Source organism: Plecotus auritus, assembly GCF_963455305.1.
Source record: "Plecotus auritus genome assembly, chromosome: 4".
In the NCBI taxonomy this organism is placed as follows: Eukaryota; Metazoa; Chordata; class Mammalia; order Chiroptera; family Vespertilionidae; genus Plecotus; species Plecotus auritus.
Window position 1 is genome coordinate 137,205,532 of NC_137775.1, and position 286,423 is coordinate 137,491,954.

Below are 286,423 nucleotides of genomic sequence, written 5' to 3' on the forward strand. Positions count from 1 at the left end.
TGCCAGCAACTTGGTCGCCTGAGTGCAGGGTCTGAGCAGTCACCCTGAGGCACAGTAACCAGGCCTGATACTGATAGCAGACTAAGAAAAAAATGCCGAAGTCCAGTACCTCTCAAACCACATCACTTTTTGCTCTTTACCTGACACTTAAGATACGCAATGAATGGTTGAAGAAACACAGGATGGCCCCGGACTTGGGGACTGAGCAAAGGTGCAGGGAGAGAAAGATCCGCTCATTAATGAATCTTGTGATAAGGCCCGGAGATACTATTGCTGAACCCACGATCCGTTTACAAACTGCTGAGCACTAAGGAGGGACTGTTTGCATTAGATTTAAGCCAAGACATCCCCAAGATCCCTGACAATGAAGGACATAACAGCCTAGAGCCAGCCAGTACACCAGAGGAAAATAGCGTGTGTGTTTATCCCCAATTCTCCTGCTACGGCCGGATCTTCTGCGCCATCTAGTGGTGCGTTATTCAGGCTGGCTGCGCACCAAAGCTAGGAACCAGGGTTTCCTGCCCTGGTTTTCCTCTTAAGGTTCAAGATAAGAGACCGCGTGGAAATAATGAATATATCGAGAGCTTTAGAATTAACGTCAGAGAATTTTAAGTCACAGAACTTAATCTGAGCAATTACAGGCACAATTAGTAGCAGGATTTAGTATTTGTGCTTATCGTTTTGCAGTTTGGGATACTGAACAATTTTGGACAATGAGGCCAACCAAGATAAAAAGTAAAGCTTGCAAAGGAAATGTAGAACTGAGAAGTGGAAAAGAGAATCTGATCCAGCTCCTACGCCCAGGCAGAGGGAAAGTCTTTTCCATTTCTCAATTCTAGCAAGTTAGGTTCCATTAAATGCCCAAGGTCAAATGTGCAACGAGTGAGGCAGAACCTGACTGGGTGCAGTGTTATTTTCTTTTGCTATGCTGCTTCAAAGTGCCCCTTTCTTTTGATATTTGCCTTGTTTTTGCTACAATTGCATTGATATTCTCCGACCAGTGGGTCAGTCATCTTTATTCTATTCTACACCCACAAAACTGTCCTTCTAAAGGCTTGGGTCACCCCCCTTCCTCATTCACTGGATGACAGCTTGTTACACTTGTTATACATTAAATATATTTAATGTCAACTCATATTCCCTTCATCTGTTACGGACTTTTTAGGTTCATGTCTGTATGTAACATTTTAAATATAATTAATACAATTCACAATGGATTTTTAAACACTGCACTTTTATTTTTAAGAGCATATGGCTTGGCCCTGGCCGGTTTGGCTCAAAGGATAGGGCATTGGCCTGTGGACTGTACGGCCCTGGGTTCGATTCTAGTCAAGGGCACATACCTCGGTTTCAGGCTCAATCCCGGCCCCTAGTGGGGGCACATGTGGGAAGCAACCAATCCATGTGTCTCTCTCACATTGATGTTTCTCTCTCTTGGTCCCTCCGCCTCCCTTCCACTCTCTCTAAAAATCAATGGAAAAATATCCTTGGGTGAGTATTAACAATAAATAAATAAATAAATAAATAAATAAATAAATAGGAAAAAAGAGCATGTGGTTTGGAGTTAAATGGAGTACTTATATGTATTTGGCATTAATTACTAAGTAGGTGATTTTACAGCCAATAACCTATTTAATTTTCATGATGAGCCCTGTAGCTAAGTTAGAGAATTATCTTTATATTGATGAAGAAACAGAGATTCAGACAATTAAATAACCACTCCTAACGATTTAATAACTAAAAAGAAGACCTGGAAATTAAACCTGGGTGTCCTGTTTCGAAGTTCAGTAGTATTTCTACCACAACTCTCAATTCCACAAGACTTGAAGTCAAGAAGTCTGAGTTTTATTCCCAACTTAAAAAAATACATGAAACACTGTATCCTATATCACTCTTTTTGAAATTTATATGTTCATTTATATATTAAAGATTCTATTGAATTCTAATGTAAAGACATATGTTTAGCCTAGTCATTCCCATGCTCATGGAATTATTGGGTTTTTGTTTGGTTTGTATGTATAACTATTGCTGGTAACTTTGCTCTGAAATAGTACTCTATAAACACACCATGAGAAATGCTGGTGGAGATAATATACTGGAGAGTCTGACTAGAGAGGTAGTTGTGAACTAAAAACGGACTCAATATTTTAAAATCATCATTGGGTATACTTGCCAAAAAGAGCTTAGAGCATAATTTTGAAATTCTTGTTTGTAAACTTCCCTGTTCAAGAAAGAATTAAGGTAGGAGAGCAGGATTTCAGTGGCACAGTGATTATCTCTGGGGTTCTCCATGAAAATTACAAATGCATCTATGGTAGTGTATCCTCTCACTTTCTGTCTCTGCCATCTCTCACCTTTTCTTGGATTGCTAGTCACTCTAGTGGCCCATCTTAACCTGCCCATCACTGTGTGCCTTAGGTTTCACCATCACCTCTGACACCTGTTCTGAACGAGGGTCACCTGGAACCTTGCAGCCACTGAGGGCAAGAGACTTTTACTGTCCACTACCTCAAAGACATCATGTTGGCTGGGCCACTTCATTAGTGCCATCACAGTGAAGGAGGGCACTGTGCACTGCACCCTCCACCAGAAGAGACACATGTTGGAGGCAGCAGATATGACATGTGTGTGTGCTGCAGAGTCCCATTTCACAGGGGGATGAAAAGCCATCAGGTTTGAGTGGACTCAGAGCATAAGAGGGCTCCTCTGCTGATCTGGTACCATTGACTTTGTCCTTCAGCCCTGAAGACCTAGCAGATCTAATCATATTCCTAGGGTCTGGGGGACAGATCAGAGTGTTGGATGAGCGTACAGCAAGACCCATGAAGGATTCCCAATTTAGTTTTATTTTGCATGCCTGTCATGCTTTGCCAAAGCCACCATCTGGGGACTTAGCAGGGGCCTTATGCTGTAAATGGTCGTGGTATCTTATACAACATTGCTCCTAACCAAAGAGCCCAAGTTAGATGATGGGCTACAGCCCGTTGAGAGTCACTGGTCTCATTATGTAGCCAACACCCAGAAGCAGCTGGCCTTACAGAAGAGTAGAATGTCTTACTAAACTTCAGGTATGCCTCCAGCTGGTTAAATAAACACTCTCAATATGGAGTGCTGCCTGGTAGGTTGAGAATATTCTTTGAACCAGCATGATACATGATAACGATTCCTCCTTTAGCCAGAATACATGAGTCAGGAAATAAAGTAGCAGAAGCAGGGATGGTGCGGCTCACAGATAACCAGTGACAGTGACTTCCTTCTAAAATGTTTGCTTCATGTCCCCATTGTATAGAAAATGTAATACCCGATAAAGAAATGCTGGCACCAAGCGAATGATATTCTTACTGAATCTGAAGCTTAGACTATCAGCCAGCTGGGTATTGCCTCCATTGAGGTCACTGGGTAAAGGTAAAACTCAGGGTTATGCTTTTAGTCAATGTCTCTGACACGTCTTATGCATCAGTTAATGTCTACTGAGCCAGCTGTCTCTTGTTCAGGCATCACGGTGGCAGCCAGCTTTGTATGTGCTCTAACTTTGGAGAGGCACAACCAGACTGCACCCATGTTAAGGCTCTTGCCTTCTATCCCTGGGTACCTTGTTCCTATTAACAGTCTTATAGTTTGCCTCTCTGATGAATGAAATGAAAAAAGAACTAGATAAATGGAGAGATATTCCATGTTCTGGATAGGAAGACTCAATATTGTCAAGAAGTCATTTCTCCTCAATTTGATGTATCTGCAATCCCCACAGAAATCCCAGAAAGTTCATTTATGGATATTGATTCCGAAGTGTATATGGAGAGGCAAGAGACCCAGAATAGCCAAGACATTATTGAAAGAGAAGAACCAAGTTGGAGGACTGATGCTACCTGGTTTCTTAAGACTCACTGTGAAGTTACAGTAATGAAGACAGTGTGGTATTGGCAAAGGAATAGACAATAGATCAATGGAACAAAATAGAGAGCCCAGAAATCGACCCCACCCACAAAAATAGTCAACTGATCTTTGATAAAGGAGCAAAGGCATTACAATGGATAAAGGAGAGTCTTTTCAACAAATGGTGCTGGGACAACTGGACAGCCACAGGCAAGAAAGAAAAAAAAAAAGAATCTAGACACAACCTTACACTTTTCACAGAAATGAATTAAAAATATATCACAGACCTAAGTGTAAAATGGAAAACCATAAAACTCCTTCAAGATAGCATAGGAGAAAACCTACATCACCTTGGGTATAGTGATGCTTTTTAGATACACCCACACACGATTCATGAAAGAAAAATTGATAAGCTGGTCTTCATTAAAATGAAAAACTTCTGCTTTGTTAAAGACAGTATCAAGATAATTAGAAGACAAGCCACAGACTGGGAGGAAATATTTGCAAAAGACACATCTAGAAAGGGACTGCTATCCAAAATTTACAAAGTACTTTTAAAATTCAATAATAAGAAAGCAAACAACCTGATTAGAAAATAGGACAAAAACTTTAAGAGACACCTAAAAATATATATATATATATATATATATATATATATATATATATATATATATATATAGTTGGCAAATAAGCATATGAAAATCTACTTTACATCATATGCCAGCAGGAAATGCAAATTAAAATAATGAGGTACCACCTATTAGAATAGCCAAAATCTAGAACAGTGACAACACCCAATACTGGTGAGGATATGGAACAACAGGGACCCTCATTCATTGCTGGTGGAAATGCAAAATGGTACAGCCACTTTGGGAGACAATTTGGTGGTTTCTTAAGAAACTAAACATACTCTTACCATAAGATCCAGCCATCATGCTTCTTGGTATTTTACCCAAAGGAGTTGAACACTTATGCCCACACAAAAACTTGCACATGGATGTTTATAGCAGCTTAATTTGTAATGACCAAAACTTAGAGACAACCGAAATGTCCTTCAGTAGGTGAATGGATAAAGTGTGGTACACCCAGACAATGGAATGTTACTCAGTGTTCACACAAAAATGAGCTATGAAGCCATGAAAAGACATGGAAGGAACTTAAATGCATATTACAAAGGGAAATAAGCCAATCTGTAAAGGCTACATGCTGTATGATTCCAATTATATGACATTCTGGCAAAGATAACACTATGGAGGCCATAAAAATATCAGTGGTTGCTGTGGTGGGGTGAGGAGAGATAAATAGGTAGAACATAGAGGATTTTTAGGGCAGTGTAATTCACTTTGTATGATATTATAAAGATGGGTATACATCATTATACTTTTGTCTAAACTCATAGAATGTACAAGATAAAGAGTGAACCCTAAGGTAAACTATGGATTTGGGGTGATTATAATGTATTAATGTAGGCTTATCCTTGGGTGGGGGAAAAGGGGAGAGAGATACAGAGAAAGAGAGAGAGAGAGAGAGAGACTCTGGTGAGTGATGTTGATAATAGGAGGCTATGCAAGTGTAGGGGCAGTGGATATATGGGAAATCTCTGTATCTTCTTCTCATTTTGTTATAAACCTAAAACTGCTTGAAAAATAAGGTCTTGAAAAAGCTACTTAAGTTTGCTATAGACAGAATTTCCACCTTCTCGTTTCAGAATATTTAGAAATTGGGTTACTCTGGCAGACTGGGTTTGCCAAACAATACTGGAGACGGCTTGATGCAATCCACATGGATCCAATCTCTGTCCCTTTTCACTCCTATATTAAACAGGCAGTTGGAAAGTGCCAGCCAGGGCCCAGATGTCATCAGGGGGAGTAGGTGGCAACGGATGACAAGGGGACACATTAACAAAAGAAGTTACATTCAGGAAAAGGCAGAGCCCGTATAGATCATGCATGAGAATGGGCATTACAAAGGGTTCTTGTAAGAGCCCATGTCACACTCTGGAAGACATTCCCTCTCCTAGGACCCACTGGTTTCTTGAAAGGTCTCATTTACATGTTTCCAATCTGATAGAAGTAGATGCAGTAGGTATTAAAGGTTACAATAAGGAAGAGATTTGAAGCATAAATACCATAAGAACACCATTTCATACTTTTTCTTAAAGGAAAATGAAGTAGGCTGAAGAAGGATCTGTGTGCATAAAATAAGTAAATAAACCAACATGAATGTTAAAAGAACTTGTGGATAATTTTCTGTGATAAAAGTTCTGACTGGGGAGGATCCACTTCCACAAGCAGGATCCATTTACTACATATAAAGCTATTCAATGTGATATGGGGGTTATATCACTGTTTCTGAACCTTTAACTCTGTTTTATTGTTAATAAACCTGTAGAATATGAGTATGGCACAGGTCCAGGGAAATAGTTGGAGAACAATTTTAGGAACAAGAAAAGTTTAAGCATGCCATTGATGTCAGTTACTGTAGCTCCTTTCTGACATCTATTTTTACCTGTTTTGTTCCTTTAAAACCACCTCACTTTTTTAAAAAAAACACCGTCCTCACTGTGTCTCCTATCCATTAATAGCTTGTGGCTTGTAGTTTATCAAGTCGGTGCTCTTAACTTCCAGGATCAGAAATCCCTGACTTTGACTGCTTTAACAATAAGGAATTTCATTATTTCACATAATAGGATGTCTAGAGTTTGAGCAAGCTCTAGGCATAGAAGAACCATTTGGGCCAATGATGTCATCAGGGACCTAGGTTCTTTTCATCCTTACCCTCCCATCCTCTGTGGGCTGTGCCCCAGGCTGACTCCCATCATGGCTGAACTATGGTTGTGGCAGTTTCAGGTATTATGCACACCTGTGATCCTAGCTAAGGGAAAATGTGGGACCATCTCTCTTTTAACAGCTTTTTGAGCCATAATTCACATACCATACAATTTTCTCATTTAAAGTTCCTAATTCAGTGCTTTTAGTATATCCATGGAGTGGTGCAACCATCGCCACAACCAATTTTAGAACTTTCACCACTCCAAATGCCAACTACATTCCTTGGTTTATGGTTCCTTCATCTTCAAAGCCAGCAGATACCATCATTTTTCTTTCTCTCTTTTTCTCCTTCTCTCTCTTTTTCTCCTTCTCTCTCTTTTTCTCCTTCTCTCTCTTTTTCTTTCTCCTTCTCTCTCTCTCATCTATCTCATCTGTGGTCTCCTTCTAATAAGGACCTCTGTGATTACATTGGGCCCACCTGGATAATCCACGCTAAACTTCTCAAGATCCTAAACTTAATCACACCTGTAAGGCATTCACAGGTTTCAGGGATTCAGACAGACGTGTGTGTGTGTGTGTGTGTGTGTGTGTGTGTGTGTGTGTGTCGGGGGGGTGTCATTCTGTGTAACATACAGTGTTCAGTGTTCAGAATCAACACCTGTTAAAAAGGGCGAGCGGGAAGCAGGACTGGGCAGAGGGAGAAGCTGAGCTGTGATGCAGCCTGTAAATGGGGAAACCAGGTTGCAAGCCCTATAAGGGCAGGAACCTGAAAGGTGCTGTTCTTGAGTGCATGCCTGGTGCCTCGCAGGAACACACTTAGCAAATGTTGTGTTGACAGAATGATGAACTGAAGGAGGAAGGAAAGAAGCCTGGACTGAATAGGTTGGTCTCCACACCACCTGGGGCTGGGGGTGGGGAGAGGAACTGAGAATCAGAACTGCTGGTTTATCTGAGCTTTCTTGTTTTCTAGAATCATTCACTATATTGTGGCCAGAGAGACGTGTAAAATGTAAACCAGATCACATTGTTCCTTGGTCTGAATCCTCTCAATGCCTTTCCATCCCATTTGGTATAATGTCCGAACCCCTTACCACCATGGCTTGTCTTGCCCATCTCTCCAGCCTCTTCGCTATCCTATACTCCTAGTTCCCTTGGCTTCACCCGCATTGACCCCTGACCTGCCCAACTGCCTCAGGCTTTAGAGTTTTGCACTGGCTGTTCCCTCTTCTGGGCTCTCTGTTCCCCTGGATCTTTGTTTGACCTGCTTCTTCGCACCTTTCAGGCCTCAGATTAATTACCCCTCACTCAGAGAGGCCTAACTTTGCCTAATTTAAAATAGTTCACCCGCACCCCGCTCCCTTTATATCACCTGGTTCCGTTTCTTTGTGGCCCTTAGCACTAACATTGCCCTGTTCATTGAGTTATTTCCTTGATGTCATGCCAGGTCCTAAAATAGTGTTTGCCTTAGAAGGCTTTCCATAAAATATCGTTGAGCGATGGCTGGATGGATGGCAGGCTGGATGGATGAATAAATAAGTGAATGAAAAATGAAGGAAGCCCCCAGGTGGTGGCCTTTGCACTCCGCACTCCTTACGTGTCAGGAGCCCGGGGCGGAACCCGAGGGCGTCGGCAGCGGTTTCCCTCAAATGAGCGGAGGGATCTGGAGGGAGCACACCGGAAGGCAGGCGCGGAGCGGACCGGCGGCGGTGAGTACAGCGAAGCCGGCGCGGGAGGAGCGCGGGCCCTGGGACGGGCGTGAGCGGATCCCGGGCGGCGGGTCGGAGTCGCGCTCGGCCGAGGGGACCCGGCTTCGGGGCCGCGGGTGCGGCGGCGCCCCGAAGGCCCAGCGCCAGTGTCGGGGGGAGGGCTCCGCGCAGATGGCGGGGTCCCCGATGGTCACTGAGGGAGACCGCCGGCCGGGATTCTGGTCCCAGGGCTGTCGCTAGCTGGTGTGACCCTTACTCACTGTCTTCCTTTGGGCTTCAGCGTAGCCGTTTGCAAAATAGGGTGAATGATTTCTGATCGATTGGTTGGTTCATTCATTCCAGGTGCTTTGCTAGGTTCTGTTCGCTAGAGGTGCATGGACCGAACCAGCCTGTGAGGGGTTCACATCTAGTGAGAGAACCCCCGCCTTACAGGTGAGGAGGTCGAGTACAGTTAGATTTTAGCAATTCTTTGGGGAGGAAAAGCCCAACTCTGCTTTTCAGGCAAGGGATGTTTATCAGAACATATAAAATTTAGACTTTTACTGAGACGAGAAGAAGTGTGTTGGGTACTTGGAAGGAGTGTACATTGCTAGCTATTATATTGCATATTGGGATGACAATATAAATGCTTACAGAAAAATATGCAGAGTGCATTCAGAGCCCCATCAGATGTGATCCTTACAGCCTAATTAGTTAATCAGAACAGGTGGTGTATCCTCATTTATTAATGAGGGAAGTACATTGGCAGCCCTATCAGATGCGATCCTTAAGCCTGATGAGCTCATTAGAACAGGTGGTATGTCCTCATTTTACTAATGAGGACGTAGGGGCAGAGGCTACATGACCCACCCAGGCTCTCACTGCCAGTAAGTGACAAAGCCTGGACTGGAGTCTAGGCCTCGGGGCCCTTGAACCAGTGCTCTTTACAATACCCTGGGCAGCCTCTATGTTTCCACTCTTTTTATAATATTCGAATTATTCATTGGGTTATAGATGACCTTTAAACAGACATAGGGACTCTTAGATGCTTCTCGCTCCCTAACCTCGGATGACTTTATCTGCACTCAAACTTGACCTCCCTCATAGCCAAGAGTCCCAAATTCCTACCTTCTACCCTGACAATTTCTCCTAGCTTCGAACTGCTAAGTCCAGACCTTCACTGATGTTTCTACTTGGATGCCCTACAGGCATCTCAAACTTGGTATGTCCTAAAGTGCACATACTACCAAATGTAAGGATTGAAATCATTATTATCCAGTTAGTCACCCAGGTATGATCCTGGCTTGATTCCTCCTCTCTCACCTCTTAAAATTAATTGATCACCAAGTGCTGCCAAATTCTATTTTATAAAGATTTCCCAAATCCATCCTCCACCTCTGTTGCTCCTTCCTTCCTTTTGGTGACTGGAGGTTATGGTAATAACTTCCTACTGGCTCTCTCTAGTTTAAACTCAACTTTATCCAGTCTGGTTTCCATTCTGCTCCAAAATGATCTTTCTACAGTTCAAATATAATCATATAACTCACTTAAGTCCCTTCAAGGTTTCATCATCTTCAACATAAAATCCAAAGTCCCTAGCATGGATTCAAGGCCCTTCCTGATCTTTTCTGAACCTCCTTTATCTCCCAACCAGTGTTTCTCCAAGTGCGGTGTAGTGCTGACTTCCGTTAGAGACTCCTATGTTCTTGTTAAAAATGACAATGACAGCCCAACTAGAACAAATCGGGATCTCGGGAGTAATGCTCAAGCATCTGCATTTTACCCAAGTGCTCAGCATTTTAGCAACTTTTACACTGGCATTAGAGAGGCCTTGTTCAAGATACTCTCCCATATTTACCCTCTTCTTTATCTATACTGACTACCTATTTGTATTTTCCAGAACACACTTTGGTCTTTTTTGTGTCTTTGTGCTCATTAGACCCTTTAACTCCTTTCGTGGTAACTCCTCCTCATTCTTCGAGACTTAGTGTAATGTCACGCCTTCTGGGAAGACTTCCCTACCATGCACCACTGTGTCACCTCCAGTCTACTATCAGATGTGCCTTTGGGTTCCATTATGAGCTAGCCTGGACTGTGTCCCCGATTCATAGGAAGCTGTGTTTTCTGGCCTAGTCTCATTATTGCTGGTGATAAGGATGTTTCTTGCCTTCAGAGGAATTTTAACGAATGGTGGTGTTGAAGAAAAAAATTATTTAGTAACACTTGTTAAAGAATGGTAAGGCAGACTTTACTCAAGGGGCCGGGGGAGAGGCATCTCCATGGATGTAGAGAACACTGTAATGGGCATCTAGGCGTAGGGGAGGGAGATCGGACTCAGCTCCCACCACCGAGGATTGTTGGGGGTTGGTAGCCAAGAACCAGGTGGAGGTCAGTGAGTGAAAAATGACTTAGAATATCAGAGATAAGGGATTCTTATTACAATGACTCAACAGAATTCTTGCCAGGGTGGTCAGATACCAACGGTGGGTTTTTTGGTGTTTTTGTTTGTTTGTTTGTTTGTTTGTTTTTTTGGTGCTAAACTGACTTAACAAAATTCTTATTCAAACTGGATTTTATTAGGACAGAGGGAAGCCAAAGGCTGGGCCTCCTCCAGCAGAGAGGTCAGAGGAGCCTGATTCGAGTTAGACCAAGAAGAGAGTCTCTGTCTGTGGTTAAAGGGAGTAATAAGAGAACTAGAATTTTCAGTGAAAGCAGGTTTTTTTTTTTCTTAGTTTATTTACCGCATACACACACAGTCATAAAATTTTTTCTGTTTAAATATTTATCTGTTTAGAAAATGATTTATGTTCATTTTAGAAAACTTAGAAAATACATTGCAATTTAATAAATAAAATGAATGTTGCCCATTATCCCACAACCAAGAGCTAACTACTTCAATTTTTTTGTGTTTATTTCTACTGGTATTTTTTCCATTTATATTTGTGCTTGGACATAATTGGGATAATACCAATTATATATAGCTTTTTAGCCTGCTGATTTTACTTAACATTGTGTTTTGAATTTTTTCCACATCAGTAAAAATTCTTAGTGAAGAAAAATTTACTGTAGGGGAGGAAAAAGTTCTACTTGACCCTCATAGGGTCCCAAGCTGGGTCTGTAAATTTACCTGATAGATTAACAGGAGAAAAGCATGCACATTTATTTAATGAGTTTTATGTGACACAGGAGCCTTCAAAAGAAATTGAAGACCCAAACAGACAGACCTGAGTATTTTGTGGTAGGTTTGAGGAAGAGTGGGGGATATGAACGCATAAGGAGTCTGAGGTAACTGTCCTAAATCAGAAACTTAGCAGAGGCTGCTTGCTAGGATTCTTCTTGGCATCCCTTTGTCTTGGGAGAGAAGGATGCTCTTTTCCTTTAGGTAAAGAGAGGGCACCTCTCACAGGGTTTTTTGACCAGTTTCAGGCTAGTTGGTGAGGTAGGGGAGGAGGTCAGAGTGACCTTTCCACTTCTACCATTTTCTCAGACTCCTTCAGACTCCTGCGGGACCAGGCTGAAACTGGCAGTCTGACATCCCCTGAGGGGTCCTGGATTGCGCGAAGTTGCAGGCCAGGCCGAGGGATCCCACCGGTGCACAAATTCGTGCACCAGGCCTCTAGTATACATATAATAGATTGACAAATAATCTTCCAGTGACTGTAAGAAGAAAGGAAAAACAAGAAGCCTAGAATTTCCTTCTTTTTCTGCCCCTCCTGCCTCCTAAGGTAAAAGTGATTAGAGAAGGAAACAGTGTAGTTTTAGGTGAGAAGAAGTGAAGAAAGAAATTTTAAAAGGTAGGTGGGCAGGTGAGGCGATGAAGACTGTGAGACTAGATGGGAAGAGGCCAGAGAGGCCGCAAGAAGGAAAAGAGCAAGGGAAGGGGGACAGGGAGAGGATGAACGAATGGAAGACAGATTCGTAGGGACTGTGCATGCTGACCTTGGATAATCATGTGTATATTTTTTCTTTTTCTGCCTCTGTAACCTAGCAAATCTCTAGAAGATGACTATGTTCTTTACAAAACTTCGAAACCATTGGAAGAAAACTACAGCTGGAATCTGCCTGCTGTCATGGGGAGGCCATTGGCTGTATGAAAAACACTGGTAAATATCTGAGAGCCCCCCTCCCACCCCACCTTCACCTCCCACAGCAAAACTGTCCAAAGGGCCGAAGGTTAAAATTTCATTCAGCTGGGCTTGTCTCTATAAAACATTGTGGTGTAGAAAGAAAAGTAGGCATTGTAACCACAAAGACAAAGGCTTCTTGTAACCAGTTCTATAAAATGGAACTATGTGGAGCTACTAGCACTGATGCTGCAGCGGATATAGATTATAGTTGTGAGATGGGAAGGGGAAAAACTTAAGGCCCAGCCTAGAGAGAGAAAAGTCTGCCAGGTTAATAGTAGACAGGGACTGGGACTCAGGCTCCTTGCGGTTTTACTCCTTCAGTTTCTTACTATATAGCCTCTGGGTCTCATCACTCTGGTTGCTGGACAGTTACTGAATCTGCTTCCTCCAACCCCTGTGACTTTCCTCATCTGTCCCTTTAGCCTGGGCTAATTTGAATGAGACAAAGACTTTCAAACCTTTTGTTTAAATAAGGAATTCTGCAGAGCCCCGGTTTTATTAGTCTTCAGGCCTAGAGGGAGGAGAAAGTGCCTGAGCTCCTCTTGTGATTTAATATGGTAATAAGATTTAGATAAACAGAGTTTTTGCATACAAATTATGCAGGTTATTAAAAGAACCAATCAATTTACAGGCTTTTGGGGGATTAAGGGCTACATCTTAAGTATATAGCAAGTCTCTCTGCCATCCAGGTGTGTTCAGTGACTGCTGATCAAACAGAAGACAGTGCAGCAAGGCTTTGTGATGGTCTCCACATTAGAAAGGAGATCCGCACTGTTGCTTTTGTGAACGTTCTCGGTTCTCCACGGCTCTCCACGGCAGGGATAATTTTATGATGCAGCACAATGTCTAGTACTTTGCAGTTGTAGAGAAGATGGAACATTCCCCCCTTTCTTTCTAAGTATCCTCAATGCTAAGCACTTGAATTCTATTAGCTAGTGTATAAAGAACAGGCCCGAGGAGCTTAAAGTTGGTAATAGATAAAAAGGAAAAGGGTGGAGGAAAGCTCTAACAAACGGAATATGATGCATATGGTGTTTGCCTTTTCCTCCCTTTTCTAACTACGCTTGAGTCCTCAAGGAAAGGCTCTGTTAAAAAACAAAATTCAACTGAATAAATTTGAAGATCTAATGAATTCAGAGATTCCGAGTCAGGCAGCAAGCACCCCATCTAGCAGCTAGAAGGCTGCTCTGAAGGGATGTATAAAGTGGAAGGTTTTGGTAGGAAGAAGAGGGGGGCTGGGGAGCTATTACAAAATAATTCATTTTGCTCCAGGATGTCTTTTTGGGAGGGGTAGTGGTGAAAGAGATTGAGAAGGGTTCAATCATGCCTCTTCTATGTATGGGGGATGGAGAAGGCCATGTGAGAGTTAACTGGTTCTTGACCAGAAAATTCCTGAGTGATTAAGATTATGTTTCTGGACAAAGTTGAAACTGCAGTTGGAGCAGGTCTTAAATCTGGATTTGGTATCATGGGCATGAGTGACACCATTTGGGGCCTGGGGTTTTCTCCTTAACAGCTCCTTATACCTTCTGCCACGGTAGGAATTAGGGTTTCCTTTGCAGGAGCACCCAGTGTAGTCCTTGGCAAGCTCCATCAGGGAGAACCTCCCCCCACTGAGGATTACTGCTGTTTCCTTTACCAGGTGAATGAAGATTTGAGGAAATAACCATGTCCTCTGTTCAGGATGTCTTTTAGAGGTGCGACAGTAATTTCTTGTCAGTGTAGTCCCATTAAGTCTCAGCACATTGGAGGCCTCATTTTTTTTTTTAGTACACAGTTTGGTGGTATTAAGTACATTCACACTGTTATGCAGTAAATCTCCAGAATTTGTTCATCTTGCAAAACTGAAGCTCTCTATCCACTGAACAAAACTCCCCCATTTCCTCCTCCCCCAGCCCTGGCAACCACCCCTCTACTTTCTGTGTCTGTTAGTTTAACTACTTTATATTCCTCGTATAAATGGGATCACATGATATTTGTCTTTTGTAACTTGCTTATTTTTTTTAGTATAATTTCCTTAATTTTCATCCATGTTGTGGCATATGGCAGACTTTTCCTCCTTTTTTAAGGCTGAATAATATTTAGTATATGTATATATTACATTTTCTTTATCCATTCATCTGTTGATGGATATTTGGATTGCTTTAACCTCTTGGCTAGTGTGACTAATGCTAATACAGTGAACTAGGGTATGCAGCTGTGTCTTTGAGATCTTGTTTTCAGTTCTTTTAGGCCTCTATCCTATCTAATAAAAGAGTAATATGCGAATTGACTGTAACTCCAACACACAAGATGGCTGCCCCCATGTGGACACAAGATGACTGCCACCAGATGGCCAGCTGGGGAGGGCAGTTGTGGGCGATCAGGCAAGCAGGGGAGGGCAGTTGGGAGGGACCAGGCCTGCAGGGGAGGGCAGTTGGGGGGGACCAAGCCTGCAGGGGAGGGCAGTTGGGGGGGACCAGGCCTGCAGGGGAGGGCAGTTGGGAGGGACAAGGCCTGCAGGGGAGGGCAGTTGCGGGCAACCAGGCCAGCAGGGGAGGGCAGTTAAGGGCAACCAGAGTGGCAGGGGAGGGCAGTTAGGGGGGACCAGGCCTGCAGGGGAGGCAGTTGGGGGGGACCAGGCCTGCAGGGGAGGGAAGTTGCGGGGAACCAAGCCTGCAGGGGAGGGCAGTTAGGGGCAACCAGGCTGGCAGGGGAGGGCAGTTAGGGGCAACCAGGCTGGCAGGGAGGGCAGTTAGGGGGGACCAGGCCTGCAGGGGAGGGCAGTTGGGGGTGAGCAGGCCTGCAGGGGAGGGGAGTTGGGAGGGACCAAGCCTACAGGGGAGGGCAGTTGGGGGGGACCAAGCCTGCAGGGGAGGGCAGTTAGGAGCAACCAGGCCAGCAGGGGAGGGCAGTTGGGGGGGATTAGGCCTGCAGGGGAGGGAAGTTGTGGGGGAACCAAGCCTGCAGGGGAGAGCAGTTGGGGGCAACCAGGGTGGCAGGGGAGGGCAGTTAGGGGTGACTAGGCTGGCAGGGGAGGGCATTTGGGGGTGAGCAGGCCTGCAGGGGAGGGCAGTTAGGGGCCACCAGGCCTGCAGGGGAGGGCAGTTGGGAGGGATGAGGCCTACAGGGGAGGGCAGTTAGGAGCAACCAGGCTGGAAGGGGAGGGCAGTTAGGGGCAACGAGGCCAGCAGGGGATGGCAGTTGGGGGGGACCAGGCCTGCAGGTGAGGGCAGTTGGGGGCGACCAGGCCTGCCGGGGAGGGAAGTTTGGGGGGACCAAGCCTGCAGGGGAGGGCAGTTGGGGGCAACCAGGGTGGCAGGGGAGGGCAGTTAGGGCAATCGGGCCAGCAGGGAAGCAGTTAGGTGTTGATCAGGCTGGCAGGGGAGTTGTTAGGAGGTGATCAGGCCGGCAGGCAAAAGTGGTTAGGGGCAATCAGGCAGGCAGGCAGGCAGGCGAGCAGTTGGGAGCCAGCAGTCCTGGATTGTGAGAGGGCATTCGGACATTCTCAAGGGGTCCCAGATTGGAGAGGGTGCAGGCTGCGCTGGGGGACTTCCCCCCCCCCCCCCGCCCCGTGCATGAATTTCATGCACTGGGCTTCTAGTTTATATATATAAAAGGCTTATATGCTAAGTGTTCGACCATCTGACTGGTTGCTATCATGAGCACTGGCACCCCGGACCTGGCGCCCACAAGGCAACACTCAGCTTCCCCCAAGTGGGACATAGGCCCCGCCACCACCCAGAGTGACAGCCCACCAAATTGCAGACGACACTGCCGAGACCCCATGGTGCAAAATGTGGCCCACATCCCAACCCAGAAATGGTCACTGTGGGCCCCAGGTAATGACCTCACGTAGCAATGCCCAGCTTCCTCTCCCTAGTAACGACTAGCCTCCTTGCAGTTTCTTCAGCCCAGGAACGTGACTTGCTTTATAGCCAGGTGCGAACATTTCACACTTTAACCAAATGTCTGTGAAGCGTTTTCACGTGCCTCCTCTCATGTGATCCTCACAGAAGTCCTGGAGTAGGTAGATGGGAGATTCAGTGGGATCCTGTTTTCTTTTCATTAGCCGGAAAATGGAGATTTAGAAATTTTAGAAACTTGACCCTACTGAAAAGAAGTAAGAAATGGTGGGCCTTGAAAATGACTTCAGGTTTTCTCACTACGCAAAATATAGTCAAACACTGCTGCAGTTAAATATTTTACCCTTTGTTCTCCCTGCATGATCTACAATAATAATCTGTTTTGTGTTGACATTTATTGCTGTGTTGCTGACAATTACCTGAAAGAGAAGTTGGGATGCTTCACTGGGCTGGAAAAAGTTTAGCTACATCAGAAAGCAAGTTTATTCTATATCTATAAAAGGCTAAGTTGACTCGCGCATGCACAATCCATATAAAGCTCTCACTGGCGCCAATTGCATGTGTGTGTTTCGATCTGTCATTGTCAATCGTGAATTTGGTTGACACTTCTGTTATAGAGAAAAGGCGAATAGCGATATTAAAATTTCTTCTAATTTCCTTTCAATGTGCACGAATCTGTGCACTGGGCCACTAGTATACTCAGAAGTGGGATTGCTGGATCATGTGGTAATTATATTTTTAATTTTTTGAGGAACCTCTATACTATTTTCCATATCGGTTGTACCATTTTACATTCCCACCAACTGCACAAGGGCTCCAATTACTCCACATCCTCACCAACACTAATTCTTTTCTTTTTTTTTTTCTTATAGGGGCCATCCTAATGGGTGAGATATGGCATCTAGTGGTTTTGATTTTCATTTCTCTAATGATTACTGATGTTGAACATCTTTTTATATGCTTCTTGGTCATTTATTTATCTTCTCTGGAGAAATGTGTAAGTCCTGACCATTAAAAAAAAGGCAGGTTATTTGGTTTTATGTTGCTGAATTCAGGCATTGTTTAATCCCTTATGAGATATATGACTTGCAAATTTTTTCTCCCATTTCATAGATTTCCTTTTCACTCTGTTAATTGTATTATTTAATGCACAGAAGTTTTTAAGTTTGCTGTCATTCCATTTATCTATTTTTGCTTTTGTTGCTTCTGCTTTCGGATCATATCCAAGAAATCATTACCAAATCTAGTGTCATGAAGCTTTCCCCATATGTTTTCGCTAGAAGTTTTACAGTTTTAGGTCTTACATTTAGGTCTTTAATTCATTTTGAGTCTTTCCCCCATTATGTTGTTTTGGCATCCTTATTGAAGATCATTTAAATATATATACCTGGATTTATTTCTGGGCTCTCTATTCTGTTCCATTGTTCTACACATCTGTTTTTATGCCAATATTATTAGTTTTTTGATTACTATACCTTTGTAATATGATTTAAAATCAGGAAGTATGAGTCTTAAACTTCGTTATTTGGGGTCCTTTGAGATTTCATATAAATTTTAGAAATTTTTTTCCTATTTCTGCCAAAAATGCCACTGGGATTTAAATAGGAATTGCATTTAATCTATAGATCACTTTGGGTAGTATGGATAGTAAGTTTTCCAGTTTATGAACATGGGATATCTTTCCATTAATGTGTGTCATCTTTAATGTCTCTCAGCAGTGTTTTGTAGTTTTTAGTGTACAAGTTTTTTGCCTCCTTGGTTAAGTTATTCTTAAATATTTTATTATTTTCAATGCTATCATAAATAGCATTATTTTCATTTATTTAAATTTATTTATTTATTTATTTTCTCACCCAAGGTTATGTTTTTACTGATTTTAAACAGAGAGGAAGGGGATGGGGGAGAGAGTGAGAATCAGCGATGTGAGAGAGAAATATTGATCAGTTGCCTTCCGCCCATGCCCCAACCAGGGACCAAGGATCAAACTGCCACCTAGGTATGTGCCTTGATCAGTAATCAAACCCACAAACTTTTGGTGTCTGGGACAATGCTCCAACCAACTGAACCACTCAGCCAGGGCTTATTTTCTTATTCAGATTGTTCATTGTTAGTGTATAAACATGCAACTGATTTTGCATGTTGATTTTGTATCTGTCAACTTTGCTGAATTTATTTTAACTTTTGTCGTTGTTGTTGTTGTTTTGCATGGAATCTTTAGGATTTTCTACATATAAGATCATGTTGTTTGCAAACAGAGATAATTTCAGTTCTTGCTTTCCAATTTGGCTGCCTTTTATTTATTTTTCTTGCCTAATTGCTGTGTAGGACTTCCAGTACTGTGTTGAATGGAAGTGGCGAGAGTGGGCATTCTTGTCTTGTTCCTGATCTTAAAGGACAACCTTTAAATCTTTCACTGTTGAGTATGATGTAAGCTGTTGGCTTTGCACATATGGTCTTTATTATGTTGAGGTAATTTCCCTCTATTGTCTTTTTTTAAAAAATCTATATATCCCTAACTTTGTCATATAACAGTCCTCACATTCTTTCTTTATACTAATCTAGTTTCTTTTTCCCTGAGAAACTTTTACCCTACAGCTCTTTTGAGTAGAAGCTGCCCTGCCCCTTCAATGGGTTGTCATTCAGCTGTGGGCAAACTACGGCCCGCGGGCTGGATCCAGCTGTTCTATCCGGTTCTCTTGCTCTCCCCTCCGCTCCTTTACTTTGAATTTACATTAGTTCACACAAACACTCCATCCATGCTTTTGTTCCGGCCCTCCAGTCCAGTTTAAGAACCCATTGTGGCCCTCGAGTCAAAAAGTTTGCCCACCCCTGTGTCCTCAGAACCTATTTCAAATCATTCGTCTTTCATCTTATAAAAATCTCTTCTCCTTTGAGACTATATCATAAAACTGTAAGCCTTCCAGCTTTCTGGAATCTCACCTACATTAGGCTTAGGTGCCTGGATTATCAATGTCTTTTCTCTCTAAGTGTTGTTAGCTTCTTGGATGCTTTGAGTGTTCATGTGCATGACCTATCTGACACTCTAACTTCATCTATTCTTGGGGCTCTCACTATTATTCTGCCCTATTTCAACTCTAAGCACTCTCATTGGTTGAACGCTAAACCTTATCATCACTTGCCCTTGTTCCACTTCTGAAATATGAAGCTTCAGTATTATAATTTCTCAGATGACCTTCTGTTAGTCTAGTTTTCTTCCCTTCTACTTTTCAGTGTCATCAAGACCTCTTGTCCCTTGGATTCTCCATTTTTGTCCAAATATATACCCTTTCATTTTCCCTATCTTAGATTTCTTGATTCAACCAACACCTCACTCCCTAACTCCATTTTTCACATGTTCTCCCCTGGCTTTTTCAGTCTCTCATTTCTTCCTCTTTTTCAGTTAAAGTTTTTGAATAGGTTTTCTCTGCTTCCCTATGCTTCTCATCATCTTGATTAGAATTATTTTCACCAGTTTTGTTTTTCATTCTTTTTGATCACGCAGCTTTACCCTCCTTGAAACACTTTTTTCCTTGGCTCCTAACTCCCAAATTTCTGTTTTTCTTCCTATATGTTTGGCTGTTCTTTCTCATCTTTTACTCCTCCATCTAGCAAGTAGTAGGGAAGCGGTTATCTGGACTCTGCCCTCGGCCCTCTTCTCCTTACATGATCTCTTCCACTCACAATGGCTTCAGTTTGGCTGTATGTAGACAAACACCTGGTTTATGTTTCCATAAAGATCCTTTTGAGGTCCATACCTATGTCTGTATTCAACTGCTTACCTTACCTGTCTACTTGGATGCTTCACAGGTGCTTCAACCTCAACAGACTAAGAAATATAATCAGCCCTGACCGGTTTGGCTCAGTGGATAGAGCATCGGCCTGCGGACTGAAAGGTCCCAGGTTCGATTCTGGTCAAGGGCATGTACCTTGGTTGCGGGCACATCCCCAGTAGGAGGTGTGCAAGAGGCAGCTGATCGATGTTTCTCTCTCATCGATGTTTCTAACTCTCTATCCCTCTCCCTTCCTCTCTGTAAAAAAATCAATAAAATATATTTTTAAAAAAAGAAATATAATCAAAAGCTTTCCCATTCATCCTCTTCCTTCTCAGTGATTAGTACCACTCATCACCAACTCATTTCCTAAACTAAAAATTTGAACATCATCTTTCATTTGTCCTTCATACTTATTCCCCACATTCAGGTTATACATTCTAATAAATTCTACTTTTTTTACATCTCTTAATTTGTTTGATTTCTTTTGTCTGTCCTCACTGTCACCACCTTTGTCCATATTACTACCATCATCTCTGGCCTGGATTCTTATTAAATGGCTCCTAACTGTACTCCTTGCATCTACTCTTGTCTGTTTCTAATCATTTTTGCACACCATTGCTGGAACATACTTATCAAAAGTGCAGATTGCTGTTGCTTTTAGACTCAAGTTCAAAATTCTTATCAGCTTCACATGATTTGGCCCCATGTGTATACATTGCTAGCCTTGCCACACTCTACGTTGTAGCATAGAGAACTTTCAAGTCTTGCAAAATGACATGTTCTTTCTGTTTCAGGGTTCCTTGAAGGGACTTTGCATATGCTGTTCTCTCATGGAATTCTTTCTCGTACTCTTCCCATTTCACATAACAACAGTCCTCTACCATTTCTCCAGGTCTCAAATATTTATTCCCTGTCTGGGGAGACAGTCTAGGTTAGTCAGTCTTCCTACATTTTCTTCATAGCACTATGAACTTCTATGTAATGCTCATTACTATTATAATTATTTGTTCCATTTTTAATATCATAAGACTCTAAAGAGCAGAGGTCCTGTTTATCTTTCTCAGTGTTGTTCCCAAGGCCCAGCACAAAGAAGGTACTTGTCATATATTTTATTTATGGAGGAAGGAACTAGTATGAGAATGTAGGTCTGAGTCAGAGGGCAAAATCCTTGGCCATTTCTGAATTCACAACCCCAGGCTGTTGGATGTTCCTGTAGAGAACTATACACTAAATCTATAGCCAAGTTACTCATCCCTTTTCCACAAATTTATTTTGATATTTTCCCAGATGTCTTCAGTTTCCTGCTCTGCCTTTTCCATACTAATTCTTAGACAACATTAACTCCTATTTCAAGGAGAAAATAAAGAACACTAGACAGTTGCCCGTGTACACACGTTTGTTCTTTGTTGAATTGGATGAGGTTGGTATCCTCCTGCCCACGGCCAGCCCTGCCAGCCCTGATCTGCATCCCATTTTCCCCCTTTCATGGTTATCCTTTTCCTCACTGTATCTTTAATCTCATCTTTCCTACTTATTCCCCCCCTTTTGTCAAACTTTATAGTTTAAGTCATTTCCCAACTGTGTATCCCCATTTATTTACTACCTCTCTCTTCTGTGTATGCCATTTTTGAAAGTGTACTTCACACTTGCAGTCTCTGTCTCCACTTTAGAATAAGCTTAGTATAGATTAGTTTCTATGCCATCATTTGGTTGAACCTGCTCTTGACAAGGTTAGTACCATTTGAATAGCTTCTTAGTTATTCAAGTCAATGGATACGTTTTTTTTAAATTCTCACCCAAGGATATGTTTTTGTTGATTTTAGAGAGAGGAAGGGAATGAGAGAGAGAGAGAGAAACATGATGTGAGAGAGAAACATTGATCACTTGCCTCCTGTATACACCCCCACTGGGGATCGAACCCACAAGCTAAGTATGTGCCTTGACCAGAAATCGCGTCCGCGACCTTTTGGTGCATGAGATGACACCCAACCAACTGAGCCACCTGGCTAGGGCTCAGTGGTTACTTTTCAATCCATATCTGCCACATTTGATTCTCTTTGACCATATCCTCTTCAGTTCTCTTTGGGGTGTCTTTTTGCTCTGCTGGTCCCTTAAATAAAAGTTGGTGTCTATCAGGTTCCATTCTCATTCTACTTACTTGTTAGGTGATCATAGACGCACTAGTGTTTTCAGGTGTGATATTTAGATTTTGGAGTCAGAATATTTCTCTAGTCCATGTCTTGTTTCTGGTGACATTCTATGTTAACAGTGTCCCTGGAGTTGTACAGCCATCAGAATATTCTTTCTAAAAGAGAACTCTGACCCTGTCACTCTTCCACTGACAACCCATAAATGGCTCTCCAATACCTAGAAGACAAAGACCCACTTCCTTAACATGGCATGAAAGGCCCTTCCTGATTCTGTCCTTGTCTTCCTCTCTGGTCTTTTCTGATCCCTTCTTATCCTCCCTCCATAACCTTAAACTCGACCTCTATGCTCCAGAAATCTTTAAAATAAGGCCTCTTTGCTATTGTTCCCATCTCTGCCTTTGTGCATGTTCTTCCCTCCACCTGGAACACTGCTTCACCTGACCAATAACTCAGAAAATGTGTCACAAAACTATGTTAAGCAAAAATGGCATTATTAGAATAGGAGGAAAGAAAAACAATGTCTAATGAAGAATTACTTTGTATCTGGTGCTGGGCTAGTCATTTCCATGTATATGGTCTCATTTAATCCTCAAAATCACCCTGTGAGAGAGGTATTAATATTTCTTTATCACAGATAAGGAAATTTAGGTTCCAGAGGAATTAGTAACTGTCTGAAGTCATATGGCTACTTATTCATGACATGGGAATTTGGACCCAGGTAAATCATGCTCCAAATCTCACATAATTTCTTTGCTTGTGACAACTTTGGAGAGCAATGTTCCCTTCAATATATACACTGTGCTATTTATTGATGACATTACCTTTTATTTTATTTATTTATTTATTTATTTATTTATTTTTTAAAATATATTTTTATTGATTTTTACAGAGAGAAAGGGAGAGGGATAGTGAGTTAGAAACATCGATGAGAGAGAAACATCTATCAGCCGCCTCCTACACCCCCCCTACTGGGGATGTGCCCACAACCAAGGTACATTCCCTTGACCAGAATCGAACCTGGGACCCTTCAGTCTGCAAGCCGATACTCTATCCACTGAGCCAAACCGGTTAGAGCAATGACATTATCTTTTAAATGCCTTTCATATAACTTTATCAGAGCTGTACTGTTGTATTATGTTCCTGCTGCATTTTTGTTGTGGTTGTTCTTAATCCTCACCAGAGGATATTTTTTCATTGATTTTTAGAGGGAGGGAGGGAGGGAGGGAAAGAGAGAAAGAGACAGACATCAATTGGTTGCCTCCCTCATGTGCCCCAACCAGGCTGGGGATCGAACTTGCAACCCAGGTACATGCCCTTGACCTGAATCGAATCCAAGACCCTTCTGTGCACAGGCTGATGCTCTAACCACTTAGCACACTGGCCAGAGCCTGTTGCATTTTTAACTGCTCAGATGGAATGAAGCTCCTTTATAAAATAGAAGACATTTATTAGCATTTAATATAAATTACTGGTGGCACTACCAGCTGTGGGCAAACTACGGCCCGGCCTGTTCGGCTGTTCTATCCGGCCCGCGGAGCCGAAAGAGCGGAAGGTTCTCTTGCTCTCCCCTCCGCTCCTTTACTTTGAATTTATATTAGTTCACACAAACACTTCATCCATGCTTTTGTTCCGGCCCTCCGGTCCAGTTTAAGAACCCATTGTGGCCCTCGAGTCAAAAAGTTTGCCCACCCCTGCACTAGACACATTGTCCAGGGGCCAAGACACTCATTGCAAAGTGTTTAGGTTCTTACTCCATGCCCTCAGTTTTCTGTATACGTTTTAATTTATATTTTTGTCTGACTCTTTAATTTGTTCTCCTTTTTACTTACTTTCACTCTGTCTTTTACTTTTTTGTTCTTTTTTTATCTGCCTTCCCTTTTGTAATATATAGACAAGTATATTTTTCCAATATTCTAAGAAAATGTTCAAACATCAGCTAAGTTGGAAGAATTTTACAATAAACACTGACCTATCTACTACTTGTATTCCAGATTTTGCTCTATTTGCTTTATCACATATCTATCCATCTCTGCATCTCTTTCTCAATCTTACTTTTGATGCATTTCAAAGTAATTTGTAGACATCAGTGTACTTCCACCTAAATATTTAAATATGCATAGCAGTAATTAGAGTTCAATATTTGTTTATAGTTTGTTTCCCTTATAATATTTATGATGAAATATACAAATCTTAAGTGTACATTTGCTGAGTTTTGTCAGATGCATACACTTGTGTAACTGAGATTCGCAGCAAGATGCAGAACGCTGCCGTCACTCCGTATGTTTTCTCTTCATAGCCTTGGCAAGGCTTTTCTCTCAGCAAAATGGCTTTGAGGTTCATCGTGTTGTTGTATTTATCTGTAGTTCATTAGTTTGTTTCTTTCTATTGTTGAGTAATATTCTAGAAGATAATCATAGAATAGTTCTTATTTTATACATACAGAATTTTAAGTTCCTTGATTTCAAAGATGAGTGAACATAGTATTTTATATTTCTTGTTTTAAATAGCAAGCAAATTGTTTTATCAGATACATTTGACTTTTTTCTGTCCTTTAAAAGGAAAATATCTCCTGACATAGAAATCAAATGACAAGAATAATTGCCTATATTTCAATGTTGATTTTAATATTTTAATAATGAACATGGAGTAAACTTTGGTTTGCTTTTAAGGAAAAAAGTTTTTTTCAACAGATTTGGAACAAGTGCATGTATTAATCTATTTTTATATGGCCCTTTTTTAGTTGCTGCTTTTAATTTGTCTTTAGGTACAGGTATTGTTTATTTATAGGCAATAGTCCAGTAGTTACTGTATTTGTAAGTTTTTTTCTCCATTCCTCTCAGGGTCAAGAAAAAAAACCTGGGCTCTTTTTCTCTCTGCATTCCCCCACAGCAGCTTGCAGGGTCAAGAAAAAAAACCTGGGCTCTTTTTCTCTCTGCATTCCCCCACAGCAGCTTGCAGAGAATTTAGGGATTGCTCATTCCTCTTCAACTGCTCTTCCCCAGCTTTCTGGTATCCCTGGGGAGATTGTGTTCCAGGTTGTTCAGTTCATCATGTCAGCAGTTACCTGCAGAAGTCTCTCACTCATTCCTAGCCCTTTAGTGGTAAAGGTCTTTTAATCAAAAGCGGAGGCAGTGTAGTGTAAAAGTTGTCTCTGGAGTTGAACAGCACTGACACTTGTAGCAGTGTGACCTTGGGCTCCTCAGCCCAGGTTCATTCATGAAGTGGGGATAGTAACAGTGCCTCACTGGATCACTAAAGGATCAAGTGAGATGACTGTAAAGTTCTTAGTGTAGTGCCTGATAGATCCAAGAGTTCAATAAATGCGCGTGATTATGAGTAGACGTGATATAATACACACTAAGTACTTTGGGAGTTAGACTGCATTAATGTTTGTTAACGGGGCAATGAGTGATGGAAGAGACAGCCAGTGGGGAAGGAAGACAGGACCTGCCAGATGGGCTAATAAGACCTGAGCCTTGTATTTATTTCACCCTCTGCAGCAAGACAGTTTGGGAAAGAATAGTTTTAAAATGCAGAACATAGCCTCAAAGGAGGCAGGGCGTAGCAGTTGAAACCAGCAAGTCCTGACCACTGTGCATTTGACTTGAGCTCTTTGTTCCTTGCAAGGATGGAGACCTGTCCTCGCTATCCTGGCTCTGGTCTCTCCCCCATGATTTTGGCTGTTGAGCCTTGATGCACACAACTCCTCCACTAACCCTTGTGGCTCAGCAGCTAGCAGTCACTGTGCTCCTGCTTAGTTCTGGCTCCTGGTTCTCAGCTTACTCCTTCGTTTCCGTGCTGCTGGCACCAGTTCGGCCACTCACCTTGGCCTTGACCCAGGACTCCCTCCAGCTTAGCAGGAATGTGTGGTACCTTGTTGGAGATATTTAAATCCTAGCAATACCATAAATCCCTCGACATTACTAGTAAACTTGCAAAGCAAATATGATTCTGTAGTGATGGACCTGGGTCCCATGTCCCTAGGTCTTTTCTAATATTGGAGGTTTTTCTATCCTCTGGACATAGGAACTTGAATCTAGATTACTATGCATTGGCTTTCATAAACATTGGGAGCTCACCTTTCAAATTCTTAGGAGACATACAAATAAATGGTTATGAATCTGCCGGAGGGTGGGTTCAGAGTCATTCAGTTTTATTGAGAACTTAGGAATAATGACAATAATAGCTAACACTTAATCAGTGCTTGCCACGTGTCACCCACGACTCAAAGCACTTTACATTATTAACTCATTTGATCTTCATAACATCTTTATAAGATGATTATTAATCTCCTAGTAGTTTGAGATTAATAGCCCTTTACAGATGAAGAAACTGAAGGACAGCAAGATTAAGTCATCTGCCCAAGGTCACCCAGCGAGTAAGTGTTAGAGCCATGATTCAAAATCAGGCAATCCTCAGAATGGCTCCGATGTTAGGTAACGTGAGAGAAAGGAAGAACTGTAAGCTGAGGTTACTTATGCCATAAGCCCCGTGTGGCATCAGATGTTATAATGTCCTGCTTCAAACCTGGGCTTCCCAGTCCGGCCTGGGCTCCAGCCTTCTCTTTGTCACCTGCTGGATGTGTGCTTTGGGCAGGTTATCCCAGCTTGCTAAACTTCACTTTTCTTCACACACAGGAACTCACTACATTCTTGTGACACTTAAGTGAGATAATCACAGCTCAGGGCACATGTTAAAAAAAGCAGCTGCTTTTGTGATAGACCTAGAAGGCCCTCTGTGCTGTGTGTTGTTAAGAGTGGTTCAGTCCATGGGAGGGCTGCCTAAGGATAAAAGGATTAGTTACCTTTTTTGTTATGAAAATTTTAAATATAAAAATTAGAATAGTATAATGAATCCACATGTTGCATCTTTAGCATATAGTAGCATTTTACTAATCTTGTTATCTTTCTACTTTTATCCTGGAATATCTCACATATTCTATCTCGTATCATTTTATCCATAAATACTTTAGTACCTTATCTCTAATAAGTAAGGACTTAAAAAATTCACAATGCCATTATCATGAACCTTATAGAATTTAAAATCTCCCATATCACCCAATAGTCAATCTGTTTATATTTCTCCTATTGTCACCCAGTTGTCTGTTTTACAGTTTTGTTCCCATCAATATCAAAACAAGTTTTATAGATTGCATTTGGTGTCTGTCTCATAAGCTATACCCCCCAGCCCTCCTTGTTATAGGACTGATTTGCTTTAGAAACCAGGCAGGTCTCCATTGCCCTGTAGAATTTTTCATACTCTGCATTTGGCAGCTAACACAATGTTCAGTGCTGTGAAGCCATATTGGAGTTTGAGACAAAAAGAAAAATCAGTGATACTGGTTGTCTTTATTTAAAACTGTGATATTGGATGCATCATGGGACTTTTGGCATTCATTTAAGTTTTTGTGTTAAAGTATTTATCTCCATTACTGTGTGTGTGTTTTTTTGGCACTCTTGAATTTTGCACCTGAGGCGAGCGCCTCACTCCCCTCCTGCTAGTCCTTGCCATGAGTTAGTTGTTTATTTCTCTGTTTTGTAAACTGGGGATTAGGGCCAGATTCTAGGCTTTGCTACTCCAAGCATGGGTGCTTGTCCAGCAGCATAGGTTGTTCCTGCGGCTTCTTAGAAGTATAGAATCTCAGGCCCCACCCCAGACCTGCTGAGTCAGAATCTGCTTCAGCCAAAGCCCCAAGGGATTTGAGTGCACATTGCAATTTGAGGAACACTGCTTGGGAGGCATAATCAGATTCAGGTTTAATTGTTTTGGCCAGAATGCTTCAGAGCATGTGTGGATTTCTTGCTGTGTCATGTCAGGAAGTACACGGGTCTGGTTGTCCTGCTTTGGGCGATGTTGAGATTGAGCTGTGCATTCAGATGGGGTCAGCCTCATCCCCATACTAGAAAGTTAAGAGGGGAGCTCACTAGAGTAACACAATAAAGAGGAGAAGCAACTGCGTGTATGGATTTGAATGTGGACTTTACACTTACCAGCTTACCAGCTGCGCACCCCTGTGTGTCAGTTCTTTGTCCGTAAACAGCAGTACCCACCTCACTGGGTGGTCATGCAGGTTTCCTCATGGGCCTGGCACACAGAAAGTGCTCTGTCAGAAGTAGCACTTCTCTTTCTCTTCTTTTGGCTTTTCCCTCCTTATCAGAGAAAGTGTCCTAACAAAGGTGTCATTTGCATCAGGCCTTAAGGAGCGAGTAGGACAGTGTTCTCGGTGATGTTAATGACCTGAACATAGGCAGGAAATGGAAAGGCATAGTATATCTCAGAGATTGGCAAAGAATTTGACTTCACTATAGAGTTGCATTTAAAAAAAAATGTTTTTATTGATTTCAGAAAGAGGAAGGGAAAGAGATATAGGAAAGACTGATGAGATATAGGTCAGCTGCCTCCTGCAGGCCCCCTACTGGGTATCAAACCCACAACCTGGGCATGTATGTGCCCTGATTGCAAATGGAACCAATGACCTCCTCATTCATGGGACGTTGCTCATCCAACTGAGCCACTGGCCTGGCATAGAGTTGCTTTTTTTTTTAAAATATAAAGTCTAAAAGTTGAGAGGGTATCTGTAATTTATATATGAGGTAAGAAAGGCCAGAACCAGAGTGGTGGCATTAGAAGTAGGAAAAATAAAAGGGCAAGTATGAGGTTGTCATGGTGTGAATGATACCTGAATGTGGGCACTATATATAGGCAGATACACTTCTGTTGGGCTTGGGTTTTGCTACTTATTGGCTATGTGACCTTAACAAATTACTTAACTTAACCTTGGTAGTGGGGATGATGGGATCTGTTTAGCAGGTTGGTTATAAAGATTGAGTGAGGTGATGCATGTTAGGTGCCTGATACTGGGCCTGGCTCATAGCTACATCTCAGTAAATGCTAGCCCTTAGTATTACTACATGACTGGATGTTTCGGTCAAGGAGAGGAAGGTAGGAAAATCACTTTTTGGCTTCAGGACCAGGATAATTGGCTAACGAGGAAAATTGCCAGGAGAACTGGTTTAAGGAGATGGTAGTATATTCCCTTTCAGAAATGTTGAGTTTGAGATCCTGACAGGATACCCAAGGGGAAATGTTAGATTCCAGGGGGAAATTATGCATGCACTTACAATAACCATTAAAGTGGGGGTGGGGGCGGGGTGTGGGGAGAGATTGACTAGACCTGTTTTTTGTGTTGTTTTGTTTTGTTTTTGGTACAGATCATGATTTCAATAATGTCTTGTGCTTCATTTGTCTGTATCTCTGGGATTTGGGGCAAAGCAGATGTTTTACTTGATGTCGGAGAAGCCCCTGGCTTGGCAGTCAGGGGTCCGGGCCTGGCTGGTTCAGCTGCAGCAGAGGGTAGCCAGAGCTTCTCCCCCTCGTGGCGTCTCTTCATTTCAGATTTTGTTGCAATTTTAAGAAAACAGTTTGTTTTACTTTTTAGCTGTTTCAAGGTTTGTGTGTGTGTCTCTCTCTGTGCGCAAGTAGATGCTGAAATTTGGGGTATTAATAGGTGCTATTTAAAGAAGCTCATTTATGGGCAATTAAATAATATGCCTATCAACCCAGATTTGATTGGGAATCAGGGAACCTTTTTTTTTTTTTTTTTAAGTGCAATGTAATTTCATTATATTCCCTTTTCTTTCAGCTCTTTTGGCAGTTTATTTAGAAACAGATTTTTCTTTTTAAAAAATAAATCTGTATTATTTATTTTGTTTCTTCCTCATGTTTATTGGTGTTTGGGGGCAGGGGACTGAGATGGAAGGGCAGGAGATATATTTAAGCTATAGTTTGTTTTGTTGATGTTACAATTTTAGTGATATTTAAATCAGTGGTTTAGCTGCTCCCAGCACTGCAGATAGAATAATCATAGCTGATGCTAAAACTGACCCCTCTCCAGGTAATAATTGACATCTCAAATATGTCATGCCGTGGAACAGCACAAATACTGACAATATAATTTGAGTTTATAGATCAGAAGTTGTCCAGATCTACCCTGTATCCTGGAGCCCAAAGTAAATACCACCTTATGCACACTGTTTATACAGAATAACTTGTTGGGTGGGAGACAGCTTGTCTTCTTGAATAGCTGTCATAATCTATAGATTCGAGTATCTTGTGTATAATTGACACTCAACATGTATATGTTTGTAGTTGTGTATGCAAATGTATAATGGTCAATAAAACAGAAAGAACTAGTGTTTTGATTGCCTCGTAAAGTTAATGTTATACAGTAAGTAGAAGAAAAGTATCTGGCATAGAATGTTTAAATTGAGGTGTTAAGTGAGAATGAACAAATGGGAAAAAGATCAGGAAGTAGAAGAAGTAAATGAACCATAAAAGAATGTCACTAGAATACTTAGGAGAATTATGTCTGGGTAGAAATCATTGGAAAAATGGCTGGTGGTAGCAGCTCAAAGAACGATGCTCTTTAGTGGCAGCAAAAGTCTTACCCGAAGGAGTTGCAGACTGGACTCGAGCATTAATGTAGCAGCCAGTTTGAGACAGTCCATGGAACTCCGCCAACTCACTTGGCTCCTGTGAATATTAGGATGTTGGAGTAGGATAGAAACTGATATTTTGTGGCAAGCTAAGGCTAGAATAAGAGGGCAAAGATAGAATAATTACATGTTCTAAGAGGAGGAAAAGAGCAAGATGTGGCCCTGGCTATTGTGGCTCAGTTGGTTGAACACTGTCCTGTGCACTGAAAAGTTGCTGATTTGATTCCTGGTCAGGGCTGATGCCCCGGTTGTGGGCTGGATTCCCGGTAGGGGCCATACAGGAGGCAACTGATTGATGTTTCAGTCTCACATTGATGCTTCTCTCTCTCCCTTTCCCTTCCTCTCTCTCTAAATATCAATAAAAAATATATTTTTTAAAGAGTGAGATATGAAGATATAGGCCTTTCCACTTCCATTTTTCTCAGTAGAATGGGGGGATAACCTACAGAATCCATTTCCATCTTTTTGGTTGAGGAAAAGTTCTGTGGAATAGACCAAAATGATTAGCCGAGTTATGTGAGAGAACCCCTCAGGAGATGCCATTTTTCATTAAGTAATTTCCTATCCTGAATTGGAGAGGGAGCAAATTGTTGTGGAGAAAACCCAAGAAGTTAGGAGGTACTTGAAATCCCTACAAGCAGTGCATATAGGTACATTGAAGTGCATATAGGTACAGGGTGGAGCAAAAGTAAATTTACAGTTCCTTCCCCTCCCTCCCTCCATCTTTCCCTCCCTCCCTTCCTTCCTTTCTTCCTTTGTAATCCAGCAAATTCAGTCTTGGGAAAATGCTCTTGCTTGCTTTATATTATTATTGTTAAAAATACTGATTTTTGCATTGCCAAATATACCACCAAACTAAAGAAATCCATTCGGAGGTACTTTTAACCTCAAAATTCCTGAACACAAGTGTAGTTACTTAATACTGGTCCAGATGAAAGCAGTGCCACACACTCATCCTTTGCATTTGATGGTAGACATTGTTAACTTTCTTTTTATTTTGCTAAACTTTTGTCATCAGCAACAGAGATGATGGAGTTTTAAGGCCAGTGATGGCCTGTGGGTTTCCTATGTTCTCCCTTCTTTTATGCACTCTAAAGGTATTGAAATGAAGACAGTCACCACTTACTGTATGGTAATCAATAGGATTTCTTCCTGACCCTTTATACTTTCATGACATTAGGGAAGTTCTTTATCTCATTGTGCTCAGGACAGATAAGAAGATATAAATTCTTAAGTAGCAGGTGACATGATGGGGAGTCCTGGAGAACAAGAAGAAACACTATCATCCTTTGGTTGGTGGAAAGATCAGACCGGGAGGCCCTAAAATCCTTGTAAAATTCATTAACATTTTTACTGCTGTCTTAGAGTTTCTGACCTCTCACACTGCGTATTTTCTCCTATCTGAGGGAACAATCTTTAGGTGCAGAAGGTCAGGCGTTCTTCCTTAGCATTGTCATTTCCCCCTTTGTACACGTCTTTCTCTTGGGCAGATGTGGTCAGCATTTTCCCATGGATGCAGAGCCTTACTGCCAAATCATCATCTGTGCGGGTGGGGAGTGGGTGTATGGGAAGTAGGGGGTGATGTGTAGTTTGAAAAAGCTCTCCCCCTCTGCACACAAGAGCACCCCTTCTCCAAGGTTCATTTTCATCCTTGCTTCCATTTCTATCCCATTCCCGATGTTACATGGCAACCAGTGGGCATCGCCCCTGGCAATGTAATGATTAATTATCCTGGGAAGCTTGGATAAGTGGAAGTAGTTGCTATAAACATCGAAACTTGAAATATGTTTTGTGTGAAGCAAAAACTATTTGCATACACCAAGGGAAAAGCGGATGGTAGAAATTGTACGACTTGCCTCTGGACTGTAGCGGGAAATACTGGTTTTAAGGAAAGAGGATGGATCAATGTGATTTTTCTCTCTGTGTAAAGTTGCTATTGAAATAACAACTTATCTTGCAGTTCTAAAGTAATAAATAAAACATTTATGGCTTAGAATAAATCGAGAGCGTCTCATTTCCTGTGGAAGCAGGCATGGTCGTGTGCTTTAAAGCCTCAGGCTGAGTGACATCAGCATGCTTTTTTCATTTTATAATCCAGAAGCTTCTAATTCCTCAAAAAGCAAACCCGCATTTGAGGACGGAGCAGGGCTTTGGGGACCCTTTCTGATATGACTACATCTTGTAGCACCTCTTTAAATTCTGTTTAACCGCAGTTCACCCTGGAGACAGCATGGTGCAGTGCAAAGAGGAAAGAACATGGGCTTGGAATTTATATACAATACTCTTTTTTTTGGTAACAGGGTCTTTAGCTCACATTCAGATTCTTGACCCATTAGCAATCTGGGATTTCTCCGATGACCAGACTCAGCCACTGGAACATTTCTTGTGGTTCCTCGCTTAGCCTTTTTAGAGGATTCTAGTTCCATTACCCTCTCCCCAAACACTCACACACACAGTCACATAACACCCTTGGGTCATCTTGCTTTAGTAACACGCCGGGGACTGTTGTTTTTAATCTCCTGTGCTCAGCACAGTGATTCTTCCTCTTGCCTTTGGTGGTAATCACACTGAAGGACCACCCCAGTTGATCCCTTGGTTCAAGCTTGCCAAATACTAGTACTCACACAAAGAATAACCTCAGTTTTCCCCAAAGGACAAAGCCAGCCTTTCTGAGCACAGTGCATCAGTCTCTCCTGTTCAAACATTTACCACGTATTGATTAAACGGGTATTTATTGAGTCCCTTCTATCTGTGAGCCTGTGCTATAGAAGAGGAAGTGGTGAATTAGCCAGTCCACGACTTCAAGACACTTACACGCGGAAGAGAGCTAAGACAATCAATTTTATGTGTGGTGGGGTAAGGGTGTGGGTGGTATGTGTTTGGCCTTCTATTTCTTAAAGATGGAGGAATAAAATGGTCAGTCCTTAGAGGGGTAAATCATTGTGTCTTTTAGGAACAGCAAAACATGCAGTTTGTCGAGAGTAGAGGCAGCATCAAGGGGAAGATGGGAGATTAGGAAAATGTGCTTAACCTTTTCCTCTGTTCCACTGCATTTTTCCTTTGGCTTTCAGATGAGGTGCCATGTCAGTTTACTTGGGCTTCAGTTGGTGTTTTCTGACAGCTGTCCCAATGTCCAGCGAATCTCTTTTTGCTGCTTCTACTGCTCACCCTTCTCGTACAACCTTATCCACTCTCATCCCTCCTCTTACCATGTATATCTTTAGTCAAGATGGCAGACTGCGCTTCCAGATGTGTGTTTCCAGCTGTCTCCTGGACACCTCCACCTGAAGTCTGCTCGCTATCTCAGGTCAGCAGATCCAGAGCTAAACTCAGCTGCTTCCTCCTGGACCTGTGCCTACCTCCTTCTGCATTTCATCTCTGTGAAGAGCACCACCTTCGGTCAGATGGGTCAAGGCAGAAACTCGGGCACTGTCTTTGATCCCTTCCTTTCCTGTAATTTCCACAAGCCAGCCCTTACGTTTACCTCCTAAATATCTGCTGAATCTGTCCTCTTCACGCTGTGCCTGCTGCCAGGCTCCAGGTTCCAGTCATCATCGCTGTTATTACCGACCTGCAATTCTGGAAGAGCCCTCCCTAGATAGCCTTCCTTTGACCAGCGTCATGTTCACACTGCAACCAGAATGATCCCTCGGGAATGTAAAGCTAGTTACATCAGTTCTCTTCTTAAAACCTTCCAATGGCTTCTTATGGCCCTTAGGATTAAATCCAAATTCTTTAAGTAGTTTAAAAGGCCCCTGACTCCTCAAACCTCTTCTCTCACTGCCCCTCCCAGGGCATGCTGCCTCCAGCTGCCCCACACTGCCTTCAGGGTCCCATATTAGTCCTGTTCTAGCACTTGCGGGCTTTTCACTTGTTGCTTCCTTTGCCCAGATTTAAATTCCTTCCTATTTTTGCCTGGTTACTTTTGATTTCTCCCCTGGATCTCAACTTCAGTGTCACTTCCTCAAGACTAGGTTAGCTACCCTATATAATGTGTCCCTTTTATGGAGCAGATAGAAGTCAAATCACATGATGATTGCCCATTGAGTTGTCCTTCTTCATTCTAAACAGTAAACTGTATGGAGATGGGGAATGTTGGGCTTATTTACCAGTATATCCCAGATGCCTAGCGTAGTGTCTGGCATATTATTTATCAAGAACATGCCTTTTTCAATACCGCTGATTTTTATCAAAAGCTGTTCTTTGTCACTAGGTCCAGAGTTTCTTCAGGATAGGACCAAACTGTGTTTATTGTACTATACCTGGCACTTTGTGTTAAACGAGTTTGCTTCACCAATTATTTGGGTCAGCTTTATGCACCAGAGCTTATACAAATATTAAATAATGTATATCTAAAAGTTAGATAAGACTAGAAGTAATGTGATTAAATTAGTAAGTGTCCTATAAAATATACATCCAAATGATCATTGCCCATCTAGTATTGTCTGACATTATGAAGAAAATGCACTGAAGCATTTGTATCAGAGTCAGGTTGGCATGGGCTTGGATTTCAGCTCTGCCACTTAGTAACACTGTGCTCTTGGGCAAGTCACTTTCCTTCTCCGGGCCTCAACTTCCTCATCTGTTAAAATGAGAATATGATGCCTGCAGTGCGAGGTTGTTACGGAGATTCAAGGTTTATGAAACCGTCTGCTGTGGGACCCAGTACATGGTAGTTGCTCTGTGAATTTTAACTTTCTTTCTCTTTTATTCCAACAATGCTGCTGTTACGGAAACAGTTTTGGAATTTCTTTTTTGAAATAGTTTTCAGAGCTTGCTACAGACCACCAGGATTATCTCAGTGGGAGAAATCTTTTTTTCTTTGAGAATATGTTTGATTTTTAGAAACAGCTTGGTTCACAGAGGAAGGTCAAGGTGGTTAACACTATTTTTGATATTTAATAAAAGTATGATTTAATGAGGTTTTCTTCTGTAGTATCTAAATTGATACATATTCTGGGTTTCTCACAGATAGGACTGAGCATATTCCATTTGACACATTAAAATTCAGGAAATTAACTATCAGAAAAGTCTTTTGATTTTGACAGCACTCTGATAAAATAAGCAGTGTTGGTAAGCTCAAGAGAGACATCGTTAGTAATATTCTTAATTACAAGTTAACCATCAAAATTTTACTTCTAGTGAAAAAGAATTGAGGAAAATATGATCCAAGGTGCTAGCCCATATTCTTGTCCATATTTGGGACTATTCTCTAGCCAGCTAGGTCCACAGGAGTCAGTGTGGCAGAAATACCGTGAGGAAGATTGTCTCTGCTGTGATCCAGTGGAGCCAGAACCTTCAGAGTCCTGTCCCTAGGAAAAGGGAGGAGCCGGCTGGGGAAAGGACAGGAACATAGAGACAGGCATTCTCTGCTTTTATAGAAGCAGAGAGGACTTGTACAGCGTAATCCTCAGAATATGTTTGTAGGATCAGAGATTGGAGGCACATGTTAATCCCTGTACTAGAAAAGGCATTAAAGCAGATAGGAGGAGGAGCAGTCGGCCAGGTTGGAAACGGTATTCTCAGGGTAGAGGGGAAGCTGGATTGGGGATTCCAGTCCAGGGGGATCTGGTCACAATGCTCAGGTTAGCACACGGAACCTAGTTGTATTCTGTGATGCATGGTTGCTGAGGGCTCAGTATTTTACCTTGTCCTATTTAAAAAAAGGGTAATATGCAAATTAACCATCACTCCATCACAACGATGGTTGCGCCCAGTCCTCTCAGCCCTACCTGAGTCCCCCAGTCTTGGAGAGCGGGCAGTGTGAGCTACCTGGCAGAATGCTTGCTTCATCAACGCGGCAATGAGGCAAGTGTTCCACCCCGGCTGCGGATGGGCCTCTGGGCCACGGAGAGCCTCTGGGCAGTGGGCGCAGAGTGGCCAGGCCCCGCAGAGAGCTACTGGCACACTGATTCATGCGCAGGGCTACAAGTCATTGTATAAAAGATTATGAATGTGAGGGATCAAGTTAATTATAAAGGGTTGTGGACATGTTAATTACTTTAAAATGTGTTACTAGTTTGTACCCTGAATTTTCCTCATCGTGTGTATGTGTACACATATGTATATATATATGTACCTGTATTTATTGATGTTAGAATAATTCACTAAGGGCTGTGATAGAGAGGGATGAGGGTTTGGGAGAGGACTGCATGTATATCAGTGGATCTTGGGTGAGGGCAGAGAGGAAGCTTGTACAGCTAACTCCCTTTGCCACCGGGTGGTTGTGGAGCAGTGTCACTCAGGCAAGTGGGGACTGAGCCTGGCAATAACAGTGCCTATGAGCGAGACTTCACAAGGGACTGGTGCTCATAGGTCTTGGTTAGACAGCGTGCACTTTGAGGTGTCATTGTGGTTTTAAGGACACACGGATCTGAAGTTAGATGGGCAGCACTGATGCCTCCCCTTGGCTAGTGTTTCCTGATTGGAGCTGAATGCTCTCTGAAACCTGACACTGGCTCTGCAGCCGGGCTATGGGAGAAACGTCATTGGGCAGCCTTTGACTGCACCTGTGGCAAAAAGCAAGTGGTGGTTTATTTTAATTTATTTTAGTTCAAACTTAAATACCAAAATTATATTTGAATTACTGTAAAAATGCAAAATTTGAGAACTCTGATGTTACAAAAAAGGTCTAAAAAGAGAATTTAAGTGAAATACCCATTTCTCTTAATTCTTTTTATAAATTATTTATTGGTCATCCTTTCTGGGTACTTGTTTTCTTAACTTCAACCTAATTAAGAACAGATATTTAGCAGGGCCAGCAACATGTTTTAGAGATGTCTCTTACAAGAAAGCTCTGGAGCCCTGTGGGCAAGCAGTCATTTTATTTATTTATTTATTTATTTTTAAAATACTCACCTGAGGATATGTTTTATTTTTGTTTGTTTTTTAAATTAATTTTAGAGGAAGAGGAGGAAAGGAAGAGAGAGAGAAGAGAGAAAGGAGAGAGAGAGAGAGAGAGGAAGAGGAAGAGAAAGACTGATGTGAGGGAGAAACATCAATTGGTTGCCTCCTATACCCATCTTGACCAGAATAGAACCTCAACCTTTTTTTTTTCTTAATTTATCTTTATCATTGAAAGTATTACAGATGTTGTCCTCTTTTCCCCTCCATTGATCCCCTCCACCCCACTCCTACCCCCTCCCCACATTATAGTTTGTCCATGGACTATGCATATATGTATATAAGTTCTTTGCTTAATCTCTTCCCACCCCCCACTCTGAAATACGTCAGTCTTTTGCATGCTTCAATGTCTATAAGTGAGATCCTGTGATATCAATGTCTATAAGTGAGATCATGTGATATTTGTCTTTCTCTGACAATATTCTCCAGGTCCCTCCATGCTGTTTTAAAGGGTGAGAGATCCTTCTTTTTTTACTGCTGCATAGTATTCCATGTGTAAATGCACCACAACTTTTTTTCCACTTATCTACTGATGGGCTCTTGGGCTGGTTCCAGATCTTTGCTATTGTAAATTGCGATGCTGTGAACATAGGTACATATATTCTTTCTGTTTGTGTTTCTGGCTTCTTAGGATATATCCCTAGAAGTGGAATCACTGGGTCAAATGGCAGTTCCATTTTTAATTTCTTGAGGAAATTCCACATTGTTTTTCATAGTGGTTGTACCAGTCTGCATTCCCACCAGCAGTGTACTAGGTTTCTCTTTTCTCCACATCCTCACCAGCACTTATTGTTTGTTGATTTATTGATGGTAGCCATTCCGACAAGTGCGAGGTGATACCTCATTGTCATTTTAATTTTCATCTCTCTGATAGTGATGTTGAGCCTTTTCTTTTATATGTCTCTTGGCCATCGCAACCTTTTTGTAAAAAATATATATTTTTATTGATTTCAGAGAGTAAGAGGGGGAGAGAGAGAGAAACATCAATGATGAGAGAGAATCATTGATTGGCCGCCTCCTGCAAGCCCCCCACTGGGGATGGAGCCCACAACTTAGTCATGTGCCCTTCACTGGAATCGAACCTGGGACCTTTCAGTTCACAGGCCAACACTCTATCCACTAAGCCAAACGGGCTAGGGCAGTGGTTGGCAAACTCATTAGTCAACAGAGCGGCAAACTGCGGCTTGCGAACCTCATGTGGCTCGAGAGCCACAGTTTGCTGACCACTGGGCTAGGGCATCTGCGATCTTTTTGATGTAGGGATGATGCTCCAACCAACTGAGCCACCAGTGCAGCAGTCAGCCATTTAAAGTGCTCTTATGATATAAATAACCACATTTTAGAGGCCTTGATGTTAAATAGATGAACATATTTTGATAAATTTTTATTTTTGCAAGCCAAAATTTTGCCTCATGCCGGCAATTTTCCATTTATGATAAGTGAATGTTTGACAGTGTTATAAAAAGAAAAAAAAAAAAGCGAGTTAGATAAAACAGTAGCAGAAGCAACTAAACATCAGATTTATTTCTGGTGAATAACCTAGGATTTCCACTGGGTAAGAAAATGCAGGGTAGGTGCAGTAGTTTTCTATGGCTGCCCTAACAAATTATCACAAAGTTAGTAATTTAACACAACACAATTTATTATCTTAACAGTTCTGTGGGTTAGAATCCAACACAGGTCTCACTGGGCTCAAATCAAGGTGTCCGCAAGAGCTGTTCTCCTTCTGGAGGCTCTAGGGAGGAACCCATTTCCTTGCCCTTCCAGCTTCTAGGAGGTATCCACATCCCTGACTTCCGTCTTCAAAACCAGCAAGGTTTGCCTCTCTGAACATTGTTCCATAATTGGATTTGCTACCCATCACAGCCAGCAAAGTTTCTCTGATTAGTTTAGGTACACATTCACAATCCATAATAACCTGCCCAGCTCCACCCCTAAACTTAATCAGGTCTGTAAGGTAACATATTCTCTGGTTCTGAGGATTACGATGGATGTTTTAGGGAACATTAATCTGCCTGCCTTATACTGAAATAAATAATTAACACAGTGTTTCATTCGGGGAAAGTATTTTTCAGACATGGTCATAATTTGTTATAAGGTCTTTAAGAAACTTTCACTTGGGTATTTTGTAGGGAAGGTTGTACATATTTAAAAAAAAAAACAAGTTTTGTTTGGATTTTGACCTACTTATTAAAGCTAACCTTCACTGTCTTTTGTTTACTTTGATAGTGATAACCTGCTGAGGAGAGCAGCCTGTCAAGAAGCTCAGGTAATGCCATTTGCTGTGGAACAGTTAGACCCACCTTGTCTCCATTGTGCAGAAAACTCGTGCTATTCAGGGCACTTGTGCAATGCCTTGCTTCTGGGAGGTCTGGCTGTTTTTTCCCACTGTCGGGATGAATCAGGCTAAGAGCCAACTCTGAATAGAACCCATCTGGTGAAGAGCAGTTCTAACGCCCACCTCTTTAGACTTGTTTACTTCTGGATTAGTCCTAAGAGCACATGGGAATTAGTTCCCATCTGTAGTTGTCCTTAAGGATGGGACATCCTGAATCATCCCTGATCCGAATAACCTCCAAAAGATATCAGTTCAGAACATGTGTTACTTCAAGTCAAACTTCTTGCAACTGTTGGTTCATATTTTTAAAGCCTTTCTCTTTTAGCCCAACTGATTCATACCATGTGCATTGTTATCCAGCCCATAGAGGGTGCACTTAAATATTCATGCATCTCGCTGTATTAGTTACAGTTGACTTGTGAATCCTTTTAAGTTAAAGGCCATATTTTTGGTCTTCCCTTTCCTCCAAATTTGTACATTCTACCTTGCAGGTGAATTTCCATGACTGAGTTGCCCTTTTGTTATATGTCATTTAAGTTTATGATGTCAGAAATACCAAAAAAGAAACAGGAATTCAAAAAGGTATTATGCTTATAGTAGGAGACATGGGTGGTGAGTGTACTGATTGTTCCTGAAATGTTTTCATGGATGACAGTGACAGTGACAATAGGTACTATTAGTAAACTCCTCTCTTGAGTGGTTATCTAATTGTTCTAAATCTGTATTTCCAGAATTTGATTACTTCTTTGCTTGTTTTATCTCATATGACTCTGGTTGTTTTGGAAATCAAACTTTATATTCAAGTCAAGGTGGTCCCCACCCCAAACTAATTTGCCATTAGCAACTGGAAAGTTCCTTGGGATGTGGAACCTTTTTTCCTCTCTAAGAAAATAGTGGTCATAGGGTCCTCCCTTTGTTAAGGTAGATGCCTCCACCTCTGTTCTGAATTTCATCTCCTCTTACTTTTTCAGAGACTCTGTTCCTTGAGTTGTTTCCTCCCTTCATATATTTTACCTCTTCCCACTGTTCTAATTCTCCACTTCCCAGCACACGTTTAGCTCCTCTATCTGAAGTAAGTGAATTTATTCTTATAGCCTCCTGTAGTTACTTTTCCTGTTTATGTCCTTCCCTTCACAGTCTAAATTCTTGAAAAAATATGATTCTTTTTTATCTCATGAAAACTTAGCCCACTGTAGTCTTACATAAACTCATTTACCAGCTCTAAACCTGAGACTTGAGTTGCAAGTGAGAATTATAGAGACTAGAAACCAGGACAAAGAGGAATAATCTGGAACTATAGATCTGGAGTCGTGTTGGCATGGGAACCTGGTTCGTTATATTCTTTCTGGCCACATTACAGAAATAATATGGATAGAATAAGAACAAATTATAATATTTGGAGATTTGGCAGCAAAATGTTAAGGTCTAATTCAGTAAGAGTGAAAACAGAGTAGAAATTATAATGTACCAGAATTTTTTTTTTAACAAAAAAACAGTATATCTTCCTGCAGTATTCAGAAAAAGTTTATTTTTTTAAAGCAGGAAATGGACAATGGTGAGAAAGGATCGCCAGTGGATTCTCAGGGTGGAGGTGGATTTAGAGACAGCTATTTAATAAAAATCTTATTAACTTTCATTTTTTCCTATATTTACTTTGTACTTCTATAGTTGAATTCTGCTTTCTTGGCCCAGACCTGCTCCCTACCATCTAAGACTTGGAATTTTGCCCTTTGTGGTACTTTCTTCCTCCCATTCTTTTTGTTGATCCTGTCTAACCAGAAGCAATAGCAGTAGCTTCCTTTAGTCCCCAGGCCTACACCTCTGCTTCTTCATTCTGCCTCGTCCTCGATCTGCTCTTTAGAGTTGATAAAGCAGGAAAAGTTTGTGTTTTGGAGTTAAATAGATGTAAATTCTAGGCTACAATTCATTAACAATGTGACTTTGAGTTAATCTTTCTGAAACTTGTTTTTCTAATCTATAAAAATGAGACTATTTAAGACCTCTGAGGTTTCTGAGAACTAAGAATGTGTGAAAGTGGCAAATACGAGGTGCTTAGTAAACATTAATTACATTTCTTTCCCTGTGACAGATGATGCTATTTAGTTATCATACAAAGTAGCAAAGAAGAGGATGCAGATAGCATATTAGGGTTATTTGATATATATAAAGATATGAAGATTAATTAATTAATAACACAAAGATTCTTCATGAATAAGCTTTAGTAATAAGTTGAAGTAGGAAAAGATTATACTCTGAAATCTAAAGACAAGTGGATTAAAATTTCCTTCTGACAGACTGATGTCTTACTCATCTTGGGTTTATAATAAACCTAGTCATATCATATGGAGAAAAGAAAAGTTACTTCTAGTAGATAAAGTAGGGTTTGTTTACTACAATATAAAAGTCAGCTTATTAAATAATGGCACATGTTTGTGCTGTTGTTTATGGTGTTTTTGTGAATATGAAATCATGAGAACATTTTTTTTTCTGCTGGAGTAGATATTATATATTCTGGGAGTAAATTCTTTTGCAACGAAAGAATATATGTGATCACTAACTGAATAAAAGGACATTGACTTACAACTTGTCTTTTTTCCTTTTTAGGTGTTTGGCAATCAGCTCATTCCTCCCAATGCACAAGTGAAGAAGGCAACCGTCTTTCTCAACCCTGCAGCCTGCAAGGGGTGGGTGGCTTGTTACATATTCAGGCTTCATAAAGTGAAAAATCACAGACTATCAGGCAGCTAGTTAGATTGGGGTTGGAAGGACTAAGTTCAATACTCTTCTAGCAATAAGAGATTTATTTGTAATGGAGAAATAATGGTTAATGGGATACAACTGTAAAACTAACTGATGTTTAGAAAACTTGTCTAATCGAAGTTCACTAATCATTCCAGAATTAACCCTTGCAAATAAGTCTTCTCTGCTTAACAGTAGCCCCTTGCGAAAACTCCTGCTGCTGTGATGTAAATTATTAGACCTTCTCTGTTATGAGATGTTCAGAGATGGCCCAAGACTCTGTGGGCTTGCAAGGTCAAACACACTCTTTCCTAAAGGAGTGATCCCTGAGCCAGGTCTTGGAGGTCAGTAGAGGGAGAACACTCAGTATTCTTGACTGAGGACATCTCCATGAGACAGGAGCCCAGAGACAGGAGTAACGAAACATGTCTCTTGCTATGTCACAGCATAGTCAGTGAACTGGTCTGGCGGGCCTGGAAGGGTCATGCGAGGGAGTTGTGGTAATTAAGGTATGAAGAATAATTAGATAATACTTGGATAATAATCGTGTCCATGTTCATTTATTCTAAAAAATGTCCCACACTGGTGTGAGTCGTTGAAAGTGGGGTAGGCTGTGTGTGTAAGGGGGCAAGGGGTTTGAGGGAACTCTTTGTACTTTTTAAAAAAAATTTTGGTTAACATTGGCCAATAACATGTTTTAGGCATACAGTTCTATATCATTTATATATTGCATTATGTGCTCACCACCCAAAGTCTAGTCTCCTCCTATCACCATGTATTTGACCTCCTTTTCCCTTTTCATCCTCCCCCACCTCCTTCCTCTCTGTTATCTGTCAATGAGTTTATTTTTGTTTGTTTGTTTGTTGCTTTCTGTTTTATATCCCACACTAGAGGCCCAGTGCATGAATTCGTGCACCAGTGGGGTCCCTCAGCCTGGCCTGCAGGATTGGGCCGAAACCAGCTCTCCAACATCCCCCGAGGGATCCCGGATAGCAAGAGGGCGCAGGCCAGGCCGAGGGACCCCACTGGTGCACGATTGGGGTGGGGAGGGAAGCAGGAGGTTGGCCAGCTGGAGAGGGACTGCAGGAGGGCTCCAGGGCGTGTCCGGCCTGTCTCACTCAGTCCCAGCTGGACCCCAGCAGCAAGCTGGTCGGAGCATCTGCCCCCTGGTGGTCAGTGCATGTCATAGCGACTAGTCGACCGGTCGACTATCTGCCCCCTGGTGTTCAGTGCATGTAGCGGTGAGTGGCCTTAGCATGTCATTAGCATATTACACTTTGACTGGTTGAATGGCTAACTGGTCGACCCGACACTTAGCATATTAGGCTTTTATTATATAGGATATGAGTGAACTCATATGGTTCTTGTCCTTTAGCATCTGACTTATTTCACTTAGCATGATACTCTTAGGATCTATCTATGTTGTCGAAAATGGCAATATTTCATCTTTTTTTTATGTCTGAGTAGTATTCCATTGTTTGTATGTACCACATCTTCTTTATTTAGTCATCTGTCGTGAGGTTGTTTCCATGTTGTGCTATTAAGAATAATGCTGCAATGAACATATGGGTACATATATCTGTATGAATAAATGTTTTCACATTTTTCAGGAAGGTACCCAAAGAGGGATTGCTGGGTCGTAGGTAGCTCTGTTTTTAATTTTGAGGGACCTCTATACTGTTTTCCATGGTGGCTATATACATTTATATTCTCACCAGCAATGCCTGAGGATTCTTTCTTGCCCACATCCTCTCCAACACTTATTTCTTTGTCTTATTGATGATAACCCTTCTAACAGGTGTGAACTGGTATCTCATTGTGTTTTGATTTACATTTCACTTATAGCTAATGAAGTTGAGCATTTTTTTGTATCTGTTGGCCATCTGTATGTCTTAGGAAAAGTATCTATTCAAGTCCTCTGCCCTTTTTAAAATAGGATTGTTTGTTTTTTTGTTGTTAAGTTATATGAGTTCTTTTTATATTTTGATATTAATATTAGCCCCTTATCAGAGGTATCATTTGGATATTAATAATTAGCCCCTTTCAGTTGGTTGCCTTTTTGTTTTGTCGATGGTTTCTTTTGCTGTGCAGAAGCTTTTTAGTTTGATGTAGTCTCATTCATTTATTTTTGGTTTTACTTCTCATGCCTTTGGTGTCAAGTTCACAGAAACCCCTCTGAGACCACAGTCCATAAGTTTAGTTCCTATGCTTTCTTCTATGTATTTTATTGTTTCAGGTGTTATGTTTAAGTCTTTAACCCATTTGGAGTTAATTTTTATGTATGGTACCTGATAGCAGTGTCTGGTTTTATTGTTTTGCATGTGGCTTTTCAATTCTTCCAACACCATTTATTGAAGAGGCTTTCCTTTCTCCATTGTATGTTTTTGGCTCCTTTGTTGAAAATTAATTGTCCATATATGTGTGGGCTTGTTTCTGGGTTCTCATTTCTGTTCCATTGGTCTGTATGTCTGTTTTTTTGCTAACACCGTACTGTTTTCATTATTGTAGCTTTCTAGTATAGTTTTATACCAGCGAGCATGATACCTCCCATTTTGTTCTTTTTTAAGATTTCTTTGGCTATTTGGGGTCTTTTGTGGTTCCATATGAATTTTAGGATTAGTTGTTCTAATTCTGAGAAAAATGCCATTGGTATTTTAATAGGGATTGAATTGAATCTGTATATTACTTTAGGTAGTAAGGATAGTTTAACAATATTAATCCTTTCAATTTATGAGCAAGGTATATCCTTCCATTTATTTGTATCTTGTTTAATTTCTTTGTCCAATTTCTTATAGTTTTTGGTGTACTGGTCTTTCACCTCTTTGGTTAAATTTAGTTCTAGGTATTTTATACTTCTTAGTGCAATTGTGAATGGGATTGTTTTCTTATTCGTTATTGGTGTGCAGAAATGCAGTAGATTTCAATATATTGATTTTGTGTCCTACAACTTTACTAAAGCTATTAGTTCTAACAGTTTTTTGGGTGGAGTCTTTCAGCTTTTCTATATGTAGTATAATGTCATTTGCAAATAATGAGAGTTTTACTTCTTTCCCTTTTGTATGCCTTTCATTTCTTTGTCTTGTCTGATTGCTGTGGCGTGGACTTCAATGCTATGCTGAATAGAAGTGGTAGAAGTGGTGAGAGTGGGCATCCTTGTCTTGTTCCTGATCTTAGAGGAAAGGCTTTCAGCTTCTGAAATAAGCTTCTCTAGTAATTTCTTGGGACGGAGTGCGGCTTCACAGGTATGAGGACAAGTCATGCCTTCTTTTAATTCAGCAGTTTAAGATATTTACCTACAGATTGTTTAAATTGGCTCCATTGCTCTACCTAATCGAACCCTATTTGCCTGGCATCGTTAAAGCCACTTCCTTCCCCCATAAACACATCAGTCATAATGCCTATGATCATTCTTGTTTAACCACATTACTAAATAATACCAACAGTTGAACAGGTCCTAACACAACACAACGATAACTAAGTGGTCAGTGGTGGTCTGTATCAGAATGCCACAGAACTCTGTGGGCTTCATAGTTGGAAGGGTCAGATCTATAGACTCTTTTCTGCTGTGTGATACTGTGGGAGCTACTTAATTTAAATGCTCAGTTTAGTCATTTGTAAAATGGGAGAATAGCCCATCCTATATAAAATTACCATATATAATAGGTGCCTTTGGATTAAATGAGATGATCCCTTTGAAATGTTTGACTTATTTCCATTTCATAGTAAGCATGAATAAAAGGAATATAAGCTGCTGTTATTGTTGTTATTTACCAGTAGGCTGGGTTCACAACATTCTCTACTTTGCTCTCCCACCCTTCCTGAAAGTCCTTGCACCCTTCCTGCTGCCTACTTGAACTATTCTAGGTCCTATTCCTTTAGAAACCTAGTAAGTTAGCAATTGCTAATTCTGATGAAGGAAAATATATGGCAATATATTTTTGAGCTATAATCAGTTATTTTGAGTTTTTACTTCTAAGAGATATGTACATTTTTTAAAAATGAAAACTATTTTTAGGTCCATTTACATTTTACATATAAATATATTTGCATTTTTAAAGGTAGATTATTGTTTAAAAGTATAACATCTTTCTCTAAGGGTGAGGCTAAGGCAGTGGTAGGCAAACTGCGGCTCGCGAGCCACATGCGGCTCACGAGCTGCGGTTTGCCGCTCTGTTGACTAGTGTGTTTGCCGACCACTGGGCAAGGAAAGGCTTTCTCTCCTAAAGTCACTGTCCCTTTAGCAGGCGAATCCCTGCAAAGCCCTAGGAAGCAGCCACTCTGGAACTCTCCAGCATCTCTTTCAAGCTTTCACCAAAATTGCACTCTTTGTTATCTTGACTCTGCCCTGACACATAATTAATAATTTATTGTGTAGCTATTTCATCATGTAGTACTGGTTTAAAAGTACATAAGAGCTTTAAGAAATTAGTTGACTGTGTGTTTAGCATTAATAAATAATACATTAAGGAGTAATTATTTTTTTGTGCATGTGTGAACTTGGAAATTGCTACAAGTATATAAAGTTTTTATTTCCGGTGCTATCTCACCCTTAATTATATAATAAATAATGCATTTCATACTGGTAGCACCTGTTTTTCTACCTTTTATATGGAACATTAGAAGGAAAAAAATGTCTTCACTTTTATTTCAGAAATTTTCTGTACCTATCTATAGCATCATATAAAAGTGTGAATAAAGTCCAAATTTTCCAGTCTTACTTCTTAAGCCAACATAAAGAGTTTACAGATTTTCTGTATGTGAATATAGCAGATTGAGACTTCTCCAGAGTCTTGCTTCTCAGAGGTAGATCCAATTCACTTCAAGCAGATCTTTTCTCATCAATCTAGTAATAAAAGCATCCCAGGAAGGAGAAATATTTGCATTATCACTGCCTCAGCCTGTTATTGTCGGGTTAAGGCCCAGAAATGGTGAGCTGGGAAGGAGAAACTTCCATTTAGCTTTTCATGTTCATTCTATTAAGCATTCAGAGCAGCAGAAAAGATAGGGGACATTTGTTTAATTTGCTTATTACCTGCTCAGTTAGGCCCTGGGTTTGAGATGTTCTCTTGAATGGTTCTTGTGAACATGTATCCAAGCTTCTCAATTTCCATTTAATTCATAATAGGAAATGTTTTGTGTTCTGTCTGCATTGGTGGTGGTTCTCTTTAGTGTAGTGGATGTTGAGTTTTGGTCTATACATGTTCCTCACTGGCTACCTCTGCATCTCTTTCTAGTATAAAACATTTTCAAGAAAGTCAAAGCATGCATCTCTGGTTAAAAAAAAAATTATTATTATTTTTTTTAAGAGAGCTGAGTAATGTGGATGTAAAAGTTAAATGTTTGGCTAGTTGACTGTTTTGAAAGTACTAATCAGTTAACCTGTCTTTTACCCAAACATTTCTCCAGGGATTTTATTCAACTTTGAGACTGTGCCATTGGGGACTTTCTGCAACTTCTACATCATTTGATTCCTAGGCGTTTTCGAATCCTGACGTGACTTGGACAAGAGTCACCATTGGAATGATGTGTTACTTTTAAAATACACAGACTCTTCTAAGGGCTTTGTAACTGTTTCTCTTGTTAAAGACATCACAATCATGTCATTTCCTTTTCCTCAGAATTTACAGGCCTGCATTTTTGGGATGGGTTTATTCATTCATTTGTTTATTAACTCATTAGATACTTATTAAATAAGTTCTACCTGTGCCAGACATACTCTTGAAGACTAGGGAATTCAGGGACGCATAAGATTTGATGTCTGTTTGTGCAAGGCTTCAAGTCTAGTCCTGAAGATTGTCTTGCAATTCACTAGTCATCATTTGCTGTGAAAGTTCCCAAGACAGGTGTGTACATAGTGCTGGTTAACATACAGAAGGGCATGATGGTGCCTGGAAGTTTGTGGCAAGCTGCTGATTATCCTGTAGTTAGATAATTTCTAACTTTTCCCTATCCCAGCAGAAATTTGGCCCTCATGGAAAAAAATTTTGCTCTTTCTTCAGGGATTTTACTGCAGGTTTAAGACTTAAGAAATGGATGTAGTATTTGGAATTGTTACAAATGATGTGCTTCTTCAAACCCAAAGGTTGTATCCACTGGGTTAGAATTAAGCAATATTCTGTTTGGTTCGCTCTGTTCCCTTGGGGCATATGAAAAATGTTACAGTAAATACATTCTCTTCCTTCCACCAGTGGAATATAAATAAGCTCCTTGAGGATTTAATACATTATACTTAGGTTACAAGTATTTTTATCTGCTTTGTCATGTGGTATCTCCAGCTCCTACACCTGTCTAGCGCATAGTAGGTACTCAATAAATACTTGTTGAATGAATCAAACATTGCTTCCTGAGTGGAGCCATATCCCATGTACATTCTTCTCTAGAGCAGGGTTGTGGGACCTTTTTTTCTACCAAGGGCCATTTGGATATTTATAACATCATTTATGGGCCATACAAAATTATCAACTTAAAAATTAGCCTATTATATTTGGTCAAACATTTAATTAACTAACCTCTAATGCCTTGGCAGAGCCAGACCAAATGGCTCATGGGCCAGACATTTCCCACCCCTGCTCTAGAGGAACGACCATAAACAAGCATCCCAAATGGATAAGAGCTTATTGTATTAGACAACAGTAAACTCCTGAGGCCCCTGAGTGAGAGGGTCTATGTTTCTATCCGTAGAAACTTATTTGAACAATGAGTCTTCACTAGTCTGTTTCTTGTACATTAGAGAAGGTGGTTTGGCTTTCTGTTCATCCTCTTGAGAGCTCATGATAAAATTTTTGTATTTTTTCCTTTGTCTACAGCAAAGCAAGGACTCTGTTTGAAAAAAATGCTGCCCCAATTTTGCACTTATCTGGCATGGATGTGACAGTCGTTAAGGTGAGACTGCCCCAGAGTGTCGACTTGATCCCAGCTCCTACTCCTTGTAACATAGCCTCTTCTCCTGACTTATTTGCAGAAATCACTTACCACTTAAGAGCAGAGCAATCAATGTTGTGTACTTGTTCTGATAATTAAGGCAATCTTGTCTTTGTAAAGCATTATCAGCTTTTCATCTTCAGAAAAGGATTAGATGGAGGCATAAGCTTGATTTTCTTTCATGTGAAGATAGGACGTGGAATTATTGTCTCTTAGAAGATGAAAATAGTGTGTTTTTTCCAAAAAAAAAAACAAAAAAAAAAACCCTTGCAAATCTGAGTAATTAATTTAATTTTTTGCTAGTTCCACAGACAGGTAAACATTTTTTCTCTGATGAGGAATTATCTCTGGTGAGGAATTTAAATGGTGAAGCTTCAGAATTTGCAAGATTTAGATAAGAAAAACAGGTGACAAAAATAAGTTTGAGGGAATTGTGTTGTCTCAGAAGATGCTTAAAGACTCCACTTTTGTTGACTTTTTAAAGTGATATGTGTGTGGTGTGTACAAGGAGTGCATATTTGAAAATCACTGTTACCATGTTGGTAAGTCTATGAATAACCTATTTTTAACATTACACACTTTCATTAAATAAAGTAAAAGGTCATTTAGTCCAATTTACCATTTCATAGTGAACTCTCTTCTCTAGTTTGTCTGAAACTAGTGCTAAGTTGTCTGCCTCCAGGATGGAGGAACGGGGGAAAAAAACTAACTTTTATTTAAGTACCTGTAGTGCATACTCTGTGTATTAGAGATCATAAAATGTTTAGTTAACACTACTATTCCTTGTTCCTGGAATGTTTAGTTGAACTCACAAGTAAAACTATCTGGGCCTGGAGCTTTCTTTGGGGATTTATTTCTTTATCTATATTAAGTTTATTTAATGGCTCTAAGAACTCAAGTTCTATTTCTTCTTGAATTAACTTTGGAAAGGTAAGTTTTTCAAGAAATTTGTTCATTTCATCAGTGTTTTCAAATTGAGTTGTTCATAATGTCCTCTTTTTAACTTTCAGATTAACTATCTCATTTTCATGCTTAATATAGTTTATTTGTCCCCTCTTTTTTTTCTTTCTCTCAATAGTCTTGTGAGAGGTGTGTCAATTAATCCTTGCCAAGAACCATCTCTTGGCTTGTTGATCCTCTCATTTGTTTCATTCATATCTAATTTGTCTTTACTGTTTCTTCATTCTACTTTCTTTGGATTTTTTTTTTTTTTTTGCTGCTCTTTTATGACATTTTAATGTGGATGTTTATTTTATTTTATCCTTCTGTCCTGCTATATGCATTGAAAACTATAAATATACTCTAATTCAGCTGTATCCTAAAAATTTTTGTCCTGTTAAAATATATTTTTATTGCTTTCAGAGAGAAAGGGAGAGGGAGAGAGAAATAGAAACATCAATGATGAGAGAGAATCATTGATTCGCTGCCTCCTGCATACCTCCCACTGGGGACTGAACCTGCAACCCAGGCATGCGCCCTGACTGGGAATCGAACTGTGACCTCCTGAGCTACGCTGACTGGGCTGCATCCTAGAAGTTTTGATGTGTAATATTTTTATTTCTAAATATTTTCTGATTTTCATCATGATTTTTGTTTGACCTATGAATTAGGTAGGCATGTTTTTAAATTTCCAAATTTAAAGTTTTTCCAAATCTTTTTTGCTAATGATTTCTGATTTTATTTGTGTTTTGGTCAAAGAGTGTAGTCTATAAATTCCAGTATTTTAAAATTTATTGAGACTTGTTTTGTGGCCTAGCATGTGGTTTGTTTTCACAAATGTCTCATGTATGCCTATAAAGAATTTGTATCAGTTATTGGAGAGCATGTTCTGTATATGTGTCCGTTAAGTCAAATCTATTGTGTGCCTCAAATCTATGCCCTTGCTGATTTTTTCTTCTGTTTAGCTATAGGTTATTCAGAGAGAGAGAGAGGTATTAGAAATCTCCCATTATAATTGTGGATTTGTCTATTTCATGACATGGTTTTGTCCATTTTTGCTTTTTATATTTTGAGACTATTAGTAGATGCACTCAAGTTTCAGATTATTTTATTTTCCTTGCATTTTGATCCTATCATTTATTGACTCTGTTTGGCACTAATCCTGCTTTTTTGCCAGTCTGTCTTATCTATTATTAGAAGTAATTATACTAGCTTACTTTGGTTAGCTTTTGCCTGGCATAATTTTTACATCTTTTTACTTTCAGCCTTTTGTATCCTTATGTTTTAGATGCATCATTTATATGTTTTAGATGCATCATTTGTAAAGGTGCAAAACAGGATATTTCAAGAATCAATTTTTTTTCTTTTGACTAGGCCACTTAATCCATTAACATTATTATAATTGTTGATTTATTTAGATTTATTTCTATAGTAGTTATCTATTGCTATATAACAAACTGCCTGGACAACTATTTTTCTGCTTATGAGTCTTGGTCAACAGTCTGTGTTCAGAGCTATTCTTTTTCTGGTCTAGCCTGGGCTCCTTACTGGCCTGTCTTTTCATGGCTTGATAGCTCATTTCTTTTTATCACTGAATAATATTCCGTTGTATGGATGTACAACAGTTTATCCATTCACTTACTGAATGGTTGCTTCCAATTTTGGCAGTTATGAATAAAGCCACTATAAACATTCATGTGCAAGTTTTTCTGTAGACATGTTTTCTACTCACTTGGGTAAATACCTAACAGGGCATTTGTGGGATTGTATGGTAAGAATGTGCTTAGCTTTGTAAGAAGTTGCCAGAAAGCATTTAGGGTCTTGCTTCCCAGCATGTCATCAGTTTGACTAAAAAAAAAAAAAATTCATAAAAATCCCCTCCCCCTGAAAAGAAAAAGAAATTGCCAAACTGCCTTTCAAAGTGGCTGTACCATTTTACATTCCCACCAGCAATGAATGGAATTTCCTATAGCTCCGCGTCTTTGTAAACATTTGGTGTTGTCAGTGTTTTGGGTTTTAGCCATTCTAATGGGTATGTATGTTCAAGGGTGGGCAAAAGTGGGTTATTTGCATACAATATTGACCATATTTTCATTTGTGTATTTTCCATCTGTATATCTTTGGTGTGATGTTTGTTCAGATCTTTGCTCTTGTTTTTTTGTTTTCTTACTGTTGATTTCTAGAGTTCTTTTATATTGTGAATACAACTCATCAGATATGTGTTTTGCAAATATTTTCTCTTATACAGTCTTGTAAAACTGTCTTGTAATTGTCTTAACAGTGGTTTTTTTTCCCCAGAGCAGTTGTTGTTAATTTTAAGAAAGTCCAACTTGTCTATTTTTCTCCCATAGATCTTGTTTTTTGTTGACTTATCTAAAAACTTATTGCCAAACCCAGGATCATCTAGATCCTCTCCTATGTAATTTTCTAGAAGTTATATAGTTTATTTTACATTTAAGTTTATGACCCATTTTGAGTTAATTTTTGGGAAAAGTATAAGGTTAGTGTGTTGATTCATCTTTTTGCATCATTATGCCACTTTTTATCTTTCCTCTTTGGTACATTTGGAATTTTCCTCTTAAGTTCAGAGCCTCAAATGTGTTATACCTGTTAATGTAACCTTTTAAATTATGCTCTGTTAAATCTGTCAAGATCTTTTTGCACTTTGGCTCTTTCCTGCCTGTACTTTTTTTTTTTAATATATTTTATTGATTTTTTACAGAGAGGAAGAGAGGAAGGGAGAGGGATAGAGAGTTAGAAACATCGATGAGAGAGAAACATCGATCAGCTGCCTCTTGCACGCCCCCTACTGGGGATGTGCCCGCAACCAAGGTACATGCCCTTGACCGGAATCGAACCTGGGACCCTTGAGTCCGCAGGCCGACGCTCTATCCACTGAGCCAAACTGGTTTTGGCTGTACTTTTTTTTTTTTACAAATATTTATTGAGTGCCTACTATTCGGTAAGCCCTACCTGTCCTCAGAGAGCTTCCATTCAAAGTGTGAAAGGAAGGTGATAAATGCCAAGGAGAAAAATCAAGCAGGTTAAAGAGACCAAGAGTAATAGGGATGTTAGTTTAGTTCAGAATACCAAGGAAGGCCCGTCTGATAAGATGACCTTTGAACAGAGACCTAAAGGGAATGAGTGAGTCATGCAGCTGCTCAAAAGGAAAGAATCCAGGCAGAGCAGACTGCATAGTCAAGGCGGGAGTGTGCTTGGGTGATTGAGGGGGAGTAAGGAGGCCATTGTCGTTGGAGCGGAATGCGCCTGGAGAGACAGGGAGAGAGGGTGAGGTTGGACAAAGAAGGAGGGGCAAGATTATCAACTTTGTATTGCTTTCGAATTCAGTAAATTAAAATTTGCATCCATTGTTGATATGGTGTTGTATAGGAAGAGGCTGAAGGGAGAGCCCTAAAGAGATGTCACTAAGACTCTACCGACACTTTGATGTTGCTTCACTGAGCATCTCACTTTGAGCCTTGACAGTCAATTGGTAACTAATTTAATTGTATTCTAACATATTATTGCCATATTTTCCACTCTGTCTCCAAGGATATTATTAAATAGCTTGCCAGGTGCCTTGCTGAAAACCAATTATAATGTCTGTCTTGTTTCCCAGATCTATGAATCTAGTGACCTGTCAGAGATGAGCATAAGTCTGAAATGCGTCGGTCTTAGCCTACCCATGCTCATTCCCAATGATCACCCATTTCAGGGTGCTCACAAACCATCCTTTTAATTAGAATTGGCATATTTTTTAATGAAATATTTGAAAATATATAATTATAAAACCAGTCATTCCAATTTTTAGAATAAAAGTAAGACCATTCATCATAAAATTAATCGTGTTAGTTTAGGGACTTCCTTTTCCCTTTGTGTTAACTGTGACTTATTGGTTCAGGTGCGTTAGCCTATCTGAAATTCAAATCTTCAATTTTTACCTATTAGTCTAGTCTAGTGTCAGATGGAGGGAGTATTTCCTTATTTTAGCATTAGTTGCACTATGTCTATTAAAATTCAATGTTTGGTTTTAGAGGTGGTGGCTTAGATGGTCCATTAAGTCTACGTATGTATCTGAGATAAAATATTATCAATAAAAATGATGATGCCTAGGTGCGTCTTGACTAATTGGAATCATACCTGTATTTTATGTACAATATTCCTATGTACAGTAATAACCTCCTTTGATTTAGTACAGGACCAGTTATGAGCAGTTACTTTGCTAGTTGCTTTACAATGGTATTATGAGAAAGCTACGATTATCCCCTCCTAACACACATACTTTCATTGATTAGGAAATTAAAATCTGAGAGTTTAAGGCTACTCAGCTAAAAAGTAGCAGAGCTGAGACTTAATCTAGGTCTCTTGGGCTCCCAGATCTGTGCTCTTTTCATCCCATTTGCTTCTCCTTATTTGCACTTGCACTTCCTACTTTCAGATAAAAGGCACTGGTAAATGATGTCATAGACTGCATTGGACTGGAAATGGGTTCTCTGATGAGCTTACTGTTAACAGATAAATCACGTAAGGAGCTGACTGGTTTCTGAGGTCCCTTCCAGTTCTAAAGGTATAAACTATAAAAACTGTACAGAATTGTTTTGTTAGCTATTTAGTGTTTCATGTCTATCAATTATGTAGAATTTAAGAAAATGCTCAATGTAAAACTTTAGAGCAAATAACCTGTATTTTTTAACCTTTCACCAGTGGCCTTAGGATGATAAATTGACCCAAGGCTTCCTTTGTATTTCAGACAGATTATGAGGGCCAAGCCAAGAAGCTCCTGGAACTGATGGAAAACACAGACGTGATCATCGTTGCCGGAGGAGATGGGACATTGCAGGAGGTATGGCCCTTTTCCTGTGTGATACCATTTGGGTGAGGGAGACAGAAAGTTGATCTTAGAGCAGTGGCATACAGTGGTTATAATTTAAGGAAATTATTTCCTTGTAATCCATTTTTTGGGATTGTTTCTGAAACAAGTATAGCATTACTTTTTTTCTCATGCACTTTTTTTTTAAAGTCTGATAAAATTGAATAAAATAGGAAATAAAATGGTGGTGGGTATGGTAAGCTTTTTATATTCTGAAGACTGTTATGACAATCATAGTTTCAATGATGAGGAAAATTTCTTATAAAAGTAACAAATACAGATTCTCGTCTGTCCATTTTCACTTCATTTCTATCACATGTTTCATCTCCTGAGAGCAGCACATTAGGAGGCAGAGGTCTCCATGTTCAGATGTATGCATCTGCCTTTGTTCGGAAGTTCCATATCCTTAGAGCTTACTTTGGTCCAATAAGGACAGGAATTGTATTGTCCTGAACTGCTCTTCTTTTCTGAGCAATAGCCTAGAACCTCCATTATATATTGGAAACCCCTGAAGAGCCAGGCACAGGCAGCCCTTGCACTCACCTTCCCATCCTGTGTACAATTCACATCTACACCTCTTCTCTGATTGCCTTTGCCTTCATTTGGTGGTTTCATCGGTGTTGAGGAATCAGGAGCTTACCGCAGACAGGGCACTGTCCTATGTGTTTGTTTTTTTAACTATGTTTTTATTGATTTTAGAGAAGAAGGGAGACGGGGGTAGAGAGAGAAACATCGATAAGAGAAACATAGATCGCCTGCCTCCTGCATGCTTGCTACTGGGGATCAAGCCCACAACCCAGGCATGTGCCCTAATGGAATCAAACCCAAGACCTTTTGGTGCATGGGACAATACTCACCCACTGAGCCACACCGGCCAGAATTGTCCTATGTTTGACTCAACAATTATGTGAGCCTTAGTAAGCTTCTTTTTAAAAGGTTGTGCTAATGATCTTGTAATTGTTTTTATGGCTTTTTAATGAAGTGTGAAGAATACTGATAGCATGCCAACAAAGAATGAAGGAGATCTCCTGACAGCCCCATTTAATCCTAGAATGCAGTAAGGCAGGAGAAGATGGGCATTAGCCTTTACTTTACAGAATCTTTTTAAGAAAGATACAAATTGTGCATTTGGTATGATCCAGTCATAAAAATATGCCCTGATAAAAAAGGAATTTGAGGACAATGTACCAAAATAATAAATGACTGACTAATCATAGTTATTCTGCATAGTGGGTTTATGAGGAAGTATTTTTTCTTCAGCTATTTTTCCATTTTTACAAGACATATGTACCATATTTTTAAAATGAAAAATTATGTAAAAATTGAAATAAAAAGTATATTTTCATAGGGGGACTGCTATCCCCCGTGCCTTTACCTTCATCAGTGAGAAACATTTGTGGAGAGCAGGCATCTCGGAGTGCAGCCACAGGGTATGTTTTTCCTATATGTGCACTTCATTGTGGCAGATTAGGCTCTTGTATACAATTGATGTGAGCACACATTTAGACACATATTCTAGAACTAAAACATAATTTTGCTAATATAATGTGGATATTTTATCTGAGTCTGGCCAGCATGGCTCAGTGGTTGAGCATCAACCTATGAACTAGGAGGTCAGAATTTGATTCCTGGTCAGGGAACATGCCTGGGTTGCAGGCTAGATCCCCAGTGTGGGCCGTGCAGGAGGCAGCCAATCAATGATTCTCTCTCATCATTGATGTTTCTCTCTCTCTCTTCCTCTCCCTTCCTCTTCGAAATCAATAAAGATATATTTTAAAAATTAATTATTGTATCTTAGTCTTGATTGTACTATGGGCCTTCAGTCAAGAATAAAATTTAAGTTAGCTGTGATCCTATTGGAGAATACTGTGTGTTTCAATAGCCAATGCATAGTTGACATAGTTTCTAGGAAGAAGTTTGTGGCCCATGAAAATTGAATCCAGTTCTTTTATGATAAAGGAAATACATATTGTTCATAATTTTTCTGTAACATTTATAGGTTGTTACTGGAGTTCTTCGAAGAGCAGATGAGGTGAGCTTTTAAGAAGAGTCATTGCATTTTAGTTTTATGTTTCTGTTCTTTTTATATCTCTTTACTTCCTTCTTTTACCCTTTTCCCCATTTTGTATTTTAAGGCAGCACAAGTGTGGGTCCTTGGATTTTAGAAAGACACGTGGGGCTGCCTGTGTCCTCGGACACCTTTATTAGCCCCTGGCGGACTTAACTGCTTTGGGAATCCAGATATCCAACAGCTTCCACCAGGAGTTGTTTAAAACATACTTTTTATACAATCTTTTTCAGAGGATTTCTTTATAAATAAATTGTGGTATAAATATTTACATGGTGAAATCTAAAAAAATATTAAGTAAAAAAGGCAGGTTGCCAAAGTACATTATACATTTCTGCAAAGATTATACATTTCTGCAAAGTTTTAAAATGTAGAAAACAGATATATGTTAGTGGATGCCTGATGTAGTAAAAGAGTAACAACACGGGTGGAAAGGCATCACACCCTTGGGATAACGGCTTCCTCTGGTGGGGCGGGGCGGGGGGGGGGGCGGAGAGAGAGGGAGAGAGAGAGAGAGAAATAGGATGAGAAGCGACTTCAGTTATTTCTGTATCATTTTATTTTTTAAAACATCTGAAGCAAATACGGCAAAAAGTAACATTTGTTAAATTTGGGTGGTGGTGTATGAGTGTGACATTATTTTAAACTGCTATAGGACAGCAGTTTAAAATATTTTGCAAATAATAAGAAAGAAGACCCTTCCTGGTCCCTTTGAAGATAATAGATCATCCTCAACATAGTCTTTAGGGCCTCACAGTGTCTCTTTGTTTGTGGCATTTAATTCAGTGGCTGTGCCATTACTTTCTGATACACAAACTTCCTGATCCCCTTTGCCCTAGTTATACTCGAGATAGTTTATAAAGCACTTTCCCTGTCATTGGCTACTGTACATATGTTAGATATTTTTAGTTGAATTTTATCTGCAACTTTTTCAAATAATGTGACAACATAATACACTGTCACAATTGTGTATCCATCTAATATCTTTAAAACCCTCCTTTTTTTGGACCAGTTTTTTTTAAAACAGTTGCTATTAATGAGTACCAAAATATTTCTTTCAAATTCAAAGTCTTGTCATTTTCCTGGACGGCCTCCTTTTAGAAATTGCTGTAGGCATGGCCCGATTGCTGGTCCAGGGCCTGGGAAGGGAGACGGGGAGGTGGGCCCAAGTCACTTCTCATAGTAGACACATCTGTGCCTCTCTTTTCAGCCTGCTTTTCTGACCATGACAATAAAACTTTCCTCTTCTTTCTCCCAGGCTGCCTTCAGCAAGATTCCCATCGGATTTATCCCACTGGGGCAGACCAGTAGTTTGAGTCAGACTCTTTTTGCCGAAAGTGGAAACAAAGTCCAGTAGGTTGTCAATGTGGGATGTGGCATTTGTGGCTGAGCGAGCCTGGGAATGGGCATTTCCCCTGTCGGATATGATATTTGTGTTCAGTTTTGATAGCTTGGATCCTCAAATCATTGAGAGGACCTAGATCAGAGACTAGCTGTCAGTTCATTGGGAAGTTTCCCTGTTGGGTTGTGGGACCCTGGTGATCTGACATGAAGTTTCCAGGTCAGGTATGGAGGTGAATACTGAAATCCTTCTCAGTCATAAGGATGGCCTCCCTGATTCAAACTGTTTTCATACTTTTGCACTGTAAGATTCCCTAGTGAAAACAGATTTGTGCTAATCATTTGTTTGCTTTAAATATACCCGATGACAAATAGCAAGTCCCTTGTGAAAATGGGTCCAGTAGCCTTGGCTTCATTATCTTGATTGTATAAGTAGCTAAAACAAGGAAATATAGTCACATCCTTTGGGGAACGCCTGACATGGAAGGTGTATGGATAAAGCAGGCAGGGGGAGCAGTGTAGCCCTGACGTCTAAATTAAATTGCTGTGAGTCTAACGGTGTCTTTAGGAGTCGGGCAAATTGTTATTGTTCATTTCCATCCAAAGCATTGTGTAGAAAAACCCTTGCCTTCCAAGGAGATAGGATTCATGAGTTCAAGGCTTGAATTAGGGATTAATATGAACTGGAGCAGATGGTTCCTAGGCTCTCATGGTCAGTTGCCTGACCTTTACTGTAAGCTTGGTGACACCTGAGGGGCGGTCAGCTGAAGAATGTTTGTGGAATGAATTAAAATCTTATGATGTTTTTGGTTATAACCCTTTAGAATCAATAGCAATAATGATACGCAGGTGATTTTCTTCTTCCATTTTTTTTTTCCCTTGGTATTTGGATTAGGCTTGTTTTGTGGATTTATTTTTGCTATTGTAATTTTAGGAGTCATCTTATATCTTTTAAATCTATATGTTCTCTATTTTTTATAAAAACCTGGGTTTGCATATCAAACACTAGACATAAACATAGACATATATCAGAGCCTTCATTGAAACATTGCTTGTGTGTCAAACCTTAACTAATAGGGAGTGTTTAGCTCCTCACAGTCATGCTGAGGCCCGTTTCAGTTCACTGTCCTTTCATTCCCAGCTTAGAATTTCTGGGGCAGTAGACATGACTATGAATGACTCGAACAGTTTTGTTTACCCAAGATAAACCCCATCTGGTTTAGGTCTTGGTTACTGTAGAGAGCTAGTCTTTCCCTTTGTATCAATAGTGACTATTTGAACTGCAGAGCCAACATTCTCAAATATGTCACTGATCAGGAGGGAGCCCATGTCCTTGGAGAACCCCTTGCCAGTTTGTGCCCAGCGTGGCCACCCTGAAGGTCTTCACAGCCTTTGGCTTTGGGGAGCTGATTTTTCCCTGTAGTTATTATGTTGCTGCTTCTAGCTCTAATTTAAAGATTTAGGAAACATAATTTAGAGCACCCCCAGGGCTCTTAGATAATTAAGTCAGTCTGCCCTGGGTTCAGAATTGGGTGGGCCTCTGAACATGGCAGATGCCTGAGGCTATTGGGAAGAACAAGCTTTGCTTTTTGTACTGCTGTCAAGATTTGTTGTCCCACAATTAGTGTGGAAGGAATCTTGGATTGGAAGATTGCAGGTAAATTATCATTAAAAAAATAGCTGTAATGTGCTACGGTGCTGATCTGTTTAGAACTTGGCAGTTGTTGCTGGAGAATAAATTTAGGTTGCATTTTAGCTGTCTTCTGCCAAGCAGTTTTGAGAAAAAATATTAATAAAAGAAGGCTTTTTTTTTTAATAGTTGCAACATTTGTTGTTAAGGTCAGTCTCTCAGAAGCACTTCCTAAACCCTCTCAGTGTGCTAACTACTACACAGAATACGTAGAGTGACTCCGACCCTTCCTACTGACTTCCTTCACAATTAACATATCACATCTGGGTCATCTAAACTTGTGATACTGCATCTTGCTTTTTCCTAAATTGAATCTCATTTTCTAAACTGCGATCCACTTCATAGATAGTATCTGTATTGGAAGGAAAAAATGGGGTAAAGGCATTTTGATAAAGAAATATGAGAAAGTAAAATAGGTTGTTTCTTATGTCCCAGCTTGCTTACTAAGGAACCCAGAATATAATCTAAGCATTTGCATTAATGTGCATGTTCTTGGGTTTTAAGGTCTCTGAAGTTGTATCTAACTTTGTTAGCAATACCCATTCAAGTGGATATGATTCAGCCTGACCACACCGAGGGGGAGGTCTATAGGGCTATGTCAGAGCCTTCCACTATATTTGTGTCAGTCGTTCTTTTATACTTCTTTGTTCTGTGTTCTCAGTCTTTTGAAGAACTATGTGCTTTTTTCCTGAGCCAATTATTACAACTGTGGGTGGGAGTGTGTGTGTGTGTTGGGGGGAGCTGTTGCTTATTTTTCACAACATGACCATTTCCTTCTTGTTATTTTTCAGACATATTACTGATGCTACACTTGCCATTGTAAAAGGAGAGACAGTCCCACTTGATGTCTTGCAGATCAAGGTAAGTCCTTTCTTGTGTTTGAAAATTTTAACCAAGTAATACACATAAAGAAAACAAAATGTAACATTTCAAATGAGATCATGAAAACTGCAGTCCCTCTTCTTACCCTTTCCTACCCCAAGTATAACTTCCCAGAGAAAAAAAATTTTGCCTGTTTATTCTAGTCGCCACAAATAAATATGCTTATGATGCTATTTTTAAAAATTGTGTTAAAAATATACATAAAATTTACCATCGTAACCACTTTTAAGTGTCCAGTTCAGCACTGTTAAGTATACAATACTAGTTTTTGATTTATAAATTTTAGACCTTATCTCTTGGCCTCTTTGTTATACATAGGAATTGCTCTGCATCTCCTCCCAATATAGTTGTCATTATTTTTAGTTCCTTTATTGATTAACTTTGTACCTCAAGTATTTCTCTGCCTCATATGGCTGTTTTGAGTATCAAAAGAGCTAATAGCGCTGACTGGTGTGGCTCAGTTGGTTAGAGCATCGTCCTATACACTGAAAGGTGGCGGGTTCCAGTCCTGGTCAGGGCACATACCCAGGTTTCAGGTTGGATCCCCAGTCGAGATGTGCGTGGGAGGCAACTGATCAATATTTCACTCTCACATCGATGTTTCTCTTTCTCCCTCTCCCTCTCCCTTCCTCTCTCTCTAAAATTAATTCTATTTTAAAGCATGTCCTCGGGTAAGGATTTTTTAAAAATTGAATAAAAAGAGCTACTAAATATAAAGCACTTAGGGCCTGATTTCATCTTACCTATTTGCATGGTGGCCTCCTCTTTCTCCCATGTTCTGCTGATGGTAAAATCCTTCTTTTGTTCCGTCTGTCCTTTGCTGGGGCTTGTCATTCTTTGGAATTCAGGTTACTTGGTTGTCTTGCAATCTCAGTCCACAGGTGGGCATAAGAAGTATTATGATTTTGTTAGATTATCTGGCTTTTCCTCATTTTGAGGATGGGAATAATGTTTTGTAACTTCCTACATCCTAGATGGGAGCAGAATTTCCCATTTTTTCTGTTGGGCTGTCTCATGCTTTCTGAGTGATTTGTAGATGAACTCATGAATTGTGTTAGAAATATATTTGCTAGCTATGCATATATACTTAGTGGCCAGATTATGATGATCTCTGAATGCATAATAATCTGGCCACTCAGTGTGTGTGTGTGTGTGTGTGTGTGTGTGTGTGTGTGTGTGTGTGTGTGTGTGTTAGAGGCCCGGTGCATGAATTCGTACATGGGTGGGGGGTCCAGCCAGCCTGGCCAGGGGGAGGGGACATGGGTGGTTGGCCGGCCTGCCTGCTGGTCGAACTCCTGGTCGAGGGGACAATTTGCATATTAGCCTTTTATTATATAGGATATACACTGAGTGGCCTGATTATTAAGCGTTCAGAGATCATAATAATCTGGCCACTCAGTGTATATTGCTTAAAACCAGTAACACCCAAAGCAGTGAGCATCCTGGCACCCAAATTTTGGTCTGTAAAGCCATTCTGTAAGATGAGTTACCAGGACTCCGTGAAGGGCTGGCTTTCAGAGGCAGGGCAAGGAAGTACTTAGAAACTAAGAGAGGCAACACAGAAAGACATAAAGGACAGCCTGATGGTACCCAACTGGCCAATTTTGGAACAGTTGGAACATTAAAAAGAAGTATAATGCAATGGATTATAATACATTAAGTAAAAATGAAGACTCCACAGTGATATTACAGAAGAGTTGCCAGTTTGTAAATACAGAAGGAATGATAGAGTGAGAGAATTACCATTTTGTAATCACCAATGAAGTCATTGATTCAGGCAGAGATCCTCAATAGCTGCTAAAACTATTAGATAAATGGTTGTTGGGAAACAAATACTCTTACAGTATCACAGATTACTTAGTAATTGCAAAGGGAACATATGCCTTAATATAACTGCCATCCTAAAATGTTACTATTAGTTATATAGTGTAGGCTGTAGGCATATTTACAATTGGCGAGCCCATGAGTTTGCAGCCTCTTTTCTTTTGTTCTTGATATTTGGACTCTCCACCTCATTGGTCACAATAAACATAATTTAAGTTGCAATTGAGTCTTTGGCATATAATAAAGCTAAATTGTTCTCACAAAATGGGAGGGCTATGCTAAAATTCTAACTTAGCAAAGTTACTACAGATCAGCATCTATGAAGATATTTAAAAATACTATTACTCAAGAAGGTGAATATGGATATATCTTAATAATTGAGTAATTTAAAAGTTTGCTGCTTCAGGTTGGATCCCCAATTGAGATGTGTTTGAGAGGCAACTGATCAATAATAGATATTTCACTCTCACATCGATGTTTCTTTCTCTCTCCCTCTCCTTTCCTCTCTCTCTAAACTAATGTCACCCTGCACCTGCTTATCTGGTACCAAGTGTGAGAAGTAATGCATTCCAGAGTAACTAGGAATTAACTGGAAATTATTTTATTATATATCTTGGTATATATATTCATACTTTAAGGAAGGTCCATCTTGGAGCATAAACTCTCAGAGGTGGCTCCATTGTGTATGTTTTCTGTGCATTGCTTATCTCACTGACTTACTAGACACTTGCTGATTATAATATATATATGCAATATTTCACCATAAAGCATTGGACCAAATTCAAATCACTTTGTGTTCTGACTTATTACAACAAGCAGCTGGCTGTATTTTCACATATTCAGGTGAACTATTCTAGAGTGCAAGGATTCTGATCTTACTTGAGACCCCCTGGCCTTTTAAAGGGGATGCAGGCTCAAATCCTCTTGGGCTCAGGCAGGTGTATGAGCAGAAGTTCTGGCAGATCCGACACCTAAAGGGTCCAGGAACCAGAATAGTTAGGTACTCCTTAATTTCTAGGCTGAAGTATGATAACATGTTCCCTTGCCAGCCGGTTTATATAAAAATTAGTTTCACTTAGAGTATGGTTTATTCAGGTACTTTTCCTGAACACGCACAGAGTTGATTTCTTAAATTGTGAACATCCTTTTAGAATTTGTTTGATGAAAAGTAGGCTGTGATCATTCGCAGGTACTTACCTGTAGACAATTCCAAGTTATTGTCAGCATTACTTTAAATTAAATGTGTTTTACTTCCAGGGTGAAAAGGAACAGCCCGTGTTTGCAATGACTGGCCTTCGGTGGGGATCCTTCAGAGACGCCGGTGTCAACATTAGCAAGTAAAGGATTACTGTATGGATTGTGATGATTTTTATGAAATCTTTTTATTCTGTTCCTGTCTCTGAGGTGTCATTATACATTGATTTTCCAGGAATAGATGTGGTGGGTCTGGAGGTTGACTTATCTATGATTAATAGAGTCAGAGGTTTGCATCTTGTGCCGAAAGGTTGGGGGAAGTTCTGGTTTCCTCCACACTGGCTTGGTGGTGGCCAAGGAGGAGAGGGGGACCTGTTTCTAGAAGTACTGCTTCAGGCTCACGCTAGACTGAAGGGGAACTAATGGCCTGTCACCCTGCACCTGCTTATCTGGTACCAAGTGACAGGCATGGCTGGGGCCACAGCCTCGGCAGCTTCCCCAGGCCTGGCGGAGGACTCCCTGAGAGCTCTCTTGGAAGGCTGGCAGGTTGGGAGACCACAGGCTGCCTCTTGGAAGGAAAGGTGGCTGCTTGGTCATGTTGGTAGATAGAAGAAACAGGCCTGTTGAGGCAGTGACTAGAGGGCCGTCGCTGGCTTTTAATGGGAATGGCTTTACTTTTGGAAAATTCATGTGTAACATGGAACTGTTGGCTGGGAGAATGGCTGCATCCTGTCTGTTTGAGGGGGAAGGAAAGGGCAGGGAGAGGCCTCCTGAGACGGGACCCAGGGAGCCGCTGTGTGAGGCTCATGTCACACCTGGTGGGTGTTGATTTTGACCTTTCCAAAAAAAAACAGGCTTAAAATTTCAGTATAGTTTGAATGGATTAGGATGGGTCTCACACACAGCTTTATCTTTCACTTCATGGGCATTCCTGCCACAATTTCTCTGCAGATTTCTCTTGCTGTTCACTCATTATTCCTGCTAGTGATGTTCCCGACACTGGAATGTCAACAGAGATGTTACTGTGTTGTTTTACACTCTGCGTTATTTAATAGTTCCCATCTTTTTATTTGCAAGTCTGCCAGGAGTACCTTGTGCTTGATCTGTAATGTCAAAGAATACCAGCAATTCACTGAGAGGAATAGCTTAGTTTTCCAAGAAAAAGTCTGGTGAGGGCAAATTACTTTCAAGTATGTTGATCAATAGTTACACACAAGCAAAGGTCAGCCCCTTTTAGGACTATCTCACACACTTGCCCATATTTTGATTGATTTCTGAACAATGGATTTTAAAATTCCACTTGTTATGTAATACCTCAACTAGGACCATCCTCGCAGTTGCTCTGTGTATGAGGAAACTGTAAAGGGGCAAGAAATGACTTCTAACTGGCCATGCAAGGTGACCAGCATAGTGACAAAATTTGCTCTTGGTAGATATGAAGGGAACTGCAGACATTTGGAAATAAAGTGCCTTCATCGGGATGTATTTCTATCTGGCTATCCAGGAGACAAAGCAAATCATAACATTAGCTGAAAAATGCTTAGCATGGCTCCCCATGGCTCCCTGGATTGTCTCCTCATTCTTGCATTCAAGGCCCACCTTAGTCCATCACCACCCCTGATTGCACAGTTATGTATATTTCCTTTTAAGCTTTTGCTCTGCTCTTATCCTCAACGTTTCCTGCACCCTGGCCACTCCTTTTGCCCAGAATGAGTTCTTTCCCTCCATCATGTACAATATCTAAGTCCAGTGCCTCTTTAAAGTACACACCATACTGTGTGCTCGTGCCATTTGTTGTACAAGCATGGCTGTTCCAGTGATTTTAAGCCCTTAATGATTTCTGTCTCTTCTTGACTCTCCTTTCCAATAAATAGTAATCAGTTTATAGGATATCATATATATTTATATAGTTGTCTACTGTTTTCTGTTACTTTTTTGGACCATATTTTCTCGTATTATAAGCCCTCAAAGGCAGGAATTTTATACTCTATATTTCTTTAGTTTTTTCCACAAGCGCTAAATAAATGTGTATTGATGAGAATCAAATAGGGAGCAGTTAAGATGGGCTGGTTGTGACATAAATTTTAAGAGGAATCTAGTTTTTACCACTTTTCCAATTCCAAGGAGGCACCTTTCTCTCTTCAGCAGCTTTTATGTATTTCACAATATGAAGTAGACCCTCTTCACTCCCAGGTTTTATATTTGCCGTTTTAAAGTTGCATAACACGAGCAATGTGAAATTATGCTGCTTCATAAATTTTAATGGTATGTTTGTCTGTGTGAAGGCACATTTAGCTTGTGGGTATCACATCAGGTCACCAGCATTGCATCTCACTGTGGCTTTGTCATTCTTTACTCAGTGCTCCTTGGATGTACTGTACTCAACTATATTCTGTGGTTAAGGATGCATTACAGCGATACTTATGAATTTAGAGATTCAAGGAGACTCTGATTATATATCCCTCCTAAATTGCAAGGATCTATCTCCTGTGTAACTAATTGCATACTGTTTGACATGGCATTGAAATTCAGATTTAAAATGTTCTATAATACTCTTTTATGCTAAGCCATAATCCCCAGGCCTCAGAGCAGACACTCTTAGTAGGGGGTATAATTTCTATCATGTTGATCATTCCTTTAATATTCTAATTAGATTTTTATCTTGATTTTTCTCAGGTACTGGTATCTTGGGCCCCTAAAAACCAAAGCAGCGCATTTTTTCAGCACTCTTCAGGTAAATGCAGTTTATAATGTAGAAATGATCCCTGAATTATTTTGTTATTATACCAGGATGTGCATATTTGGATATTTAAAAAATTCTTTGTATCTGACAGATGTATCTGACATGCTCCAGTACTAAAATGGGGGATATTTATTTACATACAAGTTCAGAAAGCATTCCTCATGTACCAATTCATTCCTTTCATTACCAAGCCTATAGTTAATTTCTTTCTATTAAATTTTTTTAAAAAATAAGTTTTTATTGACTTCAGAGAGAGGGAGAAGGAGAGAGAGAGAAAAGAAAACATCAATGAGAGAGAAGCATCGATCGGCTGCCTCCTGCACACCCCCTACTGGGGATCAAGCTGAAACTCGGGCATGTGCCCTGACCGGGAATTGAACTGGCAACTTTCTGGTGTCTGGGACAATACTCAACCAACTGAGCGACACTGTCCAGGCGTTAATTTCTTTTTTATATTTTACTTTCCTTTGTCTATTCGTTTACTCACTCTGGCTGGACAAACCTTGAACCGAATGACTCATATCTCATCAAATCATTTGCATTAGCATCTAGAAATGAAGATTTGTGTCTGAATATATCTTATACAGGTTTGATATATTTCCCTGATTAAGACTCAATTAAGTCCTCACCTATGGGTTTGGTGAAGTTACCATTGAGAGAATAAATGGTCAGTAATAGCTCTGAGGAACCAGGGAAGATGCCTGAGAAGTGCTAAGAGGAAGTAGATGAGAGGTTTATATAATAGGTTTCAAACCATGCTAACCAAATACGGGTGGTGGTTACGGTATTGGTCAGTCCAGATATAGGACATTTCCATCCCCAGAGGAGGTTCCATTAGTGGTGCTGCTATAGGCTCTATACTGAAAAATGTTCACATGGAGAAAAAATGAACAATGTGTGTTAATGAAAATGCTAATATGTATCATCCTTACCTGTGGACTACACAGTGTTCAGCTTTTATACAAATCAAAGTATATTCACAATTTGACTGGCTGATCTGAGGACAGGCAGATGAACCGAAAAGTTTGGTTATGTTAATATTCAGATTATCATGTGGTTTTCTAATTATGGAAGTAGTATATGTCCATTGCAAAACATTGCTCCCTTTACCTCCAAATAAATTTCGTTTAGTAAAATGCATAATTACTATTGCTCAAAGGAATCATTTCATTGGTGGAGTAATGAGTGCATTTAGGAAGAAATCTAATAACTATATAGTTAAGTTGTAGAACATGGGAGAATCAAACTATTCCAACTATTTCTTCATCAAACAATTATTGAATATCTGTTGTGTGGCAAGCCCTTCTATGTGCTTGGAATGCAGAGTCCAATAAGACAGGTTTCTGCCTTCAAGAAGTGTGCATGTGCTGAGAGTGAAGTACAAGTAGACCAATTTGGCAGGTGTGATGAGAGAAACACAGAAAGACTAAGATGAAGGAGAGAGGAGGGTGCCCGCCTCTGACTGAGGGCAGGAGTCTTCGCAGGGCAGGTGCCACTTCTAAATATTGAAGTATCTGTAGGACTAGATAAAGGGCGTTCTTGGTGGAGGGGCCAGGATGTGCGAAGTCACAGCGGTGAAACCTGGTCTTTCATATGGCAGTAGCATGGCCGGAAATGGACTTTGAAGGTTAGGTAGGGGCAGCTTATGGCAGGTGGGATCTGACATTTATTGATAAAGCACTGGTGAGGACTTATTGAGTCTTAGGGAAATAACATGAGCAGATCTGCATTTTAGAGAAATCTTTTGGCAGCAATGAGGACAAGAGATTGTGTGGGTAGCTAAACGCAAGGGCATCAGAAGATTGTTAAAGTAATCTGGGTGAGAGTGGTCATGAGGTGTAGACTGAGGTGTTAACAGTGAGCACTGACAACAGAGATGGATTAAAGAGATACTGAGGTGGAATCCTCAAAGTTGGAAGGAGAGTCTAGGATTCCGAGATTTCTGGTTTGAGGCACCACAGTTTGGTAACTAAGAGCTTTCCATTAATGTTATAATACTGGCTTAAGATCAAGTTTGTGAAGAAAGATGAAATTTTCAGTTTGGCACATAGAGAGTTTAACATACTCCTGGTACAGACAAGTGGAGGTACAGTTGTGACTTAGGTCTAGAATTTGGCAAAGAGATGTGGGCTGAAGAAATAATTTAAATGTCTGAAGCATATGAGTAGCATTGAAACTATGGGTTTGGTGAAGTTAACCACTGAGAGAATAGATGGTCAGAAATAGCCCTGAGGAACCAGGGAAGATGCCTGAGAAGTGCTAAGAGGAAGTGGATGAGAGAGTACTGATATAGGAGCCAATGGAAGAGAGACTTTCAGGAAGAAAGTGAGATTTTAAGAAGCAATAGCAAAGAGTAAGTAAAGATAGGAGAGTATCCATTGAATTTGGTAACCTCTGAAGGTTTGGTAAGTAGAGGGACTGAGCCATACTGAAGAAGGTTAAGGAATAAACAGGAAGGTAAAGTGGAGGCACCAAGGGTAAGCAACTCCTTTAAGAAGCTTGACTTTGAAGGGAAGTGAGAAAGGCAAAAGCTAGTGAGAAAAATGGGATCAAAGGAGTGTTCATTTTTTTAAATGGAAAGATATCCACTTCTTTATACCATGAAGCAACAGGAAAAAAAAAAGGGGGGGGGAAGAGGTGAACGAAAGGAGAGAAAAAGCATGACTGAGTTGGCAGAATCCGTGAGCAGGTATAAGGGCATGGGATCTAAAGTACTGGGTTAGCCTTGGACAGAGGAAGAGACACTTCTTCCTTGAGACAGGAGAGAAATGAAGGAGTGGTCCAGATGAAAACAGGGAGTGTTAAGGCAGTTTTCACTGAGATCCTGGTATTCTCTCTGAAGTGTGGGAAGCAATGTGACCTATTGAAAATGAGGTGGTGATGGTGATGATATTATGGGGAATTTAAAGATGAAGAAAATAGGGAGGTTTAGAAGGATTATCGAGTGACATTGAGGAACTGAGACCAAAAATTGGTTGTGACACAGATATGCTTGCTTGGGTGATTATTTTTCCTGTATCAATGCTCAGCAGGAATATTTTCCCTCTCCAATAATGCTGAGCCCTGATCAAGTAGTTCAGAAACCTAGTGACAAGATTGATCCAGAATTGGGGCTTCTCAGGGCACGTATTGTAGAAGACTAAAGACATGAGAGGGCCAAGAGTGATGGAAAAAGAGCGTTAAAGTAATTAACTGATAATTAGGCACTGAGGGAAAATGGTGTGGTCAGGGACTGGACTTCTCCATGTGATAGAAAACTTGGGTGTGGGCAGGATCTTGAGGGGCCAAAAAATAACTTCCCTTTCTTCCTTTTCTGAGTTTGAACCAAGTTATAAAAACAAATGCAGGAACAGGCAGATGGAGATGAAAATATTAGCGTTAGAAATGTCAGCAGGAGTGATGGACACAGCTGAGATGTGTGGTCACTGTCTGATTTCTCAATACCCCAAACTGAATTTATCCATTCAACACATCTCCTTTAGGGCAGACTGCCATAGTAAGCTCATTGCGTGACAAAGCAGCACACGTGTGAGTCAGAGAGGAGGGGCTGGGTCCATGCATTGAGGAGAAGTAAGAGGTGGAGTGAGAAAAGTCAGAGTTGTTTCTCTTTTGTAATCCACCCGTGAAAACTTGAGAACAGGGATTAGTTTGCCCAAAAAGACATATTGGGCACAAAAGAATCAACCAGATAAGTAGATTATGGGGTATAATTACTGGGGTATAGATGCCCAAGATGGAATAATTTTGGGTGGCAGGAAGGAACAGATGTGGCTGTGGAAATGAGCAGCTGTGGTGAATGAGAGGTGATGTTGAGGGCTAGGCTGTTGTTTTAGTTGTTCCTGTGCACACTGTTGAAACCCAGGACGACACTGGACTTGGGGTGCAGGAAGTAGAAGACAAACACCTGGAGTATGAGCATGATGATCTTTGAAGCAGGAAGAGCCTGGAGTTGGGTTGCAAGGTTGGGCTACATCATTCTGGCTGCCGTGGGGAAGATGATTCCAAAAGTGAAGAAAGTATTGATGCAATTGAATTCTTCAGTTTCTTTTGTGTGTCATCATCAGTATACCAAAGATAAATTTATCCTGGGGTAGATTCTATGCTCATTTATATTGGGATTTGTGGACAAGTATAAGCAATTGTTGATAATCCACTTTGATCTCCTCTCTGCTCCACGTGACAGATCAGTGGAGGCAGCAGTCACCAAGTTCATGGTTTTCAAGATAGGCCTTCAATAGGAAAAGAAGACCTGAGGATTCCATACTCCAAATTAGAGACAGTTCCATCCAGTGAGAAATTAGTGCCCTGACTGGTTTGGCTCAGTGGATAGAGCGTCGGCCTGAGGACTGAAAAGTCCCAGGTTCGATTTCGGTCAAGGGCATGTACTTTGGTTGCAGGCACATCCCCAGTGGGGGGTGTGCAGGAGGGAGCTCATTGATGTTTCTCTCTCATCCATGTTTTAACTCTCTATCCCTCTCCCTTCCTCTCTGTAAAAAATCAATAAAATATATTTTAAAAAAGAAATTAGTTGGCTTTCTAGCAGGTGTAGGTAGAATTACTAACCTTTGCATAGAGAAACTCCCATGTGTTCATGACAAATGTTTTTCTCTCTTCACTTTAAAAGGAGTGGCCTCAGACTCATCAAGCCTCTATCTCGTACATGGGACCTAAAGAAAGACCTCCCAGTGAAGCTGAAGAGACCCCTCCACGGCCCTCTCTGTACCGGAGAATATTGCGAAGACTTGCATCGTACTGGGCACAACCGCAGGACGGTGAGCGGGTGGTCGAAGATTGAGAGCCCTGGTCGGTTCAGGACTGCCTAAAGCAGACTCCAAAATCAGTGTCAGGCTGACCTGGAGCAGATGCCTCTCAAGGCCATTGCAGTCAGCCTTCTGTGCGCCACACAGCAGGGCCCAAGCCAGCACAATGTCCCATGAATGGGACACCCTGGGACATTTGAGACAAACAGTGGCTCCCTCTTTCAGTCACTGACCTTTATGTATTTCTGGCTGTGTTGGTAGGATGTTTCAGGCAGAGACTCCATTCTGAGCCTGGCTCTTTATCCCATGTGTAAGAAGTATGCAATGAAGAAAAAGGTGGAGTCAGCAGACCAACGGAGGCCAACTAGCAGCTGGCAGCTGGCCGTGGGTGGTGGAGGGTGAAATGTTAATGGGAGAAATTGATCTGTGTCTAATACATTAACACAGGCCATTCCAAGGAGGTGAACCCTGAAGTCTGGAGAGATGTGCAGCTGTCCACCATTGAACTGTCCATCACAACACGGAACGGCCAGCTTGACCTAACGGTAAGTGTGCTTTTTATTGGTATCTGGGAGAAGTGACAAAGGTGACATGCTCTTCCACCAATTCAGTATTTTTACTTTTACCCTGTGGCGGTAGAGAGGAAGGAAAAATATCAATGAGAAGAAACAGCTGAGCAAAGTAGTGGCTGAAAGCTTAAGGAGCTTGATCACATATTTTGGGCACTACTTAGTAGAAAGACTGAGGGCCAAAGACCCTTAGAATGAAGAGTTAGCCTGCTCTCATTTGTCACAGGAATAAAAAGTCATGGAACTTGCACTTGAGTGACTATATTAAATATGTAGGTTTAGGTCCCCAGGAGAAAAAACTACACACACACACACACACACACACACACACACACACACACACACACATTTATGTATATGTATATATGTATACACAAACACCTAACTGTTTACATATTATTTGAGTCCAATTATTGATATGCACTGTCCTATATGGTAGCCACTAGCATGTGGCAATTTAAACAAATTAATCCCAAGTAAATGAAATTGAAAACTCAATAGCCCTATGTGGCTGGTAGCTACCATACCGGAAAGCAAGACCTAAACTGTTTCCATTACTGCAGAAGGTTCTACTGGATAATGCTGCTACCGACATTACACTAAAAAATTCTGAAATAAAGTGGAGGTTGGCAAACTGGTCTGCTGTTTTTGTATAGCCCAGTGGTTGGCAAACTGTGGCTCGCCAGCCACATGCAGCTCTTTGGCCCCTTGAGTGTGGCTCTTCCACAAAATACCATGTGCGGGCGCGCATGTACAGTGCGATTGAAACTTCGTGGCCCATGCGCGGAAGTTGGTTTTTGGCTCTCAAAAGAAATTTCAGTCGTCGTACTGTTGATATTTGGCTCTGTTGACTAATGAGTTTGCCGACCACTGGTATAGCCCACAAGCTAAGAATTGATTTTACATTTTTATTTATTTATTTAAATATATTTTATTGCTTTTTTTACAGAGAGGAAGGGAGAGGGAGAGAGAGTTAGAAACATTGATGAGAGAGAAACATCAATCAGCTGCCTCCTGCACAGCCCCTACTGGGGATGTGCCTGAAACCAAGGTACATGCCGTTTACCGGAATCGAACCTGGGACCCTTCAGTCGGCAGGCCGACGCTCTATCCACTGAGCCAAACCAGTTAGGGCTGATTTTACATTTTTAAATGGTTGGAAGGAAATCAAAAGAATTAATAATTTGTGATACATGGAAAGTATATGAAATTTGAGTTCAGTGTCCATAAATAAAGTTTTATTGGAACACAGTCATATTCATCCACATACATGCTGTCTGTGGCCAGTTTTGTGCTGAGTAGTTGTGACAAAGACTGTGACCCAAAAGCCTCCAACATTTGCTATCTGGCCATTCACAGAAGTTTACTGGCCCCTGATATAGAGAAAACCTTAGTAGTTTATATTAATGAGAATGCCAATAGAAAAATTATCCTGAACTCTAGACTAATTATTAAAATCAGGTTTTATGCAAATCAGAATAGTGTGCTTACAGTTAACCTGGTCAGTCGGGAAACGGGCACATGGAATTGAAGGCAGTGATGAATGTGTGAGTGGAGTGTGAGGAATGCACTGAAAATTTTTAATCCAATGTTAATAATCAGAGTATTGAGTTGTTTTCTAATTATAAAAGTAATGCATGCTTATTGTATAACATAGCTCCCTTTACCTTCTAAATGAATTCCAGTTGGATTAAGAATCAAATGTAAAGAAATAAAACCATTAAAGCCCTAGAGCAAAATCTAAGTGATCATCAATATAAACTTGGGGAGGACCAGGCCTTTCTGAGCATGGAACCCAAGGTAAAAACCATCCTATATAATAAAAGAGTAATATGCAAATTAACCATCACTTTGCTACACCCACCAGCCAATCAGGAGCGAATATGCATATAAACCCAACCAAGATGGCTACGGCCACAGAGAGCAGGAGGGAGGCATGGGTTTCCCCGGCAATGGAGGAAGCCAAGCTTTCCGCCTGCCCTTGCCGGCCTAGGCCTCCACTCAAGGCTACAAAGTTTCAATGATAGAAGATACATAAATCCAAACAGAAATGGCGGCAGCCACGGCGCTGGAAAGAGCAGGAGGCTAGGGTTGCCCCCGGTGATGGAGGAAGCCAAGCTTTCCACACATCCTGGCCGGCCCAGGCCTCCACTTAAGGCTACAAAGTTTCGATTATAGAAGATACACAAATCTAAAAAAAAATGGCTGCTGCCACGGAGCAAGAAGAAGGCTTGGCTCCACTCCAGGATACAAAGTTCCAATTGTAGAAGATAAATAAACCCCAGATACCAGGGCCTCTGCTTGGGTCACCAGGGGGCGTGGCCAGCCTACAAACCACCACAGGCCCCTCACTCAGGCTGCCTCACGCCCCAAGGGAATCCCCACCCTGATCCGGGACACCCTTCAGGGCAAACCAGCTGGCCCCCACCCGTGCACCAGGCCTCTATCCTATCTAATAAAAGAGTAATATGCAGATTGACCATCACTCCAACACACAAGATGGCTGCCCTCATGTGGTCAAAGATGACTGTCCCCATGTGGACACGAGATGGCCACCACAAGATTGCCAGCAGGGGAGGGCAGTTGGGAGGGGCCAGGCCTGCAAGGGAGGGCAGTTGTGGGCGATCAGGCCAGCAGGGGAGGGCAGTTGGGAGGGACCAGGCCTGCAAGGGAGGGCAGTTGGGGGCGATCAAGACTGCAGGGGAGGGCAGTTAGGCGTGACCAAGCCGGCAGAGGAGGGAAGTTGGGGGCGACCAGGCCTGCAGGGAAAGGCAGTTGGGAGGGACCCAGGCCAGCAGGGGAGAGCAGTTGGGGGGGACCAGGCCTGCAGGGGAGGGCAGTTGGGGGGGGACCCAGGCCTGCAGGGGTGGGCAGTTAGGGGTGACCAGGCCTGCAGGGGAGGGCAGTTAGGGGAAAACAGGCTGGCAGGGGAGTGGTTAGGGGGTGATCAGGCTGGCAGGCAGAAGTAGTTAGGGGCAATCAGGAAGGCAGGCAGGCGAGCAGTTGGGAGCCAGCAGTCCTGGATTGTGATTCCGGTAGGATCGGGCCTAAACGGGCAGTCGGACATCCCTCAGGGGGTCCCAGATTGGAGAGGGTGCAGGCTGGGCTGAGGGACACCCCCTTCCCCCGTGCACGAATTTTGTGCACCGGACCTCTAGTATTGATATATTTGTCATGTATTATTAAAAAGAAACAATAGACAACATGTTTAATGACAAAGTGTGGGAAGTAATAGAATGTGATAGACCAGGAGTTAATAGCTTTCCTTTATAACAGACTCCTTAGGATAAATCAGTAAGAAATGGGCAAAGGACTAAAACAGACAATAGGCAAAGGGCAAAAATAGAAATTCACAAAAGAAATAAAGATGAAAATAAAAGCTTATATTTACTGAATATATACTACACGCTATGTCCTGTCCTTAGAATTTTACATATCAACCTTCATGTCTACATTAGTAAGTAGATATAACTTTTAGCTGTATTTCATAAGTAAGGAAATAGAACAGGTGCTCAACATCCAAGAAATGCAAACTGAATAGTAACTACTGAACTGTCATAGATTAAAAATCATGCTAGTGTTCAGTGTTGGTGTGGGTAGGGAAATGGGCAATCTTGCATATTTCTGATGGGAATATAAATCAGAACACCCTTCCTCAGTGGCATCTTGGCTGTATATATGAAGCATCTAAAATATAATCATACCCTACACAAGTCTTCAGACTAATACTTAATGTAGACAGCCCCTTATTTCTTACAGCATGGACTTCTGGAAACATTGGTGAACGTGAATGTATTATGGTTTAAAAAGATAGGTTCTAAGGAGAAACCAAGATGGCGGCATAGGTAAACATCTAAACTCCTGCCTCGCACAACAATTTCAAAACTACAACTAAAAGGCAAAACGGACATCATCCAGAACCACAGGAAGGCTGGCTGAGTGGAAATTCTTCAACTAGAAGGAAAGAGAAAAGCACACTGAGACTCATAGGAGCTGCAGGAGGCAGAGTTACTGAGACGCATGCGTGGAGAGGACTGGTAACTGAGCACGCGACTGGCTTTCTCAAATGGGAGGGAGACAAAAGCTCCCGACTGCACTGAACTCCAGTTCCGGGCAAGACTCTGTGGACCCAGACTCATTAGGAGAGAAATTGGACTGTCTGGCAGCGGACGGAACTCAAGGGTGGCTTTCTCTCAGAGGTGCTTGCAGCGATTACCACAGGACACTGAGACCCAGGGGCCTATTAGGGCAGGGCTGACGGGAAACCCATGCTGTCTGCTCCGCCCTGAGACTCTGCCCCATCCAAGCTGAGCACTGAGGCTTTTGCAAGTCTTGTCTCATAAGGGTGTCTCCAGCACAGATGTTCTCCCAGCATAGACACAGCTGATCCTCACAGCCAATTAGCTTGGAGGTCAGTTCCTCCCAGTGATACCAACAACAATCAAGGCTTAACTACAACAAGACTGTGCACACAGCCCACAAAGGGGTGCACCAAGAGTGTCCACCTCAGGTAACTGGGGAGGCTGACCCACTGGGCCCTATAGGACATCTAGCACACAAAGCCACTCTATCAACTCAGGGAAGCAGCCAAAATGCAGAGACAAAGAAACAGATCACAAATGAAAGAAATGGAGGAAAGCAAATGACTGGATATAGAGTTCAAAACCACGGTTATAAGGTTTTTCAAGAATTTTCTAGAAAAGGCTGATAAATTTAGCGAGACCCTCGAAGATATGAAAAAGGACCAACTAGAAATTAAACATACACTGACTGAAATAAAAATATTATACAGAGATCCAACAGCAGACTAGAGGATCCCAAGAATCAAGTCAAAGATTTGAAATACAAAGAAGCAAAAAACAGTCAACCGGAAAAGCAAAAAGAAAAAAGAATCCAAAAATATGAAGATAGTGTAAGGAGCCTCTGGGACAACTTCAAGTGTACCAACAGAATTATGGGGGTGCCAGAAGAAGAGAGAGAGCAAGATACTGAAAACCTATTTGAAGAAATATGACTGAAAACTTCCCCCACCTGGTGAAAGAAATAGACTTACAAGTCCAGGAAGCACAGAGAACCCCAAACAAAAGGAATCCAAAGAGGACCACACCAAGACATATCATAATTAAAATGCCAAGAGCAAAAGACAGAGAATATTAAAAGCAGCAAGAGAAAAACAGTTACCTACAAGGGAGCACCCATACGACTGTCAGCTGATTTCTCAACAGAAACTATACAGGCCAGACGGGAGTGGCAAGAAATATTCAAAGTGATGAATAGCAAGAACCTACAACCAAGATTACTCTACCCAGCAAAGTTATCATTCAGAATTGAAGGTCAGATAAAGAGCTTCACAGATAAGAAAAAGCTAAAGGAGTTCATCACCACCAAACCAGTATTATATGAAATGCTGAAAGGTATTCTTTAAGAAGAGGAAGAAGAAGAAAAAGGTAAAGATAAAAATTATAAACAACAAATACATATCTATCAAATGAATCTAAAAAGTGAATAAAAAAATTTGATGAACAGAATAAACGTGAATATAACAGAATCAGGGGCATAAAAAGGGAGTGGACTGACAATTCTCAGGGGGAAAGGGGTGTGGGGGGTGCAGGAAGAGACTGGACAAAAATCGTACACCTATGGATGAGGACAGTGGGGGGGGGGGTAAGGGCAGAGGGTGGGGTGGGAACTGGGTGGAGGGGAGATATGGGGGAAAAAAGAGGAACAATTGTAATAATCTGAACAATAAAGATTAAATTAAAAAAAAAGATAGGTTCTGTTCTAGAGGGATTTAAAAAAGAAAGATAAGATTTCTAATTGTACATGTCCTTTTATACCCAATTTCTGATAATAGTATTTCCAGTATTTTGTTCATGTTCTTTAACACCGTTCTTTTCTCTGATGATTGAATACCAGTGAACTGATAGAATTCAGTGAGTGTGCGATTATGGCTCAAGATTAGCCACATGCAGCAGGCTGAGTGCTTTTATCTCTGTGGCAATTATAAAAATATATGATACTGTGCTTCTTATCACTAGTAGCAGCACATTCATTTTTTTTCATACCTCTTTATAAAAATAAAAGTAACTGCAATAAAATATTCAGAGACAATGAAGCTGCCAAGTCATAGCTCAAAATGTTCCTTTATCATTTAAAGATGTATATTCAGAGTCTCAAAGAAGCGTCAGGGGTGTGGAATGTGTGAAAATTAGGATCTCTCGTGCAACTATGCTCAATGTATAACAGCAGAACATAGGAAACAAGCTAATCGGGACTGATTCAATCCACTTATTTAAAAGGTTGTCTCTGTATTTACTGACATGGAACGATGATCATCATGTATTGTTAAATGAAAACCAGGTTAAATTGATTTGCACCAAATGATTCCATTTTTATTTTGAAAAGGAATACTTCTACCTATAAAGCAGTTTTGTGAATGGTAGAGGTAAGGCTCCAATTTTATATTCTTTCCATGTAGAAAGCTAGGGTTGAAGAACCACTTATTCACATGTCTACCTCACCTCACACACACACAACACTGATTGCAAAACCTATCAAACATTAAGTGTCTGCATACGTGGAAATGTCTGTAGTTTCTCTATTCAGTTGCTCTATTTTCCTATAGTGGCACTAGTTCTGAGCTTAATTAGTATTGTTTTACAGGTCCATTTTTTCCTTATTTTTAAGAGTCTCCTAGCTATTCTTGACTCTTTGACCGCTATAAACCCCTTGGGATGTTTAGTTCATTAAGTTCCACATAAAAATCTGTTACACTGATCAGAATTACATTGAACCTGTAGATTAATTTGAGGGGAAATGACATTTCTACAATATTGACTCTCCTATTGACCGAATGGGGCATAGCTCTATATTTATTTAGATTTGTATTTTTTTATTGAATTTATTGGGATGACACCGGTTAATAATTATATAGGTTTCAGGTGTAAAATTCTATAATACATCATCTGTATATTGTACTGTGTGTTCCCCCCCCAAGTCAAGTCCCCTTCCATCACCCTGTTACTCCCTTTACCCTCTTCTACCCTCCCCCATCCCCTGCCCCTATGGTAATCACCATACTATTGTCTTGTCTCTGAAGGTTTTCGTTTTTTTTTGTTTTTTTGCTTAATCCTTCCACCTTTTTCACCCAGTCCCAAAACCTCCCTCCCCTCCGACAGCTGTCGTTCTGTTCTCTCTGAGTCTGTTTCTATTTTGTTATTTTATTAGATTCTACATATGAGTGAAATCATATGGTACTTGTCTTTCTCTGCTTTCACTGCCTCATTTCACTTAGCATAATGCTCTGCAGGTCCATCTATGCTGTCACAAAGGGTAAGATTTCTTTCTTCTTAATGGCTGTGTAGTATTCCATTGTGTAGATTTTCAATGTCCTTCAATGAAGTATTATAGTTTTCTTTTACAACATTTTGTCTTTGCTCTGTGTGTGTGTGTGTATATGGTAATCTTACTTTTTGATGTGATTGTAAACAGTATTGCCTAAAGTTTCATTTTTTAACTATCTGATTTAGTAGAATATATAATTGATTTTTTATATCGATGTTAAATCAGACTAAATGCTAGTTATATTAAGTTTATGGATTCCTTTGGATTTTATATTGATTTAATCACATCATCTGCAAATAGTGCAAGTTTTGTTCTTTCCTTTCAAATACTTAGCCTTCTAATCTTATTTTACCTACCACATTGGCTAGGACCTCAGCACAGTGTTGAATAGAAATAGTGATAGAAGCATTACTGCCTTATTCCTGCCGTAGAGAGAAAGGTTTCATTGCTTTGTTCTTGAGTGTGATGGTTTTTTGTAGATGCCCTTTATAAGATTAAGGAAGTTCCTACTATCCTCGTTTGCTAAGAGTTTTTATCATGAGTGGATATTTAACTGTTTCAGGAACTTTTCCAGCATCTATTGAGATAAGGTTTTCTCATTTTATCTGTCAATGCAGAGCAACACATTGATTTTTGTAATCGCACTATTTGCAAAAGACAAATCCTAGACTTGTATGTATAACTGTCTACGTAACCTGTCCTCTTAGATATTTAATACACATTTCAATCTCAGCATGTCCAGAACTGAGCACCTGATTCCTCCCCTGAAACCTGTCTTATCCACTCTTCCCCTATTGTGGTTGACTGTAATTCCAGTCTTTCATTTGTTTGGGCTAGACATCTTGGAGTCACTCCTGGCTGCTCTTTCTCCTCACATCAATCTTTGAGGAAGTCCTGGTGGCTTCACCTTCTAAATACTGCCAGCTCTTCACTGGATCTCCCCGCTACCTGATCCAAGCCATGCAGCAGGTTCCTGCGTGGTCTCCCGCTTCTTCCTTCTCCCCCTTTATTCTAAACATGGTAGCTTGAGAGATCCTATTCAAATGAAGCCAGATCTTTCTCTGCTTAGAACCTTCCTGTGGCTCCCATTTCACTCTGCCTAACAGCCAATTCCGTGGAATGTCTACAAGGCCCTGTGCGTTATTTCCAGTCTTCTCTGGCTTCACCCAGATATCCCCTCACCTTCTCATCTGGCCATGCTGGCTCCTCGCTGTTCTTTCACCTTTGTGTGGATCACTGTCCCCTAGACCAGTGGTTCTCTAAGTGTGGGCCTAGATCAGCAACAGCAGCCTCACTTGGGAACTTTTGTTCGAAACAAAAATTCTTGGGCCTTGCCCAGATCAACTGAACCATCAACTCTGAGCATGGGGTCAGAGTCTGCTTTTTAATAGGCCCTCCAAATGATGCTTGCTGAAGTTTGAGAACCACTGCCCTGGATATCCACACTAATTTTCTCACCTCCCTCAGGTGTCTGCTCAAAGGCTACCTTCTCAATGAGGCCCACGTGGACCCTCTTTAAAAGTATCAGTACTACACCAATGTCACTTTGTTTTCCTTCTTCTCTCATTTTTCTAATAGACTCTAACACACTGTGTTCTAATCTCTATATATAAAAGCCTAAGCAGCTGTTCGACCAGTAGCTATGACACGCATTGACCAATAGGGGGCAGACGTTCAATGCACAGGCATGGAAACATGGAACAGACTGATGAATCTCAGAGGGAAGTGGGGAGGGCGGAAAGAGATTAACCAAAGATCTTATATGCATACTAGAGGCCCAGTACATGAATTTGTGTACCTGTGGGGTCCCTCAGCCTGGCCTGCGGGGATCGGGTCGAAACCATCAGTCTGACATCCCCCGAGGGGTCCTGGATTGTGAGAGGGCGCAGGCCAGACCGAGGGACCCCACTGGGGTACACGAATCCATGCACCAGGCCTCTAGTGTACTTTATAATTTAGCATTTATGCCATATATATTCATTCTACAGTTTACTATTTTTATACTGGTATACTCTAACATACTTCTAATATGCTCTAGCATTTGTATTTTTAAGTTATGGTTGCTTTTTAGTTTTGTTTTTGTTTTTGTTTTTCCTCTCCAGTCTCTCTGGTAGAATGTAAGTACTTCACAGGCAGAAATTGTTGGGGTTTTTTAGCACCTAGAGGAATTCACTCAGTAAGTCAGTTGATATTAAATAAAAGATGAATTTAGAGCAAAGTCATCTCTATGTTTTGTAATTCCCAGTTGAGAGATAAAGTTGTGCTCTGGTCTGGCCTTTAATCTTTGGCAAAAGCTGTCAGAGGCCTGCGGGTTATCCTGGGGCTACAGATTTTGAACCTGTCCACAAAGAAACCTCTATTTGAAGCAGACAAGGAAGGAGAGACAGGACTGAATTTCAGAGGGCCAGGTGTGTACTGCTAGCCACTGATAGCTAGTAAATTGGGGGAGTGATATTAGAACTAAGTCTATTTTTATAGCCACTTCCTTGTAGCTCAACTCTCCTAGACCTTTCTATGGTTGGAATGGAGAGTTCTTAAAGCATTACCATGTCATAAGTGGATTGCTTCTCCTAAGCTCTGGCTTCACACCAAATCTGCGTGTACAGCATTTAAAGAGAGACACTGGACCCTACCCAGCACGCTGCTGTAGCAGGTGTGGTGTGATGCTGACATAGAGTAAGACTTCCTGGGATAGTGGGCTGAAAGCTTGGCCTGCAGGGAGTGAATCCTAGGGACTCTAACAGCTTTGATTATTTGTGACAGAACTGCACAAACCTCCCACTCTTAGTTTTGACAAACGTCCAAATCTGAGTTTTTATTTATCTTGTATATGTTGCAAAAAACAAACAGTGGAGATGAATTTTATGGTATGTAAATTATATCACAATGAAGGTCTTAATGTAAAAAGAAAAAAAGGAACCAAAAATATATTCAGGATTAAGTCCTCCTCCCACCCCCCTTCTTACACAGCTTCAAAATATGAGCCTGCAGGGCTTAAGGATGGCGGCAGGCCGCATCAGCAAGAATTCAGAATATTAATGTCTTAATCTTTCAGAGCACAGAAGACTTTATGAACATCTGCATTGAACCCGACAGTGTCAGCAAAGGAGACTTCATCACTCTAGGGTAAGTAGATTGCGATTTCATAACTATAGGTAGGTGGACTGGTTTGGAGGCAATGAGGCTGAAGTCATTTGTCTTGTATCGTGTTCAGAGTACGCATGACGTCTATGATAGAGACCCAGCGCAGGATTTGTTTGGGAGTCACAGCATTCTTTGTTTCACTGGTTGGACGTCTAGTGCTCTTTTCTCTCTGGCCTTCCCCATTCATTTTGGAAAGATCTGAGGATGGGAACAGTCTTGGCCTTTCAGTTGAAATGAAAGAACCCAGTGTAGCATGGCACAGTGTCTGGAATTTCAGCTTCTGGGTTGGAACTGCTGGATTCGGACACTTTCTGGCCTCATGTTTTGGACAAATCCTTACTTCTCTTCATCCTTTTCCCTGTGTGTGGAATGGAGTAATAGAATCACCTCTAACTATCTCAAGAGTGTTTCTGAGGCTCAGATGAATGTGGGCAAGCCTTTTTCATTGTGACAGACTTCACAGTATCACTGCAGTTTGTCAGTCCCCTTGTCCTCTTCTCGGGGTGCTAATGAAAAACCTGGAAAGGTATTGAGAACTTTGGACATGTTCCGGGTTCCCCCTTTTCCACCAGAAAACACCCTTCCAAGTGTTGTCTGATTTGTGAAGCCCTAATGCTGCCAGGGTTTTATTAAGAATGCTAAAAAAAAAATAAAATAAAATGCTCTTGGCCCTCTCCCATCTTCACAGCTCTGTGCAGCGCCTGTTACCATGCCCACCGGTAATCTGCTCAGCGGTGTTTTCTGTGCTTTGGCTCAGAGCTCCCTCTCGTGCCCATTGAAGGGGTAGGCATTTCCGCTGCAGCGGCTGGGTTTCCATGGCTATCTCATTATCTGCACCGGTAGTGGCAGCACAGTGTCTTTCATTAGTTTGTGGTGGTTTTGCCTTTGCTACAAATTCTTCAGATGCTGAACAGCTGCTTCTGCAGCCTTGGTTTACTTGCTGTATCTGTAGTAAAAGGAAGGAGGAAAACCATATCCTTCCTCTATAGAGTGTGCAGAAGCCATACAGTGACTTAAGAGTCTGACCAGTTATATTCAACTCTCCTTTAGTACTGACCTCCAAAAGTAGAAAGAAAAACTGATCATTTTGCTTAAGTGAAGTCATTATGGTCCTCATTACTGCTAGCATCAGCAGCAATAGCACGGTCTCCTTTTGGTCTCTACAGGAAGTGAAATCGGGTAATGTCTGTTTGCTCTAGGTATCTGAATAGGACATTGTGGAGTTGCTCTAGCAAACTGATTACTGTTGTCAGTTAATGAAAAAGAATGGACTAATTTGCTTGGATCAGATTTTGTTCTTTTTCTACTTCCCATGACTAGCTGTGAAGTGGGGACTGTGTGTGGATAGTTATTTGGATAGTTGACTCTATCTAACACCATTTAGTGAAGGTAGATGTATCATGCTAAGTAGGCAGTTCATATGGAGATTCAGCAGAGAGCTTAGTGTAAAATGGGTGGTTTATATATGGTATATATTATATATAAGAAACATCTACCTTAAATTAAGTTTCTCCTTTAAGAGTTGACTCACAAGAAGTATTAAATAACAGAAGTTTAGTACTTTCCCTAAATAATTTAATTTCATTCTAATTTTTGAATTTGGGGTTTTTAATAGCCCAAGAATTGGGTACATGTGGACAATTTAAAATTAGGGCTAACGACATGCACAGCTCTCCACAGCAAGTAGACCTTCTCAACCCAGAACACTGAGCAAGAGTTCTCATGGGAAAAATGACAGAACCCCCCAGTGTTCAATGGATGAGTCCTTAATCTCATAAAAAACAGAAGGAACTTGCTACGTCCCTATAGTCTATTGCAGTCACCAATACTAGTTTCTAAGCTTGCTTTTTCCCCTAACAGAAGTAAAAAGGTACGAGATCCCAAGCTGCGTGCTGAGGGCACCGAGTGTCTCCAAGCCAGCCAGTGCACCCTGGTCCTGCCCGAGGTAAGTGGCTTGGCTGGCCCACAGCTCTCGGTTCTTTCTTCCTTTGGGCTTTCCCTCTCCTTTACCTCGTTTAGGGACCTAGGATGTGCTGAGCACTTCGCCAGGCTCTAGGTCATATAAGGGAGACCTGGAAGATGACAGAATCTAATGTTTTTAAGCCACGGTTCTCTCAAGTGATCACTAGGTCTCCTGAACTTTTCCCCCGATATGTAAATTATGCAAAGTGTTACTGTATTATCACACATAGAACATTCTCAAATGTTTATCACACATAGAACATTCTCAAATGTTAACAGTGGATTCTACCTTCACACTTGTCATGAAGGATCTGGAAGCAGTTTTCGGAATGGCACTAAGTTTTTCTGTGAAATGCCAAGCCTAGAAGAATAATCTATGTAAGTGGGAAAAAGTTGGAAATTCCATCTCATTTCATTAGTGACGCCGCAGGAGACAAGCTGCTGCAGACTGTCCTGCTTTACCCAGGAAGGACTGCAGTGCCCCACAGTTTCATCACAGGAAAGTCGAGTTAAATGCATTGACAGGGAAAAGCCCAGTAGACTCTGCAGTGGTGCTTGCTACACCTTAAGTACAGAGCTAAGCAAATCCTAAAGGGAACCTTGAACAGTCAGGTGGACATGATAGCTCTCCTAGGACAGTGGTCGGCAAACTGCGGCTCGCGAGCCACATGCGGCTCTTTGGCCCCTTGAGTGTGGCTCTTCCACAAAATACCACGTGCGGGCGCGCATATACAGTGCGATTGAAACTTCGTGGCCCATGCACATTAGTCGGTTTTCGGCTCTCAAAAGACATTTCAATTGTTGTACTGTTGATATTTGGCTCTATTGACTAATGAGTTTGCTGACCACTGTCCTAGGAGAATGTGCTGTCTTGCTCACTTCTCCTTTGAGAAAGACTGGGGTAGAGGAGGACCTGCAACGTGACTATGTTTATGAATTCCTTCCTCCAAGATGTGGCAGGACCCCTGTCTTTTAATATATATATTTGAAGATTATAACCTTGCTTCTGAAATCCCAAAATACTCTGGTAGGAGACAGAGATAAAAAATAATAACCTTTTTCATGGATGGCGGAATTGAGATATTTCCAGAACCAGCATGATGCCCATAATAGACACTGAAATATTTTCCTAAAAGAACATTAGACTAAATCCTCAGAGGATGAATGACCTGCTCTGGTGCTGACAGGACTCTGCCAAGTGTGGTGTGAGCTGACTGAACACGCTCTTCCTCGCAGGGTACAGGGGGCTCCTTTAGCATCGACAGTGAGGAGTACGAGGCAATGCCTGTGGAGGTGAAGCTGCTGCCCCGGAAACTGCAGTTCTTCTGTGACCCGAGGAAGAGAGAGCAGCTGCTGCCAAGCTCAGCCCCGTGAGCAGCCAGGAGACGGGGCCCCCAGGACTGCACTGAGGCCACCAGTGGGACCAAAAGGGAACCAATGCCTCAGCTGTCCCCACAGTGTTGTCAGAGGATCCCCAGGGCATTTCCATGGCAAGTACCTCTGCCCTTCTCTCATTGCTTCCCAAAGTCTGCTCTGTGCACCTGCTTTCCATTAGCGCATGCTTTCGACTCTGTGAGACAGTCCTTCCTCCAGCTAAGTTCAAGGACACTCACACTCAGCTGCTGGAAGAGGACGAGGCTAGGCTTTGTTATCTTCCCAAGTACAACTGCAGTGGCAAGCAGGCTCCTAGACTCCATCTTTCTGTCCTTTGGCCCCCCTAGGACTTCTGCTCCCGAGTCCAGGCTGCAGGCCTCCCCTGGGCGCTGCTTGGTGAGCTCTGACTTGGCTTGTTTCAGGTCGATTCTCAACCCTAAACTGTAGGTGAGGTGTCTCCCTCTTCAGCCTGGGCTGAAATACTGTAAAATACTCCTTTTTGTTTTTTTAAGTAATGTTTCTTAAATGTTTTCAATGTTAGTTTGCATGACAACCAGCTGGGATGCATGTTGAAAATTGACTTACTTGGGGTCCAACCCAAAGCTACATAACTCCATCTGGATGGAGCCCAGGAATCTGCATTTTCATAACAAGCAGCCTCCCTCCCTCCCCAGGTAATTGTATTCCAGGCTGTCCCCCAGCCTCACCTGGACAGTGTTGTAAAGCCGTGTACTTCCTAGAAGTTTTTCCAAAACCAGGTGTCCTGTCCCACTTTAAGTTGACATCTAAAATTTTTCATGGGAAGTTGCCAAAGCATGTACTTTCTGCTGTCCTGTAAATATTGATATTTTGAAATAAAATCTGTTACTTCACTCTTTTAAACATATCCATTTACAAAAATAAATAAGTTCTTTATTAGTTGAAAATTTTAAATTTTTTCTCCTTGTATGTATATTTCCATACTACTTTCAGCAAAGAATGCTATCATAATGCAATCTATTTTTATGCTTGAATTTTTTAGTTCTTAAGTGTTAACTCAGTACAGAGTAAATGTTATATTTATAAAAAAGAACTTGATAATTAAAAATTAACGAATTTTAAGATTTAACTAATTTTATTAGAATGTTCTTTATCCTAATTATTTCATTTATCCAAGAACACATATTATTTGTAGCTAAAATGGGATAGGAATGAACACTATATTCTTTGTTCCGTTTTTTATAGATTTAAGCACATCAAAGGAATTTGAAGAGCTGCACGACAACACTGTTATATGTCAAAAATCGGAGAGCAATTAGCACAGTGGTCGGCAAACTGCAGCTCGCGAGCCACAAGGCGGCTCTTTGGCCCCTTGAGTGTGGCTCTTCCACAAAATACTACGGCCTGGGCGAGTCTATTTTGTAGAAGTGGCATTAGAAGAAGTTTAAAAAATTTGGCTCTCAAAAGAAATTTCAATCGTACTGTTGATATTTGGCTCTGTTGACTAATGAGTTTGCCGACCACTGAGTTAGCAGCTTGCCGACATCTCCCTTTAGTTGGTTGAAAGCAGAGAACTAGAAACTCCCTGGTCTGCTAAGGATTTGTTAGCCAGTCATCTTCCTTTACTTTTAATCTCACCATCACCCTTGTTCAGTGCCCCTGAGTTCTGTATTCTAGAGGGCAAAGCACCTCAGTAAGATGGATGAGAAGCACGCCTTCTTTTGCAAAGTGGGAGGGGGACTGGCATGCCTTCACCCCGGGCGGATCAACTTCAGGGCAGCATGTATGCTTGTGAGCCCCTTGCTGTCTGATGCTTTAAAGTGGGGCTGGGGACCTTTTTTCTGCCAAGGCCATTTGGATATTTATAACATCATTCAGGGGCCGTACACAATTATCAACTTAAAAAAGTATGTTGCTATGAAGAAAAGCTCCTAGATTTATTGAATTTCGAGTCCCGCCTACAATTACCTTGGCAGGGCAGGACGTCTTTCACCCCTGCTTTTTAAAGCAGCTACAAAAAGCCGATGTGTGAAGAGCACAGAAAACAAGGCTTACCTATGCCTTCCTCAGAGAGGTGTTGAAAGCTGTGCTTCTGCCAAAAAAAATAACAGGTGGGTCTGAACAAGCAGAGTAAGGATCATCTACTCACACTGCCCATGGAGGGAAGGAGATGCTGTGGTAGAAGGAAAAAGTTTCCACATGAGCCAGAGAGTTGAGCACATCCTGATTCTAGAATACAGTATAAAGGACCAGCCGGAATCTGGTAGGCAACCAGCATATGTGTGTGTCGGTGCTTCTATTCCTTCCATCAAAATAATGGAACTTAGCATTGGGGAGGATATTTAATCCAGATTCCTATTTTTAGTCACTTTAAATATAAATATGCCCCCGTTTAAACTATATCCTGTGAGACTATGGTTTCCTTATCTACTGCCTTGTCCTTCTATATAATGTCCATGCAAAGGCCATTTAGCAGTGCAGCCAGGAGAGGGTCATCCGTGTCAGCCACACCTGGGATGCTGAGGCATCCAGAGAACCCAAGCCCCTCGCCTCCTGTTTAGTACAAACCTTCTGTCAGACCAACTTCACTCACAAGCTAAGGATATTTCTATTAAATAATTTAATGTAAAGCCTTTTGCATGCATGGTTATCATTACTATGTGTCTGGTGCTTTACACAAGCAACTGATTCATTCAGTTCTCATAGCAGCCCTAGGAAGTAGGTAATATCATGGTCATGTAGCTTGGAAAATAGGAGCCTCGCTTAAAAACACATCAACAATGTTAGCAATTTACTGCCTTATGTTTAGAAATCAAATAAAACTAAAACTTCTGTGTCCACATACACACATAATGATATATATACATATATCATAATTTATGTGAATATATATATAATATAGTAGAACATCTTAAAGTAACCTTTGGTCTCTGTGGGGTCCTCCTCTAGAAGTCGATGGGATTGGGGTTCGAGGTCCTGGCTCCTCCGGATGGCAGTTATTCCGGCTTTGGTTCCCATTACCTGGACAATGTCTGTCCTTGGCCTCCAGGAGCACAGGTCCCAGCTCTCGTGTTTCCCACACTGTCGTGGGAAATCACTCCCTACTACAGACACATTTCTGGGACGAGGTGAAGGACTGCGCACACGTGTTCATGTTAAAATGTGAATTTTAATTGTAAAAATTATTTTCTGTAAATATATCAACCTCTCTACACACAACTTGGTTCAGATATATACAGATATGATATACACAGATGTTATTTGTACCACAGAACAAAATCAATTCAAGAAACACTCTGAAATTCAGGATAATCCCAACTTTCTCTGGGCCTTTAAAATTATCATCATTGAAAACAGAGCAAGAATAACATAACTATAAGCAGTGGTACTCGGGGTAAAATTTATCAACTGACTTACTGATATAAGATGAGGTAAAGACTTGAAACAAAAGTAGACTCAGTTTCTCTTATTGCTATAACTCTTATACTGGGGTGTTAATCAAAATAGGGGCTGGACATTTAAGGTGACAAGGGACGCTATGCTTTTCCTAACTTGGGAAAAACAGGAAAATCTTTTTTTCCAAAGCTACAACTTTTTCAGAAAAGGTTTATTTCTCAGACTCACAAAAAGTTTAGCCCACAAGCTGGGGGTAAATAAAGGATGTTACTTTTGTTTTCTACTCTATACCCGTAACGGCCCCTCCCACCCTGTCTGACAAAGCCCAGAATCTACACCTCCCCTCACTGTGGTCTTCCTGGGCACGCTAGACTGAAATTCTTTTCCTGACACCACCTGAAAAAAATTGTTTACACTTTTATCTTTGCTTAATTCTCCCAGAGGAAGTTTTCACTGGAATGTCAAATTAGCAATCAACTAACTCAGTGACCTCTGTGTAGATTTGTCCTTTTTTGGATCATCTCTGGCCAATCTGTAATCCCCTGCCCCGCCTTCCCAGCTATCCTTAGGAAGCAAAGCAAACTGATCTTCAGTCTACCTGGGCTTTCCACAGGAAACAGGTGATTCCCACTGACCTCCCACTAAGTAATTAAATCAAGTTTCTGAACTTAGGTCCTACTGCCTCTGAAAGCTCATGCTACCTGAGCTTCTATAATAAACGGAAGAAATGAAAGCAGAGCTTTACTTCCCCATCATTACCTATATGGCATTAGAAAATGCTGATTTCCTTTCTTAACGTGCAGCTTCATCCAGCTGCCCCTGTTCTCCAGCTCCAAACGTGAGTTAAAGTGCCAGTTATATTAGTAAAACTGCCTTCCACAGTCAAGAGGCCTCATCAGCATTATTACATTTGCCCACTTGGTACGAGAGTTTTACTTAAGGTTGGGGACTATATGTCATCCTCCCTAGGACTGTCAGGTCTATCTTCTACAGAGTGCTATTAAGATTTCACAGTGCTGCCCAGCCAGGGTGGCCCAGTGGTTGGGCGTCGATCCATGAACCAAGAGGTCACAGGTTCAATTCCCGGTCAGGGCACATGCCCAGTAGGGGGCACACAAGGAGGCAGGTCAATGTGTCTCTCTCTATTCCTCTCCCTTCTCTCTCTAAAATGAATAAAAACACATGTGTAAGAAAAATATTTCACAGTCCTTGTTCACTCTCCAAAAATCTAAGTCATAAAACTTTTATGGGGTCTCAGTCGCTTCCCAATTCCCAAACTGCCCATTTCTTCTAGGATTACAGTTTGGAAATTTCCTTCCATTCTAACATCTGCATACTCATTTCATCACACAGTAATATTGATATAAAAATAAACTTCAATTTCTTATAAGAAAAACATTAACTAAATTCACAGCCTTTCCCCATAATACTCAGTACTCCACTGGCTCCTGGGAACAGAGGTATATTAGTAACACAATGGAATATTAAAAATCCACAACTTGGGAGTAAAAGGAGCTCTTAACTCCTCTTCCACGACCTGAATCAGAAAACGGTTTTCCTGAATGCAGGGGGCGGGGCCTGTGGATATAAGCATCTGGGTCTGCAGGATCCTCACTGGCTGCAGGACACTAGGTAGAGTTGAGCAGGGCTGGGGAAAGCCCGGGACTGGACTTTTCTTGGATCCTCCGCCCACTAGCAAGGAATCTAATGGAGATAAAGCTGTGCATGCGTGTTGGCACCAGATTAACTTTCTTGCTGTTTTCTGTCATCACACTAAGGCAAGTTCACTGCCCATCAGAGCACCGTCTTATGATTTCCTCCCCTCCTGTACCTCTGCAAGAATGAGCTGCTCTGGGCCTGGCGAAAGCATCTTAGTCCATTCACTGGGCCTTGTAGTTTCATAAAAAACACACCAGAAAAACAAAACGGTCCCTGAGGTTCTGGCCTCTTCCTGAAGGGTTCCTATACCACCATTAAAAGGTTAATTTGTTACTGCCCTTTGCAAAAGTTTCCCTAAAGGCCTCAGTTTAAAGGTGAATAATCTCCTCTTTTTATTGTGCCTGAAGGGCTCTCAGTGTATCAAGACAAATAGCTAGCTTCTCCTCCTCGCCACCAGCAGGAGAAACAGTGATTCAGCTGTGATTTAATTGAGCTTCGTCTTTATCCTCTAGCTAAAATATCACAGGTCGTTACACTGATAAATGAATCTTCACACACCATATTTAGAATTACCTACACCCTGTGCTACACTTAAACTCGCCATCTCGACTTTCACGTGGAACCAAACAAGGTCAAGTTATAGATGCAAATTCCTATGCTAACTTATTTCCACCAATACATCGATGAATTTGGCTTCCCTGCCCCAGCCAAATGCAAGAAGAGGTGTCACATGGATGAAGGATATGGGGGGCACATGCCTCCTAACTCACGGCAGTCACATTTACTGAGGCCCAGGGCCCCAACTGGGACTCCTGCGTTGGAATACATCTCCATCAGCCTGGGCGTCATGCTCCACGAAAGCCAAACAAATTCTCAACAAACAACTTGGCCCGGACTTTTTAATTAGGAGGAGATATGCCCAACCACTTCTGACTCCTTCCAAATAGAGTCCTGACTAGAGGACAAATGGTCGCGAAGGCTGAATACTGCCATCCGCCAAGCCTGCAAACTTGAAAAAACCCACTTTAACAGCAGTAGACCCCACGCCTGGATTTAGGCCTCATCAGGATTCTCACAACCTGGGATTTCTTCTAACGCGATCTCAGGATGTCAGCACAGCCCAGGAGTCTCAGGTCAGCAGTTCCCAGGTTGGTTCACGGCTCCCAGCACGACACAAGCTCAGGCTCAAAGCTGCCCAGGGGACCGGGCAACTGGGGCAGGAGGGCTTGCTCCTCAGTCAAGGGGCCACACCCCAGGTTAGGTTTCCAGCAGGTTCCAGAAGGTCAGTGGTCACGATAGGCATCCCTGTGCCCAACCACCCCCCCCCTCCCGCCGACCCCCCAAGCTTACGGACTGAGAAGGCAGGACCTAGAAGGATGCTCACCAACATCTTCCAAACGATAGCGATGGTTTCTCAGTATTTCAACAGCGACAAAACCAAACCCAGGTGGCTTCCGGCTTCTGCTGCCGCCACCCAAAGGATTCCTGCCTCAGACCTCACAAACTCATTCCCCTTCTAGGAAACAGGCGGCGAATGATGCTGGGCTGGGCTGGGCTGGGCTGGGCTGCCCACCCGAGACAGTGGCGAGGAGGCAGGGGGATGGCAGTCAGGTACATGGCAAGCTTTCAAAGGGGAACCTCCATATCTCAAGCCAAGCAAGAAATGCTCGGGAGATGACAAACCGCGACAAAGGTAATACAGAGCCAGTGTGCACGCTGGTCAGCCAAGCAGAGGTGGCACCACACCGACTTTCTGGCCCCATGAGGAAGCTGCAGGGCAGGGAAGGAAGGCAGGGAGGGGACAGACAAGTTCTGCTTTGGGGTCAGCTGGGCCCAGATTCCCCATGACCTAAGACATGGCACAGCCTCATGGGTATGTTCCCCATTGGGGCACTCAGACCCCAGCCCTCTGCATAGCATGAGGGTGGACGCACAGACATGCCTGACAGATGGCTGCCCACAACAGTGGAGTTAAGCGAAGCCCAGAGCCCCTGATCCCCATTCAAAGGGGACTCCAGGAGCCTCATTTTCACCCCACCACCTCTACCTCAGCACTTCTGAGCTCCGAGTTACAAAACCACAGACACAAGTGTTCGCATGCACGCAGACTGGAAGTGCTGAAAAAGCATTCTTCCAACACACTCCCCCAGTTCCACGGAAACAGTGCCTGCCCGTGTCCTCCACGGGAACCTGCCCTGCCCTTCCACCCCACCCCTGCTCCAACCACCCACCCCCAGCTTTGCACCCTTGAATCTCTCGCACACCACCGACAGTAACCAGGACTCGCCGGGTGAGGTCGCCCCCGGGTGAGAGGGCGCTCCTCTAGGAAAACAGCAGGGCAGCTTCCGCTTGCACACAGATGTTTTCTTCTATAAACACACATATGACTGACATGACTGCAGAGAGAGAAATGTACTGCACAGTCTACATTTCCATGCCCACACTTATTTACATATTTACAGAAAAGACACTGCCTTGATGGCTCGATGCCTGTCGGCGGTCCCAGGTGTGCATTTCTGTAGCCTTGAATTCCTTCGTAAGGAGCCACAGTGAAAACATTAAGCTCAGTCATACGACTCATCTCTGCTGTGTGCATTAGCCTGGCTGCAGCCTGGCCACAGACATGATACACTGATGGCTATTCCAGGAAGGGAGCAGGGGAAGGAATTATTTCCTTAAGTCAAAATCCTAAATTACTGCCCTAAGACTACTCACAGGAGCTGGCTTCCTAGGTCCCCGAAGCTGACATCCATTGAACGCCCAGCCAAAGCAAACAGGCAGGGACCAACGGGAGCTGTCTGGACTGAAACCTCTGAGAGGCAAGCGGAAACTCACCTGATACTTGGGTTCCCGACTGCTCTCCCGGGAAAGGCACTGTCATATTTGCTAACAACCTGATAGGTCCCTGTCCCCAATTACTTAGCTCAGGGAACGTCCTCTCTGCAGGAGGAGCTCTGCGGGCTCCATGATAGCCCACCGTCTTGCTAACGTGCTCTCAGCTCGGTGTTAACCAGCTCAGATCCCGGCTGGATCACAGAATCCAGGGAGGCTCTGCTTTGATCTGAGACTCTACTGGTCACGCCTCCGGCTCACCCGGATGAAGGCACATCTTCTATCCTGCACCGTAATTCCTCCATCTTTGGGCAACAAATGCTAGTCTTTAAAAACACCCAAATTATTCTAAGAGGATGGGTAGCCCTTAAAGGAGACTGAATTGGAAAATGGATTTGCCAGCCCATCCCGAGAGGGGGATTCTGAGGAAGAGGGATATTACACTGAGTGGCCGCCAAGAACTGGGAGGAGTCTCAGCTGACTAACAAGAAGCCTCTCCCTGTTGCTCTGTCCCAGAAGCTCGTACTTGGGGTTAGAAACATTCTTCTGTCCCGCTCTGAGATCTCTCCTCACAGGACGACACAGATTTGTCTTAATAAACAGGAAAATGGATCTGACCCTCAGACTGGGCTCTCAGAACTGATGACCTTGAAAGGTCATCTGGTCTAGCTTCCGCCACGGGACACCCACCACCACACTAGGGAAGACGTGGTCTCATCCTTGAATCCATTGCGGGCCACAGGCCACATAGAGTTCCGGAACAGTCCACCTGTGTCTCCAGAGATCAGCCCACTCCTAGCGACACTTGGCCTTTGCCGCATCTCAAGGCATTCAACAAGGAGATGAGAGAGTCAACGCTGATGAGAATACCCGACACCAAAGCAGGCAGCAACTCTGGGAGAAGGTGGCAGACTCCAGCGGCCTACCGAAGCAGCACACAAAACCACGGCAGTCTCATCTTCTCTCTCCAGAGCAAGGGAAGAACGGTGATGGCAAAAATTACATCGGTTGGAAAGTATAAACAATATCCCTTTGTGTCCTTAATAAAAAGTGAGCCCTGGGGGCCTGGCAGAGTCCCCCGCAGCAGCTCACCAGCCGGCTCCCCTCCTATGGGCAGCAGGGGTTGTCGATGACCAGCATGACGTCGATGCCGTAGGCCTCCAGCAGGTCCATGAGGAAGCTTCGGTCGCCCTGGGGATCCAGGCCCATGCCCCGGGCATGCTCGGCTGTCAGAGTTTTGTCTTGACTGGCGGACACCTCCAGCAGCGTCTGGAATATCCGGTTGTTTTGCTCGAGGAAAAACCTGCATTCCCAGGACGAGACACAGAAGAGGGAGGGCAGAAAAGATAAGAAGCTCACCAGGGAGTCCACACCTGGGGAACCAGGCCACACTGTCTTGTTGAATATACCTTCCAATGGTTGCAAAAAATCAGAAATCTCTTTTAAAAAAGAAAACAGGACCAAAGTTAAACAGAAGGGATATTCAAATAAAACTAAGATTGGCAAAGAAAACATTGGCATTAATCACGGTATGATTAGGGGAATCTCCGAGCAAGCGATGGCCTGCTGAGAGGGGACCAGAAGGTTAAACACGGCCTGTGGGGAGGCCCCCTGTGCTGTGTTCCTCTCTCTGCTTAGTCATGGGGGAGTTAAGACAACAACTGGGGCTCCAGTTCTGAGGTCAGGACTTACAGAGAGAAACAAATCACCTTCTGAGCCTGGGCTGGGGAACAGCGGCGGCAGGAGGCTCTGAAACAACTGAGGCCTGGGCCTCTGCAGGCCACGCTGGCCAACACGGATGCCCACGTTAAAGGTGCAGCTCTGAGGAGCTGGGGCGGGCATGGGGCGCTCTGAAATCAGCAAGGCTGCGGGTGACAGGTGAGGGGGATACACGGAGCCAAGCTGCAGGAACCAGCACTGCCACAGCTGACCATCATCCTTGGTGTTTGTTTCCCTTTGATTACTTTTTAAAAATTATTCACAGAGCATGCTCTCATGTCACTGATTTGTAGAACCACACGAATATATGAACCATGTCCAGAGAAGGCATTTGGTGTCTAGACTGCTCGGCTGTGTCCCACAGTGCTCTCGGGCTCTGCAACGGTGCCTCCAAGGACGCTGTGGACGCCCAGGAACTCCAGGTACCTGGAGCTGACATCCACTGAATGCCCAGCCAAAGGAGACCATTCCCAGGTACTCTGACACCTCAGTAGCTTGTAAGTGGGTGCTAGAAGGTACACTTTCTCAGGATCACAGTCCTGCACTTTGTTGAAATGTCAATATTACATTTTCAACACCAAAGCCAGAGAGGGTTCTCACTGCAAGCTGTTCCCCATCCAACCCAGGATGGGGCGCAGGGAGACCATACTCCACCCAGGATGGGGCAAAGGAAGCGACTGCACGTCTGTTCTCCTCACTAAGCACCAGTTCAAAGCTGCTCAGGAATGAAATTGATACTCTGGGGCAGTGGTCGGCAAACTGCGGCTCGCGAGCTGCGGTTTGCCGCTCTGTTGACTAATGAGTTTGCCGACCACTGCTTTAGGGAAAGACATTTAAAAAACATTTTAATAATGTACTAATGTCTTTAACCTGAAGTCAAAACTTTTGGGTAAGGGTAATGCCTTACAGCAGTGGTCGGCAAACTCATTAGTCAACAGAGCGGCAAACAGCGGCTCGCGAGCCGCAGTTTGCCGACCACTGCTCTGAGGGATACAGGCTGGGGCTCCCATCCTGACCACCAACAGATCTGGGGGGGATGATTTCATTAGGTTCAAGGGTTAAATTTTCAGATTATCCCATAAGATTCAGTGCAAAGATTGCTCTATTCAAAGGCAGCAGTGGAAGAGAAGTCCCTGAGTCCTGAGGGACAGACAGCTCCTATGCAGTGGACAAACCCCAGGACCCCATTTCCTCTTAATGACCTTCCCCTGCTTCTTTCCTTAACTCCTCTGGGCCCCCCACTAACAGCATGTCAGGGTTCAGGGCTGACTGTACGGAGCCCAGCTCTGAGTGCCCTGGGCAGTGGGAAGGAAAAAGGGGATGTGCAATAAACCTGACAAGCTCGGGGGGCACATGGCGGCCTGACAAGCTCACTGACCAAAAGTGACCCCACGGGACGGTATGACCACCAGTCCTTAACTGGGCAGGTCAGGGCAGGCAGTCCCACCCCAGGCGCACAGCCCCTCAGCAAAGGTCTGATTCTGCCTTACGTGAGCTCCGCCCACTGTTGTCGTGTAGCTTGGACAGCACATAGTCAGTGTGCTCCACGCACCGTCCTTCCGTCTCCTCCTTTGATTCTAATGCATAAAATAAGTTGCAAAACTGCCATTCTCCAGAGCATTTGAGATTTTGCTTCCCAGCAATTGTCTGTTTGTCTCAAAGTCAAAAATTATCTACAGGTTTGTATGTTTCTTACATGGACAGCAGCAATGAGGCACCTCCCTGGACGGCAGTGTAACCTGGGAGGGATTCGGCCTATAGCACTGGTGCTAATGGGGCCCTCAGGGAGGCCCCACAGCCCAGCCCAGCGACTCACAGCACAAAGAGGTCCTCTTCACATGGGCCGTAGTCCCCCTCCACCTCCTGGGAATACAGCAGCGTCTGCCTGTTGTGGGGAAGCATCATGAGACTCTGCAGGGCTGCAAGGTTTCTGTCATTGGCTAGGTCATCGTGAGGGCATCCACAGACCACCTCCACCCAGGTAGGAGGAGGACCCAGAGCAGGCCCCCATCCAAAGGCAGGGAGAGAAGGGGCCGGACAGGAATAAATAGGGCTGGGAGTCAAACCCTGGATCCAGGGTTGGGTCTGGTCCTGTGTCACCTCAAGCAAGTGGTCATCTTTTCCATTTGGGATGCTAATGAGGCCACTGGTTTTGCAGGACAGTGAACTGTGGAGCATTATGAGGCAGCTCAGTGCTGCGGTGCACACGCCAGATGCTCCATGCCTGCCTCTGCCCTGGGCTTCGCAGATGCAAGTCCATCAGAAAGCAGCCCCCACGCGGATCTGCTATGCTACCAGGAGGCTGTGCTGGGCCCCGCTTCTTCACCACCCATCGCCCAGGCCTGCATGTGTTCTGAGGGGAGGGGTGGGCTGGATGGGATGGCAGAGACCCCAGCCCAGGAGTCCCACCTGGGGACATCTCCCCGAGGGCGCTGCCGGGCCTGCTGGGGCTCTACCTCTGCTCGTTGAGCCGCCGGTACTTCTCCCGGTCGGCGCTGTTGATCTTCAGCAGGGGCTGCAGGTGGTCATGGTGTGTCTTCACATTCTGGTTGTCCACATAGACATCGTACAGCTCCCGCTTCTCCTCGAAAATCTTCTCCGTGGTGCCTGTGAGACCCAAGGGCAGGAGCTGGGGCCCAGAGGCCATCACTTGCCAGGGAACAGGAACCCAGGAGCCCGAGTCCCTGAGGAGAAGGGCCCCTGGGGAGCCGGGAGGCTGTGGAAGGTACTCGGGGCAGGGGCGTGTGGGCAGGAGGCGGGGAGGGCCCTGTACTCACAGGCCACATAGGACACCTCTACCTCCAGGCTCTCAATGTCAGCCACATTCACATAGAAGAAAGGCTTGGATTCGGGAATGGTGCCTCCGAGGCCAGGCAGGGAGACATTGGCCAGGCAGCAGCAACAGTATACTGTGGGGACAGAGACAGTGAGGGGTAGAGTCTGTCCCTCCCAGCCCTTCCGCCTGCAAAGCCGACCGGCCCTCTCTGAGCCCTCAGCCTCCAAGAATGCTATGGAGGGCTTTGCTTTGTGCTGCCCAGGCGCCTGAGTAGCAGGTGGTCCTGATTCCAAGGAGGTGATAGGAGCCTGTTAGGTACTGAAGTAGAACTGAGGTCCTCAAGGCGACACCAGTGATGGCCTACGAGACCCAGTGGGCAGGTCTCAGTCTTCCCCACACTAGGGCTTGCTTAGGAGGGGCATTGCTGACCTGACCTCTTCAACATTCCTGCCTACTATGACCTCCACCTTCTGGCCCCTCCCTCCTGACAGTCCCACCTCAGTCTCCTCTGTCTTTCTCCCTATGGTTCACCTCCTGAGCCTCTCTTCCCTCCCTCTCCCCACGGATGCCGTCCATCCCATGGTGATCAGCCCAACATTCCCCAGGGTCCTGACCCAACTACACCAGTGCCCGGTGGACATCTGGAGAAGGCCTCACAGCACATACTCACCATGTCCAAAGTTCACTCTCACACCACCTGCTCCTCTGGTGGCCCCACCATCCTTGTCAACCTAAACTCTTCCACCATTACAACCTCACACACATCTGAACCTTACAACCCAAACACGCACCAAATGCTGTCAACCTTATCTCTTAACTACAATCCATCTTCTCTGCTCTAATCCAGACCCTTATCTGTCATGGCACCACTGGTACGTCACCCAGTGCATTTTCTGCATTGCCATGAGTCCACATTCTAAATCCAGATCCAACCAGGTCACTCCAGGCTTAAAACTCTGGCCCTCTCCCTTGATATGGCCCAGACCCTTCTGAACTTGGTCAACAATGGAAGGACTCAAGCATTTGCTCTGGGGAACTCAGGAAGAGCCTCTGACATTGGCCTCTAGTTACCTCGATAGCACACGACACCCACAGGAGGGGGAGAAAATATCAGAATGCGCTTTCGAAGTAAGGCAAATTTCCAAAGAATGAGGATCTGTTCTCCAAAGAACTTAATAAACTGAGACATGCAGCCAGCTGGGTGTGTGATCTGAAAAAATAAAAAGGGAGGAATAGCTTGTTAGAAACGTCATTCAAAAAATATTCAAACAATAAAAACAATCACAATAATTCAAACATTTGGAGGCTGGACAGCATACTATTAAACAATGAGTGGGTTACCAAAAAGATCAAAGAAGAAATAAAAACATCCTGGAAACAAACAACAATGAAAACACAACAATCCAAAATCTTTGGGGCACAGTGAAATTAGTTCTGAGAGAGAAGTTCATAGCATTACAGGCCTAACTCAAAAAACAAGAAAAACTGGTAATAAACCATCTAACTCTGCAACTTGAAGAATTAGAAAGAGAGCAACAATAAAATCCCAGAGTGAGCAGAAAGAAGGAAATAATAAAGAGCAGAGCGGAAATAAATGACATAGAGACCAAAAAAAAAAAAAGAAAAAAAAATACAAAAGATCAATGAAACCAAGAGCTGGTTCTTTGAAAGGATATAGAAGATTGATGAGCCTCCAGCCAGGCTCACCATGAAGCAAAGAGAGAGGACCCAAATAAACAAAATCAGAAATGAAAGAGATGAAGAGACGAAATAACAACAGACGCCACAGAAATACGAAGAATCGTAACTCTATTCCAACAAACTGGTCAACCTAGAAGAAATGGACATATCCCTACAAAAAATATTCAGTACAGGCTGGTGTGAACCCTTCTAAAATAAACACCAAAGTATAAACAAACAGATGCAGGGATGGTTACTTCCACATAAAGTGATAGTTTCCTCTTTCAAAGTCTCATCTTTAAATTAGATGCCTATCACTCAACAGCTCTCCTGACACACTGAAGTTTAAGTTCAAGGGTCATTAACTACTTTACTCAGGAGAGACAGGTGCTGGGAAAACAGGACTGAACGAAACTTTTTAAAAATCATAAATAGAAGTATCTGATGTGACAGTACACCCCAGCGAGAATATTTGACTCACAAACATTACTGGGTGCTGGAAGGTATAAAATGATGAGCAAAGGGTCCCAAATTAGGTCCCCAAATATATGGGGACCCAGCTGCTGTGCGGAATGAGGTCTCTGCGAAGCCTGCCGGCCGCCTCTAAGCCCCTCAGCCTACAAGGATGCTACTGAGGGCTTTGCTCTGTGCTGTCCAGGTACCCGAGTAACCAGGTGGTCCTGCATTCTGAGGTCACCGGGAGGAAGACCCACAGGGCCTGCTGGTGGAACAGTCATCTGCACTTCAACTGCAACCATCTCTCCTTTCATGGTAAACACAGGAGCCTGTCACTCAGTCAGTAAGGTACAGAGGCCCTCAGTCCAAAGCCCTCAAGGAACTCAATGCTCCCAACAACTACATGAGCTCAGAAGTGGATAGACTTCCCCAGTCGAGCCTTCAGATGAGATTCAAACCCTGACTGACACCTTAACTGTAGTCTCACAAGAGATCATGAAGCAGAGTACCCAGCTAAGCCATGCCTGATTCCTGACCCACAGAAACTGTGAGATGATAAATATGCACTGGTTTAAACCATTAATTTGGGAGCCACTGTTGGCCATGCCTTCTCTCAGTTTGGAGTCAGCATCCCTCACTTTCTGCCTATCCAAACACTTCAGGGATCACCTCCTCTTCCAAAAAGCCTTCCCTGATTTCTCCCTTAAACTCATGACATAATTCTCTATCAGGAAGCTCAAGGTTTCTGAAGTATCTTGTGACCACCTATAGGGTCACAAGTTCATAGTCATCTTTTTCCCTCCCAACACCTAACACTTGGCCAGGTATTTTGTTAACTGTAAACAAATCTATCCTAGTACAAAGGCAAAGTACTTCAGAAAAAATACACATAAAGCAATATCCAAAACACTGTAACAAAAAAATGTGATACCTGCTTTAACTCTTCATCGTTAGCTCAAATGTCTGACTTTAAAATGTCTGAATCAACAGATTCAAACCCACCTCTTTCCCCCCAGAATTCACCCCGACTGGCCAATCAATACGATTTTGCACAAAGATTTTGAAGGGTCTAGAAAGCACAGTGTTTAAGGTAACTTGCTTTACATTTTAAAAGAACCCAAATGCTAGTTAGCAATCCTACTCTATCAAAAGTGGATGTTGGGCACAAGCCCAAGACATAAATTCCTTATTAATTAAAAACACAACTAAGCACTACTGTATGCAGACGCAAGCCTAGAACGTGCGAGAGTACAGCAGACCTCACCTTCATCTCCGGGTACATGTACCGGTGGATGGAAGGCAGCCAATAGACCGGGGGCAGGCTGCCACCCCTCCCGGGACCAGCATGGAGCACCCCTTTCTTGTCCTCGTAGAAGGCAGCCAGATGGGAGTAATGTCCTGGTGTCTCCAGTTGGTGTCTGCAAATAGGCACATGCAGGGTGAGATCGAGACCTGGTGGCTGCCACAGTTCTGTCCCTCACCCCCCGCCTCCACGTCCCCATCCCAAAGGCTGCAACACTTGGGGCAAAGGCCCTGATAAACTGAAAAGACCCCTTTTCTGAGGTTGCCCAGGACGCCCCTTTGGGAATTACAGGAGATCCTTAGGAAAAGCTCCAACATGAGATCCAATACTCCCTGACAGGTGGGGGGCACATTCCCCTGCTCATGGGGAACAGGCGGAGTTCTCAGACTGTAACCAATGCCTATCGTCCTGGGCGAGGTGTGCTGACCACTGTGTGGGGCTTCCCAGAGCCTGGCTGTGGGCCTGAGAAGGGGGGCCTGGGAAGACCACGATCCCTGTTCTGAGCTGCTCTTTGTTGAGAAATCATGCTTGCGGCTTTGTTGTTGTAAGAGAATAAGAGGAAGCAGTGTCTCAAACAAGAGGAAACAATTATCAGATGTCTCTAAGGGCTCAGAATTTCTGCACCAAGTAATGAATAAAAAGCTCAGAATCTCTTCCTCCCCTCCCCGTTTCCCCACTTGGGATGGCAGGGCCTGGTGGTGGGCAGCCCTGCCAACTGACCCCAAATCAAGAAAGCTGCCTGGAGGCCCTGGACCACTTGGACAATAGGGATCCTGCATTCACGGCGAATGCGGAAATGCAGGGAGTACTATTTGGCACTATGTTTAATGGGGGTGTTAAGGGTTGAACTGTGTTCCCCCAAAAAATATGTTGGAGTTCTAACCCCCAGCACCTCAGAATGTGACCTTATTTGGAAACTAGTGACCTAGTGCATGGATTCGTGCACATTGAAAGGCAATTAATTAGAAGGTGGCCAGCGGGACAGGACTGGGCGAAAAGGGCCGTACACGCCCGGGAGCCACCCTCCCATGGTCCCTCCCCAGCATCTGCGGAGTGAGTGGGGGTCCCCCTGGCAGGTGCGGTCCCTCGACCTGGCCTGTAGGGATAGGGTCAAAACCGGTTCTCTGACATCCCCCAACGGGTCCCGGAGTGCGAGAGGGCACTCTGCAAAGTTGCTGTCATACAGGGTGTGGAACACAAACACAAGTGCAGTAAACCAAATTCCGGGCCCACAGTGCCCAGCAACAACATAACCCACGGCTGAAGGTGGAATTGCGTGGCCCCGCGAGGAATCGGGCTCTCTCCTCTTTGGTTTTGGGGTGCGTCACCCGAGAACCGCTGCTGCCAAGTCACTGCAGCTTGGCAGCTCCTGCGTTGAGCGTCTGCCCCCTGGTGGTCAGTGCGCATCATAGCTATCGGTTGGACGGACACTTACTAGTATCATATTAGCCTTTTATATATATAGATAGGGTCTTAAAAGATAGTTAAGGTGAGTCTTAACCCAATGTGACTTGGTTCCTTATAAAAAGGGGAGATTTGGACACAGGCACGCACATGCAGGGAGGACGCCTTAAGAAGATGAAGGCAGAGAGCAGGAGTGATCATCTACAAGCCCTGAAGGCAAGGCCGCCAGCAAACCCCACTGCGGAGAGGCAAAGACACATCACCCCTCCCAGCCTCGCAGGAGCCAGCACTGCCAGCACCCTGATTTTATTCTTTGGCCTCCAGACTGTAAGAAACACATTTCTGTTCTAAGTCACCCAGTTTTTGGTACTTTGTTAAGGCAACCCTAGGACATAGGGAGGAATAAGAGAGGCACCTACACCTTTTTAGCCCATTTGTTTTTTCTTGGCACCCTACAATTTTCTCCCACTGCAACAAAAAAGAATCCAAATCTAGCTTTCCTGAGCAAGGGGAGGCTCTTCTAATTACGGCTGGAACATCAAAGACTAACACAGGCCATCTCCCCAAACTGTCACTGTTGCTGACCGCAAATGCTGATACAAACCACTAGACCCAAGACTTTCATCGTCCAACCAGCTCCACTCCAGAGTGACCAGTGCCCCAGCCTGAGGCCATGGCTGCCACTTCACCTTGAGGTCCCAGGCAAGTCACTACACTTTTCAAAACGCACGTTCTCTTTCCTTAAAATGCTGATGGTACATTTCAGTAGACACCGGCGCCACCTCGAGAGAGATTACTTTGAGATGTAAATGAAATGAAGTAGAAAAGGTTGCCTCACACCATTTGTGATATATCGGTCATGCACACATCAGTCCCAGTGATCCTGCAGCGGCTAGCCAGGCGCACAGGGAGGGCTCAAAACCAGGGGGGTGGGGAGGGTTCTGGGCAAGCCCAGGAGGAGACCTTCAGGCAAATTTACATTTTTTTAAATATATTTTATTGATTTTTTACAGAGAGGAAGGGAGAGGGATAGAAAGTTAGAAACATCGATGAGAGAGACACATTGATCAGCTGCCTCCTGCACACCTCCCATTGGGGATGTGCCCGCAACCAAGGTACATGCCCTTGACCAGAATCGAACCCGGGACCTTTCAGTCTGCAGGCCGATGCTCTATCCACTGAGCCAAACCAGTCAGGGCCAAATTTACATTTTAAAAAGAAAAAAAAGTCAACTACATTCAATGAATGATTACTAAAATAAGTGTCTCCGAGTAATAGCTCTCTAACTCGGGGGTTCCTGTACATTCTGCTTTAAGCTTTGCCCAGGGTACTTATAATCACTTCTTTCACTCTTACAGAAAGGTTCCTGTGGATGGGAAACCCGCAGTGACTCACTCAGTTGTGTTTGTCTATCTGAGCAGATGGCAGATTTCAGACACTCTTCAGGGCTGTGTGTCAAACTGATGCAAGTTTGATGAATATAAAATAACACAAAGACAAGATTATGTTCAAGAGTGTTTTCATTAGGACCTAATTTCCCTAAAGAGAAGAGTGAGATTCGTTTACTGTTTTTTTAGTATTTTCCGCGTTAAAGGGGATAATTTATGTAACGCTTTATTACTTTCTCGGTTCATTGGTGATTTGCTGCTCTGCTGTCTGTTCTGCTTGGCTGCATTAAATGCTATGCGTGAACCAAGACTCTAAAGAAAAGCTCTGAGTCAGGGTCCCTTAGACAAAAAGCTGGCTTCAGGATCCTGTCCTCTGACCGCCTTAGACACTCCCAGCTGATGGAGTGGAGTGGGCAGGAATATGAAATGTAGAATATGAACATCGACATCAACACAAATTGGCAGTTCCTGCGTAATTGGTAAACAACTGTGGTATGAAAGCCTCAAAATTTAAACACTACAGATTTTGCAATAAACAAGACTGATCATCAAACCATAATACCAAGATAAACAGAAGGTAAAGGGGGCATACAGATTATGCAGGAGACCGCCTGGTGATCTTACCCAGGAGGATGCACAGATTAACAATTACCACGTGGAAATGTAGGCCATGCATCTATGCAGATGTTCAAGAGGCGTGACATGGTAAAAGCTGACGAGTAATTGACACAATACTAGTACATGCTACTGATATGAAGCTCAGGATTCTGGGCCAGATCAAGGACCAGAGACACTGGCGGTCTCCAGAAATGCACAGCTTCTTCACAGATACGGATGTTTATGAGACCATGCAGACTCCCACTGCGGCTCTCCCTGCCTTCCCCCACCACACCCAGCAATAAGGCATCCAGCGTAAGAATGAGAGATGGCGCTGGGCAATGACTGCACCATCGCTGGCTGTGTTCATTACCCTCTGAACCAGTCTGTCTTCTGGCTTTGCAAGTGCAGGAAAGCATGCATTTCCACGGACTGCTGGTGCAGGTCCAAATGGTACCATCTTCTGCAGGGTCACTTGCAATGTCTATTAAATTGTACACTGTATATACCCTTGACCCTAGGGTTCCATTTCCAGGATTGTGGCCTAAAGAACTCCATATATGGATGTGAACAATCATTTACCTACAGGGATGCTCATTTTATAGTGGTGAAAAAATAAACAATCTAGAAGCCCCCAAATGGTGAAATAGTTACATAAATTGTGATCATCTATATGCTGAAATGCAATGAAACCACCAAAATGATGGTGAGGACTCAGTTATTATATACTAAAAGGTTAGAAAATTTAGATAGTGAATGACTTGTTTTTGTGTGTTTTTTTTAATTAACATGTATGTGCTTATTTATAAAAGGGCAAAAGACTAGAAGGATATAAATGTTAACAGTAGATATGTCTGGCTGGTGGTGTCATGTTCTTTTTTTCTTGGAGTTTTGTGTTTATTTTTCCAAGTTTTCTATGTTAAGTATATGCTAATTTTATATTTAGTCTTTTTAAACATTTTATTATGGAAAGTTTGAATTATATGCAGAAAGTAGAAAGAAGAAAATAATAAACCCTCTATCCATCACTTAGCTTCAACTATGATCAATGTTTTATCAATATGGTTACATCGCCGAAACCGGTTTGGCTCTGTGGATAGAGAGTGTCGGCCTGCGGACTAAAGGGTCCTGGGTTCAATTCCGGTCAAGGGCATGTACCTTGGTTGCGGGCACATCCCCAGTGGGGGGTGTGCAGGAGGCAGCTGATCGATGTTTCTCTCTCATCGACGTTTCTAACTCTCTATCCCTCTCCCTTCCTCACTGTAGAAATCAATAAAATATATTAAAAAAAAATATATGGTTACATCTATATCCTGTTCCCCTCCACTCTTTTTCCTGAAATGTTTTAAATATTTTATAATATTTTACCCATAAATACTTCGGTTGGCATCTCTAATGGATAAAATCTAATTAAAAAATTAGCGTAACCACCATGCCATTATCTCACCTATATTAATAATGATACCTTACTAAAAACTAGTATCCACTCCACATTCAAATTATACCAGCTGTCCCCAAAATGTCGTTTGAGTTGGTTGTATGAATCAAGATCTAAGCAAGGTCCCAAAATGTAGGGATGTGTCTTAACTCTTTAACTTTACAACACTCCCTCTTCCTTTTCTCATTGTTTCATTATAAAGCAGCTCTCCGGCATCTTGGGATTACTAAGGAAGAGTCACAGAAAGGAGTTGTAGATGAACCACTAATAAGTTTGGGATATCAGAAATAAGAACGAATATAAAACAGAGATTAGGTGTTTTCAGAAATCAAGTCTGGTTAGTTTATATAAACGTCATGACTGCAGTCTAGTATCACCTGCCTAGACCTGGGCCTCCCTGACGATGCTTCTTTCTTTTCCTCATAGTCTCTCTTTCAAGTCTCTTTTCTCATGTTACCTCAAGCCCTCTTCAACCACCTTTCTAGCTATAACTCAAAATCTAAAAGCCAGAAAAAAAGATTAATGAACTCACCGAAGGAAAGAATCTGCATGACAAAAAAGTAATGTTAGATAATAAATGACAAAGTGGAAAAATATTTTCAATTTATGTCACAAATAACAAATCTCCCATTGTACAGAGAACTCCTATAAATTAATTTTTAAAAGGCCAATAACCCAAAACATATGGGAACAGTTCACAAAAAAGACAAATAATTCAAACTTAACCTCACTTGTAAGAATAAAAATGTAGCCCAGTTGATGTGGCTCAGAGGGTGAGCATCGACCTATGAACTAGCAGGTCACAGTTCGATTTCAGATTCCCAATTCCCAGTTGGGGCACATGCCCAGGTTGCAGGCTCAATCCCCAGTAGGGGGCATGCAGAAAGCAGCCTATCAATGATTCTCTCTCATCATTGAAGTTTATATCTATCTTCCTCTCCCTTCCTCTCTGAAATCGATAAAAATATATTTTTTTGAAAATGCAAATTAAAACTACTTATGTACCATGTTTTACCTATCAGAACGCCAAAAATTCAAAGCTTTTATGTTTGTGTAGGCAATGTGGCGAGGAAACAGCACCCCCTGAATTACTGTTGGGCATGCAAAATGTTACAATCTCTACGAAAAGCAATGCAACAATCTCTCTTAACATTAGAAATACATATACCCTTTGAACCACTAGTTTTATTTCTGGGAATTGAATGTACACATATTCTGCTGACTTATGAAATGATACTTGTTCAGTGCAGCCTTATTTGAAATGGCAAAAGACTGGAAAGAACTAAGTGCCTATCAATACAAGACAAAGAAAATCTGGTTCTTCTATACAGGGCACATTTACAACGGTAAGAAACAAAAAAGAAACATCGTTGAAGATATGAAATATGAGAAGACCTCCCAAATATAGTGTTTAATGAAAGAGGCAAGGCACAAAACATGCAGAACATGTCACCTTTTATATGAAAAGGGGGAAATGAAAATCTCCATTTGTATTTGTATACACACATACACAAGGTCTAGAAAAATACATGAGAAATGGACGGTGATTACTGGGATAATTGGATGGATGTGGGAACTGGGTAACAACTTAATGGTTTGCTAGTGGTAGAGACTGCCATTCTCTCCTTCCTTTAGTAATAGGATTTTCCAAATTTTAGCTGCTCACATGGCCACCAAGTTTAAGACCACATTTCCCAAACTTTCTTGCTGTAAGGTGTGGCTAGTTATTAAGATGTGGCCAGTGGAATGCGAGCAGAAGCAATGTGTTCCTGGGACACATGACATGCTAACGATCAGCAGGCTTCTACCAGGAGGATGAAGACAATTCTCTAGAAGATGGCAGAAGACAAGACAGAAAGACCTGGGTCCCAGGATGACCCAGAAGAACACAGCCACCTACCATCCTGGAGGGCTTCTCCCATTTGGGACAATCATGCTAGAAAAGAGCTGTATTTCTATCTTGTTTGATTCGCTGTATTTTGGATTTCTTTGTTAAAGCAACTTAGCCTTGCTAAAGCAAAAAAATGACACCTAGAAATGAGTTCCCACAGTGTCAAAACCACATGTGGCATTGGCTTAGTAGCTGGCAAGGGAAGGGGCTAACAAAATAGATATTGCAGACTCAAAAGAAAGCTGGTGACCCTTGTTATACTGGAACATAAAAATTGCTAGCACTTCAATAACTTGGAAGACAAGCCCTGCATCATCTGAGGGGCAGCAGTGGGAAACAGAATGTTGACTGCTTCTTGCTGTTGTTAGTGAGCTATATATTGTCATATGACCAGCCTATGAAAGTCTGACTTTTAAACCCTCAAAGAAACCACTAAACCCTGCCCCCCCCCCCCAATCTACACCAGCAGAAAATGTGTTCTAAAACTGGGCAGCCTCAAGAAGTGGTTCGGAAGTGGTCAGGAGGGAAGTGGACATGACTTAAGAGAGCAGAAGCAAAGCCTAGCCACGGGCATCCGCTCTGTCGGGACAAGGAGCCTGCAATCCTGCTCGGAGGAATCTCATTGCTGTTACGGACTAACGACTGCTTGTACTTCCCACTCTTCCCTTTTCCAAAAGGAGTTTGTATGGTGGTTTCCACTCTAGCTTCTATATTGTATCTGCGAGTTGAGGAATGGCTGAATCTGTCTATTCTTCGATAGCTTTTTCCTAAGGAGAAGCATGTCCTCACCTAATGAAAAGGACTGCCTCGGATCACATGGAAACCCTCGGTCCTAGCCTGAAGGCATTAACAGAATGAGCCTCTGCATGTCTCTCTTGGGGTGGGAAGAAGAGTACACAAGGATGCCCAGGTAGCCAGAGGGCCAAACGGAAGCAGGCGTTGCTAATTTCCCTTCCAAATCCATTCTTCCCTTTTCCTGTTTGTAACAGAAGCCCCAGAATTTTAACTGGTCGCAAGGTCACTCACCTAGCAAGGGCCCTTCCAGTCTCCTCTGCTGTGAGGTGTCTCTGTGACTGAGAACATGACAATGGAGTGAGAAGTGATGCAGGCAACTCCCGGGCCTCCCTGTCCCCCGTGGGCCGGATGCGGCCGTAGTAGTGAGAGCAGCTCTGAACACTGAGGGCAGCTCAGAACAGAGAAAACCAATCTGAGAACTTGGTGGGATACTAAGAGAGAAGCAGCATGGGTCGCTGACGACCGTGTGGAACGGTAGGCTGTCCACCCTGACCACCTGCCTCTCTATATTGATTGTTCCATGAGAGAAGGAACCTTCTATCTTATTTGAGCCATTGTATCTCTTATCACCATTTAGCCAGGGCTCTAACTAATATCTTTGTATAATTGTAAAAGGTACTGCCTATTTGGGAAATTAATGTTTTCAAAAGGAATCTGATAAAAAATGTTTTCTTTTACTCCATAATATTACTTGTGAGATTCAAAACTGAAGGAATATTTCAAATAGAGAGAAAAGATACATGGAGTGTTCACTGCAGCTCTAAAACGCAGAGAAGCAGTTAAAAAAAGTTAGAAACATACTAATCCTCAACCCCAGGGAATAATAAAATAAACTGTAGGCCAGCGCTAGCATTATAGAGCTATTAAAATCATCAAAATGATAATACAGAGAGAACATGTGCATGACTGGTACCCCTGAAGAAGGAAAAGTTGAATGTTTTATTATAGAAGGAAAGAGTCCTGAAATTAAAAATAAAAGACATATCTGTATGTCAAAGGAGACAAACTATCCCAGAAAAAGAAAAGTTCAGAAACATCACAGATAGAGAAAGAATCTAAGGTACCGAGACAGAAACAACTTCTCCAGAACAACTAATATTAGGAGATAGGCCAGTATTCTGTGCAGCATCCTGAGATGAAAAAAGAAAGACTCAAGAATCTTATAACCAGTCAAGAGTACAGGTAACAGACCAATATGATTAAGCAGGTAAGACCTCAGAGAAGGCAGCACTCACAATCCTTTCATGGGGGGAAAAAAGTGCTTTATGGCAAAATCCAACCAACCAATAAATAAATCATGTTGGAATTCAGGACTGTAGTAAGCCATGTTGAGTCCTGGAAGAGGTAAGAAATCTACAACTGAGAGTTAAGAACTGAGGGGATTATAATCATAGAACTTCATGTAATAGATCGATCTTGCAAATTATAAAAATTGAGATAGGAAGCAGGGGAGAAGAACTGGGAAGGAGTATAAGATAATGGACTCTGTCAACAGTTGAAATGCAATTTAAAAACCAATGACACCTATACAAAGATTTATACACTTTACTGTACATGTTATTCCTCAATAAAAATAAGAATGATACCGCATCTTCATGTTTTTCATCTTTTTTCTTAACTTTGGAGGAATAGATCAAGAAATAAGATATCTTATTGTGAAAAAATATATATTCCCTTAAAGTCTGACAATTCCTTCAGTTTCATTTACTCTGCTCCTAATAGGCAGAAGTAAAATTAAATATATTCATGAAAACAGCCTGCTATTTGATAAAATTAAATCCTCATAAAATATTAATCTCATTTTTATAAAATTATTTCTATTTTATAATGGCATTCACTGCATATTGAGAATGGATCTCTCACTGAGTGGGAGGATTTTAAAAAATGAACATCTCTCTGTTTGGGAGGATTTTAAAAATTCATTTGTATTTCTATATAAATTTTAAATAAACATGTTTTCCCCCCACAAACAATAAATTTCATGTTGTTTCAAAGATAATGATCAAGAGAGACTGTTATATAAAAAATCAAAATAATGATACATTGAAAAAGTACAGGAGATAAAAATGTATGTATGTATATATATCATATAATGCCAAGGATATATTTTTTATAGTATACACACACGTCAGAAAGGAGGCAAATGTACTAAAATTTTAACAGCGTTTTAAGGATCAGGGATAGATTTCTCCCTCAAAATCTGAAATGAAATTGGAGTACTTAATAATGAAAAAGAATGTTAAATGACTAATAGTTTTGCCGCATCTGCTAAAAATTCCCTTCCTATTACCCAAGTAATAATAATTACCCTAGCCAAAACCGGTTTGGCTCAGTGGATAGAGCGTCAGCCTGCGGACTGAAGGGTCCCAGGTTAGATTCCAGTCAAGGGCACGTACCTTGGTTGCGGGCACATCCCCAGTGGGAGGTGTGCAGGAGGCAGCTGATCGATGTTTCTCTCTCATCGATGTTTCTAACTCTCTATCCCTCTCCTTTCCTCTCTGTAAAATATCAATAAAATATATTTAAAAAAATAATAATAATTACCCTAAATAAATGATTAGGCTTAAAAAAAAAATAAGCATCTGTTTGCCTCCCTGGGGCGAGGAGGTTATTATCATGGCTGCAGGAAACAAAGGTCATGCACCTGGCAGCAAATTATTTAATCAGACGAAATGGATGACTATTAAAATAAGGCAAAATCTACCCCAGCTTTCATTATAGTATGAAGAATTATTAGGTGGTACCTTAGCTGAAACAAAAAGACCACCACCTGAGACATGAAACATGGTCGAGGGTGTTCTTGGAAAGGCATCTGTTGCTTTGGCACACAACCTTGATCGCCAAGAACTCATTAAGACACCAGCTGGCAGATCCTTGCTGCCTCCCCGCACGTGTAAAGCCACGTACCGAACCTGGTTCTCCAAGAAGTGCATGTACCGGTAAAGCAGGGTGTAGGACGGAGACAGGATGCCCACGGACTTCATGCGTGCTCCGCGCTCCAGCTCGCTCTCCACGGGCATGTTGGCGAAGCAGGCCAGGCCGAAGAAGGGCCCCTTCCGGAAATAGCTAAAATGGACCAAATAAGCAGTGTGGTTCAAAATCAGGGAGAGAGATTTTGTTTTTGTTTTTTCTTCATTCGGGATACAGTCCCCAAGAAAAGAAAAAACTGTGTCCAGGGCTTTTGTAAGAAAGCTCAGCCTAAAAATAACACCTTTTTTAGGATCACAGGGGAACAATTAGCCTAGGCCAGTGGTCGGCAAACTGCGGCTCGCGAGCCACATGCGGCTCTTTGGACCTTTGAGTGTGGCTCTTCCACAAAATACCACGGCCTGGGCGAGTCTATTTTGAAGAAGTGGTGTTAGAAGAAGTTTAAGTTTAAAAAATTTGGCTCTCAAAAGAAATTTCAATCGTTGTACTGTTGATATTTGGCTCTGTTGACTAATGAGTTTGCCAACCACTGGCCTAGGCTACTCAACCTCCCAAACGAGACACCCAAACTCTAAAGAAATGATGGAGCTCGCCCAGGGGCATCCAGCTGAAACCAGGCCTGATCTCTGGCAAGCCTGCTACCCAACTGCCCATGACCATGAATATGTCCCTTCTCTCTCCTGCATAACTAAGGACTTGATGGAAGACCTAGTACAAAGATTCATCTCCAGGCCTGTCTGGAACCAGCAATCCGTGTCATCAGCATAAACAGTGTTGACTCTTTCCTCTCTTCCTGAGGATCTGCTCTAACAGAGCCTGTGACCAGAGCGGCTACATTTCCTTCCTCTTTCTCACACTGCATCAGTCATGGGTTCAGCCCCAGGGGAAGATTAAAGCTACTTCTTTACCTCATGTTTCCCTTTGCTCCTTCTCCCAAGAACCTTAATTACACAGGATGATAATTTGGCCTGACTTAAGGCTGGAATTTCAAGCTTTAGCTCATAAATATCCTGAGTTAACTGAAACTAAAACCAAAACTCCATGCTTTCATTAAAGCCAAACCTCAAGTGAGGGACAACAGTTTTTTAGAAAGGGAGAAAACCTTTACAGTAGAAGCTCTTAACTTCTTTGGGTCACGAAACCCACTGAAAACTTAATGAAATGTAAGGACCTTCTTGCTAGAAAATTTATATAAATGCAAAACTATATTTTTCAGGGCATTTATACACGCCTCCTGAAGACCCCCTTATACTCGGGCGAAATACATGGTAGAGAGAAAATGGAGAAGACTTACATTCAGAAGTACTTACATGAAATCAGACTGGATTTTATGGGACCCACTGGCCATAGACTTGAACTCAACACCTTCAAGGTCAATATCTTGAGGTAAACACCATTCCACCATGTTTCCTGTGGGGAAGGGAGAACACAGTTAAAAGAAGCAAAGTCATTCAAAGAACAAGGCAGAGTACAGGGCTCAGCACACCTGGCACAGCAAGAAACGAACGCCATAACTTGTTAAGGCTTTAGTTTACCTAAATCCTGTACTGTTCAGGTACAGGAAAATACTATACAAAGTGCTATCATAACTATTCAGCTCAACGGATTTTCCCAACGTGCATACACCTGTAACCAGCGCCAAGACCAAGATGCAGAACAGATCTGCATGTCAGAAGCCTCTCGAGCCCCCTCCAAGTCACCAACCCTCTCCTGACTTCCAACACCATGCATTAACTTTACTGTTTTTGAAATCTGTATAAATGTGATCATCATGTGTGTTCTCTTTCGCTCAATATTTTTTGCAAGATTCATTCACATGGGTGCGTGGAGCAAGTACTTCCATCCTATGCATATAACACTGTTTATCTACTTAACTGTTGATAATACATTTATGGTTAATAGCTCATTTTCAATTTAATGCTATTACAAATATCACTGCTGTAGACTGTCTGGTGGATACAATTGGAAGCCAAACTACATTTCTCAGAACTCCCTTCCCTGTGTGTTTCGGGTCCACATGGGAAGGTGGAAGTGAAGCAGTGGCTGTGTCGTATTCACAACAGAAGGTGGTGCAGGAGCACCAGGCAGCTCCCAGTGTGGGGTACAGCCAGGCCTGCCGCGACCACCCTCCCTTGGATCCACCTCCTTGGATCCTCTTCCAGCTCTCTGACTCCTGAGCCAAGAGTGCGTTTAGTTCCATAATGCTGGGCATTAGCTTCAAGACACACACTGCGCGCTAAAGCTGGAGGCAGCGACGGGCTGACCCAGGTTCCCATCCATCCTCATCAATTCCAGCTTGTTCTCTTTCTCCCCAATTTTACCACCTTCTTTCATAACTGCTCACTAGTACACTCCGAGCTCCATGATCACACACAAAGATGACAGCCGTACACAGTATCTAACCAGCTCCCACGCTGTGCAACACCACATTCCTGAAATAAATCCCTGTATGTATCACCCAGTGGTTCTCTCTTGGATTAACCTTTGACTGACACAATAAACACACATTTCTGTTGACTACATCTCGAGAAGAAGTGCTGTAAAAATGTGTGCTTCACTGCAAACTAGAAAACGTCAATAGTTCCCCAAGTAGTATTTTCCAAAGCTTAGGTGGACAGGGCTTCTGCAAAAAATAAAACAAGGTTTTAAAAAGGGATTTGAGCCAAATAAGTTATATAAAGATGGACAGGACACATTATTGCAGAACTTCTCAGAGCCTTTATACGTTACTCTGCACTGTGAATCTCTATGAAATGAACACAGTGTTTAACGTTTCCACAGTTATTTGGCCAATAAACCTATTTTTAAGGAGCATCTAAGGGACATTTTATAGACATGCTAGTAGATAAGGGGCAGAAAGTTGGCCCTTGGTATCCATTCTTCCTTGCTCCTAGGAAACAGACCCTTCTATGTTTAGCTTGGCACATGGCCTTCCAAATGATAACTACGTTTCTCAGCACCTTCTTGCATATAGGTATGGCTGTCTACGTAAATTCTAGCCATCTCATTTACTCAACCAATGAGATGTAGACTGACGTGAGGTGTGTGGTTTACAAAATGTGGCTTAATGGGCAGGAAAATGACGCCCCTTCCTCTATCCTGCTGCTGGGAATGTAGACGTGGGTACAAGCTATCCTGAACCATGACGGGGACGGCACCTGCCTACTTGTCATGGAGGGGAGGATGGAGCAAGAGCCACTGTTGAGTCTAGGTCCCTGGATGACCTCGTGGGTCTGAGCCAGCATTCCCGCTCTGGGCCAGCCATCTCCTGATACATGATAAAGAAAAACCTCCTCCTAGGAGAAACCAAGATGGCGGCATAGGTAAACACCTATACTGCTGCCTCACACAATTTCAGAACTGCAACTGGAGGACAGAGCGGACATCATCCAGAACCACCAGAAAGCTGGCTGAGTGGAAGTTCTACAACTAGAAGGAAAGATAAAAGGACACTGAGACCCAGAGGAGCTGTGGAGGACAGAGGTGCAGAGACCCCGGCACACGCGTGTGTGGAAAGGGCAGGCGGCTGAATACGCGGCTGGCTTACTTGCGGCGTGCGGAGAGGGCGGGCAGCAAGCGCGTGGCTAGCTGTTTTGTTTCCCTCCCGACTGCACTGAAATCCAGTTCCAGGTGAGACTTTTTGGTGCCCAGACTCATTTGGGGAGAAACTGGACTGTCTGGCAGCGGGCGAAACTCGAGGGCAGCCTTCTCTCAGAGGTGCACGCAGCCATTGCCGCGGGACACTGAGACACAGGGGCCTTGTAGGGCGGGGCTGATGGGAAACCAAGGCTGTCTGCTCCACCCTGAGATTCTGCCCCATCCAAGCTGAGCACAGAAGCTCTCCCAGCGGAGACACAGCTGATCCTCACAGCCAATTGGCCTGGAGGTCAACTCCCCCCAGTGATACTAACAACAATCTAGGCTTAACTACAAGACTGCACACACAGCCCACAAAGGGGTGCACCAAGAGTGTCCACCTCAGGTAACTGGGGAGGCTGAGCCACTGTGCCCTATAGGACACCTAGCACACAAAGCCACTCTATCAACTCAGGGAAGCAGCCAAAATGCGGAGACAAAGAAACAGGTCACAAATGAAAGAAATGGAGGAAAGCAAACGACTGGATATAGAGTTCAAAACCATGGTTATAAGGTTTTTCAAGAATTTCCTAGAAAAGGCCAATAAATTTAGCGAGACCCTCGAGGATATGAAAAAGGACCAACTAGAAATTAAACATACACTGACTGAAATAAAAAATATTATACAGAGACCTAACAGCAGACTAGAGGATTGCAAGAACCAAGTCAAAGATTTGGAATACAAAGAAGCAAAAAACAGTCAACCGGAAAAGCAAAAAGAAAAAAGAATCCAAAAAGTTGAAGATACTGTAAGAAGCCTCTGGGACAACTTCAAGTGTACCAACATCAGAATTATGGGGGTCCCAGAAGAAGAGAGAGAGCAAGATACTGAAAACCTATTTGAAGAAATAGTGGCCGAAAACTTCCCCCACCTGGTGAAAGAAATAGACTTACAAGTCCAGGAAGCACAGAGAACCCCAAACAAAAGGAATCTAAAGAGGACCACACCAAGTCACATCATAATGAAAATGCCAAGAGCAAAAGACAAGGAGAGAATATTAAAAGCAGCAAGAGAAAAACAGTTAGTTACCTACAAGGGAGCACCCATATGATTGTCAGCTGATTTCTCAACAGAAACTATGCAGGCCAGATGGGAGTGGCAAGAAATATTCAAAGTGATGAACAGCAAGAAACTACAACCAAGATTACTCTACCCAGCAAAGCTATCATTCAGAATTGAAGGGCAGATTAAGAGCTTCACAGATAAGAAAAAGCTAAAGGAGTTCATCACTACCAAACCAGAATTATATGAAATGCTGAAAGGTATTCTTCAAGAAGAGGAAGAAGAAGAAAAAGATAAAGATAAAAATTATGAACAACAAATACATATCTATCAACAAGTGAATCTAAAAACAAAGGGAATAAAAAATTTGATGAACAGTATTAACTGGTGAATATAATAGAATCAGGGGCATAGAAAGGGAGTGGACTGACAATTCTCGGGGGGGAAAAGGGGAGTGGGGGTGCGGGAAGAGACTGGTCAAAAAGCGTACACCTATGGATGAGGACAGTGAGGGGGGAGGTAAGGGCAGAGGGTGGGGTAGGAACCTGGTGGAGGGGAGCTATGGGAGGAAAAAAGAGGAACAATTGTAATAATCTGAACAATAAAAATTTATTAAATTAAAAAAAAATAAAAGAAAAACCTCCTATCTTGATCCAGTCACTCTTAATTTGGGTTTCTGGTATTCATGGCTGAACCCATGTTTTATCTGATGCAGCTGACCATCCTCAGCCTGGTTCTCAAAGCCTCCCTTGTCGTTCCTCTGTGGTTGGCCATGCCTCCTCGTACAGAAACAGAAAGAATCAGATGGACTAATGACATCCTGTTCACATCTAGACAGACGCAAGCCCGTCAGGCCTGGGCAGTAAGGCGCATCAGGCTGAGGAATCAGGGAATAGAACACAGGCTCCCAAGCAGCACTCGGAACAGTTCCTTATCCGCAGGGCGAGTATTCCTGCTGACAACCTCCTGGAGTGAAGGGAGGTAGATAAAGCTACTGCAGCCCTCATCCCAGCCTATCACCTCTGTCCCCAGGAGTCTGAACTTTTAAAAAAATACATGTTTTTATTAATTTGAAAGAGAGGGGGAGAGGGAGAGAGAAACAGGATCAAACCAGCAACCTGGGTATGTGCCCTGATCAGGAATCGAACCGGTGACCTTTTGGTGCATGGGAGGATGCTCAATCAACTGAGCCATACCAGCCAGGGCAGGAGACTGCATTTCTTAAAGGCAGCCACTTAATTAGTACAGGAGAGGAATTAAAATAAAAAGAAAAATTAGAAAAAAACACACCCTCAGCTTTATTGAGGACAGGCATGTTTTTTGATGAATTAATGTTAATTACCCTAGGGTCAATAATAGTGGTTATATAGGTAAATGACCTTCTTCTTAGGGGACTTATACACAAGTACTTAGAAATGAAAAATCACCATTAACTTTCAAAAAGCTCAGGGGGAGAAAAGGTATATCTGTATATAGTAAGTTCTGATATAATGCTGACTTTGGGTAACACAATTGATATATTAGGAAGAATATGAGTAGAGGAAATTTCACATTTGCTTATGCTATAGACTCAAGGCAATTTCAATCAAAACCTCAGCAAGTTATTTTGTGGATATTGACAGATTAATTCTAAAGTTTATATGAAAAGGCAAAAGGTCCAAAATAGCCAACATTATGCTTAAGAAAAACAGTCAGAGGACTGATACTATCCAATTCTAAGACTTACTATAAAACCATGGTAATCAAGACAGTGTGGTATACAAGGGAAACAAAAGGAAAAATAAAGACAGGGAACTACATCAAACTAAAGCTTTTGCACAGCAAAGGAAACCATCAAGAAAAGACAACCGACTGAATGGGAGAAGATATTTGCCAATGGCACACCTGAGAAGGGGTTAATATCCAAAATTTACAAAGAACTCAAATCAACACCAACCCCCCCCAACCCCGAAAAAATCCAATTAAAAAATGGGCAGAGGACCTAGACACTTCTCCAAAGAGAACATACAGATGACCGATAGACATATGAAAAGATGCTCAATGTCACTAATTATCAGAGATGTAAATTAAAACCACAATAAGAGCCCCAGCCCGGTGGCTCTGTTGATTGGAGCATCGTCCCATATACCAAAAAGGTTGTGGGTTCAATTCCAGGTCACAGCACATATGTGGGTTGTGGGTTCGATCCCAGTTGGGAGGCAACATATCCTTGGGTGAGGATTAAAAAAAAACAACAACACAAAAAACTACAATGAGATATCACCTCACACCTGTCAGAATGGCTATCATCAATAAATCAACAAATAACAAACGTTGGTGAGGATGTGGTGAAAAGGGGACGCTCGTGCACTGCTGGTGGGAATGTAGACTGGTGCAGCCACTATAGAAAACAGTATGAAGTTTCCTCAAAAAAATTAAAAATGGAGCTGCTCTGTGACCCAGTGATCCCACTTTTGGATATTTATACAAAGAAACCAAAACAATAATTTGAAAGAATATGTGCACCCCTATGTGCATTGCAGTGTTATTTACAATAACAAGATATGGGAGCAACCCAGGTGCTCATCAATAGACAAGTGGATAAAAAAGTGGTGCTACATTTACAATACGGAATATTACTTATTAATAAAATCTTATCATTTGCAACAGCATGGATGGAACTAGAGAGTATTACGCTAAGTGAAATAAGTCACACAGAGAACGAAATACCATATGATTTTATTTATATGTGGGATCTAAAGAAGAGAAAAAACAAACAAAACTGAAGCAGACTCAGAGATACCGAGAACAGAGTGATGGTTGCCACAGGGAAGTAGGATTGGGGGACTGGGTGAAAAAGATGAAGGGATTAAGAAGTACAAATAATCACAAAATAGTCATGGGGATGTAAAGTACAGCATAAGAAACAATGATATTGTGTTGACTGTATATGTATGGTACCAGGTGGGTGCTTGGGATAACAGGGGGAGCACTTTGTAGGGTATACCATATGACCGTCTACTAAGCTGTACTCCTGCAACTGGTACAAAATAGTATTGAATGTAAATGGTAATTTTTAAAAAATCCCAGCAGTCTTTGTACATGAAAATCTATTCTTTTTTAATGTATTTTCACACACACACACCCCCCCCGTAGTTTATTCTCTTCATTTTCTAACTTGTTATCTCATATATCTATTTAAAATATAAATGTTCTTCAAAGCCTGCATTTGCTTTATTCCTCAAATATTGCTATGTAATGTTTTCATATCATTCAGTTCTAGGTATTTTAAATTTGCATTATTTAGCAGTGTGGTTTTACATTTTCAAAATACATGGGGAATTTTAACAATTTATCTATTTACATTAACTTATAATTTCATTGTGTGGTAGTCAAAGATAATTCCTTACAATATTTTTTAAATTTTTGATGTGTTCTCTATGACTTGTTCATATCAATTTTTATAAATGTTCCATGTATAGTTGAGAAAAATGTGTATTTTTAAGTTGTTAGATATAAAAATCTATGTATCCAAAAAAAAAGGAATGTGGTATTGGCAAGATATTAGACAAGATTAAGCAAACAGATCAATGGAACAGAAGAACCCAGAAGTAGACCCACAACAATAGTCAACTGATCTTTGCCAAAAAAGCAAAGGCAATACAATGAAGAAAAGAGTCTTTTCAACAAACTGTGCTGAAAACTGGACATCTGCATGCAAACGAATGAATCTAGACATAGACTGCACCTTCCACAAAAATTAACTCAGTATGAATAGTATATCTATATGTAAGAGACAAAACTTCTAGAAAATAATATAGGAGAAAATCTAGGAGACCTTATGTTTAGCAATGAGTTTTTAGATAAAACACCATAAGCATGATCTCTGAAGAAAAAAATTGGTAAGTTGTACTCCATTAAAATTAAAAACTTCTGATCTATGAAAGACACTGTTAGGAAAACAAAAAAACATGCCAAAGACTGGGAGAAAATATTTTCAAAAACATATCTGATGAAGGCTTATATCCAAAATACACAAAGGAATCTTAAAACCCAACATTAAGAAAACAACCAAATTTTTTAAATGGGCAAAAGACATGAACAGATATCTCACCAAAGATGATATATGGATGGCAAATGAGCATATGTAGACATGCCCAACATCATATGCCATCAGGGAAATGCAAATTCAAACACCAAGATACTACTACATACCTATTAGAATGGCCAAAATCTGAAACACAGAGAATTCTAAATGCTGGTGAGGATGTGGAGCAACAGTCATTGCTGGTGGGAGTACAAAATGGTACAGTCACTTGGGAAGACAGTTGGGCAGTTTCTTACAAAATTAAACATACTCTTACATATAATCCAGCAAGTGTGCCCCTTTGCATTTAACCAATGAGCAGAAAACTAATGTCCACCCAAAAGCCTGCACATGAATGTTCACAGCAGCTTTATTTATAATTGCCCCAAACTATAAGCAACCAAGATGTCCTTCAACAGGTGAAAGGATAAACAAAATGTGGACTGTCCATACAATAAAATACTATTCAGTAATAAAAATACATTAGCTATCAAGCCATGAAAAGACATGAAATAACTTTAATGTATATTGTTAAGTAAAAGAAGACAGTCTGAAAATAATCAAATATTATATGACTAGAGGCCCGGTGCATGAAATTGGTGCATTGGAGGCGGTCCCCTCAGCCTAGCCTGTGCCCCCTTGCAGTCCGGGACCCCTCGGGGGATGTCCACCTAAGTCAGCAGTCAGACATCCTTCTCACAGTCCGCTCCTTACCACCTGCCTGCTCGCTGTTCCTTACCGCTTGGCTCGCTGCTCCTTAGCGCTGCCGTGGAGGTGGGAGAGGCTCCTGCCACCACCGCTGCACTTGCCAGCCATGAGCCCGGCTTCTGCCTGAGCAGTGATCCCACAGCGCACTGACCACTATGGGGCAGCTCCTGCATTGAGCATCTTCCCCCTAGTGATCAGTGCACATCATAGTGACCGGTCGTTCTGCCATAACAGTTGCTTAGGTTTTTATTATATAGACCAGAGGCTCAGTGCACGAATTCATGCACCTTGAAAGGAACTGTGGGCCATGAGGCTACAGTGGGCACAGGGGTGGGTCTCGGCCCATCTTCCGTGCCCCTGCCTGGGCCCTCCTGCCATGGCCCCCAGTCCCCTGTCTGCTGGCAGCCCCACTCCCACCGCCGCCACTCCCACGTACTGACAGCGCCAGCCCGCTCACACCCACTGACGGTGCAGAGCAATTGGAGCTGGTACCAGCAGCAGGTGTGAGCAGGGTCGGTGCCGTCAGCAGATATGAGTGGTGGCTGCTGCCCCAATCACCCCTCAGGAGTGGGGGGAGGTGGAGAAGCCCTCAGGGGCGATCAGGGCCGGCAGCCACCACTCGCACCTGCTGACAGCGCCAAGTGATTGGGACTGGCGCCGGGCACCGGCAGTGAGTGCAAGCAGCATCTCTGGCACCGGCAGTGGGTGCAAGCAAGACCAGCGCTGGCAGCAGATGTGAGTGCCAGGTGGGACCACGGAGCACAGGAGCGAAGAATTTTCAGTAACCACCAGAGGCTCACCCTCATGATAGCGACTGGTGCTCCGCCTTGGTCTGGCGCCTCTGCTCACATGCCCCACCATCCTGCCGCACCCGACACCCACCATGTTCTGTGCGCGCCCCCTGGTGGTCAGCACACATCATAGCGACTGGTTGTTCTGCCATTCGGTCTATTTGCATTTTAGAGTTTAATATATATAGATGATATAGATTCTAACTTTATGACATTCTGGAAAAGAAAAATACTATAGAGATAGTAAAAAGATCAGGGTAAGAAAACATGAGTGGTTGAAGCACAGGGGATTTTTACGCAATAAAGCTATCCTGCATGATACTGTTATGGTGGATACATAACATTATACATGTTTCAAAACCCTTAGTAAGTACAACACAAAAAGTGAACCCTAATGTAAACTACAGACTTTAGTTAATAACATATCAATATTAGTTCACCAACTGTAACAAATATACCACATTAATGCAAAATGTCAATATTAGGGGGAATAATCCTATATAATAAAAGGCCAGTGACCATAACGGTGTAATGACCAGAACAACAGATGACCAGTTGCTATGAGGTGCATTGACCACCTCTTGGTCCCTCCCCCAAGCCCGCAGGCTCAGATCGCTGGATGGTGAAAGGGAACCACAGGGAACTGGGGTGGGTGGCAGCGGGGCAGGACTGGGGACTGGCGAGTGGGTGGAAGGCAGACCTCTTGGTCCCTCCCCCCGGCCTGCTGGCTCTGATTGCTGGATGGTGAATGGGGAACCACGGGGAACTAGGGTGGATGGTGGTGGGGCGGGACTGGGGACTGGTGAGCGGGTGGAAGATGGCCCTGATCACAGGCTAGGCCTAAAGACCCTACCTGCATACAGTTTTGTGGGCTGGGCCTCTAGTTGTATATAGAAACACTGTATTTTCTGCTCAGTTTTTTATAAACCTGAAACTGCTCTAAAAAATAATTTAAAAAATTAATAAATTAACCTAGGTTAATTAAGCCTGGACAGTAGTGACATTGTGGTTATGCCTTATTCATAGGAAATTTATACTGAAGAATTTAGAAATGAAAATGTTATGATGTCTGCAACTTACTGTTAAATAGTTCAGCAAAATAATTTTAAAAGCTTATCTATACATAGTCAGTTCTGCTATAACGCTGGCTAAATTTGTTCCACATCAATTGATACATTAAGAACAATCAGATCACAGGGGATTTCATGTTTGGTGATGTGTGATTTCAACCACAAGGTTCACAATGTGAATGCAGAAAACTACATGCAGCTGAACTGAGATACATAGGAGTACACAAAATGCACCTCCCCCCATACAAACCTCAAACACCTGCCTGTTGCCTCAGCTGACTGTGTGTGTGAGAGGAGCCATGGCAATCACCTCTAGCGTTACCACTTTCCATCAAATTTCACATAGCTCTTCATCCACTATTTCACAATAACTCACAAGCTCAATCCCTCCAACACTCACCATCATATGCAAATCTCAGGTCTCTCTTAAGATAAAGTGCCATATTTTGAATATTTGTGAATATAACTATTGACCATATGTAAAACTGTCCTACCATTTTTATTAGGTTCCTATCATATTTTTAATGGGTCACTGGCGGTTTTTGAGTGTTGTGCCCCTGACCCCATTTTTCTCGTAAACCTGTGACTTTTACTGCATGATTTTCACAGTACAGTGATTCTTAGGAATGCATATTTCACATTACAGCAGAACTGATTGCATAAGGATAAAGCAAATAAGGTAAAATGCCAACAAATGAGGACTCTCATGAAGGATATATAGGTTTTCACTGTACTATTCTTCCAGCTTCTCTGGGGTTTAAAATGTTTCAACATACAAACTGGAGAACATAATTGAAATAATAGAGATGTGTAAAAACATAAGGTAAGCATAAGGGCCTTTGCAAAAGTAAAAAATAATTGAGGTAATGTGTTATAAACAGGGGGATGAAGAGGCATCATGACTAAAGATCCTCCTTTAACAGAAATATTCCACTATTCTCAGTTATTGGAAACCAGTTTATATCAGAAACTTGTAGAGCTTAAAGGAGAGTGATTTTTTTGAACATAGCTATCCTTGTGGCAAGCCATTTAATGCTAGAAAACCTGAACACTCCCTTTTCCAGGCTCAGTCTTCCCATGCCAAGCCCTCTGGCTTTGCAAACATGGTCACTGCACTTTAAGAGCTCAGGCAGGAACCTGGGGCCTGGACGGATTCAACAGAAGGGCTCACTCAGGGGTAGTCAATCAAAGAGAGATGCATCACAGTTGACGGTGTCTTTTCCCCTTAATTCTCTCTCCTTTCATCTCCACATTCACCCTTTTCTGGGCCTATGGCAGGTACCTACAGACGCTGCCTAGCCTCTAGCTGCAAAGAGACTTCTGAGGAGAGGTCCACAGGACCGTAGGAGGCTGTCCCTTTGTAAGATGACAATCTGCATTGTATACACTCAGCCTGTCATTCAGCAAATATTGGTGGAACATAACTCGTGCTTCTGCAAAAGTAAATAAGCCCTGTTTAAAGGAACGTGGACTAACAGCTTATTGGGTTGGCAGCTCAATTACCCAGGGGGCATTGCTGATCCTGGTTGCAGACGTACCTGCCACGCCAAGGTCAGCCTGGCAGCTCTGTGTGAGGGCCTCCCAGGGCTGTGTCACAAGCTCTTACCTTAGGTCAGATACATTCTGACCTCTCCACATACAGGGCTGCCTAATGACCACACCCAGGCATATTTGGGTTTCATCAACGACTATTTCTTTAGGGGGAATAGACATTAATTGTTGTTGCCTGTCAGAAAGTTCATCTCATGTATTTAAAGTAGAAAAGGCAATGATCTTGAACCAAAATGATCTCTTTCTAATGGGACATACGTGACTTTCCATCCTCCTTCTCTTTTGTTGCTGGGTGTTTCCCAATCAAGAATTTCCTGTTGATGTCTTCATTTCATAAGCAGTGGCTGCCTCAGCAGAAGGTCTGGTTACAGCGCCCTATAGCCAGTTTTCCCCTCTCCAACATACGCCTTGATTTTTACTCTTTCCACAGCTTCCCATCAGCATATACACTGAGTGGCCAGATATTATGATCTCTGAATGCATAATAATCTGGCCACTCAATGTATATCCTATATAATAAAAGGCTAATATGCAAATTGTCCCCTCGACCAGGAATTTGACCAGCAGGCAGGCCAGCCAACTGCCCATGTCCCCTCCCCCTGGCCAGGCTGGCCGGACCCCACCCATGCAAGAATTCATGCACCAGGCCTTAAATATATATATATATATATATATATATATATATATATACACACACACACACACACACACACACACACACACACACACACACTGAGTGGCCAGATTATTATGCGTTCAGAGTTCATAATAACCTGGCCACTCAGTGTATATGTGCCCTAATTCCAAAGGGGAAATAGAGGAATCCTGTCTCATGAATAAAGGCAAGAATCTATGGCCCCAACACCACTTGGAAGAGACCTCAAAAGATTATTTGGTTCACAATCCAACACCAGAAAAGTAAGTAGCCCATATCACTTGATTTTTATTCTTAACTAGTTTTAAATATGTAGTCTTAAAGTCACCTAGAATGAGGAGATTTGCAAAACAAAGGAACAAAGAGGCAGTATAAAGAAACTTGGGGCAGGGAGGAACTCATCCTGGTGATTTTGAGTCAGCCACATGCCATCCAGGCCTGAATTCCAGTGCATTCAATTAACATGGAAAAACCCTTCCATTCCTCAGACCCCATATCGTTTTACCCTGGGCAGTGCGGTGTGGGGAAGGAGGTCAGGCACTGGAGACAGGCTGGCCTGCATCGCCTCTGGGCTCTGTCCCTCTCCACCCCATGAGGTAAGATGACTAGGCTCTGTTCATCAGTTTTTCTCATCATTACAGTCTAGACTGTTGGAAGGATTAGTTCCTGACACACAGTGGGCACTCAATACCCAGTGGGCATTAGAATTCCCACTCCTATTTTACCCTCCATAGACTTTCAAGAGAAGCAGCAGAATTCACAGCAGATGGCCACAAAATGACTTCTCCCTGAAAACCACAGTAGGTGAGTCACCTGGGAAAGACTCCACACTGTGGGACTAGTGAAATTAACCACAATTGTATTTCATTGGCATCAGATGGAAACTTCAGAGAAAGGACACAACAGAGTTAATCATCCTAAGAGCCCTTCCTGTTGGCTCCCAGAACTGGCCTTCTCTTGGCCTCTTTCAGCCAGCCATTCTCAGGACTGCTCTTCGCATCTAAAAGTTATGCTCCAAATTTTCCATTCTCATTGCTTTTTGTCACTTTCCCACCCAGGGCTGGAGCCATTTATTGTTTACACAAGTCAGATGACCTGGGCAGTATCCAAGTCGTGTCCCAGACACCACACCTAGCCCTAATCCCAGTGCACCTCCACCATCTCCACTGTTTAAAAGAAAATGCTCATATGTCATTGACTACACAGAAAGCGCATGCAGACTACAATTAGTGTGAGTGATCTTTGTACACTCATTTGACATAAACATAAGAGCATTCAGATGCACTAAACTAAATAGGTGTTTACATGTAATTTAGGCACTGGTTGAGACTGAGGGAAGAACAGGTAGTAATTCATCCCTAATCAGGAGAACAAAGGGAAAAGAAACATTTTAAAAACCTCAATGGGTTCTCTTTCCTTCAGCCATCCTCCCCCCTACCCTCCAACACACACACACCCACAAAATACCTCTGGGGAAAATGTAGTCATTCAAAGTGAATCTCATAAAGAAATAGTCCAATGGGGCAGATTCACAGGTATCATGCTTTGTAGGTCCAAAGCTTTATCTGCCTCAGGCCCACATACAAGTCCTCAGTCTCATGGTGAGACAGCTATGTCACCTCCATAGACAGAGAGAGGCATGATTTCCAAATGTGACAATATCTTTTCCCTTAATTAAGCAGAGAAAAGAACATTTTACTAGAAACCCAAAGAGCAAAATAAAAACTTTAAATCAAGGCTCTAAATCAAGGGTTGAACACATGAAAAAGCAATATTCTGGCTGTCGACCTCTCCCACTAGCTTGCATCGTTAGCATCTGGGCCCAGTTTCAATAGCAGCATTGTAGCCCAGATGGCCAGCACTGCCATCCTAGGGCCTCCCTGCTCCAGATAAAGACGGGAGTGTGTGAATGTCCGGGTGTGCGTGTGTGCGCGCGCAAGCTCTTAAGTCCTCACATCATTTGTAGATCCAACAACTATCATTTTCAACCATGAGTCCCATGAAAAAAACATCTTTTTATGTCTCTACCCTCTTCTCAGATTTTTCCTATAGATGCCCAACCCAGCTTTCCAAACCTTGTATCTAAATGTATAAAGGAATTACTCTCTTCTGTAACCAGAAGAATTATACTCTCATGTATAAACTGGGTATAAATGATCACCAAATAACAGCGGTGATTAGAATCAGATGAAACCCCATTGTAGTAAAATGTCTGCCTACATAAAGTAAGTGTCCTGGTATCATTAACAATGCCCACTCTATCACACAAACCCACAAAACCATGCTCACCAGCTGTGACTGACAAGGCAGGGCGGGTCCAGCTCCGCTTTTCAATTTTATCAACTCCACCTGTGGTTAATACCGGATTTTCTTTTCTCCTTCCCCTCCCTAAACTCTGCCATCAGCGCTACCACTGCTGAATCACTGTTAATGTCCCATTTCTTCTATTACTCTTTAATACTTTCCAGAATGAATCTTACGCTCCCATCAACAGTAAGGTCTCACTTAACATTGTCTCAAAGATTTTGGAAACTGTGACTTAAAAGCAAAATGACACACAACGAAACCAACCAATTTTACCAAAGGCTAATTGATATAAAAAAGAATTAAGCTCCTATCCCATATTTCTCATAACAAAAACATCACCAAAGTTCTAGTTAAAGAACCAAATACTTCAAATATTAAATACTGAAATAAATGTTAGCTATTCATGCATTTAAGAAAAATTAATACAAACAAAGGGTCCAGTTAAGGGTGGCAGGTGGCTGGAGCCTCTCCCGGCAGCTCAGGGCACAGGTGAGAATCCACCATGGACAAGATGCCCTTCCATGGCAGGGCACACTAATATCCACACACTCACACTGGGACCATTTAGAAATGCCATTCACTTCATGTGCACATCTCTGGGGTTGGGTTAGGGGTGGGGGTGGGCTGGAGTTCCTGGAGTAAACCCATGAAGAGATAGGGAGAATGTGAAAACTCCACAGATGGTGGCCCTAGCCAAGCCAAGAATTGATCCCCCCACCCTCACCCCATCAACGTTATTAACCAAACTAGTTGACTGAAACAATGCTACTTGAGGCCCTGCTATATTTACTTGCAGGTGATGGGGTAGGGCATAATAAATATTAGTTACGAAGTATCTGTTTTTGCCTAACATTAAGGGTTACTTTGGTCAAAAAAGAGCAGTTTTTCAAACTACTGGTATCTGGAAGGCCTAACCATATGCGAATAGCATTTACAAACATTTTATTTTTTAAAAAAAATTGAATATGAATATGCACTACATATAGAAGGGATTGGTATTATTTCATGAAACTTTTGTCTGAGTTACATATGTATCCATATGAATGTATTGATTGTGATGTAAAATTAATTTCATAGGGTGGGTCATAGTCAAAAAAAGTTTAAAGCCATTGGGATGGGGCCAAGGAACAGTCAGAATGGCCTGGTCTCCTCCCCAGGAACTGTCACTTCCTGTGTCTTGCTGGTTGATAACCCCTGACCAAAGTTACGGCACCCTGCCAGGACCTATCTCCTGCCTGTCTGCATCCCCACCTCAAGGTCCTTACTCGTTTTCGTCCCACTGCATGGCACCCATAAAATTCTTCATAACGGGATCCCTGCTCATTGTTGGAGAACCAGGAGGGGAATTCCAGAAAGAAGTGTTATCTATATCCTTCATTAATAGGCACTCCACTTTTCAGTAACTCCACTGGAGTGATTTACACAAAGACACACTTGGGATTTCTTAGAGTCGCCAGTGGTCGGCAAACCACGGTTCGCGAGCCACATGAGGCTCTTTGGCCCCTTGAGTGTGGCTCTTCCACAAAATACCACGGCCTGGGCGAGTCTATTTTGAAGAAGTGGCGTTAGAAGAAGTTTAAAAAATTTGGCTCTCAAAAGAAATTTCAATCATTGTACTGTTGATATTTGGCTCTGTTGACTAATGAGTTTGCCGACCACTGTGACCATAGAATCACCGCCTCAGCTATCCTGCCTCCAATAATGACCACAAAGCAGCTCTCTCAGTGAGAGGCCCCTGGTGGCCAGGACCAGCTGAGAGAGGATCTATTCACTCACTCTGACCCCCAGGAAGTCTCCCACCACTACAGTGTACATACACTTCCTGACTGAGTGGCCGGCTAAAGGTTATGTGCCAATACCCTTTAATCGCCAAATAACCCAGCAAGAGCCTACCTGAGTAAGCTTCCCTTTTCTTTAAGCGTTCTCCAGCTCAGTCCCTCAATCCTATCCCTTAATGCCGCCGGCATTAATTCCTCAAAATAATAAGGTCAGAGAAAGTAAAGTTGGCTGCTGGCAGAGTTACCGTCAGGGACAGGTGGGGAGCGAGGGCGGGAAGCATAGGACACTCAGTTTCAGGAGGGACGGTCCAACTCTTAAAGGGGAAAAAACCCTTTTAGCCAAGCAAGAAAACAAAAGCCACAAACAAGACCCTCTATAGGCGCAGCACAAACACGACAGTGAGGATGGGCGCGCGGGCTGCGAACTGCTGAGCAGCAGCCTGACGGGAAGGAGAGGGGGTCGGAGGGCGCCGGGAACAAAGCCCCGCGTCCCGCGCCCAAACTCAAGGGGACATCCAGCCGGGGACGTCCTGCTCCCTCCGCAGGAGCCCGCGGCGGGGTGGGGGTGCAGGTGTGTAGGTGCGGGTGCGCGCGCAGCAAGCCCCTCCCCCGCCGCCCCCCAGCCCCGGTTGGGGGCGACCCCCTCCCACCCCGGGTCTCGGAGAGGCTCTCACCCGAGCGGGGATCGAAGGTGACCACGAACACGGCCACCACTTGGTCCTCCTCCACGTCGCCCAGCTCCAGGCGTCCGGGCTGCAGCAGCACCTCGGAGGCGCCCAGCTCCTCGGGCTCCCGCCTCCTCGGCGGCTCCGCGGCCCCCCGGCCGCCCCCGCCCCAGCCCCGGCCTCCAGCCTGCAGCTCCGGGGCCTGCGGTGGGGAAACGGCGGGGCCCTCGGCCCAGCGCAGCAGCGGCGCCGCGTCGCCCCGCTCCACCATGGCGAAGCGAGGAGGAGCCGCGGGCGAGAGGGGCGGGCGCAGGGGCGGGCTGCGGAACTCCCCTCGCCCGCGGGCCAAGGCCCGTTCCCGCCGCCGCGCCCGCACCTGCCCCGGCGGCCCCGCCCTGCCCCGCTGCCCTCCCACGGGCGTCGGGCGTCCTCCCTACAGGCTTCGCTGAACTACGTGCCCAGTTTGAGAGTGCACGGATGCCTACGCGCTCGGGTACAGGAAATGTGTGGTGACAGTTCGCGCATCCACCTGGATCTGTTTACCTGTGCCTGGCTTATGGCGTCTTCTTACCTAGAATTCCGTGGGATAACTGTTCCACCGTGAATTTTTACATATCACCATTATTTTTAAAAGCCCCCTTGTCATATGGACCATGACTGATGTGCATTACATAATCCTGGATGTGTGGCCAAAGCCACCGCTGTGCTGGGAAGTGGAGGAGAGGGAGCACTGCAGGGTGCTGTCGGGCTTGGGATGGGGCTGGTGTCCTGGAGCTGGGCGCTTTGGTGTCTGGCCTGGGGTAGTGTGTCTGTAACCCAGCCTGGTGTGCCCTGGAACGAGCCGGATAGTGCCCTGGCCCTGGCCTTCCTGGACTTCGGGGCTCCCCACCCATTTCAGACTGTTTCTACAGAGCGTGGTGGTCAGTTGTCCTGGGGAAGGTGTGTGTGTGGGGGGGGGGGGGGGGAGGGGGATAGGGGAGAGGTTGAACTAAATCTATAAATGACTAAAGCAGTTCCTATTCTTTTGGGGGGAAATGCTGCATAAATAGATTCTTTATTGTTCTGTCATAGTTTTAGCCTGGAAGTAGCAGCCTTGGGCAGTCATTGAGTATCTCCTTGGGAAGAGGGGTTAAATCATATTATCATTGCATCTCTGGCACGTAGGACAAGAATCTTCATAAACACCCTCTGGGTAACACAGCATGAGTCCACTGGGTCCTTCTGAAAGGGGCAAGCTGCCCGCCTTCCTGAACCTTGGATGAATTAGGTAACTGAACAAGTCCCTCTCTTCACCATGGTTTTCTCGTTATTTTAATAGCCATTCCTAGTTCTTATTTCCCCCTCCTGTAAAAGAGTGATTTAGCCACCAGATTTGTCCAAGGGTTGAGACATTCAAAATGTTGTTTTAAATACAGAATAGGGGTTCTAGAAAATCCTCAAGCTATTTCCAAAGATACCAGCTTTAGGTGTGACTTTCCTCTTTCTCCCCTGAGGGACTTCCCTTTCCTGGTCTTTGTGTGAGTCCAGCCTCCCACCCCAGCATCCCTTAGTTTAATATCCTCAAGCTGTATATATGCCAGGAAATAAATTCAAAATACTCATCCCAACCAATTTTCTATATAAACAGGAGGCCAAAATGTCCAAACCCTAAACCTAGAGCCTTTTCCGTATTTCATTTACGTAAGGGTTCTAGCTCACCAGCCATCATGACTATCTTCAAATTCCGACTGCCTTGCTAACAGGTACTTATCAAGTATTTGTCAACTAAATGAATGAAAGTAGAGATGTATACCTCTGTACCACTGGCCCCTCCAGCCAGCCTTAACCTAGTAGTTTGTACATAATAGGTGTTCAAAATGTTAATGATGACACCCCTCTTAACACATTCACAGTCTGACCATGAGATTTATCTTCTCTGTGTCTACTGAATTTCACAAGATGGTAGGAAGGGAACTCATTGAATTTAGCTATTAGAATAACTCTGGTGGAAAACGAGTGTGAGGAGCAAGAAGGAATGAAGGGTACTAACATTCAGAGACCCTAGCATAATGTTAATGTAGATCTATTTTACAGAGTGTATTTTATATAATGAAGATATATTTAGTATTTGGAAAGTAAAATAATTTTATTTTAAAATTTTGACATATGGGGTTCTCAAGGGCACATGCCCAGGTTGGGGCTCAATCACCAGCAGAGGGCGCGGCGTGCAGGGCAGGCGATCAATGATTCTCATAACTGGTGTTTCTCTCTCTCCCTTCCTCTTTGAAATCAACAAAAATATATTTAAAAATAAATAAAGTGTATATAAAATACATTATATTAAAGTACTTTTGATCTATTATCTCACCACTAATTGGCCCCTGTTAAGATTTTACTTGTCCTAGTTCATCAATTCTAGGAAGCAAAATGTTTACTTGTTCACATTGCTATGCTAACTCGTAGTTGCCGCAGGCCCCACGGAGGTCCTGGTCTCACAGAGGGGATCTGTGTTTGCCTTTGTCAGCCATCAGGAGACACCACCAAGCTGAGACTATTTTGAGTTAAATTCTCTGCTTGAGGTTCTTTGAACCACGCTGGTAGTATAATCCCTGGATTATATTACAAATTCTTTGGTGGGGTTTCTCCTTTCACCCAAAGGCAAAATGGAGAGAAACAAGTTTCCTTGCCTGGCCCTCTCTGCATGGGAGGTTTATTTGTCACAGCTGTATACAGTGTATCATCTTAGATTACCCATCATGGGCATTTTTTATTCTTAGTGGCAGGTAAATAATGGTATATCTTAGAATAGATGATAGAGTTAGATATTTTTCTTTTCTATACTTACATATAGAAATCATACTGTATATCGTTTGTATTTTTATTTTTTAACCTCAGGACACGACCATTTTGCCATTCTATTAGAACTTTTTATATGCATTACTTTAAAGGTTTTCATTGTATGTTTGGAAAATTTACTTAACCATTCTCACTCTCATTGTTGGAAAATCAAGCCCTTTCCCTTCTTTTTTTGTTGTGCCTAAAGCGTTGGCCGAATTCCACTCTGAACTAACACTAGATACCTATTATATGCCAAGCCCTGCTGTGAAGAAGACAGACATCCCTTCTCATCAGGCTTACAGCCTTGCAGGAAAGGCAGCTAGCAAGCAAGAAATGAAATCTAGAATGAGGGGTGACAGGCAGGGCAAATGCAATCAACCATTGAGGTTGCTGACTATGACAGGTTGCCAGAGGTGGGAACACCGGGTTAAACTGTATTCATGTTCCTAAGGTTCTCTATTGTACTGCCAAATTGCTGACTCACAAGTGTGTAAGGGCATCAATTTAATTTCATTCCTGTCCAAGTTAGATATTGCCACTTAGAATACTTTTTGCCAATTTTTCAGATGTAAATGACATTTTGCTTTGAGATAATGTTTTGTGACTGCATCTAATCTTAGTTTCCAAGTATATGCTATTGACTTGTCGTTCCTCACTTATCATGTGGGGTCTTGATGCTCTTGTTATCAATTTGCATAACTTCTGTATGCACTAAGAATATTCATCTTTTGGCTGGAATAATTTTTGCTCATATCATTTCAAATTTACTGTGTAGTTTAATGCTGCTTAATTGTTTGATGAAATGTTGAAATTCTACATTTTATGTAGTCAAAGTTAGCAATTCTTTTGGTGATTTCTTGTGCTGCTTTAACATTTGGGAAGTTGGTCCCCACCCAGAAATTTGATCAACATTCACTTTTATTTTCTTCTAGTTACTTATAGATTGATTTTCCACATTTGATATCTTAATCTATTCGATATTTATATGTGATCCTATCTAATAAAGAGGGAATATGCTAATTGACTGCCCCACCTTCAAAGATGGCAGTGCCCACAGTCAATAAGGAGGGAATATGCTAATTGACTGCCATGCCCTCAAAGATGGCAGCGCCCACAGCCACAAGATGGCGGCGCCCAGTCCCCTCAGCCCTGCCAGGGCAGCAGGCACACAGCAAGGCAGGCCCGGCCAGAGTCCCCCAGTCCCCTCAGCCCCCCCAGTCACCCAGGGCCGGCCCGAGGCACAGGCAAGCCTCGGATGGCAGCTGCCCAGCCGCCCAGGGCCAGCCGAGGCTCAGGTAACCAGGGCCAGCCAAGGCTTGCACTGCTGGCAGTGGCAGCAGCAGAGGTGTGATGGGGGCATCACCTTCCCCTGATCGCTGGGTTGCCTCCTGCCCCTGAGGGCTCCCAGACTGTGAGGGGGGCAGGCCGGGCTGAGAGACGCCCCCGCTCCAGTGCATGAATTTTCATGTACTGGGCCTCTAGTATGAAATAAGACTCTAAATTTTCTTAATTGGATAGTTACCCAATAATGGCTACACCATTTATAAAAAAAACCTTCTGGGTCCTTTGATTATAATTCCCTTTTAAAGTACAATATTAAATTATATGTATTCTTTCCCATCGACCTGTTTATTATTACACTAGCACCACACTAAGTATATGTGCATAAAGTAATATACATGTAGCCTAGCCGGTGTGCCTCATTGGTTGAGTGTCAACCTATGAACCAGGAGGTCACGGTTTGATTCCTGGTCAAGGCCCATGCCCGGGTTGTGGACTCGATCCCCACTGTGGGGTGTGCAGGAGGCAGCCAATCAATGATTCTCTCTTATCATTGACTAGAGGCCCATTGCATGAAATTCGTGCACTGGGGCGGGGTGTCCCTCAGCCCAGCCTGCACCCTTTCCAATCTGGGACCCCTCGAGGGATGTCTGACTGCCCGTTTAAGCCCGATCCCACCGGGCTGAGGGCAGTCGGACATCCCTCTCACAATCCAGGACTGCTGGCTCCCAACTGCTCGCCTGCCTGCCTGCCTGCCTGATTGCCCCTAACCCAGCCGTGGGCAAACTACAGCCCACGGGCTGGATCCGGCCCGAGGAGCCGAAAGAGCGGAGGGTTCTCTTGCTCTCCCCTCCGCTCCTTTACTTTGAATTTATATTAGTTCACACAAACACTCCATCCATGCTTTTGTTCCGGCCCTCTGGTCCAGTTTAAGAACCCATTGTGGCCCTCGAGTCAAAAAGTTTGCCCACCGCCAAAACCGGTTTGGCTCAGTGGATAGAGCGTCGGCCTGCGGACTGAAAGGTCCCAGGTTCGATTCCGGTCAAGGGCATGTAACTTGATTGCGGGCACATCCCCAGTAGGAGGTGTGCAGGAGGCAGCTGATCGATGTTTCTCTCTCATCGATGTTTCTGACTATCTATCCCTCTTCCTTCCTCTCCGTAAAAAAAATCAATAAAATATATTAAAAAAAAAAAAAAAAAAAAAGGTTGCCCACCCCTGGGTTAGTGGGTGATCAGGGTGGCAGGCAGAAGCGATTAGGGCAGGGGTGGGCAAACTTTTTGACTCGAGGGCCACAGTGGGTTCTTAAACTGGACCGGAGGGCCGGAACAAAGCATGGATGGAGTGTTTGTGTGAACTAATATAAATTCAAAGTAAAGGAGCAGAGGGGAGAGCAAGAGAACCCTCTGCTCTTTCGGCTCCTCGGGCCGGATTCGGCCCGTGGGCCATAGTTTGCCCACGGCTGCCCTAATCACTCCCCTGCCAGCCTGATCAATGCCTAACTGATCCCCTGCCAGCCTGCCCCTAACTGCCCTCCCCTGCAGGCCTGGTCACCCCTAACTGCCCTCCCCTGCAGGCCTGGTCACCCCCAACTGCTCTCCCCTGCAGGCCTGGTTCCCCCCAACTTCCCTCCTCTGCCAGCTTGGTCACCCCTAACTGCCCTCCCCTGCTGGCCTAACCGCCCACAACTGCCCTCCCTTGGAGACCTGGTCCCTCCCAACTGCCCTCCCCTACTGGCCATCTTGTAGTGGCCATCTTGTGTCCACATGGGGGCAGGATCTTTGACCACATGGGGGCAGCCATCTTGTGTGTTGCAGTGATGGTCAATCTGCATATTACTCTTTATTAGATAGGATAGAGGCCTGGTGCACGGGTGGGGGCCAGCTGGTTTGCCCTGAAGGGTGTCCCGGATCAGGGTGGGGGTTCCCTTGGGGCGTGGGGGGGCCTGGTTGAGGGGCCTGTGGTGGTTTGCAGGCCGGCCACGCCCCCTGGCGACCCAAGCGGAGGCCCTGGTATCTGGGGTTTATTTATCTTCTACAATTGAAACTTTGTAGCCTGGAGCAGAACCAAGCCTTCTGCTTGCTCCGTGGCGGCAGCCATTTCTGTTGGGATTTATGTATCTTCTATAATTGAAACTTTGTAGCCTTAAGCGGAGGCCTGGGCCAGCCAGGGCTGCAGAAGCTTGGCTTCCTCCATCGCCGCGGGCAACCCTAGCCTCCTGCTCTTTCCAGCTCTGTGGCTGCTGCCATTTCTGTTTGGGTTTATGTATCTTCTATCATTGAAACTTTGTAGCCTTGAGTGGAGGCCTAGGCCGGCAAGGGCAGGCAGAAAGCTTGGCTTCCTCCATTGCCGGGGAAACCCATGCCTCCCTCCTGCTCCCTGTGGCGGTAGCCATCTTGGTTGGGTTTATTTGCATATTCGCTCCTGATTGGATGGTGGGCGTGGCTTGTGGGTGTAGCAGAGTGATGGTTAATTTGCATATTACTCTTTTATTAGATAGGATGTTTCTATCTCTCCCTCTCCCTTCCTCTCTGAAATGAATAAAAATATTTTTTAAAAAACAATATGCAGGTATAATTTAGTTTTATTTCTGAGAGAGGTAGTCTACTCTTTTTTAAGTCTTCTGCTATTTCTTTGACAATTATTTTTCCTTGTGAAAGTTAAAATCATTTTATCCAGTTTCCCCCAAAAAAGTGAGATATTTTTTCCCTTCAAATGGCACAAGAATTACAAATATATTTACCAGAGAAGAATCAACAAATTTATATAACTAACCATTTTATTCTCTCTACCAGGAGCAGACTTTCTACCAGGTGAGGTTTCTGCCACTCCATGATCAGTCTGCATAATTAGTTGACCAGGGAAAATACTAGTGGCCCAGATAGGAGTTCAGACTCTGGGACAAGCTGAGGTGTAACAGGGTGAAATTAAGAATGTGAGTGGAGGCGATTAAGAAAATAACCTTCCTAATGGTTTAGGGACTATCTATACCCTTATCTGTCCCATGACACTATGGACCCAAAGCCATCCAGAGACATCCTGGGGTTCCTGATCTGTCTTGGATTCCCGACTTCCTAACATCTATTTCATGCATTAGACCAGAGTAGCTGTAACGTCAGCCCCATCTGCACTGATATTTCTCTTCACTTCTCCCAAATCATCTGGGCTGCAGGCACTTGTTAGTGTTGAAAGAACAGTAACTCATATACCTCAGAGGCTGAGCTCAGGTTGGTGTAGGGATTGATAAAATAGAATATATATTCAAAGTTACTGAGTTACTTAAAATCAACATATCCCTACCTTTCAGGCCTCTGAAATTTGCATTGGAGTTGGAAATTAAAAATTTGAAAGCTTATAAAAGATATTCCTTCGACTATAGTGTACATCATGAGGATACATACAATGTACAGCATGCACCTTGATTCATAGCACCTACCATGTGTCAAGCCCTATTCCAGGTAATGGAGATAGAACATTAAATAAGAGTTACTAATAAGTCCCTGTCCTGATGGGATTTAGATTCTATTGGGGGGTGCGACGGGGAAGACAGGATTTTTTAAATGAACCTTTAGATATGTAATATATGATAGCCCTGAGTGCTGTGAAGAAACGTGACCCAGTGTAAGGGGCCAGAGGATGGGTAATGGGGACTATGTGGGGTTTATGGGAAGACCTCTCTGAGGGGACAACTGGAGGAAGCCCAGGGAGTGAGACGTGTGGAGAAGACTGGCATCTGGAGGGACAGGAAGGAGTCTAGAGCCGAATGTGTAAGGAATCAGACAGGCTGTGGGGTAGATCCTAAGGCCCTTTGGGCCTTGGTACTGGGTTCTGGCTGTGAATTCTGAGTGGAGTGGGAGGCCCCAGAGCAGTGGTCAGCAAACTCATTAGTCAACAGAGCCAAATATCAACAGTACAACGATTGAAATTTCTTTTGAGAGCCAAATTTTTTAAACGTAAACTTCTTCTAACGCCACGTCTTCAAAATAGACTCGCCCAGGCCGTGGTATTTTGCGGAAGACCCACACTCAAGGGGCCAAAGAGCCACATGTGGCTCGTGAGCCGCGTTTGCCGACCACGGCCCCAGAGGATCTGAGGACAGGATCCTTTAAAAAGAATCACTTTGGCTACTGGGTGGAGAACCTTACAAAGTGGTATGGGTGACTTTTTTTTCTCTTCAAAGAGTTTTTACACTTCCTGCGGGAGTGGGAGGGGGGCGGAGCGGTAGAGAGGGAGGGGGTACCTCTCTGAGAAAGAAATTGAATAATGTGTGCTAAAGATATCCAAACTGCAAGAAAACATTTTTACAAAATAAGGCTTTGGGGGCCGAAGTAATAGCCATTTTCAAGGGATACATATCTGCTTCTCTGTGTTACTGATCTTTCTAGCCTTTCTTTTGTCAGTTTGAAAATTTGTCTGATTCCTTAAACGTTTTAACTGTCAATACCTGGAGGTGGGAGGGTGGCCGGGGCTTTGTGGGGGGCTGAAATTAAGGCAGGTGTATCCGGCAAAGACCTAAGGTGTGTGTCCATTTGGGAGATGAACTCCAGCCTGGAAATGTTAGAGACTGCTTACGCATCATTATTACACCCAGGTGATGCTGAATTCTAATGAACTCCTCTTAACCATGGGTGGGGAGTGGAAGAGAGGAGTGGGGGATTTCTAAATGGCAGATATAAAAGAGTGAAAATAATTTATTTCTAATAATGAGCTTGTAGCACATGGGTGCAGGGAGTCTATGTGTGATGTCCACAAGAGTTTTAACGTAAATTGAATTTAATTACTCAAAGCGTTGCTGGCGCTTTCTTTAATCAGAATAGAAATAAGGACAAGCTGAGAGCTTAGGACACATGGTACTTAAGGGGGAAAATGAAGAGTGTGCCTCATGCAGCGGTGAATGAGCAGAGGGAAAGGCAGGCTAGGACTGCGGAGCTTGCTGTCTTAGGTTCTCTCCTCCTTACTTCTGCATCTCAATACTGTGTCCCTCTGACAGGCCTTCTCGCCTACCGTGGAAAGTTCTTTGGCTGAGATGGATGAAAACAGTATTAACAGAGAACTGAAGCAGAAATTAAACTTCTGTTGTGAGGAAGAGAGTGAGAACAAAGAGCAGAAGGAAGCACGGGAGGGCTGGGAGGCCCAGAGCCTCACCCCAGAGCAGTCTGAATCCAAGGATCCAGAGGCCCTGTCTACACCACCCAGAACACCCCTGAGGGATGAACGCGAACTCCACACATTTCAGGAAAAAGGCCGAGTGAGTCCAGAGCCTGTTTTGGGGACCCCGGTGTCAGAACCGCCCAAGTGTCCTACAACACCAGCCCAGCCAGATGACAGAAGCAAGCTGCTGTACTGTGAGAGTCCTGTCACTCCCAAAGTGAGTAAGTTTTGGGGAGAGGGACCCAGGTTCCTTCAGTTCAGCTATTAGAGAAAGAGGACCGGTCCATGATGTGTATAGGATGGATTATCCCCAATTCCATATTTATTGCTAAAAATAAACAAGAGCTTCAAGTTATCAGAAAACAGAATTAAATGTCTCGCCAGCTGCCCTCCCAAAACCACTGCTGCCAGCAACTATTTGGTGGAAGCCACAAATAAATGTTGGGTGGGGGGAAAGTTCCTAGTTAAAGAATATCGGCACTGGAAGGAATATTGAGATCTACGAGAAAATCAAGGTCAATGGCAGACAGGACTAGAAACCTGATCTTTTTGTCTCAGTCTATTCTTTCCATTATGCCAACTATTCTTTTATGATTATTTACTCATATTTCCTAATATAAGAATGTTCACATTCTCTGTTTGAACATATTCATATCACCTTGTGGCTGCTCTTCCCAGAGGGAAGTCCTCTCCCCTCCCTGGCCTTGTAACGTTCAGGCTCTACCATTATATGTGAGCAAAGAGGGAACCTGTGACACTTCTGTAGAAGCCGAGGATTGCTGATAAGCAAAGGTCCTGAGTAGTTGGCATATTCCTGTAGTCTTGTTGTAACTGGTCTCCTGCTACATTTTTTGTGTTATTCAAGCCAGGGCTGGGACAGGGCTACCTCTAACAGGCTGGTGCTGTGGTGTGTAAGCCTCAGGAATGGTATTAGCTCTACTTTCTCCTGGCTCAGCTTGAGGTACTTAAGTTTATTATCATAACATCTGTGCTTCTGATTGTAGCACAGTCACTGCCGGCAGGTCTCTTTAGTACCTGCTGAGTGTGGGCACTGTGTCTACAGGAAATACTAAGTTTCTTGTCTGAATTGTAGACAAACTACTCTGGTGTCCATCAGTGGGATTTTCAATGGTCCCAATACCCACCAATCAATCATCCACTCATTTTTTTTTTTTTTGAGGACCTACTGTGGGCAAGGAGCATAAGACAGTCTCTGAGAAAGAGGAGATGTACCTATAGACACTATGTAATAAATAGGTGCTTCAAGAGTGGTCAGAGTTCACTGGGTGGATTGCTTCTCAGTGGTGATCAGGAAAGAAATAAAGGTGAAGGAAGCATATGAAGATCAATGAAGTTGGTATGGTTTTAAAATATAGAAAGTAGAGAGTGGCCTGAGAGAATATGGTGCCGAGAAAAAGTACACAGGTGAGAAAACATGACATGATGTGTATATGTCATTCATTTAAAAGTGAACTGAATATCTCGATATGCTAGCTGACCCTCTGCTGTCACACCCATTTACAGCTTTCAAAGAGTGCCCACAAAATAAAGATACATACAATACTGAAACAATAATTAAAGTTCAGATCAGGTATGTTAGAGGAGTGGTACCACATGATGAGAAAGAATTAGAAGTTAAGTCTCAAGATATCAGAGAAGCCTTTCCCAAGAGACCAGTGTTTGAGAGAAGTCTTAAAGAATAAGTTGGAGGTCACCAGGCAAAGAAGGAGGGAATGAGCACTTGAGGCCAAAGGAAAAGCATCAAACTGTCGAGGGGAAAGACCATGGAAAACTGCATGTTACTCAGTAGTGACAGGGTCTGTACATGTGAGAGTGCAGATGCAGACAATGACGCCAGAGTTGGTAGGCAGGAGCTAGATCAAGACTTTATCTTAAGTGTTGAGAAGGCTATTAAATGGTTTTGAGCAGAGGCACCTTTGAAAAATCATGACTTTCATATGGAGGATGGAATGGAGCAGGAGAGATCCTGGAAGCAGGGCAGTATTCACAGTGGAATTGTTGAGAAAGGAGAAGGACTTGAATTACAACAGCAATAAATTGAGGGATGTTTAGGAATTGGTAATTGACTTGATGGAGGGGTTGAAGGAAGAAGAGAGAGCTGGGGTGCAGCCAGGCTTCTTGCTTGTTTGAGTACATGGTAACTTGAATCAAGTCAGGTGACACTAGAGCAGTGGTTCTCAACCTTTCTAATGCTGCGACCCTTTAATACAGTTCCTCATGATGTGGTGACCCCCAGCCATAAAATTACTTTCGTTGCTACTTCATAACTGTAATTTTGCTACTGTTAATGAATCATAATGTAAATATCTGTGTTTTCCGATGGTCTTAGGCTCTACAGCAGCGGTTCTCAACCTGTGGGTTCCGACCCACAGGTTGAGAACCACTAGCAGGGTCGCCTAAGACCATCGGGAAACACAGATATTTATGTTATGATTCATAACAGTAGCAAAATTACAGTTATGAAGTAGCAACGAAAGTAATTTTATGGTTGGGGGTCACCACAACATGAGGAACTGTATTAAAGGGTCTTGGCATTAGAAAGGTTGGGAACCACTGCACTAGAGGATGTACAGGTTTGGCAAAAGCAGAGATGTCATGCAAATAATTGGATAAATGGGTCTGGAGTACAGGGAGACAATCTGAGTTGGAGATCAATATCTGGGCACCATCAGCATTTGGGGAGCTGTTGAAGCCTTGGTTGGATAAGTTCATGTAGCCTGAGTAAGGAGAGTAGTGGTTTGAGTTAGGAGTCTTGAATAATGCCAAGATTTGAGAGACAGGCAGAGGACAGAGTTTGGGAGGGAAACTGGAAATTCAACTAGGAAAGTACATACTTTATAGTTTGGCTCAGGGTCAGTGGAGGGAGGCTACAGCAATAATAACTGGAGATGTTATACCAAAGTCAAGGATGCATAGGGAAGGAATGTTGGTTTAATTTAGCCTTAACAAAGGATAGGGCCATAAATGACCCAGAATGTCTTCAGCTCACTGTAGGTACTTCCTAGCAGGATGGAGATAGAGATAGAAGAGCTTCCTTAGAAGGTAGTAAGGCCCTTGTCACTGAATGACCACTTGATAGAGACATAGAAGGGATTCGAGCATCAGGGCACTGATTATAGTGACTGGGCCTTTAAATTTTTTCCCAATCCCAAGACACTGTGATGTTGTGCCTTAGTGGGAGGTTGCCTCCTTCTCACACCATCTTCAGAAGTCAGGGAGCTATCACCCAAACTTCCTTTCTTTCTCATCTGTAATGGAGCTGTTAAACTTACGGAATTAGCTCCACTCTCTGGGGCATATTGATACTCTCAACCTGGTCATCTTTCCAGAAACTTTCAATCTGCTTTATTTTCATGAAATTCCTTTCATGACTCTGGTCCAAAACTAAGTTCTTACAGGTTTCAAAAGGATTACTCATAATTCTGTCATTCTGGCAATACAATCTTATTAATATAACTAATATCCTTCCCTCTATTTTAAGTGGAGCTCGCCTTCACATTTCCAAACTAGGAATTCTGACATTATCTGCGCTGATGTGAACACTTTTCCTTCCTTTTATTTGAAAAATGTCCAGGCTCTTTTTGCTGTCCTGGGGGTGTGGCAGCCAGAGCTGTGCAGCATTCCAGGTGTGGATGCCCCGCTGTTTCATAGAAGATAGATGTGCTTTACTCTCCATACGAGGATCAGCATCACAAAAAACTGTTTCTCAGTTAATGATTCACTATCATTCTAGGTCCATTTCCTGAATCACATTGACAACAGAAATATTATACAGTTGTACTTCTTTTGAACCAATACTCAGACCTATTGTAAACTTACAGGAAGACTGTGAGTTTGTCATTGGTGGCTTTCTCTGACAATAGCCCCAGGGTGGTTCATCCTTTGAATTCTAAGACATATATAAAACCCTTGTAAAAAATCAACTCTGGCAATGACATCTTTTTCTTCATTAAAAACAATAAATGTTAGTGTCCTGGCCGGTGTGGCTCAGTTGGTTGGAGCATCATCCTGTGCACTGAAAGGTGGAAGGTTCGATCCCCAGTGAGGTCACATACCCAGGTTGTGGGTTCAATCACTGGTTGGGGTACATATGGGAGGTAAGAGATTGGTATTTTCTCTCACATCAGTATTTCTCTCTCTTTCTAAAATCAATTAAAAAATGTTAGGTTACTAAGTGTACTTCCTTCATTTCTGCTTGTATCAATCACTTAGTGAATATGTATAAGTTCAATATTCATTTTTTGTAGCCTCACATTCTTTAAATTACATTTGCATGTAGTGAATCATGTTGTAACCTACCTTCTGCTTCTACATTCAAAAGTCATGGGCTGAGACTATGAAAGAGTAGAATTCTTTAAGAAAGAACCTTACAGTATAATGCTTATACTACAAGGTTTATCATGGCCCCTGTGTCTACCATGTACTCCTGAAGGCCCATGACACAGGTATTCCGCTGGCCCCTGCTAGTTAGGTCATAATGGCATTCTGCTGTCTCATCAGAATTCTCTTTGACCTCTCCCCTCTGTCTTTTGGTTTAGTTCTGGGTACGTTTTAGGCCTGTATTCTCTTACTGTAACCTACTTGGAGTGGTAAGTCCTGCACATTTTCTTCTCATTGACATATTAGTTGAAGCCACTGCAAAGCCTTATAGCCCAAGGGCTTAGAGCATTACTTCTCCATTTTTTAACCCCACTTCATGGAGCTCTTCTCATTTGGTGCCTACATTTTAAGAGGAATTGGAAATATTTTCCTCCATGTTGAGTCCATGAAATCTTTCCCTTACAAAGTGATTATTTCTGAAACATCAATGAACAGTTACCTAATGGACCATTTAAGAGCTGGAATTCATCTCTGCACCCCTCACAGCACCCAGCTCAGAATCAGCTACTTAGTAAGCAGCAAACACATATTTCAACAAATGGTGAGAGGGAGTTAAAGTACATACTCTGAGATGTTAGGACCAGGTCTTCTAAAGTCATTTTCATTTGTCTGAGCTTAAATGTCATCCTTAAAAAGTTGGAGGTGGGACTCAATTTGGTGGTTTTCCAAGCTGGTTATCAGAAGTGCCTAGGGGAAAGAGGGGGAGTGTAATGACAGTAGATTCCTGTTGTGGGTCCCATGAATCAAAATATCTAGTGGTAGACTGGGAATCTGTATTTTTCACCAGAGGACCAGTTATGAAGCAACTAGTTTGCTCTGAACAAGGTAACATTCAAGACCCCTTTCAGCAATAATAGTATTTGGTTCAAATATTAACTAGCGCCCTAACCGGTTTGGCTCAGAGGATAGAGCAGCCATGGGCAAACTACGGCCCGCGGGCCGGATCCGGCTGTTCTATCCGGTTCTCTTGCTCTCCCCTCCACTCCTTTACTTTGAATTTATATTAGTTCACACAAACACTCCATCCATGCTTTTGTTCCAGCCCTCCGGTCCAGTTTAAGAACCCATTGTGGCCCTCGAGTCAAAAAGTTTGCCCACCCCTGGATAGAACGTTGGCCTGCAGACTCAAGGGTCCCAGGTTCGATTCCGGTCAAGGGCATGTACCTTGGTTGCGGGCACATCCCCAGTGGGGAGTATGTAGGATGCAGCTCATCGATGTTTCTCTCTCTCATCGATGTTTCTAACTCTCTATCCCTCTCCCTTCCTCTCTGTAAAAAATCAATAAAATATATTAAAAAAACAACAACAAAAAATATTAACTAGCTAACTGATACGGAACTTTTTTTTTTTTTAACTAACATCGTTCTGATTTGCCTTATGTCATCCTCAGGGCCAGCCAAGCCAGTCCATGATTTCTTCAACAGGGAAGCTGCCCTCCCGAGGTTCTAAGCATTTTAGGCTCACACCTGTCGCTGTAACAGATGAAATGACCTCATTAGCTCTGGTTAATATTAATCCCTTCACTCCAGAGTCCTATAGAAAACAGTTCCTTCAATCCAGTGGCAAGAGGAAAACCCGAGGAGATCTGTAAGTATACTGTGGCCAATGATTTCTGAGAACTGATCTTACTATGGTCAAGAGGAAGAGAGAATGTTGAAGTGAGATTAGGAGCAAGAACTCTGTTAGAATGAAACTGGCATTGGTTACATATCCCCTCCTTTCTAAATGTCAATGTTGGTTTCCCCTTGTGTGGGTTGTCACAGAGATTCTAGCCTCTTTCCATTCTGGAGTGTGCTGTGAGGTGCCTTCTATAAAAGGACAGCAGACCTCTGACTTCCATTAGGAAGTTAAATGGGCTATGGAATTGCCTTCAAGGGGTCTCCTGTGGTCAACAGAATGTTAGCAGCTGGGGAAAGTACAGTTCATACTTCAAAGAGTCTGTTACTGTTTCTAGTCCAGCTTGTCTGACTGGTGATGAGAGCTGTGGGGCAAGGATTTGAACTTCTCTGCAGGTGTTGGAAGACTGGCTGAAGAGAAGAAGAGAGTGTTGCTTTCAGAAGTGGTAAAAGCCAAACTGCACCACTGTGTGTCTCATGCAGGGACATTTCTTTACCATGTCCCCCCAAGGCTCCTTTTTTATAGAAAGAAACCACCTCTAAAATGAGCCAGTCTTTGTGCCTGATAATGTACTTGGCAAAATAAATGCACAGCTAACAATCTGAAGTTTGCAGAGCATTTAATGTGTTACCTTGAGTTGTTTCTTTGGGGATCAATGACTATGCATTAACCAGCCTTAGGCCTCGAATAGGTTTTCTCAACACTGTCTCCTGCATCTTAAGTAAACAGGACTTCAGCACAAGTAAACCACCCATTTTTGTTACCAAGAATTCTGTTGGTTTTAGCTGTTTAGGATTATTTATAAGTCATCAGAATTTGTGGTTTCACTTGCACTGAAGCCAGCCAGACCAGACAGTTCATCTGAATTCCTGGCAATGAAATTGGGGACACTTTAGTAATGTTGCTTAGTGCCGAGAGGGCATTTTTCTTACTTATTGAATTTAATAAAGTTTCAAATGTCATATACAATTTAGGTCACACATGTCAAGTATCAATTTATTTCCATGAGTGTGATGCCCTCCATTTGCCATTAATACCCTGCACTTCTCCAGAAGAAAAATCTATAGCTTGGCTGAAAGCAAGGTAGAAACTAAAATCTTGCTTAAAGATTCAGGATGCAACTGCTCATGCCAAAGAGGAGATTTGTCAGAGACTTCAGCCAACCTATTAGTATTTTTATTAGCTTGGCATTACACTCATAGATTAGGAGAGTTGAGATTTTTACAACAATTTTGGTTGTTTTATAATTTCTATTTAATCTTTGTATATTGTTTCTGACATTGTTATTTAAGGTTTCTAAATTCTATGTAGTTAAAAAAAAATGTCTCTTTAAAACAAAAAAAAATTGTCATCAACAATATCTTAGCCAGGGTCAGAGCTCCTTCTGCTATACTTCTGGTCTACCCAAGAAGCTCATAGGTACACAGCCAGGCTCTGGGGGAGAAGGAAGGGGAATGTGTAGGTGGCAGTGAAGAGCACTGACAGTTTCACGTGTGTTCTGTGTGCATTCCTGCCTCCAGTGCTCAGCAGACGCTGTTCTATTTGCCTAAAACTCCGCTCCTTTCCTTTATCTGGTTCCGACTCATTCTTGGAAGCCTAGCTTACATATCCTCTCTTTTGGGAAATACTTTTTTGCTTGAAATAATTAATTGGGTGCTGTCTGTCGTATCCCTTGATATCTTGTTCTAATCCTCACCTGGGTTCTTATATTGAAATGTCTGTTTTTTCCCTGTCCCCAAATATAAATTGAAGAGGGGAAGGAATTGTCTTATTTAGTCTCATAGCCCCAGAAACCAGAATGGTACCAGGATCAATGAGTGCTAATCCTAATCATATGTTGACATCACTTTTTTTTTTTTAAAGCGAGGAAGCTGATCCGGGGGAAGGCAAAGTAGAACAAGGGCTGCCTGCCAAGGTGAGCACAGTTCTGTGGCCCAGCTATAGTAACCGTCATTTCATTCTCTTGCCTCTGTCTCCTCCCTTTCTTCTCTGTCCTCTCTCCCTTCCTCCCTCCCTCCTTCCTTCCTTTCTTCACTCCACCCCTACCCCCAGCACTTCGTAGCAAATTGCTTTGCCGATTAATTTATTTGGACTCTCATCAGGGTCTATATTATTAGCTAGTTGTTACTTTATTTTATTTCTTTTTTATAGAGGAGGGGGGAGAGAGGGAAACGTTTATTTGTTCTTCCACTTATTTATGCATTCTTTTATGTGTCTTGACTGGGGATTGAACCTGCAATCTTAGCATATTGGGATGATGCTCTAACCAACTGAGCTACCTGGTCAGGGCTAGCTAGTTATTAACTTTACCAGACATTGTCTGATATATGCTGAATCATTACCTTGGAGTATTTTTATATGAAAGGTTAATTCTTATGTCTTTGATCTGGGGGGAAGTTCTGTATTCATAGGGTAGAGAAGTGAAGGAAAAATCAAGATAATTTAAGGTCCCAAGATAGAAAAACAGAACAGAGAAAAATGGCATGAAACCATTTTTATATGTAAAATCTTAGCTCTTCCATATGTCAAATACCTATTGATTTTTACAATGTTCAGAATCTTTGATCCAGTATCTATTATTTGATAATCTAACATAAGAAAATAATGTTGAAAATATTATCACAGGAGTGTTTATTGCAGACTTAATTATAAGAGCAAAAAAAAAAAAAACAAACTAAATAAAATGAAAGAGGAGGGAGTACTAAATGTCCAATAATAGAACGGCCCAGCAAATTACAGTTTAAAGTCAGGGGAATATTACATTGCCATTAAGATCTTTATCATGAAAATATGGCTATGTTTAATGTTCAGCAAGCAAAAGGAGAAGGAGAAGGGCTGAGGTTGGGGAATGATGTGGATGGTAAGCTGGCTTATTAGGTGTCTGAGATGGGGATGGGAAGGGAGTGGGTGTGCTACTGGTAGACAGCCTTGAGGCCTCTGATTAGAAGTTTGGAATCCTCGTGGGAAACAATGAGGTGTTTGCTATTCTACAGTATCATTTTGCAAAAACAATTCTTACTATTAGAGGAGATGGAGCGAGGGCTGGTTGCTACAGCAAATCTAGACATGGAGGAAACAGAGCTTGAGACTGGATAAGGGCAATGGAAAGTGTAGATCTTACTGATGAAGACTGACTGATACTGGATATTGAAAATGAAGAGCGAGAAAGAGTCAAGCTTTTTAAAACTTTAGATTTAAAAGTTCATGCTTATGGAGACACTAGGAAAATGTTGGGATTGTGGAGATAAATCAGCTTGGATTGAGGTTCATATAAATTTATGGAAATCAGAACCACCATTTACTGAGAAGTTACTATGTGCTTGGCATTGTACTAAGTTACACACCACACACACACACACACACACACACACACACACACACACACATTTTCTTGAGTAGTATTTAAAGAACCCTGAGGAGTTGTTACTGTGAACCTGCTGAGGTTCATACAAGATGTGAAAAACGTTTAAAAATTCAATGATTTGCCTGGGGTTCTTTACTAGCTGGACAATCAGTGATGTTGCTACTTGGCCAGTAGGGGGAGTGGTTGTTATATCTGAGCACGTAATCTGAAATAATAAATTTGACAATTTTGTTTTGCAGACTAAGATTTTTGATGAAGCAAATTGAACACAAGTATATTTATTCAACTTGAGATAATTAGCAGCCAGAGTGTGAGACCTGTAGACTACTGTCAAAGGGAGGTTGTTTGTTTTGTGTTTTTCCCTAACATGCCCTACCCAGCTCCCAGTCACTTCTTCAGCTGAGGATGGTAGGGTAGCTCTGGCTGTGAGTAGAAGTGTCCCCTCTAGGAACATACAGATAAGAATATTATGGCCAGATTGGAAATTATAGTGCAGAGAAGGTAGTCAGCAACTGGGGAGGTTCTTGGTACCATGACTATTGACACAGATAAAATCCAATGGATTTGCCCCACAAGTCTTTTTGAAAACTTAGAGAAATATAGGAATATAATAATCCTCAACTTTATTGCTCACGTTAGGATTATTTTAACTTTTTTATTAAAATATTTCAGAGATGTGTTCTACGAGAAACCAACATGACTTCCCGCTATGAAAAAGAATTCATGGAGTTAGAAAAGATTGGGGTTGGGGAATTTGGTACGGTCTACAAGTGCATTAAGAGGCTGGATGGATGTGTTTATGCAATAAAACGCTCCACGAACTCTTTTGCAGAATTATCAAATGAGTGAGTACTTTTGAAATGTACTAGAAGCACAAACTTGGATTTGTAAAGCTTTTTCTTGTCAAAATATTTTAAATAATAGCACTGAGGTCATTAAAAAAAATTTGCTACTTTTTAAAAATCACCCTACCCCCTCCACTGTACGTTGTCTCACATTTATAACCTTTCTGGGTTTTCCATATCAGACGTCAGTTATTTCTTAAAACATACCATGATCATTTCGGGTCATTTTGTGGTGTGTGTGTATGTGTGGTTTTTGTGGCTTTTACTACTGGTTTTATTGCTTTTTAATAATTAATAAACTTATGGAATGATCGTATGGTTTCTGTTTAGTTCATCAGAAATATTGCCAAGTAGTTAACTCCCTGGTTTATCTCTACTTTGTATTAATGATGAATTTAATAGTCATGTTTCAAGGACTATGAGGAAGGAAAAATTAACAGAATTAAATTTCATTTCCAGAAGTAATTGTTCTTCCTTTTCACAAGGATAACGAACATTTTCAGATTCAGCCAATGTTTTTTTTTTATTAACTATGCCGAATACTTTTTAATACTTATGCCGAATCTGAAATTATCGATTTTAGAATCCCTTCATTTTCACTTTTGTTTTTTAAAAATATATTTTATTGATTTCAGAGAGGAAGGGAGAGGGAAAGAGAGAAACATCAATCAATGATGAGAGAGAATCATTGATTGGCTACCTCCTGCATGCCCCCTACTGGAGATCAAACCCACAACCTGGCCATGTGCCTTGACCAGGAATCAAACCATGACCTGGTTCATAGGTCAACACTAAATCACTAGGCCACAACAGTCAGGCTAGAATTCATCATTTTTATACTGAAACTCACCAAATACTGTATTTTGCTTTTTTTGTGTGTTGGATTTCATGTTCCGCTATAAATATCTCTTTCCAAGGGTGTCCCCTGACTGCATATTGGCAAGTTTAATATTGACTCTTTTTTTTTTTTTTAATATATTTTATTGATTTTTTACAGAGAGGAAGGGAGAGGGATAGAGAGTTAGAAACATCGATGAGAGAGAGACATCGATCAGCTGCCTCCTGCACACCCCCTACTGGGGATGTGCCCGCAACCAAGGTACATGCCCTTGACCGGAATCGAACCTGGGACCCTTCAGTCCGCAGGCCGACGCTCTATCCACTGAGCCAAACCGGTTAGGGCTAATATTGACTCTTGACTGTCTAGCCTTCATAGAGAAGATAGAAGGCTCATGACAATATTCACAATCAAGTCCATGGTGGCCTTCTTGTGAAGCCCATCAAGATATTTTAATATAATACAGTAAAATGAAAATCCAAAGCACGTCTGCTGTTGAGGTAGCACCACCTAAGCCTTCTCTTTACTTGTGCCATGTTTAATTAAAAAAACCATGGACTTAGGTGTCAAGATGACCAAGGTTCTAGTCCGAGGTCTACTATCACTTGCTTGAGTTTGGACCATTCACTGACCTTTCTAAAGCCTTTATCCTTGCCACTGTATCTCACTGCATCATTATGATAATTAGGGATAAAATAATAAGCAAATAGTGAGCATTCTATAAGTGTTCTGCCATTGTTAATGAGTCATATCTTGTCTTTTAAATAAACATTTGCATGCATATTATCCTGATTCATTTTTCTCAATGCTTTTCTATCTCTCAGGAATTCAGTTTTGCATGAAGTTTATGCTCATGCAGTACTTGGTCATCACCCCCATGTGGTACGTTACTACTCTGCCTGGGTAGAAGATGACCACATGATCATTCAGAATGAATACTGCAATGGTAAGTATGTGGACTAATGTCTACGGAGAGGGAGATGAATTTTTTTAAAAGTTGATTTGAGAGAGAGAGAGGGAGAGAGAGAGAGAGAGAGAGAGAGAGAGAGAGAGAAACATCGATTTATTGTTCCACTTAATTATGCATTCATTGGTTGATTCTTGTACGTGCCCTGACTGGGGATCAAACCTGCAACCTTGGAGTATGGGGACGATCCTCTAACCAACTGAGCTACCTGGCCAGGATGGGAGATGAACTGTTAAGTCTTCAGAAAAAAAACCTTTGCCTCTTCCTTGTAGTTTATGCTGGGTGTAGCAGAGTCATACCTAAAATGCCTCCCCTGCAATTTTGCTTAGAAGCAGAGAGCTGGAGGAAATGAGTTGAGTTAAAAAGGAATTTTTAGGTTTATGCTATTACATATTTCTTTTGAAGCTGATGTGTAGCTGATACATAGAAGCTCTCACTCCATTCACACTTTACTTAACACTAGAAAGAGAACATTACCCTAGTGATTTGAATGGTAAATCGCCCTTTTACCATTTGCTAGGTATTCTAAAAGATGCAAGCATATTCCCTACAATTTTAGAGATGGGAGAAGGTGGGATGTGGTAAATGTATACAGCCAACTCCTGAGTTTGGGGATTGTTCCTGCTTCTTGATGCTTCTTAACCTTATTGAGCCTCAGTGTTCTCACCAGAGTAAGGGCATGGGGAGGGGCCTGGGGTTGAAACACAATGACTCCAGATCTATTTTCCAGGGTCGTTCAGAACTGTACGTACACAGTAACCAGTAAAACTGTTGTTCTGGGCTATTTAAGTTACAGAGTAGTCTTCTGGTTTAACATACTTCTAATCCATGACGAAGGGGTTGACATGACAGCAGTTATGTGTTGTTAATGCTCGGAAATATTTTTCATCAGGAAGTTCAGTGGTAAAGTAGAAAAAGTACTACCACATTGAATAGAAACTTACCATCATTTGAGGAGTAGCAATTATTTGGCATTTCCTTATTGTTTCCTTACAGCTTGCTTTGTTTGTAGCCTTACCTGTGAACTTTGTGGGGGTTTTCCTCCAACAGGCTCACCCCAAATCCCTTTTTGTATGTCTCTTGGAGATAAATAATGGACCCCATCTTTTATACTTAGGATTGAAAGGTAGAAACTTTTTAGTCATCTTCTTTTCCTAATTTCCTCTTATCATGACCTGAGACTCTTTATTCCTTTACTCCCTCTCTCTATAAGAATACTGGTTTTTATTTCTATGACTTCTAGCTACTAATAAATATCAAATAAAAATTACTCAATAAAGCAAAACAATACAGATTTGAGGCAATGTAAAGATTTCAAATTTTCAAAAAACGTAAAGAAATGGAGTGATTGTTCCTATTACAATTCACCTTTTCATTCTTTCCAACATTTAATACCTCCTACAGGATTGACACTTATTAAGCTCTAGGGTAAGAAACAATGTAGAGTGAGATAAGTCCTTATCTTCAAGGAGCTTTATTCCACTTGCTCTGTGACAGTGAATACACAAGAGACAATTAGGTGCAGAGCCAGATGTACATCTATGGATAAAAAGGGTCCAGAGAAGAGGAATGTGAGCAAGAGGCAGCGTGGAGTGGTACGAGGTGCCAGGGCTTTGAAGTCAGCAGACCTGGGGTTGACACCCAGCTCTGCTGCGTACTAGTTGTAAGATCGCTGGGATGTCACTTTATCTCACTGAGTAGAGAGACTGCAGTAATGACTTAAGGGAGTAGTTTGAGAATTAGCAACCATCTATGTCAAATGCTAGCACAGTGACAATGCTCCATACATAGGGAGAAGTCAGTAATCAGAGTTATTAGAGTAGCCTGAGAAAATCTACAGGAGGGAAGGCTTGACGGAGACCATGCCGAAGGATTAGGAGAGTTTAGGGAAGGGAAGAATCCAGTTAGGAAAACAGCCACAAGCACAGGGCAGGATGGTATTGACAATGGGTCTAGCCTAGCAGACAGTAAGGAGACAATGGGACTGAGGGGACCCCTACAGAAGGAAAGATTAACAAAGTAAAGTGTGGGAAGTCTAGAAAGCCCTGAAAGCCAGATGGACTAGATGTGATGGATTATGGGGAATCACTGTCTATCCATCATGGTGGTCCTCTAACTTCAATGAGTACCTACCAATTAAAATGTAACTATGATTTACCAAATGTAATTCACACACTTTGAACCTTTCAAATGTGAACTAGTCATGGAAAATAACGCATGCCCTTCTACCTTGTCTTGTTTGTAGTTATGGATACTTCATGTTGAGACTTTGCCCTGTGGCTCTAAATAAAAGATAAGTTCAAAGTATCTATAAGGTAGCAGAGTAGCCAGTGGCTCGTTCCACCTCCTTCCACTCTTCCCCCGACAGCATTCCCTACCTTCATCTTTTCCCCCTTCTGCCCTGTCTGCCCACACCCATCCTTACCCTGCGCCCCCAGCATGTCAGAACAGTCAGGTTTGAACATATGGCTATGGCTTTAACTCAGACGATAAATTAGATATGATTTAGATAACTTAGATTATAATTCCTAGAGACTAGCAGTCATCTGATTTCCCCTATTGTCCTTTTGGAGCCCTGAACCAATTAAATGTTCCCTCCACCTCCCCGCCCCCCCCCCCCCCCCCCACACACACACACACCCTTGCCAAGTTACCTCTGGGTCAGCCTCAGCAGAGGCTGATTTCAGTAGCAGGTTGGACGGTGAATCTCTCCCAACAGGCAGTATTTTCTTGTGTCGTCTTCTGTTACTGAAGTTTTTTAGAATGGCGATTCTCACGTTTGTCCGAGTGATATGACATTGGAAGTCGGTGTCCTCTGCGAAACACCATGCATACAGGCTATACTTTCCACCAAACAGGGAACTCGTCACCAACAGAAAACAATGCTTGTGTTGCAGGTAGCACCATAAAATCAAGATCATGAGACTACAAATGTCTGAACAAAATATTCTGCTGAATTGTTGGTCTGCTTTTTACATTTTATTGTTCGAAGGCATTTGCTATTTATTTGTTTTGGTATCTGTTAAGCCTCATGAGCAGACAGGAAAACGTAGATATATTTGTCTCAAGGTTTCTTTTTTCCTGCCAATCGGGAAAATTACCTTTTTTTTTTTATCTAAAGGAAGGAATTCAGCAGTTCATCTCAGGAGGATGGTATGAGGAGAGTTGCCCAGAGTGGGCTGCTCCCTTCTAGGGCACAGTGCTGGTGATTACAGCAGCCATTGCCAGATGGTACCTGGGGTTACGAAGTCAAGGCTCCGGTGTAGTTTGGTGAGGTTAGCAGGAATGAATTTTACAGTTCCTTCAGTATTGCTATGTCTAGTCACACATACTTCCTTGTTAATACTGTTCAGTAAAGAACAGCTAATTATGCTCTTCTATAAGAAGTAGACAGTCAGCTTTAGCTGTAGCAAAATAAGGATATTCAAATACCTTTGCATACAGCATACCTGGGTACTTTTCAGTAACTTCTACCATTGATAATTATTACTTGGCTAACTGTAATGTGACCTACAGAGCTTCCAAGTAATTGCAAGTGCTGCTAGCACTGGTCTAGTTACCCTTACTAAGTACCTGTAGCTCTTCGGGGGATTCGAAATATTTCTGCTAATCCTCTAAAACAGTGGTTCTCAACCTTTCTAATGCTGCGACCCTTTAATACAGTTCCTCATGTTGTGGTGACCCCCCAACCATAAAATTATTTTCGTTGCTACTTCATAACTGTAATTTTGCTACTGTTATGAATCGTAATGTAAATATCTGTGTTTTCTGATGGTCTTAGGCAACCTTGCTAGCGGTTGAGAACCGCTGTTGTAGAGCCTAAGATCATCGGAAAACACAGATATTTACATTACGATTCATTAACAGTAGCAAAATTACAGTTATAAAGTAGCAACGAAAGTAGTTTCCGATGGTTTTAGGCACTACAGCAGGTAACTTGAAGTAGTTTCCAATGGTCTTAGGCCAGGGTTGGGCAAACTTTTTGACTCGAGGGCCACAATGGGTTCTTAAACTGGACCAGAGGGCCGGAACAAAAGCATGGATGGAGTGTTTGTGTGAACTAATATAAATTCAAAGTAAAGGAGCGGAGGGGAGAGCAAGAGAACCGGATAGAACAGCCGGATCCGGCCCGTGGGCCGTAGTTTGCCCAAGGCTGTCTTAGGCTCTACAGCAGCAGTTCTCAATCTGTGGGTCGTGACCCACAGGTTGAGAACCGCTAGCAGGGTCGCCTAAGACCATCGGAAAACACAGATATTTACATTACGATTCATAACAGTAGCAAAATTACAATTATGAAGTAGCAACGAAAATAATTTTATGGTTGGGGGTCACCACAACCTGAGGAACTGTATTAAAGGGTCTCGGCATTAGAAAGGTTGAGAACCACTGCTCTAAAAGAACATGTTAAAGGGTTTCTAAGAACCCCCAGACTCCTTTCTTTCTGTCCTTTTACAGTATCCTTGACTCAATCTTGCTCTTCCCTCTGTTGCCAGGAGAGACATTCAGTTCAGAAAATATTTATTATGTGCCTGACCTGGGAAAGTTAAGATGAGATGCAGGTCCTGCCCTAAGGGACACCCTGGCTGGTAGGGAAACAAGTGTTCTAATGGACATGGACCTGGACGTAGCCCTTCCTTCGCTGTCACATCTCATTACCTCATTTGTAAAGTTAGCTTACAGGTGACTTCATTTTTAACAAGCTCCAATGCATTCTTTAGTTATTCTTCCTTTCTAATTAATGTCACCTGTAGTACATAAAATCTTTCCTAAGAAGGTTCCCATAAAAAACAAAAACAAAAAAACCTTTAGCCCTTCTTGTGTTTCTGAAAGGGGCTGGATTCCTTTTCTTTCTGAACTTAAGTATTTTAACACAATAGATCCATCTTTAAATTAAATTTCATATAGGATACTCTTAAATATGGATTTTCTAAAAAATACTGTTATTGTATGAAATCCTATTGTTCTGATATACACTTAAAGGGTGGGACAATGGACTTTATAACTGCCAGGGAGACACTGAACTCTAAGTGCTCATTAATGAAATAAAGGGTTTGGAAGCATTCTAATACCTTAGTACAGGGGCATCTAAGACCAGGAGTCAGATGAACCCAGGCCTTACTTATTAATGATAACAATTATAAATCAGGAGTCTATAGCTGAGGTACAAATACTGTGGTTCAACTTGGAGTTGGGTGTATATTGATGTTTTACATTTTTCCTTGGTTAGCAATCATTAAATGTTCTTATTTGGTTGTATATTTTTAATAGAATTAAACTTAAAATCAATTACATTAAATTACTAGATTCACACTGACATGAAATTAATCACCACACTAAGAGTAGCTATATGACTAAGGCTGACTGGCCTCCTGGTTAATAACTAGGTAAAACTTTAATTAGTTATTTGAGGCATACTCAAGACCATAGGGCCACATATTGGATATCTGGGATATGGCATTTTCTTTTCCTCTTTAAAAGCCCTGTAATTCTTCTTTTCTAACATGTCTGTAGTATGGGCAGGGGGAAAATATGTTTGGCATTGACATTGGAATAATCTAGACATGCTGGACTGGATTTATTATTTACTCTGCTTTCCTCTGTAAGATTCATACCCTTTCTCGCATTCTGGGGGCTACCCTTGGTCATTCTTTCCTAGGTGGGAGCTTACAGGCCGCTATATCTGAAAACACGAAGTCTGGCAATCACTTTGAAGAGCCAAAACTCAAAGACATCCTTCTGCAGATTTCTCTTGGGCTCAAGTACATCCACAACGCTGGCATGGTGCACCTGGACATCAAACCGAGTCAGTATGCTCCCCTCTGCCCCTCCAACTGTATTTAGTTCTTTTCCCCCTCTTGTCAAAATCTGTGCCTATCTGTCTATCAGTGTCAAAGATGCTGTTAGCTGGCAGAGTCCTTTTCTTTCATTTGTTTCCCCTAAACAAATTCAATTAAACAGCTTTCACCATTTTCTCCCTGGACACATGGGACAGAGAGAGAAAAGACTTTCTCAGATAGTGAAGCCAAAGTATGAAAATAATTATTTAATTTACCACATAGATAAATGACAACATATTGGCTACATCCTGACTGTTTACTGGTGCTATACCTTTTCTAATTCACACCGATTGAAGTGAGCAGAAATGGATGCTTTGGGCCTTCATCAATGTGAAACTCAAGGAACTGTCATTACTGTATTGCGTGTTTTTCTTATTTCTTTGTTTTGAGGCCACTAGCCTCTTCAGAGGATGTTTGACATCAGTTTCACTTATCAATCACTGAGCTGTTCATAAGTAGTGTGAGAGATTCCAGGGAAGAAGAGGCCCCTGTACTGTTGTTACAGGTGCACAGAAGAGGAAGAGAGGAAAGTGGCTGTAGTGGCAGATACAAAAAAAGAGTCTTCGGGGTGAAAAAAACATAGGTGAAAAAAACATAGGAATCATTATCTATGTCAATTCTGTATTTTTGCAGGTAACATCTTCATTTGTCATCAGATACAAAGGGACTCTCCTATAGTCCAGGAAGACATTGAAAATGATGCTGATTGGTTTCTCTCTACCAATGTGATATACAAAATTGGTGAGCCTGCCTTAATACTCTGACCTGTATTCTATTATCCTATAAAATGTATACTAATGACTCCATTTACTCCCGTTTTAAGAAAGACATGCTTGTAAAGAGCTCTATTTCTTTTCTTTTTCTTTCTTTCTTTTTTTTTTTAGGAGACTTGGGTCTTGCAACATCAATAAGTGAACCCAAAGTGGAAGAGGGAGATATTCACTTCCTGGCTAAAGAGATTTTGCAAGAGGTATAGATTAGGGAAACAGAGACTATTTTATAATTCACTGAACCTTTTGACTCTCAAATGAAAGAAATGGAAAGTATATATTTATAATTTAAATTGACATTATCCCTTTTCCTATTCAGAATGGAGACCAAAAATAGGAGAGAATTTTTCCCTAAAAAAGCATGAGAAAGCTGGCTCATTTATGGATTAATCAATATTTGTACTGTTCTTTGTAAAGGTCCCTTACTGTTTCTAGTATTTCTTAGAATTCCCAAACTCCTGAATTGCCTAGTAGGAAGAAAGAATTGATTGGTTCAGCCCATCTTTATCTTACTACTCTCTTGTTGGTAGCATACCAGCTCTGGTCATTGAAATGACCTTTAGTTATTGCCTACCTTCTAGGACGTCTGTGGAGTCAGGCCTGGCACAGTGATGTTAATTGGGTGGATCTGTGCTCTATCCTCTATCTTCTTAGAGGTAAAGCACTAACCACGGAGGATGTGACCTTGCCCAATGTGTCTAAGTTCACATGCATTGGAGTGAACCTTTCTTACCAGTTGTATTTTAGTCTAGACTCTCTTCGCTTGGCAAACAAACTGGCCTTCCTGTCTTCTGTTTTGAAGGATTATCAGCATCTCCCTAAAGGAGACATATTTGCGTTGGGATTAACAATGACAATGGCCGCAGGAGCAGAGTCATTACCCAGCAATGGTGCTGAGTGGCATCATATCCGCAAGGGTAACCTTCCACACATTCCTCAGGAGCTCTCAGAAGAATTTTACAATCTGCTCAAGGTGATATCTCTTATGAAATGAAGAGAAGATGGAAATACTGATTTTTTTAAAAAAGTAATGGCAAGTGGTTGGGGAAAGGGCAAGGGGAATGTTGGCAGTGCCACTGACAGAAGGAAAAGGGAATCGGGACCAAGAAGCCCAGCAGAGACATAATGTACATTATCCTGTTACATTATCCTATTACATTTTTCTTATTTGCCTTTCTGAACAACCCTGTGAAGTGCATAGTTGAGAAGACTCAGGCTCACAGTAGTTTCTGGACTTGTATTCCACCTTTGATAATTGATTAACTCCAAAATCAAACCTGTTCTTTTTGCTCCTATTTCAGGATTTTAATTAACCATTGTCAATAGTAACAGTGATGTTATTACTGAAACACACACACCACCTAAATTTTGAGTGTATAGAAGAAAGTATAAGCTAACTTATTAATAATTGACAATACTATCAATCATTTGAACTGTTGGAAGAAAGGTAATGTCAAATCAGGAATCTATGTGTCACTTGTACTCAGTGATATCTGTAGGAACTATGAAAGGGAAATATTACATTTGAAACAGAGAGGTACAAAAAAACTACACTATTGAGAAGCTTAGACTTATACTAAGAACACAAAAGGTATATGTAATATTTACTTTAGGGCTTAAGGAACAGGATCTGTTAGGATCCCTAAAAGCCTTAGAAATATCTACTCTTGGGAATTAAATTTGAGTTCCACAGTTCACCTGAAAACTTCAAATTTAGTGACAAACTTGTCCTTCCTCACTTCTGCTTTCCGGAAAAGAGAGAAATCCTTCCTCAGAGTGGTTTTTGTTCATAGTGTAATCACCTATTTTTATGTGTAAATTGCCCTTCAATTTAGTAGATAAGTATTTAGTACCTCAATGCTGGTAATACATATATGGTAATTCATTTAATTCTCACAACAGCTGGAAGGTGAATATTGCTGTCCCTTAGGAAAGGGAAGCTAAGTTTCAACAAAGAGGCTTGCCCAGGCCCTAGCCGGTTTGGCTCAGTGGACAGAGCGACAGCCTATGGACTGAAGGGTCCTAGGTTCAATTTTGGTCAAGGGCACATGCCCAGGTTGCAGTCTTGATCCCCAGTCGGGGTCGTGCAGGAAGCAGCCAATCAATGATTCTCTCTCATCATTTTTGTTTCTATCTCTCTCCCCCTCTCATTTCCTCTCTGAAATCAATAAAAAAAAAATTTTTTTTTTTTTAAAAAAAGAGACTTGCCCAGAACTACATAGTAAACAGGAGCTGGCTCTGAACGTTGCTCCCCAGATGGAAGTGCAGTGTTTTCTTCATTAAAGGACACTGCTAATTGCTGCAGATAATTAGGCATTTTCTACTGTATTAAAATCATTTTAGGTTACAGACACCCCCACCTGAAGATAAGTGTTGTAGGAATATTGTTATGGTGTGGTATCCTCAATTAATTTAAGTGAAAAAGGAGCATGTTGTGGTAGAAAGTAAACTGAACTAGGTGTTGGGCAACCTGGATTTGTCTAGGTCTTGTCAATGATGTAGACAAGTCACTTTATTTCAGGACCTCAGTTTCTTCCTCTTTAAAATTAAGCCATTAGAGTAGTTAATCATCCAATTAGCTCTAAATTATGATACTTAAAGTCAGAGATATGGATGACTGACCTACCAGATAGGGTGGAGGTAAGTTTTCATCTATTTCTTCCCTCCACACAAAGGAGAGGCAGAGTTTCACAAAACCCACAGCAGAAACTGGCGTGGTGTGGGCTTGGGTGGGCTGATTTCCCAAACAATGAAGCTTCTATTTCCTCACATTATCAGAACATGATCCACCCTGATCCCAGGGAGAGACCCTCTGCAGCAGTTCTGGCCAGAAGTCGGGTTCTCCGTCCCAACCTGGGGAAAACAGAAGAGCTCCAGCAGCAGCTCAACTTGGAAAGGATGAAGACAGCCACACTAGAAAGGTAGATTTTGGATGCTGGAGTTGAGAAAAAACCTCTTTATGTATTGCTCATAGAGAGATGACTGGTGTATCTGCTTTGTGGTTTCACAAGTGGAACTTGTGTCTGCAAGTGGAACCCAACATTATAATACGTAGGTCTCTGCCCACAAAGAGACTAGCAATATGCAGCCCTTTGCAGCACAGGGCTGGAGGCTCTGTGATTGAGAGAGAAAATTCAATTAATGCAAAGGAAGCAGAGTGAAGAATGCAAGGGAATACAACCGGTAAAGAAAACTTAGTGCGATTCTGAGTGACAACAGGTGTTCAAGAAACTGGTGATCTCCCAATGCCAGGTAATCCTAGTTAAGGTGGGAAGAGCCTGATTTTAGAACCCCATTAAATTTCAGGGGCAGGCAGATATTCTCTCTTGGTACATGTTCAGAGGAAGAGATATTTTTCCAAGCTAAAAGAATAAGTCTGATGACTTATTCATGTAAGCTTATATTCATGTGCGCATTAATTTATTAATCTATTCCTTCATTAAACAAATGGGAATTAATCAGATGGGACGGGTTGGTATAAAGGTCAGGCAGTGATGTTTGAGCCGAGTTCTGAAGGCATTTTAAAGTGATTTTTACATACACTGTGCACTATTAAAAAATAAAAGAAGGCCTTAGCCAGTGTGGCTCAGTCGTTAGAGCGTCGGCCTGTGGACTGAAGGGTCCCAGGTTCGATTCCGGTCAAGGGCATGTACCTTGGTTGTGGGCAAATCCCCAGTAGGGGGCGTGCAGGAGGCAGCTGATCGATGTTTCTCTCTCATCAATGTTTCTAACTCTCTATCCCTCTCCCTTCCTCTCTGTAAAAAAACTCAATAAAATATATTAAAAAAAAATAAAAAATAAAAGAAGATGCTCCATGTGTAAAATAAGCTTAGAAGTCCAACTTCTTTTGGATACAAAACCCATTGAAGAATAATTACCTTGAAAAGGCCACAACATGATGTATTGGCAATGAGTTGTGGAGACTTTAATCAGGCAATACTTCCTAATAAGCATCTTTATTATCTTTTTGCTCTAGTTTTGTTTATTAGCTAGGAAAATGGAATCCAAAATACAAATATTTACATATATGATGTCATAGGAATATAAGTTTTTCTTCGGGTGTGGTGTGTTCATTCTGCCAAACCAGCTATGCAGGCACAGGTGACTGTCATCAGCCACTACCAGAAATGGACATCCATTAGAGATGCCTGCTTGAAATTGTCTAGACCAGGGGTTGGCAAACTTTTCCATAAAGAGCCAGATAGTAAATATTTTACACTTGTGGGCCATGTGATCTTTGCTGCAATGACTCAACATAATGTAAAAGCAGCCATAGGCAACATATAAGTGAATGGGAGTGGTTAAGTTTTCCAATAAGACTTCATCTATAAAAACGGGTGGCTGGCCAGATTTGACCCATGGCCATGGTCTCCACTACAGGATAATCTATAGTTCCCTCCTTATTTTAAAGACCATTTATGCCCCAATCAGTAGGATTTAGGAAGCCAAACTTGCCAAGTGTTGTGGCACAGGTCGGCTGGCCATTTTTAAGACAATCACAGGCGCAAATTTTCTGTGTATAGATAGTTTAGGCTTGTTTCTATAAATACTGAAATAAAAAGAAATCTCTATATGGTAGTTTTGATCATGAACATCTCTAATTTAGGATGGAGTAACGTGGTTTTCCTCTTTCATTGCTAGGGAACTGAGAGAAGCCCAGAAGGTCCAGGAGCCCCAGGAAGGCCACAGTGACTCTGAGGTCTTGGGGACCCTTACAAGATCAGGAAGCACCAAACGCCTAGTGGGAGGAAAGAGTGCAAAGTCTTCAAGCTTCACCTGTGGGGATTCTTCCCCATAAGAACTCATTTCACATCAACCCACAATATATATTGACCATGCCAAACTAACTCTTATAAAAGGAAAGATTAACCCACTTCAATACCCAAAGATGTCGAAAGCTACTCCTAATTTAGCCAAGATACTAAAGCTATTGAGGCCTTTTATTAGCAAGCGTCTCTGGTACCATAATCTCCTCTATTGTTATATTCCTAACACCATCTATCCATAGTTCATTTCTCACATTCATTGGACACAATGGGGAAGCATGAGCTTCTGAACAGATGGAAGAGAAGGAATCAGCCCTCAGTGCAACCCATGGACTAAGACGTTGTTCTAGCTAATTACCTATGAAGGATCCCAGTGACTCTTCCTGCACATTGAAAAAAATACAATTTTTGTTGAGTTGTAACAGCTTACAAGAAAATGCACCTGGATTTCAACAAATGTTCCCCGGGTTATCTGATGGTATTTGTAAAAGAATTCTCAACCACTTTAGTTTTCCTACTGTGTTCTCTGAATGGAGACCATCACTTCCTTTGATATTGTATTTATTAGATATAAATGACTTCACCATTATTTGAGGTGGATAGAAATAAGGCTATACATAACTTGAAATTTCTGAGCTGGCTATTAATTTATGGGATAAAAACACTGGTTAGGGGTCTGAGGGAAATTTAATGTGATTGTTCTCCCTCAGTCTATTTGCCCTGACCCTGTTGTAACTGTTATGACTGGTTTTGATTTTCTGGGTGTCACCAATTTCTCCTTGATTTGATCTGAATTTGGCTTTGTTTCCTGTGATTTTTAGCATATTTTATCCAAATCCTTTTTCCTGTATATATATTTTTAAAGGAATAGAATATTTGTAAATAAAGGTTTTTATCTTGTCCAAAGCCAGATATGGGGAAAGCACTCTTCTTTGTAATATGTAACTAACAAAGAGTGAGAAATTTATGTTGGAAACGACTTCATGAGTAGATAGGTGAGACAATTTGGTAGGTTTGTACTAACAGGTCTGTTTCGAGGCTCAACTTCACAGGCCCAAAAGCTTATAATGGCCAGGCTATGATATAAAATAATATTGGTTATAAAGACATTTGCTAATTATGTCATATTAATAAACATAGCCTGTAAATAGTTTGTAAGTTTTTTTTCTGCCTTATTTTCTTTTGCCTTAATTTTAAAGTTATTTTTTAACTGAATAAACCATCAGACCATTTTTTCTTCTGTCTTGGAATAGCAGTTCTTCCCATGCAATTAAATGGGGTATAGTGCTCCATATTGCTCATTGCCATTTTTTAAAACCAGTCTTTGTTCAAGGTTTTAAAATCGAATTAATTTATCTCTTGCTTCTCCCAATCCTGCCATGCTTTTTGCAGTACAGTGCAAGGTCAGCCACAATTTGTGAATTATAAACAGGTATATTATTAAGAGTATGCAATGTATAGACCAGAATTTTTTGGTTATACTTGTCTTCTCATGCATCGACACCTACTACTGTGAGGGTCTACTCCATTCCTATCGTGACACCTGAACGCACCTGGTGTCAGACTCTTGGTTTTTCTCCCTCTTCTTTTGCTGGGCTCCATGGGAGCAGGAAGTCGCCAAAGGAGCAGGTAGTTGCACAGACACTGCCGAGTATGGAAGGGACTGGGTCTGTTTTCAATTTGCATGGTGCTTTCTGCTTTTTAAAATTCATTCATTCACTCATTTTAAATAACCTTTTCCATGCTTCTAACACCAAATTATTTGTGAATACAAAGAAAGAGGGAGAGATTAGTGGCATAATGAAGAAAGACCTTTTAAGGCCAAATGATTGGATATGGTTGGATAGATGTAGGTGATCAGGGAGAAGTTTTAAACTTAATTCCAAAGTTCAGGTCTGGGAGAATCTTGGTACCACTAACGAAGCGATTAAAGGGGGCACACTGTCTTTGAAGGGAAGGGTGCATTTAATTTTTCATTTGACTGAACCGCTGAAATGGAAGGATTTTTAAATAGGATATCATTGAAGGACACTGACAGTAGTAACTTAGTAGAATGTAGAATGATTAATACCTGTGCAAGGACTGAAGGCAGTATAATAAAATGGAATAAACATTGCTAAGGGAGTCACTTAAAACAGTCAGGAGGCAATTAAGGAAGTGAGGCCCACCTTGTGCCACAGTTCTCAGAGCAGCTATTAAGTTGTTAAACCTGTTGCTAAACTCAGCTCAAGGCCCAGCCATAAACATCCTATCTAATAAAGAGGGAATATGCTAATTGACGATCACTCCATCACAAAGATGGCTGCATCCACAGCTGAAGCCAAGTTCCCATAAGGAGCCTTAACGAGCAATTAGCAGGGACCTGAAGCTAAGCCCTCCCCTGCCCCCGTAGGGCTTGACAGGGGACCTCAGGCCATGGCCCCTACCCTAGCACCGGGCCAGGGGACCTGAGGCTGTGCCCCCCTGCCTGGCTGGGCTTGACAGGGGACCTCAGACCACACCCTCCACCCGGCAGGACTTGACGGGACCTCAGGCCGTGCCTCCTGCCTTGGCACCAGGCCGGGGGACCTCAGGCCATGATCCCTGCACTGGCACCAGGCCAGGGGAGCTGAGGCCACACCCTCCACCCAGTGGGGCTTGACAGGGGACCTCAAGGTGCGCTTCCTGTCCTGGTGCTGGGCTAGGGGACCTCAGGCTATTCCCCCCGCCCCTAGCTCCCCACCAAGTGGGGCTTGACAGGGGACCTCAGGCCATAACCCCCACCCCAGCACCAGCCAGGGGACCTGAGGTTGCACCCCCCTGCCTGGCGGGGCTTAACTGGGGACCTCAGGCCATGCTCCCCACCCAGCGGGGCTTGACAGGGGACCTCAAGGTGCACCCCCAGTGCTGGATCAGGGGAACTCAGGCTGCGCCCCCCCTGCTTGGCGGGGCTTGACGGGGGTCCTCAGGCCATGCCCCCAACCCAGCAGGGCCTGACGGGGGACCTCAAGGCATGCCCCCCACCCTGGTCTGGGCTGGGGGACCTCAGGCCATGCCCCCCATCCTGGTGCCGGGCCAGGAGACCTGAGGCTACGTCCCTTGCCTGGCAGGGCTTGACAAGGGTAGGACTGGCCAGGTCTGGATCTAGCCCAGCCGTGGGCAAACTACGGCCCACGGGCTGGATCCGGCCCGTTCGGCTGTTCTTTCCGGCTCGCGGAGCCGAAAGAGTAGAGGGTTCTCTTGCTCTCCCCTCCGCTCCTTTACTTTGAATTTATATTAGTTCACACAAACACTCCATCCATGCTTTTGTTCCGGCCCTCCAGTCCAGTTTAAGAACCCATTGTGGCCCTCGAGTCAAAAAGTTTGCCCACCCCTGAATTCTAGCCCAATGGGGGCAGGGGCCGGTTGGGTCTGGGTCTCACGCAATTTTGAGACACATGTGGGTGGGCAGGGACTTGACTCTGGGTCCCGTGGTTCGCCCCAGACTCTGACAGGAGGAAGGTTTTCATATACATTTTACTAATTTTCTTTCATCTCTGACACTTCTATTATAGAGAAAGGGCAAATAGTAATATTATTTCCTCGAATTAATCCCCCTTTAATGTGCATGAATTTCATGCACCGGGCCACTAGTCCTATCTAATAAGGAGGGAATATGCTAATTGACCATCACTCCATCACAAAGATGGCTGCACCCACAGCTGAGGCCAAGTTCCCAAAAGGAGCCTTAACAAGCAATCAGCGGGGACCTGAGGCTATGCCCTCCCCCGCCCCTGTGGGGCTTGACAGGAAACTTCAGGCCATCCCCCACCCCAGCGGGGCTTGACAGGGAACCTCAAGGTGCACTCCCAGTGCTGGGTCGGGGGAACTCAGGCCACACCCCCACCCAGCAGGGCTTGATGGGGGACCTGAGGCTGCACCCCCCCACACCTGGTGGGGCTTGATGCGGGACCTCTGGCCATGCCCCCCACCCAGCGGGACTTGACAGGGGATCTCAGGCCGTGTCCCCCACCTGGCGGGGCTTGATGGAGGACCTCAAGGCACGCCACCCCCCACCCCGGTCTGCGCTGGGGGACCTCAGGCCATGCCCCCCATCCTGGCGCCTGGCCAGGAGACCTGAGGCTATGCCCCCTGCCCGGCAGGGCTTGACAAGGGTGGGACTGGCAGGGTCTGGATCTAGCCCAATGGAGTGGGGGTGGGGGGCGGCCGGGTCTGGGTCTCACGCGATTTTGAGGTGCGTGTGAGCGGGGACTTGACTCTGGGTCCCGTGGTTTGCCCCAGACTCTGACAGGAGGAAGGTTTTCATATACATTTTACTAATTTTCTTTCATCTCTGACACTTCTATTATAGAGAAAGGACAAATAGCAGTATTAAACTATTTCCTCTAATTAACCCCCTTTTAATGTGCACGAAATTCATGCACTAGTCCTTTATAAACCGTGTCTTCCTTTGTTCTCTCCAGAGTGCAGTTGGGTTGCTACCTAAATCTGCCTTGTTTGGATTTGAATCCTTTAAGACCCCAAATAAACCTTTGTTTTACAGCCTCAAATCTTTATTAGTTAACAATGGCATTTCAAAAACTAAATTGTGAAGGTGGAAGTAAAACTTGAGTTAAGCATATAGAAAAATACTGTGAATGAAAAGAGGGGTTGTGCAATAAACTTGACAAGCCGGGGTGTGGGGTGGGGAGGGGCTGTTGTTGTTGGTGATGGTAGCGGTGGCACATGGCAGGCCTGGCAAGCTCAGTTACCAAAAGTAACTCCACAGGATAGTCTGATGACAAATTCCTAACTGGGTGTCCCAGGTTTTTGGCAGAAGTCAATATTTAAGTGAGCTCTGCCCATTCTTCTTATGCATCTAGGACAGTGGTCGGCAAACTCATTTGTCAACAGAGCCAAATATCAACAGTACAACGATTGAAATTTCTTTTGAGAGCCAAATTTTTTAAACTTAAACTTCTTCTAATGCCACTTCTTCAAAATAGACTCGCCCAGGGCGTGGTATTTTGTGGAAGAGCCACACTCAAGGGGCCAAAGAGCCGCATGTGGCTCGCATGTGGCTAGCTGTCTAGTAATTATTCACCTTAATAATTAATGATAGATAGTTCTTACAGACCCTGGAAACTGGAGGATGAAACAGGCCTGTAAAAGATAAGACACCTCGGAGCCAAAATGGGTCCATTATTCAAACAAGAAACACATTTTGAGAACAGACCAAGGACAGGACACGCTTTGATTTGGTTGCTGCACCTGGACCCTGACCCCCTCCAGGAGTTTTTCTCAGGAATGCTGACCATTCTATGGTCCCAGGAAGGGGCTGAGCTGTTTGTAACATCATAGAAGATTAGCCACCTTGTTATCAGACTTTGAGCTTCTGAAGGCCGGACTGCAGACCTTCCCCTCCCCTTTCCCTGTTACACTTGTAGCTCCCAGCTGCATGTAGCTATCTTCTCCCTCGTGTGTATATAACCAGCCCACTGGCAAGGGGGGGTCAGAACAGACTTTTGTGGGTGACCAAATGCTCTCCCATACTGCCAGCATTATTGGAACAAATGCTCACATATGATTTAACCCTGTCTCCGCTTAATTGGCTCAAGTGGTGACAGGCAGCCCCGACCCCTTGGTTGTCAGGTTACAGTACCTTTGAAATGTCAGAGTAATTTCCTTTTCCTATGCCTGGAAGACACAACCCTCAGCACCAAAGCACAAGACCACCAGAGTGTGAGATCACAGAACCCCTCGTTGTTATCTTGTCTCCGAATACCATCTCCATGTGCTGTAAATGTTATTAACTATCTTTTACCCACCAATGTAAAAGAAGTACAGGGTGTCCCCAAAAAAGTGTATACACACTTTAACAGCTGATGGCTCAATTTTGAAAATGAAGTGTATTTTAATAAACAATGCCTTTATAATCATTCAAAATTTGCTCAGCATGTTTTTTTTTCCCATCAATTGTTTGTGCCTACATTTTTGGGGGACACCCTATATGTTTCTCCATTTGCCTTCTATCGAATCCTAGAGGTTTCCTGCCACTCCCTGCTTTCTCCCAGCTCCTTAACCCACCATCAATGGATTTCATGCATCTTTCTTAAGTCTTCTCCTTTGATTCTAATATATAAAATAAGCTGCAAAACTTCCATTCTATGGAGCATTTGAGATCTTGCTCCCTGGCATATGTCATCAGTTTGGCTCAATAAACTTGTAAAAATTCTCCACAGGTTTGGATGGACTACATTGACAATGACAATTAGTAAGTCTATTTTTAGAGTGGGTTAACTTGTGTGTTGGAAACCATGTTAAGCTATTCATATTTTTTCCTTCAAGGGCAAGAATAGGCACTGAAAGGTTTTAAGTTGAATCCTGAGGAAATTTGCATGTTACAAAGATGTGGAGGGTACCTTCCTTTCTAGAAGTTCGGCAGTGCCAGGGCCAGGATAAGGGGGAGACCCTTTTTGGCCTGTATTCTGCAATCTGTGGGGTTCCATACCCCTCTTCATTATCAGGGCCAAGATTAGGGTGTATGAGGCAAAATTTAAGGGGTTTCAAAAAACCCACCTTTAAGATTAATGATATTTTAATGCAATATTTTTAAAATATTAAAATTAATAAAAATATCCACAATTAACAAAATATCAGAATTTTAAATAAAGACAAGACCTGTAAGCTGAAGTTAATTAAAATTATTTAAGACACCTGTAAAAAAATGTCAGACATGGCAATTCTTGCAACTGGAAATAAGAAGTAGATATTGAAAATATTGACCATTTTACGTCCATTAAAGCCAGAAAAGTAAAATTATAATAGTTTTTGGCATATATAAAATATTTAAACCTAAAACAATATTGTGCGTTTTAATACACCTACCTTTCAAATATTCAATATTAAATAGTTTTTGGTATAAATAAAATATTTAAACCTAAAACAATATTGTGAGTTTTAATACACCTACCTTTCAAATATTCAATATTAAATAGTTTTCGGTATAAATAAAATATTTAAACCTAAAACAATATTGTGAGTTTTAATACACCTACTTTTCAAATATTCAATATTTCAAGTAACTCAGTGTTCTGAAAAAAAAAATGTTTTTAAATACATAACCAGCCCTGGCTGGTTTGGCTCAGTGGATAGAGCGTCTGCCTGTGGACTCAAGGGTCCCGGGTTCGATTCTGGTCAAGGGCATGTACCTTGGTTGCGGGCACATCCCCAGTAGGGGATGTGCAGGAGGCAGCTGATTGGTGTTTCTCTCTCATTGATGTTTCTAACTCTCTCTCCCTCTCCCTTCCTCTCTGTAAAAAGTCAATAAAATATATTTAAAAAAAAAAAAAAAAAATACATAACCAGGCATCCTCAAACTACAGCCCGCGGGCCACATGCGGCCTGCCGAGGACATTTATCCGGCCCGCCGGGTGCCGCTGCCTGTCCTGCTTAGCAGCTGACTCCTCCCCGGCCCCGCAGTGCGCATAGGAATTTGTTCATAGTTGTTTTTTTTAAACTATAGTCCGGCCCTCCAACAGTCTGAGGGACAGTGAACGGGCACCCTGTTTAAAAAGTTTGAGGACCCCTGCAAAACTATAGGAGCACATATTTTTCCTTGCGCCTCAGAATACTTGTACCTTGTATTTAACTAAGATTTTAAATTTTTGCTCAGCACGGATTTTTTTCATTGATTTGGACTTTTTTAAACATTGAATTAAAATATTTACCTTGATTGCCAATTTTTTGACGTCACCTTACTTTGCGCTCTAAACCCTATTCCCACTTGTTTTTTTTGTTTTCTGCATTAGGAGGTCTGGACCTTTCTAGTGTTTTCCAGAGGCGGAGCTATCTTTTGTGTCGCCTACCTCGCCCCCTCCTGGGCCGGGTTGGGAACCTCATGAAAGAATTTTGTTATAAACTAGAAATCAGCGCCACTCACCACTTGGCGGTGTTGATCCAGAAAAAAAGCTCCCGGAACTAACGCGTTACGGGGCGTGTTTCCCGCGATGGCCGGCAGCATTTCAAACAGGCACGCCACGGCCTTTCCGGTTTCTCCTTCCTCTCAGGAGCCTTGCGTCAGGGCCGTGTTGGGAAGTGTCCTCCGAACTCGGATCTGTGCGGCTGGGGCGTCCGCTGAGCGCGGGAAGGAGGCGTGAGCTCCGTGCTGGGTGTTCGTGCAGCCCTGCGTCGGTCGGGAGGTGGTGCTGTGCTGTCGCTGTCTGTCCCTTCTCTTTCCACGCGCGGGGAGGACTTCGCGTTTCCTCTCTCCTCCTGCCCCTTTACTTCGTTGGTTGGGAGCGTCACTTTAGAAAGGGCACCTACGTGCCCATCCTGGCCATGAGGCCGGGAGCCCAGGAATCTCCCTTAGTCTTTACTAACAGGGATGGAGGCAATTTTTGCAGCAACAAGTTTCAGATTTAAGTACCTTGATGACATTATAGTATTTATTGAGCCCTCCCTATGTGTTAGGAACTGTTTTAGGTGGATTGGATTTGACAGTAAATCCGACAAAAATCCCTACCCTCCGGGAGCTTGCCTTTTAATAAAAATTTAGAAGACAATAGCATGGAAATGAGGATAACTCAGTACGAATTTTTTGTATGGATTGGAGGAGGAGGAAGTTAAAGGGGATCAAAAAGATACAGGTGTAAGGTTTCTTTTGGGAAAACTCGTCAAATGTGCAGGAATGTTGATGTGTTATGGTCATAAGATGGATTGCATAAATATCAGGAATGCAAGTTAGAAATTTAGGATTAGTGAACTTGTGCTCTTGCTATATGATGTCGTATTAATTTACCTTTTTTTTTTCCTTCAGGAAAGGACTAAAGATTAGATTGTAGGAAAAGTAGAAGCAATGTTTCGAAGACCTGTATTGCAGGTAATCAATCACTTTTCCATAATTGTGCTGATTAGATTTCTTCAGGCTTTTGACTGCAGAGGCAAAGGAGTTTTGAGCCCACCCACTTTATATGTACTTATTTGATATGGAGGTTTGGAGAAGATTTTACCTGTGTAAATAATGTTCACTAAAACAAAAATATTTTCTAGTTTTCCATATATACATATATATATATATATATATGTCATTACTTATTAAAACATGTTACTTACATTTAGATCAGTTCAACAACAGTTAAAGTCTATTGATCCAAAGACTGAGAATCATTTTCTTAGCATTTTTTAAAAACATATTTTATTGATTTTTTTTTTTTTTTTTACAGAGAGGAAGGGAAAAGGATAGAGAGTTAGAAACATGGATGAGAGAGAAACATTGATCAGCTGCCCCCTGCACACTCCCAACTGGGGATGTGCCCGCAACCAAGGTACATGTCCTTGACCGGAATTGAACCTGGGACCCTTTAGTCCGCAGGGCAACTCTCTATCCACTGAGGCAAACTGGTTAGTGCTATCCCAGCATTTTTCTATAAGGCATGTAGTTCCTTTTCTGACCACCTACCTTTTTTTTTTTTTTTTTTAATTTTATGAGAGTTTGTTTGAGCCAAAATGCAGACACATACATGCCTGTGAACAAGTACTCAAATGCTCTGGAGAATAACAGTTTGCAGCTTCTTTCATGATGCTATTGAGATTAAGAAGGACATTTAGGGAAGATTACATGGAAGTGGGAGAAAGCAAGGTAGGGGTTCCATTACAAGGTAGTTAACAAGATTATATACTCTCTTGAGGGTGGTAGTTGTGGCTTATTTCCAAGGTGTGTTAACCTAGATCAGCCGTGGGCAAACTACGGCCCTCGGGCCGGATCCGGCCCGTTCGACTGTTCTTTCCGGCCCACGGAGCCGAAAGAGCGGAGGGTTCTCTTGCTCTCCCCTCCGCTCCTTTACTTTGAATTTATATTAGTTCACACAAACACTCCATCCATGCTTTTGTTCCGTCCCTCCGGTCTAGTTTAAGAACCCATTGTGGCCCTCGAGTCAAAAAGTTTGCCCACCCCTGAGGTCCTAGATGCACAGCAACAATGGACAGGGCTTGCTTCAGGCAAAGATAAACTTTTCACTACATAAAAGTTATATGCTTAGGGAATGACTAACCACCAGTTAGGAATTTAGGGTCACATCACACTGTGAGGTGACTCTTCACAGAACTCCTGCTTTCATCCACATAGTCTGTGCAGGATGATCTTGATAATGCAGAATAAGATGAAACTCTTAGTTAAAAAAAAAAAAAAAAAAAAATATATATATATATATATATATATATATATATATATATATATATATAAATATATATATATATAAATATATATATACATACATACACACACACACACACACCCTAGAAGCCTGATGCATGAAATTTGTGCAAGGGGCTTGGCCCTCACAGCCCCGGCTTTATCTGGAAGGTCCGAAGGTCCTGAAGGTTATTCGGCTGTCCAGTCTAATTAGCATATTACCCTTTTTATTATTACAGATATATATATATATATATTGATTTCAGAGAGGGAGATAGAGACAGAGAGAAACCACAATGACTGGAGAGAATCATTGATAGGTTGCCTCCTGCACACCCTTATCTACCTTCTTTATTACAGTCAACTGCCTCCCAACCCATCTCTGCATACTGAGGAGAGCAGCCAAAGTCCCGACATCACAATTTACTATGCCCCCAAATTCCTCCTCATTCCACCCAGTCTGACTCATCTCTCCAGACACTTTAGCCAGCCCTGAGCCAGCCTAGTCTACCTCTTTTCCTTACTTACAACATATATTCTTCTTTATAACACTTCTTACTCCCCATCCTGTTAAGAATCAATTTCTCCATGAAACCTGTTCTCTTCTCCCTCCTTCTGGAGAATTGACTCTATGTTTTTGGAATCACATTTTATCACTTTGTGTGTGTGTGTGTGTGTGTGTGTGTGTGTGTGTGTGTGTGTTGAAGTGTGAAACTTGGAAAAGTTACCACAGTCTTAATACTCAATATTACAGTATTAAGGTAAAAATCAGATATAAAATCTAGAGTTAAAAGTTTAATTTAAAAATATTATCCTAGTTAAAAAATTCTTTCCCTATATCTCTCTTTCTATTAGGTCTTGAGTTTTGTGTACCTAAAATGAAACATGATTCTACTAGAGGCCCGGTGCACGAATTCGTGCTTGGGTGGGGTCCCTCAGCCTGGCTGGTGATCAGGCCTATTGGGGCGCCAGCCAGCTGGGAGAGGGACCCCGGGAGATTGGCTGGCCAGCCCCCCTATCGGGGGCGATTGGGGGGGCAGCCGGGGGAAGGGACTGCAGGAGGTTGGCTGTGGGAGTGCACTGACCACCAGGGGGCAGCTCTTGCATTGAGAGTGTCATAGCAACTGGTCGACCGGTCGTTCTGGTAATTCCAGTAGTTCAGTCGTAACGGTCACTTAGGCTTTTATATGTATAGATAAGACTTAAGAGCCAGCCTGATTTATCTAAGTACTCAAAGTAGTACCTTTCTAGAATTATGGTACAGATACTAGTTAGCAGTTTGATTCTTTAGTATGTTCTGATTCACATCTTTATTTTCTTACCCACTCTCGGCCCCAAAACATAGTGATAGGATTCAATAGCCAGCAGTACTCTGGGAATGAATGGGTGTTCATTTGATTGGTGGACATCTGCTTTATATAGATACATATTTTTTGTTGTTGTTGCTGTTGTTAATTCTCACTTGATATTTTTCCATTGATTTTTAGAGAGAGTGGAAGGGAAGGAGGGAGGAGGAAGAGACAGAGACAAACATCGATGTGAGAGAGACACATCGATTAATTGCCTACCACACATGCCCTGGCCAAGGCTGGGGATCTGACCAGGCCCAGGGATCGAGCCTGAAACTGGGGTACATGCACTTGACTGGAATCGAACCCAGGACTCTTCAGTCTGCAACACTCTATCCACTCAGCCAAACCAGCTAGGGCCATCTACTTTTTATATTAACAGTACTACCACTTGGCACATGGGGTTTTTATAATGTAATGAGTGGTTTAGCACTCTGAACCCAGCCATGTGCCCAGTGTTGTGTACTCTATCTTAGGAGGTGCCCTTGAATAGAATGTCTTTAAGGAGGCAGCAGAGGGCATGGGAAAAGCAGCAGTCCTGTGCCAGAAGGTTCTGGGTTCTAGGCATGACTTGCCACTTGCTTCCTGTAGGGTTTTGTGCAAGTTACTTAATCTCTCTGAACTTCATTTTTTTCATCTCTAAAGTGTGGATAATTTTGCATAGTTTATAGGTATATTCTAGGATGAATTGATAACAGCTAAAGCACTTAGCTGGAATTGAGTGATAGCTGTTATTATCATTGAGTGCTGCTGTTATGTGCCAGCAATTACCTTTCTCTGACAAACTAATTTGGACATATCTTTGTACTTTATCAGGGAACCAAATTTGTTTATCTTAGACCTTTTTCTTGGCCTATTGAAAGCATGGGTTTTTCCAGCATATGTTGGATTTTACCTTTTGTGTGCAGCCACAGAAGCATCATAAGCAGGAGGGTTATCACAAAAGAACCAGGAGAGGACCATAAAGTAACTTTCTTGGGCATGCTCTCCAGTGCCTCCTTTGTACCTTTGGGCTCTGTAGTAGGCTGCCCTTAAGTGTTGCATGGTCCTTTTGGCACCGTGTGATGGAAAACATGGGAAGCACATCTCTTGTTTTCCGTGGATGTATGCTGTAGGAGCAGCTGAATAGATGGTGACCAAATGTGAGTAGGTCTTTGTTTGCATTTGCTTTTCCCTGAAAATTCCAAAAACTTACAGCCATTTTATTAATTTGTTTCACTTTAGGTGTTTCATAAATTTGTAAGACATGAGTCTGAAGTAGTAAGCAGCTTGGTTCTGGAAAGATGTAAGTAGTAGCTAATTTCCAAGTGTAAAGTATGTTTGTAGCAATGTGCAAATATTCTCTCAAATGTGTTACAGGGGTGCACTGTTGTTTTATAATCTGTTAGTCACCATGCCTTTGGCTCACATTTGCCTCTTGGATCTTGGCCTTGCCCCATCAGGCTGCAGGGCCTAGTATAAATTGGGCCCTTCTTTCTTTATCAGTCAGAACTCGCTCTCTCTTGTCACTTTCCTGCCATATAATTTCCTTGAGTCATAGTTGGTTATCTAAGTTACCTAGCGTTATGTGCTATTTGTTTGAGGGACTGAAAGTTTATGAAACCTATTACTTCACAGAAATGTTTTCTAGTATTTATAAAGATTTTCACATCTCAGATGTTATTTTAGTGATACAGTTTTTTTTCAAGGTATTTTAAAGAAGAATTTAAGAAAAAGAGCTTAATATTTGTTTTGTGGGCTACTCTAAGAATAGTTTCTTCTTTTTGCCAACCCTCTTTTCCTCCCAGCTTCTTATTTGTTACTTCAACTGATTTCCCTCTTCAGGACACTTCTCTCAACCTCATTTTATCTATACATTGCATTTCAGCTCTGAATCGTGTGCAGTTACTGGGGCGAGTTGGTCAGGATCCTGTCATGAGACAGGTGGAAGGGAAAAACCCAGTCACAATATTTTCTCTAGCAACAAATGAGATGTGGAAATCAGGAGACAATGAAGCATACCAAATGGGTGAGTATAAAAGACGGGTGATAATTTTATCAGCAATAAAGAGACATTGTTTAGTTTTAATTAACTAGAGATAAGTTACTTTTAGAAAAGATTGTTCTTCTCTGGCTTTGTTTTATTCTCTTTGACACTGTGATGTTGGTTTTGCCAGGCATGTTGTTCTTTGGCATTTATTTTGTCTGCTGGCATTTGTCACCATGTTTCCTATTCTTATGATTTAGGTGACGTCAGTCAAAAGACAACATGGCACAGAATTTCAGTATTCCGACCAGGCCTCAGAGATGTGGCATATCAGTATGTGAAAAAGGGGTAAGTGGGGGCAGGAAGAATCTTACAGTTTGAATGGTTTAAAAACTGACAAGTGTTCTCATGAATTGTGTAACTACTTCATTCCTGAGTACTGTTAATTTATATTAACCCAGGAGATATTCATTCAGTGCTTAATAGTATATCTTGTGTTGCTCTGTGTGAAAAGGTGTATATAAAACCTGTTTTAGCATTCTAAGAACTTAAAGTTTAGGGAAAATAGGATGTGAATATAAATAGAAGCAGATGAGGCCAGAGGGAAGGCAAAATGTTCCAAATTCCCTGTGAACAAGGCAACACACCTTGAAGGAGTTCCCAGGCTGCCACAGCCAGGGGTCCTGACGGCCAGGTCATGCGTCTTGTCCTCTGCATGATGGCCTTAGCAGAGGACCTGGAATGTGTGAAGCCTGACACAGTGAGGTATTATGGTCCTATTTACATCAGTTTTTTATATTTGACTATTTTATATAGTCTTCATAGGTCCCTTTTGAAATGCTTATTAATAAAAAGTGCTTTTTCCAAATCCACAGGACAAAAGGGTGTGTTTTACAGCAGTTGTATTCACAGTTAGTATATTTCATAAAAAGTAATTTCAGCAGTGACTACGATTTCAATTTTTTTCCCATAACTGCATACCTTTTCTTCATATGTACCTCCATCGCCATTTATGTATGTATGTATGTCTGAATATGTGCATATATACATATAAACAGATGTAGGAAATTTCTAGGGAAATGTTTATGCAATTTCACCTGGTGTGTCTTCTAGCTCAGCCTTCTAGATAGTGCAGAAATAGTCTTAGTAATTAACTCTGAGTGAAGTACTAAGCTGAAAACCTCTATTTAGAATTTTCCTAAATCTCTTGAGGAAAACTTTAGGAATTGAAAAATAAGTGAAAATCTATTAGGGGGTCCAAAATCAAAGGTCAAGGAAAATGACACATTGGAAATCAATCCTAGATATTTAAGGGCTGACACTAGATTACCCTTTAATTTTCACTATCTTTGCCTTTAGAACTTTTTTTTTTAAATTTTAGCTTAAGATTTGAACAAATTTTTTTAAAGTTCCTTATGGACCACAGTTAGCTCAAGGATGAAAACGTCCTTTTTACTGAGGTGAGTCATTTTTCTGAGATGAGAATGTGTGTACATTCTGTTTCAGTACACTTAATTTTGAACTTTATGAAGTAGTAGCAAAAATGAGGTTATGTATGATTATATATTTCATCCTTAGTGTATTCTCATTATTGCCCCTGTAAAGCATATTAGAATCTCCATACTAAAAACTGTAAATTTTATTTATTTCAGGTCTCGAATTTATGTGGAAGGGAAAATAGACTATGGTGAATATATGGATAAAAATAATGTGAGGCGACAAGCAACAACAATCATAGCTGGTAAGTTTGTGATAACAGCAGTTCTCCCCCCACCCCCCCACCCCCCACCTTCTTTAAAAGCTTGGTTGTGTTATAAGTAACTTTAACTGGGGCTGAGATACTGATGCTAATGAAATTGTAAGGCAGCTCACTAGAAGAATGCTGAGTGTGCTTTGTAGGCTTGCTATGAGTTTCTACACTTATCTATTCCTTTAGAAAATTATCTCTACACTCAAACAGTCTTAGTTCACAAGTAATGTTGAGTAGAGTATAAATTGAACTATCTGTGCCTATTCTTATTGTTGGAGTTAGAATCTAGAGTCTTTGAAGGCCTAAACAGGGAGAAGCATGTGGCAAGATAGAGTTACATTAATTGAGTGGTATTAGACATTTGTGCAGATTTATTCAGACCCTCTTTGGTACTTAACATGATGCTTTTGTTTTAAATTCCTATTCTCGTTAACATAACTTAGAAAAGATGGACACACAGAGTTTAAAGAAGGTTAAGAAGCTATCCCCTAGAGCAGTTTTCAAGCTTTTTTGAAAATGCTACAAAAATTTTGAAAACTATACCCCTTTGGACATCTTTAAATTGACATTAACATTTTTTTCAATATAACATTGTTATTCTTCAATGTATTAATGGATCTAAATATAGCAATTTGATACCAATCACTTTTTAAAAATCTATGAACAAGCTCTTCAACATTTAAAAATTTTATAGTACAGTCATGCACTGCATAATGATGTTTGGGTCAACAAAGGACCACATACACAGCAGTGGTATTATTTATATATATAAAAGCCTAAGCAACTGTCTGATAGTTCGACCGGTAGCTATGACATGCAATGACCACAGGGGGCAGGCGCTCTGGCCAGTAGCTATGATGCGCACTGACCACCAGAGGGCAGATGCTCAACACAGGAGCTGCCGAGCTGTGGTGACTTGGCAGCTGTGGTTCTCAGGTGACACACCCAGAATCAGAGAGGAGGGAGCCTAATTCCAGGTGCGTCACCCGAGAACTGCCCTCTTCAATCCGGGACCCCTCAGAGGATGTTGGAGAGCCAGTTTCGGCCTGATCCCCGCAGGCCAGGCCCAGGGACCCCACTGGTGCACAAATCCGTGTACCAGGCCTCCAGTCCTATATAATAAAACCCTAATATGCAAATCAACCGAACAGTGGAATGACCAGTCGCTATGATACACACTGACCACTAGGGGCAGACGCTCAATGCAGGAGCTGCTCCCTGGTGGTCAGTGTGCTCCTACAGGGGGAGCACCACTCAGCCAGAAGCCAGGCTCACAGCTGGTGGGTGCAACCATGGTGGCAGGAGCCTCTCCTGCCTCTGTGGCAGCGCTAAGGACCCCTTGGCAGGCGGACAACCCCCGAGGGGCCCTGGACTGTGAGAGGGTGCAGGCCAGGCTGAGGGGACCCCCTCCCTGTCCCCAATTGCACGAATGTCATGCACCAAGCCTCTAGTAATATTATAATGGAGCTGAAAATTTCCTGTCGCCTAGTGACATCATAGCCATTGTAATGTTAAGCATAGTGCATTACTCACGTGTTTGTGAGATGCTGGTGTTAACAAACCTATCCTGCCAGTCATATAAAGTACAGCATATACAGTTATGTACAATATATAATGCTTGATAATAATAAATAAATGACTGTTACTGGTTTATGTGTTTACTTTTTATCTTTATTTTAGATAGTACTCTCTCTACTTAAAACAAACTGCTATAAACAGAGTGGGTGTTACACCCCACAGCTCTTGATTGCATCATTTTTTCTTGTGCTTGACTTAATCTTGTCTATTTTTATACAGTAATAGGCTGTACAGGCTTGTAGCTTAGGAGCACTAGGCTATATCATACAGCCTAGATGTACAGTAGGCTATACTGTCTAGGTTTGTGTAAGGGAACTCTACAATGTTTGCACAACAATGGAACTGCCTACCAAACGATACCTCAGAACCTATACTCATCATTAAGTGGCACATGACTGTATTCCTTTTTCTCTGAACTTGTTTTCCCATCCCATTTTCTCCTCCGAAGCGTATCTAAATAGATTGTGTAGTTAAGAATCTTTTATTATTCATCCAGTTATATTTGCAAGAAAAATACATATATAAATAGAAATTTTAAAATATTTTAAAATTCTTGACAGTAAGATGCTCAATGTTACATTTCTTCTTCATTGTGTTATCATTATAGTTGTTTTTAGTACATAATTGACCAAAACAACTTTAATATTTAAATGTAAAAACTAAAATTTTATTGGAAATGCATCTTATAATGAGATAGGTGGTTCTTTTTTTTCCCCATTCTTGGAGAAAGTGCTAAAATAAGACAGTAGTTAAGAACTAATTCTGTTCTTTTCATTTTTATGGATATAAACACCGAGAAACCTTGTTTTTATAGATAAGTAGATGGGAATGAAAGACATTTATTGTAGTAATAATGACTCAATGTTTAGGATCTTCTGAGTCATGCCAAAATTATTTAAAAATTATATTTTTCATTATGGAAAATGTCACACATACAAAAGTGGAGAGAAATTTTTTTTAAAAACATTTATCATTTAGCTTCAACAATTATCAACTGAGAGCTGATACTACTTCATCCTCACTCCCAGCCACTTTTCCTCCACCTGGGTTATTTTGACACGAATTTCAGATGTTATATTATTTCATCCATAAATATTTCAGTAGGTATTTCTGAAAGATATGGGCTCCATTTTAAAACACAGCTACAGTGCGGTTAAGAAATTATTGTTAATTTTTTTTTTTACCAGTTATCACAGTGTTCATAGTTCTTGATTGCTCAATAAATCCAAACATTATCTTACATTATTTTCATGTTTGTTTTTTTTAAACAGAAATTTATTTTCTTGCAGTTTTGAAGGCTGGACATCTGAGAACTTAAGTCTCTTTTATTAATCCTCACCAGAGAATATTTTTCTATTTGATCTTTTTAGAGAGAGTGGAAGGGATAGGGAGAGAGAGAGAAAAAAACATCGATGTGAGAAAAACACATCGATTGGTTACCTACCACACACACCTTGACAAGGGCCAGAGATTGAGTCTGCAGCTGAGGTACATACCCTTGACCAGAATCAAACCTGGGATCTTTCAACACTTTTTTTTTAATGTTTATCTTCCTTGCTCCAGTGTTCATGTCTTAACCACTATACCTTATTGATAGATTACAATTTCTTACTGTTTTTTTTTTTTTTTTGAAAGTATATTGACCTTAAAAACCAACATAGGTGATTTTCTGCCTTCATTATCAGACCTTAGACCAGGTTCTTCCTGACCGTTTTGTTTTCATAATTTTTGAGTGTCTTGAGAGTAAATCATTTCCTCCATGTCCTGTTCTTCCTTTGGCCATATCCAACTGTTCACATTTTTTTCCAGATCTCCATGTGGTATATAGATCTACACCTATAATTTCAGCAGTGGGAAACCAAGCTTACTAACAAAATAATAATTGACAATTTCTAAATCTCTTAACTATTTATTTATGAATCATTTAACACTTTCATATTTTACTATAAACCAATGTGTGGGTTAATTTTGATTGTGTAAATTGTTATGAACTTAGCCAAAAGGATGCCTTTCATATTATCTGCCATTTTGTGTTTTTCTTGTCACCAGTATTCATATAGGTTTCTAGATCATAAATGAATAGGTCTTTAGTGACATTTGAATTGAAGGGAGTAGAGTTTAATTTGGTTGATCTGTTTTACAGACCATGTTTTTTTCTTCCTAGGGATCATGTCTGTAACTTAAAACTAACCGCCAGCAGATGGCACTCTTGTCTTTACACAGTGATGCAGTTCTAACAATCTCTTCTGAAATAACCATTCTGCACCAAAATATTCCATTTTTTGAAGACTAGATAGTCAATAAGTATTTAGTCATTATATAATAACCATTTTTAAATAATTCCAAAGTTAAAAGAATCTAGATCTTTTGGAGTTATACAGGAAGTACTACTTAATTCTTTTCCTTGGCATAGCCTAAACTAACTCCGTCTGGAACAGCATTTTCAGAGTAATGTCTGATGTTCTTAGATAAAAATGCTCTCTTTGTAATATTGATTAGTAAATCTTTTCCAAAGAATGAGTATATAAAAAGTCATTCTATTTTAACATTTAAAAATAAAATGTCTTCTATGTGAATGTTCAAACTTCTTTTTAAAACATAAATAAATCTATCCCTGCCAACAAGGCCGTGTGTTGAAATGAGCACTGTCCTTCTCCCCACCTCCAGCATGAGGAGTGTTCTGCCTGGTCCTTTTCTACGTGAGGATGTGCTGCCTGTTTCATGGCACCTGTCTGAGCATTGAAGGCTTTGAAATCTGTGATTTGTTGCTTGGTAGAGAGTCATTGCTGAGAAGACCTTAATTGTTCAGGAAAGACAAGAAATATGCCACCTCTTTTAACAAAGTCTGAATTGTTGACAGATAGCTGAAGCCCAGCTTTGAGCTCCATCCTGCCTATTGTATACTAGAGGCCCGGTGCACGAAATTCATGTACGGGGGTGGGGGTGTCCCTCAGCCCAGCCTGCACCCTCTCCAATCTGGGACCCTTCGAGGGATGTCTGACTGCCCGTTTAAGTCTGATCCCACCGGACTAAACGGGCAGTCGGACATCCCTCTCACAATCCAGGACTGCTGGCTCCCAACTGCTCGCCTGCCTGCCTTCCTGATTTTCCCTAATTTTTCTGCCTGCCAGACTGATCACCCCCTAACCACTCCCCTGCCAGCCTGTTTGCCCCTAATTGCCCTCCCTGCAGGCCTGGTCACCCCTAACTGCCCTCCCCTGCAGGCCTGGTACCCCTCAACTGCTCTCCCCTGCAGGCCTGGTCACCCCTAACTGCCCTCCCCTGCAGGCCTGGTCCCCCCCAACCGCTCTCCCCTGCAGGCCTAGGTCCCTCCCAACTGCCTTTCCCTGCAGGCCTGGTCGCCCCCAACTTCCCTCCTCTGCCTGCTTGGTCACCCCTAACTGCCCTCCCCTGCAGGCTTGATCGCCCCCAACTGCCCTCCCTTGCAGGCCTGGTCCCTCCCAGCTGCCCTCACCTGCTGGCCTGATCACCCACAACTGCCCTCCCTTGCAAGCCTGGTCCCTCCCAACTGCCCTCCCTTGCTGGACATCTTGTGGTGGCCATCTTGTGTCCACAGGGGGGCAGGATCTTTGACCACATGGGGGCAGCCATCTTGTGTGTTGGAGTGATGGTCAATCTGCATATTACTCTTTTATTAGATAGGATAGAGGCCTGGTGCACGGTGGGGGCCAGCTGGTTTGCCCTGAAGGGTGTCCTGGATCAGTGTGGGGTTCCCTTGGGGTGTGGGGCGGCCTGGACGAGGGGCCTGTGGTGGTTTGCAGGCCGGCCACGCCCCCTGGCAACCCAAGCCGGAGGCCCTGGTATCTGGGGGTTATTTATCTTCTACAATTGAAACTTTGTAGCCTGGAGCGGAGCCAAGCCTTCTGCTTTCTCCGTGGTGGCAGCCATTTTTGGTGGGATTTATGTATCTTCTATAATTGAAACTTTGTAGCCTTAAGTGGAGGCCTGGGCCAGCCAGGGTGTGCGGAAAGCTTGGCTTCCTCCATCACCAGGGGCAACCCTAGCCTCCTGCTCTTTCCAGCTCTGTGGCTGCCACCATTTCTGTTTGGTTTTATGTATCTTCTATCATTGAAACTTTGTAGCCTTGAGTGGAGGCCTAGGTCGGCAAGGGCAGGCGGAAAGCTTGGCTTCCTCCATTGCTGGGGAAACTCAAGCCTCCCTCCTGCTCTCTGTGGCCATAGCCATCTTGGGTGGGTTTATTTGCATTTTCGCTCCTGATTGGCTGGTGGGCGTGGCTTGTGGGTGTAGCGGAGTGATGGTTAATTTGCATGTTACTCTTTTATTATATAGGATTAGAGGCCTGGTGCATGAAATTCATGCATGGGGGGGGGTGTCCCTCAGCCCAGCCTGCACCCTCTCCAATCTGGGACCCCTTGAGGGATGTCCGACCGCCCGTTTAAGCCCGATCCCACTGCTGGCTCCCAACTGCCCTCCCCTGCAGGTCTGGTTTCCTCCAACTGCCCTCCCCTGCAGGCCTGGGTCCCCCCCCCCCAACTGTCCTCCACTGCAGGCCTGGTCCCCCCCCCCCCCCCCCCCCGCAACTGTCCTCCACTGCAGCCTGGTCCCCCCCGCAACTGCCTTCCACTACAGGTCTGGTCCCTTCCAACTTCTCTCCCCTGCAGTCCTGGTCCCCCCCAACTGTCCTTCCCTGCTGACCTGGTCTCCCCCAACTGCCCTCCTCTGCTGGCCCGGTCACCCCTAACTGCCTCCCTGCTTGCCTGATCGCCCCCAACTGCCCTCCACTGCAGGCCTGGTCCCCCCAACTGTCCTCCCCTGCAGGCCTGGTCCCCCCCAATAGCCCTCCCTTGCAGGCCTGGTCCCCCCCAACTGCCCTCCCCTGCAGGCCTGGGTTCCCCCAGCTGCCCTCCAATGCAGGCCTGGTCCCCCCAACTGTCCTCCCCTGCTGGCCTGGTCACCCCCAACTGCCCTCCTCTGTTGGCCTGGTCACCCCTAACTTCCCACAACTGCCCTCCCCTGCAGGCCATCTTGTGGTGGCCATCTTGTGTCCACATGGGGGCAGCCATCTTGTGTCTTGGTGTGATGGTCAATTTGCATATTACTCTTTTATTAGATAGGATACCTCTAGTGAACAGCAAGAGTTGCTCAGTATTTTGAGAATTGGCATAAAATCCTTTTAGGTAATAGCACTGAAGTATGTATGTATTAGAGGGGAATGATTAAATGGGATGGGAAAAGTGTTCTGAAAATAATATTTGTACTCTGGCTTCTTTACAGATAACATTATATTTCTGAGTGACCAGACAAAAGAGAAGGCATAGAGCGGACCATTCTTCTTTGGCCAGTGTTTGGTATAGTCTCATTTCCAAATCATGTATAGTCTTTATAGTTTCTAAGGACAAAAATTAAAATATTCTTTTATATAAAATGGTAATATTTCTGCTTTCTCCTGACTGTTGCTCTCCACCCCCCTTTTTGCCATCAGCCTTGGTCGTTTCTGTCTAATGCAACGTTCACTAATTGTTTATTCTCTTAGGGGTGGTTTCTATGTACAAGTATACAGAATAGTGAACTGTCAGGTTCATCTGTGCTACAGCAAAGGAATAATGTCCTTTAGGAAGACACCTTGTTTTTGTGTGCATTTCTGTTATAGTATTGATTCAGTATTTATTGAGCATCACTATATGTTAGGCATCTATCTCCTTGTTGTAAATATTGATCTTCTTACCTGTTGGCTCTGTGTACCTGCACTTTAACCAGAGCTTGGCATAGAACAGACAGTGGATAAGTCTTGACAGATGCATGATCCCAGTGGGATATTCAGCTTTAGCCCAAAGTGAAAGGAGTCGCTGAGCAGGTTGGTATCTAACCTGCCTTCAAATCTTTTGTTTGTGGACAGTTTCAATAGTAGCATTTATAAAATGAAGTTATCTAGCAGTAAAGACCTGAAATATAGCTAGGGGTGAAGCAGTCCATCTCCAGGGGATGGTACAGGGCTCTGGTTCCGATTCTCTTTCCTTTTATTCTCATCCAGAACTCTCAGGGAAGACCCCTGACCAACTTTTGACCTTGCCTCCCTAGGTTAGAGCCTCAGTATAACATTTTCCTTTTCTTTTTCCACATGGTCTGGATGCACATATACATAGAGAAACTTGTGTACACGCAGAAAATTGTGTGCTTTTATTATAAGGTTCTGGAAATTACCAAGTACTAATAATTTACTAACAAGGATCACATGAATTAAACAGCTTTTCAGTGCATCTTTTACCTCTTAAAGTTTGCATCAGTCCTCCACAGGTTTGTTTCTGGTTTGCTGCAGGGTTTTAGAGGTTGGCTGCTATAGAAGTTGATCATTCCATCTGGGTCAGGCCCAGCCTATGTATATGTGCCCTGAGAGCATGCTGCTCACTGAAGCTTAGGACGTGCTGGACTTAAACAGGTTCAAAATTCACACACTGCGTATGGACTCTTAATGGCCACCTGAAAGGAATTCTGAGCCCGGGGCGCAGGGGCAGAAATTGTGTCCTACGGGATCCTCATAAGCTGAGGGCCTCTTCTCCAAACTCCCCCTGCAGACTTCCTGAAAGGCTCTGAGGCTGGGCGGCAGCCTGCAGAGTCAGGTGTTCAACGCGGAGGCCTCAGATGTGCTTGTGCTGCACACCTGGCGATTCACATCAGACAGACTGTGGGAGCACCAACTCTGCCCTCCCACCTAGGCAGCCCCGTCTGCTGCCCCCAGATGGTCTAGGCATAGAGGAGATGGGTGGAACCTGATAGCAGTATAGAATGTGGGGATCATCTGGTCCAAGTGTGTCCCACATTTCCCTTTTTCAGGTATGGTGTCGGATATACCTGCCGAAATCTGTGACTGATTTTGAGATTCCTTGTTAAGTGGAGAGAGGAGTATGATACATAGAACAGTGGGAGAAAAAGTATCAAACAGCATGTGTGGTGTTATCCCAGTTTCAAAAAAAAAAAAAAAAAAAAGTTGCAGTTAATATAATTATATGCTTAGAAAAGTCTAGAGGAAGAAACATTAAATGTTTTGATCTCTGGATAGGGGGATTTTGTGTGATTTTTCCTTATTTCTTTAAACTTGTATATATCCTAATTTTACTTTTTAGCATTGAAAGTGTATTACTTTTATAATAAGAAAAAATAAAGCTCTTTTCATTTTGGGGGAAAAAACACCTTTCCATTATTTCCAAGGCAGGCTTGCTAAACTCATTCACCTTCAGCTAGTACCGCTTCATGTACTGGAGGTGAAAAGGTAATCGAACCTTCATGTTTTTTTCTCCATCATCTGCATCTTGGCATCTCATGCTTAGACACTCACCTCTTTTACTTTTTTTTCTACCCTCTTTTTCTTTCATTTTCCTCTTAATATGTGTACACAACCCAGAGCAATCAACTTTAAAGACCAACCCACATGAGATGCACTGTTCACTGCCTATACAGTTTTCAGCCAATATCCATTTCTTAAATACCACCGGACAACTAATCTAGAGATGTCCAAAAATACCAAGGACATTCTTCTGTGGCTGTTTTGAGAATTCCTTGTCATTGCCAACTGGGTTACAGCCTAACCTTTGTAGCTCAGGAGAAATCAGTAATAGTTTCTCTTTGTTCCCTAAAGAACATGCAATTCTTTTCTTTTTTCTTAAATATATTTTTATTGATTTCAGAGAGGAAGGGAGAGGGAGAGAGAGATAGAAACATTAATGATGAGAGAATCATTGATCAGCTGCCTCCTGCACGACCGCTATTGGGGACTGAGCCCACTACTTGGGGATGTGCCCTGACTAGAAATTGAACCATGACCTTTTGATTCATAGGTCGATGCTCAGCCACTGAGCCACCCCGGCTGGGCCATGCAATTCTTAAGGCAAGTTTGCCATTGATTCAGACTACCCTTTGCCTCCGTCCAGCTCAGCCTAGCACAGCGGCATTTTAGGGCGTTATGAATGTTTGTCATTCAGTTGGAGTTCACTGAAACACTGACATGAAAATGAGGGCAGGATCACTTTACTGAGCTATCTGTTGGGGTTTGCATTGTATCCATGCAGATGGGTGGGAGCAGCAGCAAACAAATTTAAAATGCGAGATGATCACAGTTAATGAGTTATAGAGAAATCTCTTACAGTAATCCCACGAATGGCTGACATTTATTATGTGCTTACTGCCTGCCAGGCAAAGTGCTTTTATCACTGTCTCATTTAACTTTGACCCCAGGAAGAAGGTAGTATTAGCTTCATTTTACCTGGGAAGAGGAAACCCTAAGCAGAGGTTGAGTAGCCTATTGAAGTCGTGTAGCTTAAAAGAGGCAAGCTTGAGTGTGAACTCAGGTATGTGAAATTTTCACTTTGTTTTCTGCCCAGTGCCTGTTTCCCGTCACCCTCCCACTCCCATTGCCCCTAGAATCCACAACTCCTCACTGCTAACCTTTGACCAGCACTCCATGCAGGGAGCATATGAATCTCACAGGGAGTTCATTTCATAATTGGTCGGGGGAGAATCACATGTGAGGGAGAAATACCTGTATCTCTTTACTCTTCCTGATTTTCAGTCTGATAGCCTACAGGAAAATAAGTCACAGCTAATTCCTCTACCAGCTTATCTTTACACATTCCTCTTTTAACCAAGCAGTGTCTCTACTGGTTAAAATAAGTTCATTGTGTCTGCTCCTCATTCTTTCTTTCCTACAGAGAGATGAAATTGTTAGGAAGATGGGTCTAGAATTTGTCAGGCTCACTGGAGAATGAGACTTGGCAGGTATCGACAATATTGAGCCCCATCTTACTGCTGTATTTGCCTCTGTGCCAGTCGCACAGTCTGTAATAGGGCTGTGGGTGGTTTTTTCGGCCATCAGAATCATGCAGCCACAGTAATGAAATTTCTCTTTTTGTCTCTTTGCTCTTCATCCCTTTGCTGTCTCCCATGTCTTGACCTCACGATCTTGTTAGTCCATAAAGTAGTACATCTTGACATTTTAGTTTTTCTATTGCACCTGTCATTTGAGAAAAAGTGGTCTATCATATTAGTTCCCTTAAGGCTATGCCATTAGAAAGCCTGGATTTCAATCCCTGCTTCCCTCACCAGCTGAGTGGTCTCTGGTGAGTTTCTTAACTTTCCTTGCCTTGGATTTTTGTTGTTTTGTTTTTCTGTGAATAAAAAGGGACAGTAGTAGTATCTACTTTACAGGTCTACTGTGAAGAGCATAATAAATAATATATGTAGCTTACTTAACATGTAGTGACTGGATCAAGTGCTCAACACATATGGGCTATTGTTATTGCTGTAGTTATTGTAAACAAGGCATATCACTGAGCCCATCGCATCAAATCCCATAGATACTTATGAGAGCATATTAACTTCAGTGTATTGTACTTGACCTTTTTTGTTGTTGTTACTAACATCCATGGATTACTGAGCACATATCCATCTTGGGAAATGTTTTGTTGTTTATTTGTTTTTACTCTTCCATGGCTTTTTACAATTAATTTGGGCATCTGTTTAAACTCAAAAGTCAATTAGATACTTGCTGTATGCCATGCACCCTGCAGGCCTGAGTGTATGGATGAATATAACAGGAGTCCTGCATTGAAGGAGCTCCTGATTTAGGTTGGTGAAGGTTGTATGGGGAGGACAAGTAGGAGCCTGTGTAGCTAAGTGTAATATGGTAGAAATAAAGTTCTGTGTGGGGCACAGAAGAGCATAGAAGAATAACAGAAGAATCAGAATGGACAAAAGCCCAGAAACTTAAAAGTGTATGAAGCAGTGAGAGAGAAAACCATGAAAAGTGGGTCAGGCTAGATCAGAGAGGGCCTTGAAAGCTTGCAGAGGACTTTGGCAGTGGGAGCTCTAGAAGGTTTTAAGATGGACATCTCATCGAATGAACAATGAAGGCAGGTGAAGGGTTAGAGGGAGAAAGTCTGGAGGCAGTTAGAAAGGGACTGAACAAGCCTAGAAAGGTTGGTAGGGTAGGTAAGAGGTGACATGAAGGGCATTTGGGGTTCACATTGATCCATTTGTTGTGTACCGGTTACGTGTTAGGCTCCTTTTAGGCTCAGGGTTGGGGATACTAAGAGCATATATCCCCGCCCAGAATCTAGTGGTGACAGAATAGATGGTAAAAGACAACAGATAATTCTGAAGCTTCTGCCTGGCCAGCTGTGTGGGTAGTGGCACTTTGTTTCTGAGACTAAGGAATATGGATGTGGGAGCAGATTTGAGAAGAGGGAAGATAATGAGTGTACAGTTTAGTGTTTTGTTCTGTTTTTAATCCTCACCTGAGGATATGTTTTAGTGATTATAGAGAGGGAGGAAGGGAGGCGGTGAGGTGGGGTTGGGGAGGGGAAACATTTATCATCAGGGACCAAACCTGCAGCATAGGCATGTGCCCTGACTGGAATCAAACCGCAGCCTTTCAGTGCACAGGACAACACGCTCCAACCAACTGAGCCACAATGGCCAGGGCATTGAGTTTAGTTTTGAACATGTAAGTTTAAGCTTATATTTGTCAGGGTGCTGATTAATGAGAAGATAAGTTGAGACAAGCAACTTTTTTCTTCTTCCAAATACATTGTAAACAGAGTTTGTGAAATAACTTTTAAATGTTGCCTGTATTCCAGCTTTCTCTTGTGGAAAACTGTAATGTGGGAAAAATTTGCAGTTGCCTTCTTGTTTTATAATATACCTGGGATTTGTTTTATTTTTTAAAATGTTTTTATTGATTTCAGAGAGGAAGGGAGAAGGAGGGAGAGAGAGAAACACTAATGATGAGAGAGAATCATTGATCAGCTGTCTCCTGCACGCCCCTCACCAGAGATCGAGCTGGCAGCCTGGGCATGTGCTCTGACCAGGAATCAAACCATGACCTCCTGATGCTCAGCCACTGAGCCACGCTGGCCTGGCTACTGGGATTTGCTTTACTTGGATATGATGGGATGACAGATATGGAGACACCTGCCTTTGAAAGAGAAGTTTCTTACATACTGTTCCCAAGAGGAGGAACCACACCCAACCATGCAGAACCACACCCACGGGAAGCTCCAGGGTAGGTCAGGAGGCAGAAGGAGCAAGGTGGGTGTATGGGCCAGAGCTTTTATTATGTTTTTTCATGGGAAAGGATGGATAAGATAGGATAGGCAAGTTGAGCAAGTTCAGGATTGGACCGTGGAAATAATTTCCAGCAGGCTCTGGGCTATGTAGGCAGTCCCTGGTTGTCAGGTACAGGCCTATGCCCTAGGGTGATGTTGGGTAGAGGAGTAGTGTGCTGTACTGTAGAAGCCTGATAAAAGGAGGCTATTGGAGCGAATGGACTCAGGATTGCTTGGTTTGCATAACAAAGGCATGTCATGGGCAAGTCATTTACTATTTCTAGAAATTAGCTAAACCTGGGAGGGGGGTGGTCCCTCCCATGGTGTGCAAGGCCCCAAGATGTCAATGCATCACAAAATACAGAAAATAGGAAACATGATTAATATACTACCCAATATCCATTCTTCCTTCTGCATTTACAGAACCCAGGTGTTATTGGGGGTGACAGTGTGCGCAGCTGAAATACTGCATTCCTAATCTTTGCAGTTAAAGGTTACTAAGGGGGTACAAGCAGAAATCATTTGGTGGTGCTTTCAGGCAAGTTCCTTAAATGAGGTGACTCTGTTGGAGTCTCATACTTTGTGCTTCTCCAGACCCTCATATCTGGCTGTTTCATGTCTGAAATGAAAGCCATCTGGGACCATGAGACGATCTTCAGAATGGAAGACAGAAGAAACTGGGGTCCGTGACGACCGTGGAGCCATCATCAGTCTTGGCAATCTACCTCTGGACTTCTGTGGGAGACACAAATAAACCTTGTTTAAGCCACTTCTTTGTGCGTTGTAGTTAAACCCAATCCTTATGAATTTACACATTTTTACCTCTATTTCCAAATACATGATCATCTTTTTATTCTTATGCTTTCTCTTAGATGAGTTCCACTACAAGTAGAAGTATAATCTTACCTGTGCTTCCACAATCCTTCAGGCTTTTACCCAATGTCTCACTTTAAGTTTGGGGAGGGAACTTGGACATAAAATGCACACTTTAGCTATGGCCTTAAAAAGAGTGAATATAAGCACATTAAAATATATATATCTTTATTGATTTCAGAAAGGAAGAGAGAGAGAAAGAGAGAAACATCAATGATGAGAGAATCATTGATTGGCTGCCTCCTGCAAGTCCTCCACTGGGGTCAAGCCCACAACCCAGTCATGTGCCCTTGACTGGAATTGAACCTGGGACCCTTCAGTCCATAGGCTGATGCTCTATCCACTGAGCCAAACCAGCTAGGACAATATATAAGCACATTTTTTTTCATCAAATAAGTAGTTTAGTTTTGCTTGCAGTTCCTAATGAGGGCCCTTAATTAATAGCCCCTGTTAAATAAAGAAGCACTTAGGTTAAGAAAAGAAATATTGCCCTAATGTTTCCCCTGGCAGAATGCAGACTAGATAATCTAGAGTGAGGAGGCCTCCTATTGCAAAATAACTGGATCCTAAGTATGACATAGTTTTTATTGCATCATTGGTGTCTTAGCTCAGCCCACCATAACAAAACATCATGGACTGCTTTATAACTTGCATATATGTAGCATGTATTTTATATATATTAAATTCCACATTAAAAAGTCCATGAAAATGTTCCAAGTATAGGTGATGTATAGAGCAATGACCCTGTTAATGCTTATGATAATAGTAGCTAACATTTAGAGAACACTTGCATTATATATTTTATAGGCACTGTTGTTTAATCACTGTAACAACTGTATAAAATAGGTACTATTATTATGCCTATTTTACAGATGAGCAAATTGAGGTTTAGAGAGATTAACTTGCCCAAGGTCACGCAACTAATGAGCAGTGGCACTCAGATCCAAATCCAGATCTGACTCCAGAACCTTAACCAACTAATTTATATTGACTGGTTCCTCCTCACTTCATTTATTTTTGAACCTAAAGGTCAGAACGGTCAAGAAGTCTGCCTGATGTCACATAGTTAGCATAAAGCATTGCTAGGACAAGGATGCCAGTATCCTAGGGTACTATCTTGAGTTTTTCCAATTTACCATGGCAGCAGATCATTACATGATACAATGTGTTATTCAGACAAATGAGTAATGTTGAAGGCATGGTAGGGGGCCCAGAGGATTATATAGGGTCTCATTAAACACCTGTTGGTTTGAGCTGCATCCATGATTTGAGAGTTCATGGGGATCATAGGGAGCCAGAGCAGATGAAACCCTGTGGTATAAGAGAAAGGATCTAAGATCTTGTCCTTGATCTAATATTACTGCTCAAGGCCCCATTTCTTCCCTTTTATTTATTGAGATGCCATCAATAGGTGATCTCTAAGGTCTTTAGTGAAGGCAATGGATTCTGAAGTGCCTGAGTAAGAATCCCTGCTCTGCTGCTTACTATGAAAATCTCCAAGTCTTAGTTCCCTCCCCTTAAAAATGGGGTCAATAATGTAACACCTCATGCATTGAAAATTAAATGACTTACTCTAGATACCTTAAAATTATGTATAGCATATAATTGAGCACTATGTATATTTGTTATTTTCTAGCTCAGATAATGTGTGATATTAGCAGAAAAATCATCACCCCCATTATCTCTTCTATTTATGTAGTGCATGAAATTCCCTTTCTTTGCTTGCCAGATCAACTCCCTTTCATTTTTAAAGACTTATCTCAAATATCATCTCTTCTTCCAAGCCTGTGACTATTTCCGGCAGAATTTGGTCCCTTCCCTGTGCCAACATGAGTATTTTTTTTTTCCTGTTAATCCTCACCCTAGGATATTTTTCCATTGATTTTTAGAGAGAGTGGAAGGGTGGGGGAGAGACAGAGAAAGAGAAAAATCCATGTGAGAGAGACACATAGTTGCCTCCCACACACGCCCCGATCAGGACCTGGGTTTGAGTCTGCAACCAAGGTACATGCCCTTGATCAGAATCAAACTCAGGACCCTTCATTCTAAAGGCCAATGCTTAGCCACTGAGCCAAACTGGCTAGGGCAACCTGTGCATTTTGTATTGGTGACATTGTTATGTAATCTCTTGCTCACTAGCCCATGATTTCCTGTACCCAGCATAGTGCTTGTCCCATAGTAAATGCTCAAGAAATGTTAGTCAACAAATCAACAAATGACAAGTGCTGGCGAGGATGTGGAGAAAAAGGAACCCTCGTGCACTGCTGGTGGGAATGCAGACTGGTGCAGCCACTGTGGAGAACAGTATGGAGTTTCCTCAAAAAACTAAAAATGGAACTCCCATTTGACCCAGTGATCCCACTTCTAGGAATATATCCCAAGAAACCAGAATCACGAATCAGAAAGGATATATGCACCCCTATGTTCATAGCAGCACAATTCACCATAGCTAAGATTTGGAAACAGCCTAAATGCCCATCAGCAGATGAGTGGATTAAAAAGCTGTGGTATATCTACACAATGGAATACTACGCTGCGGTAAAAAAGAAGGAGTTCCTAGCATTTGCAACAACATGGATGGAGATGGAGAGTATTATGTTAAGTGAAATAAGCCAGGCAGAGAAAGATAAATATCACATGATCTCACTCATTTGTGGAATATAATGAACGGCATAGACTGATGAACAAGAACAGATCCAGAGACTGAGAAACGTCGAACAGCACGTCATACCTCAGGGAAGGTAGGGGAGGGTCGGGATAAGCGGGAGAGATCAACCAAGGGACTTGTGTGCATGCATATGAGCCTAATCAATGGACACAGACAACAAGGGGGTGGGGAATAAGTGGGGGGTGGGGGGTTATGGGGGAATAATTTGTGTTTTTGCCTCCCTGACAAAGTTTATATAAAGTTACAAAAAGAAATTGTCAGCCAGTTTGAAATTGAATTGCCATGGCCTAGAGCAAAGAATATCCTTACATGATATTATTCTACAATGTCATTACAATTTTAGATATTTTACAACAGCATACTGTACAATTATTCCAAACAAACTTACAAACTAATTCTTGGAATGTTTGGCAGCAATTTAAAAAAAAAAAAAAAAAAAAAAAAAGAGGACATGAAAGGATTTATTCCCTTTCAGAAGGAATTAAGGCACTGGGAAGGCACTTGAGCATTCTACATTGGCCCCTCTTTTTGTGCCAAGAGGGACCCTCTTCTCACAATCCAATTGCCCTCAGCTGTTGCCTGAGCTTTCTGTTCATGCTGAGCTTGAAGCCTCGTGGTGGCTGGTACCATGGATCTGTCTCTCGCCCAATTGTGTGAGCTGGGCCCTCCCTGGAGAAGAAACCTGAGTTCCCCGAGATATGTGATCAGTTCTGGGGCCCCGCCAGCAGGCCAGGGGATCCCAAGGCAGGTGCTGGGCGTGGAGGCCACGGGGGCATAGGCTACCAAGGAGATAGAACTGAACCTCACATCACCCTGCTTGGCCCCGGAGGATGACTGGTTAGCCAGAGACAGGTAAGATTCCTCAGGGAAGGAACAACCTAAGACAGGCGCAGTCGCAGAGGGGCCATCAGGAGAGAACTTGGGGATCATCAGAGGTGGGGCACAGACCCCCACCCTCCCAACCTTGCAGGGGCCTGAACCCTCGCCCCGTCTGAGGGAGGTCTCCTGCTCTCATGGCTGCTTTGCTTCCCACGCCCAGCTCAGATCGGGACACAGGTGACAGACAGTGTGACTTGGCCCAGCTCAGATTGGGACCCAGGTAACAGACAGAGACTTGGCTGACAGCAGCTGCCCTATATCTAAATCCAGCCTAGCACCAGGAATGCTCAGGGCCTACTCAAGAATGCAAATAATCCTTTCCACTAATATTTACAGGGTAAACTAAGATTGTTGGTAGAGTATTAAATTTGACAGTAAAATAATAATCAAGTTTTCAGATTAATTTAAATAGGCTAATTCAAATAAGTGAATATTCAAGAAAATTTAATTGTACTGGACAAAAAGCTGTTCCTAAAGTGTTAACTAAAATTTCTATTGGTAGTTCATCTCATGGTAAAATTCCTGAACATGCAATGAAACTAAAGCAGTCATATTTTTGTGCAAAAAATTAAAATTTAAAGTTATCAAGACTGCATTATAAAATTTACAAAAGCCTCCATTAATCAAAAAAGGGGGGATAGTAGGGTAATATCATGTAAGGAAAAATATCCTATAAGTAAATTACATCTAGAAAATTTTTACTTTACAAAATTAATTTTTATTTGTAATGCTAACAGCAAGACACCCATGAAAAACACACATGGTGTCTAAATAAGACAAAGGAAAATCGTTTGGGCAAAAATAAAAAGGATCCCAAATCAATTATATAGAAAAGATTCCTTTATTAACTTTCGGTTGAGAATATGTTTGTATATTTTCAGAAAACAACTCCAAGACCATGTGGATTCCTGCAACAGAGAGGAATTGACAGGTCTGCTCCAACCACGAAGACAAGAGGAGAAGCAGTCCAGAGATGGGAGATGCTGACGACGCCTTGCCACACTAGCAGTCAGCAGCTGTGCGTCGCAGCAGGTTGCCTAGGACCAAACCAGAGAGGGTTGGACCTGCATTGCCACCATGTGCCCACCATCCAGATATCATTGCTGACATGTACACATAAGGAACTGTTTGACATTGAAATGGGGAATCAGAACTGTTGGACATTGAAATTGGGACTCAAACATTTTTTGTTATATGTTTATTTCTAGTCTGCAGAGGCAAGATTTTTTAAAGGAAAGAAAAGGGGGGAAAATAGATACAGAAGCAAAGAAGCATTGAACAGACTGTCAAACTACAGTGGGAAGGCAGAGGAGGTTTTGTGGGGGTGGGGGGGGCTGTAAGAGATCAACCGAAGGACTTGTACGCATGCATATAAGCATAACCAATGGATAAAAGACACTGGGGGGGGGGCAGGTAAAGGCATGTACTGGGGGGAAGGGGAGGGTGGGGGAGGTCAATGGGGGAAAAAAAGAGACATATGTACTACTATTTTTAATACTTCAAACAATTAAAAAATGTAAAAAAAAATAAAAAAGAAATGTTAGATGAATAAATGGCAGACAAAGGAATTGGATCTAACTTCTAGTTCACTTATTTTTCCCTTATGTGTCCTGAAAACTAACATTAAAAAATTGAAATAAAAGTTGAGCTAAAAACAAAAATCTAACTTCTAAAAAATTCACTTACTCAATATATATTTACTAGAGGTCCGGTGCACGAAATTCGTGCATGGGTACAGTCCCTACGCCTGGCCAGTGATCAGGGCCGATCTGCAGGGCAACTGGCAGGGCGATTGGGTGGCCTCCACTGGCACCTGCCTTGGCTGGCCTGGCGCCGCCTGCTCACCAGCCTTGCTCCCTGCTGCCGCTGGTCGGGGCCTTCAGGCTGGGGGCAGCTCCTGCATTGAGCGTCTGCCCCCTGGTGGTCAGTGCATGTCATAGCAACCGGTGGTTCCACCAGTCATTTGCCATTCAGTCGATTTGCATATTAGGCTTTTATTATATAGAATTGAAGTTCTAAGTTCCAAGGACTGAGTCTATGGCCTGAGTATTCAGTGGGTAAAACACCAAAAGGAGCATTATTAATAATTTGGAGCGGCAGGCACGTACCAGGACTGTCCTGGACAAACAGGGAAATTAGATAATTATTGTAGGAAATTTATACCACAATGAAGAAAGTTGTCCAAAAAATGACCTTAGAAGTTCAATATAGATTGTCTGGACAACAAGCTGGGAAAAGAGAATTTCTTCCACTTTTCCCAACAAAAAGTGCTCACATAAGCTCAGTTCCCACAGAATTGGTGGCTTTCTCCTTCCAGCAGTGGGAACTATAACATCCAATGGGCTCCAAGGTCCCCAGGTGCTGGGCAACTGGCCCTCCCAGAGAACTTCTATAATTGCTTCCCAAATCCAGATTTTCCAGCATGAAGCAGACTTTATTCTCCTACTGACAAAGTTACTTTCACACTTTCTGTATAAGAAGTGAGAGCAAGAGGGAAGCCCCATTAGCATACAGAAATACACTAGTAACCCAGCAATGACCTGGTCCTCTGTGTAATCGCTGGAGGATGGGAAGGACCCATGCTTTCATTTCTGTTGATGTAAGTTTTATCTTACTGCAGTAAAGCCTATTCCTTAAATCATGTGATGCTGTAGAATTTATCTTGAATCCTGGTACACGCAGGAGGATGCACAGAGGATATCAGTATGCAATATAATGTAAGGACTTTATATTTTTTTGTAATTGTACTGGGGAGCCATTGAAGTGTTTTAAGTAGTGGAGTGAAGTGATTTAATTTACATTTTAAGGTCATTCTTGTGGCCATATGGAGACTCCATTTTGGGATAAGAGATCAGAAGTCAGAGAAATGAGGGAGGAGACCACAGAGTGGCTCAGATGAGAGATCCTGACAGCTTGGACCATGATGGAGGCAATAGAAATAGAAAATTCTGTATTTAAAAATAGGTAAGCCATTCATGAATTAATGTGGGGTGATAGAAAAGAGAAGAATCAAGTTAATTCTTAGGTGGTGGTATTTGCTAAAATAGGGAAGATTGGGGGTGAGAGATTTTAAAAAATGAGACTAAGAATTTTGAGTATGTTAATTTTCAGATGTCTGTAATAGAGCCAAGTAAAGAAATCAAATAGGTAGATGAATATGGGATTATAGTGCTCAGAAGGGTGGTCTCATAAAGTTGTGCATGTGGATGGCATTAAAATAATGAAAATAATATGCATTATAAACCTATTGACAGGAGTTGCAGTATGAAAATGGCATTATAGGTTAAACAGTTTGCCTTTTCTTCTTGAAAGTCACCCAGAAATCCAAGGAGAGTGAGAAACAGAAATGTATGTTAAATCTTTGATGAAACTAGGAGACAACTAAAACTCCAAACCACAGAATTGGTGGAAGGACCGGGTATCATTCAGAGTCCAGTCAGGAAAATGGAAGCCAGTATAAGTATTCTCAAAAGAGGGAATTTAATGTAAGGGATTATTTACAGGAATGAGGCAAGAGGGGAGAAGGAAGGGGTTCTGCAGGAGCCAAAAGGGAGACAGTGTCATACCCAGAGATCAGAAATGGTAACATCCCTGGGCTGGAGCCTCTGAGCCTGCACCTGTTGCTGCGTTCCTGGAGAAGTGTTTATAAGTTGTTTCTGGTGTGGTGAAGGGGTACAGCCTTGGGCAGGGCTAGCAGCACTGAATAGATGTTTACTTCCAGGTTCCTGCAGTCTGTATTCCCATCCTTTTTCTAATCAAAGGGACTGCCACCAAGTGCCACCCTGTTGGAGCAAGAAGCAGGATTTTTATTTCTCCTTCCTTCCCATCTGCCAGTTTTCATATTGGCAGACACTAACAGCAAGGCATCTGGAAAGGGAGTCTGGGAAATGATTTGTAGAATCCTGGACCCCATGGTGTAGAGCAGAGTGTAGAAGGTGCTTAAGAGTCGTCAAGTAAATAGCTAGAATAGATTGCCAAAAGCAATGGTGATCAAATTGATCTGGGATTTGATTTACAAGCTAGTAACTTAGCCTATCACTGTTTCATGCTTGCTGGCAGAAGACATGAAACTTCTGGGTCAGAGTGAAGTGATCACATTAATCACAGCACAGCAAGCAGCATGAATATCAGCATGTTTGTATCAGTTCCACCTGTCCAGCAAGTCCCATAAAGGCAACACAGAGAGCCCAGATGGATTTCATTGTGCAGAGGTGCACTGAGCTTGGGAAAATCACTGCTTTTATAGTGAGCAGTAAGCAAGACTGCTGTTTGTCCTGGAGGGGGACATGACCTCTACCTTCTTCAAGGTTGCTTGCAGCAAACAACACTAAAAAATGGCCCAGCTGAAGCCTGGTCAGAGCCTTGCATATTTAGCACATCTGGCAAGATGTATAGGAGCATGAGAAACCTCTGGAGGAGTGTCTCTCCCCAGTGTCCGGTAGGAAATGACTGGTTGGACATTTTTGGGTAACACTAAAAGAATGGGGCCTATACCTGGTGTTTATTGTATCATGATAGTGAAAACATCTGGGCAATGGACACCTGTTCTGTTTTTGTAAAACAGTTTTATCAGTTTGGGGGTTGGAACTGAAAGGAATAAATGAGACCTGTGTTAATTCTGAGTGGGAAAACTGTACAGCACTGTGCAAGGGGATTGTGTACAGTATGAGACCAGGATTGACAAAATGTGCCTTGTCCACATTAGCAATAGACAGAATATGTGAATGCATATGTGTTTGAGGATGACCCTTCAGGACTCTGATGAGAGGCTCACTATGCAGGCTTATTACTTGCCATTGAGTACTCTCCAGATAAGTGTTTTAAGGACCTGGAAGCCTGCACTCCATTTATCATTATTTATATTGCTGATCTTTCTGCTGTGTCCATGTGACCATGCTCATCAGATCAGCATTGTTAACAGGTATCCAAGACTGGTCTTGATGTCATTCTGAGTGTACTGCTGATGTTTATCAGCACAGTTGTCATGCAGATTAGTATCAGAAGCAGGAGTGATGCAAAGACCTGGACCATTATGTCTAAGTCCCTGTGGAGAAAGTGTCAGGATAATGAAGGGAGAGAAGACGATATTGGGCTGCATGCCTCGTTAGTCTGCTGACCTGGGGTTTGAGGTCTATTCTCTCAGCTCACTCTCTTTAGGGTCACCCAACTGAAAAATCTCAACTGCTGTCAGGAGGGCCCCTCCACTCTCTTTCTGAGTGGTGTGGTGGTATTGTGCCCTGGAGAACTGCTCTATCAGTTAGGGTTCCTCTATACTCTGACTACACTCTTGTAAACATGGGCATATCTCAGAGATGCTGCAGGTTTAGTTCAGACCATCTTAATAAAGCAAATAACACAAAAAAGCAGGTCACACAGTTTTTGTTTGCTTATTATTTTTCCAGTGCATAAAAGTTATGTTTACACTATACTGCAGTCTGTTGTGTGCAATAGGATTATGTCTAAAAATGTACATTCCTTAATTAAAAATACTCTATTGCTAAAAAATGCTAACCATCATCTGAGCTTGTTGAAAAAATGGTGCTGATACACTCGCTCAACACAGGATTGCCACGACCTTTCAATTTGAAAAAAAGCAGTATATGTAAGGCACAGTAAAGGAAAGCTCCAATAAAATGAGGTGTACCTGTAGCCCTCCTTTTAAAATAACCCTTTTTAGAACTCATAGAATGATCTAGCTTGTGCCAATTGTTTCTTGTCATGGCCCTGACTGATGCACTTGCTTTGATCTTTGACTCAAAAGAACGGTTTAGAATACAGCATGATCTCTCAGTTGTCATTCTAAATGTTTGCAGCCTGCAGTCCAAGAGCCAAGGATCTGATACCATGGCTGTGGTATTGATCCCCCCAACAAACTGCGTTTAAAGCTGCAGGTTTGACTTGCAATGTCTATGTGATTATTTTGGTGGCTCATGGTCAGCATCCATTTTGGAAGCAGCCATTACTAATGCAATGACATTTAGTCATAGTATGATAATTTTAGTATTTATGTTAAAAATTGTAATGGTATAACTGTGGGCTTATAATTCATATCAGCAGACCCTGATGGAATAATAGCAGTGGTAGTGATGGTATCCAACAAAGTCTTTGAACTCTGGTCACCAGCTAATGTGGTGCCCATTGTCCTTGGCAAGGATCAAAAGACAAGGAAGGAAAATTATAGTTAACCCTGAATTGCTAAAAATTGGTTTATAAAAAGTTACAAGTTCTACCTTTGGAAGGGGTAAAAGTAATAGACTAGTAAAAATGTGTGATCAAACATGAAATAGTATGTGACATATAATCCAATATGTTGGATATTCTAAACCTTGTTCTCATTGGTTAATTCTAACACATGGATGGGGGACCTTAGTGTTTTTCTTCTTATGAGGGGATGTAAAAGGTGTTATAATAACAAAACTCTGGATCTAGAACTGAGGCCATCAGAAAACCACAACAGGGTGGGTGGTAGGTTGTGGGATAAGCCCTATAACTGTGGTCCTCTTACAGTACTCCCTGAGATAGCTGGGAATTGGCCTCCTGATTCTGCAGCACGCAGCTCTGGGAGCATTTGGCCAGGCTGTTATGTTAGCCTGAGAAAGCTGAGGGGGATTAAAGAGTACTATGCTTATGCCCAAGTGGACTCTGCAGTGTTCTGAAATCATATTGTACACCACGTGATGCCAGGATTGAGGAGGCTCACTTGGCTCAGGTGAGTGGCTCCTTGGCATGCATTCAGAAGATCCTGTCTTGCTCATTCAGACTTATCATCTGCTACTCTGTGAGGTCCTTTTGAGAGGACCTAAAAGCATAACCTTCTGTCTTTCATTGGGTAATGTTGAACTCCCTATATCTTGATTTCTCTCCGTCCTCCAGATAGATACTGTGTTTTCAAACAGTATTTATCACAACTCATTAGTAGGTTGAAAAATCAAGTTTGTGATCAGCAAGGAACATTGAAGGAAGTAGAATATGATAGAAAATATCAGAAAGCCACCCATATGGGGAAATATGGTTTTGTGAAACCTTCGTGTTCCCAAACACACATGTATATATAACATACTTATATTTAGATTGTGCCATTATATATATATATATATATATATATATATATATATATATAATATAAAATATTATTGTTAGTCATGGTCAACATTTGTAAGGCATTGCTGTAGATAAATAAGCCTCCTTTGCTTGACAAGTGCTATCTATGTGTGATCTCCGTCAGCTTAACTACTTATCAATATGGGGTAGGCAAAAGTAGATTTACAGATGTTCGTATGGAAAAAGACATGCAGGTTATGATAATTACAGTATTTTATTAACTGAAAAGGATGTCACAATGGCACAGTGCTCAGAGGTAAGTGCTCGAATTGCCGGCCTTTGTTATTTACACGTTCTCGTAGTCTTTGAAAATCAGTAAAGGAACGTGGATATCAGTGACCTGCCTGGGTCATCCCACTGCCTCCCAAGGTGGTTGAACTCAGATCTGCTTCTGCTCACAACTACACAGTGGTCATGTATTTTGAAAATTCGTATTTTGAATAGCTTATTTGCTGTGTTCCATTACTGCTATCATGCAGGTGTTTGGGTAGCTGATATATGTTATATTTCTGATAATATTGCTCACTGGGGAGGAACTTGGGGCCCCCAAGTAAGGCACACTTCAAGAGGCACAGTAGTGGTAGTGGCTGAACTTTTTCTATTTATAGACTTGGCCTTCCTCCAGGGTGATTCTGGGGAGCACTTGACAGTGCTTTATGGTGGAATTCTGTTATTTCCCCATTCTGTGTCTCCTCCTTCTTGATCATTTGTGTGACTCTTCCAGTGACACTCACTTTTCTGTTCTGGGTGGCTCAGAGCCCTGCTTCCTTTGAAATTGAGTCCAAGTCCTCCATCTTCTTTCTGACTCACATCTCTCCCTTCTCTGTGTGACACTGGACACGACTCTATTTGCATGTTGGCAACAAGCAGCTGAGTTTAGATCACAGATCCATGTTATCTGTGAAGAGGACAGACTAACCCGAAAGAGCCAGAGAGGTTTCCATAAACTGTGCTCTACAGCAGCCTAAACTGGGAAAAGAAAAGAGACAGGTTCAGTGAAGCAGCAGATAGAGGCAACAGGTTCATAGGGAGAAATTTCAAATCAGCAAGGCGCTTGTACAGCAGCAGAAAGAACAAAGATCAGGTCTGCCTGGTAGCTGGAATGTCAGGACTCACCAAGTGGGTGGTTCTCTTTCTTTCTGTCACTCAGTTTGTTCTGGGAATGTTGGTGAATGGCTTCATTGTGCTGGTCAATGGCAGCAGCTGGGTCAAGAGCAAGAAAATCTCCTTGTCTGACTTCATCATCACTAACCTGGCTCTCTCCAGGATTGTTCAGCTATGGATTCTCTTGTTGGATTGTGTAAAAGAAATATTATTTTTCAAATTACATAATGATTGGGTATTAGTGCAAGTTATTGATATTTTCTGGACATTTACAAATCATCTGAGCATTTGGCTTGCCACCTGTCTGGGTGTCTTCTACTGCCTGAAAATCGCCAGTTTCTCCCACCCCACATTCCTCTGGCTCAAGTGGAGAGTTGCCAGGGTGGTTGTATGGATGATGTTGGGTGGGCTGCTCTTATCTTGTGGTGATACCATGTCTCTGATTCATGAGTTTAAGATCTATTATGTTCTCCAGGGAGCTGATGACTCAGGGAATGTGACTGAGCACTTTAGAGAGCTAAAGAATAAATATGAGGTGATCCATGTTCTTGGGACACTGTGGAATCTCCTTCCCCTAATTGTGTGTTTGGCCTCCTACATCCTACTCATCCTCTCCCTGGGGAAGCACACGCGGCAGATGCAGCAGAACAGAACCAGCCCTAGTGATCCAAGCACCGAGGCCCACAAGAGAGCCATCAAAATGGTCCTCTCCTTCCTCTTTCTCCTCCTGTTTTACATTCTTGCCTATTTACTCACATCATCCCATTATTTCCTACGAGGAACTTTGACGACTAAGATGATTACAGAAGTAAGTGCAATGTTTTATCCTGCCTGCCACTCGTGTATTCTCATTCTGGGAAACAGTAAGCTGAAGCAGACGTTTGTGGAGCTGCTCTGGTGTAAGTCTGGTCATCTGAAGCCTGGATCCAAGGAACGCTTTTCCCCATGAAACGACAGAGGGGATAGGAGAGAGCAGTATGAGAAAGACAGTAATGCTAACCTGTCCCCCCTGGGACACTTCTCTTGCCTCTCTTTGCATGGTTGTTTTGGAGACCATAAAACAGTCTTTGGAAAATGTCAGTATATTTAGAGCACTGTCACTATGTAGACATAGAGTTGTATTTTAATAACTATGAGCTCAACGCAGTGAGCTGATATCTAGCTTTAAGGTAAAGTTTATACTGACAATGATAAGCTTTTGTAAGTAAAACAGTGTAGTGGATTTGAGGGAAAGAGCAAAAGCATTGTAGTCCCACAGACTTTGGTTTGAATTCTGATTCTCTCCATTTTTCAAGACTTTTGTCCTTAAGTGAGCTACTTTAATCACCTGTCTGATCTTCTCATCCCTCATTTTAAAATGTGGACTGTGAGATCACCTCACAGGGTCTTAGAGATGCATGAAACCTTGTGTGCCAGCATTTTAGCACAGTATATTGTATAAAGTGCTAACAGGTGAAGCTCTCATTGTAACTGACCGTGAACTGTGCAGCAGTTGCCACAAGATACCAATTTCCACAACTCCATGTGTGATGACCAATGCTGAGGAATGACAATCAAGACCCTTGGATCCTATTTCCAATCCAGTCTTCCAGTGGTGAAGTCATTTTCCTTCTATTGCAATTATCCTTGCATTCCTTTGCTATTTTGCTAAAGTAAAATTTCAAGTACTTTTATTTTTTAGATTGAGCAAAAGTCCAAGCATTTTTAAAATGACCCCAGATAGACATCTGCTTTTAAATTTTCAGAGTTTTATTTAAAAATAATATAAGTAGTTTTTATAAGTTTAATCACATTTATTTTAGTACAATTACATAGGCATTGATTTACTTCCTATCACTGAACAGTGGCTACAAGTCAATGAGAACATTATTGCTTAAGATCACGAAGAATTATCAAACTTGTCAACTACCCAGGACACATGGCAGTCCTAATCAGGATTTTATCCCTAATGGGGCTCTCCCAGATGAAGCTATTGGAATGTGGACCGAGAGCCTGGGTTCCAATCCTGACCCCTGGCCCTTAGGAACTAGGTGACTTTGGGGAAGTTCCTTAACCTCTTTCTATTTCACTTTTCTTGTTTATAAAGTGGGAATGGTATTTTGTTGGTAGAATTGTTGGAAGGAATGCGTGAGTTAACAACATGAAAAATGCTTCGAGTCCCACATGGAGTAAAAATACTCAATAAATATTGCTATTGATATTGTTCTTATTTTGTTATATTTTGACATAGCATGAAGGATCACCACACTACTTGCATTTGGTCATATGTAACCAGAAATCGATTTTAGGATGGTTCTGGGATTTATATATTCATTTCTAAAATTACTGGAATAAAATGTCATTTGATCTGTTTGCTTTCAAATTAATGCTTGCCTCTTGAAGTTGCTGGGAAACGTTATAATTAAAACATAACTTAAAATTCTCTTTGAAAAAGGCATCTGTTGAAACTTAAAAGAATGATTTAATATTCATTCCTAGTTTACCAAAATGGATTCTGAAACAGGTCTTTCTGTAATTGGTAGAAATCTCTGCTTCTCTTCAGCACAGAGCAGTTTAGCAGAGGAGATCCATGCTGTCTGGATTGGCATCTGCTTGTTCACCCTGACCCACCCCCTACGCTCAGTTTCATCCTTACCCACTCTTGCTCACTTGTTGCTATTTCTGTCACTTTGACAACTTCTCTGACTACCTCTGACCTTCTGGTTCTCTGCCCTTCCCTGAATTCCTGATTCTGCCTTCTGCTTCAGGCATGGGATTTTCCTCTTTTTTTAATGGAACATGACATTTTCCTGGAGATTTTGGCTTGGCTGCTGTTTGGTTCTTGGTGCCTTTGGCTAGCTTCTGAAGGCTCCCTCCCTTCTATTTCCCTGTGGCTCCATTAAACCCTACCCTGACCTAACAGATTTAGATATGGTGCAGTGAACATGCTAAAGTTACCACTACTGTTCATTCCACTAGAGCCTGGTGTGTGGCTGGAAAACCTGGAATTCCCTGGGTGGGAGTCTGCTGTGGGAGTGCAGTTGGCTGAGTGCCAGCTCCTCATTGAATCCCAGGGCGTGGGGAAGAATTACCTAACTAATACCTCAGGACCAGTTTTGAGAAACACTGGAAGGGGCCATCTTGTTTGTTTTGTTTTGCTTTCAATGAATTAGCTTGAGTTGCTAAACCCCTTAAAACTCTTAAATCTAGTTGTTTGCTGCACAAGGGACCAGAGCATGGCTTGCCTCCACTACAACCAGGTTCCCAGGGTCAGAGCATGGGGATGAGAATTGTCCCTGCATTGGGAGTTCAATTATATGTTAGAGGTTGTTCCTAAGGCCACATGTGTCCTCTGCACACATCTACCTGGTGTATTGGGGAGGACTTTACCATGTGACTCAATAGCAACTTATGTCAGTAGCTCATGAGACCTTCCAAGTTTCCATCAGAACCTCTATTTTAAATTGCATAGGATTACTTCTCATTTTTAGCACTCTCTGACCTCTTGGGCCAAATTCATAGATCTTGACAATTAATGAGTTTGGGTCCAGGAGAGTGATCAATGAAAACGATAACAGCAAGAATACATTCCAAAATTTCTCAGTTTCAGTGCTTACCAGTGCTATTTGCCTTATGCAATATCCCTTCTCTTTCCCAACCGTTGATGAATAGGGCTAGCTAGAGCATCTTAAAGTTATGTTTGTAATTTTCTTGACTTTGGATAAGTGGAAAGTCAATGTTATTTGTTCCTATTCTGCAAGAAGTTCTTTTTTAAGAGAGCAAAAGTGGCTTATAAACTCCAAACAACTGCTGCTGACAATTGTATATTATTTTCTGGTATTTCTGCATTTTGCTGGACTAGAAGTATGTACAACATAGTGGTTAAGAGAGTTAGTTCTGAATCACACACATTTGGGTTCAAATCTTGACTCCACAACACTAATTAGATGCATGTTCTGTGGCAAGTCACCAAACCTCCTTGGACTTCAGTTTCCTTCACTATCAAATAGGCTTACTTCATAGGGATGGTGTGAGGATTAAATAAAACAATGTATGGAAAGTATCTTAGCAACTAAAGCATAGTAAATGCACTACAATATTATTAGTATTTTAATCCAGGTTTGAGTCTGGAGTATGTAGCTCATGGTGTCCTACTCTTACGACAGTGAATCCATGAACTTTCTTGTTGCTGGTGGTATAAGAGGACATGGAAGGAGCAGACCTCCCAGTCCCCAAGGGACGGTGGGAAGGAGAGAGAGAGAAAAAAAGGGATTTCAGTAGAACAGGTGAGATTCCTGATCCCAGGCCCCTCCTCCCTCCCCCCCGCCCCGCCCCCCCGTGAGAACTGCTTGAAATCTGTCTGTTGGCAGTTGGTAGGAGCAAAGCACAGGCAAAATCAGTCTTGAATGCTGGCAGGGCAAGCAGCAACCAAGGGACAAGGACCTCTTTCTGGAAGCCTGAGGAGACAAGGATACTAAGAGAGAGGTTGGGACACTTCTCTGCCACCAGGAGGCAGAATTAATCTCTCCCTTCTCCCCATATACCTGGATCCTAATTAAAGGAGAGAAGTATGGCACAGGGAGGATGTCTCAGAGATTTCTGATCCCACTTTTAGGAATATATCCTAAGAAGCCTAAAACACGAATCAGAAAGAACATATGCACCCCTATGTTCATAGCAGCACTATTTACAATAGCCCAAGTGCCCATCAGTAGATGAGTGGATAAAAAGCTGTGGTTGCCTGGCTGGCATGGCTCAGTGGTTGAGCGTCAACCTATGAACCAGGAGGTCACAGTTCGTTTCCCGGTCAGGGCATATACGCAGGTTGCAGGCTCGATCTCCAGTATGGGGAGTGCAGGATGCAGCTGATAAATGGTTCTCTCTCATCATTGATGTTTCTGTCTCTCTCTCCCTATCCCTTCCTCTCTGAAATCAATAAAATATATATTATAAAAGAAAAAAAGCTGTGGTACATATATACCATGGAATACTATGCAACAATAAAAAAGGATCTCTTACTGTTTGAGGCAGCATGGAGGGACCTGGAAAGTATTATGCTAAGTGAAATAAGCCAGTCTGAAAAAGACAAGTATTACATGATCTCACTCATATGTGGATCTAATGAACAAAGTAAACTGATGAACAAAATAGATCCAGAGACATAGAAGCATGGAACAGACTGACGAATCTCAGAGGGAAGGCGGGGGTTGGTGGGAAAAGATCAACCAAAGAACTTGTATGCATATGAAGGTCTGGGGCAGGGGGGCGGGGGCGGGCTAGTTGGGGTCAATGGGGAAAAGGGGGGATATATGTAATGCTTTCAACAATAAAGATTAAAAAAAATAAATCTGAAGAGACTGAACATTTTTCTGAAGACATTTTTCACATTATCCCATTGGGTTAAACACATCCCTCAGCCAGTAGGTGGGGGCTCAGGACATAAACCATATTGCTTATAGATAAAATTAAGAACCTTAGGTTTTCTCTGTACATCTGAGTTTTCAGAGTAAGTATATTTTGTTTGACTCCACTATTATTAAATTGTCATTGTGACTTAGTGGAACTGGCCAGGTGACCAGAACAATATTTCCAGGTTAACCCTGGAAAATATATTTTCAGAAGTTCATGGGTGGAGTTTCTTGGCCTTGATATCTGGTTGTTGCCAACTAGGTACTTCCAGCCAGAGAGAAATATTTACGAAATGTTCGTGGCAGCAGAAGTTTTCTTATTGCTCAGCGAGCAGATCTCTTTGAGAAAGGGGTGGGTCTGGCCAGTTGCTGCTTGCTGCTGTAATAGTCCAGGAGTAAATACATTTCTCACCCCTATTTTGATTCTGGCTTATCTTGATTTCAGTTTACTCATTCATACCAGACATTCATCTAACACTTTGCACCAAGCACTATGCTAGATCAGTTGCTGTTCTCAAAAACATCCTAGCTGGTGGGCAGTAAAGACATCTCTGCATCATTGAAACAGGTGCTTCAGCTCTGAGGAAGGGATCATCTTAGCACAGAGGGTCTGACTCTGGTGATCTTTGTGTCTAGCTCCCTGTTGTGGCAGTCATGAAAATACAAAGTTCTCTACGGTAGCCACATACTTGACAGATGGCTCCAGCTGCTGAGATCCATCCCTTTGAGGCCACACTTCCTGAAGGCTGCTCTCACCTAGTGATGGAGCACTGTGGGGTTACTAAGGCAGGTTAATTCTGTTGACATGAGACCCTTCAAACAGGCACTTTGGACCCAAGGACTCTTTATAAGCTTGATTGTACCTTTTTTTGGAACTGTGCTGCAGTCTGGGGCCCTGCCTACCCATTCTTTTCCTTTCCCCCTCCCCTTTTTATGGGTATCAGACCTACATTACTGTCTGAATATTCTGTCCACCTTCCCTTCCTCCCTCCCACCTAAAATTTTTTGCAAGTCTAATGCCATTTCAGCCTATGCTTCTTGTTATGAAAAGATATGTGGGTTTGTTTTGTTTTGTTTTATTTTCTTTAAATGCACTAGAATTCTGGAAATTGTCCCAGACTTTTCCTTCTCCTTCAGCTTCAGTATTCATCTTCCATTTGGCCACTAGATCCATTTGGTTGTACTTTGCAAACATTTCTCTCAAATGTCCCTCAGACTCGATTTCTACTTTTCAACCCATCAGAGTGACTGCAATAGGTTCTAACTAGTTTCCTGTTCCCAATTCCATCCCTTTTCAGCAAGACATATCTACATTACTTGAATTATGTTCTTCATACAGTGAAAAGACAATCATAATACTCCTCTCTGAAATCCTGCAATGCTGTTCATTGCTTTGGATAAAGTCCAAACTTCTTATGTTGGAACATAAAGCCATTTGTCATTTGGCTCTTATTTTCCTATTTAGCTTCATCTTCCCACTCCTTACTTTCCCTAAAGAACCTTGAACTGCTTTACTTCTCAAACGTGCCATACTATTCTAGCTGCTACACTTCTGTGTAAGCTGCTTTCTTTGTCTAAACTTCCCTCTCTCACTCATCAGCTTTATTAATGTTTCTTACCCTCCCAGACCTGCCTCCTCCAGGCTCTCTCAGAAAAAGTTAAGCACTTATTCTGTGTGTTTTCAAAAATGTGCATGCATCTGATTGTGTTATTAAAATGATTATTTATGTTGAAAGTCATTACTTACTATGGGACAAGTAGTTCACTCTTATTTATCTTTCCAGTTTCATCTCTGACCACTTCTTCCTCTTTGCATCCCTTCATCCTTCTGTTTTCTGAACCTACCACACACTTTGTCACCTCTTTCTCATACAGTATCCTTCCTCCCACCCTAGCCTTTTGCTTGGATAACCACTTTGCATCTTTAAGACTTTTATATGTCTCCTTAAGGGAGCCTTTTCTGAACTCCCAAGGCTGGGTGAAATGTCTCCCCTGAACATCCCAATGCACCCTTTGTTTTTCCTTATTATAGCTCCTAATACACTGATGTACAAGTCTATTTGTCTTTCTCTCCTGCTATTTGTCTGCCTCTCCCGCTATTCTGTATGAGTTTTGAAGGCAGGATATGAGTTATTATTCTCTGTTTCCTAGCACCTTATGTATTAGTGCCTGGATGATAATAACAATTTAGTGAATGAACAAACCAATGAGGGGCAGCCTGGTATAGTTGAAAGAGCTCAGTCTCAGAAAGACCTTCTAACTTAGCTACTATGCTTTTTGGCAGTCACTTTCTTGATCTTCATTTCTTCACCCAAAAATAGGGATAACCATATCTCACTCCTGGAAGTATTTTAGTGTTAACCGAATTTTACAATGTCCTGTGCATTGCTGGAGACATAGTAAGCACTCAGAAAAGCCAAAGAACTGTAAGCTCCCTTCTTTCTTTCTCCTAAGCCAGTGGTCGGCAAACTCATTAGTCAACCGAGCCAAATATCAATAGTACAACAATTGAAATTTCTTTTGAGAGCCAAATTTTTTAAACTTAAACTATATAGGCAGGTACATTGTTATTAACTTAATTAGGGTACTCCTAAGCTGGCCTTTGCTAAAAACTCAAGGGGCCAAAGAGCCGCATGTGGCTCGTGAGCCACAGTTTGCCGACCACTGTCCTAAGCAATATTGGCACTCTTTTGAAAACAATTCAAAGTTTGTAATTCTTATTCATTCGTGACTGATCTCATTCTTCAAAGCCTTCATCAGGCTAAGCTAAGCCATCCTTTTGCTTTGACTATTTGCCCTAAAGGTTTCCCTACAGATCTGTCACGTAGCAAAGTTTGGACTCATGACTGCAGTGTACCCACCAGGGAGTCTTCTTGTGCTCTAGTGAATAGTCAGATGTACAAGACTGTTTTAGGCCACTGTGGCACTGGTCTACTCAGGTGGATATAGATGAGGATCCAGCTCACCAGCAGGGCAGTGTCAGGCCTTCCTCTTTGCAGAGTCATTGCTGCCCATCACACAGCTCGCTAGCAAGGAGATGAGATCCACAGTTGGGTAAGAGCGGGAGCTGCCTTAAAATAAAACCTTCATATCCCCAAGGAGCCAATTTGTTTTGTAATAATTTCATAGACATGGCTTTTGGGGTCAAGCCATGGGACAAACATACAGGAAGAGTCACCATACTCAGGGAACTCCAAAGCAGAGATCTTCGTAAGATACTTATATTTGACTGAAGGGCAAATTCTCGTGAAGAGGGGAAAAGGGCTTTAACACTTGCCCCACATTGAATCCTTCAGAAATAACTTCTGACAGAACCAGTTTACTGATCATACTAACCAACTGGATCACATTTTTAAAAAAATCCTCACCTGAGGATGTTTTTTCCCCTTTGATTGTTAGAGCGAGTGGAAAGGGAGGGAGGGAAAGAGGGAGGGATGTGGAGGGGAGAGAGAGAGAGAGAGAGTGAGAGAGAGAGAGAGAGAGAGAGAGAGAGAGAGAGAGAGAAACATAGATTGGTTGCCTGGAAAGGTAACATCAGCATGGCCAGAATGACAGCTGTGACGTGAACAAATGAGAGGGGTGAGAGAAGTTGGATTCAGGTAATTCATGGATGTGTGGATGGTGGGATGGGTGCATAGAAGTAAGGCATGGGGATTCCCGCCATATTCTGGGCTTGCTGTGAAGAAAGCTGCACTCACTGTGGAGCAGTGACAGAAACAGTGCTAGGAGGAACTCTATCGTTTGGCTTTGCAGTCCTTGGAGCCTGCCATAACTCCTCCCTTCAGCTCTCCTTCTCTTGAAGGAGTGGATTCCCAGGTCCACCTTTGCTGTTTGAATTAGGCATTTCTAAAGAAAACAGGATATGAATGAAGAAATAGTAATATAATTCTTGGAAGATTTGCATCTCAGTAAAAACAGTGGCTCCTAGACCACTAATGGCTCATTTGCCACACGGGGGAAAAATGAAAAAGGAAATGTCCCTCCTGGCTGGATGCTGGTGGCTCCTTGTACATTTCAGTATTTCTCCTGTTCCCAACATCAGTACCACAGCTGTTGAGTCCTCCATGAGTAAAGATGCTCCAAATATTCTCTCGCTCTGCTCTTATTATTTGGATTTTGTAGAACTCATTGTGAATCTGTTTATTGCAGTGATCAATTACAAGACTTGGGTCCAAAGCCACAGAATGTCCTCTTCGGATAGAATCCTGTTCAGCCTGGGCATCTCCAGATTTCTCATGCTGGGACTGTTCCTGGTGTACATCTTCTGCTTCTTCATTTCTCCAAATGTTGAAAGGTCAGTTTACTTACCCAAAATTTCCCTGTTGTTTTGGATGTTTTTGGACTCCAGTAGTCTCTGGTTTGTAACTTTGCTCAACGTCTTGTACTGTGTGAAGATTGCTAACTTGAAATACTCAATTTTTCTTCTGCTGAAACGAAATCTCTCCCCAAAGACCCCCAGGCTACTGCTGGCCTGTGTGTTGATTTCTGCCTTCACCATGCTTCTGTATGTTGTGCTCAGACAGAAGCTACTCTCTCCTGAATTTGTGATGGAGAGAAATGGCACAGAATTTAACGTCAGTGAGGACACCTTGTCTCTGGTGATCTCTTTGTTCTTGAGCTCATTTCTCCAGTTCATCATTAATGTGACTTCTGCTTCCTTGTTAATAAACTCCTTGAGGAGACATATACAGAAGATGCAGAGAAACTCCACTGGCTTTTGGAATCCCCAGATTGAAGCTCATGTAGGTGCTATAAAGCTGATGGGCTATTTCCTCCTCCTCTACATTCTGTATACAGTTGCCACCCTGTTCCAGTACTTCCTTGCTGTAGAGATGGATTTGGGAACCAGATCCATGTGTATAATAATTTCTACCTTTTACATTCCAGGACATTCTGTTCTCATTGTTCTCATACATCCTAAGCTTAAAAGCAAAGCAAAGAAGATTATTTGCTTCAACAGTGGGATATTAGTAGTAAACAGTGGCTGGAGTTAATTCATGGCTTGGGAGCAAGGTTTTTCTCTGTTAGCAGTTTTCCCAGTGGTCTGATGAATGCATTTTGTAATTGTGACTGACTTCTTAGGCCTCTGAGTGCCTGCATTTCAGTTCAGCTTTCCAATTTTGTGCTAATATTTTAAAATTAGCACTTTTTTTAAGGAACTTGTTTGAGGTATTACTTATGTTTTTTTGCATGGGCATTACATTCCTGGATAATGGAAATCACCACATTGTTTTATTAGCTACTGAAGTATAATGGGAAGTTCCCCCAAATTAATCAATTCATTATTGTTCACATCTCTGTAGTTTAAGCCCTGACAGTTTTTTATCCTTTTTGTAATATAAGTGCCTGAATTTTTTATTTTCTTTTTTCTTGAGATAACATTAGTTATTGATATTATATAAATTTCAGGTGTACAATATTGTAATTTGCTGTCTGTATACACTGTATAGTGCTTACTACCAAAAGTCTAGTTACCATCTGCTACCATATTAATTGACCTGCTTTACCCATTTCACCCTTCCCCACTCCCCTTGCCCTCTGATAACCACTGATCTGTTTTTTTGTATCAATGAGTTTTTTGTTATTGTTGTTGTTCATTTGTTTCTTTTTTTTTGTTTTATATTCTATATATGAGTGAAATCATACAGTTTTTGTACTTTTCCATCTGATATATTTCACCTAGCATAATACCCTTAAGGTCCATCCATATTGTTGCAAATGGCAATATTTCATCTTTTTTATGGCTGTGTAATAATTTCATTGTATATGTGTACCACATCTTCTTTAGATATTCATCTGTTGTTGGACTCTGGTTGTTTCCATATCTTGGAAAACAGTATGGAGGACTAAATTTTTAGGTTTGTACTAGAAAGAATAGAAGGGTCAGAGTTGCTAGGTGGAGGGGAGTGACTAGTATTAAAGAAGCCCAATCCAGGACAGTTCCAAGAATCTTAAAATCCAGGGAACTAGCCCAAAGCAAGTTCCAGAAAATGTCCTTTTTTTTGTTTTGTTAGTTTAAAGTATTACAAATAGTAGTATATATGTCTCCTCCCCGCTCCCCCCCCCCATTCACCTCCCTCGGCCTCCCCTAACCCCCAGCACATGCCCTCAACCCCCCCCTCCCAGTGTCTTGCGTCCATTGGTTATGCTTATATGCATGCATACAAGTCCTTCGGTTGGTCTCTTAACCCCTTCCCCCAACCCTCCCCTGCCTTCCCACTGTAGTTTGACAGTCTGTTCCATGTTTCTTTGCCTCTGTACAGAAAATGTCCTTCTAGTGGCTTGATGGGAACCTGCTGCATTTGTGAATCTCTTAATTAAAGCCAATTAGATCTTCAAATTAAAAAAAAAAGCAAGTTCCAAATAGTGAAATCAATACAAGCTGTGTGCAACTTTACTAAAGAGTGTATCTCAGCATATGATGTGGAATTCAGTGGAAAGCCAAGAGGAGCCATTGGACTGGTAATGGGAGTGCCTGACTTTTGGTGACTTTATGCCACCTCTTTGTGAATTTATGCATTGATCTGTATGGGCACTGTACAATTCTCCTGGAGAATGCTGCCTTGGTTTTTTTGTTTGTTTCATTTTTTTCTTTGTTCGAACATCAGAATCATGGCTATAGAGGAGCAGGAATGTGAAGGTGGAATATTGATCACTTTTGGAATGGGAATTGGGGAATAATAACTTATACAGTCTTTTGGTGTTTATAAAATACTTATGTAATATTTGCAGACCTCAAAATAAGTAGTCTTATTAAAATAACATTCTCTTTATTAACAACAAAAAAGAGAAATCAACAAATTTTACAAATCATCTGAATTTTCTCATTTTGGCTACTAGATTCTTGACTGCAATATTTAGTAGGAATAATCCAAACCAGTTTTTTATACTACAAGACCTGGAGGTACTCATTATTTTCTAATATAAAGCTTAGGAGAAAAAAATGATTACTGAGAGTGACTAAATGCACATTATGACATAAGAACTCCAAATGAGTAGCAGAAACCCTCTTGGTTCCCCAATATTTGTTATCTTTCCCCTCTCTGTCATAGTAACAGAATTTTTAGCTAATCAAAAATTTGGCAGCTGATTACATTTTACAGATTCCTTTTATAAGCAGGTGTTGCCATGTGATCAAGTTCTGCCAATAGAGTCTGAGAAGAAGTGATGTATAATTTCTAGGTGATGTCCTTAGGCAGGTAAACCCTTCCTTCCCCTTTGCCTTGGCTTCTTCCTTGTGCTGGAAGATAATGTTTGGTCGTCTTGGACCACGCAGGTGAGGTGACTACCTGGGAAATGTGGAACAATTATCCATCCTAGAGTTGGCTCCATGGTTCATGATACTGGGGAGCTGTAACACCAGCTCTGACTGCTTACACCCTAAGTGCAGGACTATTCGTGAGAAACAAGCATCTCCCTTCTTTTAGACACTGTAGTTTCTTTTACCTTACACAAATAACTCAGGCTATACCATAAATGCATACAATAATATATATCTTCATGATGAAGTAGTTTTAGTTATGTATTCTTATAGTAAAAAAACATTTTATATGACCTGAGAAAATATTTGTGATATATTACTAAGTGAAATAAAAAAAATCTTCTGTATAATACCAATATTTGTAAAATAAAATATGTATGCCCAAAGAAAAGTACAAATAGCAATTATTTTTAGGTGGAAGTTTTGAGTAATTTTTTTTTTCATGTTTAACAATCTTTAATTCAAATGTGAAAGTTCAATACAAGCCAGTTGTAGGGCTTGGGACTTAACTCTTAAAAACAAAAATGGAGGAATGCAACAAAATGATCTTTCCACTTTTTCTCCAGAAACTTTCAAGAAAAGGATAACTCATAGGGCCATAGAAGATCCATTTAGTCATGCCCACTTTCTCCCCCTACCAATAGTCGAACACCCAATTCCACAATCTTAATACATATTCCTGAATGAAGATTTACAGTTCAGTTTTACTTATATAACCATTTAAAAGTACTTAGCACTGCTTTTGAGTAATTTTTAAAAGCTTTTTCTAAATTTTTCATGATGAACATATATTTCTTCTGTAATTGCAAAAAAACATACTTTAAAATTAGCACTGTGTATAAGTATCTGCCTATTTGTCTGTCTATAGGTCTATTTAAAGGATATATAGGGTGTTCTTATGTCAGCATCCAGTTTCTCTTCACTGAGAAAAGCTAAGTGAATGACCTTTCCCTTGGTTAGTCTGGATTCTTTTCCTTGCTAAAGTTCTGCTATTTCATTTCCTGATTGTCTATATTGTATTCATTTTTCCCCATTGGGGCTGGATGTTCTCTTCTTACTTTAGGACTTGTATTAGGATTGTTTTTTTGCTATTTGAAGAAAGTCTTGAGTCTTAAACACTTGCCCCAACTCCTCCTTGGGCACAATTTTAGCAATACTGTGGGGTTTAAGTTTTGCTGGTTCCAATATACTCTGCCACTAGGTGCCTATTAACCAGGAATTTAAAAAATATTTTTGGAGTTAGTTTCTTCAAGATGTGATAACTTACAGGTTCTCCAATATGAATAAACTAGAGGTCCGGTGCATGAAAATTCATGCACTAGAGGGGGTGTCCCTCAGCCTGGTCTGCCTCCTCTCACAGTCTGGGAGCCCTTAGGGTGGGGAGGTGACCCGGCGATCAGGGGAAGGCAACACCCCCATCACACCTCTGCTGCTGCTGCTGCCAGCAGCACAGGCCTCGGCCCGCCCTTGTTACCTGAGCCTCGGGTGGCCCTGGGTGGCTGGGCAGCCGCCATCCGAGGCTTGCCTGTGCCTTGGGAGTCGGCTTGCCTGCGCCTTAGGCTGGCCCTAGGCAGCTGGGGGGCTGAGGGGACTGGGGGACTCTAGAGGCAGGTGTGCGGAGTGGCTGGAGCTGCCTGGGGGTGGGCCCAACCGTGCAGTGCACCTGCTGCCCCAGTGGGGCTGAGGGGACTGGATGCCGCCATCTTGTGGCTGTGGGTGCCACCATCTTTGAGGGTGTGACAGTCAATTAGCATATTCCCTCCTTATTGGCTATGGGTGCTGTCATCTTTGTGATGGTGTGCTGGTCAATTAGCATACTCCCTCTTTATTAGATAGGATATTATCCTGCTTCTCCTTATATTCTCTGCCTATTCAGGAAAGGGAAGGATGTTTAAAATTCTCTGTTAAGAAGAGTCACTTTTTATCACTTTTTAAAAAAAATATTTTTTATTGAGTTCAGAGAGGAAGGGCGAGGGAGAGAGAGAGATAGAAACATCAATGATGTGAATCATTGATCAGCTGCCTCCTGCATGCCCCCTACTGGGGATCGAGCCTGCAATATGGGCATGTGCCCTCGACTGTTATTGAACCTGGGGCCCTTCAGTCCGCAGGCTGTAGAAGAGTCACTTTCTAAAATGAAGGGTGGGTGCCAGGGCAGTGTCTGTATAACGTCATGAAATACCCACCATGGTAGCTATAACCCGGGGGCATTGTTGTTAATTTTAAACTGGCTACAAGCCCGATATTGTCTTAGCTATATTTTCACATGTTATTTTATTTTATTTTTTCCACAACTTCTATGGCAGTGTAGGCAGTGTTATACCCATGATACAGAGGAGAAAATTGAGGCACAAACAGGATAAACAAACTAGGAAGGGGTAGATCCAAGGCTCCAATTCATCTTCTGAATTTAAAATCCAGTTTTTTCCCCTACTGTATCCACAAGGTGGGTGGAAAGACATAGGCATGGAGTAGTATAATACCCAGTTATAAAGCTTTATTTTCGAGAGGAAGAAATATTCAAAATGATGTCCAAAGCAGGGTTCGTCCAGCTACTGAGATACATTTTTACTTACTTGTTTCATCTTTCTTTTTATTTATTTATTTATTTATTTTTAAAATATATTTTATTGATATTCTACAGAGAGGAAGGGAGAGGAACAGAGAGTTAGAAACACCGACCAGCTGCCTCCTGCACACCTCCCACTGGGGATATGCCCGCAACCAAGGCACGTGCCCTTGACTGTGATCGAACCTGGGACCCTCCAGCCCGCAGGCCGACGCTCTATCCACTGAGCTAAACCGGTTTCGGCTGTTTCATCTTTCTATCTACCTATCTATCTATCCATCCAGAGAGGCTGGGGAAGGAAGGTATGAAAAATTTGTGGATGTTTAGTTTCCTCAGGTGAAATAAATGTCATGGTGTCCTGTCATTACTGGGTGTTTAGTCCTGAAATTTATGTGAGAAACATTTTTAAACTAAAAAGTATGAATGTTATAGAAGAAATTATTTTAAAGTGTCTCTTAAAGGCTGCTACTGAGGAAGGAATAGGCCAATAGAAAGATGATGAGAAACTAGAATTCATGTAAGAACTAAATGAAATTCTTAGCCAATTCAAGGATCTAAAAAATTTCTTTATATTGCCAAAATTTCACTTAAACATGTGTGACTTTGGGTTCCCCTAATTATTGTTACCAGCATTCTGTTGATGAGCCATTTTCAGTTGTTTAAAAAATAGGCAGACAGAGGAAAGAAGGGATGAAGAAGAAGGAGACATGAATGTTGTAAAGCCTGAATTGAATGTAACTTTTAAGATAGCCTTAAATGCCAGTCTTTAGGTGATACTGATTCTCACTGATGGCATTTAAAATAAGTTTCCCAGTCATGTTCCTTTTGTAAATTAAACCTGGAGATGGATCTTCTAGTCTAGCCCACTGCTTTCTCCAAGAGGGCCGGCAAGGTGAGAAGCAGTCTAGGTCTGTTGGGATTTTTTTTTTTTTTTCAAATTTTGTATGCGCTGCCTTCCATTCCTCCAGGATGTGGGAAGAGATTTTTGGATGTTTCCTTGCTCACAACAGGGGAAGTGGTAGTTTGATAAAACTACTGTTTGTGACAGTGTGGATGAACCTGGAGAGTATTATGCTAACTGAAGTAAGCCAGTCAGAGAAAGACAAATGCCATATGATCTCATTAATATTTGGAATCTAATGAAGAAAATAAACTGATGAACAAAATGGAACCAGAAGCGTGAATACATGGCACAGACTGGTTGGTGCCCAAGGGGAGGAGGTGGGGAATGACTGGATAAAGAAGGTGAAGGAAATAGCTGAAGAACATATATGCATACCCCATGGACTTGGGCAATAATTTGGTAAAAGCCAAGAAAGGAGGAGGTGGGGGAGGATGGAGGTGAGTAAAGGGGAGTGGGGAAACAGGGACTCCTGCAATAATGTCAACATTAAAAAATTTAAAACAAACAAAACTCCCCAGGGATTTGGATAACCGGCCCAGGTCCAGTTTTATACCCTGAGAGAAAAAGGGTGAAAGGAAACTGTGAGTGTATGAGAATTTGCCTGATGTGGAAATCAACAAGGAAGTGAAAGGATTAATGGGGGTCCCACAGGAGAGAGGGAAAAGAAGCATGAGGGTAAAGACAATAGCAGGGGGAGGGGCACGGATTGCATACCGTCCTCCCCAAGCTGGGTGGGGCGGATGTGAGGTCCATCTTCTGAGGGACCTGTAGTATCATTATGTCAGAATAGCTGGGTGATGGCTGTGGGGTACATAGGGAAAAGTCAGGACTGACTGCCTCAATAGGAAGGAGCAAGAGGCCTGGTAAATGACTCCATGTGGGTACAGCTTGCATGCAAATAAGCTGTCTACACACAGGTACATACTTGATTTGTTTAACATTTCTGACCTATTTTAAATACAAGAAAATTATTTGTCTCACTTTCGCTGCCCTCACATTTGGAACAATGAGTGTAGAATGATGATCTGAATCTCAAGAGAAGAAATAGCTACACTGATATTATGCACTAAGTCTCTATATCTTTGACTTTAGTGGATGTTTTTAAAGACCTGGGCTAGTTTTCCATCTTTATTCTTGCTTTCCAGAAAATCTGGAACCAGACCACCTTTCTTTAGAAGCAGCAGCTCGGTTCTTCCTGTATTTGCATCCTGTGAATTATATCAGACTTCAGGTGCTCTCCTACTTTATTGAAAGGAGTGATTATGTAGAGAAACCACCAAGGAAGGAAAGAAAAGTAACATTAATTAGATAATAATACTTTCTAGACACCAGGCTGGGTAATTTCATATGTCCTTTTCCCATCACAATAGCCCTGTGAGGTGAACATGATTATAATTTCTAAAAAGAGGGATCTGAAGATCTGAGAGGTTAATTGATTCCTCTAAGGACACAGCTACCCATTGGTTGAGTTGGGAAGCAGACCCGAATCTGTCTGACACTGAAGTACAATGTCTTTCTATGAATGGCTGCAAGTGCCCCGTTTATAAATCCCCTTACAAGGAGCTGGTCATGAGGTGTGTGTCTCATTGAGGTCTGGAGCTTTTCTGAACCTGGGAGCACTTGGCTTTGCATGAGCAGAGATCCAGAAAGCCCTGTTGGCCATCTCTTCTTAGCATGACCTTACAGTGTTAGGGGAAACCTCTCAGTCTCCTAAGTCTCCTCTGGAAAAACACAATGCTCAACTTCTTAAAACGTAATTTTCAAAGTTTTCTATAATTGAGTTTTACATAACTTTTCAAAAATAAAGCTTGAATTTCTAATTTTATTTTATTTTACAGAAAATTTACAGGGAGTATAGAGAGATCCCTCTTCTCCTCACCCAGTTTTCCTGCTGTTATTATCTTACTAGAGGCCCAATGCACAAAATTCGTGCAAGAGTAGGCCTTTCTTCCCCCAGCTGCCGGCATCAGCTTCCCTCTGGCACCCAGGACCCAGGCTTCCCTCCGGTACCAGGAACCAGGGCTTCCCTCGAAGCCCCAGCTTTATCTGGAAGGTCGTCTGGAAGGACATCTGGTCTAATTAGCATATTATGCTTTTATTATTATAGATATAATCTAATGCATTTGTTAAAATGAAGGAACTAGCATTGATACATTCATTACCTATTCACTAAACTACAGACCTTCTTCAAATTTTACCAGTTTCTTTTCCAGGATCCAATCAAGGATACCATGTTGCATTTCGTCCTTAGTTCTTAGTTCTCTGCTCTGTAATGTTTCTCAACCTATCTCCCTTTGGTTTTCATGGCCTTAACAGTTTTGGAGATTACTGTACAGGCATTTTGTAAGGTGTCCCTCTATCTGGGTTTGTTGATCTTTTTTTCATGGTCAGACTGGGATTATGGGCCTTTGGGGAGGGGAAGTGTCCTTCTCATCATATCTCCTCATGGGTAATGATATCATTATGGCTTATCACTGGTCATGTGACCCTCCATGGCTTGGTTAAGGTGGTGTCTGCTGGGTTTCTCCGATGCCCAGTTCTTTAGTTCCCTTTTCAGACTCTCTTGCTTAGAAATCTCTAAGTCCAGCTCACTCCCAAGGGAAAGGGAATGAAGCCCAGCTTCCTACAGTGGTCTCCTGAATCTTGTCTACTGTACTTAGCTCTCTTCCCCAATCTTCATACTTATGGAAACAGACAAAAAGGGCTCCTGCTCTGTCATCTGCCGAGTCGCCCCATTCATTCACGTTCTCCATCCCTGCTCGTGTTTATCACGTTCTTCCCCTAAGACTGTGATCCTTGCTGCACGCAGGCCAGGAATGCTTCCTTTCCCGTCCCAAGACCTAAATTATACCGAACCAGAGCCCCAACCCCACCTCTTCATAGGGTGGTGGGAAAGAGGCTGGAAAAATTCTGAATATCTATATGCTACAGTTTTTGTTCCTGTTACACATGCTTGTTAATGATGTGCCTAGGAAGCCCAGTTTCTGAATTTCTGGACTCATTTCGCACATTAAGAGAACTGATGTGCTTAGGGTTATCAGCTGCTATAGAAGAACTGCCTTGTCGCCATCTAGTGGCAATGCAGGCACAATTCTAGGAGGCCCTGAAAAGGCTGCCTGTGCTGTGTACTGGAATACACACTGCTGATGAGATATGTCAGATGTAGAGGAGGGATAGAGCTGTACTTAGCCTTGCAACTTCATGGGGGAGGGCAATTTTTGGGTGAAAGTTTCAGACCCGAGTCTTTGAAACTGAAATCGTGTAGCTACTTCTTTCTTCTCGACTTGGCTTTTTGTGTCATGGCTATCCTTCTCCCATCATCTCCAACTCTCCCCCCTCCGAGCTCACCACTGTCCCATCTCTGAGACACACGTGGTGGCCTACACTTCTTTCTCTCCATTCTATGGTAATGGCCACGAGGAATCATACTTATTGGAGAATTCTGTGGAAGGAGGGCTGGGCTTGAAGATACTAGAGGCCATGGCATGGGAAAAAGATCTAGTTAGACCTTACTCCACATAATTGCCAGCATACAATTAATTTACTGTAAAATTAAGTAAAGTTTACATTTTTGTTCTCAATTCTTCTTTGATTTTACAATAAAATAAGAGGGTAACATGAAAAACAGAGTAGAAACCAGAGCCATTGCTCTCTAAGCAATGCAAAGTGCATTATTTTAATAAAAGCCAGAACACAAAACTGAGTCTTCATGTTTTGCATGGGAAGTATCACATTTTTCTAAATTGCTGCAGATAATTCCATTTTCTTCACCAACACACTATGCCTCCCCTGATGAAGGGAAAGTAGAAAATAGCTATTATTTTGAAATAATGTGTGTTTTTCAAAAAATACAACTCTGTACATTAATTGCTAGATAATTTTAGGCAAGCATTTTTCTTTTTTAATTTTTTTTATTATTTTAAAAATATATGTTTTTATTGATTTTAGAAAGAGATAGGGAGAGGGAGAGAGTGATAGAAACATCAGTGATGAGAGAGAATCATTGATTGGCTGCCTCCTGCACATCCACATTGGGGATTGAGCCTGCAGCTTGGGCATGTGTCCTGACCTGAATCAAACCGGTGACCTTTTGGTTCATAAGTCTACTTCAACCACCAGGCTAGGCAGGCATTTTTGTTATTGGATTTAACCAATTATATCAATTTCCTATGTGGTTTAGCTTTTTTAAAATTATTGTTAATTTATTTTTTAAAGTTTATCTTTATTATTGAAAGTATTACAGATAACCCCCTCTATCCCCCATTAACCTCCTGTACCCCGAACCCACCTACCCTCCAGGCCTTTACCACACTATTGTCTGTGTCCATGGGTTATGTGATATATGCACACAAGTTCTTTGTTTAATCTCCCCCTCCATAAGTGAGCCTTTTCCTCAGGCCTTCCCTCTGAGATTCATCAGTCTGTTCCATGCTTCTATGTCTCTGGATCTATTTCATTCATCAGTTTATTTTGTTCATTAGATTCCACATATGAGTGAGATCATGTAATACTTGTCTTTCTCTGACTGGGTTTAGCCTTGCTTAATACCAGTAATAAAGTAATATCAATAAACCATTATATTTATAGCAAAATCTATGTATGTATGTATGTATGTATGTATCTATCTATCTATCTATCTATCTACCTACCTACCTATCTATTTTTTAGGCCATTCTAGGCTTTCTGGATACACACCAGTCAACTACTATGCTTTGTATGATGTTCCATGGCCCAGACCCTAGAGAGGGGCAGGGCAGGGTGCGAGAGAGGAGCAGTTATGTCTGCTGTCAAAAGTCATCATAAAAACCCTGCTGTTGTCTTTCTCTGACTGATTTCACTTAGCGTAATGCTCTCCAGGTCCATCCATGCTGTCACAAAAGGTAAGATTTTTGTCTTTTTTATGGCCAAGTAGTATTCCATTGTATAAATGTACCGCAGCTTTTTTTATCCTCTCATTTACTGATAGGCACTTGGGTTGCTTCCTGATCTTGGCTATTGTAAGTAACGCTGCAATGAATCAATGTCACCCTGATAAATTCAATAAAAATGGAGAGGTTCATCTCTCACCCAGGTTTTCTGGCAGGTGGCAGATTATGACCTTCTCTTCTGCGTCTCCACAGCTGTAGGCCCGAGGTCTTACAAGATGTGTTCCCTGGAAGCAGGGGCCATGCATGCTCACTGCTGTGCTCCTGTGCCTGGTACTCTGCCTGGCACATAATACGCACTCTTACCCTATCTGAATGAATGGAAATCTGGTCCTAAAGTCCATTGTATTGTTAGTAGACCAGGTGAGGTCCAGAGCGGGCAGTGGTTTGCCTGCAGCTTTGTAGAGCGCCTGAGGCAGCTCTGAGTCCAAAAGTTGGAGCTCCCTACTCCTCCTACAGAACTCTTTCCACCACACTCATGCTGCCTTCCTAAAAAGCTAGCCCAGCCTTCCTCCTTCTTTCTCATCCAATTCCTCTTTCTCCTCATTTCCTCAAAGTCACTTCTAGCCTGTTTTGAACACTGTGTTGCTTTTCTGTTTCTTGTGTAGCAACACAAACTTAGAAGCTTAAAAGAACATGCATTTGTTGTGTCACACCTTCTGGGATCAGGAAGTTGGAGTGCAGCCTTAGTGGACGCTCTCTGCAAGGTCTCACAGGATGCAATGAAGATGTTGGCTAGGCTGTACCTTCCCTGGAGCTCAGGGCACTCTTTCGAGCTCACTGGTTGTGGAAAGAATTCAGTTCTTTGCAGTTGTAGGACTAAGGTTTTCTTACTGGCTGTCAACTGGGGCCAGTCTCCAGGCTTCCTGCAGTTTCTCACCACATGGCAGCTGGACTGTTCAAGGCTGGCAGGAGAGCCCTGTCCCTCTTCCAAGACTTTAGGTGATTAAATTGGGCCCACCCAGGATAATTTCCTTTTTGATGAACTCAAACTTGAATGATTTGGGATCTTAATCACATCTGCAGAAGCCCTTCATCTTTGCCATGTAATGAAAGCAAAGACATGCCATCCCATTTTATTCATAGCCCCATTGCAGCTCAAGGATTATTCCAAGTGGGAATCTTGGGCCGTCTTAGAATTTACTCTTCCACAAATACATCTGTGTTAGGCCAGTCCCAGGGAAGTTTGAATCTGGACAATAAATGAAGCACACTCCCTATCTTTTCTTTTCTTTTCTTTTCTTTTCTTTTCTTTTCTTTTCTTTTCTTTTCTTTTCTTTTCTTTTCTTTTCTTTTCTTTTCTTTCTTTTTCACTTGTGGACATTTTAATGAACTTCCCTCCATGTAGCTTCAAGCTACCAGGACACAGGCCCCACCAACACCCTTCATCTTCTCCTCAGCTCTTCTGCTGAAGAACTTGGCCTTCACAATGACAGGCTCCTTTGGGAGCTTTCCCTTCCCCAGAACGTTGTAGTAGCCTGATCGCACCACATCAATGATAGGAGCAACTCCAGTCTTGTTCTTGGCAGCATTTACCCGTGTCTGCTCACTGACCAGGGTCCACAGTTTATCAAGGTTGACATTTGGGCAGAAGCTCTGGTTCCTCTTTAGGTGGTGATGCCTCACACTAACTTTCCCAAAGTAACCTGGGTGATTTTTGTCTAAGTTGATCCTGTGATGATGCAAGCCACCAGCATTACTGTTGGTGTTTCCTGTGCTTGCCGATGCAGCCGTGGCTGTGGCTCATGTGGCCCCAAAGTTTTTGGATCTTCCTCAGTCTGGATGGCATGTTGGTGGCTGAGCTGCAAGAGTGAGGCTCTTGCGAAGTCTCCCACATTCCCTATATTTTTTGATAACTGTGCTAGTCTCTCTCTCTCTCTCTCTTTTTTTTTTTTTACTTCTTTGAGCTCATCTTCTTCTTCATTTCCTTTCTCTAAGACCTTGATGTGACATATATGCCAGGTCAAGTGTGCGAAGATCGTTATCATCAAGGGCAAGTGACTTCAAGACCCTGATTAACAAGAATGGCTTCTCTACCTAACCTATATTTTTATTATTTGGCACTTAATGTTTTGGTTCTCTGATTGATTTCTTCTCAAAACTTCCCCTACTTCTTTGATAATGAAATATTTTGAAAGTTTCTGCATTTATTCAGCTTTTATGCTTATATGTTCAAAGTTCTTTATATGAAAATAAAATTTATTTTTATACGTAAGAGATCACATCTGGCAAGGTATGGAATCAGAATGTTTTTGATCCTGCCTTTCTTGTTGGGAGGTCTTATCATATTATGTGCTGGTGTCTAGATGTTAGCCCGTGACCCTGGAGGAGGAAAGTTGGTGTCTGTTTTCCTGTTTCACATATCTGAGTTTAGGGTCAGAGGTCATTCATGTGCATGCAAATACAGAGGGGATTATAACTTCTGAACTGTCTGTTCCTGGTCACAGCTGTTCAGCCTCTGCATGAGGACAGGTTACAGAAGGGCAAGGCTAAATCTACGTTTTGTGGTGTGAAAATTTACCGTGAGTGTGGTGTCACCCTCAGGGGATCTGAAGCTCAGCCAGGAGCCGTACACATTCATCAGCAGGGAAGCAGGGCACCTCCTGAGCCTGCCGTGAGGGACTTCTTCCCCAGCCATGCATATTGCCACCCTAGGACTGCTGATGGTGGTGGCAGTGGCTGAATTTCTCATTGGCCTGGTTGGAAATGGAGTCCTTGTGGTCTGGAGTTTTGTAGAATGGGTAAGAAAACTCAAGGAGTCTTCCTACAACCTCATTGTCCTGGGCCTGGCTGGCTGCCGACTTCTCCTGCAGTGCCTAATTATGGTGGACCTAATGCTGTTTTTGATTTTCAAGAGCTGCACCTGGTTTCGCTATCTCAGTATCTTCTGGGTTGTGGTCAGCCAGGCCAGCCTGTGGTTTGCCACTTTCCTCAGTGTCTTCTACTGCAAGAAGATCACGACATTTGAACATCCTGTCTACCTGTGGCTGAAGCAGAGGGCCTATAGCCTGAGTGCCTGGTGTCTTCTGGGGTGCCTCCTGACCAATCTGCTACTTATAGCCGATGTTGGCTTAAAGCCCCAGAGTCCTTTCCAAGGAAACAGCAGCATTCTGTACTCCCTTTCAGACTGGCCGTATCTGTATATATTACAGCTCAATGCAGGAAGTGGGTTTTCTTTCTCTGTGTTTCTAATTTCCTCTGGGATGTTAATTGTCTCTCTGTATAGACACCATAAGAAGATGAAGGTCTATACAGCTGGCCGGAATGATGCTCGAGCCAAGGCTCACATCACTGTCCTGAAGTCCTTGGTCTGCTTCCTTATACTTTACTTGGTTTACGTCGTGGCCAGCCCCTACTCTATCATCTCCAAGTCTTCTCCTGTTAATCTCACCACTATCTTAATCTCAGAGACACTCATGGCTGCCTATCCTTCTCTTCATTCTGTCATATTGATTATGGGGAATCCCAGGATAAAGCAGGCTTGTCAGAGAATCCTGTGGAAGACAGTGGGTGCTTGGAAGTCCTGAGGCTTGTGAACTGCAGAGAAAGAAGTGGCCAGGATACTCTTTTGAGACACTCCTTTGGTAGATCTCTGTAAGACTTGTACATCTTTTAAATTTTTCCTTTTTTCACACAAATGGGCAACAGAAAATACAGAATAAAAGTCAATACTGCATAATCTTTAGAAAAAGATTATGCCGTGTGGCTCAGTGGTTGAGTGTTCATCCATGAACCAGGAGGTCACAGTTTGATTCCCAATTGGGTACATGACCGGATTGTGGCTCAATCCCCAGTTAGGGGTGTACAGAAGGCAGCCCATTAATGATTCTCTCACATCATTGATGTTTTTATCACACTCTATTTTCTTTCTCTTTCTGAAATCAATAAAAATATATTTCAAATATAAAATCAAACTATTTTTTTCTTGGCAATGCAAAGTACATTATTTTAATGTATTATTGAAACCAATGCTAGGGGCAGGGGCTTGGGTGGAGGTGGGCAAAGGGGGAGAAAATGAGGGACATCTGCAATAGTGTCAACAATAAAAAATTTAACTAAAAAGAAAAAGAAAAAAGAAATCAACACTTGGGCTTTATGTTTGGTAAGAGGATGCTCTGATCTATAATATAAAAAGAAAGAGAAGTTGTAAGATTAGTGAGCAAAGCAAATCAATCATTTAGAAAGTATTTATTAAGTGCCTATGATGGGCTAGATCAATGGTCGGCCAACTGCGGCTCGCGAGCCACATGCGGATCTTTGGCCCCTTGAGTTTTTAGCAAAGGCCAGCTTAGGAGTACCCTAATTAAGTTAATAACAATGTACCTACCAATATAGTTTAAGTTTAAAAAATTTGGCTCTCAAAAGAAATTTCAATCATTGTACTGTTGATATTTGGCTCTGTTGACTAATGAGTTTGCCGACCACTGGGCTAGATAGTGTTCTAGGCACCAGGAACCTAGAAGGAAACAAAAATAGACACAGTTCCTGCTGCTACGGAGCTGACTCTACATCAACTCAAAGCCATGCATGCTCAGATCTTACAACTTCTCACTAATCTTACAACTTCTCTTTCTTTTTATATTATAAAGAAACTGAGGCCCAGAGAGGGCCATGGCCTGCCCTGAAGTTCCTAGAGAGCCTATGGCAGTGCTGGGACCAGAACTAAATGTCCTGACTGCTGGGCCAGGGCTCTTTCCTGGACATGCTACCTTCCTGAAGAGCTAGCTTTGCCTTCCCCTGAATCCAATCCCTCTCTCTATGTACTTTCTCAGCCTTAAGTTTTAGCCTTGTTTAAACACATGGCTTTAGGTTTAGTTCTAGGGCAGGGGTGGGCAAACTTTTTGACTCGAGGGCCACAATGGGTTCTTAAACTGGACCGGAGGGTGGGAACAAAAGCATGGATGGAGTGTTTGTGTGAACTAATATAAATTCAAAGTAAACATCATTACATAAAAGGGTACGGTCTTTTTTTTTTTTATTTCAATAGTTTTATTCATTTCAAACATTTTAACAAGAAGATTGTAAACACTAATTATTATAATTTGAAACTTCAAAAAATGGAGGAATCATAGCACAATAACATACTTATATTGAAGATGGCAAAGGCAAAATAAAATTGCCTAACAAAGGAAAGGTACAAAAGCGTTTCAAATTAAACTTAAATATAATAAAATAATTTAAAACTAATAGAAAAGAACAAAATGTGTAAACAGTAAATTAAACATTTTCTTTAGTGCAACTTCCAAATTATGCCCGGGACATAGATGCAGATGGCAAAATGCAGACTGGGTTGAAAGGTTTTTGGTCTTTAAAACATCAACTTCAGTGGGAATAGTGTTGTTGGTCTCCTTTTTAGCTAATGCTCTGATACTGTGCTCTCCAGGGGCGTGTCTCCCTACATCACCACGATAACGTGTCTACGCATTCCCAGGGTGATGTTGGGGGATGCGTCCGCGGGCATTACAAGGAGCCTCTGGAAGATTGAGAGGTTGTTCCTTCTACTGAATGGGCGGATATAAATCCGCCCACTCAGAAGAAGGAGCTGCGGCCGTGTTTCCCGACATTGCCATGTTAACACTGCTGCTGGTGGAGGAGCGGAGGGGAGAGCAAGAGAACCCTCTGCTCTTTTGGCTCCGTGGGCCGGATAGAACAGCCGAACGGGCTGGATCCGGCCCGCGGGCCGTAGTTTGCCCACGGCTGTTCTAGGGGATCTGGAATCTAATGAACAATCCTTAATATACCTAATTTTTTTTCACTTCTTATACACCATGCTAATCTACTTTTATTAATCTACTAGGGGCCCGGTGCACGAAATTTGTGCATTGGGGGAAGGGATCCCTCAGCCCAGCCTGCCCCCCTCACATACTGGGAGCCCTCAGGGGATGTCCTACTGATGGCTTAGGCCCACTCCCTGTTGGAGCAGTCTGTCCTCCCTTTGTGGGAGGCGACCGGGCTGATCAGGGAAAGGCACCAGCCCCATCACCCCGCTGCTGCAGCCACTGCCAGTCACCGCAGCCACCAAGGTGTTTTCATCAACACGGACTCCAGTCCCTTCACCATGAAAAAATGACAACTTTCTTTAGGCATTTTCAAGATGTGTCTTTCATAGGATATGACCTTTCTTTCTTTCTTTCTTTCTTTCTTTCTTTCTTTCTTTCTTTCTTTCTTTCTTTCTTTTTCTTTTCTTTTTTAATCCTCACCTGAGGATATGTTTCCATTGATTTTTAGAGAGTGTGGAAGAGTGAGGGAGAGACAGAGAGAAACATCTATGTGAGAGGGACACTTTCATTGGTTGCCTCCTGCATGAGCCCTGACCTGGGCCCCAGCCAGGGAGGAATCTGTAACTTAGGTACATGCCCTTGATCAGAATCGAACCCGGACCCTGCGGTCAGCAGGCCGAGGCTCTATCCACTGAGCCAAACCAGCTAGGGCAGGATATGACATTTCTTAGCCCTCCAGCAGTGGACCTTTGTTTTTTTTCTCCAGGAGTGTGGTGGAAAAACCCTAGATCACCTTTTTGGATTCTTATACCCAAGTTACTAAGAATATTACCAGTTGGCATACAGGGAGCTTAGCCAATGAGTGGTCAGAAAAGGTGTTTCCTCTGTAGTTCACACCTATCTCCTCCAATCTCCGGCTCCACCCTTGTCAAGGCCTAAAAACTCAGGGACTGGGCAGGGGCCCCCCAGTTCCCTCCAATTGCTGGCTCCGCCCCTGACAAGGCCTAAAGCCTAGGGAACTAGGCAGGGGCCCGCCAGCTCCCTCTGATCACTGGCTCTGCCCAGCCCAGGCCCAAAGCCTCTGGCCTAAGCTTGGGGCCTGAGCAGGGGACCCCCAGCTCCCTCCGATCACCTGCTCCACCCCTGCAAAGGCCCCAAGCCTCTGGCCAAGGCTTGGGTCCTGGGCAGGACACCCGCCCCCCAGCTCCTCTCCGATCGCCCGCTCCACCCCTGCCAAGGCCCCAAGCCTCTGGCCCAGGCTTGGGTTGGTCAGGGCCCCACCCCCCAGCTCCCTCTGATCACCTGCTCCACCCCTGCCAAGGCTGCAAGCCTCTGGCCCAGGTTTGGGTCCTGGGCAGGGGACCCCCAGCTCCCTCCAATCACTGGCTCCACCCCTGCCGAGGCTTGGGTCATGGGCAGAGCCCCCCCCAGCTCCCTCCGATCGCCGGCTCCCTCCGATCGCCAGCTCCACCCCTGCCAAGGCCCCAAGCCTCTGGCCGAGACTTGGATTCTGGGCAGGGCCCCTCAGCTCTGTCCCATAGCCCGGCTCTACCCCTGCCCAGGAGCCCCCTGGCTCAGGCCCTTCCCGGTTGCTCAGGACCCACCCTGGGCCTACCTCGGAGTGACCTGGGTGCTGAGAGAGTTCCCAGGACCCAGGCTGCTGGGCGCCAAAGTATGCAAATTAACCTCCATCTTTGTTGAGTTAATTTGCATACTCACTCTGATTGGCTGTGGGCGTAGGAGGTACAGTCAATTTGCATGTTTGTCTATTATTATGTATGATGATCTATTATTAGGTATGGTTCTCTCCAACATGTGTCTTTTCCTTACTGAAAGTTATGGACTGAGGTTCATGCTAGGCCCATGTGGATGCTAGTCATTAAGCGGGGAGCTGGCTCCTCTGACATTACTGTGAGTTGTGTGAGGTCAAGCAGCATCTTTTGTCTTCTGGGATAATCCATCCTTTCAAGTAGAGAGATGCTTCTCCTTGGTTATATTTTTAGTAGCAGGACATTATGCCATGGCTATGTTTATGCAGATGTCCTTTGTGACCAACTTTTGTAATGATAATAATAGTACCTAATATTTTTTTTAGGACTTTACATTTTATCAAGTATTATTATATATAGTCCATAATTTTATTATGTTTTAATAGCAACTCTATGCAGTTAGTGATGCTAAGCCCATTTTATAGACAAAAAACCTTGGGCGGAGTGATGATTGGCTCAAGATAATCAACTATCAACTGGTAAAAATGCAGGTAAAACAGTCCCAGAATTTTAGCCTCCAAGTTTTGTTGTGTATTCCAGTAAATCTTAAGTCCCTCTTATTCATACTTAGAAGAATTTATGCTAGCCTTACCCTGTAGAATTCTCAAGTTTATGAGTATTTTTAAACAGATGAAATAAGCAACTAATCTTGCAAGTTTGGTTTTGGCCTGGCAGTCAAGGTCAAATCATGACAGATGGACATTTTTAAGACTTGCTTTCCTAGGGATAAAACACTTGCATTTTCCCAGTCACCTTTTGGGATTGGATTTCCTTCCTTTTCTGAACCTGATTTAGCTTGTGATGGGTGTGAGGCTGCTTTGTGTTTTATCCAAGAAAACAAATCTGGAGGCAAATCTGTATTCTTGACTTGATTCCTATGTAATTAAATCCTTTATAGTTTGCATTCTCAGAGCTGCGGCGCGGCAGTTGGCTTCATGTGCACGTGTATGTACATATTACTAGTATTCCTTTCTATCATGGGGTATGATCTATGACAATGTGGCCCACAGGAGGACTGAAAAAGATTTAAATGGTGTAGAAAGTAGAAAATGAAGTGCGACACTTGCCCATTCTACTCTCTAGTATGTCTCACTGACCAAATATAGTCATATTTTACCATTTGCCTTAGTTCTTCCAGTGATTATTTTCACAACTCTAAATAATATTTGCTTCTCTTACTTGGTTTTATCAACTTTGAACTGTAACTTCTGAATCCCATTTATCAAAGTTGGGGGAGTATCTCACTTAACCCCACTTCTGTTCCCCTTGCCTAAATTTGATTAGTTTTATTTATTTGTCATTCTACCAATCATTCATTTTAAAACTTTAAGTACTGGGAGAAACCAAGATGGCGGCATAAGTAAACACCTAAACTGCTGCCTCACACAACAATTTCAAAACTACAACTAAAAGACAAAACGTCTATCACCCAGAACCACGGGAAAGCTGGCTGAGTCGAAGTTCTACAACTAGAAGGAAAGAGAAAAGAGCATTGAGACGTGCACAAGCACTGAAAAGCTGAGGTACGGAGGTGCGCGAATCGGGCTGGCAGCGGGCAACTGGGAGAACTGCTTTTTTCAACCCGAAGGGAGACAAGCTCCCAATTACTCTGAACTCCAGTTTCTTGGGAGACGCTGGGGACCCAAACTCCTATGGGGAGAAGCTGGACTGTCTGCCATTGGGTCGGAAAGTGAGGGTGACTTTCTTGCAGAGGTGCGCCCAGCAATCATTGCTTACTGCGCTGGGGCGTAAGATGCAGGGACGGGGAAACTCGAAGACACAGAGACGGCCAGCCTAGTGACTCCCTGAGACCCCGCCCCGCACAATCTACAAACCCACCCAAGCTCCACACAGTGGCTTTTGCATATAAATGGCCTGCCCTATCGCAGCAGCTTAACCTAACAAACTGCAGCTCTGGTCAGACAGCTCCAAAACCTCCAAACCCCAAGCAAAGAGGAGAAAACTGTAGTTCTCGCTATAGCTCCTGCTGGGTGGCCTCAGACAGTAGCTGACCTGCACCCCATTGGAGATCCAGAAGCTAGTGTATCTAGTGGTCAGTGTGAGACGACACCAGATTTCAACTACTCACATCCATAAGTGACACATGCAAGAGGCAGACTCAGTGAGCACCAAAGCCCCACTGGTGTCCTGCCCCATAAGTGTGTCTCCAGCACAGCAGTTCTTCCATTATAGACACAGCAGGTCCTCACAGCCAATTGGCCTGGAGGTCAATTTCTCCCAGTGACACCAACAACAATCAAGACTTAACTACAACAAGGCTGTACATACAGTCCACAAAGGGGTGCACCAAGAGTGTCCACCTCAGGTAACTGGGAGGCCGACCCACTGGGCCATATAGGACACCTAGCACACAAAGCCACCCTACCAACTCAGGGAAGCAGCGAAAATGTGGAGACAAAGAAACAGATCACAAATGAAAGAAATGGAGGAAAACAAACAACTGGATATAGAGTTCAAAACCACGGTTATAAGGTTTTTCAAGAATTTTCTAGAAAAGACTGATAAATTTAACGAGACCCTTGAGGATATGAAAAAGGACCAACTAGAAATTAAACATACACTGACTGAAATAAAAAATATTATACAGAGACCCAACAGCAGACTAGAGGAAGCAAGAATCAAGTCAAAGATTTGAAATACAAAGAAGCAAAAAACACTCAGCCAGAAAAGCAAAAAGAAAAAAGAATCCAAAAATTTGAAGATAGCGTAAGAAGCCTCTGGGACAACTTCAAGCATACCAACATCAGAATAATGGGGGTGGCAGAAGAAGAGAGAGAGCAAGATACTGAAAACCTATTTGAAGAAATAATGACTGAAAACTTCCCCCACCCGGTGAAAGAAACAGACTTACAAGTCCAGGAAGCACAGAGAACCCCAAACGAAAGGAATCCAAAGAGGACCACACCAAGACACATCATAATTAAAATGCCAAGGGCAAAAGACAAAGAGAGAATATTAAAAGCAGCAAGTGAAAAACAGTTAATTACCTATAAGGGAGCACCCATACGATTATCAGCTGATTCCTCAACAGAAACTATGCAGGCCAGAAGGGAGTGGCAAGCAATATTCAAAGTGATGAATAGCAAGAACCTACAACCAAGATTACTCTACCCAGCAAAGTTATCATTCAGAATTGAAGGTCAGATAAAGAGCTTCACAGATAAGAAAAAGCTAAAGGAGTTCATCACCACCAAACCAGTATTATATGAAATGCTGAAAAGTATTCTTTAAGAAGAGGAAGAAGAAGAAAAAAGTAAAGATAAAAATTATGAACAACAAATACATATCTATGAACAAGTGAATCTAAAAATCAAGTGAATTAAAAATCCGAGGAACAGAATAAACTGGTGAATATAATAGAATCAGGGGCATAGAATGGGAGTGGATTGATAATTCTCAGGGGGGAGGGGTGTGGGGGGTACGGGAAGAGACTGGACAAAAATCGTACACCTATGGATGAGAACAGTGTGGGGGGGGAGGTAAGGGCAGAGGGTGGGGTGGGAACTGGGTGGAGGGGAGCTTTGGGGGGAAAAAGGAGAAACAATTGTAATAATCTGAACAATAAAGATTTATTAAATTAAAAAAATAAAAATAAAACTTTAAGTACTCTGTTTTTAAACTTTATTTATTTGAACCACAACATATGATAGTATCTACAGAATCTGAATTATGTAGAAGGAAGTAATTGGTGCTTCAACTCTCCTATGCTTCTCCCACTACCCAATACATATGTTCAACTTCATATGAGATAATAAACTATTGGAAGAGAATAGGCTATCTCAAAGAATCCATGGGAAGGCCAGAGAGTCAGTGTCAGTATGTGAACTAAGAGGGTTTAAACTACTGAGAACACAACCAAGTAACTGTACAGGACTGATACTGGCACCACCCCCCACATTGCACCTGTCAGTGTTGGGCCTGGACACTGCCAATGCCTCTGCGAATGGGTCCAAGGTCCAAAGACCTGGCCGTGGGCCTCTGGTTGGCTGACTGTAGGTTACACTCCTGCCCTAGTGGACAGTCCTGGGGAGAGGACAAATCTAACTCCCTTCAGCTTCTGAATTATGTATTTTTAAATTCAATGAAAGAAAGTACTCAACAATTAGATTAAGCAGCAGAATCGACACAGCTGATGATGAATTAATGAATGGGAAGGCCAGTTCAAATAACTCTCTTAGAAGGTAATAAGGAGATGGAACATGTAAAAGAGAAGAAAAGCTGTTTGACACATAGAAATAACAGCGGGGCGGGGGAGGGAGGAGGGAGGAGCAGCGCCTAAATCAAAGAACTTGTTTCTTTGAGCTCTTCTGTCAGTGATTCTGTTAGTGAAGGTGACAAAGTCAAAGAGGAAGAAGCATGTTACTCCCGAAAAAGCTATAAAGAAGCAAAAGACAGGTGAAACTTCAAGAGCTCTGCCATCTTCTAAGCAGAGCAGCAGCAGCAGACAGGGTAACACATCTCAGGTTGTGAAAACAAGGTATGTCAGCGTTGGGGACTTTAAAAGGAAAAGGCCTATATTAGAGAATACTGGGTGGATCCAGAAGGTGAACTGCACCCAGGAAGAAAGGTTTTTGACTTTGAGGATACAGTAAGAAATGGTGAAATCAGAGCCATACAAAATCTGCACTGTTTTAGTTGTTTTTATCTATCTTTTTACATTGGCTTTCCCCACCCCCCCCTAAACATTGTTTTCCAAGCTATTGTATGTTTGGATTGCAGAACAATTTGCAGTAATACTTTTTGTTAATGTGCTTTATTAAAAATGTTCTGAGTGAAGCTAATTGTCAACTTTATTAAGGAGGATTGCTTTGTGCCCACCACCTAGTGTAAAATAAAATCAAATAATAAAAATAAAAGAAATAACAGGATAAGTGTATGTGTAACTGGATTCCCAGAAGGAGATGTTAAAAATGAAAAGAAAGAATAAAGTATTTGAAGAATTAATGACCAAGAATTGCACTGAGTAAATAAAGATAAAACAAAACAAATGAAAAAAACTAGATTGAAAAGGCTCACAGGGTGTGAAACAAGATGAATAAGCTGGGACAGAACCCTTCACTCTTATGCACATTATAGAAAAACTTAAGAATATCAAAGATAAAAGGAAAGCTTATAGAGCTTTACAAAAGAGCAGATCCAGAATCAGAGTGGCCTTCTCAGCAAGACTGCAGGTCAACAAGATTCTGCATTACATTTTAGTCTAGTAAATGTTTTATTCTTAATTTAAAATGACACCAAGAAGAAAAGTTTAGAAATGTTTTTCTGACTAAAATAAAATATCTTTGGGCTAATATATATATATATATATATATATATATATATATATATCATGACATGTTCATACAATAGAATATTATTCAGCCATAAAAAGGGAAGAAGTTCTCATACAAGCTACAACATAGATACAAATTGAAAACATAATGCTAAGTGAAAAAAGCCTATCATAAAACACTATATATATCATCTGATTCCATTTACTATATGAAAAGTCTAGAATAGGAAAATCTATAGTGATTAAAAGTAGATTAGTGGGCCAAAACCGGTTTGGCTCAGTGGATAGAGCGTCGGCCTGTGGACTGGGAGGTCCCGGGTTCGATTCCGGTCAAGGGCACGTACCTTGGTTGCGGGCACATCCCCGGTAGGAGGTGTGCAGGAGGCAGCTGATCGATATTTCTCTCTCATCGATGTTTCTGACTCTCTATCCCCCTCCCTTCCTCTCTGTAAAATATCAATAAAATATATTAAAAAAAAAAAAAAGTAGATTAGTGGTTTCCAGGGGCAAAATATAGAGAAAATGGGTAGTGATTGCTTATGTGTGTAGGGATTCTTTAGGGATCATGAAAATATTCTAAAATTAAATTGTGGTGCTAATTGCTTAACTCTATATGGAAAAAAACAACACTGAATTTACACTCAAAGACATACTAAAGACATTAAAGACAAAGATTATTGCAATGTTTTAAAGGTAGAACTGGCAGGATTTAGCTATAGAATGGATACGAGATATCAGAGAAGAGAGGAATCAAAAGTCATTCTGTTCCATGCCTCTGGACCTATTTTGTTTGTCAGTTTATTATGTTCATTAGATTCTACTCCTAAGAAGTAAGATCATGCGATATTTGTCTTTTTCTTACTGGCTTACTTCACTCAATATATCTTGGGGGGTAGAGGGAGATGGGAAGATATTAACCAAAGAACTTATATACCTATATGCATAACCAATAAATACAGACAATAGTGTGGTGAAGGCCAGGGTGGGGAAGAAGCTGGGAGGAGAGAGGAAAAAGGGGGGTATCAGGGGACATCTGTAATACTGTCGACAACAATAATAAAAAAGGCTAATAATATTGAAAAATACATTGAAAATTCTATCAGACAGTGTTATAAATTTTTCTTTCAACAGTCATACCACTTTTTCAAGAATTTTAAAATGAGGCGAAAAAAGTGATTCTAATATTTTTGGCCTGAGTAACTTTCAGGGTCTTCATCTTATCTGGGGAAGACAGTGGGTGAAGTATATTAATCTGGGGGTAAGATCTGGAGTTTTGTTTTGGACAAGTTATATCTGAGATGTTTATTAGAGATGCTGAGTAAAGAGCTGAACATATGAGACTGGAAGTCAAGGGAAATGATCAAACTGGAGATGTGCATTTGGGGGTTGTTAGATTAAATATGGTGTTTAAAATCATAAGACTGGTATAGGCCAATAAGGAAGTGAGTGTATATAGATAAAAGAACAAGTCCAAGACTAAAACTTGGGAACTCTGATGTTGAGAGATTATAGAGATATGGTGGCATCAGTAAAGGACACTGGAAAGAGGTAGCTGGTGGACAAAAGATCATGATGTCCTGGAGGCCAAGTACAGTAAGAGGAAAGAATAACTGTCAAATGATGCTGATAATATCAAGTAAAAGAAGAGCTGAGAATTGACCTTTAGGTTTAAAAATATATAAGTCATTGGTGATTTAGAAAGAGCAGTTTTAGGGGGGAGGGGCTGAAGTCCCTATTTCCTTGCTAGTTGGTGGCTGAGGGTCCTTCTCAGTTTCTAGAGACTATTCACATTTCTTGCCTTGCAGCTTCCTTCTTCCATCTCCAAAGGCTACAATGATGGGTCAGGTCCTTCTCATGCTTTGAATCTCTACGGCCTCTTTTTCTGTTGTCACATCTCTCTGGCCAAATATTCTGCCTTCCTCTTCTACTTTGAAGGGCCCCTGTGATTACATTGGTTTACCCAGATAATCCAGAATAATCTCCCCATTTTAATGTCCATAAACATAAGCACATCTGCAGAGCTGCATTTTTCCATGTAAGATACCATATTCATGGGTTCTGGGGGTTAGGGTGTGGACATTTTTATGAGGGGCATTTTTATGCCTCACACAGAAGTCATTAAAGTATAGGTTGTACTTTAAACCTTCAGAATAGAAAATATTGCCCAAGGATATGGTGTGATTGCTTCCTGTATTTTCTTTTGGGAGATTATTTTACCCATCCTTGTCCTATGTGCCCCAATCTCTTGCGTATTTAGAATTCCAGATTCGGGATATCTGGATAGGCATTTTACCAAATTCTCAGCAAGAGGACTGGTACCCACTTTCTTGACCTTGTTAACCTCATGATCTGTGGCTAAGTCCAATTTCTACCCATCCTTCACCTTCTCTCAGCCATCTCTGCCTCTTGGGCTCTGTTGCTGCCCTGAGCGTATGCTCTCCTTATATGTAGGTGACTTACTCACCTTGCTCTGGAACTGCCAGCATCCTTTTTTACTTGATTCATGGCTGTTGACTCTTTCCTGGAGTTCCGTTTTTTGCTTCCTGTCCATCCACTAGCTCTCTCCCTGCTGCATGCTGCAGACAGTACATTAGTGGAATCAAGCATGACTCTTCGTAGGAAAGCTTATTCCAGCACCCAGGATCTGAGCCCCAAGTGAGAGCTTCAAGCCCTTTGAATGATAAAAAGAAGTAGCAGGAAAATAAAAGACAACATCTGTTGTGATGCCACATGGACTCTCCTGTAATTCTGAGGGTAAGAGCATGGGATTGAGAATCTGACATCCTGGGGTTCCACTCCAGGATCTGATATCTACCAGCTATGGACAATGTTAAGTTACCACTTTTAGTCAGGATTTTCTCATTTATAATGTGGGGATAAAAGATAACCTCAAAGGTTTGTTATAAGCATTAAATGAGATAGTAGATGACCCCCAATCCAGTGTAACAAATGCTCACTTCATCTTTTTTTTTTTTTTATATATAATTTATTGTTTAAGGTATTACAAATAGTAGTACATATGTCTCCTTTTTTCCCCCCATTGATCTCACTTTATCTTTTTTCCTGGTTCTCCCCATCAAATAAGAAAACGTAAGCTACTTGTGTGATGCCTCCAGATATTTCTATCTGGACACTTTTATTTTGAGTTTGGGGGAAATAGCAGAGTTGGGTGTGGAGCTGGTGGGCTGCAGAGCGAGTAGCGGGGTCTCATTTGTCTTTAGTGGTGTTCTCAATCCAGGGTATATATTTGTAAACATTGGTGTAGATGCCGACATCCCCACCCATGAAGTGTCCGACCTCGATCCCCTGGAGCTTGTTTTTGCAGATGACAGTAGCGACAGCCACTTCCTATCAGAGATGGTGCAGAGAGAGGGACAGAGAGAGAGATGGTCAGATTTTTTCCTCAAAGGTGCCCTCTAGTCCCCAACTTGGGCGAGCCCTGCCTAGAGGTAGCATGCTGGGTTATCACCAGAGCACTGAATTGGGAGACAGGAAGCTCTAGACATTATATCTGGCTTTGCTGTCATTAGACTTGTGTGATCTTGAGAAAGTTAGAGAAAAACCTCTTTAGAACTCACATGTAAAATGAGTCAAACCCCATTTATTTGAACTGGTGAAGCCAGCTTCAATTTCTGAAAAGTGTAAATTATTTTTGTCAGCAATGCCCATTTTCACTTGCAGCTATGAGAATAAAAGTATTATGAACTGTAGGCCCGTCACGAAGCCCTTAAATGAATAAAGACATTTGTAAGGAGAGCCCATTACTGAAGAAACAATGGGGGCTTGCTTCAGCCTTATCAGATTCTCGAAAAATTTGAGATGATGAAAACTTTATATTTTTTTTAAATATCAGGATTAAGTGGTTAACTAGATACATACATATTCATGAAAGCTAAAATAAAGGAAAGATTACCCCAAAAATTCGGCTGAACACTTTGACAAATTTCACACATAAGGCGTTCCTGTGGCTTCTTCCTTGCTCGGTTGTCTGGCACTCTTTATCAGACATTACGGGGGCCTCCAGGGTCTGCCTCAAGTCAGGGTGCCTGCCTGAGGGGAGAAGGGAGAGAGAACCCTTCCTGTTCACAGCTGGTACTTAGCCCTTCCACCCTCTACTGCAACCGAGGTTCTAGTTATGTGTCTGAGAAAAAGGAGGAGTAAGAACAGGGGAGGAAATGATCCTGGACATTTATGAGAGTCAATCCTGAGGATTTTGAAATGGCATTTATGTCTCTGTAAAAAGCAGAGTTTTCTTTCTACTCTGTGTCCAGGCTTGGAGGAATATGAGGTGACCTGACTCAAGTCCTCAGAGGTCTCCTCTGCATATTAACGAGCCTGTATGGGAGGGAGGAGCACAACCTCTTTAACATGAATCCTGCCTCTGACAATCAGGACCCTTGTCCTCTGTGCAGTGAGATGGCCTGTGATCCAGCTGCTGAAGCCCTAAAGAGGCAGTGGGGCATCAGACATCCTGGCAAAGGAGGAGCTTTGGACTTCTAAGGTAGGGGGTCTCTTTTTGCCAGACTGCTCCTGTAGTCTCTCCCTCCCCCCAATCCTCCCAATCTCCTCCTCTCTTTCCTCATCTCTACAGACATGAGTGATCTTCTTGAGGGATAATTGATGGCCCTGACTTGCTGTGAGAGGTGCACTCACCACTGTTGTCATGGCTCCAGTCCAGACCTGAAAGCAGACAGACGGTGCCTGGCCGGACGTTGCTGGTGGCGAGGGTGAGAGGCTGGACTTTGTGGCTGAAGTTGGCTGACTTGGCCAGCTTAATGAGCATGAGGTCATCCTGGGGGTAGCTATCACTAAAGTTCCAGTAGCGGATAATATTGATGGGGCTAATGGTCTGCTCTGTTCCATCTCTGACTCTGATCCTGAAATTTCCCAGCAACACTTTCAGATTTCTGGAGGGAGAGGATTTGGAAGTAATCACTGTCATCACCATCATCATCATTGTCATCACCATCACCATCACCAAAGCTGATATTGAATGTCACAATGTGCCAGGTACTGTGCCAAGTACTGTGCCAGGGACTCTATCTAGATTCTGAGTTACCTCATTTAATATTCACAACAAACTAATGAATTCATTCTATTTTTAATCCCTATTTTTCAGATGAAGTCACCCTTAGTCCCACAGCCAGTGGCGGAGCATTTAACTTCTATATTTTTATGTAGTGTCCTTAATGGGGAAGAGAGGGAGATTGTGCATGGATGATTTGTATGCATGCATATAAGCATAACCAATGGACACAGACAGTAGGGGAGTGAGGGCCTGTGCTAGGGGGTGGGAGCAGGTGGGGAGAGGTCAATGGGGGAAAAGGGAGACATATGTAATACTTTCAACAATAAAGAATGAAAAAAAAATTGTGCACAGCACAGATATATTATTTCCCTTCTTTCCAGCACCAACCTATCCAGTTGGGCATTTCTGTTTTGGCAGAAATAAGAGAATGGGATGACCTGAATGTTGGATAGCTCCTGTTTGCTTCATCAGATCCACTCCCAGCCCTACTTTGTCCTGCTCTGTACTTTTGTAACATATGTTGATTTAAAATCAATGGGTTTTGGCTAGTAGGAAGCACTAGGAAGTAACCAGAGGAATAAGAGTGAGGTTTGAGTATTTATCTTCCTGGCTCCTTTCCTACATGGTTGCCACAGATTGGCTGTTGGCTGTCTCATGACGAAAGGTTACAACTCATAAAAGGTGGTCTTTTTAGAAAATGATTCCTTTAGTTCTCCTTCCCCTATCCCCTCCCTCTCTCCTCACCCCTTTAGGTCTAGGGGTAGTAACTGCACCTTTCTTTGTTTTTTTGTTAATCCTCACCAGAGGATATTTTTAGAGAGAGTGGAAGGAAGTGGGAGAGACAGACAGAGAGAGAAATATCGATGTGACAGGATGGGTTGCCTCTTGCACTCGCCCCAACTCTGGGGACAGGGATCAAATATGCAACAGAGGTACATGGCCCTTTACCATAATTGAACCTGCAACCCTTCAGTTCATGGGCCGATGCTCTGTCCACTGAGCCAAACCAGCTAGGGCTGCACCTTTCAAATACTAACCATGGGAGTACTGAAGTATTCTTTGTGTTTTTCCCATTTCCCTTGTCCATATCTTTGTTATTAGTCCTTTTTAAAAATTCTCCTCAATTTATCCAGTTTGAGTGCATCATAAGTTATCTGCTGGTCCTTAACTTATCAAACACATATTGTCAGTACAAAACTTGAGAAAACTGATGAGAGGTTGAGGCATAATATCTACAACAGGGTTCTTCAATGGCAGCACTATTGACATTTTGGGCTAGGTAATTATGTGTTGTGGAGGCTGTCCTGTACATTGCAGACATTTGGCAGCATCCTTGCTCTGGCTTCTGTTCACTAGATAGATGCCAATAGCACAGCCACCCCTACCCCCAATTCCATTGTGACAACCAAAAATATCTTTGGACTTTGCCAAATGTGCCCTGGAGGGAAAGTTGCCTCTATTTGAGAACCACTGATATAGAATGAGTAGTAGCTGTTTTGGAAGGGTGGGGATGCCCAACACTCACGGTAAGTAGCAGTGAGCTGGGGCCAGCACCCAGTTTTTTTTGATGAGGACACCCACACAGGGGTTGAAGTGAGACTTGAGGTATGCCAAATAGGGAGCATGGTCTTCTTTCTGCACAGATGAGTGAGTGGAGAAAAATGCTCCTGAGAAAACAAAATGTCTTCATATATAAGACATTCTTATAACAAATAATACCATCAATAATTTCCTAGTTGAAAAGGAATATATACAGTTCTAAAGAAGTAATTGGCCAGGAAATATTTGACATTTTTTCCTAATAAAAATGTAAATTGAAACAACATACCATTTTATATAATATTTATAATAATCATTTTTGTTTAATGTTGATAAGATTAAATCAAGGAAAGTACAATGAGAAGAATGCTCATTCACTGTTTGTAGGAATGTGAATTGATTCTTACTTTTTGAAAAACAATTTAGAAATAAGTATCAAAAATTATAAATGGTTCATCACCTGTGATCTAATAGTTCCAGCCCCAAGAATCCATTCTACTAAAATAATCAGATGTTGACAAAATTATGAATAAATATGCTCATTTTAGCACTCTTTATAGTAGCTAAACATTGGAAACATAAATGTCCAATACAGTAATGTTGGACATTAAAATGAAAAAGTACATGTACAAATGGAGCATCATACATATTAAATTGTATAAATAATATTTATAAATGTGGAACAGCAAAGGAAATATTGGTAACTTTTTTTAAGTTAAAAATAATTAAATCCAGTAATTCAATGGTCTAAAATAAGTAAAGAAGCAACAAATAAACCATTTAAATGCAAAAATATATAAATGAAGTCTGGGAGTAAATTCAAACCAACTATTAGCACTGGAGGAGTGGGCTCAGCCTGTCCTGAGAGCCCTTGAATGGGGCATAGGAAGGAAAAACCCTAATTCTGCTCATGACCCTTTCTCTTGACTCTTTTTTGCACCCTCTACACACTCTGCGTCTGCCTTACTCTATCCTACATTAACCCATGTCTTTCAGGATAGATTAGAAGGTCATGGATACATACCAACAAGGACACTCAAATAGAAGATAAATTTCATAGCAATCTAGATCTTTCCCTGTGACATGTAGGAGAAGATCAGTGGAGTATGGAACTTTTTCAGCTCAGTCTTCTCCTTGAGAACACCTGGTAGAATCAGTGGATATGGTTAGGCATGGGGACACACAATGGCAATGAGATTGGAAAGCAGCTCTTGGCTTAAATGGGGACAGAAGAGGGTTCCACATAGACAGATGGAGGCCCTTCTGCACCAGGGAAGGAGGGGACTGTACCTCCCTTGGGGTCTTTTAGGGAAGGAAGGAAAAAGAAGCCTATCTCTTTAGACTTCTGGATCCAGATTTCTCTATCTGCTATTCCTAAAAGCCCATCTGACTAAAAGTAGTTCAGCTGTCTGTGGCAGTGGTCGGCAAACTGCGGCTCGCGAGCCACATGCGGCTCTTTGGCCCCTTGAGTGTGGCTCTTCCACAAAATACCATGACCTGGGCAAGTCTATTTTGAAGAAGTGGCGGTAGAAGAAGTTTAAGTTTAAAAAATTTGGCTCTCAAAAGAAATTTCAATCATTGTACTATTGATATTTGGCTCTGTTGACTAATGAGTTTGTTGATCACTGGTCTGTGGGAAAGGGAGCTTTAGACTCAGGACTTAGATTCTCCATGGAGTGTCTGAGGCCAGGACTATAGGAGACAGGATTCTGCACCTTAGCTCAAGAAGACAGTGTCCCCAAGTTTGCTCTGAACCCCCTAGTAGTTATTTATACTTTCCCTCGGCCCCTCCCTTCTTTATTACATTAGCTTCATCTTTCCCTGGGGTTATTGTTTCATCACTTGGTCATCACCACCAACTTAGTCTGGCCATCCTGATATACAGTTTTGAGCTAAGAAAATCCTATATAATAAAGAAGTAATATGCAAATGGTCTTTACATCGTGACGGTAACGACCTGTCAGCAAGAGGGTGGGGCAGCGAGCTTCAAGTGGCAGAGAGCTACAGAAGCGCGGGGCGGCCAGCTGAGGCAAGCAGCAGCTAGCTGCTTGCGCACCAATTCGTGCACAGGGCCACTAGTATAGGAACAAAAAACATTCATAGAGCAGTTATTTTGACAATTGGAGAATGGTTTGAATTCTAGATTACATCAGCTGTAGGATCTACTGTATGTAGATGACAGTTAAGGCAGGATCTCTAAGTGGTTTTTTTAACCTAATGAAAAGATTTTTTCAGTCAATTATCTGCCTCTTTCATCTTGGAATAATTGGGAATACACTTTAACAAGAAAAAGAGCAGTAATGCTGATAGCTAATACCCATTGAATGCTTACTGAATCCTAGGCACTGAACTAAGTTCTTTAGAGACATTGTTAGTAGTGATTTTATATTGTTACTCTAATATGATGTAAATTACACTTTGTATCACTATAAACCTTTAAATTTTCTTAAGCCCACAGTCTCATGTCAATGTCACAGCTGGGGAAAGTGGAGACAGGGCTGGCCTGATATAATTTTTTTCTGGAGCTGTAGGTGACACCTGAAACAGGGAGAATTTAATTTTCTCAAAATCACACATGACTGGAAAGACTAGAAGTCAAATCTGGGTCTTACTGGATAAACACAGCTTTTCAAGCACATACTCTAGGCTGCAACTAATCAACCAGTGTTCATGAATCTTGGAAAACTACACAAAGTTCCCTCACACCAAGTCCCTCAAGTGTAAAATGAAAAGCAGATGTGGCACATACTTTTCTGAATGTTACAATGAACACAGAGGTACATTGTGGAGAGGGCTGCTTAAGGAAATGCAGGTGGGGCAAAAGGAGGTTTACAGTTGTGTGTATATGAAACACAGCTTATTCTTGTATTACTATTTATTAATTATTGTATTATTTTCCATAAGAGCAATTGTAAACCTACTTTTGCCCTACCCTGGATACTGAGGTTCCAAGATAGCATGAAGTTGTGGAAGGTTTCCTGTGGCGTAGGATGGACTTAGTTAACACAGGTGAAAAGTTGAGAAAGAGATATACTTACTCTGAGGTTGTTTCCCCCAGATATTTTGGAAATACTATGGGCTAGGACGGGAGTGTGAGGCCTGGTTTGGAAGTGTGAGATCTAAGCAGAAAAGCAGGATCACTATCTAGGAAAAGATCTCTAAAAACAATAGATTTTTCTGGAGGAAGTTAGCACTGGGGACTCTGACCTCTCTATGAGTTTCAAATTGGTATCTCTAGCCCAGACTTCCAATCCCACATCTTCATATGCCTCTTAGAAGCCATTGTTGGCATCTTCCTTAGGCCCCTGACATTTAGCATGTTAAAATTACACCCCTCATTTCTCCAGCCTTTCAGATTCATTCTTTTACCTGTTTTCCTTATTTTGGAAGATAAATCTACCTTCCACTTGTTTGGTTTCTCTCTTTTTCTCACCACTCAGTCCCCAAATCCTTCCTATTTTGAGGAATCCCTAAAATCCACCCATATCTTCCCATTCTCACTGCTGTCATTCTAATCTAGGTCATAAACTTGTCTCCCATGAGCTAATGTATGTGACCATCCACTGTTTCCCAAATTGACTTTCTCTCTGACTCAGAATTGTTTTTTCTCTAAAATCCAAATGAGGTCACATTAGTCTTCTTCTTAAAACTCTTCAGTAGTTCCCTACTGCCTAAAGAATAAACCTGAGCATGGTTCAGGGACCTCCCTTGATCCTCATCTCATTTTGTCTTTGTCAGCCTTTCTTTTCATCCCTCTTGGACTCTCCTCTCCCATCTGGTCAGCCTATACACTTTATTTTGAGGCCTACCAAACTTAATGTGGGTTTTCTTGTTTAATACTAATAACTTTAGCCCTTAGCTCATCCTTAAGCTTATGAATCCCATTCATTTTTTCCCTTTTTGTTTTAGGTTATTGATAGTTCTTAAAGCTTCTCTTAGAAAAATTAACTTTAGAATCTTATGGATGGGTGGATGGTGTGTATGTGTGTGAGAGATATTCAATATTTTCTCATATGTTTGTAAATTAGTTGTTATTAAGTTCTTTGTCTAGTACTGTTATTATAGCTTCTCTGTACCTATGGAGACATATCTGTCCCCAGCCTTATTCCACAGAATATCTCAAGTTTATAGGACTCTAAATCTATTATTGTTTTATTCTGCCATCTGGTTTACCATTTAAGTAATACTCTTGTCATATTTTGCCACCAAAAATAAAATTTAAAAAGGCAGATAGAAAGTTGAGAGAGAGGGAGAGAGAGAGAGAGAGCGCGCAAGTGAGCATAAGCGGGTCATGTCTGAGGGGACAGTGTGATGGGTATTGGTTGGGAACTTCTATTCAAATTAATATCTGTGGTTGTATGGTATGGATCTGTACAAGTGAAGCAGTTCTGAGCAAGAGTGGGCTGAGTGTGACATATGCATAAAGGGGAGGGGAGTCAGTGTCACACAGAGGGGTGGAGACAGCTCTGCTTCATCAGAGTAGTCCAGAACGGAGAGGGGTCAATGGGACATGTAGAGGGAGGGGTGCAAGTCACACACTGTGGGGAAGGAACTAGTGAAAAAACTGAGAGGCAAGGGAATGAACTTGGGATGAATTTTTAACTCCACAGAAGGTTAATTGACTCCTACTTTGGAATTCTTTCCCCTAGATGAGGTGGATAAAGCTAAAATCCTAGGAACTCATCATCCCATAGGGTGGATTTTTACTTAGGCTGAGAAGATTTCTGTATCTACTGTCCTGTTTTACACTGAGGCTCAAGACCAGAAAGAGAGCCCTTGAGACTACAAACTTGTATAGAGTCCTCATCCTGGTTCAATCTCCTGCACCTCCTCCCACTGAATCCCCACGCAGGTTATAAGTTCTGTCCCTGCTTTGTGCCTACTAGTTTCCACTAGATCCTTATCTTCAGAACAGGATTCAGGCATCAACATGAAGTGTGTCCTATTAACCTTACTGATGGTGACTGGTGAGTGATGGCCAAGTTGATTAGGACTCTGTTGGGGAGGGGGTGAGGTTTGGAGCTTGTTGGAGAGGGTGAGCTGGTGGATCAGGAACATGGAAGTTTGGGAAGTAGGTGATATACTAGTCATTTTCTGTACAGGTTCAGCGATTTGCTGTATCTAACTGCACCTTTTTATTATGGGCTTAAAACCTCCTCTGAATGTCTGATAACCTTCTTTGGTTGAAACATGGAGGATGTCAGAAGGGAGGATGGAGATAGGATCCTGGAAGAAGGCATAGAAATTTATAAAAGAAAATAAAAAGCAAAGACAGCAGGTATTTTGCTGTGTGATTCAAAAGGAAAAAGTAGATTTTTTTTGGGGGGGGGGCTTTAAAATGTATAACAAATAATAATAGCCAAATCACCACCACCACCATAAAAGCATATCCTATATAATAAAGAGGTAATATGCAAATGGTCATTACACCATGACTCATAATGACCAAACAGCAGGAGGGCGGGGCAGAGAGCTACGGGTGGCAGAGAGCTACGAGTGGTGGTGGGCCGGGTGGCTCCCTGAGGCAAACGGCAGTGAGCTACTTGCGCATGGATTTGTGCACAGGGCTACTAGTACTTACGTAATGGACAATGCCCTGTTTTCTACATATTAACTCATTTAATTCTTATTAAAACTTTCTGAGATAAGTATTATTGTTCTTATTTAGTTGATAAGAAACTGAGGCACAGAGAAATTATCTTGTCCATAATGAAATTAGTATGGCTCTGTAATTAATCAATAATGCTCTTCTACTTAATAGTTAAGTGGCATTGGACAAATACCCTAACCTCTCTGAACCTCAGTTTTCTTATATGAAAAATGGGAAAAATAATGTCTGTCTTTTAATGATATGTAATGCTTCCTAAATCTACAGTAGACTGACTGTAGTTAACCAAGTTAAGTGCAGTAGGGGATGGGTAGGTTGTTTCATTCACACAGAGGAACCAGCAAGTGTGAAGGTCATGAAGTGGGACATACTTAACTAAAAGACCACTCCTATTGCTGGATGCAGAGGAAGGAATAAGATTAAGAGTTATATAGTATAGAGGGTCTTCTAGCCTTGCTTTTAGAAATTATTCTCTTAGAATCATGATGTCTGGTCCCAGAGCATCCCTACAATTGACTATGTAGGAAAAGTCAGGGAGCTGTGGCTGGATAGAGCTAAGAAATAGTAAGGTTTTAAGAGACTGGAAATGAGCAAGGATGTCTAGAAAGAAGTAGGGAAGTCAGGTAGAGAATAAGTGCATACATCGGATTTGGAATCAGATACACTGAAGTCTGAATCCTTGAACCAACCATAATCCACTATTTGTATGGCCTCAAGGAACTTTCCTAATGTTAAGTTCTTAATATGTAAAGTAATATAAAATGTATCTACCCTACAAAAAAAAATCTAAAAGTATGGGAGGTGCTTAGTACAGTGTTTTTATCGTATGGTTTTCTAGTACCATAGTATGGGGCCTACATGATTAATAAGTGGTAAATACTGATATGGACTGACACTGGCACCCTAAAATCTTCATAACCAGCCCGTTTCCTTTAATCAGCTGGGTTATCTGTTGATTCTCTTCTCTCTGTGTCCCAGGTGTTGTTCCATTTATTAGTGAAGTTACGGAAGACTTAGGTCATATGCTGTACTTATTATATCTGAAATCTAGTTACCAGCCCTGTGTGGGGACTCTGATTGCCCCTCAGTGGGTGGTGACAGCAGCACACTGCTTCTTACCGTAAGTACTGAGGATCAGTCCCCTCTGTTCTAAAGCTCCAAAGCTGGGCCTCAATACTCCTTGTGCTGGTCAGGAAATCCTAGGCCTGTGATGGTCCAGGAGAGCTCAGCTAATCAGATAACACTTGACCAAGGAACGTCCCATATTCTTACGTTTAACATGTCCAGAAGGAAAAATAATGTGGTATAATACCTTACATGTATGTAAAAATAATTCTGCAAATCATTCTTAATATTTTTAAGATTCATCCAAAGTGTTAGGCATGTGATTATATTTCATTTTTATTTGTTGTATAATATTTCAGTTTCCCACAACTTATTCATTCTTTTCTTAACAGACATTTGAGTTATTTCTAGTTTCTTTTATTTTGAACAGTATTACTGTAAGCATATTTGTACCATGCACCTTAAAGAATACTCTTGTATATATATCTGCAATATTTATATGTGTTGGTGTGTACCCATATTGATTTATATCTGCAAGTATACCTGTTGCATAACTCTAGAGTAAACACAGTAGTCCCCCCTTACCCATGGTTTTGCTTTTCATGGTCTCAGTGACCTGTGGTCAACTTCAGTCTGAAAATATTACGTGGAAAGTTTCAGAAATAAGCAATTCATAAGTTTTAAATTGTGCACCTGTTCTGAGTAGCATGATGAAATCTGGTGCCATTCCGTTTTGTCCTGCCCAGGACGTGAAACATCCACACTACATACCCTACCTACCTATTAGTCACTTAGCCATTTGGGTTAAGAGATCAATGATCATGGTATCACAGTGCTTGTGTTCAAGTCACCCTATTTTGCATAATAACAGACCCAAAACACAAGAGTAGTGATGCTAGCCCTCTGGATATGCCAAAGAGAAGCTGTAAAGTGCTAACTGTAAGTGAAAAGGTGAAAGTTCTCAACTTCACAGGCATTTTATCATCTCACATCATCACAAGAAGAAGAAGGGTGAATACAATAGGTTATTTTGAGAGGGGGGAAAGAGAGAGATACCCCATATTCACATAACTCTTATTATAGTACTAGAGGCCCAGTGCATGAAAATTCATGCACTGGAGGGGGGTCCCTCAGCCTGGCCTGCCCCCTCTCACAGTCCTGGAGCCCTCAGGGACAGGAGGCGACCTGGCGATGAGGGGAAGGAGATGCCCCATCACACCTCTGCTGCTGCCACTGCCGGCAGTGCAAGCCTCGGCCGGCCCTGGTTACCTGAGCCTTGGGCAGCCCTGAGCAGCTGGGCAGCTGCCATCCGAGGCTTGCCTGTGCCTCAGGCTGGCCCTGGGCGCCTGGGCAGCCACCATCTGAGGCTTGCCTGCACCTCGGGCCGGCCCTGGGTGGCTGGGGGGCTGAGGGGACTGGGGGACTCCGGAGGCAGGCGCGCAGAGCAGCCGGGCCCACCTAGGGGGCCTTGCCATGCTTCTGTCGCCCCAGTGGGGCTGAGGGGACTGGGAGCCACCATCTTGTGGCTGTGGGTACTGCCATCTTTGAGGACGTGGCAGTCAATTAGCATATTCCCTCCTTATTGGCTGTGGGTGCTGCCATCTTTGAGGGCGTGGTGGTCAATTAGCATATTCCCTCCTTATTGGCTGTGGGCACCACCATCTTTGCAATGGCGTGAGGGTCAATTAAAATATTTCCTCTTTATTAGATAGGATATTGTTAAAATTGTTCTATTTTATTAGTTGTTATTCTCTTACTGTGTCAAATTTATAAATTAAACTTTATCATAGGTATGTATATATAGGAAAAAAACCATAGTATATATATGGCTTGGTACTATCTGCAGCTTGTCATCCACTGGGAGTCTTGGAACATATTGCCAATGGGTAAGGGGAGACTACTATAATTAGGAGTGGAATTGTTGGGCCATACAGGATGCAAATGTTAGCTTTTATACATCCTCCAGTAATTTATAAGCATTCTGCAAACATTGGGTATTGTCCAACTTTTGTTGTTGTTGCTATCAAATATCTTATTATGCTCCTAATTTTATTACCTTTATTAGTAATGATGATTAGCATTTTATTTCTCCTCCTCCTTCTGCCAATAATGTTTCTTTAAAGAAATATTTTTCTTTAAAATTTATCTTTATTGTTGAAAGTATATACAGCTGTCTCCCTCTTCTCTCTTCATTGACCCCCTTCTTCCCCCCACCCTGCTCACCCCCGTCAGGCCTTCACAACATTATTGTCTGTGTCTATGGGTTATGCATATAAGTTCTTTAGTTAATGTCTTCCCGCTCCTCCACTCCCCTTCCCTGAGATTCATCAGTCTCTTCCATGTCTCTGTATCTATTTTGTGCATCAGTTTATTTTGTTTATTAGATACCACATATAAGTGAGGTCATGTGATACTTGTTTTTCTCTGAGTGGCTTATTTTGCTTAGCATAATACTCTCCAGGTCTCTCCATGCTGTCTCAAAGGGTAAGAGATCTTTCTTTTTTTATAACTGCATAGTATTCCATTCTATAAATGTACCACAATACTTTTATCCATTTATCTACTAATGGGCATTTGTTCTGTTTAAAACAACAATGAGGTATCACTTTACACCTGCCAGAATGGCTACCATAAACAAATCAACAGACAACAAGCAGGGACTACTCTTTGGAATATTTGTGTATTGAATTTTTAAAAAATTGCTTTGTAGGACTTTGACAAATGCTCTAGTTATTTCTCTTTTGTCAGTTGAATACATTTTGAAATTTTATTTTTCCAGTTTGTGGCTTGATCTTCTTTTTATGATGTATTTTGATGAATAAGAGTCTTAACTTTGATATAATTCAATTTAACACTTGAATTATCAATCTTTATTTGTGGTTACTGGGTATTGATTGTGCTTAGTTGAAAATATCCATTATGACCTTAAGATCAGAAATATAGTTATTTAAATTTACTTCTATAGATTTTAAAGCTTTAATTTCATATTTAAATACATCATTTGGAATTGATTTTTATGAATTGTGTGAAATAGGAATCCAATTTTATTTTTTTAGCATAGTAAACCAAATATCCAAATGTGATTTATCTAACGGTTCCCTCTTTCCCTGGTGATCTGCAGTGCTTCTCCTGTATCTATCTAAGTGTCTATTTCTGGGCTCTCTATGCTGTTCTATTGTTTTAGTTATTTTGAACCAATACCACAATGTCATAATAAGTATATCTTTATCATAAATGTATGACATCTGATAGGGTAGACCAGACATCTTTTTCTAAATCAGGAACACCTAGGTATTCTTTTAAATAAATTTTAAAATCAACTTGTCAAGTTCAATTAAAAATTCTATTGGGATTTATTTAGAATTGCTTTGATTCTTTATGTTAGTTGGGAAGAACTTCATACATTTTAATATGAATATTTAATGTAACAAGGTCTAAAGTTAAAAAATATCCTAATGCCCTCCTCGTGTCCCTTCTCACTTATATTCCATCAATATCCCTCAGAGGCAACCACTATTTTGTTGTTTTTCCACCATAGTTTAGTTTTTATTTTTTAAAAAATATATTTTATTGATTTTTTTACAGAGAGGAAGGGATAGGGATAGAAAGTTAGAAACATTGATGAGAGAGAAACATCGATCAGCTGCCTCCTGCATACCCTCTACTGGGAATGTGCCCGCAACCAAGGTACATGCCCTTGACCGGAATCAAACTTGTGACCCCTCAGTCCGCAGGCCAACGCTCTATCTACTGAGCCAAACCGGTTAGGGCCATAGTTTAGTTTTTTATGCCATTGAGTTATTTTAAGCCCCAATTCACTCAACATAATTTACTGAGTCATCTGTTTATCATGAATTCTCTCCAATATAAACTTCTGTATTTACTTGCAAACATCTTTTATGGTAAATTAAAGTAGTTTCTTAAGAGAAGGTAAAAAGGGAAATTGAGGGAGAAAAGAAAATATAAGAGGGGACCCATTTTATATAGTTATTAACACTGTAAATGTGAGTGATTTTTCTTCTACAAGAAAGGAGAGTAATCTTAGAAGCAGAAAAGGCCAATTTGACAAACACAGACACACAAGAGAGCTGCTATAGCTGATTTAAACAATAAGTTGGACCTAACAATTCTATCATGTTGAATAATTAAAACATCAATTCTTATTAATTCCCAGGGATGAAAATGGAGGAGGTGATCCATTAAGTGATTTCTCATTTAAACAGACAAGAGTGACTCTTATCACGAGGGTTTCTTCCCTTTTTGTTCTAATGTATCTCTCAAATGAACAATCTTGCTCTTGTCAAAAGTTCCTCCAAGTAGCCACTGCAATTTCTTGACAGCTTATCTGAATGGGAAATTATGCCCTTTAGAGTGATATCATGTGAACTTACATATGAAGGAAGCACATGTTTGGTACAGATGACCAAACAGACTGATATGATCCAAGGAAAACTGCGATAGTCAGTAAAACAACTTGACCAAAGACCTGTCATCCCCACCTGAGGCCCAGAAAAATCCTTTACTCCAAGCAGGTGAAAATAGGACAGTAGTTCTCAGGGACACAAAAACATGACAAAGGAAAGCTCTTGTAATGTACAATGTCTTGTAAAATTGACCCAAGGCAAAGTTTATCAAAAGGATGCTGCTTTGATGAGATTTTCTAAACTTGTCAGTCCATGGGGTTGGCTCAAGGATGGACTTATCAGGCCCATTTTTGTCTTTTCCCTTTAGACTTTATCTTATAAACTCCCAACAAAGTTACAAGAACAGACTGAGAGACAAAGGGTATTGTTGTTAGGAGACAAAATAAACTTGACATTTGGGAGCTCAACAAAAAGTGGTGCTCAGTTACCAATGTGCTGCTTACCTTACCTTCATGGTTGGAGAGACCCCTGAGTGAAAGACTCAGGGAGGTGTCCTGTTCTGAAACCAGAGTGTTGAGCCAGGATAGTAAGTAGATCTCAAACGGATCTCAGTGGAACATCCAGGATTTTTTACTGTTGTTCTCCTAAAGGACCACCAGAAAACCTTGTTGATCCAGCAAAATTTTGATAGAGATGTAAAGCATAGTGTATTCAGGCGAGTCTTCCTAGCTTAAAAATATTTCAACTCTCTAAGCTTTCTTTGTACAATCTCACATTTCTTGTTCCCTCCCATCAAAGGAGCTTCCCTAATAGAACCTACTACTTTCATAGAAACCTTGACAACCCATTTGCATGCATCTTTCAACTTTCTTGGTCTTGAATTGGAACTACTCTCTGGAATTATGCTAAGAGTAGAGCCCAATCACATTATAGGCTATGGAAATTGCAACTTATTAAATTTACATAATGCACAATCTTTATGGTAGCTATACATAAGAGATCAAATGGACAAAGATGAGAAGAGAAGGTGGAATGGGTGATTATAGAAGGAGATCTATGTGTGTGTATTTGTGTGTGGGTGAGAGAGAGATTAGCCTTGTGATGTGTGACTATCATTTTTTTCCCCCTTAATTTTCTAGAGATCTCCAGGTCATCTTTTTTGGTGGTTCTCAAAGTTTTCAAGACTTTACAGGGGAGATTATACCTTATGAGAAGATCTTCATTCACCCAAACTTCACTGCCACTTCTCCTAAAAATGACCTTATGCTGATAAAGTTGTCTGTACCTTTCACCTTTGTCACTGAGTTTTTTCAGTTGCCTACTCTTGTGAATAATGAAGTTAAAGATTGCTTGGTTCACACCTGGTTACAGGGTCCAGATTATTTTGGTGAGTGACTGTCAAAAGGAAGAGTTAGTTGTATTCTTGGATATATTCACACCTTCAGACATCTGAGGAATTAGGGAAAGGAATTGGAATTTATAGGCCCAGTGCCAGATTTCTAAGCACATGTATGAAACTAGAAATGGAGCAACCATATTGAGTCTCTAAAGTAGAAGGGGGGAGTCTACTTTAGGGCTTTGAGAATCAAATCCTAAATCAAGGGGTCACATGTATATATCATATTGGCACATACAGCAGGGGGCTAGGATGCAGTATCTATGCTTGAGTGAGTGTTGGTTCTGCCATTTATTATAGGGTTATGGACACATTATTTAAGTTATTTGAATCTTAACTTGAAAATGTATGAAAATCATATTTTCCTTTTGAGTGATATTGTTATCATTACAACATCAACAATAGATACCATTTATTGAGCACTAATTATGTACTAGGCACTAAGTCCCCTCCACATATTATTCAGTTGTCACCATACATCATGTTTTCTTAGGATTTATATCTTTTAAGTGAGAAAACCAAGACTCAGGGAGATTAATTCATTGTCCTTGGTAATACACTTGGTGATGGCATAGCTTGGATTCAGATCTTGCTTGCTCATTGATGATAAACTGAGCAGGAGGACATGTTTAATCCATGATGAGTTATATCAGTTCTTCTCTGCATTTCTTTTTTTGTTGTTGCCAATCCTCATCCAAGGATATTTTTTCCCATTGATTTTTAGAGAGAGTGGAAGCGAGTGAGGGGGAGAGAGAAACATCGATGTGAGAGAGACACATTGATTGGTTGCCTCCCTCCCTTATGTGCCCCAACTGGGGCTTGGGTTTGAACCTACAACCCAGGTACATGCCCTTGACCTGGAATTTAACCCATTATCCTTCAGAGTGCAGGCTGATGCTCTAACCACTTAGATACACCAGCCAGGGCTACAGTCTATTTTAACCAAGAATAAGCCCCGAAGGAGGAGGAGGCAGGATGCCTTATGAAAATGCAGACAAGAATGGAAATCTCTCCTATTTCTTGTGCTCAGGAAATCAAGACTATGACCTGCACAGCGTTCGTATACAATTGAATCCTCATTTAGACTGCACAAAATTACTGGGTAAAAAATTCCTTGAGGACATGTTCTGTATGCGAAACAAAGTAGGAAGCCAAGAGCCATGCCAGGTAACTTTCCTTATTTCATTTTTATATATGCTCAGTAGCTTTTCTTCCTGGCTTTGTGTCTCTGTTACCACTCATCCTTTGTCGAGACTGTGGAATTTACAGTCAGCCTAATAGCTCTGATAGCAAGGAGCTGAAGAAGGATGACTCTCTGTCCTCTTCTGTGTTAGAGGTGAGAGAAATAGATATTCTGTAAATTCAAAGCTATTTTCCAGCTACTGCTTTAAAATTTCGGTCTCTATGGATTACTGGGGGTAGTTAATACAGTGGCGAGAAGACTTCAAAATATTTTCTTATATCCTTGGCTCCTTTGCATGCCAAATATAGTGGCTTTCACTTTTGTTCAGGTATTGAGGAATTCTCAGGTGGAAGGGAAGTTCTGATCGCTCTACTTTGTCTGGCAGGTGGTCACAGCTGCACCAGTCATATGTGGCTATGAATTACAAGGAGTTATGTCTTGGGCAACTGGATGTATTCTGACAGGACACACTATTGTCTTCACTGACCTCTACAGCTACAGTGCATGGATCAAGAACATTATTTCTACGAAATAAGCTGATCTGGAGCTCCACTGACACCCTGCATCTCAACTGACCCATGGCAGCCACATAATGCATCTCAGTCCCAGGCTTTCCTAGGATCTAGGCTTGGTTGAAGTTTCAAAAAGAGATCAGTGATGACACCTGGGTGTTGGCATGGCTCTAGTTTCTTTAACTGCTTGCTTGCTCATCCCCAACTCATGAATACCTGCTTATAACATTGAAAACATGACTGTTGATGTCAAGAAGTAGAGGTCACCCAGGAAGCTTTTTGGATCCTACTAACTCAGTTATTTCCCTTAAAATACTCTCTGCTCTATTCTAAAAACAACAACAAAAAAAAGACAAGTAGAAATGAGGGTCAATAACTACCAGGAGTCTATCTGGGCAACATATAAATCACATGCCACAGTATGTGAACAGTAATTTGCTAAAAATTGATTAGATGATTTAGCAATTCTTCTAAAGACCAACTGTCTATTGGGTCACTGTGTGTGTGCGTGTGTGCGTGCGTGCATGTGTGTGTGCTTGTGTATGTCTATGGGTTAATTTTTTCATTAGCTACTTAAAAGATCTCTAGAAATTCAAGTTTTGCTTATGTTTGCTGAGGATACTCAAAGGTCAGTATAATTTTAGGAATAAGGATTTCTATATTTAAACAGCTATAATACAAATATTACAAATATCAAGGATTTCATAAATGGTAGGATTTTTTTTTTCTAATACATTGTCCTTCCAGTTTACTGCTTTAAAAAAAAGATATGTTTTTATTGATTTCAGAAAGAGGAAGGGAGAGGGAGAGAAAGATAGAAACATAAATGATAAGAGAGAATCATTGATCAGCTGCCTCTTGCATGCCCCCTACTGGGAATCGAGCCCACAACCAGGACATGTGCCCTGACCGGTAATCAAAACCTGACTTCCTGGTTCATAGGTTCATGCTCAATCACTGAGCCACACTGGCTGGGTGACTGCTTTTTTTTCTTTTTTTAAATTTGCTTAGAATCACACATCATTTTGAAAGGGGAAGAGAGTGGTGGAGTTCATAAGGTTTATGCCTGGGACTTTGCAAACATGCCCCTGGATACTCTTTCTATACCACACATGCATTCATGAGCATACACTTTCATCCACAAGCATACCCCAGAGGTACCTGTTGCTTACTTTTAAATATGTGTTCTCTACACGTTATTTTTAAACTAGTGCCCAAGTGCATGGATTCGTGCACATTGAAAGGAAATTAATTAGAAGGTGGCCGGTAGGGCAGGACTGGGCCAGACGGGCCAGACACACCCTGGAGCCAACCTCCCATGATCTCTCCCTGGCTGGCCTCACCTGGGAGATTAAAGGGCATCTGTGGAGTGAGCAGAGTCCCTCTAGCAGATGGGGTTCCTCTGCCTGGCCTGTGGGGATTGGGCTGAAATGGGCTCTCCGACATCCTCCAAGGGGTCCTGGATTGCGAGAGGGTGATTCTTGGGTGATGCACCCTGGAATCAGGCTCCCTCCTCTGTGGTTCTGGGGTACGTCACCTGAGAACAGCCGCTACCAAGTGACCACAGCTCAGCAGCTCCTGAGTTGAGTGTTTGCCCCCGCCCTGGTGGTCAGTGCACATCATAGCTACCAGTCAGAGTGTCTGCCCCCTGGTGGTCATTGCACATCATAGCTACTGGTCGGACAGTCGGAAAGTTGCTTAGCCTTTTATATATATATAGATTAATACATGATAGATTAAACTGATTTCTAAATTAAAGCCTGTCTATTTTCATGTAAAATATTCGGCATTTAAGAAATTTTATTGTCTGAAATGTGAAACATATTTTGTTTTGTCCTGTGAAATATTGGGATTCTTTTAAGTTGCTATCTGATTGATATAAATCACCTACTTTTACAAAACTTCACACAACAAAAACCATTCTTTCTTTATTTTTATTGTTGACACTATTACAGATGTCCCCATTCTTCTTCCCCCCTTTGCCCACCTCCACCCAGCCTGACCCCCTTCCCTCCAGCCATCACCATATTGTTGTCTGTTCTTGGAATAATCCCTTCACCTTCTTTCATCCAGTCCCCCTTCCTCCTCCTCTCTGACACCTGTCAGTCTGTTCCATGTTTTCATGTCTCTGCTTCTATTTTGTTCATCAGTTTATTTTGTTCATTAGATGAAACCTTTCTTTTGAGACTACTAATGGGGATCAGAAATAATATGGGAAATGCTCAGTGTGCACAGGGGTGTTCAGAAATTGGGCAGTGATTAGTAATTTTAACAGTTTCCACCTGTTTCACTCTTTTGTTGCTTACTTAATTCCTACTACAGTTGTTAGACACGCTCTCCATCTTTACTTATCTATACCAGAAGTGTGTTATCCTCAGCCAGCTAAGCTAGTTGCAACCTGAAGTTTTCACTGGGAAGATATTTCTAACAACCTACCTCCATGTCTGTCCTCTGTTTTTCTGGCTTCAGACTTATAGATCTGTCACCATTATACTGCAATTATTCTGGCTTGAATCAAGCTTTTTAATTGCTGGGTTACCAGTTCTTCAATTATTGGACATTTTTTTCTTCTTTATACCTTCTGGACTTGATATTTCTGGTATGCGTTCCCTTCTCTCCATCTCATCTCACACCCCAATATAAAAAGAAAAGGCTAAATCAATCTATCTATCTATCTATCTATCTATCTATCTATCTATCTATCTATCAACTTACCTACCTATCATCTCTGAAACTGGACCATTCATCACACTCTAATTTTTTAAGAGTGTCACTACTTTCTAATTACTCTCAATTTCTCCTAAACTTAAATCCCATAGATGAATGGTTCTAAAGCCTTTTCTTTCCTATACTCATTTTAACTTTGTCTACCAAACACTTTAGGCTGCCTGTGCTCTGTCTTCTCTCATCTACCTCCTCTCCTGACATGCTACCAAATCACTGTTGTATTCCCTTTCTGGTTCCTTTTTCTTTTTACATGGGCTAATGTTCCATGTCCTTCTTCTTAGCTTAAGTCCATTGCATGGAAATGGATCCCTGGTACAAACCAGCAGATTTCAATATGGCAAGTGGGGAACACAACGATGGGAACAGGAAGGCTCTCCCTGTTGGGTCAGGTGGTTCTTCTCTGCACTCTGGCTCCCATCTTGTCTCCAACCTTCTGATTTATCATGTCCCGCCTTTAGCTCAGGAGGAGAAAGATCACCATTCTTGGTTCCATAACTTTATTTATAGATGACTTCAAAGATCCCTTTGAAATTCATAAGCATATATTTCATATGTGGCTTCTATTTATCCCTAATTTATTCTGTTTTTATTTATTCATCTCAGATGCACTACAGCTTTCTGGGAGTTCATCCAGAAATCTGATTATTGATCTTCATTTCTATGGGTTCTTGGGTAAACTATTCTAATCTCACCATGTTTATTATACACAGCTGCTTATATACTTCTGACTTTACATCTTTTCTTCTCCAGTTCACCTCCTTCTTTGGAAATATGTAGGGGATTGATATTCAGGAGATGGTAATTCCATTCTTGGCCTAGAATTGAAGAATGATATAAATTTGGAAAATCATTGGGCTTTGGATTTAAATTATTTTAAAATCTATTAAAAAGGCTTAGATTTAATTGTCTCGGTAGTGGACACAGTGATTGCCTTCTTAGCATCCACTCTGTTATAGGATTCCAGGGCAGGAGGAATAGGGAAACTGAGACAGGAAAATTAAAACAAAGCCAAACAATGTGAGCAGCAGAGAAAAAAAATGGCAGTGGAATAGACAGACGTGTCCCGGGCCTTGTCCAGGAGCAGATAGAAAGAACAGCTGAGGGTCGCATGGGGAGTGTCTGTTGGAGAGTTAAGGGACAGCTATACTCCAGGAGAAGGTGGAGGACTGCTGGACGGAGCGCCCCTGACTGGGCAGCCCTCACTGCTGCTGGGTTCCTTCTGCCACCGGCTCGGACGCGGAGACTGCGCCATCTTGAAGGGGAAAGTGGATGTTATCGGAAGCCTGAAAATCTACAACTGCGGCACCCACTGAACAGCTGCAAACCCCAGAGCACCAGTCCCCAATTGACGCAAACACACGGATTCAGAGGAGCTCTACACTCTACCACAGAAAGGTCAGATTTCGCCTGGGATAAGGTGAGGTCTCTGGTCCTGGCAGGACAGAGAAATGCATGCACTGTGGGAGCTGGAGGACTGGGGGAAGTCTGCACCTAGAAAAATCCATGGCTGTTGGGGCTGATGTGATCCATGAATGTGGAAGGGAGTCCTCAGAGCTGCTAACAGAGGGGATCTCTAAAAAGCAACCCATTTTGATCTGACACAGAAGGACAGCCTAAAAATTTTGGGAGTGTGCTGGCTGCTTGGACACAAGGGGGAAAAGGGGATTGTTCAGGCTTGTGTGCAGACCCAGAGTTCGCACACTTGCGCTTTCTCATCTTTGAATACTTGCTTCTGATTACTGACCCCAATACATAGGATCACCCAGTTGGGGACACCCTAGGAGACTGCAGGGGAAAGTTGTTTTTCTGGAACCTGGGGATCAGAGCGGGGAGTGACAGTCGGAGAACCAGCTCTGGGGCAGCCTACTCCCACAAACTGGTATTGAGTGACACAGGGAAAGCAGGATCTAAGCACAGGCTAGAGAGGACCTGCCGGAAACCGATCATTGTCCCACTAATAGATGTGGAAATGCTCTGAAAGGTTGGAGCTAATCACTCATTGTTTAGTTGAGACATTGGTAGTTGAAGCAGCCTCCACCTGTTACTCCTATGTAAATTTCTGTTATTGGAATTTCCTGCCTAAAGGTTATGGGCGTATCCCATAGTCTCAATAAAAGGGATTGCAAGGCCAGAGCAAGGGGTAGTCCTCCCACTAGAGGTGGGCTTCCGCCTGGCCCCCCATTTTCCCAAATTAACTCTTTTCCAAGTCTCTTTTCATTTGTGTGCGGCCTTCTCCAGAACCTGAACCCTGAACTGGAACCCTGAACCACGCGGGACGTGAAAGGGGTTCCCACAAGGACCTATAGACCTGGAGGTCAATCCAGAAACACTGCCACCCAGGAGCTGAATCACAAATTGACTCTTGTGTAATCACAAATAAAGGAATACAAGAAAGGAAGACACACTGCCTGCTTAAAAATCAGGACTGGCTTACAACACTGAGGAGCAGTGGAATTCAGGGAACTGCAATACTGTCCTGACTGGGAAACAGGAGTGCTAAACAGAATAATAGAGGAAGTTAATGACCTTCACTACTGCACATTTTATTTTTATTTTTTTATTTTTCATCTTTTACTTAAGAAACTAATTTTTTTCTTTTTTCCTCACTTGATTTTACCTTTTTAATTATCACATTTTTATTTTTAATCAGTATTATTACTACTACTATTTTACATTTTTTTAAAAAGTGTCATTTTATTTTCTCTTTATTTGACTTTGAGATTAGTGTTCTACATTCTATTTTCATCTTTCCTTTAGCATCATTCTACTCTATCTCAACTCTACCTTTATGCCATCACTGTCTTCCTAACTTTTGCCCTTTTGTTGTCCTGTTTCTGTTACCCTTTTCCTGCTTTAGATTTTCCCTATTCTTTCTTTTTACCCCCTGTTAAAATTTCACCCTACTTATATATCTAATTTCCAATCCCCTGCTCCAAGTCCATACACACCTCTCTTCCCTGTCTTCACTATCCAAAAAATTGTTTTTCTCTCTGTCCTTTTGTTGTTGTTTGCTTGAATGTTGATTATATCGATTTTTTTATGCTTGTGAGATTGTTTTGCTTATTCTTTTGTTTTGTTTTGTTTTGTTTTGTTTGCTTTGTTTTTTGCATTTGTTTTCCCTTGCCTCACTTGATATTAGTTGTTGTTTGTAGTTTGTATTCATCTCCAGGTACTTGTTGCTGGCATTTTCTGGGATTAGTGGCTGTTCTATAGGAGTTTCCTCCCCATATATAGTTTGTTCCCCTTTTTTTCCTTATTCTCTTTCTTTTCTCTCTTACTTTTTTTTCCTTTTCCCAATTTCATTTTGTCACTCCTTTCTTTCTTTTTTTTCCTCTTCTTTCTCTCCTATCCCCTAATTTGCCTTTCTCTGGTCGTCACCTTTATTTGGGGTTATTAATATCGCGAATACATTTCTGTTCACTGCCTTGTATGTTATACCTGGTTGAGTTGTACTTTGTGCTTTTAAATCAACGCAGGAGAGAGAGAAATACATAAGCAGACACCCAGAGAAGAGAGACCATGGGGAGACAAAGAAACAGCCCGCATATGAAAGAAAAGCAGGCATCACCAGAAAAGGAAGTAAACGAAATGGAGGCAAGCAACCTGCCAGAGAAAGAATTCAGAGAAATCGTCATAAGGTGGCTGAAAAAAATGGAAGACAAATTCGACAATATGAGTAAGAACCAAGAGGAAATGAAGAAGAACCAAGAAGAAATGAAAAATGAAATCGCTGCTGTAAAGAACTCAATAGAAAGCATCAAGAGTAGACTAGAAGAAGCAGAGGACCACATCAGTGAGCTAGAAGACAAGGTAGGAAAAAATACCCAAGTAGAGAAGCTTCTAAAAAAAAAAATTAAAAAGCAGGAGGAGAGCCTAAGGGAACATTGGGACAACACAAAACAAAACAACATCCACATAATAGGAGTTCCAGAAGGAGAGAAAACTGAGCAAGGAATAGAAAACCTGTTTGAAGAAATAATGACAGAAAACTTCCCTGATATAGGGAAGAAAAACCCCACACAAATCCAAGAAGCTCACAGAGTCCCAAGCAAAATGAACCCCAAAAGACCGACGCCAAGGCACATTATAATTAAATTGGCAAACACCAACAACAAAGTAAGAATCTTAAAAGTGGCCAGAGAGAGACAGAAAGTTACCTACAAAGGAACCCCCATCAGACTAGCAACTGATTTCTCAACAGAAACTCATCAGACCAGAAGGGAATGGAATGAAATATACAAAGTCATGCAAAGGAAGGGTCTGAATCCAAGAACACTGTACCCAGCAAGGCTATCAATCAAAATTGAAGGTGAAATCAGGAGCTTCACTGACAAAAAAGGACTAAGGGAATTTATTACCACCAAACCAGCAATGCAAGAAATGCTAAAGGGTCTGCTGTAAAAAAAAGAAATAGGAAGTGAAGAAGGAACACAGGGGTAAAGAATAAAAATGGCGACAAATAAGTACCTATCAATAATAACTTTAAATGTAAATGGATTAAATGCCCCAATCAAAAGACAGGGTAACGGATTGGATAAGAAAACACGAATCATATATCTGCTGTCTACAAGACACCCACCTCAGAAAAAAAGATGCACACAGAGTGAGGGTGAAGGGATGAAAAAAGGTTTTTTAGGCGAATGGAACTGAAAAAAAGGCTGGGGTAGCAATACTTATATCTGACAAATTAGATCTCAAAGTGAAGGACATAACAAGAGATAAGGAAGGCTGATTCATAATACTAAAGGGAGCATTCCAACAAGAAGAAACAACTCTGGTAAACATATACGCACCCAATACAGGAGCACCCAAATACATAAAAAAACTCCTGGAGGATATCAAAGGAGAGATTGACAGCAATGCAATCATAGTAGGAGACTTTAATACCACACTATCACCATTGGACAAATCCTCTAAACAAAAAATCAGCAAAGAAACATCAATCCTAAATGACTCACTAGACCAGATGGAATTAATTGACATCTTCAGAACATTTCACCCCAAAGCCACAGAATATACATTGTTCTCAAGTGCACATGGGTCATTTTCAAAGATAAACCATATGTTGGGTCATAGGCAAAGTCTCTTCAAATTAAAGAAGATAGAAATCATATCAAGCATCTTCTCAGATCACAGTGGCATAAAACTGGAAGTCAACTACAATAAAAACAATCCAAAAAAAATCAAACACATGGAGACTAAACAGCATGCTATTAAACAATGACTGGGTTACCAGAGAGATCAAGGAAGAAATGCTATTAAACAATGACTGGGTTACCAGAGAGATCAAGGAAGAAATAAAAAACATCATGGCAACAAATGACAAAACACAACAATCCAAAATCTGTGGGGCACAGCGAAAGCAGTCTTGAGAGGGAAGTTCATAGCTCTACAAGTCTACTGCAAAAAAACAAGAAACAATGGTAATAAATTACCTAACCTTACAACTCAAAGCGTTAGAAAGAGAGCAACAAGAAAAGCCCAGTGTGAGCAGAAGGAAGGAAATAATAAAGATCAGAGCAAAGATAAATGACATTGAGACCAAAAAAAGAAAATACTAAAGATCAACAAAACCAAGAGCTGGTTCTTTGAAAGGATAAACAAGATTGATGAACCTCTAGCCAGGCTCACCAAGAAGCAAAGAGAGAGGACCCAAATAAACAAAATCAGAAATGAAAGAGGTGAAATAACAACAGACCCCACCAAAATACAAAGGATTGTTAAAAATACTATGAACAACTCTATTGCAACAAACTGGACAACCTGGAGGAAATGGACATATTCCTAGAAAAATATAACCTTCCAAAACTCAGGAAGAATCTTAACATCTCAATAGGCCAATAACTATGGAAGAAATTGAAGCAGTCATCAAAAAGCTCCCAGCAAACAAAAGCCCAGGGCCAGACGGCTTCACAGGGGAGTTTTACCAAACATTCAAGGAAGAACTAAAATCTGTCCTCCTCAGACTATTCCAAAAAATTCAAGAGGAAGGAACACTTCCAAGCTCCTTCTATGAAGCCAGCATCACCCTAATACCAAAACCAGATAAAGACAACACAATGAAAGAGAATTATAGGCCATTATCCCTCATGAACATAGATGCCAAAATCCTCAACAAAATTCTAGCAAATCGGACCCAGCACTACATCAGAAAGATCATACACGATGACCAAGTAGGATTTATCCCAGGAATGCAAGGATGGTACAATATCCGCAAATCAATAAATGTGATACATCACATAAACAAATTGAGAGATAAAAATCACAGTCATATCAATTGATGCAGAAAAAGCATTTGACAAAATCCAACACCCTTTCTTGATAAAAACTCTCAACAAGGTGGGAATAGAAGGATCATACCTCAACATAATAAAAGCTGTATATGATAAACCCACAGCTAACATCATACTCAATGGGCAAAAACTAAAACCATTTCTCCTAAGAACAGGAACAAGACAGGGATGCCCACTCTCACCACTCCTGTTCGACATAGTACTGGAAGTATTAGCCATTGCAATTAGACAAGAAGAAGAAATAAAAGGCATCCAAATTGGAAAAGAAGTAAAGCTGTCCTTATTTGCAGATGACATGATATTGTACATAAAAAACCCAAAAGACTCCATCAAAAAACGAATAGACTTAATAAATGAATTTGGCAATGTAGCAGGATACAAAATTAATGCCAAGAAATCTATGGGATTTCTGTATACCAATAGTGAACTTACAGAAAGAGAGTCTAAAAAAGCAATCCCATTTACCATCGCACCAAAAAAATTAAGATACCTAGGAATAAACTTTACTAAGGAGGTAAAAGACCTATACGCGGAAAACTACAGGACACTGAAAAAAGAGATAGAGGAAGATGTAAACAGATGGAAGAACATACCATGTTCATGGATTGGGAGAATCAACATCATTAAAATGTCCATACTACCCAAAGCAATCTATAGATTCAATGCACTCCCCATTAAAATACCAACGGCATATTTCACAGACCTAGAAAGAACTCTCCCAAAATTTATCTGGAATAAAAAAAGACTCCGAATAGCCACAGCAATCCTGAGAAAGAAGAACAAAGTAGGAGGGATCTCAATACCAGATTTCAAGCTGTATTACAAAGCCATTGTTCTCAAAACTGCCTGGTACTGGCACAAGAACAGACATATAGATCAATGGAATAGAATAGAGAACCCAGAAATCGACCCAAATCACTATGCTCAATTAATATATATATTTTTTTTAAATATATTTTATTGATATTTTACAGAGAGGAAGGGAGAGGGATAGAGAGTTAGAAACATCGATGAGAGAGAAACATCGATCGGCTGCCTCCTGCACACCTCCTACTGGGGATGTGCCTGCAACCAAGGTACATGCCCTTGACCGGAATCGAACCTGGGACCTTTCAGTCCGCAGGCTGACGCTCTATCCACTGAGCCAAACCGGTTTCGGCATATGCTCAATTAATATTTGACAAAGGAGGCATGAACATACAATGGAGTCAAGGCAGTCTCTTCAATAAGTGGTGTTGGGAAAATTGGACAGATACATGCAAAAAAATGAAACTAGACCACCAACTTACACCATACACAAAAATAAACTCAAAATGGATCAAGGACTTAAATATATGAAGAGAAACCATAAAAATACTAGAGGAATCCACAGGCAGAAAAACCTCTGACATATGCCGAAGGAACTTCTTCACTGATACTGCTCATAGGGCAATGGAAACTAAAGAGAAAATAAACAAATGGGACTACATCAAAATAAAAAGCTTTTGCACAGCAAAGGAGACCATCAGTAAAACAACAAGAAAGCCTACTGCATGGGAGAACATATTTGCCAATGATATCAACGATAAGGGTTTAAACTCCAACATTTACAGGGAACTCATGCAGCTTAACAAAAAGAAGATAAACAACCCAATCAAAAAATGGGCAACTGTTCTAAATAGACACTTTTCGAAAGAAGACAGAAGGAAGGCCAAGAGACATATGAAAACCTGCTCAAAGTCACTAATCATCAGAGAGATGCAAATCAAAACAACAATGCGGTACCATCTCACACCTGTCAGAATGGCTATTATCAACAAATCAACAAATGACAAGTGCTGGCGAGGATGTGGAGAAAAAGGAACCCTCGTGCACTGCTGGTGGGAATGCAGACTGGTGCAGCCACTGTGGAGAACAGTATGGAGTTTCCTCAAAAAACTAAAAATGGAACTCCCATTTGACCCAGTGATCCCACTTCTAGGAATATATCCCAAGAAACTAGAAACACGAATCAGAAAGGATATATGCACCCCTATGTTCATAGCAGCACAATTCACCATAGCTAAGATTTGGAAACAGCCTAAGTGCCCATCAGCAGATGAGTGGATTAAAAAACTGTGGTACATCTACACAATGGTAGTAATACTACTCTGGGGTAAAAAAGAAGTTCTTACCATTTGCAACAACATGGATGGAGATGGAGAGCATTATGCTAAGTGAAATAAGCCAGGCAGAGAAAGATAAATATCACATGATCTCACTCATTTGTGGAATATAATGAACAACATAAACTGATGAACAAAAATAGATCCAGAGACAGAGAATCATCAATCAGGACGTCAAACCTCAGGGAAGGTAGGGGAGGGTAGGGGTAAGGGAGAGAGAGCAACCAAAGGACTTATATGCATGCATGTAAGCCTAATCAATGGACACAGACAGCAGGGGGGTGGGGGCATGAATGGGAGGTGGGGGATAATGGGGGAATAAGGACACATATGTAATACCTTAATCAATAAAGAAATTTTAAAAAAAGGAAATATAATCTGACTAAATGTAATCAGAAAAACCAGTATGCTACCAACATGTTTCCCAAAGTGTAATACTTTAAATGTGCCTGAACAGGTAAAAAAGAAAAAGAGAGGACAATAAAATTTAAAACTTATTTTCTATCAGAAAAAAACAACAATGTGAGCAAATGCAGCCACCTTGTAACTAACAAACCATTATCTTCCCCAGCCAGGGAAACTAGAGAAAATGGTTAAAAAACCTCCCTAATGAGAGAATGCATAAATGGAGGAGAAAAAGGGAAGGGAAAAAAGGGAAGTTTTACTCCCTAAGCAGAGAAGCCAGGAGTCTCAAGGCTTGGAAAGATAAAGTTGCTAGGTGCTTCTGATGAATTCTGGGAAGGCCACAACAACAACAACAACAACAACAACAACAACAACAACAACAAAAGACCTTGAAAATGAATCTGTACCAAAATAGTCAGCAGAGGAATTTTGAGAACTATAGATAGGAGGGTAAATAATGCCCCAGACCCCCACCCAACCTGCTCTTCAGATTAGCTGAGAGCCTGTCTGTGCTTCATAAGCCAGATGTATAGGATTGCTTGCTTTGCTTTTTCAATAAAGGTGCATGCTTTAATTGCTTTTAAAAATTGGCTTTTCACAATGCAATTAAGGTCCCTCCTATAAATTTATTTATATGAGAAGACAAGGATCAAAATTGGGGACAGCCCTCTCCCACTGGCTCAGGGGGCTGTCCTGTCTGGTAACATCTCTATGGTGTTGGTGAGAGGTGCCTATAACAACTCTACCCCTCCTCTATTATGTCACAATCATCCTCTTCATGGGTGTGGCCTGCTTGACCTGAGCTGATCAGTGAAATCCCTGTGCTTGATTCAGGGGTGGATATATGACACAATTTGGTGTCTTGAACATCTACCCCTCTATTTATGTTCAGTGTTGAGATAACCCTGTAATCAGCTAGGTTGAGACATTGCTCTGGGCAATGTGTCCTGTGGACGAGATGTCAGAAGTGCTGTTTTTGTTTTTGCAACCATCTGGGAAGCTAAGGATGAACTGCACCCACAGAAGAGGTCAAAACAAATGTAGCTGAAATCCTGATAAAACTATGCTAAAGTTTAGGTCTTCTCTCTGGATATTTTTAGGTATCATCTAAGTTCCTTTCAGTGTGTTAGACAATTTGAGCTGGGCTTTCTGTTACTACAATTAAAAACATCTCCAGAGACAGAGAAACACTGAACTGATGGACTTCAAACCTCAGAGGGAAGTCAAGGGAGGAAGGAAAGGCGGGGGGCGTGTTGTGTGGATGGGGGATGTATGAGATCAAGCAAAAGACTTGTATGCATGCATGTTAGCATAACCAATGGACACAAACACTGGGGCGGTGGGGGCTTGTCCTGGAGTGGGGGGAGGTGGGAGTGGCGGGGGAGGGGTCGATGGGGGAAAAAGGAGACATATGTGAAAAAAAAGCGGCTGTGTGGGCTGCTGCCCCCGCTGGCCCTGCAACGGGCAGCGGCAATGGAGCACCTGAGGCCCAGCAAAGTGATAGGCTCTGAGGCATTGGGACCGGACCCGCAGCTGGCGGTCACATGGGCTTCATGGGGTTGGGTTGGGGCGGGGCGGGGAAAGCTCATATATTTGATTTGGAAGCAATGTTTGAACAGACTCGAAGAAGAGCTGTGGAAAGAATTCGGAAAACACTGGTAAACCATCAACTTCTCTTCCTTTTATGTGTGTTCTTGAGGATGTTTTATCACAAGACATAATCCAAAAGTATCAGTCTCCTATTAGTACAGAAATGAAAGAACCTTAGTCTCCACGTTCCACAGGATAATAGGCAGACACCCCCACCCCTGCCCCACCCCTTCCCTCTGTGAGCCTCCTTGAACCTTCAAGGAGTTGGTTATCAGAGAAAGCAGTTTTCTCTGTTCTGCTTCAGTCTTCCAAATAAATCATTTTGCCAGTCTTATTTGTCTTGTGTTTGACTTTGCTCAAGGTTATTTTGACAGGCAAAAGTTAAACTTTAAGACATTTTTATGTAGTCAAATCTATCATTTATTTTATGCTTCAGGGCTTTGTATCACAGTGAAAATATTTTTATACTCCCAATTTTAAAGGAAATTTACCAATTTTTCTTGTTTTCCATTTAAAATTTTTACATTTAGCTCTTCTATCTATTTGGAGCTTACTCTAGAATAAGATGTGTGGGGAAATTTCACTGAACATCTATTATGTGCCAAAATCAAGTGATTTCTACAGAATATTTTTGAGTCTTATAATTTCAAAGTTTGTAGATTCTAAGAGATCTTCCAGAACAATTTATTATGTACAAGAAACCCTCTACAAAACAGTATTTTGTATTAATAATGATCACTAGACCAGGAATCAGGAGACCCTAATCACTGAACCCATTTTGCTATTAAATTGCTGTGTGACCTTGAGTAAGTCATTTGACCACATATTCTCTAATATTAGTGTTGTATTGTAAATCAGCGAGCTGACATGAGATGCCTTAAAAAGCCAAATTTTGGAGTCCTTTAATACACCAGTGGGCTTAGAGGAATATTGTATCCAAAGTCTAAGCAAAAACATGGAGGAAGCTCTATTTATACTTTTTTCAGTCCTTTGTCTTCCAAATTTGGAATGAGACTTCTGGACCTTCTGAGAAAGAAGGCCTGTGTGCTGAGAAGGGGCCATGAGACTATATCTCAAGGCCTGGTCTGGCACCAGCACTGACAACTCTGTCTGGGCATAGTTTATGGCTCTCTGGAATGGGAGTAGTCTTATTTTTTCCATTATTTAAGCAAGCAAGCGTTTACCGAAGCCAAAATAGCAGGGTTAAAATTTCAAACAGCAGTTTTTACACAAGATGGAGGTTACTATGCTTCATTAGATATTGACTATCCTACATATCAAAGACTTTTTTACTTATGTGTATAAAAAACTCAATCAATTCATAATTTCAGAACTTACTGCAAAGCTTCAATAATCAAAACAGTCAGTGTGTTACAAGTATATTGGGCAGATATGTAGATCACTAGAATAGAATTGAAAGTCCAGAAACAAACTCATATGGCAATTGATTTTCAACAAGGGTTCCAAAAATATTCAACAGGAAAATAATAATTTCAATAACAAGTGGTTCTGGGAAAACTGGATTTTCACCTGTGAAAAAATGAAGTGGGACCCCTACCTCATGCCATTCATAAAAATTAACTCAAAATGGATCAGTGACCTAAATATAAGAGCTAAAATCATAAAAATCTTACAAGAAAAGATAGGGGTAAATCTTCATGACTTTGGATTTGCCAATAGATTCTCAGATATGACACCAAAAGCATGAGAAACAAAAGAGAAATAGATAAATTAGTTTATCAAAATTAAAAACTTCTGTTCATCAAAAGACATTATCAAGAAAGTGAAAAGACAACCTACAAAATAGGATGAAATATTTGCAAATCAGTTATCTGTAAGGTTTACTATCCAGAATACAGAGAAGATTTCTACAATTCAACAAGAAAGACATAGTTATTATTTTCTGTACATTTATTTTTTAAAATTATATAGGAAATAAAGTGAAGTTACAAACAAACAAAAAAGCAACAATAAAATTGGCTTATATTAACCCTGGCTTTTATATTAATAAATCTTTATATTTTCATGTGGCTTCAAGTTACTGTCTAGTGTATTTTCATATCAATCTGAAGGACTCCCTTTGGCATTTCACTTAGGACAAGTCTACTGGAAACAAACTTCCTCAGGTTTTGTTTAGCTCAGATTGTCTTGATTATCCCTCATTTTTTAAGGAAACTGTTGCTGGATCCAGAAGTTTTGGATGACAGTTTTTCCATTCAACACTTTTTAATTTATTTTTTGTTAATCCTCACCCGAGGATATTTTCCCACTGATTTTTAGAGAGAGTAGAAAGGAGGTGGAGAGACACACAGAGAGAAACATTGATGGGAGAGAGACACATCAATTGGTTGCCTCCCCCACACACCCTGACCAGGGCCGGAGATTAAGCCTGAAACTGAGATACATGCCCTGACATGAATCAAACTCGGGACCCTTCAGTCCGAGGATGGATGCTCTATTCACTGAGCCAAACTGGCGAGGGCTCCTTTCAACACTTTAAATATGCTACATTACTACTTTCACTGACCTACATAATTTTTAATGAAAAATTGTCTGTTAATCTTGTGAGGATTCCTTGTACATGACAAAGTGTCTTTCTCTGCTGATTTTGAAAGGGCGGGGAGAGACGACTCCATGTTTCCTTTGTTCCATGTCCTCCACCTCGTGGAGTCAGGTTCCTGCCCTAGAACCTCTCCAAGAGCCCAACCCACACTTTTGAATTAGCCAATAGAAATGCAAGAGGAAAGTAAGCCGCGCCCTGCCCCCATGTGCAACCTGACCCAACCAATCAGCGGAGGCCACACTACCTCACCCCTCCTCTACCTCTCCCAGGCCCCCTATAAATCAGCACGTTTGGGGTCTGGGGCTCTCTCTCTCTTCACCTCGCCGCTGCGCCGTGTGTGTGTGTGTGTGTGTGTGTGTGTGTGTGTGTGTGTGTGTGTGTGTGTGTGTGTGTGTGACTGAGCTCGATTAAAGGCTCTTTGCTTTTGCATCGGACTCGGCTCCCTGGTGGTCTTTGGGGATCACGAAATCTGGGCATAACAATTTCAGGATTGTCTCCTTGTCTTTCTCTTTGACTTGACTATACTGTGCCTTCATATAGATCTCTCTGAGTTTGTCCTACTTAAAGCAAAAGGTTGGTGTCTTCTCAGATTTTTTCTGAATATGCATCCTGCCATGTACATATATATGGAGCTTTTAAATTCCCTAGTAAGTGCATATGCTTTTAATTCCCCTATTTTGCCAATGAAACTTGCCCCAGTTTCCCTGCTGAGGCTTTAGATGGTCTATTGTATCCTTAACAATAATCTTTTGCCCCAGGTGGCTGCAGATTTTTAGTAAACAAAAGCCCATTTGGGCAATGCTCATCTCTTTCTACCCTGAATGAGCTCTGTATTACATTAAACAAAGATTAATCTCCTGTATGAATCCATCAGGTAGCCAGACTGGTTAGAACACACATGCACAATACTTTGCATAAGGTCTCCTCTGCTCCCTCCAGAACCAGGAAATGGGGTCCCATGCTGGGAATGCTGATTGCTGTTTTCAAGATTGCTGTCCAAAAGAGTGGGCAAGGAGAAGTAAAAACACCACAAGGCTTTCCTAACATTTCTAACTTGTCTTTTTCTTGAATCAGTGTTTCCTTGGTTGCTTTAACTTTTTGAATGTTTTCAAAATTCTGACAAAGTTCTGACAGCTTCTGAAGTTTCTGTGGAAATACTTACTGCCCACTTCACCATTTCACTCTTGTCACTTGCTCATCCCTGGCCTGTGGTTTTTTGATGTGCACCTTGGAATTAATTGTGGTATCTTCTTCTCGGTGGGTATCTTAGGCTCTGCAGGGCTAAATGGGATGAGATGGATACACAGGAGAGAACAGGAGGCTGGTTTGAACTCTTTTGTGGTAATTAGGACTTGGGGTCTACGAGGAAGGCAGCTTGGCTGCTAAGAAACTCTTGATAAGGGAGATTTCAAGTTTTTTTTATGAAAAAACTTTAAAGAGTTTAACAATTTGATTTGCCTCAGGAGAGAAGGGCTGAAAGTTTCCCTGGCTTTCCCTTGATTGCATCCCTGGGGTTCCTCAGTGTGTAGCTTTCTTTGGGGACACACTGGGGAAGAAAAGAAGAAAGGAGAAAGTTCGAGAGAGACCGTTGAGCTTCCTGCAGCACTTCTCAAACTATCCAAAAATTTGAAGAAAAGGCTCACCTGCCAAACTCATTTTATGATGCCAGCATTATCCTGGTACCAAAACCAGACAAAGACACTACAAAAAAATAAAAATAAAATTATAGGCCAATATCCCTGATGAACATAGATGCAAAAATCCTCAACAAAATATTAGCAAACTGAATTCAGCAATACATTAAAAAATCATATACCTTGATGAAATGGGATTTCTTTCTGGGATGCAAGTTTGGTTTAATATCTGTAAATCAGTTAATGCAATATACCACATAAACAAAATTAAGGATAAAAATCACATGGTCATATCAATAGAAGCAGAAAAGCATTTGAGAAAATCAAACGTCCATTTGTGATAAAAACAACAACAACAACAAAACTGTCAGAGAACAAACATGGTTGCCAGATAGAAGGAGGACTGGGGAAATGGGTGAAAATGGTGATAGGAATAAAGAAGCACAAATTTCCAGTTATAAAAATAGTCACGGGAAATAAAGCACAGCATAAGAAATACAATCAATGATATAACTATTCATGATGCCAAATGAATAGGAGACTTCTTAGTGTGATCACTTTGTAAGATATAAATATGTAATCACAATATTGTATGTTAACTGTAATAGAAAAATTTAAAAAGAAAATGGTATATAAAAATAAAAGGCTAAAAATAATTAGAGGAAATATGATCAATTAAAATAAATTTTAAAAAATCAAATGCAATACATGAACCTTGATAGGATCTTTGAGTTTTAATAAAGCTATAAAGGTATTTGGGAAAAAATTAAAAAATTTTAATATGGACTATACATTTATATTACTTAAGTAATGTTATTTTTCTCATGTGTGATAATGATTTCCTTATTATGTCAGAAAATATCCTTATTCAACATAAAGTATATTCTCAGTATTAGAAACATGGTAGATTCTTTATACCTCTTACTTCCTTTATGAATCAGGATGCAGATGAAGTAAGAATATGGGAAGGATAGTTATCCACCACGCTGAATTCCTGAAAGCCATTTAAGCCACTTTTGCAGAGGAGTAATGAGTAGTTCACATAAGCAGTCTTCCTGCTATGCTCACCCTCAATCGGTCAGATAAGAAACATGATCTCACTCATCTAGGGGAAATAATGAACAACATAAACTGATGAACAAAAACAGACCCGGAGACAGGGAAGCATCGATCAGACTGTCAAACCTCAGAGGGAAGGTAGGGGAGGGTGGGGATAAGGGGGAGAGATCAACCAAAGGACTTGTATGCATGCATATAAGCCTAACCAGTGGTCACGGACAACAGGGGGGTGGGGGCATGCATGGGGAGGGGTTTGGGATGGAAATGCGGGGATGAGGACAAATATGTGATACCTTAATCAATAAAGAAATTAAAAAAAAAGAAATTGAAGTCAAGTCTCATCTTTGGATTTGAAGGGAGACACCATAAAACTAATCTAAGGACTCCATTTAGCAGGTTGGTGTACCCAATTCACATTTCACCTCACATGCAAATACCATCTAAGAGTTTCCCACATGACATTACATATGCCCATGGTCTCTGACAAATCAAGAGAAAATGTAAGGGAACCAAAGAATCTAAGGATCAATCTCACTAGGACAGATTTTCTCCCAATTTTCAAGATACCCTTTCTCCCAATTCTAATGAGATTTGGAAGCTGAATTATTTGATCTAGCTTACCTAACAAGTTAATACAAAGCTTAAGTTAAGATTCCTGAGGGTCTAACTCTCAGGCTATCTTTAGCAGTAAAATCTGGAAGAATAGTCACTAAGGAAAAAGGTCTTTAGAAAATCAATGGCAAATAACTTACAAAATACTCTTTTAGTGAGGTCCTTCAGGTCTAAGGTTAAGAAAATACCTGTCTAATAGTGCCATAATAACATTTATTTTATATTAATCTAGATCTGAGATAGAGCTGTTTCTGATGATGATGATGGGGTGATTTGTTTATCCTAAACCAATTTCCAAACCCAGAAGTCAAGAACTTTATCACTTTAGAAGAGGAGAGTAGGAATGAAAGGTTTCTGTGCTTGGCTTGTGATGGAGAGGGGGCCATGATTCAGAGGTTGGGAGAGTTGCAACAAAGAGTCTGTCAAGAGGAAATTCTGAATGATCTTGTGCCCTGATGTATTAGTACAACTCAAGTGAAAATTCACGCCATCTAAGAAGGAGATAATTGCTTTAAGTTATTATAAAGTTTTCAAAGTGAGGAAATAATTGGTCCCTTGTGTTTCAGTGCAAAGAAACTTTTCAGGTGGAGAAAAATATTTTTCCTGATTTAGAGATGCCTCCTGACATTTACAGATGCTCAAAGATGGAGAAATCTTTACCTACTGTCTAGTGGCATTTGGAGATGTTAATGAAGGATTAAACAGCTGTATGTTAACTGGAGAGTAACCTCTGTAAATTTTGTTCCTATGATGTACGCATGTGAGCTCATACATGCAAGTGTAAACACACACACACACACACACACACACACACGGGTGTAACCCACACTCCACTTCCCAGTGCAACATCAGCAGTCTTGGGTCAGATGGCAGCCCTGCATTGAGATGTCTGTGTTACATGTGAAAAAAGCTTCTTCTTCAATTATAGTGTCAATGGCATTGACATTGGAAGTGACCTATCTTGGTTCCTTGCAGTATTTAGGGGCAATTTATGACTATTCCTTTTTCTACTTTCCTAATCTGCTTTCCCTGACCCTTTTGCCAGGCTCTGACTCTAGACCAAGAAAAGAGGGTATTTTCCAAGTCTCTGTGACCAGACAGAGAGACTCTCTCCATGCCTCCTTACGCATCAGAGAGAGAGAGAGAGAGCGATCAGAGGGGGAACCTCTCCTAAAGCTATTAATTTCTTCAACCCTTTCCCATTCCTCTCCACCAAAATGCAGCTCTAGTTCTCTAGTTCATAGCTCTGGTTCTCTCCAAATGGCACCACATTCACTATATATGCTTACCTAATAACTCCTATGTGCCCTTAGTCCACGGCTGAAACATAGGGGGTAAAGCATCAGGAGGATCAAGATTCCTGAAAATCAGAGAGCTGACCCCTCACCCAGGATGTTATAGTAAAGGGAAAAGAAGAAATAAGTAGCTTAACTTTCTGTTTAAAATGCTCAGTTGACCATTTATTTCTACTTGCTCCCCCAACCATACTAAAAGGCACTATAGGAGTACAAAAGAAGTTAACAAGGGCAAAGACAATGGGGGGGGGGGACAGTAAAATTGATGATATTCTGAAATATTTTTTTTATATGGAAAACAGAGTGAAGTGTTTTCCAGAAAAATAAGACTATGAAATACAAACTAAGTTTGTGCAAAGGGGAAAACAAAAAAGAAGCATGCCCATTCATCCAGTTGAACCATTGGGAGACTCAGCACGTGGAGGCGCCAGCCACCATAGGAAGTGTGAGGCTATTGGTGAAAAGTTTGTATACAGAGCAGTTAGGCACCAAGAGTCCCCTACATTTTCTGCGTAGCTAAGGAAATACCTGTTTCACAAGTAGGGTGACCACTTGGCCAAGGATTGTCCCAGATTAAAACTGAAAGTTGCACAAGCTGGGAACTCCTCAGTCATCTCTCAAGCCAGGACATGGTTTGCTCTGTCCACATTCCACCAACCCACCACAATAATCGGAGACAAAACTTTATTCCTTTTAAAAGTATTAAGTTGGGAAAGCTCTAGATTTTAGGACTACAGATACAAAATTTATAGCACAAAAAGAGGGAGAGAAAAATAAAAAATTATTACTAAAGGAAAGTCAAAGATAGATACACTTGAGAAGAACTTTCACTATGAGAGAAATAAAATAAACAGAAAAAAATGAATTTTGAGAAAAACAGAGATCATATAGAGAAAACAAAACCAAAAAGACCCCTATAATGTTTATCTTTAGAAAATAGAACATAATACTAAAGAAGAGGATACTATGTAAAATACAAGTATAAGAAAGGGCTCCTAGAATATAATTAGAATATAATTTTAGGACTAGCAAAAATAAATTTGTACATAAGTTGACAAAAAAAAATAAGAAATATCCACAAAAATATCTAAATAGGCCCCAAAGTTGGAAAATTAGCAAGTTAAGAAATTTAAATGATTAATTCAGGAGTCCCATATCTGAATATAAGAGATTCCTAAAGATAGAGTAAGGGAAACATACTAGTAGATAAACAAATTGTAAAAGAAAACATAAGAAAATCTGCCGAACTGAAGGATTTGTCTCTGCAGTTAGAAGTCTCTAAGTACAAAGCACATGAACATATAGAAGAAAACCCATCGTAAGACACCTTGCATCCAAAGGTGGGTTGTCTGGATGTTGGAAGATCAAGATTCCATGGCATAGTTATTGGGATGGATAATACTTTGTATTTAAGATTCAAGAGGGAAGACATTTAAACATCCATGAAACTCAGAAAGATAGAAATTGGATCATGGGCGAAAGTTACATTGTTAGTTTAAGGTTAGACATATAGTTCAACAGTTAAATATTAAGTTGGTAAAGCTCTGTTAACTATCCCTAGAAACTGTCAAGCTATGTTTCAATTAATAATGTTATGGAGAAGATTCCCACAATAGGTAACCTCTTCGGTGCCTTCTAATCTATGAGTTTTTTTGACTCAGTCACATAACTATCACATTTGGGAGAGTCATTCCTAGATGCTTCTCTGACATATGTCTCAGGACAAATGGACAAAAAAGTAAGAATAAAGGGCCTAAGATAATCACTAAGGTAGAATTTAGGACTATAAATGCAGAGCTCTTTCAGTTGTAAAATAGATGTTTTCTTCTCATAATTCCTTTAAAAGACATATGAATCTATATAGCAAAATTTATGATTCTGTATTTTGGGGATTATAGCACCTGTACATTTAATATATATAACAATATCATAGCAGATAGGGGCATAAGTGTAACTGTACCTTACATTTTATGTAGAGTGTTACAATATCAACACTTAGTAGATTGTGATAATTCAAGAGTACATATTATAATCCCAGTAGCAAGCACTAAAATAATCCCCAAAGATATATCTAAATGCCATTAAAGGTATTGTAATTGGAAATAAAAATACTAATTAATCCAGAAAAAAAGTAGAAAAAGGAGCATAGAAGAACAGAAATATGAATAGGACAAAGTAAAAAGACAGAAAAATGATACATCTAAATAAAAAAAATCAACAATCGTAGTCTATGTAAATGGACTAAACACTCCAATTAAAAGGCAGAGATTATCAGACCAACTCTATGATGTCTACATGTTATATACTTGAATTATAAAGACAAATTGAAATTAAATTGGTAGAAAAAGTTATAACATGCAAACAATAAGCTTTAAGAAACCTGGAGGTGTTCTGTAATATTAGAAACCACAGACTTAAGGCAAGAAATATTACAAGATGGAGAGACTTTCCAGATATTCCAGGATAATCTCCCATCTCAAGAGTCATAATCACATTTTAAAGCCCTTTTTGCCATGTGAGGTAGCAATCACAGGCTCTGGGAATTAGGGTGCAGATTTTTGGGGGTGGGGTGGGTATTAGCTACCACAACCTATAATTAAAAACTCCCACAAAGAAAATTCCTGGCCTAGATGTGCTCACTAATGAAAACCTTCAAGCACTGTAGGAGGAAATAATACTAAGTTTTTCCATAAAATAGAAAAAGGGGACATATTTCCCTATTCATTTTGTGATAGTCAAAATGACCTTGATACTAAAACCTGAGAAAAACCTTATGAGAAAGGAAAAAGATAGGCCAATATCTCTCAAACATAGAAGTAAAAATAGAATAGTTAGCAAATAGAATTCAGCAATATGTATATAACATGTAGATATCATAGAGTTGGTCTGATAATCTCTGCCTTTTAATTGGAGTGTTTAGTCCATTTACATAGACTACGATTGTTGATTTTTTTTTATTTAGATGTATCATTTTTTCTATCTTTTTACTTTGTCCTATTCATATTTCTGATAATATATTCCAGAATTTCCTCATAATGTTTTTCAGTCCATTTCCTCCCAGCTCCACAGCAATCACTTTGGGGCTTCTTAAAAACATAGATGAGATTACTTTTGCCTATTCTAGAGCATTAGATAATGGAGTCAGAAAGTATGCATTCTTTGGTGTCTGGCCTTTTTTTTTCATCCAGCACAATGTATATGAGTGAGATTCATCTATGTTGCATGGATTGGCAGTTTGTTATTTTTCATTGCTGAATAGTATTAGTATTTCCTCATATGAATATACAGTTGATTTTCATTATTCATGATAGTTACATCCTATAAAGTTGCTGGAACACTTAGAGAATACTAATTAGAGAATACATTGCTCCTGGGAGAAACTCTGGGATAGGGTCCTGTGAGTCTCTGTCACAACATTTTCATAGACACCTTACTTAATATATATTGTTGATTCATTAACATTGAACTCACAGCCAGAAGCACAATTACTCACGACTGAATGAAGCTTATCTGACACTTTCTAAACTTATTTTCTTCACAGGGCACATCCCAGCCTTCTTGCTCTAAGGAACACTCCATAGCACTTTAGCACTATACTTGGGAGCCACCTTGAATGGCAAAATCACCAAAAAAAAAAAAAAAAAAAAAAAAAAGCACAAAAATGCCAAAAACATGGTGCTGATTAGATAGCTAAAAAGATGCTTGTTGACAGTATGAGAGCTGAAACAAGAAGTCAGGTTTGTCTTCTTCAGCCTCAGGTGGAACACATGCATCCTATGGCTCACATTTTTACTGCTCAGAGCATCCATGCCCATGTCAAAAGTGCAGCAAATGGAGTTACAATTAAATTTTAATGAGCAGATGAATTCACTGGATCTGTGAATAATGAGGATTGACAGTATCATTCTCTTGTTCATAGATATTTGTTTGGTGCCCATTGCTAGCATGAATTAAATTGCTATGTGAAGACATATGCTTTTATTTTTCTTGGGTAGATACCTGGGAGTAGAATTGCTGGATCATAGGGCAGGGGTATACTTAGCTTTAAAGAACTGTATGAACTTTTTCCAATGGGTTTTTCTAGTTTACCTTCCTTCCTACTTCTGAATTGTCTACTGGGCTACTGTGGCCTTAGACAACACTAGAAGGACATCTAGATAAACTGAACCATACCTTGAATTAGGGAAGTTGGTTCTGTAATAAGGATTCTAAGAGGAAGAGTCCATTCTCTTTGGATTCCTCATTTGCCATCAGCCTGGCTTCACATTTCTTCAACAGTCATCACATGACCCAACACAGCTGCTGAGAGGCTTCCAGGCAGATGCTAGGATAGAGGAGTCCTGGGTATCTGGCAGCACAGTTCCCATGGGGTGAGGACCTCTGAGTTGTCTCCTTACTTCACAGTGTAATCACTGACTCCTAATATGTTAGTGTCATTCTGGCATCTGCACAGGGTTAACATTGAAATGAAATTTTCTGCAAATTCCTACAGAAGGCTAGGAGGATGGTTCCAATATAATCTCATTTCAAGAGATTATAAATTGATACAACCTTCCAGAGGATAATTTGATAACAGTGAATACATTTAATAGGAACATATATCTATACAAATGCACAGGCTTACATGTGCAGATATTTATTGCAGCATCATTTATGTTGTGAAAAACAATGTTTATCAGCAGGCTACTCATTAAGTAAATGATGGCTTTTTCATAAGGTGAATATTTACTTAACAATAACTTGAAATGTGAGATATATATGGGTGCTCACATGGGAAGGTTTAATGCACATACACATATACGTATAACAAAAAGAAAGTAACAGGACAATATCGCTACTAAAATTGCAAGTAAAGATTATATAGAGATATGCTGTGTATGCACAGAAAACTTCTGTATGGACACAACAGAAAGTCCTATTAGTGTTTACCTGTTGGAGATAGATCAGGAAAATTAGGCATTAGTGAAAGGGACATTTGCATTTTGTTTTATATTCCTCTATAAAATTTTAGTTTTTAACATGAGTTGTGCTAATTTTATATAAAATGGAAATTGTTTTTAAAAACGCAAATATTTTAAATGTTATTTTTCTATTTTATCTAGCACCCCAGCCATCCTCACTTTTATATACTACCTTTTGGGGTCAGTTCAGCATGTTGGTTTCTCAGCCTTTTCCTCTCAATTCAAGCAGCTCAGGAAGGTGCCCAGGTTGCATCTGAAGACCTAGATGGGAAAATATGGCTGAATAGCAACAGCTGGAATGCATGCTTGTTGCAGAGTCTGGAATGGGCAGAGGCCTGAGCTGCTTGAGAGGTTGGTTTGGATGGCAGATCCTCTATTTCTCTTACCAGGTTTCCCATAACTATGGTCAGAGAGTATCTGGTAGAAGGACAGCAGATCTCTGGGAAAGATGAGATGAAAACCTTTTTGACAGAGGGTATTGGTGGCCGCTGGGTTTTGGATGTGTGCTTTGGTGGTCTTCTGCTTGAGAGTCCAGTAGGCTCTGCAGGGCTAATTGGCATCAGGGAGAGTCACATCAGGCAGCAGGGGGCTGGCCATTTACCACCTGGACTGTTTGGTGATAACCAGGATTTGGGGTCCAGGAGGAAGGCAGCCTGGGCACTGAGAAACTCCTGGCTGGGAGACATCAAGTTTGCCCGTTACAGAAACTTTTCCTTCTTCTAAAGTTTGATTAACCTTGGGAGGGAGGAGTGAAAGTTTCTCTGGCTTTCCCTCGACTGCATCCCTAGGGTTTCTCTGAACTTGACAAATTTAGTTCCTCAGTGAGTAACTCTCCTTGGGGACAGAGAGAAGGAAAGCAGGAGAGAGAGAGACAGAGGGAGACAACTGGGTTCCCCACAGCACTGTTACCACTGGATTTTCCCCCAAGTGAAGACAGCAGCAACTTGTTCTGGCCCGCAGAGCAAGCTCAGCAGTAGCCAGGCAGCAGGTAGCCTGGGCTGATCCCTGGAAAGCCGTGGAACTTTCCAGGCAAGTCCCCTTCTCTGGAGGTGTCTTCCTAGGGTTTCTCTCTGTGAAAGTCAGAGTAGAAGAGGCTCAGGATGGGCAATTCTGGGCTTTGTTATTGTTCAGCACAAGGACACCTAGAGCGTGAGGCATGGACTAAAGGAGCTGCAGGGTGGATGACAGTATATCAGGTTCCTTCTCCACAGCAGAGAGCACACTCTGCTCTTCTCAGTGCTGCTAATCAACACAGCTCTCTGCCACCACTCAGTACCCTGCTCTCTCACTCCTCCCTATTGCTTTTATGTCTGCTTTTATGTCTTACACTTTGTAAGGGATTTCCAGGCAGAGATCACAGATTGACCAGACAATGCCTTAGTGAGGAGTGAAAAAGAGCATCCTACCTTATAACAGGAGAGAAAGCAGGTCAGGATGAATACTCTTTGTTATCCATTGACTTGTTTGTGATTCACTCATTGATTTATTTATTGAACAAACGTGAAAAGAGTGCATACTCTGTTCTTGGCACTGGAGATGTGACAGTGAATAGGAAAGACAAAGAACTCCTCTTCAATTTCAGCTGTTGATGAGAGCCAATAAGCAGAAAATGCAGCCTCATGAGAGGTACAGTATGAGTAAGTGCATGTGCTGTTTTAGAGAGGATGCCTGGGGAAGTGCCCATGGACTGGAGACATTCGATCAGTGACCTGCGTGTGGTAAGGAAAGGAGCCCAGAGATCTCAAGATCAATGTGATCCATTTGGTGTTTTTTGACACTTTACCTTATTTGTAGGACTTTGATGAAAATGGATGAGCAGATATGTTCTCTGGAGACTTTTCCAAGCTTCTCTGTGGGACTCAGACCATGCCTGGTTGGTGATCCGGACAGGCTGCCCAGGACAGGAAGCCTGTCTCCTTGCCGGAACTAGAGATTTAAGATCAGGTGAAGTCAGAGGATGTTGCTTCTAAACTCTAGCTGCTTTCTTGTCTCCTACTCCCAGGATGGAGGGCATGCTGGACAGATGGGAGTTGGGGATCAAAGTCCAACCCTCCTCTGCACACCTCTGGACCCCAAATCCCTCTGTCATCTGGTAGCCAGAGGGATTATAATCTCAGAGCTAGAGGTCACCAACTGGGAGCTGGTGACACTCTTCCTACTTGGAGGAGGCACATTCACTGAAGTGAGAAATGAAGGATGGCCTTTTACCATAAGAATAAGGAGAAAGAAGTGAATAATCCATTCCAGGTAGTCAGCTCCCCAGAAGTCAGGGCAAGACTCAATACTTTGTCTCAAAATAATAGTTACGACAATGTCCTGAGTAGAAACCACCTCCCTGCCAGCAGCCCTACTAACAGGCAGAAATGATGATAAAGAAGAGTGCAGTGAAAACGTTAGGTGAACAGAAGGCAAATGGAGCCTACATTTAAAGGAAACACAGGAAAGAAGTAATCAAGTCCGGTGGGATTGGCTAGGAAGACTTCCTTGTAACTGCTGAGATGCAGCAGTTTAGCAGGGCATGGACATTACAGGTACAGAAGGGTGGCTTGGGGCATTCAGGATGGATGGGATGGTGGTAAAAATGAGTGTCTTATGCTCAGGGAACTAGACAGGTGGAAGGTTAGAGCAGAGTTGGAGGTAGGATGTCTAGTGAATTGAGGGACAGGGTGCA

The 286,423-nt window shown here is 41.9% G+C and overlaps 9 protein-coding genes and 1 pseudogene across 18 annotated transcripts; 7 read left to right on the top strand and 3 right to left on the bottom strand.

Annotated features, from left to right (window-relative positions):
• The first annotated feature begins 8,263 nt into the window (after positions 1–8,263).
• On the top strand, positions 8,264–87,257 carry AGK (acylglycerol kinase). Of its 3 annotated transcripts, none has more exons than XM_080664462.1 (17): positions 8,328–8,350; positions 8,693–8,782; positions 12,318–12,432; positions 39,852–39,891; positions 42,565–42,644; positions 49,506–49,581; positions 55,310–55,402; positions 57,429–57,461; positions 58,756–58,850; positions 61,320–61,389; positions 64,492–64,571; positions 67,105–67,162; positions 71,796–71,943; positions 72,379–72,476; positions 82,900–82,970; positions 84,849–84,933; positions 86,187–87,257. In XM_080664462.1, exons 3-17 carry the CDS (start codon positions 12,332–12,334, stop codon positions 86,322–86,324), a joined length of 1,266 nt encoding a protein of 421 aa, XP_080520588.1. In that variant the 5' UTR covers positions 8,328–8,350; positions 8,693–8,782; positions 12,318–12,331; the 3' UTR covers positions 86,325–87,257. The 3 variants fall into 3 exon arrangements, with proteins under 3 accessions (XP_080520587.1, XP_080520588.1, XP_080520589.1); XM_080664463.1 differs by lacking the exon at positions 8,328–8,350 and adding an exon at positions 8,537–8,593; XM_080664461.1 differs by lacking the exon at positions 8,693–8,782 and having other exon boundaries at positions 8,264–8,350.
• Positions 87,258–89,458: 2,201 nt separating this feature from the next.
• DENND11 (DENN domain containing 11) lies at positions 89,459–131,218 on the bottom strand. 2 transcript variants are annotated; one of them, XM_080666995.1, is made up of 9 exons: positions 130,805–131,218; positions 113,876–113,975; positions 112,575–112,703; positions 102,086–102,239; positions 99,757–99,895; positions 98,687–98,818; positions 98,366–98,516; positions 97,726–97,794; positions 89,459–95,493 (listed from the first exon to the last, which is right to left on the bottom strand). In XM_080666995.1, the coding sequence occupies exons 1-9, from the start codon at positions 131,064–131,066 to the stop codon at positions 95,298–95,300; spliced, it is 1,332 nt and encodes a 443-aa protein (XP_080523121.1). In that variant the 5' UTR covers positions 131,067–131,218; the 3' UTR covers positions 89,459–95,297. The 2 variants fall into 2 exon arrangements, with proteins under 2 accessions (XP_080523121.1, XP_080523120.1); XM_080666994.1 differs by having other exon boundaries at positions 112,545–112,703.
• Positions 131,219–139,919: 8,701 nt separating this feature from the next.
• WEE2 (WEE2 oocyte meiosis inhibiting kinase) lies at positions 139,920–163,939 on the top strand (the record flags this gene model as incomplete). The annotated part of the gene is made up of 11 exons (XM_080665163.1): positions 139,920–140,261; positions 145,836–146,032; positions 147,926–147,977; positions 150,099–150,271; positions 151,934–152,055; positions 157,733–157,879; positions 158,547–158,654; positions 158,798–158,883; positions 159,486–159,656; positions 161,462–161,604; positions 163,325–163,939. 11 exons carry the CDS (start codon positions 139,920–139,922, stop codon positions 163,479–163,481), a joined length of 1,698 nt encoding a protein of 565 aa, XP_080521289.1. The 3' UTR covers positions 163,482–163,939.
• A 7,507-nt stretch (positions 163,940–171,446) lies between these two features.
• Positions 171,447–192,089, top strand: SSBP1 (single stranded DNA binding protein 1). Of its 6 annotated transcripts, none has more exons than XM_080666264.1 (8): positions 171,462–171,608; positions 172,226–172,288; positions 176,173–176,233; positions 176,816–176,956; positions 177,175–177,262; positions 178,567–178,655; positions 185,499–185,572; positions 191,915–192,089. In XM_080666264.1, exons 2-7 carry the CDS (start codon positions 172,265–172,267, stop codon positions 185,540–185,542), a joined length of 447 nt encoding a protein of 148 aa, XP_080522390.1. In that variant the 5' UTR covers positions 171,462–171,608; positions 172,226–172,264; the 3' UTR covers positions 185,543–185,572; positions 191,915–192,089. The 6 variants fall into 6 exon arrangements, with proteins under 6 accessions (XP_080522392.1, XP_080522390.1, XP_080522391.1 ...); XM_080666269.1 differs by having other exon boundaries at positions 171,481–171,580; XM_080666266.1 differs by lacking the exon at positions 191,915–192,089 and having other exon boundaries at positions 171,447–171,562; positions 185,499–187,188.
• Positions 192,090–203,943: 11,854 nt separating this feature from the next.
• Positions 203,944–204,894, top strand: TAS2R3 (taste 2 receptor member 3; the record flags this gene model as incomplete). Its single annotated transcript, XM_080664638.1, has 1 exon — positions 203,944–204,894. One exon carries the CDS (start codon positions 203,944–203,946, stop codon positions 204,892–204,894), a length of 951 nt encoding a protein of 316 aa, XP_080520764.1.
• An 8,512-nt stretch (positions 204,895–213,406) lies between these two features.
• On the top strand, positions 213,407–214,326 carry TAS2R4 (taste 2 receptor member 4; the record flags this gene model as incomplete). Its single annotated transcript, XM_080665164.1, is given in 2 exon segments — positions 213,407–213,437; positions 213,440–214,326. Coding segments are annotated over 2 exon segments (918 nt in total).
• A 12,015-nt stretch (positions 214,327–226,341) lies between these two features.
• On the bottom strand, positions 226,342–226,780 carry LOC308246657 (large ribosomal subunit protein uL15-like; annotated as a pseudogene). Its single transcript has one exon. The product of its transcript is annotated as a large ribosomal subunit protein uL15-like (transcript).
• An 847-nt stretch (positions 226,781–227,627) lies between these two features.
• TAS2R5 (taste 2 receptor member 5) lies at positions 227,628–228,518 on the top strand (the record flags this gene model as incomplete). Its single annotated transcript, XM_080666389.1, has 1 exon — positions 227,628–228,518. One exon carries the CDS (start codon positions 227,628–227,630, stop codon positions 228,516–228,518), a length of 891 nt encoding a protein of 296 aa, XP_080522515.1.
• Positions 228,519–240,980: 12,462 nt separating this feature from the next.
• Positions 240,981–245,399, bottom strand: PRSS37 (serine protease 37; the record flags this gene model as incomplete). Its single annotated transcript, XM_080664010.1, has 5 exons — positions 240,981–241,121; positions 241,687–241,819; positions 242,423–242,680; positions 244,328–244,469; positions 245,366–245,399. 5 exons carry the CDS (start codon positions 245,397–245,399, stop codon positions 240,981–240,983), a joined length of 708 nt encoding a protein of 235 aa, XP_080520136.1.
• Positions 245,400–249,271: 3,872 nt separating this feature from the next.
• On the top strand, positions 249,272–258,492 carry LOC308246825 (putative inactive serine protease 58; the record flags this gene model as incomplete). The annotated part of the gene is made up of 5 exons (XM_080665165.1): positions 249,272–249,308; positions 250,928–251,069; positions 256,518–256,765; positions 257,805–257,941; positions 258,343–258,492. The coding sequence occupies 5 exons, from the start codon at positions 249,272–249,274 to the stop codon at positions 258,490–258,492; spliced, it is 714 nt and encodes a 237-aa protein (XP_080521291.1).
• Between the last annotated feature and the right edge of the window lie 27,931 nt (positions 258,493–286,423).

Bases quoted from the DNA above. Each gene is read 5' to 3' on its own strand.
- SSBP1 (XM_080666266.1), top strand. From the start codon at position 172,265: ATGTTTCGAAGACCTGTATTGCAG. The intron at 176,234-176,815 runs GTAAGTAGTAGC...ATTGCATTTCAG, and splicing joins CAGCTTGGTTCTGGAAAGAT to CTCTGAATCGTGTGCAGTTA. The intron at 176,957-177,174 runs GTGAGTATAAAA...CTTATGATTTAG, and splicing joins CAATGAAGCATACCAAATGG to GTGACGTCAGTCAAAAGACA.
- AGK (XM_080664461.1), top strand. From the start codon at position 12,332: ATGACTATGTTCTTTACAAAACTTCGAAACCATTGGAAGAAAACTACA. The intron at 12,433-39,851 runs GTAAATATCTGA...TTACTTTGATAG, and splicing joins TGGCTGTATGAAAAACACTG to TGATAACCTGCTGAGGAGAG. The intron at 64,572-67,104 runs GTAAAGGATTAC...GATTTTTCTCAG, and splicing joins GCCGGTGTCAACATTAGCAA to GTACTGGTATCTTGGGCCCC.
- DENND11 (XM_080666994.1), bottom strand. From the start codon at position 131,066: ATGGTGGAGCGGGGCGACGCGGCGCCGCTGCTGCGCTGGGCCGAGGGC. The intron at 99,896-102,085 runs GTGAGGTCTGCT...TTATTTTTTCAG, and splicing joins ACATGTACCCGGAGATGAAG to ATCACACACCCAGCTGGCTG. The intron at 98,819-99,756 runs GTAACTAGAGGC...CTGTCCCCACAG, and splicing joins GGGTGTCGTGTGCTATCGAG to TATACTGTTGCTGCTGCCTG.